We start from the raw sequence: 204,911 nt of genomic DNA, 5'->3' as shown, positions 1-204,911 counted from the left end.
AATTGAATGCAAATTCAAAGGCTAAATTTAGGGAAAATTAGGCTATTTTTCAGAATTGAGAAATTTTGAAAAATTTACCCATCCACACTGGCCTAGAAAAAGGTACAAATTAATATACCAAATAGCCAAAAATAAGACTCATGTTTGCGGCATGTTCCTGTATGGTAATTTATACTGAGTACCCCCTAGGCCTTCTGCATGGTTTGTTATAATCTTATACACCTATTATGTAGCCATTTGCAAAAGTTTGAAAGATTAGTATGTATACATAAAACAAAAGGCAAGATAATATAAAATAATTACAAGTAATTAAAAAATGGTTGTCAATTATACCATTCATTACAATGCAACTGTACATAATAACACTGTGTGAAGGCTGAACAAAGTTAGAAGTCACATATATTTCAAGCCAGTATGACCTATGGTATTAAAATCGAGCAACTCAGTGAGTTGTGACCATCTAACCATGTATGCAGGTATTATATATCATAAATAATAGTAGATGCAATATTTTTTCATAGCTAATTATCATTGTATACAAACAAGAAATGTTTTATTGAATCAATTTTGCCAAAACTGTTTGTATCAAAAATAAAAGCATAGTTTATATGAAAGAGTAAAATTCAGTTTAAAACAATAAAGCTTACAGCACACATGAAGTCCCATTCCAGTTCGGGGCACTGCTAATTCAAAGACGTCTCTGATATCAAAGACGGGTGAGTGATTTCACATACGGGGGTATGTGATATCACATACGTCATGCTTTTTTTACAGTTCGGCACTAGATGCAGCACATCGGAACGAAGGTGACTGTATCGGAATATGCTTTCCTATGTTTAGCAAATATCTGCCTGTGCAAACATCATATCTATCTGTGCAAATTCTGACAAATGGTCCCAGAAAACACTTAGATTGGCAAAATCGAGCCATTTATGGCCCAAATCCAACGTTTTGAAGTAACAAAAAATCCCAGTGTCATGGAGGGAGTGAATATTTTGGCAAGGCAAAAAAAGGAGGGAACAATGAATTTTTGGCCAGTCAACGAGGGGGGAGGGGAGCTATTTTTGGCACGCATTGTGGCGGCACCTGTTCAAAAATATATTCAAAAATGACTTGAAAAATGGTAGGCCCTATACGTAAACGTTCAGGCCTAACCTCGTGGCCTGACTCTTGCACACGTGCATGGGATGAATTCGAGAAATATGGACACTTGTATTTTATTGATAGGGGTAGGGTTATGTTATGATTAGGTGGCTCAAAATAGATCAACAAATTACGGTAAACCAGGCGCGTGCCCACTGCCCAGGGAGTGGGGCTTTGGGGTCTGCAGCCCCGGGTCTTAAAAAAATGAGGGAGACAGAGAGAGAAAGAGAGAAGAGAGGGAGGGAGAGGAAGGGGAGTGACAGAGCAGTGGCATAGCCAGGCCCGTTTTTTTTTGGGGGGTGCTGATTTTGAAAAAGTGGTTCTTTTTTTTAAGAGGGGGTGAGATTTTGTAAAAAGTGGACCTTCTTCACAAACTTTGGACCTTTTTGACTAAAAAGCATAAAAACATATTTTTTTTGCTCGCACGGTCGCAAATTAGGATGTTTTTTGGGACTTTTGCCCCACCGCAAGGCCCCACTCTGCGTACGGGCCTGGGCATAGCCAGTGGGGCAGTATAGTGCCCCCTAAAAATTGAAGGGCGGAAAAGGAGGGAAAAGGAAAAGGTCTACTTTTTTCGGTCTGATTTCCAAAAATTCAAAGAAATATCCCGACAACTGAAAACATATATAAAATAACTGCCAATACCGGACGAAAATGTTACAAAAATCAGGACAAAATATTAGCAAAACTGGTTGAAAATTTTGTTTTGCCACAGCCACCCAGGCTCATTTCAATATCCGGGATTTTAGGCAAACAAAAGGGGAAAAGTGGAAAGAAAACAAGGAAGAAAACAAGAAGAAACAAGGAAGAGTACGTTCTGAGTCATTGCGCATCATAAATATGTTCATGCTAGAAATTTGTGACACGGAAGTCGCATCCACTGGAAATCCGTTCTAAAATACATATTATGCATTATCATGACATGGTTATATGCTATGCTTAATCATGATGGTCGGAAAAATAAGTTAAAAATAGGGACCTAATGCAAAATGATGCACCAATTGGATAATATCCCCCTCACAAGTCGGGTCCGTTGAAATCTGTTATGCCCAAAATAATACACATAATAAGTGTAAGCTGTTACACCAAATGACTTGATTGTGCCTTTCATAACTTTTTAAAATAATTCTCCAACTTCTGAAGGAGCACATCCCCCTCAGGCACCCTTCTCCGTCAAAAAAGAAAAGGCTAACTTGCAAGTATCCATATAGGCCTAATTGAGCAGGTTCATACCCATGCAGAAGTCAGGTCCGCAGGAAATTTGTTAGGAATTATAGGCCTATCTTTCATAGATATAATGACTATTATAGGCCTATTAGGCCTATAGCACATCCCCCTCAAGCACCCCTTGCGTCAAAACAGAAAAGCCTAAACTTAGGCTGAATTGAAAGAATTATTGAGCACGAGTGTTCATATAGGCCTAAAACTAAAATTCAGCGGCTCAGTTGGAAATCTGTAAAAAAAAATATGCTCGAAAATAACCAATAAACATGTTACACCAAATGGCTCCATTGGGGCTTTCACATTGAAAATGACTAATTCGGAGGGCACATCGCCCCTCAGACACCCCTAGCGGGGCTGCCGCGCCGATGTTCATCGTTTTGAAATTTTGTGTAGTTCAGCCCCCCCCCCCACGGGCCCGGATTCTGGAAACGCCTAGTAATTCTAGTAATAATGATGATAATAATTTTAAGAAATAAAAATGTTTTAATGAAACGGTGACAAAAAAATGTTTCTAGTTTCTTCTTGGTATTGGTTGAAATTATTTCCATGAGTCGGGCCTGACCAATTAATTTTCTACTCCCCCTATAATGTTGCAGTTCAAGTATGAGTACTGTATGAAATATTATTGTAAACACGTGTTGAGTTTTGATGTGTCCGGAGAATTGAAAGTCTGCAAAATGTCATCGAGGGAGCAAAGTTATTCTGCAGCATTTAAGCTCAAAGTTATGAAAAAGAGCAACAATTTTTTTTAGCATTCTCCGATTTCTCACGTTCACTAGAAAGAGTGTATCCCGAGCCCGCGATTTAATTCATAAATTGGATAGTAAAATTAGCAGGAGCTAGCAGGCACTTGGGCTTGCTACAACCCTGATCATGCTGATTAGGCCTACTCGCAAAATTATTCCTGTTGCGCCAGTTCATGTTCACAATATCGTTTGCGGCTGGGTTTTGAGACTAGGGAGTATGTGATTTATGAGACGTCTTTGAATTATGATACTGTCAGGTGACTCGGCACTGAAGAGTCTTTGATATCAGAGACGTCTTTGAATTAGCAGTGCCCCCGAACTGATTAAGTGATTCCAGCGCAATTGTTTATAGATTGCTTAAAAGTGAAGAATAAGTCATTCAAATTGTCATTTGGTATTTTTGAAATGAAAAATCTGGCAAAAAACAAAGAAAACAGCAGCATTGATGAAGTTGAAGCCCCATTCAAACATATGTAGCTAATTTAATTATATACTGACAGTATATAAATTACAGAGTTATGTATAATGTCTTATTTTGTCTTAAATACACAGCTTTCAGCTGAACCACTAGCAGGCTATGTTACTAGTCACATCTATGACAATGACAAAGGTACCAAAATCCGAATTTAGATGATTTTAACAATTGTCCTGGATGAGCAAATCACTGAATGACCCTTTAACTTGCAAACAGCATGATATGTTTAAGCTAATTTATATCAAAAGTTGTACTTATAGTCTTCATCAAACATAATAATGATGATGTCATCATAAAATTTGATAAAGTTAATATATAAAACTGTATAAATTCAATGTCAACTTATTATCAGTTGCAAGAATACATGCTATGTAATTTGATATCATATATAAGCCATAAGGAACAGAATAAATAGTTTGATGTTTTGTATGAGTTTACCATTGTAGCAAACATAACAATCATTTTGCAGCAAATATTTGGCAGTCACATAATCTGCAGCAACAGAAGTTGAGGCAATTTTGTAAGATATGCTTTAATGTTTTCTGTGGCATCAAACAATACAGCCAGTTTCCTGCAGTGACAAATGTACAGGCAATTTTGCAGCAAAAATTTGCTGTAACGTTGTCCAAAGCGACAAAATTTGAGGCAATTTTGCACTCCCGCAGCAAACATTTGCAGTAAATATCAGCAGTATCAAACAATTGAGCCCAAAAATCACAGCCAAGATGCGGAGAACCAAAAATAGATGCTGAGACCCAAAAAATGCAAAACACATGGAAAAACATATGTCTATAATTAAGCTATCTTGTAAAAATTTGACCACTTCATCCCAGCAGTACAAAGTCAGCGAACAAACCAAATGATCGGCGAAGCCTATAAAAACAACTTATTTTGGAACAAAGATAACTCTCTGCCCATCTGTAACCATGGTAAAGAAACCAGAAATGGTTAATATATAACATCAATGATTTTAAAGAGTATACAGGAAACATAACCAACAGTTTGAACTCTGTTCCAACCTAACAAAACTAGTTTTGTTCATAGGACTTTAGCGATCGTTTGGTTTGTTCACTTAGGGCTCATATTGAAATTCCCTTACACAGGAAGGTGTGCGCCATCCTGCAGCTTTCCTGTGCTAGCCTTCTTTTGTTAAAATCCTGTGTGATTATAACACTGCAATTAGCCCCTTAAATTAGGAGCGCGCTTTCCTGGGTTGTGCGATGAGCCGATAAGTTTAATTAGTTCAACAATCAATAAAATTGCCAGTCTTTGATAAACTTTTATTATAATCCTTGTCACCAGACCACTTCAAAAGGCAGGGTATATCACTGATGCATATAATCCATCCGTTTTATGACCGAGCTTTCCTGAGGCGCGCGCTTAGCGAGGGGAATCCTGCCTTCTTTCTGTGTGAAAGCGTGGTAGGGTATTTCAATATAAGCCCTTAGATATATCCTGTTAACTTACCTCCAGCACCTTGTGGTCTTCCCCCTCCTCCTCCACCAGCTCCTCTCCTTCCTCCTCCCCCTCCACCACCATGTCTAGGCCTAGCTCTAGCTCTAGGAGACATCAAGTATAGCCCACTGATAATGCGATGGATGTCATGTTGAGAGAAGATGTACTGTGGGTTGATGGGACTGGATGGTAACTGGTTGACTACTGTACCATGAAGGTGAAGGGTAGCCGATAACAAAGCCTGGAAAAAATGAAACATTTAAAGATTCACTGTATGATCCAGAGCATCCTATAATGTATTACTTTCTAAATGTAAAAGAGTGAAATTTCACTATTTTATGAATTGCATACAGTGATAACTCTGATTGGGTGACATTGCACTATGTTGAGAATGAATTACACACTCCCTGTTCACTCTTTCAAGAGTGAATGTCACTCTTTCAATTTTACTCCATTTTGGGCAATCTTCATAGAAAGTGGAAGAAGGGGGACAGGGGGGCCCCCTAATTTTTTCCATGGGGATGTCCTCGTAAATATCCTAATAGGAGTAACATTAAAGCCATAATCGCTCTGTACATCTTCCTTTTTAGCCTGAAAAACACCATGTTTTGGGCCAAAATAGGGTAAAATTGCAATATTTTCCATGCTTTGCACACTCTGCCCACAAGATATAAAAATTCCTTTTCATTTTGGGATAAAACTATTTTCTTTGTGCACTTTGTGACTCCACATGCAAATTTCCCTGTCATAGCAACACCAAATGTGACGTGTCATGTCAAAAGGAGACACTTTTGGGCAGGTTATCAATTTTGAGGTTTTTACTTATCTTAAATATAGAGATATTTTGCTCCACAACGCCATATTCCCCAATGAAATCGGACATTCCTAAGCGAAGATATTGAGTTCGTAAGTTATGGTATTATAAAATTGGAAATTGAGATATCGGCCTTTAAAAATATTATTGACAATGTTGAGAGTAGGAATTACCTTGAAAAATGTCTCAAAAAATACAAGATGCCAGTTATATTCGGTCTGAAACTATCAGACAATATTTTTAACATTAATAACATCACAAATTCGCAAGAACAAACCCAAATTGTGAAAAAATCACCCCCGGGCAGATTTTTTGCTATTTCTCCATTTACGATGCTGCCCAAAAGTGTCTCCTTTTGACATGACACGTCACAAATATGCTCTTCCCCCTTAAATTGCAATGCTTCTGCTGCCAACTGGCAATCCTTGTTTACTTTTTTGGGTGGGTGCGGCGTGCCGCACCCACCCTGTATTCTCTGACTATTGACCTACTTTTTCACATGCCGCAGTGTTGAGAAAATATTTGTGCCGCTTATATCCCAAACACCCACAGAGGTGATAGTTTACGGCGAGTTTTGTAATTATTACTTGATTTTGATATGTAAGTAATACGATAAAGTCGTCATAGGCAGTAATGTGTTTGAATTAAAAGAAATAACAAAAATAATTATTTAAGTAATAGAAATACTATTTGGAAATTGCAGCAAGATTTGCAGATGTTTTTATTGATCTATAATGCAATTTTAGTTTCAAATGGTTTCAAAGAGGTGTTGCAAACAAAACTTGAATTTCTGAAAATAAATGTGATTTATCCACTTCATCAGGAATATTTGGTCCAAAAGACGATGATGCATTGAATATCATTCATTAGCTGGCTAAGGCCAATAATTAATACAATACCTATTTGTTAACTTAATGTACATTGTTTTTAATAGAATTGAAGAGATGCATTTAATTACAGATCACACTTATAATGGTAAATTGTACAAATTGATATAAAAAGAGTATAAAGAGAATTAATATACATTGTATTTGTAAGAAAACAGTGCCATATGATATTATTTTAATTACATGTATCAAAACAAAAAAGGCGTGATTTTTTGTTGTCTGGTTTTGTGATCAGCTGTGTGTACAAATGAATTTCATGTATGCATGGGCAATTTTGTTTAGGTAAAAAATATTATGTCTCAGAGCTTGTAAATATTTCCATTTCCCCCATTTATAAATTAATGCCAACAAAATTATTTTCTTCTCCATGACTGACTGATCCTAATTTTGAAAACCAAGAACTGTACAAAATAATACAGAATTTTCATTTTTGAAATTATTACAAGGGTACTTTCCCTTGGGCCTGAGTTTTTTTAAACAGGTTTTTCTTCACACTCCTGAACCAGTGTTTCCTCTGAGGATTTTGTTGTTGGGCTAATTTGGGCCATTTATTGAGATTTTTGGCTCATGGAAGGCTTTGTACCAATAAGCGACAACGGCATTACAAATGCCTATAGTCTGTACTGTATACCTTTCTCAAGTCAGTAATTTAGATTGTATTTAGATCATGTTTTTATTGTATCTTTAAATGTAATGATGAGAAGTATAAAAGTATACATTTTCAAAAAGGAAATGATGCAAGAAATCCAACTAGCATAACAGATTCCTGCAAAAATGAACACTTTCTAAGAAAATCTCAAAATTTGATTTTACTTAAATACTGACTCGAGGAAGATATATGGACTATAAAGCATTGTGGGATGGTTTGGGCAGTTTTAGGACATGTTGAACTCTGACCTATTGGGAAATTGCTTTAATTATTATTCATTACTATAATTTATTGTAATAATGTTATCATTAAAATATTTTAAATAATTAATTTGTGAGCTCACCATGGTTTTTTTTCATTTTTTAATTCTAGTAAAACATTTAAAACAAAATTTTGTAGGCACAAAAACAATTTTCCCAATAGGTCAGAGTTCAACGTGTTCCAAAACTGCAAAAACTGTCCCACAATACATTGTGTCAATTGCGCACCATACGACCTCAGCGGGAACACTGCTCCTGAACTGGTTTCAAATAAAGTAAAGTGATATATCAGTAAAATAGACCCTATGCAATATTATACATAGAAATAGAAATAAGCATTAAAATGCTATTTATCTAGAAATATATATAATCCAAGGCGCTGTAAAACATGAAAAAATACAACAGGATACAATATGTAAAAAAGAGAACAATATATCAGACAAGATTCAAACAGATGAATCAATTGTTATCCTGAAATGCTTGTAGTATATGTTAATTGTGGCTGTTGGTTTATTGTATACCGTAAAACCTTGTCTATAAGCATAAAGTGTGTTTTTGATGAAAGCTAAATTAAAACGAGACAGCCGTAAGTATGCCAATACAATAGATTGGTCTTACAATAGTACTTGTTTGTATATATGCTTGTATCGGTAATTAATTTGCTCAAACTCCATAATATTATAGTTTTGTCGATGGATGGTATCTAGATTAATTTAGCTTTCATCAAAAGCACTCTATATGCTTGTAGACGAGGTTTTACGGTATGGTTTATATCTCAATTCCCTTAAATTGATAATAAATCTTCTGATTATGAGTTATGAAAAATAAAATAGAAACTAAAAAAACACTTACCGCTAATCAACCCTACCCCAGACGATGTGGTGGAAGACAAGCAAACAATTTTTCTTGGCCTTACAATGTAGTTATTTTGATGTTGGACAAAGAGTGACAATTTATTTCAGTATTGAACCTTTTGTGTAAGATTATATTTTAGTTATTTATATAAAGAGGTGTACATAAAATTCTTTGCTATAGACAAATGTATTAGTGTATCATGAAGTAAAATAAATATTATTTATGAAACAAGTTCTGCTTATGTTGAAATTATTTCCATTTCTATCTTTAAGGAAACAAACCAAAAGTTCAAAACAAAAGTCCCTCCCTCCCTGAAACGTAAGTGTGAAATGTTGAAAATTCAAAACCGAAAGGTCAACTTTGACCAACTTTTTTACCCCCTCCCCCTAACGAAATGACTTCTGTTTAGGGTACATGCCACAAAATAGCTTTCCATAGACTTTACGTGCAAAATAGGGGTCACGTTTTTAGGCTATAAGTCGAAGTTACGCCTTACTTTGAAATATATATTTGATATCATCTTAATCAGAACAAAATTCTGCATAACATATCTGAAAATGACACCATATTTTAGGTCTACTTTTTGAGAAAAATAGCGCTATATAAAAAGGCCCAATTTTCCTGTGTTTACGTCCGACTGCTAACCGCGTTTTGACCTCGTGTGTTCATGCGCTCATCATCGTAAACATCACTCGAATTTTCGCGTTTTCTGTTCAAATTAGTAGAGATCACATTCACAAGCTCTAGCAAAACACGATTTGCAACACTAAAATTGTTAATATTGTACCGATTTTGCACAATTTTTATGCAAAGTTGGGACTATAGTCGTGATAAACTTTTACCGAAACCGCTTCTACATGCGGATTTAGTGGTATGAACCCTTTATCAGACTTTTGGTTTGTTCCCTAACCTACTACCTCAAAAAAAAACCTACCAAAGAACAATTTATGATTAGAATCATCTCACAAACATGTCATGTTCTCATAAAAATTTAGAAATAACTACTGTGTGTTCAATTAAAAATGTCTTTTCACATGACCAATTTCCAAACTAAGCTCCACGATGGCAGGCGCCAGTGGTTGTGGCTTAAATATGTTGCTGATACTGTCATGAAGCTAAAAAATAGGCAGAACTGAATATAAATGACATTAAGAAGTCCAAGGAAGTAAAAACATTTTTCTTTCAAGACAATTTTATAGAACAATGCCGTTTACAATAAAACAGTTTTAATTGTTTTAAAATTACACAATAGTGAGAAAATCACTGTAAAATTAACCCTGGATAAAATATTGATTCAATGCATCTATTTGACTAGAATCAATGATAAACAGGACATTTTTGTTCCGGTAAATATTGATCTTTGATGAATAATAGAAAGAGAAATCATTAGCAGCTGTTGCAATTGGGCTATTCTATTTAAAATCCACACTACCTCTGTGGAAGATTTAGCTGAAGTCTTCCACAGAGGGAGTATGAGTTTTGAAAACAAGAGACGGTAACTTCCATTACTAATATACTCACCCCAGTTGTGGAAGATATAGGTAAAGCCTTAATACAGGGGGAATATGGGTTTCAAAATGATTAACCCTGACCAATTGCATTTGAAAAACATACTCCCTCTGTGGAAGATATTTCCCAAATCTTCCACAGGGGTAGTGTGTATTTCACTGGAATAGCCATAACAAATTATAACAACAAAATCTCTGAATTCACCTCAGAATTTAACTTGTCTATAAGGCGACATAAAAAAACATTCTATGGGCCCTACTGACCCAGATTTTGTGTTTTGAATTTTTTTTAGCTTTATAAAATTAAAAACAGCCATTTTTTGACTGAAGTGAATTAATTTTGACTTAATTTTTTGGTAATTCAAATAATTTTCAAATTATTTGAGGTGATCTAGCTAAATGAGTAGCTGCTGCTAACATTGATCTTTAAATATAACCAATAATAGTATTTAACTACATTTGTATTTTATTGTTCTGAGCAACACTGAAATGACCATATCTCTAGAACCATAATTCCAACTGTCATGGAGTTTTCATCGAAATAAAGCTCTGAAAATGGCACATATAATGAAATCAAAAACTGTTGATTTTGCTAGACATAAGACTCATTTTGCTTAACCCTAACCGCCTAAGGCGACGGGAAGGGACAGAAGGAAAGAATAAAGAGAGAAAAGAAAGAAAGAAGTTGTTTGCTCTGGGTGGGATTCGAACCCGAGACCCCTCACAAACCAAGCACTCGGTCGGCGACACTTTGCCACAGGTCTTGGGCTTCGCTGGCCAGCGAAACCGTGCCTATATATCACTTAGGGCAATTGCGTCATCACACCACGTGGGATGCACACACGAACAGTGCATATATCAAGTAGTATTTTGTAGTATACAGGAGGGTTAGGGTTAAGGAAGCCTATACTGAGTTTCAATAGTGGTAACCTAATAATCACATTACATTTTTTGCAATTTGTTAGGGTCATTTAGCTTCTTCCCAGGAAAAAAAATTCCAACTGACTGACCCCCACTTGCCAAGTCTGTCTGCCCATAGAACGGGGTATTTGTTTCTACATAATGGGATATTCCATTTAAAATCCACTCTACCCCTGCGGAAGATTTTGGAAATATCTTGCCCAGGGGGAGTATGTTTTTTAAATGTAATTGGTCAAGGTTAATCATTTTGAAAGCCATACTCCCTCTGTATTATGGCTTTACTTATATCTTCCACAACTGGAGTGAGTATTTCAAATGGAAGTTACCCAATTATCTATTCTAATCAAAGCTCATACTCCCAGTGTGGAAGACTTGAGCTAAATCTTCCACAGGGGTAGTGTGGATTTTAAATGGAATAGCCTACTGTTGCCTTTAAATCATTAATAATTTATTAGTGGGTGTCCTTTACCCGTCCTTCTGGTTTCAATTCACAAGAGCAATGGACATGCCACATGTTTTAATGCACTTTTTATTTTGCTTCCTTGAATTTGTCATCATTATAAAAACATGTTGGCAGTTTTTTTTCAAATTATCTAATTTATACAACATGTTTTGATGATCAAATACAGCACAAAATTTGAAACAAACTTGTGTTTGCTGATTTATTGCAAATGTTTGACTGGCCAAACCTGACCACCCCTATAAAAATCTGCTGACCCACACCTTTTTATTATTTTTCCAGAAAAAATACTTGTCCTGCCTATTTTTTTTTTTCAAACGTGTGTGTATTTCTTTGCATTTTTATATTGTGTGCACTTTTTTGAGGACATGTTCCAAATTTTGTGTATTTTTTTGGCATATCCTTTATAGAACACACCCGAGACACTGATTCCTTTGGAAACAAGACAGTAAAAAAGAAAAGAAAAAAAAGAAGCTGTCACACTGACCCTAATTCTTTAATAGCCATATTAAGCCAATCAAACAATATTTCTTTAATACCTTGTTCTCATATATTTTCTTGCCGGTTTCAGCTTTTTGGCAATCAAAGTTGACCTACTTCTGTGCCTGTATTTGTTTTTTGACTTGTTTAACTTCCATAACTGATCCTGTCTGTGTTCATGCTAAATGTGTTCATTTCCCCATATCAAGTTGGTATATACATTCCTGATATGCAATGGAAGATGCTCAAAACCAAGAAACACAGAGTGAGCAATCTTTTTTTGTGCCTTACCCAAAAATAACTATTGTTGTACAATATATTTGTATAATACTTGTCATAATTTGTCATAATTTATAAGGACTTCAAAAGGTCAAAGGTCGTGATATTAGGGCCTAGATAACTCTTCCAGCTTCAACCATAAACTTGACCCCATGCTTGACCCAAAAAAAACCCAGAAATGTCAAAGGTCATGATATTGTAGCCAATTCCTTAAATTGATCAATGAGTAAGACGGGAAACTCTTCTGCAAACTTGACCCACACATCAGTTGCATAGTTTCTTCAAACTATTCAAAGTCTTTAGGTCAAAAATAATGGCACTAGACCCTAAGAAATGCATTATGTTGGTCTCGCAAAAAGGCTGGGCCCATGCATTAATTGCCTAACTTCGTCAAAGGTCATGACACTTATCCTAGTCAATTCCAATTCCATCAACCGCATACGTCTCATTTACATCGTACAATAACATAAGAGTCAAATGTCATGAGACTTACCCTAGTCAATTCCTTAAGATGATCCAGTGAATATGCGGGGAACTCTTCCAACCATCCCTGCAAACTTGATCCATGCATCAACTGCATAGCCTCATCAGAATGCACAAAGAATGACACCACCGTGAAGAGTCTGGTTATGCGAGGTGATAAGACGTGACTGGACGTCCCGCTACCGATACCCACGGTGCTGGGAGGTATGCAAGCCGCGACAAAGTTGGGTCTCTCAAGAGATTTGTGGTACAGTTGTTGCCGATCATAAACACCACTGGTTGACATGAGTTGGCGTAGGACTTCTATGCAAGGCTGAACACCTGTATGGGGATATATAATGTGTTAAAGCAAAATTTAAATATGAGCTTAACACTACAGGATGCTGCAATAATTATGCATACCTGGGGGTGAATTAAATGGGGGGAAATCAGTAGTTTATACGCCCAAGATGCTTTAGGGTGAGTTACTTGCCTTGTTGCATTAAAAACCTCTTCTTTTCAATTATTTTTGTTGTTGTCACACATGTGCATGGTAATTTCTTGAGTGCCCATCCCCCATGATATGAAGCAAATATGTGACCGTCCACGTCGAAACGCTCGTAAAGTCGGCCCCTGGTTAATTTTGTTTTCTTCCGTGTTTAGAAAATATATATCATAAGTTTTACAATGATATATCATTTGACTTCAAATAATATCCAGAAGCGGAGTTATGGCTTGTTAAACTTTGCTCCTTCAGTAAAAGCGTACATTATTTTGGTGCTACATTATTTCTCTTTTTCCACATTGCTGGTATTACATATCAAATTGTGATAATTGGCGGTCACTTCACTTGGCCAAAGCAAACAAAGACTAGAGCTATCCTCTTCAACATATAGGATTAAAGATTGCCGTTTGACTGACACTAAAATGAGAAACATGTAGAACAAACATTAGGCAAATATGAACACAACCTTTATGCACATTTTGCACTGTAACCCGAAATACAATTTGCCGACTTTACGAGAGGTTTGAGATGAGACGGTTGGCACATATAAAAAATTACTATAATTAAAGACAGAGATAAATGCAATTTATCGCGTCTGATGTCACTGTCAATTACGATCCTTGATTGGTTTACACAGGTTAATCAGCTGCAGAAAAGGAAGACCGATCTATCTGGTGCTGATCGGAAAAAAGGAATAGCAGCAAATGGCGAAAAATACATACTTTTACAAGGCAAAAAGCAGCTTTTCTAGGCATTGTGGACATGGTGCATTCACCAAAGAAAGTTTCCTACTATAAAGACCTAACTTTTGAGATGGTTTGCATGTCGAAAGGTGCAAAATTAACAATAAGGTGCCCGGTTATAAATCCGCTTTAAGCAAGTCATCATCACGACACTTGTAAACAAACCGTGCTCGAGTTTGATTGACAGGTGACGTCAGACGCGATAAATTGTCTTTATCTTTGTCTTTCATTATATGATTTGCTTATGCTATTATGTTTGTCACAAGTGAGAGCATTTACCAACAAGCTTGTGACAAAAATGACCATTCTGTGTGACACTAATTAATTTGGATCAGTTTTGTTTATTCTTTACCAAAGACAATAAAATAATATAACTAATAATTATTATGATCCATTTTGAGTTGAAATAATTAAGTAAAATTAAAAAAACAACTTCTACCTTGCAGCTTTGGCAATTACGATAATAATACAAAGTTGTACACTCTGAATGTGACTGATTCCAGCAACATGTATAGCCTACACACTACAAATATGCAAAAACAATCAGGTTTGAAAAATATTATCAAAATTTAATTAAAACCCTGTATATGAAAAGTCTGGTTTCAAAACCCCTTACATCCACTCTCAGTCAAAATTAAATACCCAGGCAAACCAAAAACAATTTTGTTTCTTGTGACCTGAAAACCAAAATGCAAAAGTTTGTTGTTTTTTAAAACAATTTTTAGGGTAAAATAAATCAACACTCAGCTCAAGTTCATTGACTTGTTTTATTTCTCAAGCAAAGAAGAATACACAATATTTAACCTAATTAATAACATGAAAAAAAACATCATAATTTTTGATATTACTAAAAATGCAAACAAACTGTGGAAAATGAATCAATCCTATGTGGCATCAACACATTCAAAAACACTGCCAGACCTCACAGAATTGTGCTGAAGTTTCCGCTTTCATTCCGTTATTTTAAATCCAGTTGCCCGCCTGGCATGTCAGTCTGTGTTTTTAGTTGCCTGGTGTCAAAATTTTGGTTGTCCCGGACGGCCGGGCAAGTCATTCTGCAAGCCCTGAACACTGCACATAGTATAAGGCATGCAATACATCCTCTCAGTTAAACTGGAATTTGAGAGGGCACTAGTTCTAACTTACCAATCTTTCATTATTATAGCTCAATTTCCTTTTTCCAAAATCAACACTATTCTACTTGCTAAACTTGTACTGAATATGCTGTATTTTGTGGAATTTACATGATGTTTATATTACTCAAAATACATAAATAGTTTTCATGTGTTGTTATCTTCACATTTCCATTTGAGAAATTTACGAAAATAAAACACAGTAAAAATAACAGGGTATAGAGAATTTATTTTGGTCTTATGCTTTGTGAGCAATTGCACGACTTCACTAACAAAAAAACACAAACAAACAAAACCAGTCAACAATATCCTGGGCTATTCCAGCTGAAATCCATACACCCACTTATGAACGACATGACCTCAATCACCCACACAGGGATGTAGATTTTAAATGGCGCGACCCATTCAGGCTAAACCATTTGAAATTCACACTAACTGTGTGGAAGATTAAGGTCATGTCTTTCATAGCAGGTGTTATGGATTTCAACTGGAATATCTCAACAGCCAAACAGGTTTGCCCAAATTGAAGGTTTAATAAATCACAAAAAGGCACCAAATTTTTTCTTTCAACCCAGTTTCTACAGACAGGCAAATACCATGGGCCAATGTTTGTTTTCTTAACCATTGGTTTCTATGGGAATTGAAATAGTCCAAAGTTGCAGGGAATTTCTTCCAAAGTCCCCAATTTAGGCTACAAATCACGGGTTTGGAAACCTTGTCTCTGAGGACGTGGACAATAGACGACCCTATGAACCAGGAAATATACCAGTACAGCTTTGTCAAGTTGCTACATTACTAAATTACTAGACAAGATTTGAAGCATTTTGTGTTTAGAATCGAGCCTGTCTGATTACACCATCATCACTTCAATCGTTCAGAGCATTAGAAAAAATCATCATGGCATTGTCTGCGATCAAGTTTGTGATCATTGTCTCCATTACCATGGCAACCCTCTATGAAGTCAATTGTCAAATAACAGCTATTGGTCCTGGATTTCAACAAACCATCTCTCTTCTGTCAAACGTCACTAATACATCGGCTGCTATGAACTCTACCCTACGTCACCTGCAGAATTCACTGAATAATCAACAAGACTTACAGATCCTTGCAAACATGTTACTTGAAAATAATACTGCTAGTGCAGATGAGATGGTGTCTATACTACCAGAAATAATTGTGATGTTGCAAGAGCAGTGGAAGAAACAGGGTGAGTACCAAAATGGAACCATTAATGTACTTCAAAGTCAGCTGGATGCCCAACAAGATAACCACCGTGAGATAGAGACCAGTCTGAATGATCAGCAACAGACTCTGACTCAGATGGCTGAGATGCAATGTCAGATGGAAACAACTCAAAGCCAGATGGCTGAGACACAAAACCAAACTTTAAATAAGCTGAGTGAGATAGGTGAAACACAAAGTCACATGGAAAGGAATGATATCCAAACGGCTGAGATGCAAAGTCAGATGGCTGAGACGCAAAGCCAGATGGCTGAGACGCAAAACCAAACTTTAAATAAGCTCAGTCAGATTGGTGAAACTCAAAGTCAAATGGAAACGACTCAAATCCAAATGGCTGAGACGCTAAGTCAGATGGCTGAGACGCAAAGCCAGATGGCTGAGACGCAAAGCCTAACTTTAAATAAGCTCAGTGAGATTGGTGAAACCCAAAGTCAAATGGAAACGGCTCAAATCCAAATGGCTGAGACGCAAAGCCAGATGGCTGAGATGCAAAGCCAGATGGCTGAGATGCAAAACCAAACTTTAACTAAGCTCAGTGAGATTGGTGAAACCCAAAGTCAAATGGAAATGACTCAAATTCAGATGGCTGAGACGCAAAGTCAGATGGCTGAGACGCAAAACCAAACTTTAAATAAGCTCAGTCAGATTGGTGAAACTCAAAGTCAAATGGAAACGACTCAAATCCAAATGGCTGAGACGCAAAGTCAGATGGCTGAGACGCAAAGCCAGATGGCTGAGACGCAAAGCCTAACTTTAAATAAGCTCAGTGAGATTGGTGAAACCCAAAGTCAAATGGAAACGACTCAAATCCAAATGGCTGAGACGCAAAGTCAGATGGCTGAGACGCAAAGCCAGATGGCTGAGACGCAAAGCCTAACTTTAAATAAGCTCAGTGAGATTGGTGAAACCCAAAGTCAAATGGAAATGACTCAAATTCAGATGGCTGAGATGCAAAGCCAGATGGCTGAGATTCAAAACCAAACCTTAAGTAAACTGAGTGAGATAGGTGAAACCCAATCTCTGATGGCTAACACTTTCAACCAAGTAGTAACCCTCTTACAAATGCAAAGTCATCAATTGCATAATATATCAGCTTCTATGAATACCATGGTATCTGTACTAGAGAACATCTCTCACTCGTTAGACAAGCAAACAGATCAAATTGAACTCTTAAATCAACGTCTACCTGTACCTGTCAATGACTCTGACATTGCTGTGCAGAATTCAACAGCTGTAGTGTCGAACACAATGAGAGATATTTTGGGAAGTCAAGCTGTGGAAATCCTGGAGACACAAAGCCAACAACTGGAAAATTTGACCTTGATAATGGCAAGTCAATTAGATGTCCAAACTAAACTTTTGATGCTACAAGATGCTCCTCGTGACTGCTTAGATATTGCTTTAAGTGGAGATTATAATTCCGGTCCTTACAAGATTAAACCATGGGTGCGCGGATCAAAGTTAGTTGATGTATATTGTGATATGGACACAGATGGGGGTGGCTGGACTGTATTTCAGCATCGTTTTAATAGGTCTGTAAACTTTTACAGGGGATGGGATGACTATGAGAATGGATTTGGTAATGTGGATGGAGAGTATTGGGCAGGGTTAAGACTCCTTCATCTCCTGACATCCTCAGGGAGTCCTCCTCGTTTACGCATAGAACTAGAAGCATTTGATGGTGACACAGCTTATGCTGAATATGAATCATTTACTGTTGGTGATTCATCTTCTAATTATGTCCTCACCATTGGGTCATACAGTGGCAATGCTGGTGACTCTTTGGGTTATCATAATAACATGCAATTCTCAACGTATGATAGGGACAATGATAACTCCGTACATGTAAGTAACTGTGCTGAAACCTACCAAGGTGCCTGGTGGTATAAAAGCTGCCATAGGTCAAATCTGAATGGTCAATACCTGGGTTCAACAGGAACCAGTTCATCAGGAATGGTATGGTACTACTGGAAATTTTCGCGTTCCCTCAAAAAATCCAGCATGATGGTGAGACATACTCCATAGATGACGCCAATCCACCCCACTCTCATGCTAAAAATTAAACAAATCATATTTCCCCACCTCCTTCATAGTTTTAAATCCTTTAAGGTGATGCATTAACACCCTTGTTGGCTTGTCAAGTTAATTTTTATAATTCTGAAATTCAAAATAGAGTCATGATAATTCTTTTAGATTTGATAAAAGGAAATAATTCAGTTCAGTTTTATGGTAAAAATACATAGAACTGTGTATTCTCTTTGACACACAATTCATTTTAACTGTTTTTAAAACTTACACAGAACAAAACATGAAAAACATACAAAGAAAATTATCAAATGTATGAAAATGACTGAACATTGTTTTTTTTACAAAGCTTGATGACCTAAAAATGTTTGGATTTATGCATTCTTTGGATATAACATAAAATGAGAGAAATTAATACCTTTTTGACATTCTAAAGCACAACACAAGGCCTACTGAACTGTGAATAGTCATTTATTCTGCTTAATTTTCCAAAAGATTCAAATAATTAATTGCTTTTTTTTTTTAATAAAGTATCAAACATGTTTCAAGGTGTCAGCATCTCCTTCAAAAGTATGCTTCTATTTTCTACACATGCTATAAGATCATTTGAAACCTCACATTTGAATTTTAGAAATATACCAGGCACCAAACTCCAGAAATCATTGTCCCTGTCTCACAACATTGTCCTTGTCAAGTCTTTAAAATGTGTGCATATTTGCACAAAATTCTCTGTTTGCATGCATTTACATTGGTTCTTATCATGTTCTGTTATTCTTGTGTTTTTTTCTTCTGGTATGTAATATTTCTGGTTAGTAATATTACTTGTCAATATTCAAGTAATTTATTCACTGAACATGAGATTCCATTTAATTTCTATCATTTCCATTTGGTAAAAATACCTATCACAAATTGCCAGTAATTGCATGTACATTCTGCAATTAATTAAGGTAACAACCTATTAAAGTTTGTGATTGTGATTTAAAGTATGTAACACTATATATGTGACACGATCTGCTCCATGGGGGGCCAAAGGAGGCATTTTTGAAAATTGAGTTACTGTAATTATTACGTTATGCATACAATAAGCTATCATTTACTGAAAACACCAAAGGTCTAGCATACTTGGTTCTAAAGTTATGAAGATTTTTGATGTCTATTTTCTTATGTATTTTATTGTTTTTTACTCCATATTTATAGATTTCTCTCAGTTTCAAATTTGCCGCCTTTGGTCCCCATGGACCAGATCGTGTCACATATGTGACATGATCAAGGGAATGAGTTGTTTATCACTAATATTGTTTTTGAGATATTGGCAAAAACAGTGTTCAAATTCGTTTGTTTTATATTGCTTTCAGCCATTGATAAATTGCTCATAACTTGGACGGGGTTTGCATCAAAATGTAGCATTTGTAAACTGCCAGAACATGATGTAAAAAACTTCTATTTGAAAATTGCAGACATGTGATTCATTCCTCTTGATCCTGTCACATATATGTGATCATCCACCACAAAAAGTATTTGCTTTTAATAAGACGTTATCTTTAAGGGCAGAGTAATGGGAGAGAACATGGACCTGAAAAAATATGTGAAAAAAAACCCAATTTTGTCATTCTATTCAGCAAACACATTTCACATAATGGTGTATATTTTTGTGTTTAAAAAATACATTTAAAAACATGAGAAAACCTTCCATTGATGTGCTCTTAATGATAGTGCAAAAAGTTACTTGCATATTTTTTAAGTTATCTCGTCTCAAAAATCTTGCAATGTTGCCAAAAGTGAACTGTGAGATATCAACATTTCAGTAAAAAACTTTCAAAATTACGCACAAAATGTCCTTATATTTAAAAACGGTAAGACTTTCACGCTTGCGAAAACTGTATCTGGTGCATGGTCTTAATTTGCATCTTTTTGCACCAATTAATCCAAAATATCTGCTTTTAGTGTGCCAAAAATTCAAAATAATTTTAAAATCCGAGTGGCATTTCGACTGCAAATCCTTGTTTTGTTTACACGTTTGCTGGTGTTAACAACATACCAAATGTGACTTGACTGCAATGCAAACATGCACATAATCACAATATTTTGCAGCCACACATATTTTTCCCGCCAATTTCTGTAGCTGTCCTAGCTGTCCTAAACCATGTGAAATAGTGGGAAGAAAAATTGAAAAGTTGTATTTTATCAGTTTCAAGTGAAAGAATACATCTTACATCTATGCTAGGGTATATTTCAAAGGGAAACTGTAATCTATATCAATTGATAAATAACATGTTCATTGTTCACATAGGAATGATTTACATCAAATAAATTTTCTATGATCACTATGGGGTCTGATTTCTCAACACAAATATTTCACATAATAATCTTATGACTTGTATAGACTTGTTGTCAACAGGTTCATATATAAATAGGCCTATTAAATTTCATAACAATTGAAAATCTGCATGCAATGCATTATCGTGACTATTCTGGCAAAACCTCGTAACTCCAATAGCTGCTATGTGTTAAATATGTACAAATACAACATATTATATTGTACATATTTAACACCTGGCAGCTTTGGAGTTAAAAGGTTTTGCCTAAACAGCGATAATATTAATAATTACTTGTAGTCAGCTTTGGACGAGCCAAGGAATATCACAAGGAAAGCAGCAAATTATACGTTTCCATCATGCTTTGCTTTAAAGCATTATAACCAGTACATAATCTGTCATTCTTGCCCAATTAAAGGTCCGTGACCCGATCGACAGCATCATCCCCCTGATATTTTTCATTGTTGATGAGGTTTTGGTATCACATAAGAGATACTATTTTTCTCATTGCTATCCTGAAATTTGACGCTCCAAGTCGATGTATTTCCGGAGAAATCATGAAGCACAGCGGCCTTTAGAGGCTACCACTTTGTAAATACTAAAAATTACTTTGGATTTCTGGGCAGGGAATTATGAACAAATCATCAGTCTCCTCAACAGCTACTTGCAACATTGGGCCATTGCAACATTGTCGTCAGGTCTTGTTGCTTGCCTGCCCAGAATGCAATTCACGCATACCAAGGTATTGGATTGCAAATTTGGCTATTTATTCACATTTACGCTGAAAATGCTCTCCTTTTTCTCAAAGCAGCATAAAGGGGCGATATTTGATATTATTAACATGTAATTTTAAAGACAATCCATATCCAAGACTAATAGGGTTACCCCTCTTTAATAATACTGACTACTCTATAATGGTTTATTTTCACTGGGTTACTTTTTGTGATTTTAACTCTTAATTCTGATCAGTTTTGTGGTTCTTTTATTCACAGTTTGGAACAGCTACATATTGAAGTCTATGGGTTAAAAATATATTAACAGCTACGGTTTTAAATTTAGCAGTTGTCTGTTTAACCATAAAAATGTGAAAATTAAACCCCGCAAAATTTTCCTGTTATATAATTAAAACTTTATATGTGACACGATCTGCTCCATGGGAGCCAATGGAAGCATTTTTGAAAAATAAGTTACTGTAATTATTACCTTACACAAACTTTAGGCTATCATATACTGAGCACACCAAAGGTCTAACATACTTGAGTCTAAAGTTCTGAGGTGTTTGTGATGTGTATTTTCTTATGTATTTTTTTGTTTTTTTACTCCATATTTTTGCATTTATCAAATTTGCCACATTTGGCACCCATGGACAAGGTCATGTCCTATATACTCAGTATCATGACCTATTTATTCCACACCTCTTGTTATTTTAAACATCTGAAATTGCCAAAACAGTTCATAAAACATGTTAAAACCAACAAGGAATCAGCCAATTTCTAAGTTTACATTACAAACATGTGCACAGAACAGCTGTCATGCAGACTTGCAGTCTTTGCACGATTCATGGTGCATCAACTCTGTGCCTTAAACTTAAACTCATTAATTTCATTAATTTAATTAATTAAATTTATATAATAATGGAAAACAATTATATGGCTTTGTGTTTATAATGTAAAATAATATGTATAAAGATTCATTTGTTGTATTGTAAATTTTATTTCATATATTTTGGCACAGTAATTGTCACACAACTTGTATTTCATCCACTCATCATTTAAGGTATGGTGATGCATTATTATGTGTATATCAGGTACACAGAAAAGTTGTTACACATGGACCAGAATTGTTGTGACTCACTGTGTATCCACTCGCACCATAACTGAAACTCATTATTTAGTCTTATTAAAGAGTTGCGGGTAAATTGATATTTTAATAATGTAAAAGAGTGTGGCATTAATGTGTATTTAACATAATATGTACTAAAGATGGTATTTGGTGTATATTGTAATCTAGTTCATATATTTAATATAGTCACAGAATCGCTTTAATGTGTATTTAACATAATATGTACTAAAGATGGTATTTGGTGTATATTGTAATCTAGTTCATATATTTAATATAGTCACAGAATCGCTTTATAATGTGTATTTAACATAATATGTATTAAAGATGGTATTTGGTGTATTGTAATATTAGTTCATATATTTAATATAGTCACAGTATGACTCCTAACTCATCCACTCAGTTGGATGGTGTGGAGAACTGCACTATGTATATTCTCTCGGTCAGGGCTGTTCCATCTTCTGCACTTACACACTTCTCACATCTGTCAAAGGGGACACCTCACGAAATCCCTATTGGTTTGGGCCTTTCAGTTCAAGACAGTGTTCTTTACACAGAAAATACCAATTTGTCTTGTCTTTGGTAATTATTTAAAGTTGATTTCGTTATAAGAAATCAAACTTTTGGAATTGTTTCATCAAGAGGCATTTATTTTATGGCATGTTTTGTGATTTTCCCTTTTGAGTGCAACAAGTGTCGCCTTCGTGTCCGAGGGGGCAAGATGGAACAGCCAAATATCGGCAAAAGCAATCAATGGGAAGAAGTGATCTATCTCAAGAAACGTCATACGGACCGACAGAAGATCATGTGCAAAAGAACAGTTGTCATGCATGGAGTACCGTCTTTGTGTAACACATATACTGTATATCCCTAAATAGCCACCCGGGGGGCGTTGCTTTTTCCAAAAGGGGGACGTTTCTTAGGTCATTTTTAAAACAATAATTCTCGTTAAAATCATTAGGCAAGTTTAAAACTCATGCTGAAATGACAAAATATGAACTTAGGAATGATTCACTTCTGGGTTTACGATCAGCTTTACGATTACGACATATCTGTAATTTTAAAACATCTTGGTTGAAAAAAAAAATGGGGGGTTTAATTGAAGGGGGCAACTATTTGAGGATATATGGTAGCTCATGCACAATGCATAGGTAATGTGCACAGAAACTGAAATAGTTACTGTTGTCATGCATAGAGCTCAGGCATTTGACTCGTAGTGCATCCACTCTGCACATTAACTGAAACTCATTATTTAGTGTAATGGTTGTTGGTAAACTTATATGGCTGTACTGTTTATGTAAAACAGGGGGTGGCCAACCTGTGGCCTGCAAGCCATATGTGGCCATCAATGATGTCAATGTGGGTCAAAAAGCCTCCTTGTGAACGGCCAGCACAGCCTGTATGTATAAAGATTGCATTTGTTGCATTGTATATTTTAGTTCATATATTTAGCACTGCAGGCATTGTATAAACTTATTTACGATATGGAGTGAATGCACTATGTCATGTGCATAGAATGGTTGTCATGTGTGGACCACAGTTGTATGACTAACATTGTGGGTAAATCATAATACTAATCATAGAGAGTTTGTCCGTACGCACTGCGTACTACGCAGTGAGCGCGTACGCGCGGAGATATCGCGTGCTCGCAGAGATAGGCTTATTATGAGAGCCACATATATAGAGTTGAATATAAAAATGTAAAACAATTGTATGGCTTTAATGTTTATGTACAAAGATGGTATTTGATGTATTGTATACATTAGTTCATGTATCTTTAGCTCAGTTAAGGTGTGGATTATGTATGTGCACTGTGTGTATGTCATGTGCACAGAACAGTTGGTCATGTGTGGACCACAGCTGTATGACTCACATCAGTGTATCAACTTTGCACCTGAAGTGAAACTCATTATTTTATTTATTTTAATATTGTATTCAACCTGATTATACCAATTTTCACCCTGATGTGGCAGTGACGTCAAATGCGGTGTCTTTAAGCGTGTATGTGTGAACCAATAAATTTGCATAAAGTGTCTTAAGCATTCAAGAATATGGTTTCAAATCAAACACAGAGCTGATTGTGAACTCATTTCCCCTCACCTCGCATCCCTCCCTTCAACCCCAATTAAATCTCTGCAGCTAATTGTAATTAATACAACAAATGACAAATAACGGAAGTTACCTGGACAGAGAAAGAAACTTTGGATAGAAAGTGTAATTTGTAATTGCTCTACCAATGCAATGAGAAGTGTAGCGTCATAAGGATTTTAAATCCCATTGAAAATTGCTGAAAAAGTGTCCCCTCAATCAGGTTTGTTGTCCATCAATTAGATAACTTGTGCTATGCTTTGGAATGCACCGTGAAAATGTGTTATACAGAACCAATATTTGTTATATGGTATTATATCCTATAAATGGTTTATAGTGTCATATCATGTAGCTGAGCACAGGAGAAAATTATAGTGGAAATTTCAATTGAATGAACATAGCCCGATTTTTTGCGTACACTGCGTGATGTATGCCAGTGTGTACGGCTGTGCATGCATAGCACGGAAGTGAATCCAACCATGCCAATGCACTTGTGATTGGTTAGTAATTGTATCCAAGGTTGTGTGATCGCGTTGTAGTTTGAAATACGCGATATACGCTCGTGGTTGGATCGCATAAAGCTGGTGGAAGCTGTGTTCATTCAATTGAAATTCCTAGTATAATATAATCCGACCTTTTAATTCCCTCCCTCCCTCTAGGGTTGTTTTTAACTAGAGCGATAACCGCACCATAGCTGAACCATGTGGCTTCGGCAGTATATTGTGGTAGGCCTATACCACTGTCACCCGGACTCTGTAATAATCTCGAAATGCTACGATGGTATGACCGCCCGAATGGTGTTAATGAAAGAGGAAAAGTAAACAATATCAAATGAACTAGAGCAACTGTGCCCTTTGCAAGGGCACGAGGTACCGTAAGTTAGGCGGATGACTGTGACGATCTGATCAAGTAGCAATACTGTGCAGGATGGTATTAATTTTAATAAGACTGTTTCATTAACAGGGTTCGAATTCGTTTAAAAATCTTGCGTAGCAGTTTTTGGCTAATTCATCATAATCAGGATACTTCTATATATAAAGCACTATGAAAAGTGCTATACAAATGCAAAATTGGGTAGCAGTTACTTCAAAATGTGGAGCAAACTGCTATGTGATACAGCTGAATTCGAACCCTGTTCATTAATTGCCGTTTTAATATACCTTGATCGTGAGAAGCTGGCATTTTGAAAACTTGACTTTTGACCTCTGTATGACCCCCTTAATGACCTTAAATGAATTTTAAAATATTTAAAACATGTTAAGAATGTCATAAGGATCATTGCATTTAAATTTCAGCTCAATTGAAGCATTTTGAAAACTTGACATTTGACCCCTTTATTGCCCCTTAATGACCTTAAGTGAATTTTAAAATATTTTCAACATGTTTAGAATGTCATAAGGATCATTGCGTTTAAATTTCAGCTCAATCGGAGCATTTTGGAAAACTTGACCTTTGACCCCTTTACTGCCCCTTAATGACCTTAAATGAATCTTAAAATATTTTTTAAATGTTTAGAATGTCATAAGGATCATTGCATTTAAATTTCAGCTCAATTGGAGCATTTTGAGAACCTTGACCTTTGACCCCTTTATGACCCCTTAATGACCTTATATAAATCTTTAAATGTTTTAAACATGTTTAGAATGTCACAAGGATCATTGCATTTAAATTCAAGCTCAATCGGAGCATTTTCAGTTAAAATGACCTTTTTTGACCCCTGTGACCCCTGGATGACCTAGTAAGCTAGTAAGCTAGTAAGTAAGTAAGTAAGTAAGCTAGTAACATTCACTCTTATAGGCTGATACCATTTCATGGTTCAGCAAAAATCTCATCAATTTTCTGGATTCTTTCTTAAAAATATGGCTACAATTTGCTCAACTTCATTGGAATTTAATTTTTATAAAGGTTAAAACAGTTTTCGATAAATTATTTTTCATGTTGCTGGAAACCAAATTGAAAAAGTTTTGTAGCTTTATTTGAAAAATAAATTTCACAGACATTTGACAGTTTGCTTGATCACATCAAGAGCTTAGTGCAAGAACTCTAATAGCTGCCAGGTGTCATCTTTTTAACTTGTATATAACATGGAATGTAGAAAGTGTCATTTGACTATAAGGCAGCTATGGCAGCTAGCGCCTCCTTGACAGTTTGCTTGATCACATCAAGAGCTTAGTGCAAGAACTCTAATAGCTGCCAGGTGTCATCTTTTTTAACTTGTATATAACATGGAATGTAGAAAGTGTCATTTGACTATAAGGCAGCTATGGCAGCTAGCGCCTCCTTGACAGTTTGCTTGATCACATCAAGAGCTTAGTGCAAGAACTCTAATAGCTGCCCAGTGTCATCTTTTTTAACTTGTATATAACATGGAATGTAGAAAGTGTCATTTGACTATAAGGCAGCTATGGCAGCTAGCGCCTCCTTGACAGTTTGCTTGATCACATCAAGAGCTTAGTGCAAGAACTCTAATAGCTGCCCAGTGTCATCTTTTTTAACTTGTATATAACATGGAATGTAGAAAGTGTCATTTGACTATAAGGCAGCTATGGCAGCTAGCGCCTCCTAGACAGTTTGCTTGATCACATCAAGAGCTTAGTGCAAGAACTCTAATAGCTGCCCAGTGTCATCTTTTTTAACTTGTATATAACATGGAATGCAGAAAGTGTCATTTGACTATAAGGCAGCTATGGCAGCTAGCGCCTCCTAGACAGTTTGCTTGATCACATCAAGAGCTTAGTGCAAGAACGCTAATAGCTGCCAGGTGTCATCTTTTTTAAATTGTATATAACATGGAATGTAGAAAGTGTCATTTGACTATAAGGCAGCTATGGCAGCTAGCGCCTCCTAGACAGTTTGCTTGATCACATCAAGAGCTTAGTGCAAGAACTCTAATAGCTGCCCAGTGTCATCTTTTTTAAATTGTATATAACATGGAATGTAGAAAGTGTCATTTGACTATAAGGCAGCTATGGCAGCTAGCGCCTCCTAGACAGTTTGCTTGATCACATCAAGAGCTTAGTGCAAGAACTCTAATAGCTGCCCAGTGTCATCTTTTTTAACTTGTATATAACATGGAATGTAGAAAGTGTCATTTGACTATAAGGCAGCTATGGCAGCTAGCTCCTCCTAGACAGTTTGCTTGATCACATCAAGAGCTTAGTGCAAGAACTCTAATAGCTGCCCAGTGTCATCTTTTTTAACTTGTATATAACAGAATGTATAATTGAAGACCGAATTAAAAACACCAGTTTGCATAATTATGACGTTCTGTCAACCAGACCAAAAATGCCGTACTGCGCAGGTCAGCGACCAATCACATCGCGCCTTTGCACTGACGTCAGATGCAAACTAGTCTTTTTAATTCGGTCTTCAATAATAGAAAGTGTCATTTGACTATAAGGCAGCTATGGCAGCTAGCGCCTCCTTGACAGCTGCCCAGTGTCATCTTTTTTAACTTGTATATAACATGGAATGCAGAAAGTGTCATTTGACTATAAGGCAGCTATGGCAGGTAGCGCCTCCATGCACTAAACCCTCAACATTTTAAATTTGTACAAACCTGTTTCTATATCCATCCTACTACAATGCAAGTCATCAATGAAGAACAAATGACTGGTGCCACCTTTTGGTTGCTTAGTGCCAGCCGCTGCTGTCATGGCAACACTTCGTGGGCGGAGCTTGCTGACAATGAAATCTTCAAATGATTGGCAGGTGAGTCCAGGTGAAAGACTAGTCTTTACAAAGTAGTTTTTGGGTTGGACAAGATTCTGTGAGACAAACAAATTACAAAATGACTTCACAATTTTGATAGAAAATATCATGGCGATTGCTAGCTCTTGATCAGAGCCCTCGCAGTACCTTAGAAGATCCAGTGATCCCCAAGTAAAATAAACCCAAGCAAGTGACTGGTCTTTTTTAAAGAAAATGTATATAGGCCAATCCCTGCCTGGTTTAGACCATTCTGTAAAAAATTAATACCACTCCCAGCAGTACATGTACATGGTACAGAGCTTGCCAAGGCAAGCTTCACTATTGGCAAGCTACATAAGTCACCAACAAGTAAGTATATGGCCACTATGCAGTAGGACAACTATGCAGTAAAAGATCACTGTCTCCCTAAGATATTGGTCTACAAAACCCACCAACCGCGAAAGCCCACTCACCGAGCCGCCAGTCTGTTGAAACATTACGTTATTACGAGCAGCTGGTCTTTACTATTAGTGTCAGAGGGCATATGGCATGGTTTTTCATTTTTTCTTTCAATTGGATGGAAAATAGGTTGGCTTTGGAGCAATTACTATTAGTGTCAGAGGGCATATGGCATGGTTTTTCATTTTTTCTTTCAATTGGATGGAAAATAGGTTGGCTTTGGAGCAAAGCTAGGCGATTGCATGAGATTTTGACCTGCAATAATGCTCTCGAGTCATAAGAAATCCCGCCTCATACTATAGTCTGTATACCTTTCTCGAGTATATTATATCTCTAAATGTAATGATGAGAAGTATATAAAGTTATACATTTTCATAAAGGAAAATGATGCAAGGAATCCAACTAGCATAACAGATTCATGCAAAAATTAACAGTTTTTGAGAAAATCTCAAAATTTGATTTTACTTTACTGACTCGAGGAAGGTATACAGACTATTGCATCACTACTCATCATCAGATAATCAGGATTTATCCTGTAACTGTATTGATTCAAGTATGAGAACAAGAAACAAGCTTCTATACCAGCTCAGGCAGCATGGTGTAGTGGTAAACGTATTAGCCTCAGCCTCAAAATAATCAGGGGGTATATAACAAGAGTAGTGTACCAGAATAAGTATTTTGATACTTTCTGAAAAATGACCACTGGCTCTTTAAAATGGCTCCTGTTCTCTACACAATCACAGGACCAGGAGCTGTTTTTTCAAAATGTGAGGCTCTTAGTTATTTGTCATGGATTGACAAACACATTTCTCATCATCAGTCATACATGCTTGTTTCATGCCACGGGGCATACAATCATGATCACGGCACGTACCGCAACTCTATACAATTTTGGTTTCAGTTCCTCCTTCCCAGTCCCTCATAAATCAACAAGACAACAGTGACCACAATTTAAACAGACAGGTACAAACACACAATCATGTCTTCTCTACACATGATTATATTTCATATTCACAAAATTACAATAACAATGACAAAACAAACAACTATGAGTATATATTTCCTTATAAAATCATGCATTTATGATGTGTGTCTCATCTCAAGTTGAGAATAACGCCATGTTGGATTTTGCAGTGCCAGATTTGCATCAGTGCTTTTACGCGGTTGTGTCACCAGCGTAAAGACAAATTGCCCTTCTACACGTTTTTATTTGCTTCTCGGATTAGGTTATTGTGCACAATTCAAATCTGCCACTGCGAAATCCAGCATGGCATTACTCTCAACTTAAGACGAGACAAACTATATAGTAATAGTGGCATAGATACTGTAAGCTTATATATACATAAAATATGTGCTAAGTAATAAAGAATATATTAGTGCTTGCATATTCTATGATCTGATCTCTACAGCAGTGCATGCAATATGCACATATTCTACATATTGTTCCGTATAACATGGCAAGCTATTTGTAGATGCAGGAAACAGTGAAACCTGGTGTTTTTTGGCTGGTATTCAATTTGAAAAGCCATGTTTTTGACAAACTTGGTCAAGAAACCAGATTTCTTTAACAACTTGGCTTTTCAAATATGATAAATTTGGCTTCTCATATTGATTAACCTACAATCAAGGAAATTAATGTTGGCACACTCTGGCATACTAAATGTAAATCGCAACCCCTCTCCCCCCAGTTCAATGTTGATGAAAGCACTTTTTCCATTGGGCTCTCCAGTCTCCCCAACACTGATTGAGGGGAATGGGCCCATGGGGGAGCGAAGGGGAAAGGGAAAGGTTTGAACTTCTCATCAAACATTATTATACTAATTTCACTGAACTCTCAGAGCAGCAATGAAGAATTCAAACATATTGTCAAGGTGTGCGAACTATTTATTTCCTTGATTGTAGTTACTTGCTTTGATTTTTTTTTAAATATCATAATAATTTAATAAACTAGGATTTTTTTCAATGTGATAATTAAATTAAGCCTGGTTTGTTTCCCCTTTTGATAAACTTGGTTTCTCCATTCTAAAAGCAACGTTCATATACACTTGTTTTTGTAGAAACATATTTTGGCTTTAAACCATCACAAAATAAACCTGAATATAAATATAAATAAATTGCCTCCTGTGCATGCAATACATAACAGAAGATAAAGTAAAAAGTTCCTATAATCATGCATGATATATTCTAATATCAGCATTGATACCATTATATTTGTTTATTCCTGATTCCAGAGAAGTTTAGGACTATTTTGTGTTTCCAGATATAAAAATTTAGATTCTCATTTAACGGGAGATTCACATATTTTAAGGTGAACTATTTTTGCACAAATATTTGTTTTATAGCGACTGTCATTTTGAGCCTTTCAAGACCACCTGCTGGGCTACCTGTGAGCTCTAGCTTCACATTTGAGGCTAGAGTCCACAGCTTTCAAGTTTGGTAGATATTCTGTTGAAATTCAAATTTGGATGAAATATTTTGATAAATCAATTGTATTTTTAGATTAGAGCAAATTTGCCTATATATTTTGAAAAGTTGAAAAATTGAGTCAAAAAAACCATACCATTTTGTCAAGATAAACATGTCATTACAACTTTCATGTAGTATTGTTGTTGGTGGGGGGGGGGGGGCAAAAAACTACTGGGCTATTCTTCTTGAAATCCATACACCCTCTATAGAAGACATGATCTTATTCTCTCACAAAGGCGGTGCAGGTTTTAAATGGAGTCACCCATTCAAGTAAACCCATTTGAAATTCCCACTCCCTGTATGGAAGATTAAGGTCATGTCTTCCACAGGGGGCATATGGATTTCAACTGGAATAGCCCATTTGGAAAAAAAGTCTCCATTTATCTGGAATCAGGATTGAACACAATAAAACAGGATACAATTAGTATACATAGACTTACTCTTAACATGTCCATTGTTGATGCTAATTGCTTAGCATGTGCCTTTAATGGCCAGTGCTGATATACATCAAAAAACAGTTTATAGAACAATTTTTATTGATGATTTATTTCATAAAATAAATCAATACGAAACATTATGAGCTATTTCATTATTTGAACTTACATGTGTGTTTCATGGGTCTGGAGAATTTGTGTGCATGTATGTTTGTATGTATGTAGGGGTGTATACATACCCCTACACATGTGTGATAGGCAATGAAACATTTAATAAATCTGAAGTATAGAGTTGTGTAAAACGACCTTTGATTGGCTAATCTTTTTTATTTTACTTTCATACCCTGAAATGAAAAGGTACATGTAAGGTATGATATTAAACTTATATTCTTGTGTGGGCACTAAATATGTCAATTTAGCGGGGTGCTAATTCTCTCCTAGGTTCTGGTCACAGACCCATTTGCCAAAATTGGCGGGCCCATAGTTTTCTTAAACCTATTTCTGTTTTAAAAACAACTTAACCCCCCCCCCCCCCTTTTTTTTTATTGCACCGCCCAATTAGCCCTGGATGTCACAGCTCATTGGGAAATTTCCTGATCAGGGAAGAAAACAAATTAAGCACTGACATAATTTCCTGAAACTTCTTTAACATTTCCTGAAAATGTGTATTCCCTTATTCTTTGTACAGGAAAGATCCAAGCAAAATTTCCTGAAATCAGGAAATATCCTGAAGATTTACATCCCTACCTGATGCTTCCATTTTTCTATGCAAGACAATAATAATAAATTTCAGATATAAAAAAATGCAGAAACCTTTTGCACTCATTGGAACAAGATATTTTTATCTACGATTAACTTAAAAATCTTGATCTAATTTTATTTACTAAAACTATTCAGTCATGTTTGGATCTGGCATTATAAAATTTCCTGAAATGAAGGTTTCCTATGGTACAGTTCTTTCAAAGATAAATTCAAACTATCAACAATTAATATGGCATTTACCCACATGGGCAATACTGCCTTTAGTACAGTTCATATGATTTGTTAATCACATGATATAATCACATGAGTAATCAATCAAAATAAAGCTTGTAGATTTCTTAGCAATTTCAAGCTAAATCCTCTTCAGTCCTATACTGGCTATTTTTACCTTATCTCTGATTGGCTCAATACATGATATAACCCTCTTTGAAACCAATCAAAATAATTCTTGGATGCCAATAATATTTACCTGCATGAGGGCAGACTTGCCTACTCCTGGTGGACCTGTCAATAACACAGGATGATTGCTGCCGACTAGGAGGTCTACCAAACCGGAATATCTCTCCACCTAAATACAACAGGCGTGAAAAAAATAACAGATTGAATTTAAATAAAGGTTGAATCTCTCTTTTCACAAATTATTGCGTATCAGAATACTTTAGATGTTGACACCAGACAATGTCATGCCAGGTAGTGGGGTGGGGAAATCACAAGTTCACAGCAAAAATATCCATTGGCGCCAACTAGGTGGTCTATCAAGAGGGAATATCTCTCAACCCATCAAATACAATAGGTGTGAAAGAAGGAACAAAAATACTACTTCACAATTAATGGTTGCTTATCAGAAAGTTTCAGATATTGAAACTACACAGTGACATGCCGGGTAGTGGTGGTGGGGAAGGTCTCAAATCACAGGTTCACAGCTGCGCCAGCATCCGCTACTCAAAATATGGGACCTCCCTATCCTCTATCAAACAATAAGAGGATAGTAAAAACAAAACATTCTTATCATTTATTCTAATTGCTCCATTTACCACCCTTACTCCCTGGACCTGCAGTAAATTTGGAGTGCATAGGGAATTTACAGTTTGTCTTCATCCTTTAAGTTCCAGTTTGACACAACAATTGATACAATGTCAAACTGGACAATATTTTAAAAGTTTACAGGAAAGAAATAGGCTGCTCTTTCAAATTCTGTTAGCTTTCCTATTCCACACAAGAGCAATCTTTCATTCCAGTGTTTAGAGGGAGGTTAACACTCTGGTCGACATTGGGCTATTCCGTTTAAAATCCACACTACCCCTGTGGAAGATTTTGGAAATACATTCCACAGGGTGAGTATGAATTTCAAATGGAATTAGCATATAAAAGCAGCTCCATTTGATTTTCATATACCTTCTGAGATAGATACAACCTGAATCTTCCACTGAGGGAGGGTGTGTTTCAAATGGAGCTGCCTAATACGTTTATTCCATTTAAAATTCATACTCCTCCTGTAGAACATATTTCCAAAATCTTCCACAGGGGTAGTGTGGATTTTAAATGGAATAGCCCATTATTGACAAAACCCCACACTTACCTCAGGTATGATAGTATAGTTAGTTGATAGCGTTTTGACTCTATCCTGGTTCTTATCACCCCACGGTACCAGGATGCCAAGATTAGGATCAATACAGTAATCATAGACAAGGTCATCGCTGGGAAAATGCACATCATTGGTAGCCTTGGCAAGTAACTCTCTTGCAAACTGGTCAAATTTGCTGGCACACCTGAAAATTAAACGAGTCATTAAATATTTCAGTCATTCATTTGTTCATTACATTAATTCTGCTTGTGCTCATTCACTCACTCATTTATTCATTCATTCACATACTCTGTTATCCGGCTAGCTGTGTGATCTTCATAGGGAAACATGTTTTTAATGTTTTTAATGTATGCAACATGAAATTATGGTGTTAAAACACCATAATTTCATGTTGCATACATGCCTATACATGCATATATTGCTGTTTCAGACAACATGTGTTACTGTCTTTCTGTACGGGTGCGAGTCATGGGAAAACAAGATCAATGCATTTGCAACATCTTGTTACAGAGTCATGTTAAACATCAAGCGTGTGGATCGGATTCCAAATGAAACCATCTACAACCTGACCAACACCACTCCACTGGTTGCCAGAGTCAAGATTCATCAACTCAAATTTCTCGGCCATATACTGCGTCTTGAAGATGGCGAGCCTGTGAAAGAATATGCGCTTTATATTCCACCACATGGGAAGATGAAACCGGGATGGCCGCACACACTGTACTTACAGTATGTCCAGCACCTCCTGGGAGATACTGAAGGGATGCTGCAGCCAAACAAAATTGTTTCGCTTGCCCAAGATCGCATTAGTTGGAGAAGGCTTGTAGTCGCCTACTCCGCAGCCGACTGATGATGATGATGATTGCATACAGAACTCAAATACCATCTTTAAGTGTTATTGTCCCATACTGAGTCATCTTTTGTTTTCCAAAATTGAGCACTTTAGACAATTAATGGAGAATGATACACAATTCGCTTGTTTTTGGATTGTTCCCTTATCCGGCCAATCCGGTAATTGTGAAAATTCAGTTATTATCATCATGAAAAAGGAACAGCAAAAAATATCAACTGATTAAGATTTAATTCTGAGCCCTATTACCCTTGACACCCTTTGTAAGAACATTCTCCATGTCTCAAATATATCACTGTGATTTCTGTATACTGATGACATAACAGATTACTAATTAACTGTCCCTATTCCGCAGAATTACATCTACAAGTATATATGCCTCTAAAAGAGTGGGTTTTTTGATGAAGGAGATAAAAGGCAGACACCCTCCACAAAAACATGATTTGGAGTTTAAACAACTATATTACTGATACAGGCAGCTGTACAAACATGTATTATTGTAAGACCAATCATTTGTAACGTTTTTGTGAAGGGTTTCGGCCTTGCGTCTTTTTCCTCAAAAAAACACTCATTAAGAGGCATGCTTGTAAATGGAATTCTAGAGTATAACCTGTAAAGTGCCTTTCACCATTTCACCAGAGTATAATAAGAGATCAAGACAGAAATGATTTTGCACTGCAAAAAATGATGCACTCTATAGTCAGCATAATACAAAAGGGACGGTTTATAGCTAAATGGGGTTTGTCAGTATGAGAAAGCCATAACAATTTTAGCCTTCCAGTGACATACCTATTGTGCAGATGGCCACCAAATGCCCACACATATGCAAATGCAAACATAGATGACATCAGAGTCATAGGCCTGGGTCTCAAACCAAGTAGTGAGTCTCCTACGGAACTGGCACGACGACGTTGTACGTCAGGCACTGATAAACGCTTTGTCAATGAGGCCATGGTTGGATCTGAAATTATGAAAATTAAACAAAACCCTAAGTCAACTGTTTTTCATTTATTAATAAGTTAAATCCACATTATCCTATCTATAACAATTAACAGAATACATGTTTTCCTAAATTGGAAATATATAATAGAAATCTCAATAAATGGGCTTATTAAAATGCTACTTAAGTTTTACAAACAAATCCACCAATATCTTAAGATTTTCAGGAATTTAATTTATGAGTTTTATGTATCAAAGCTCAACATTTATGACAAGAAACAAAAAATAAGCATCTCATTTTATGGGTAGTTAATACCGCCATTTGAAAGTTTTACAGTGCGGTTGCGACCAAAGTTTGGTAAATATTGTCACTTGAACTGTTCATTTGAGGCCTTTTTTCTTTGCAAAATGTTCACCTCAAATGATCTTTGACCTCAGTATGTCACATTGAACAAAACTATTATATCAAAGTTCTCATAGTGCAGGTACGACCTAAGTTTGATTTCAATTGCTTTAGTCATATTGGACCAAATTTAAACCAGAATCCTATCATATAGACATGTATGTTACACAAAATGTTTGACAGATACATACACCCACACACCCCATTCAGATGACCTAAAACTAAAAAGGCACAATAAGTAAGCTACCTTCTTGATCTCCAGGTTCCATCAATTCTTCATTCATAAAATGTTTATCACAGAGGGCTGACATGATCCGTAAGAAAGATGACACTTCTTGAATGCCATCAACAGTATTGAGTCGTATCTGGTTTGTATTCAACAAATCGGCTGTGAGGGCAGTGCTGCACTGATTGGTGATGAAAACCAAAGTTGGTCCAAATGTGTCTGATATAAGAGACTGTAGGAATTCAAGGCTAAAAAACAGAGAAATAGTAAACATGATAGAAATATATAAATTCCAGAAAGTTCATTGGTTGATTGCCATATTACCCTAACAAGGAGGAAGGAAGGAAGGAGGACAGAAAGAAAGAAAGAAAGATAAAAAGAAAGAGAGAGAGAGAGAGGGGGAGGGAGGGAAGGGGGAGGGAGGGAAGGAGGGAGGAGGGAGGGAGGGAGGGAGGAAGGAAGGAAGGAAGGAAGGAAGGACAAGAGGAAGGAAGGAAGGAAGGAAGGAAAGAAAGAAGGAAGGAAAGGAACAAAGGAAGGAAAGAAAAAAAGGAAGGGAGAAGATGAAGAGAATTTTAATTTTCTCAGGTTTTCAACCCGGCCCTTCTGATGCTAGACATAAGGACGGCCATATTTTGCTATACCTTGCTACTGGGGATTACTTTGGCCAGCCAAGCTTTCTGTGCCCATATGTGCTTTCGCATGATGACACAAATATCGCATCATGTGGGATACTTGCGCTTGCAGTGGATTGCTGCTATAGCTGATTGTGGCTTTTGATTAAGTTAGGGTTAATAGGCTTACAAATAGCCATGCTTTTTACAAACTTAACAAACATTTGATAGTTGCCAATCATATAAGAACCAAGGTTAAACATATTCAAAGGTAGGCAGGGCTTCAAAAATAAAGTAAAAGATTATTTTTAAAGAAATATAAAAACGGTTACTTTTTATACAATATCCTAGCAACTATTCCCAATTCCAGTAAAAGACAGCACTAAAATGTTTGGATTAAAAAAAATTATCCTGTTTTGCCAAATGAAACAGCTAAATCCTAATCATTTACAACTAACTGGCAATATAAGTCAAATTTTAATAATTAGCCAATTTCTGAAAATGTGGGCCAAAAACATGCATTTCGGGTTTTTTTTTCGTATGCTGTAAATCAAACCCAAAGACATGTACTAAGACTAACTTTTCAGGTTTTGACGTGTTAATTTTTGGAAAACATATTTTCAAAATTGCATATATTTGGCACACTTTCCCTCAATTACAAAAATTTTAATAATTGGATTTTTTTGCCAGCTAGTACTAACTAAAGGATTAGGATTTAGGTATGTTTCATTTGGCAAAACAGGATAACATTTTTAATTACAAAAAAACCCAAAAAAACCAGTGCTGTATTTTTCTGGAATTAGGAGTAGTGACTGGTTAGTGTGATGTTATAAATACCTGTCACTATTAACTTCCCAGCAAGACTTGGCTGAACCAATCCATGATTCTATCAAGAACTTCCAGTGCACAACATCATTACTTAAATGTACCACAGCACAGCGAGACATGACGGCTGGTGAAGCTTTTGTCAGCTCAAGCGTCTCAAATATCATAGATGTTGACTCTGAAATTGACAACAGGAAAAGTTGATAGATAATGTTATTAGGCTATATATGGTATCTAAAGACTACACAAAAGTAACACATCTGTTATAACTACGCCTATAGAATCTGAACTAATAATTGTGTTCACAATATTTCAACATAGAAAGAAGGATGATTTATTTACGCGCATTTTGATGTCCAATTTTGTTCAATATTAACAATACAGCAGTGTTTTTAAAGAAAAATTCCAGAATTTAAGCAGCCTATTTGTATTGATTTGAAGTCAGCGCGAAGATAATGGAGGGTTTTACATGCCACAATGCTTGCGTAATATCCATTGATCGCTGTAAACAGCAACTTTTAAATTCGGGTATTTTTCTTTAAAAGCAATTAATACTGTGTTGTTAATATTGAACAACATTTGACAAATGAGGTATCAAAATGCGAGTAACTAAATCATCATTCTTTCTATATAGAAATATTGTGGAAACAATTATTACTTCTGAAGCTATAGGCATATTTATAACAGCTGTGTTACTTTTCATGCAGACTTTATAATAATGTTTAAAACCACAAAAAATACTTCATCAGTGATGCTGGGAAGATTCAGCAGCACATTACTTTTTATTTTTCAGTTCACAAGATAAATAAATAAATAAATAAATAAATAAATGTAGATATTTGTAGATCCAGGGTTCTACATCTTCTACCAGCACTTTCTATACCATTTATCATTATCTTAATGAATCAACTCACCTCCTAGCTTAAACTGCTCTTCATGTCCAAGACAAACTCTGTCAGTTCCACAAGATCCAAGCTAAGGTCCTACACTTTGAACCAACCCTTGGCTTACCAATAAACTCACCTCCTAGCTTTAACTGTTCTCCATGTCCCAGACAAACTCCCTGAGTTCCACAAGATCCAAGCCAAGGTCCTACCCCTTCACTCCAACCCACACTCAAATCTCCATCCATCACTATCCACTGATCGATGACGCTGGGAGGATTCAGTAGAATCTTGTTTTTCTTCTCAGTCTGTTCTTCAACAAATTGTTTGGCTGCTTTACTCGAGATGTTAGCATTTCTGATAAGTCTTGTTAAGATTCCATCATGCCAGGTGGCTTGGTCCTCGTTATAACAGCCCATAAGCTGAAACAAAAAATATCGGATGTAAGATTCAAACAACATACAATAAATTGAAAGAGAACTTAAACTAAAAATCTGGGTAAATTGTTTAAATATTGTTAGATTACTATGTTACCTCTTTGATAGATAGTGCTCCAGGGAAGACTACAGACACATCCACTCTGGGATAGACCGTCTCCTCGGCATGTTTACCCACTGTCTCTGTCCAGTGCATGGTGACCTTTGACAACATCTCTGCCGTAGACGTCTGACCTTATTTGCGGCAGATGAATGTGGGCGCGGCTCGGGTGTAGATGGTGCTGACTGCAGGATCAATGACAAGAGAAAAAATGGTAATTTGTTACATTCCTTAAACATTTTGTAGTATACTATTTAATTGGAGTTGGGAAAAAAACGTACTAATATAGTAATCAGATTACCTTGAAACCAAACTGAATATCTTCTTAAAGGAAGTCTCCGGCAATCACAACATTATGCCTTATATGTAAGAAAAATAATTATCAAGCACGAATCACATGGTTTTATTTAAAGCAAACTCATAGTGACCATAAAAATGAATAAAAACATACGTCTCTCAACACGCGAAATTCAAAATTCCTGGGTTGAGCACAAATAGCCATTACGTCGTTGCCCTTAAACAATTTTGGCGCAGGAATTTTGAATATCGCGTGTTGAAAGCTGACTGTTTTTATTCGTTTTTATGGTCAATATGAGTTTTGTTTTATATAAAAACATGTGATTCGTGCTTGATAATTATTTTTCTAACATATAAGGCATAATGTTATGATTACCAAGACTCCCTTTAAGCCCTTTATGACCAGCAGATCACCTGTACTAACATGAGGGTTCACAAGGGGGTCCCAATCTGAAGTTGGTTTGCAGTTTCTTTGCCAATGGGCATCACTAACGGACATTAATCAAAAGTTTTTAAAATGCAATCTTTCTCAGAATCTGAATTTTGTGTGGTCCCTATTTTTAGCAGTTGTGGCACTTGGACTCTTATCAATCTTCATAAGTTCTACTGTATTGGTCATATCAAATCCACTCTTCATATTATTGTAACTGAAAATAGGGTTGACAACAGCTGCAGAGATGCTGACGTATGCCAGAAAAACATTTTACCAAGAGCATGTTTATAGCTCAACATTTTGCATACAGTTTACCCCGACAACAAAATATTGGGAACAAAATAGCTCCAAACAATGCTAATCTTATTGGAGTGTAAAATTAGAACTAGACATCACAGTGGAGAGTAGAAAATGAAGCGTTTGTCGCAAAGAAAACACACACTCATAATTATGGGACTATAATCCGACTACCGTAAAACCCCGTCTACAAGCATATAGTGTGCTTCTGATGAAAGCTACATTAATCCAGTCGCCATTATGGAGTTTGAGCAAATAAATTACGGATCCAAGCATATACAAACAAGTATTATTTTAAGACCGATCTATTGTATTGGTATATTAAGGCCAGAGTAATGGAAGACACATTCGTTCACGCCCGAATTTGAGATTTCTTAATATTTATCAACACTAAGATGTATTCTTTCACTTGAAACTGATAAAATACAACTTGCTAATATTTACTCGTATTTTTGCTTGATTTGTTTCACTCTTTTCAACTCTAAAAAGTCACATGGCTCAAGACAGCTTGGCGGGAAATAATGAGTCAGAAATGCGCGAATGCGAAATATTTTGATTACGCGCGAATTCGCTTAGCGTGACGCTGGCGCAACTCTGCAGCGTATGTCCAACGCAGTCTAGGCGCATTCGGTTTGTTGTTCACGCCAGCAAATGTGGTGTAAACAAAACAAAAATTTGCAGTCAAAATGCCACTTGGATTTTTTAATTCTTTTGAATTTTGGAGCACTGAAAGCAGACATTATAGATTTATTGGTGCAAAAAGATGCATATTTAGACCATGCACCAGATACAGCTTTTACAAGTGTGAAAGTCTTACCGTTTTAAAATATAAGGACGTTTTGTGCATAATTTTGACATTTTTTTACTCAAACGTCGATTTCTCAGAGTTCACTTTTGACAATATTGCACGATTTTTGTGACAAGATAACTTCGAAAAATATGCAAGCAAAAGGTAAACTTTTGCACTATCGTTTAGAGTACATCAAAGTCTAGGGAAGGTTTTCTCATTTTTTTCAAAATATTTGTTTTAAACAAAAATATACACCATTATGTTCAATTTTTGGCTAGAGTGACAAAATTGCTTTTTTTCACATGTTTTTTCAATATTTCAAAAAGAGACCAATTTCAAAAAATAAAAAACCTTCCCTAAGTTCATGTCTCTTCTTCATGAAAAGCTAACTGAATTTTTTTACTCGAACGGATTTTTTTCTAAGTTGTCACAAAAAATTGGGGTAAAAAGTGAATTTTGTGATTTTTTCAGAAACTCAAGATTTTTGAACAAATCTGACGTCACCATGGGATTCCTTGACTCATTTCCTTTCCAAAAATGTATAGTTTTATATACTTTTGACATACAATTCAGAAATAATGATGCTCAAAAAGGTCCATGTTCTCTCCCATTACACTGCCTTAACGCTTGCTTCGAATTAATTAAGGTTTTATAAAAAACACTATATATGCTTGTAGACGGGGTTTTACGGTATTTGAAGCATAAAAAGTTTAACTGCATGGGCTGCATGAAGCACAAAAGGTTAACCTTTGTTTAACCTTAGCAGTTACCCATTTTGTGCACCATGCACTACATGCAGTTGACCTTTATGTGGTCTTAAGCCCAGCTGCTTTACCTCTATCCTTGGTCCTTTCATAGGAGCTGAGATTCTGTCTTCTGTGGGTTGATTGAAGTGTAGATTATTGAGAACCCTTGATAGTGTCTCATAACACACAGTCTTGCCGCTTCCTGACGGGCCTACTAGGACCACTCCAGTGTTATGCTGTAAAGATTCATAGAGCTCCAATACCTGATGGAAAAATTAGTACAAAATGTGTAAAAATCTTACAAACTACACGAAAATGAAACACAAAAGTCAAAATTTAAAATTGGTCAGTTTGCTACAATACAGAAATACATCACATGCCCATATAGCCATATGCATACACACATCAAACTGGTAGATATTATTTGATCTATTGAAACATAGTACATCTAAATCCCCTCACACATACACCCCTAACCATACAAACCCACATTTACCCTCAACCACAGATATCTCAAGTTGGTGATGATTTTACACACCTGTAAAGTGCTGTTCCTCAATTGCATGTGTTATGAGTCATCAGTGACTCAAGGCCAAAAACACCTTTACCCAAATTCACTTCAGAATGCACAACAAAATACACTGTTTGATTAAGTTAACAATATCTGAATATCTTTTCTTACAGTGGTTACATGAAAAAGATGATTCCCAACTTTAAATTGTAAACAAAGATAAATGATCAAATAAAATTACTCTGGGCACATCACACATGTGTGTGCCAAAACATCCTTAGTTGATGGCAAAATTTCACAAAGTTCACACAAATATGAGAGTGTTTACAGGCCAACTGGGGATAGTACCTTTATACCCTTTCTAACTGTTTTAACACACACCCAGACCCAGTTGCAAAGATTGAAACCACTAAATGGAGCCGCAGATAACCCTGTTTAACTGTGTGTCTCCAATTACAGGCAAATAAGTCTCATTCATGTCCCTGGTTGAATAGGGAAATTGAGTGCCTACAGGTATGTGCCGGCTGTGCCGCCAAACAAGGCCATCAAAATAATTGAATCCATAGTGTGGCATTCAATCGTGAATACACATTCCCAAATTCAATTGCCATAACATGGACATGCTTCCCAAATGACATCAGCTCTGACTACACATACACACACAAGCTTTACTAGTAGTGAAACAATAACATACAGAAACCAATGTTTGCTTATAACGTACACCAACATTACACCCACCTTTGCAACATGCCTCGGAGCAGCTTGTAATTTATCGGCCACAAACTGTGTCTGTATGGCATCCATCAATACTGGATCATTCTCATGTGCTGTCCCTGGTCTTGTTCCCCCTCCCCAGGGAAAAACGCTTCTCAATAGATTCCTGATAGCTCTCACTTGGTCTATGCTTCCTGTATGAGGGATGAGTACCGCTTGGATGGCAAACACGAGGGCGCTTTCTTCTTTATGGTCTTCTTCATTACCAAAGCTAAGGTAATCCATAGGATCTGAAATAAAAGGAATGGTAATTGGAGGATAACAACTGCACATCAAGAGAAAGGACCAGTTTTAACAAACCTAGAGTGCTGAAGTTAGATACAAGAAAACAAAATTATCAACTGTCATCACAATCAATTGCGTCCTTGGTATGTCGATTGAGTACGGATTCACACGGCCACGCTTGCATAGTCCTAAATGGCGTCCATGTTTGGAGGCGATTACACATGGGGGTGGACAAAGTACTGACACATATTACATCCTGGCATGTAATCTACATATGTGTGTATGTTGGAAGGGGAAGGTGGGCGTTTGTTTACAGTGCTAAACAAGGACACACACCTGATTCTTAACTATCAAACAACTATGCATCTGCAATGAGGGACTGCCCTTGCTTCTATATAGCTACAATAGATTGTTGATAGTGTAAAAATACATTTATTGCTATGTACCCCATAGACAGCTATATTGCTGCAGTTTGACCAGTCAGATAGTGAAAGTTATGCTCTCAGTTTAAGGGTTTTACCCAACATCCATGTTTGGTAGTACCAACATTGGTGGGGGGGGGGGTGTATTCTTACCGTCTAACCCTGACACATCTGATCCTATAATACTAGACCCTCTACTATCTCGTCCATCCCTTCCTGATAACTGGTACACCTGTCTCCTGGCATACAGCCTATGTGTGGCTATATCAATAGCCGACTTCATTGCACGAAGACCAAATCCATATTTGCCTGAGTACTGCAATAATAGCAACAAGTGAGAAAATGTACAGATCAATGTTTCAATCATTTACACAAAGGCAGCTTTTAGTCACTATCACAATATTCTTTTAATCATGTCAAGCATATCTAGGAAATAACAGCTGATATCGGGGAGATAATGCTGATGAAACTTCAATTAGGCCAAGTGACTCGGTGAAGGGGTCGCTATAGACAGTGGGTCAGAACATTTTTACAGGACAGGCAAATGTAGCCGACAATCGGCCATTACTCTGATCGGATTTGACTGTAACAAGGTCTTGATCATGGGTCATCTACCCAGCCTTTTCCAGAAGAGCAGATTTTTTTTCTTGTCCTGCAGAGATTTTAAACCTGGACCTCTTGCTGCAAAGGCAAAGACCATAATGAGTGTGCCACTCTGCTCCTGAACTTGAACTTGAACTCTCCATATTATGTCAATCCTTTGATAATCTACCTTGGTTTGTAACAGATCAGCAAATGTCAGCATCTTGCCAACAAGAGCCTTGACATCCATAAACCCTTGGCAACGAAGGACTGTCTCTAAGATAATTTGTCTATCAGGTATCACCATAGCAACCGGTCTCATTAGAGTCTGAAATCAAAAACAAATATATTTCATGATTTAACAAAAGAGCACAGGTGAAAAATTAACCAGTCACAAGGAAGTACAAATTAAACTAGTATGTCACGTTTGAGGTTAAATTATACTTATAAAATTGAGACATGCCATAAAAAAAAACAATATTACACCAGTGATTCCTGATTTTGTTGTTGTTGAGAGAGTCAGATCACTTACAACCCTATGTCAAATTTGTGGTGTCACAAATGTCCAACCTTACTCCTGGCTAATCTCACAACCTCATGTATTTATCTCACAACCCTAAATGGGGTCACGACCCCAAATGTGGTCACAGCCCACTGTAATATATTACAGCTTTTCTCCATCTGAATTATTTACTAAGTTAACACAGCTTTATACAATTCACAAAAACACAGGAATCTCATATCTGAGATAGCTACAATTCATGCAGCACTAATGTGTTGTGCACTTGGGCAAGGCACATCACCTTGTTTGCCTCACCCAACCCAGGTGTAATGGGAAGCTGTTGGGGATATAATGTGCTACGAATATGCACTTGTTGAAGTGTGCTCATGTGCTGGTACCATGGCAAAGTACATTCACCAACATTTATTTATAGCTTCAACAAAATCAGATATTTCATAATATACTGCAAAAGAGACAAATAGTACAATACCCGTAAAGTGAGTGGTATCTCATGCTTCACACCCGACCCGGTATTCCTGGTTAAGAAGCATCCAAAGTGGGCATGAGCTTTCATCAGTATTCCATTAAACTTGATGTGGCCAATGTAGTTTGGTTTGTACATGAATGGCATCAGTGGAGTAGGATCACGCTCGGTACGGTCTCCCAGCAATGCATTGTGGAATGTTGAACCTGGAATATTAAATAGAATTGGTGATTGGTTAGTAAAGGATTTCATATTATAGGTATAAAAAAAAGATTAATTTTGCTTGATTATCATGTTGTTTCCAGTTCTGGATCTATGGAAATTCCATACATTAAGGCAAATCACCAAGTTTTTGTGAAGGTGTGCATGTGCAATTGCCTTTAATCGAGGACACACGCCAACCGTAGACCACTCTGCAATGGGGGACCGTCCTTTTTGGAGACCTGCAAACGACCGCAAATGCATGTATAACATATTTGCAAAATATGTCCTCTATCCTTATATTAGATATAACGTCCGCAGTTACTAGGTTAAATTCCATAACCACAAAAATATACACACAAAATGGTGGAAATGTCAATTGAGTACGGATTCGGACATCCATGTTTGCGTAGTCCTAAACAACGTCCATGTTTGGAGGCGATTGCATGTAGGGGTGCATAGGTGTGTGTTTGTAAGGACTAACGAACAAGCACAAACACAAGAAATCTATGTGTAACAGTAAATGCCCAAGAATCAGGAATTTCCACAGTTCCTGAACAGTGATTTTATATTGAAAATAGCATAAAACGCATAATAAGTAACAAATTGCAATTAAAGTTGTAGAATGAGTCCCCACTAGATGGTAAAAACTTAAATAATCTGTGATAAGATGAAAGGTCAATGTGTGTACCCCCAGTTGGATAGTGAAAACTTGTGCATTGTGGTATACTTGTAATATTTTGAAGGACTTGAAAGTCCGCTTGAAAGCATACCAATTTCCATGCAGGGACCTATCCTATACTCTCTCCATCCTAGATTCTTAATTAGGTCCTAGGTTCTAGGTCCCTTACAGCAGTCATTTCATTTCAAATTACTCATATTGAAATGCTAGCAATAATTTGATTAATTTTAATAGACCTTTTCCTCTGCATCCCATTATGCACTATTCCTAGAGGTACTTCTGATAGTGCAGAGAATAGTACATCATGGAATACAGGGAATAGGGTCTTTATGTAACCTCACCTGTATCACTTTGACTTTCAAACAGTGGTATCTGCACCGTGTCAAATATACTTTCTGAGGAGATACCCTGCTCCTTGCTGATAGAATGTCTTCGCCGTGTTATCTGTGGGATGCTACCATCTAATGTGCTAGGATTTGTCTGTAATACAGTAACAATAACAGAGAATAGAGATGATTCAAGATACTTAGGGCTCATATTGAAATACCCTACCACGCTTTCACACAGAAAGAAGGCAGGACTCCCCTCGCTAAGCGGGCACCTCAGGAATGCTTGGTCATAAAACGGATGGATTTATATGCATCAGTCATACACCCTGCCTTTTGAAGTGGTCTGGTGACAAGGATTATAATAAAAGTTTATCAAAGACTGGCAATTTTATTGATTGTTGAACTAATTGAACTAATCGGCTCATCGCACAACCCAGGAAAGCGTGCTCCCTAATTTAAGTGGCTAATTGCAGTGTTATAATCACACAGGATTTTAACAAAAGAAGGCTAGCACAGGAAAGCTGCAGGATGGCGCACACCTTCCTGTGTAAGGGACTTTCAATATGAGCCCTTATTAAACTTCATGCAATTTCATTGGTTCTTGGCCATGGTACAAATTTATATCAGACGCCATGATACAGCCACAATGCACGACAATGTCCATTGGTTGAACCATGCCAGTCACATTCATACTGCAACAACAGCACCGGTTGATTCCAAGTTCAGATAATTCCATGACAAAACGTAGGATTTACTTCTATTTATCTTTTTATTAGTATTACAAACTTGAGAAAAAAAAAGGTATGGTTTTAGCTTCTGCCATCGTTGACCCATACCGTAAAAACTCGATAGTTAGAATATCGTCGGCAGAGTGCTACACTATCGTAAGTGCAGCAGAATGTAATAGCTGCCTTTTGTAAAACACGTATTGTTTGCAGCACAATCCCATCATCATGCTCATTGTAAAGTGTTGATGTTCTGTTTTACTTGCCTGATGGCCACTAAGCTAACCCCAAGATATCACCTTTACATGTAGTTGGGTGTTTTTCTAGTGTTATTGGTTTTACAATACATTTATTGAAATGTTGCAAATGGCAGCTATAACATTCTATTACACTTATGATATGGTGCAGCACTCTGCCGACGATATGTGCTTACTATCAAGCGCTTTTGAAAACATGAAATTGTACCATAGTCCGGCACTTTACCAACTGAGCTAATGGGGTTGAAACACAAATTTGCAGGTTTACTTGTTCCTATATAACTATGTGTATCGATGATTTGCTCAAAACCCTTTACACTTTTGAGGATGGGGCTCTTCTTTTTAAAAACACTCAATAGTAATCACATATGCTAACTATCGAGTTTTAATGGTATAATACAAAAAAACATTAGTTTGAAATAGAACTAGAGAAATGTTACAAAAGACATAGATTAACAGAAACGTAGTTTGGAGCCAGCACATGAAGAATGATACATTATGGTACACATTTTGAGGCTTCAGGCTTCCCCTAAATCGCCAATTGAGTCACATTTGCCCAAAAATTATGGTGAGCAGAGCTGGGCTCTCCCCTTTCAAAAACCTGAATCTGCCACTGATTTAACCAAGAACAAACTTCTGAATGAAGCAATAAGCTTACCTGAATTGCAGCCAGTTTTGTACAGTTGGGTAGTGAGTGTAATGTTGTAACTGAATGTCTACGCACCCTCCTTGTCTTCTTGCACCCCTGTAATGTGAAGAAGATACATAACTGCAGTAGTTAAACTCAAGTTTTTTCAAACATTATAACATTACAACTAGATACTATCATAATTTTTCATATTATTTTGTCAGTGAGTTTCCATATAGGGCTATGATCTTGGTAAGAAATTCCAGGTTTAGAGATTATTAAGTACATTGTGGGTAATTCAAACATTGCATGGTTCCGCCATTGAAAGCCTCAAATTGGCAATACACATGAAAGAAAGAATTACATAACTTTACACACTGGTTCAATTCCCACCGTATGTGCTGCTAGATTGAGGATCTCCTAGCATATGACGGAACCGTGCAATGAGCGCATACCTGGACAAAGGGGGATAAACAGCATGGAATTTGCGTAGTATTTCATTGGGGTGAACTTCACACTTTAAAAACATGCTTTGTACTTGTGTTTTGCACACTGATTAGCAGGGCTCGGGCATTACTTGGTCTTTTACTTCACTGCTGTGAAAATATTAAAATATCTTCACAGCACTTACAAGTAACAAGTGAAGTATTGATTTAGCCTGGTTAGAACTGCTAATGCAATTGGAATGTAATAAAATCATGAAGAGTCGCAGTTCATTCACCCATATTTGCCTGTGAGGAGATAACTGCCATAACTGCAACATGGGATACATGCGCTAATTAGGGAGGTGGGTAGTTTTTCGATTCGTTAAAGGAAGGAGTCTCAATCAAATTGTGGTGTAATGGAAATAGACTGTGAATACAGCAGATGAATAAAACATACCATACTCAACAAATAAATGACTATGAGTTGGTCTAACAAGTTTACCACAGAGTATTGGCAAGTGCCAAGCTGTAATAAGGCCAAGCATTATAGACCACTTGACATCATTGTTTATCAACAAAGGCAAGGGACTGGTCTATCGATATGCTTGAACAAACCGCTAATATGGTGGGTGATTTAAAATGCATGTGCCCTGAGCAAACTACAATGTATAAACACACTGCAGGGCAAAGAACAATGGAAATTGCCATAATTTGCACGCATATTGCTGGGCAATGACGTCACATGTCAAGTGGTCTATACGCAACACATTACTCAATCTTTCATCACAACTTTTTTTTTTCTGAAATTATATCTTCTTTAAAAAAAATGCTCTCTTACGTGATAGATTGTCTGGTTTCTCTTAGTTCCATACTGGTTGCCCATGCATTGCAGTGTACTGTAGGCATGACATAAAACTTGAATTTGTTGACCAAAAACAGACATCAAACCTGGAGATATACAAAAACAAGAATATGCATTAAAACTCACATTGAAGTTCAAATTGATGTACCTCTCTTCCCCAGAGCATCCACTTTAAAAAAAAATTTTGGACACATGCAAAATATGCTTCAAAAGGTCAAAATAATAAAAAACAAATTCCAAGGTTCACTTTTTTCAGTGAAAATGTTCAAAAAAGAGGTGCAACTGTTTAATGCAACATACACTAATGTACTAATCACACAGAGTCATGGTTCAGTTTGTATTGATTGTGCTATTGTATGCTGCATTCAGTAGTTCCTCACCCCCACCCCACCCAAAAAAAGAGATCCATGGATGTCCTGTTTTGAAGGGTTAAGTCTACATTTTTTATGCGCCCTTTTTGTTTTCTAAAAAAAGTGTACATTTCAAGAGTACCAATCCAGTCATATTGCCACCACCTCCACCCCTGAAATCAATCCTGGCTACATGCCTACTCAATCAATCAATCACATCTGGGAACCAAGGGAGAACAGTGCCAGTGCATTGATTGGTCACCCCAGGTTAAATAATCAATCAATCAATCAATCAATCAATCAAGTGATTGATTGATTGATCAATCAATCAATCAATCAATCAATCGATTGATTGATTGATCAATCAATCAATCAATCAATCGTTACCTGGTATCATATGTTGAATGTTAGTAAACATAGCCCAGCATCCAGACTGTACTACACCACATAGCTGCTGCTTTAATATGCTGATATTGCTTGCTTCTGTACAATCAAAACTAAACAGTTGACGACCCATGATCTGAAAACAAAAATGAAAACATAAAAACATCAAGTTACATCTATTTATTTGCTTGCATTTTCCAACACCTAACTTGACCAATATTATATTAATTAATGAATTTGTTAGAACCACCGATGTACTTTCACACCAGTCTTACTGTCAATAGCCTTTGCAGCGCTCCAGTAACTGGGGGAGTAAAAAATTCCTTGGTGAGCCAAGAAAAGATCATGAAATGTGTAATGGCCATGGAGCAGCCATCTCATTGCGCTTGCGCGACACAGGGTGTCTGAGGGGAATATGCCCCCCCCCCCCGAACAGTTAGAAACATTTGTTAATTGAATTGAAACTATTCATGCACTATTTTTCACTAACATTTTTGCTTAAACATAAAGTGCACAGGTGTCCAGAACAAAAGGGAAAAAGGGACTTGTTTATCCAAATGCAGGGGAAGGGTAGATGTTCCCTCTAAGAAGTTGGAAAATGTATGAAAATGAAGATCCAATTGAAGTTATTTGGTAGGCCTTTTCCACTCTTGTAGATATTATTGGGCATAGGTTCAACAATTTTTTTTGGGGGGGGGGGGTACCCTTTTAAAATAAAACTCAAAAACTGAGCACCATATTTGTTATTTCAAAAATATTAGATTAACAAATAAGTTAATTCAAATATTTTCAAGTTCTCTGATGACACATTTTATTTGATTGAGTAGTACATCATAGTATCATTGTTATAATACTTTTCTCACCAGCAGATTGTTAATTTTCAAACTCCACCCACCTTTGCATATTCCTTCACCGTCTCTGTTTTCCCAGTTTGCGATGGACCAATCACAGTGCCACATTGACTAGAATGCATCGCCATAGTGAGAGATAAATGACACCTGTCAGTCAGTGGTGTAGCAGCCAATCGGAGTGCAGGACCAAGATATTCATATTCGTATGCAAATGAGGCATTCATCTGCTGGATTGTGCATGGTCCAAACACATAGCTTGTTGAACTGGATACTGATACAGGTATATTTGGTTCCGAGTCTGTGGGAGATGCTGAAAGAGATGGGAAAAAACAGATAAATTAACAAATTAATAATAGTATTTGTTCTATAAACATGTGCGCCCTTAATTATAGAATATACAGTCATTTTGCATAGATGCATGCATTAAACAGCATCTTGATGCGGTTATGTTAATGACAGCACTAGGAGTCTACTACAATGCTGGCCATAAGTGTTGGGACGGTTTGATAGGGTAATGTAAATAAGCCCCCCACTCCCCCGATCAATGTTGAATCCTAATTTTTGGTCACACGCGCCTAGTGGCACCCAACATTGATTGGTGGGGAAGGGGGAGGGTTGGGGTGTTAGGAAAGGGTTTAAGCTTGACACCAAAGAAACCTCCACTTAATCACGTTAATAATAACGGAAATAAGGCCATAATGTAGTGTATGTTTTCCATAAGTGTCCCGAAACATTTTGGCCATGGTTGTAGGCTATTAATGCTACCTTTTCATTATGATCTAGTTCTGAAATATAAGCTGTTTTCTTTTCAAATGGGGTCCGTTTGGGTGGGATTCAAGTTCAGTAAGGAAAGCATAGATACCTCAGCAGTGCCATAGTGCATTGAAATGAATAATCCCAGTTGCTAGGGTAGGCTCTGAGCTATGCAAGTCGCTTGGCTCAATTTACCCTCGTGGTGATTAATGTGGAACCTACAGTGGTAGATCCAGGAGGGGAGAACAGGGGCGGGCACCACCCCTAAAATCGATCAAAATTGGCTCATTTTAGATAACTAGAATCTTTATTCCCCCCACCCCACCCATTGACCATCCTGGATCTGCCTTGTCCTCTATGGAAATACTGTTCTGTGGGTTCGGATTAGGATTAAAGTTTGGTTTTAGGGTTATGTTTAAGATTAGAGATTGGGAATGTACGTATTAAGATTAGAAAAATTTTATGGTACAATCAATAAAATGGGAGGAGATAAATATTCTGTGAGGATGAAACCATACAAACGAAACTAGTTTTGTTATGAATTAAGGGGTTAAACATTTTTAAAATTTCATAACAGATGGGGAAGGAGGTAACCAACATTTTCAAAGTCTATGAAAAATGGTTAAGCAATATCAAGAGTTGTATGTTTAATGAAGCTCGAAGGTATGGAACCCCACTGAACAGTTCAGCCATGTATTAATTTATGTAAGTGCATACATGTTATTCAATCTGTGCGTTAACAAATTTCGTGACTACCCCGCTTTTACAACAAAGATTTTCTATCCTTTTAAATTGAGAACACAAGTGAAATAGTGAAATAAAATCCATAATATAATGCAGTTGGAGTTTACAAATCTGGATTTTCTTTCCTTGTATTCATAAAAAACATAACTAAGTTCCTACATCAAAAAAGCTCAATTTCGCGAAAGAAACAATGTCTAGAGTACACAGCCGACGTGTTAATATTTGTGATGTGTTTTATCCAATCACATATAATAACTTTTAAATATGAGGACACATATGCAGGTTATTGAAAAATGCCGTATGGCCGCCATATTTGGACATCGCCTGATTGCACACTAGTGTGATTGGTCGCTAGCGGTATTTTCCAAATGGGCTATTCAATTTTTTTAAAGGGAAAATGAAAGATAAGAGTTAAAATTATATTTTTTTGTTTTCAAATTTAAAGAAGAAAATGTGACGTAAATTGAATTGAAAAAGTGAAAAGTGACGATTATGAATGAGGTTAATGACTTTGCATCAGTTATTTTTCACTTTCAGGTATTGCGAAATATCTAAGCATTTTGCTTTGGACCTCGGAATATCCCTCAGAGTTGATATTCCTCAGTTCCAAAGCACAATATTTAGATATTTCACGATACCTTCAAAACAACTGATGCGCAGTCATTAACCTCTAAACATTATGTACATAATTAGATACTGATTTTTGATAATGCCTACCACGAATGCAGGAAATGATTTGTTGAAACTGTGATATATATGTATAATGTAGGTACCAGCTGTTTTTTATATTTATTAAGACTGTACTTTGCACTTGGACTGAAAGCAGCTAGTTTATATACAAAAGACTGGTGATAGCAATGTTTGGATTATGCGAGGAAATGGTATATCCCTCAATGGGAAAATAAATATTTGAAATGATTTATCGATGTACAAATTAACAAGCACAATGACTTACTGTGTGAAGATAGCAAGAGAGATCTGCTAGCATCCTCCCTGTTTTCTTCCTGTGGTAGCTGGTTTGGTACTAGGCATCTGACTTGTGCTGAATCCATGTGATAACGCAGCGTTTTCAACCAATCAAACACTCTGTCATTTGGTTCTTGGAGTGACAACAATCCTGAAAATCATTGAGAGCGAGAAAAGGAGAGTTAAATTTTCAATATAATATATATTGGTTTCAATAGCAAAGGAGTTAAGGTGGCACTGACCTAGGATGAGGATGGTGTCTAAATGGGTTTGGACATGAGCACTGATTGTGAAATTGTGTGAACAAAGGACAAGAGATGCAGGATCAGACTGAAGGAGAAGTTCATCGTGATCGGGTAAGTTCCATAGCTGAAGAGTGACATGGTATGCAAATCTCTGCATGGACTTAAAAAGGTTTTATCGATGGGTTGTTAAGTAGTACAGCTATACTCAAGTATTGGATAAATTAACCAAGGCCAGGTATAACACACAGCTGTGGTTGAGAGATTGAGACAGAAACAATCAAGAATGAAATTGACAGACTGGAGAAGTCTGACAGGTGAGAAGGATATCTGATGGGCTTGAAGATCGAGAGAGTGGTATCATCTGCATAGAGAACTAGAGAGCTGTTCAAAGAAAGGAATCAAGGCAGAGATCATTGATATAAGTACAAAATAAGAGGGGTCCCAGGACAGTGCCCCAGGGAACACCAGATAAGACATGGACAGGGTTTGACATTATATGAAAAAATGATAGGTCTATATGATATGAAAAATACCTCATTTAAAGATCCATCAATCCCAACCCACATTATTCCCCCACACATGTCATTTGTTTGCACTTTTGGCATCTCTATCATATGATAACTAACCCCTACAATGAATAAGCTTAGCACTGCATTTTCTTATGTCAAGAGAGAGAAAGAATTTAAGATTCGTCCTTCTTGACATAAAATTCTCTACACACATCAAGCATAAAGAATTTCATGTAAAGCCAATAGGGGACGAGGTCTTAAAGATGGACGTAGCCTTTCAGTTTTATTCACATTTTGTCGATATTTCTGGGATAAAATGGTTCAAGTGTATACGTATTTTCAGAAATAATTACAATAATATAGTAATTTCAGAAATTGTAGATTTTGAGGTCCTCAACAGATCTCTGAAAGGCCCTTTAACTTGGTTATGTCACTGAAATTATGCTCCTGTTCCAAAATTATCCTTCCGTTTTACAAAAATGAAATTAATAATAATAAATAAATACACACACAAGAAAACACAGTTCAAGGGCACAAAATACCGTAAGAATTGATATTTCAAAGAATTAAAAAAATAACTCCAATAAATCACAGTCAAAAGCCAAATACAGTGTCAAATGCATCCTATTGAAATACTGTTTTTGAAATTCACGGTTGGGGGATTTCCAATTATAGCAGTAATAGAGCATGCTTCGATGGTTTTTTATGTTGAAATGTGCCAACTCTCCAACATGTAATTAAAATATAGCCTACATGTATGTGACACGATCAAGAGAAATGAGTCGGAGGTCGCTAATATTGATTTTGAGATATTGGCAAAGAAGTGTTAAAATTCTTTTGTTTTATATTGTTTTCAGCGATTGATAAGTTGACGTAACTTCTCAAAGAAAAGTTGCATCAACATGGGGTTTTCAGTTTCTGAAAGCTCTACATGTTCTCTTTAGAAGCATGTGTAAAACTCATTTTCGACCAGGGCCGACATGTGACTCATTCCCCTTGATCACATATATATGCTTTCTGATCCAACCAGACCCAGCTGCCACCATAGTAGCAAACAGTTTCATTTTGAACTTAACTTGCACATGTGATAGACACAACTGTTGGATCATGCTCAAACTGTGACAAACTTCAGTTGCATTATAAAATCTTTGATGCAACACAACCTGCAAGATTTGTAGTTTCGATTACAAGTGCTATATTTACTGTGTGGAATGGTGAATAAAATGTAAGTAAATTAACTTTTAAAAACATTCTGAGTAAAGTGCCTCAAATTGCCTTTTAAAATATCTCAATACAGTGAAAAATCATCAGGTTTGTTGTGCGGGAGAAGTGAGCATTATCCATGGAGGAGTCTGGCCCCAAGTCACGTCAAAGAGAGATGGGCACTCCAGCTTGTGACTAGCGGCATGAACCTTAACCCCGGGGGGAGGGGAGGGGTGGCGCATATGTAGGGCTGTTAAGACCCCTTTTTAACACCGCTGTCACCCAAAGACCCTGTATGTTTTCAATGATCACATGCTCTGTCACCCAAAGACCCATATTTTCCTTTTTGATCTGTCACTAAAGACCCTTATATTTCCCTTTGAACAGCAATGGTTGATCACTGATTTTGTTACTTCTTTTGAAATTAAAAAGCCATCTAAAACTAGAAATTCAATTTTTAAGGTTTCTTTTGGCTCTCACCTAATGCCCCTAATTTTAGATCCAAACGGTTCGTCTCTCACTCAATGGCCCCATATTTTGTACATTTTGCTCTCACCGAATGCCAAAAATCATGCTCTCACCCAATGACCCATATTTTTCATATTTTGCTCTCACCTAATGTCCCTTACTGTGGAAGTGCCAGCCTTACACCTATTTCCATTTCATATTGAACTTCCCCCAGGACCTACCCCCACTTTAATTCTTGTTGCATCATACTTTACATCCCCTCTAACTTTAAATCATGTGGTAAATGTGGCCTCCGATTTTGCCTGGCACCATAAAATAATATAGATAATAGATTCATATTTTTATGTTTGAGCTCCATTCAATGGAGAATAAACAGGAAAATCCAATCTGAAAACATACGCTTGAAAAACAATACCCCTGGAAGTTGCAATTGTGTCTCTAATGTCAATGACAAAAAAGGCAGATTTTCTGCAACTGAAAAAGCCTACACAAAACTAATAATGTATAAAGATGAATAGCTGAATAATATTTTTATTATAGGCTAATTGTTGACATGATGGAACTTCTCATTTGTTGATGGCAACGGAAAAAACCCTGTTCTACGGGCGGATGAACCTTTCAAGTAGGTTCCGTCGGTCAGGCTTTTTTTTTCAAATGACCCAAAAATCACAAAAATCTGCAAATATTTTGCAGTTTGGGAAAATGCAAAAAAAAAAAAAATTTGTTCATGAAATTTGTTCTCCCAATTTGTTCAAAAACTGGGTTGGTCAGGCCCGTAGAACAGGGTTTTTTTTTTTGTCGCCTAATGATCAAATTTAAATTCTCATTCTTTTCAGCTCAATATGGCTTCGTGTTCAAATAGGTCAAAGAGTAGCCTCATTACAGACATGCTTCAACAGCTTACCTGCAGCATATGTCGGGATCGCTACAAGATTCCTAAAACCGTCACCCCATGTCTACATACATTTTGCAAAAAATGCCTTCAACAAACTATAGACAGTACTGCAACCACACATGGAGTTACAGGAAGTTTAGATGTCCAAAATGTCATGGGAATGTAAAGTTTCACTCTCCCGATTTAAAAACAAAGAAAACAGCAGCCGGAAAACAATTTAAGACTAATTATGCTATTCAAAGTCAACTTGATACAATCAAGAGCAAGATGGCCAACGGATGCTCAAACCACACCGGTGAAATGCTCATGTTTTATTGTACCAGCTGTAAACAAGCCATCTGTCAAGTTTGTCTTCTGAACGATCACTTGCCATCTAACAGACACAAACTGTCATCAATAGAAGAAGAGGCACAGAGATTAAAGAATATCCATAAACACATTTACAAAAATATTCAAAAAAGATGTGCTGACAACAACATGATCTTCTCACAACAAAATCAGACACAACAGACAAAGCTCAGAGAAATTAAAACAAGTGCAGAAAGATTTATCAAGATATTGGATTCTACTAGACAACAGATGTCACAATTCATGCAGGAGATAGAAGACCGTCAAAAACAGTCAACAGAAATTGCGGTCAACATCGGCAAATACCAAGATGACAGTGACAAGCTGAAAGAATTGATGGAAGGTGATGACTTGCAGCTTGTACTGAGTCAGAAATGTGCATCTGATTTAATTACAAAACTAATTCAAACACCTCCCATTAGAATTCCAACACAATGCCAATCTGCAGAACAAGTAGCGGACATTGTTTTGAGCCATTCTGATCAGTTAAGACAACTGGCAGTGGATCAGCATTGGAAGTATAACAACAGGGAGTCAAAAGAAACACAAACGGTAAGTGCTCAATTAATAGGCTTCAACATAAAAAGTACCAAGTTTTGAGATAATTTCTTTAAAATATCAAGAGCTATCTTAGAACCACCGAACCAATACTAGACTTGTTTGTACTCATTTTAATGTATTTTTCAAGCTGCTTTCAAATATGGTCATGAAAATTTACAAGTCTGAAATATTGAACTAAAAATCTTCCAACTTGCTTTTTTTATCAACTTTTCCCCCAAATTATGGGGCAATTTCCAGTGTAGTGAAATTAGGCTTAATTTTCCACAAAAATTGAGAAAATTTATAAAAAAGGACCCATCCATATACCAAAATTGGCCTAGAAAAAGCGATAATCTGCAGCTGTTTCTATCTTTTGATGCAACTAATCCTGGTGATGCACCCTACACTTTGTACAGGGTTGCACAATGTGTCATGGTGCAGCAAGCGTGATGGATGGTCAGTAATAAGTTGACAATCAACTCAGTGATTCCTCTAACAATACATGAAATACAATACAAAGGTTAAACGTTTTGTGAAATTGACCCAGTTTAGATAAATAGGGTTTTTTTAAAAGTATAGATTTGATGTTTGTCTTGTATACAGGGTGATACTGAAGACAAGATGTGTACCTGTTTATGCCCCGTTTGTAAATTACCAGAAGATGGTCGTGACATGGTGGGTTGTGATGCCTGCGATACTTGGTATCATTGGTAAGTAATTAATATTAATTTTAATTAATATTAGCCTATGTGTACATCCATATCAAAACGATGCACTTGTTGGCTGCTACATGCGTCTCTTTCCACATAATTGCTAAGAATAAATACCAAGCTAATCTCAAGTGGAGGTCACTTCAAATCAAACCTATGTCATATGGTTTAGGAATGTTCTCTGTATTCCTAATCCATATGACTTGGGAATGATTTGAAGCAACCTCCACTTGAGATGAGTTTGGTATTCATTCCCAACTATTATGTAAAAAAGCCCATATGTAGCAGCCGACAAGTGCATCCTTTGGATATGGCTGTACACATAATATCCTTTCAGTGAGCCTACATTAATCCTAAAATAACTTTATAAAGCAAAACCAGGGCGAGAGGTCCTGGGGTCTAAACCCCGGAGGGAAACTCAAACTTCTTTGTTCATCTTCTATCGTTTTTCATTCCTTCTTTCCTTTCCTTTTAGCATTAGGGTTAAAATAATATTGATTATAAAAAAGAACAATGATATTTATGAATGGTGTGTGTATGTATGGTGTATGTGATGGACAACTCTCAAATTATGTAGGGTCAGGCAGGGGCAAGTTGGTAATATTTGGGCACCAAGACAATTTTAAAGGGCACCTAGGCAAGTCTCAGAAATGTAAAACTACAATACATTCATGATATGTATACAAAATATAAATTGAAAGATAGAGTTAAGGGATCTAAAATGAGCGTTAATTGCATTTCGACAGTATTTTTTGTGGGACATCAGAGCACCTCAGACCTATCGAATTGCATTCTGAATACGAAGCATGTCTTTCTGATATGAAATAATTTTCATTTTTTGAAAATCACAATATAATACAAATTTTATGACAAATTATAAAAAATTTATATTTTTCAAATTTTTGATATATAACAGTCCTCAAGTAAATTATATAAATCTAATGATATATTCTTAAAGTGTATGTAGCAGGGAGGAAAAGCCGACGGTCAATTGAAAATTTTGACCTTTCATATTGAAGATATGGATTTTTTCCCAAAAGACCTTATTTTTGTTTGGTGTTTTGGGGAAAAAATCCATATCTTCAATCTGAAAAGGTCAAAATTTTCAATTGATCGTCGGCTTTTATCCCACCTACATACACTTTAAGTATAAATCATCAGAAGTACTGTTAAATATCAAAATATCAATTTTAATGATTTGCCATAAAATGTGTATTAAATTGCTAATTTCAAAAATCAAAATTATTTGATATCAGAATGACATTCTTCGTATTCAGAATGCAATTCGATATGTCTGATGTGCTCTAATGTCCCAAAATAAATACTGTCCAAACGCTCATACCCCAGCCCTTAAGGAATCTAAGACAAAGAAAGTCACACACAAAAAAAATAACAAACTAATTGTTTGCATTATTTTTGGGACATAGTACAAAGAAATACAATTTGGTCTAGAAACTCAATTCTAGAGATTTTTTTTACGATATCATTATCAGACCTTCAATTTATGACTAATTATTACTTTTTAGTAATTAAAAACTTGCCTACATTTCAAAAAGAAGACCCTTTCAAAACTTATCAAATATATTACAATTTGAGTGTTCTTGCCAGTTAGGTATAACTAAAGGATTAGGATTGTGGTATGTTTTATTTGGCAAATTGGGGTATTTTTGGACACTAAAATAATGCTCATTTTCCAAAATTATCCTTCTGTTTTACTTCTGTTTTTTCCTTTTTGTATAATTTGCTTCTCCTATCTGTCATGGACATCTCTGCCTGTACTTACTTTTATCATATATTTGTATTTTCATCAACACAGGTCATGTGTAGGCATAGAGGAGGAACCCATAGAGGACAAGTGGTATTGCATTCAATGTATAAATCGACAACAAGAAACAACCAAAATCAAAGAAGAAATAGAAACAAACTGATGACTTAACACTGCCATCAAATCACAGATGAACAAAGTGTGCCATCAGGAAGCAGGGGGCACCGACCATGATTGGGGGGCACCAGATCTGATTGTGGGGGCACAAGCCGTTTTTCGGCAATTTTCCTATGGGATTTTTTTAAATTTCAGATCGATTGGGGCACGCCCCCCCCACTGTGCGCCTATTACACTCACGCTACTGTCAGGAAGCAGCATCATTGACCTAAATTCTTATTTACAGCATAATTACACCCTATATTGACTGTAGAAACTGTGACATGATATTAATATAAATTTTATATAAATAAATAACCTTTTTATTAATCAAAATGACAGTGGTGGTGCCACGAGGAGCATGCCCTTCCCCATTCCCCCTAAATAAAGTTGGAGAGACTGGATATTATGTCAAAAGTGCTTTCATCATCAACATTGAAATGGGGGAGAGGAGTGATTTACATTTAGTATGCCAACAATAATTTCCATGATTGTAGAAACACTATCCAGGAGACAGGGACATCCTCAGTTCTTGTGCATCCACAATTACACCCAGGTTTCTCATATGTGTCCTCATTTGCTGGTGTTTACCAAACCACCCCCACACATGCGTTTGTAAACACTATCAAACATCACACATGAGAAATCTTCTGTAATTGCGGATTGCCGATACACAGGAATTGTGGACATACACAGTTTCTGGACAGTGTTTCTAGATTTTTTTTTATCAGGGGTGGCCAGTCTGTGGTAAGGGGCAGCCGGTACAGGTCCATTATTCAAAAGTGTGTGATATTGTTTGTTGGAATCTTCATCTGTACTTCAATATATAATTAGCCTTTTCAAGATATGGCGAACAAAATAGGATGGCCCTGCACCAAGTGGGTAAAGGCTTTTGAATTTGCCGGAATTTACCCAGATTAAATACTGTCCTCCTGTTGTGTATGCCATGCTTCGAAAAGGCTAATTCCAATACAGTGCATGAACAAATGTCTGTAGGTAATTCTGTTATAATAGAATTCAGAGTTTGTATGTTCTAAGTAAATTCTTTTATTTAAAATACTCAATTTCTGATATACCGTTTAACTTGTAAAAGGTGACCCGTTCCCCCTGGCCTTGCATAACAAAGTTACTCCATTTTTATGGTATAATAACAAAAGCAGTTAAGATTGAATGAGATTGACTTACATAACATGGTGAAATATAAAACTTGCAGTAAATGCATAACAAAATTGTTAATGTACTTATTTATCTTTCAAAGGAATTTTGCATGCCAGCAACCATTCCCTTTTAAAGGGAATTTTATAATATTTGATTGCCTGTGCTAAGCTGTGCTACATACACTAAAAAAGTTTATATTTTAAGGATTGAACACACACAAAAACAAAAACAAGGGCACAGCATAATTTTAGCACTTTAATTATTAAAATAATTATGACCAAAAAAATAAATACATGCAGTTAATATGGTAATGGTTTTATGTGTATACTTTTGTAAATTATTATAAGTTCATAGTTGGGGGATTTCCACCGCACAGCTCTGCACTCAATTGTACCTATAAATAGCATACTCGCCCTGTTGAAATTGGCAACTCTCCAACTGTACATGCAACTCATGCAATGATCCAAGTATACCCTATGCATGCTGATCGCAATGAGAATTTAACATTTGCTTGATGATAAGCTACGATAGTTATATATGTTTCACAACCGGCAGAATTGGTCAGTTCACCGTCTTAATTGTTATGACTATAGTGGTACACTATAGTGAATTAACTGTAAGTATATATACTAGCATTAACTTTAATAAATAACAATAACAATAATTAAATGTGCATCCATAGCAACAATGTATTATATAGGAAACATTACAACATTGTTACATATCGTATAGCTTTAATGTGCAGTGTAGTTTATATATATACATTGCATGGTTGAAATAATTTATAGGAAGTTGCAGGTGTTTGGATTGTGGTGTGTTTGTAATTAAAGACCAACACAGGAGGACAGGGGCGGATTTAGAGGGGGGCGCACCTGGTGTGCGCACCTGGTGTGCGCCCCCTCTAATTTTTGCAGAGCGGCGCCTGACTCTGTGTATTTTTGTAGAGCGGCGCCTGACTTTGAGTGGGCGCCGAGCCGCCGAGGCAGCGCCCCCCCCCCCACCGTATTGAAAATTCCTGGATCCGCCCCATGGAGGATGCTGACACTTGAAAATATCTGAGTAATTGAGTAACACCCATCAAACTATAGGATGTCCATGCATGGTTCCCTGTACATGCAATCATGCATGCATCTTTAATACCCATCACATCATAAAGACATAGGCCTATATCATAAAGACACCGTCATATCATTAGACACATAGACATCTCAGTACGTATGCATTATTTTGTACAATTTTGCTCCCAACAAGTAATACGCATTTATTAACCTATAAATGGTTGGATATAGTAAAAAGTCAAGCGGTCCACGGTTTGAAGCCTGGCATCGGGTGTGCAAGGTCCATGGTTAGAAAGGAAAAAGTTGACTGGTCCTAATATGCAGCTCTAATACAAGCCGGGGTATGTGGGGGTTGTGTGGGGTGTGTGCGTCAGTCCTCATTTGCATGTACTTACAAATGGGGGGGGGGGGGGTATACGTTTGTTTGGCGACAAACGAAGACACATACCATTTCACATTTAAACTGTGGACCTCTCTGCAATGGGGGGACCATCCTCGGTTTCGGAGATCTGCAAATGACAACAACTGCATGTATAATGCATTTGCGAGATACTCCCTCTATTGTGCATTAGATATAGGTCTACTGTCCGCAGTTACTAGGAAAATTTCATCTTATACACATACACACAAAAAATGGCGGAAAACATCCTCGGTATGTTGAATGTGGATTCATTCGTCAGTGTTTGCATAGTCCTAAACTGTATCCACATTAGGAGGCAACCACAGGTAGGGTGTGCATGTCCCGGGGGATCACTCACATAAATGGTCTGTATGCATGCGTGACCAAAAAAAAACAAGGAAAAGGGGGTGTTTTTAGGCAAGGCAAGTTACGCAAGGCAAGGCAAGGGTCTAAAAAACACTGATTTTCAAGAATAAGGGTAGTTTTCTGAAGCTGAACAACTTGTTTAGGGTATCTTTTCAAACTTTTGGTAAATTACGAGTCCAAAAAGGGTACATTTTTTTTTTTTTTTTTGCCAAAAAACTCATTTGGGGGTAAATTTTATATTAAATTACCTTATTAAGGGCCTAAATTTGCTGGTATGGTAAAACTTGTTTAGGGGGTGTTTAAAGAAAATTTGGTCACACATGCGTACACTATCATACTTGAGTGGCCCCCCGGGGTGCATGTGGGGGTGCGTATGTGTTTGTTGTCAGCATGAAAGTTTTCATGAAACTTGAAATTTCACCCATGGACGTTACTGCAACTGGGAATCATTTCCATTTAGCTAAGATGTGCAATTGACTGCAAAAAGCATAAAAATGCATTTGAGAGTGTGTCCCCTATTGTTGATATAAAAATCAGTCCCCGTTTGATAGGTTAAAACCCAAACAAACAGTGTATAATTTGTGTAAAACAGGGTTAACATCCCTGTTAAGCGCAGAAAATCGGAAAAATATGACCCTGTTTGACAGTCCGGTACATGGTCCCTGTTTGCCAGCAAACATATGTGACATGTCATGTCAAAAGAGACACTTTTGGGCAGGATCGTAGAATCCAAAAATTTGCCCCGGGGCGAGATTTTCACAATTTGGGTTTGTTGCGAATTTGTAATGTTAATAATGTTAAAAAATATTGTCTGATAGTTTCAGACCAGAATATAAATAGACATTTTCAAGTTCATTCCTATTCTCAACATTATCGATAAAATTTTTAAAGGCAGATATCACAAATTCCAATTTTACAATACCATAACTTACAAACGCACTATCTTCCGCTTAGGAATGTCCGACTTCATTGGGGAAAACAGCCTTGTGGAGCAAAATATCTCTATATTTAAGATATGTAAAAACCTTAAAATTGATAACCTGCCCAAAAGTGTCTTCTTTTGAAATGACACGTCACACATGTAGGGGTGTGCGGGCTGTATTTGTATATGGGGGTGTCACAGAGAATATTACTAGGAGGAAAAATGCTACAAGTAATATAATTTAATCTGTTAAGGCGTCTGAGCTCCGTGGAAATGGCAGGGAAGAGCAGAGCTTTCAATCTAATGTAATAAACCCCTGGAAATGTGCACTCTAATTTCAATGATGATACACAAAATTCAATTTCTACAACTGAGAAGCCTTCATAAATCTGATTGTATATAGATTGAAGCTAAAAACAAATAGGTATTTATATCATTGTTAACATGATCAATCTCTTTTTTTTCAGCTAATAAAATGGCTTCAGGTGGAAATATATCAAAGAAGAGTAGTCTTGTGCAAGACATGTCTCAACAGCTTACATGCAGTATATGCCTGGACCACTACACAATTCCTAAAACTGTCACCCCATGTCTACATACATTTTGCCAAGAATGCCTTCAAGAAACCATAGACAGTACTGCTACATCTAATGGGGTTATAGGAAAATTTCCATGCCCAAAATGCCGTGAAAATGTTGAGTTTAACTGTCCAGACTTAGAAACAAAGGAACATGCAGCAGAGAAACAATTTCGAACAAATTTTGACATTCAAAGTCACCTAGAAATTATCAACAATAAGATTGCCAATGGATGCTCCACACACGAAGGTGAAATGCTGATGTTTTTCTGCCAGACTTGTGATCAACTCATCTGCCAGCTGTGCCTTGGGGAGGAGGAACATCTCCAATATTGCCAGTTTTCTACTGTTAAAGAAGAAGCAGAGCGTATTCGTGCTCAATTTGAAAGTGAGCGTGAGGAAATCAATGTAAAACTCATTGTCACATTGTCAGAAGCATTGTCACAACATAAGCGACATTTAGCACAACTTGGGGAAATCAAAAACAATGCCGATGAAATGATTGAATGCCTTGATTCTTGTAAAGCTGAGATAAAAGATTTTATCTATGATGTAGGGCAGAAGGAAGAAACCTCCAAAGAAATTATGAATTACATCCAAGAGTATCAAGAGAAAAATGAGAGACTAACTCAACTCATGAGTGGAACAGACAACTTGCAAATTTTACAAGAAAGAGATACAGTGTCAGCCTTACTTGAAGACCTTCAAGATTCAAACACACCTACCACAGAAACATTACCTTCAGAGGATCACTTAGTTCAAATATTTGAGCGCCTTTCATGCAGTATGAAGGATATAGTACCGGTACACCACGAGCAAGAGAAGGTAAATGAAGGAAGCTGAAGGACCTGATGAAATATTAAAATACTAGTTGCATTAAAAGAATGGGCACCCTCGGAAATTAACTTTTAATTGACGTCTCTAGATCAAAAACAATGGGTAGAAAACGATAAGCTATGTTAAAAAATTCAAAAAATGTCCCATGGGGTCAAGAGGGGTCAAATTTCATACTACAGGGTTCAAATTTCAAAATTGCTCATGATTTTGTCAAAAGCCACACCAAAGTATTCCTCTGGTCATAACGATTAAAAAAATGTATAGTTGGACCTTATCTACCCCACACCGTTCTAGAGTTGTAAGTGAAAAGGTCAAATTTGGGGTGGTAAGTTCTTTTAATTTTTTTTTTTTTACTTTGATCATTTCAATCTTTATTGCAATCATTAAAAATCATACAAACTTTAAGCACAATGATTGAAAAGAAAACACATAAACCAGACTAGAGAATGGAGAAAACAAAATGCCATCCCCATATCTCCGCAGGTGCAAAAATACATACAAAACATTCAACACTGTACAAGAAAATAAACATTTACATAGGAGTCAAAAACTAAAAGTGTTCTGATTTCAATGAAAATGGTTTCAATTTATTTGTCATGTAACATTAAGTCAAATAAGGAGTAGTTTGCACTGTCTAGAATGCTTTGTTATTGCCAAAATCCAACAATAAAGGTCAACTCGCATTACAGCCTATAAGGCCTATTGACCATGACCTATTTTGTGATGTTTCCTAGGTAACGAAATATCCTGGATAGTGAGAAATATTCCTTATTGACTTCATGTTACTTGACAAACAATTTGAGACCATTTTTATTAAAATCGGAGCACTTTTATTTAGTTTATGACCCCTGTGGCCACAAAAAACTGACCACCCTCAATTTTGACTTTTCTTGCTTATAATTCAAAAAACGGTATGTTGCAGATGGGTCAAACTATACTTTTTTGAATTGTTATGACCAGAGCAATACATTGGTGTGGTTTTGACATACATTAACATTAAAATTACAGTACCTGAAATCACAGTCATAATAATCCTAAGCCAGAAGTTTAAGATGGTATTTAGTTGTACATATGCATTGAAAAAGGGGGTGTTTTCCAGTTAATGTTATTTGAAAAATTCTATAGGGGCGCATGTTAGGGAAAGGGCACTACCCAGGTCCAATACGTTAGTTTAATTGGGAGTCTTAAGGCTCCTAATTATTTGGCAAATAACAATTAAAAGCAGAAATATTTAACTTGCCTAAAAATCCCATTGAATTCACAAAATGCAAAAGTTCCAAGTCTGGTAGCACCCTCAAAACTTCATGCAAATGTGAAAACATTTTGCATGGGATATTTCTTTACCAATATGCACAAAATGAGAGGGTGCCCCATTAAAATATCAAAAATAAATTTGTCGCAGAATCGGCCTATAATTGGAAAGACTAGTATGCATCTGATGTCACTGTCAATCAAACTCCCCACAACCTTTAATTGGTTAGTAGTGCATAAAGGGAAGGTTGATCATCTGGTGCCTTCATCTGAGAATTCAGTTTCCTGTTACTAAGACCTAACTTTTGAGATGGTTTGTATATTTGAAGGTGCAAAATTAACCATAAGGCACACTGTTTCAGAAACTCAATCATCACGACACTCATAAGGGACTGTTCACAAACACCTGATGCAAAATGGGGCCCTTAAAATTTTTGACCCTCTTAAGGGGGCCCTGAAAAAATGACCACAATTTTTTCTGGGAAAACTGGGTTTATATGCTTTTCTATGGGGTTGACCCATATTTTCATGTAAAAAAGGGGGCCCTGAAATTTTTTGAAATCTCGAAAGGGGGCCCCGAAAAATTATTGTGATGAAATTTTTTTGTGCATCAGGCCCCCCTAACAAGTGTCTGTGAATGGTCCCTAAACAAACCGTGTCTGAGTTTGATTGACAGATGACATTAAATACAAACTAGTCTTTTAAATTTTGTCTCCTATTCTAATTGTCCGCACTTGCTGGATGGTGTTACTAGATCAAACATACCAGTACCATTAAAAAAAGGACACTGGCCCTATATAGGCCTATATGTTTCAGTGTCAATAGTTGACTTTATCAACCTGATATGCAACATTATACATTGTATTCTTGTTATCCAATTCTTTTTTTAGAGTAGAAGCACTGCTAGCTCTTGCACAAAAACCACCACACTGGCCAAAAAAGGTGATTTAGATGTCATTTCACCATTCCAAATACACTGCAGGCAAGTGATGGGTAAAAGCCTTTATCCAAAAGTAGTCTCAGCTATGGAACAAATTTTTGGTACAGAAGTAAAGAGCATACCTGGAAAAGTTACCGGCATGCTGTTGGAGATGGAGCCAACAGAGATACAGGACTTGATTAACTACTCAGACATGCTAGTTACAAAGGTAACTATTGTGTTTAAAGCGCGGGGGCACTCAACTTTGGAAGTGACGGTATGTGCCTGTCAATAGGCCCCCTCTTTTGAAGTCGACTATACCGGATGACCCCCTTTTATTAGAAGTCATATCCAATAACCCCTCTTTTTTTAGTTGCGGCTACCCAAATGACCCCCTTTTTTTGGTTGCGGCTACCCAATGACCTCCTTTTTTTTCTAGAATAGCATCATCAAAATGCCATAAAATAATGCTGAAACTTTCAAATTCTCTTATTTCAACAAATTTGTATTGGAAATTTGGACAATTTGGAACAAGAAAATAGAATTTTGCTCTGTTTTTTCAAAATTTTCTACCCGATGACCCCTTTTTTGAAATCTTATACCCAATGACCCCCTTTTTTCAAAACGTTATACCCAATGACCCCTTTTTATTTTCTTTGTACCCAATGACCCCCTTTTTTAAAATAACGTTTTGTACCCGATAGGCCCCTACTTCACGACGCCGGTAGGCACATACCTGTCACTTCTAAAGTTGAGTGGCCCCCAGGGTTTAAAGAAGAATGGCCCAATCAATAACCTAATTCTCACCATGCATTTTTTTCTCCATCAAAATAGAAATGATCTGCAGGTCAATTAGCACTCAATAAGAGTACTTTCTAAGATGCTCTACTATACCATGTCTAAAATCAATCACATCACTGCTCAGGGGTGGTGCAATTATTATGTGTACCCCCGGTCTGGTGAATTATAGGGGGGTAAGCATTTTTGGCAGGTCGACAGGGGGGTCAAGCGATTTTTGGCGGGTTGAAAGGGGGAGCAAGCGATTTTTGGCACAGATATTTTGGGCACCATTTCTAAATTATGCCCTAAAATGGTGTAGGAAAACGTTAGGAACACATTCAAATATGCACAATTTCCTGCTCACTGTGCTTGCATCAGGCCTATATGATCAGACAATTTATGGTTTTAAATTAAGGTTCCCCAAAATCTTGCATGTGTAGGGGAGGGGGCAAAGAATTTTGGCACCCCAAAGGGGGGGGGCAAAGGTTTTTGGCACATCAAAAGGGGGGGCAAAGATTTTTGGCATGGCCAGATGGAAGGGGCAAACCATTTTTGGCAGACCATTTTGAAAATTCACCGCCCCAGGGGTACACATAATTATTGCACAGCCCCTCAGTTGTAGATAAGCCTTTATAGTTTATTCTGAAACTTTCTATAATTTGGTTCACCTCATGGTTCAGTAGTGACGTCAATGCTTTATTGCGGTTGGGCTCATGACAAACCACCCCTGTATGCATACATGTACTTAGCACGTTTATCTTTACACGCCCGATTCCATACGTCACTACCAAACTTGAGGTGAGCCAAATTATATTGAACACTATTCTTATGGAATCATAAACACTTCAATCTAAAAAGCCATTCATCACCACCAAATGATTCATCAAGGCATGCACACACATGCACACATAACAATATACAGGTTAGGGGAAAATGGGAAATAGGACAAATACCGTACTGACGCGAGTATAGTCCCACCTTCGAGTAAAGTCCCACCCCAAATTTTCGAAAAATTTCAGAAATGATTTCAAAATGCATTCAAATTCAATGCATTTTGAAATCATTAATAGACTATGACATGAATACAAATTATCAATTTTCATATTTAAAATACAAAATATCTTGAAATTTTTTTTTTTAAATTTTTTTTTTAAGGTCAACCATGAATGATCCTAGATAAATCAATTCTAAAAAATACAGAGATATAATTTTCATCCTATCCCAACAAGTAACACTGATAACATTATGTAAATATTCTTGTCAATTATATGCTCTAAAATAACAAGCAAAATTGTGACCTACAATGTAGTAAGCAATTATTTCTGTTATAAGCCATCATTTGTTATTTATTTTTCTTTTAAATTTTTCCTCAAAGTTATCATCACTGCACCGGCCATAATGTGCACTGCCTACATGAATGGGCAAACCCCAAACACTTTAGTACAGTACACTCAAATGTGGTAATTTAATATTGTGGACGGGTTTCCGATTTTAGTTGACTTTTAACTTAAAAATGTGGTTCATATTTAAGGTGGCCCACAACAAAGGTTGGGTCTATATTATTGTGTTATTACAATTGTTGTGTTGTCCAGCAAGGCACGTATATTGAGCAGCAGAAATTATATGTCATTATGAAATTAGGTATGAAATCCCCATAAACTTTGTTATTATTTCTTTATTTCTGATCTTCTTCTATTTTACAGAGCAATGAATGACTCTTTGTTCAGTTTCTTGCAACGTAGTGCAAACGCACACCCCAAACGGCAAGGTACGCCCACAAAAAGAAGTCACCTGTACAGTGGCCTAGCCCTGAGAATTACTTTGGTGGCTATGGGCAATACATGCGGCCACCCAATAATTAAAATCTTCCGTAGCCTCTGCTTTAGGAACGTTCTGTTGACATCAGGACAGACGACACTGCTGCTTGGTATCATTTAATTTGAAAAGCAACACTATAATTTCATTTTCAACTTTAGTGTGCACATACCAGGAATTGCTGCATTAATATATCATAAAGGAGTATATTAGTCCTGAGGTAAAATGAAAAGTTTTAAACAATTCTCTCAACAAACTCTAGTGTGACGTACTTTTAATATTCCGTCACAATTTCATCCATGGGACTTCATCAGAATAATGTGAGTATTATAGTCCTGCTATCACTGTAGCTGAGTAGAAGCACACAACTTTCGTGCATGTCCCAATTTCATCAAAGTGGAATTCCAGATTACCCACAATTCACAGGGGCCTGTGAAATTTTGCTATTTAAAGTGGTAACCACAAATCAACTGTTTTTACACAATTTCAACGATTTGGAACTTAGTCATTCAGGATGGTAATTTAAAAAAAGGATTGATTATATGATACCAAAATCTAATCAACAATGAGGTAATGGGGGTTGAGGTTGTCGATTGGGTCACAGCCCTTTCATAGAAGAAACAACATGTAAATTAAATTATTCAATACCGACCTCAATATATACAAAGTGGTGTTCCACAAAGATCAATTTTTTGGCCCTTATGTGCAAATACTTCGAACACATGTATTAAAATTCAGTTTATGACCACAATTCTATTTTCACATACAGATATTTAAATCAAATAAATCTGATCAATAAAGAACTCTCAGAATAAGCAACTGGTTCAAATTAAAGCTAATAAATTATCTGTCAGCAAAACTAACTTTATGCTATTGGATGCACTCACCATGGCCTAACAAAAATAATCTCTGGTTTCCGGTTACATTGCTGAAAAAAACTGGGACCGTAGGTAGGAAAATTTTTTTTATTTTGAAAAAAAATCTTGATCCATGATGCATAACCCACCCCAACCTACGACATGTATAACTATACAAACTAAGGCTGGCATTTATGGGCGAGCTTGCGGGTACCGCCGAGATTACATTACCGGGCAGGAAATACCCTGCCGGGTATTCAAATAAAAAAATTAAAATAAATTTTTTTTTTTAAAGTTTTTTATTTTGTTGGTTTTGTAGTGTCCCTGGACCTAGACCTAAATGCTAGGATCATTCATGGTTGACCTAAAAAAATTTTGAATTTTGCACAGTGTTTTGTGTTTTTAATACGAAAATTGATACTTTTTCATGTCATACTCTATTAATGATATCAAAATGCATTCAAACAAGTGCGCATACACGTTATGCGTGAGCGCATAAAATTTGTTGTGAAGTGTGCGTATACACGCTGAAAAGTTCAATTCAGTATTTTGGAGGTAGCAGCTATAATATTGCCATGTAGTTTTATTGCTGATATCAACAAAGAAATCACTGATCTTTTTGTAAGGCTGAGTGGCTGAATGATTTACTAACATTTCATGAAATAATAATGTGAATTTTACGATCTTTAGCTTGTTTTCATTATTGAAAGGCATTCAATCATGTTTCACCGTTGTTCATCACCGTTTAACAACTCACGTCCGGCACGTCTGCAGGGTTTACTTCGCTCGGGTAGCTAAAGATGCCCTCGTGAAGTAAACCATGCAGACGACACGAACGCATTGTTATTAAACAGTGATGTATAACAGTGAAACATGATTGAATCCCTAAATGACAAATGATGACGATAAAGCTTATAAGCATGTAAACAGGTGTAATAATTAATAAGAATTTATCTTGGAAGTTTCATGTTAATGGTATTTCACGAAATATAAGTAAATAAAATATTTCCTAGAAGAGCAGATAGTTTTCTTTATTATTGTTCCCTTTTTTCCCCGGGGGGATCATTCGCAAACCAAAGTGGTATGCATGCTCGTCCCAGCACCTCAAAAATGGACCCTAAATGGCGTAATCAGTGTGGAAAGATTTCACCCCTTATTGGCGTAAGACTCTGTAAATCTTACCCCTAAAATATGGCATAATTTGGTGTAAGAAACTAAAATGGACCCCTAAATGGCGTAAATTCTAAAACAAACCCACTGAAGTTGAAAAAAATATACCCTAAACGTCGAAACTTTACCTGAAAAGCACCCTTTTTTCTAAAAACGTCGCCGCCGCCACAAGGCCAAGCATCAACCCTTTTTCGACGTTTTTGGGGACGAGCATGCGTACCACTTTGGTATGTGAGTGACTCCCCCGGGCTTTTTTCATGCAGGGTGTCTCAATCAAAATACAACCTTGCCTTTTTACGTCAGAATTTTTATATAGATATATTACATTGAAATTCTTGCTGAAAAAAATGGCAACTTGAAACTAGCATAGCATTTTTGAGATATGACACTGATCTTCTCCAAGAAAAAAATTACTTGATTTAAATAAGTTGCAGAATGCAGAGTTTTGGGGGCATAAATTGCTACATGTCTTTCTTCTGACATGCTAGACGACGCATTCTCAACTGGCAGCACACTCACCATTTGTGGCATTTCAAATCATTCCTAGTGGAGGGCACCAACAGATGCAGAATTAAGAACAATATTATGTTGGGATGGAAGTAGGAAAAATATAATCCTGTACTTACTGGGAGACATGTTTATGACATGTTTTTATCAAGATTATACTAGAATATGAGCCCATCAAAACTCAAAACCTGTCCCATCAGGCCATTGCCCCTGGACCCCATCAAAATGAAAAACAATAAAACCCTAAAAAAATCATGGAACTTAATTGAAAGTTTAGTCTTTTGCAAATATTTCCATTTTCAAGCTTAATTTGGATTCATTTTGTCATCCCCTTTCCTATTCCTAAGCTTCCCCATGTTGATATGATAAAAAAAAAAAAGATTACAATACATGATAGTCAACTACAGATATAGTTGTCCTATTTGTAAACAAGTTGTAAACAAGTTATTAAAAACATCGATGGTTGGGGGATTTCCACACTGCATGTACACTCAATTATAGCTATAAATAGCATGCTGCCTTCCACATGATATTGAAATCTGGCAATCTTCCAACTGTACAGGCAATGTAAATCATGCAAGTATATTAATATTATATGTATGCTTTTATGCTTCCTGATCGCAATGGGAATTTAACGTTTGCTGCATATGAGTAATGTTTCACAACGGGCAGAATTTGTCAAATTCACTTGTTTCACTACATTTACTGGGCACCATAGTGAACCAACTGTAAGTACACTTATATTGACTTTAATAAATAATAATAATAATCATAATTAAATGTTAATACATAGCAGATGTATAACATATAATATATGTCTAGGTACTATACATACACATTGTTACACAGTGTATAGTTTTCATGATAGTGCATGGTTGAAACAATTAGAACATTACAGGACCAGTGGTGTAGTGAGAGACATTGGGGGATATCAACCATGATGGGAGGGGCACCAGGCTTGATAGGGAGGGACACAAGCTGTTTTACAGCTATTTTCCTTTCTAAATGTTTCAAAACGTTTGGAAGGGGCACATATATCCCCCCACACCCCTATATGCCACTGTATATGTACTCTACTTTATACCCAGGACTTTATATGTGGTTGAAACAATTACGAAGGTGGTGGTGTATTTGTAAGGGACTATATATGCAATAATTATGCAGAGATGCCAACATTGAGATTTTTGAAAATAGGGAGGACGAGGATTAAAATGAAATTGCAAAGTGTAGCGAGCGGAGCTCTCACCCTTAATGGCCGGGGGTCGAGGGGCAAAGCCCCAGTGGGTGTCAAGGGGGCAAAGCCAGAGGGCTTCTGCACATTTGGCACCACAGGAGAGGCCATTTCATGGGAAATGACAGTAAAATGGAGTACAACTTTTGTAAATGTTTCTTTACTTTTATTAAAGTTGTGTTAAACACAATCTCAAAAATACATTGTGTATGTAAGCATGGTAAGTATCACTGTAGATTTTTTTTTCCCCAATTTTTTTTTTTTTAAGTTTTGGTTTTGGAGTGTCCCTGGACCTAGAGGTAATGCTAGGATCATTCATGGTTGACCTACAAAAAAAATGTTTTATTTATTTTTTTGGTTTTTGAGCATCCCTGGACCTAGAGGTAATGCTAGGATCATTCATGGTGTCGATGGACCTAGAGGTAATGCTTGGATCATTCATGGTTGACCTACAAAACTCTGCATTTATCACTGCTGTTGTGTGTGCCTTGCTGCTTCGATTGATGAAGTACTGTCTAAGGTTCCACGTATAACTCACTGATGCAACGCAGTCTCTATGTATTTTTATGTCGTTTCTCCCACCGAATCATATGCTTACGTCCGTGTTGCATGTAGAACAGTGTGCCATTCAGTAGTGAAACTGTTAAGGAATTTTGACTCTTACTTTGCGGGTTTCTTCTCTTAGGCCCTCCACTCGATGCCATTTTTGTTGTTGAAACACATTTGGGCGTGGCTCTTAACGAAAGAATAATCCCCGGACGTTTCTTTCGCCACGCATCAAAATACCAAGAACGGAAACCAATGAAACATTTGGGCACTCACTGAGCAACATTTACCATCCCAAAAGTAGGATACATACAGTGTACTTCGTACGCTCGATCGACGCTATGATTATTTGTGTGGACTATGATTATTAGTATGAAATGAGCCATACGACAACTAGGATTTTTTATTCTTGATTGAAATCCAGATGGTAACGGACGCGCAAAATAATTATTTATTATTTTAACAAAAATATCGGAAAATCAGGAGATTTGTGAACAAAATCGGGAGGCGGTGAGAAAATCAAGAGACTCCCGCCGAAATCGGGAGAGTTGGCATCTCTGAATTATGAACCCAGGAGGTAAAATTTTCAAACGGCCTGCCAAAAATTGCTTGCCTCCCCTCTCAGCCCACCAAAATTGCTTGCCCTCCCCTTGGCCTGCCAAAAAATCTTTTCCCCCTTAATTGCACATGCCAAATTATTTTGTAAGCAGGAAAATTTGCATATCTAAGCGTTTGCGTACTGTTTTCCTAAGCCTTTCTAGAGCATTTTATGAATGTGTGCCAAAAATTGCCCACCCCCCTCTCTTGGCTTGTCAAAAATTGCTTGCCCCTCCCCTTGGCAGGCCAAATATTTCTTGCCCCTCCTAATTTTACCCTCCTCCAGGGCTCGATCATTATTGCACAGCACCTAAAGACCTGCAAATGAGGATGCACACCTAAAAATAACTGACGACTGGTCCTCATTTGCAGCCAAATATAGTGGTGTGTGGGGATTGGGTGTGTGTGTGCTATGGTAAAGATTGGCAAATGAGGAAAAAACAGACAAACAGAAGGTGTTACATATGTCACCACCTGGGCCGGGGCACTCACATATATTGGAATGCATGCATCATCTGCCTGTCAATACGCTGGCGAAGTTATGTAATAATCGGATTAACTACCAATAGGTACAAACAATTTTTGATTATATCGCGCTGCACTTCTACGTTCATGCGGTACCTCTGCATTGAACATAGATGTCAAAGAAATGCTAATCACTTGTACCTGTAAGATTAGTCTCTTTGAAAAGAGCGGTATTGTGGTATTGTATTCAATCTATTATATGATTGAAGACAGGTGATGAGTGCAACCTGCTTGTAGTGCTGCGCGGTATATTAAAAATTGTTTGTACCTATTGCTATGGTAGTTAATCCGATTAGTTACGTAACTTTGCCAGCGTATAGACCCCAGGGATAATAGACAAAGTTAATTTTGTTTAACTTTGTCTACTATCCATGTGGTTTTGAATTTTTACTAGTGCAGTAACAGCATACGCCATCATGGTTTACATACTACATTAGTTTTTATCTTGTCTTTGTCTTGATCAAACTCTTCTTTCAGCTCATAAAATGGCTTCATGTGGAAATATAATAAAGAAGAGTAGCCTCCTGCAAGATATGTCTCAACAGCTTACCTGCAGTATATGCCTGGACCACTACACAATTCCTAAAACTGTCACCCCTTGTTTGCATACATTTTGCCAAGAATGCCTTCAAGAAACTATAGACAGTACTGCAACCACACATGGAGTTACAGGAAAGTTTCCATGCCCAAAATGTCGTAGCAATGTTGAGTTTGACTGTCCAGACTTAGAAACAAAGAAAAATGCAGCAAAAAAAACAATTTCGAACAAATTTTGATATACAAAGTCAACTAGAAATTATCAAAAACAAGATCACCAGTGGATGTCCTAAACACAAAGGCGAAATGCTGATGTTTTTGTGCCAGACTTGTGATCAGCTCATCTGCCCACTGTGTCTCGGGGAGGAAAAACATCTCCAATACTGCCAGTTTTCTACTGTTAAAGAAGCGGCACAACTTATCCGTGCTGAATTTGAAAGTGAGCGAGAGGACGTCAATAAAAAATTCATAAATGACCAAGCATTGCTGTCACAACATAAGAGACATTTAACACAGCTTGAGAAAATCAAATGCGATGCTGCTGACATGATTAAATGCATTGATTCTTGTAAAACTGAGATCAAAGATTTCATACATGAAGTAGAGCAGAAGGAACAAACCTCCAAAGGAATTATAAATGACATCCAAGAGTATCAAGACAAGAACGAGAGACTAATTCAACTCATGAGCGGAACGGATGATGTGCACATTTTACTAGAAAAGGAGAATGTGTCAGCATTACTTGACGACCTTAACTGGGAGACCGCTTATACAAGTGCTCCTACCACAGAACCTTCAGAGGATCATTTAACTCAAATATTTGAGTGCTTTTCATGCAATGTGCAGGGCATGATCAAGAAAATACAACAAGAGCATGAAGAGGTAAGAGAACTTTCAAAAAGTTGTAGTAAGATGCATCATTATTTTTCAACTTTTTGCAAATCATTTAGATATTTATTTGTAACACAAATGGATATTCTGTACATACAAATTTTTCCTTTGAATATTCTAAGAAATTATCAAAGAACAAAATAGCTAAGTGTGATCATTACAAATCATTGGTCAATCATTACCAATGTCTGCTATCCTAGGTATGTTAAGCATAGGCTACAAAGGTGTGACAATAAACTGAACATAATAAATGTTGTGAGATTTAGTGAATGAAGTGTTAAATTGTTGGTTTTGCAGAATTAAAGCAAAATGTATTGGAATCCAACAAAATGTGTGAAGATTGACCACTCTGAAATATCTAGAGCACAAGGCAACAAATATTTTAGTTACTTTTCACCACACTAAGGAAACTTTTTGTAACTGGCTATTTTTTGTCATGTTTATATGCTCAATTTATAATCCTGTAATGCAGCAAGATTGTTGGATACACATACTTTATACTATGTAAAGAATACATTTCAACATGGATTATGAGAAAATGAACACTGTATTGAAAAAAAATGGCAACCTAATTTTTTGAACACTTGACACCCTAAAGAAACAAATCACTTGGAATTTTGCTTGTAAGAAACATTCTCACAGGCTATATTCTTTTTATATTCAATTCTTTCAGAGTTCCAGCACTGCCAGCTCCTTCACAAGTACAGCCACACCGACCAAACAACATGAACAAAGTGATTTAGATGATGTTTCACCATTTGAAAAGCAGAGCAGACAGAAACTGGGTGAAACCCTTTATCCAAAAGTAGTCTCAGTACTAGAACAAATATTTGGTTCAAAAAACATTCCTGGAAAAGTTACCGGCATGATGCTGGAGTTGGATCCAATACAGATACAGTACATGATTACTTACTCAGACATGCTAGCCTCAAAGGTAATTAGGCCAATAACAGTTGATTCAATGGTTCCTGATTCCCACCTGCTCAGATTTTTCATTTCAGCCAACATTTTTAGTATTTTTCATTATTTCATTATTCCTGAAGGAAATTCATCATACTTCTCCTCCTAATCATTGGGGGCATAACACAGAGTTAATAAAAATTAACTTATAAGCATTCGCTGAACATGCTATAAAGTCCGGTTGTTACTCCACATCGCAGCGCGATGCGATGCTGCGATGCTATAAAAACTGTAATCTGAGCCAGGTTTTTACAAGCACGGCGGTAAAAATTCTCATCGCGCGGTGGAAATTTTGGTCCGTGATGGAGTTGGATTTTGTTCAACTTTATAGCATCGCATTGCGATATCGCAACCGTGCATGCTTGTGATTGGTTGCTGGAAAATCAAGGTCGGCAGAATGACCATAAAAGGAGTTGCAGACGCGATGAAATTAAAATGTACATTTTAATTTCATCGTGCGATGTGGAGTAAGAATCGGACTTTAATCAGCATCAAGTACAGCAACTGTATGTATGCATCCGCATCTGGGAGATGATTATGTAGTGGGTATGTTACTTGTAAGCGTGTTTATATGGTGAGTTGTTGTGCTTTGGCATTGTATGGCGCTCATGTCACGATGTTGTCTGCGCACACAAGGGAAGTTCACATTGATCCATCATATCTCAGAAGTCAGAGTATGTAGTCGCCCAATATGTGATGGTATATTATTTTATATAGCCATTTATCACCTAGTTCAAAATATACCATCATAAAAATTATTATGTTCCCAGAAAACACAATAATATTTGTCAAATATTACAAACATGTTTTGGTTTTGGTCAAAACCGTGGTCAAAACATTTTTGGCAACATTTTTTATGTTGATGTAGTGTTATTCCATATCAAACATTTTAAAAATGTTTTCATGACCTTTATATAACCGGACATTTAAATATTATTAAAACGTTTTGACCAAAACCAAAACAAGTTTGTAACACATTAATGACTTTTTTGTTTGCTGGGTAGTAGTCAAGGTTTAATATCAAATTCTAAATCTTTCTAAACCTAATCCTATTCCTCTGGATTCATTCTGTAAATAACACCTTTTAATCTAAATAATTCATTATCATCACCAAATTCATTTATTAGAAGTACACATGATGATATTCTGACTTATTTGCAGGTTGAAGAAAGCATTGAAGTACTGATTGCAGCACACAACACACACAAACAACCAAAGTCTGGGTAAGTTATGCACATATCAAATGCATTCCCGGCCCCTGGGGACCCGGGGATGGCCGGGTCGTGGGCCGTGGATTTTGGGTTTAAAAGTTCAAGTCCCGGTAAACACCTGGCCAGTCCCGGGCCCACCCCGACACAACTCTCAGCCACTCCCGGGCCCCCCGGGGCGAATATCCGATGCAAACCGATGCAAACCCCGGTATTCTCGGGCCAAGTTCCTGCCCCGCGATCGGATATAGGCCTGGATCTACATATGGTTTTAATATCGCGGGCTCAAAATTCGGTATTCAGGTATGTCTTCACTAAATGGAATGCCGAGCTCTGGACATGCTGGGAGGATTCAAACGCTTCAAATATAGGCCAACATGTGTGTTCCATTACAAATACATCAGTTACTCACCTTGTTGCGGAACATCTAAAAACGATAACGAAATTAGGCTACCTAGATTCTCGTCACTAGTGCAGAGCAGCATAATTCTCAGATATAGTCCTACTGTTTCCACTTCAACGGACTAAAGTCTATTATGTCTAATGACCCTTTTTCGGACGAGCACACCGTCGAAGGAATTTTACGTTACATATATCAATGTCGGACCCCAGTCACCCGACTTTCCCACTTTAGTCATTTCGTGTATTTTTCATGTTTTACAGTGGCAGGGGAACGGGACAAGAGGGGGATCCCTGTGTGCCATCAAGTGCTATATTTAATATGCATGTTTGTTTTAAATATATTACGAGGCATGAATGGCGGGTCGGAAAATGCCGGGAATAAACAAGGAACATCGTATTGATATAGGGCATACATGTAGGTCTATAATGATTAAAACATCAAAGATATGAAAGAAACAGATCACTGCATGTACATCTGTCTACGATTGTCGAATGTTCGATCTTTGCATGAACATTTTAAGCACATAATATTATAGGCCTATAATATGATTGTTTTTATGTCAATCCAAAATGCAACTTCAAAAATTATAATGAGGCTATTCTGTAAAGGCCCATACCCCATCCAAATAGGCCTACCTTGTATCTTGTTTAAAATCAAATGACCATCTATCAAATTTTTGGCGCACTCGTTATTAATATTTTGTTTCACGAGGTTGTCATTTTGTGTAATATTGAAAACATCCTTTCAACGATTTGTGATTAATGATATTGTTAAACGCTCCAACATGAAAATATGATATAGTTTAATTTTTGATATCTGTATATTAACACAAGACATTGAATTCAATTTTTATATCATACACATATAAAATTATTTTGTTAAAGAATAAAAATACAGCTGGTGAGTTTATAAAGAACACGTACACTACCTATAGTATATAGTCTTTTATTAAGTATTATGGCCATGCAGCAGTCGATCGCAGATGTCACAAAAGTATCATGGATTCTTTTATTATCACGGTCAGTTTTGTTTTTCAGTGTAGGCCTAATAATTTAAAAGCTTTATTGGGCGGGTGGTTAAAAAGCATGCTCTCGTTTGCACGTGCATGTCAAGAAGCCAGTGTGGTCCGGTCGAACATGTAATATAGAGCCCCGCTAAATAGCAGATACATGAACTACTATGGCAAAATTTGGAAATAACAGCCAAGATTTTGTTATTGGAATGGATTTATATGAACAGTAACATTAATGTGGCGACTCAGTGGATTAATAATATACATCCACGGTTTAAGTACGACCAAGTGATATGATTCCCTGACCCATAAATGTGGACATCCTTACTAGCAAACCACGGCCCATTTTACTGGTTGGAAAACCCCGGGTAAGTTACGACAAAATCCCGGCCCGTCTCGGGTAAAGTCCCGGCCCACTTTCCCGGGGTTTTGGCCGACATCAAGTCTTATGCCAGTCCCGGCCAACACCCGGCTCCCCCCGGGATACATTTTGAGTCAAATCCCGGGTCACATGATGTCAAGTCCCGGACCATCCCCGGGTCCCCAGGGGCCGGGGATGCATTTGATATGTGCATTAGACCACAGATCTGTGGTTACACCTGCAAAAAGAAAATTTGTAACTGCCCTTAAAGCTCCAAAGTCAGGGTCGGTTGTTGGGTACTTTACAAAAACCTTTACAAAAATATTTTGCCACATGCAATATAATGTAAAAAAATTAAAGTTCACCGTACCATAAAATACGATGATAAACAATGATTTATAAGGTTTGTCACATTTGTTTTTTGAATATATGAGAGTTTTGTGAAGGAATTACAAACAGGTAAAACATTTTGCAAATTTTATACCAAATATATGAAAATTTAAATATGAAAGAAAAACTTGACCCTATTTTATCAGCTTTTTAAGTCCATCTTCTTTTTTCTATTTTTGTAGGGCTTATTTTAGGATAATTAAAATGTGTAGATAAATAAAATGCAGAGATACCATTTTCTTCCAACGTTGTTGAATTAATTAACAACACTGATAACATTATATTCTTATCAGTATTTCCTCTAAAATACCAAGCAAAATTGCAACCTAGTAAATATTTCCGTTATAAGCCATCATTTGTTATTTACTTTTAAATCTTACATATCGTTATGAGTTTGGCAAAATACCGAATAGCGATTTGTCTCTTTGTTAAATTCATGGTACGAATTAATGCTCTTGAATTATAGAACAAGAGATCACATGCATATCAATTATTTATGATTGATTCAGTGTAAGAAGGTAGCATACATGGTAATAGTTAATGATGCCATGCTGCACCGGCTGATTCCTGTTCTATAACTCAAGAGAATGTGTGCATAACATGAATTTATCAAAGACACTAATCGATATTCAGCATTCTGTGATATTTCAGTCTTATCTGACAATATCTTTTATTTTTCATATCATATCTCGTTAGATTTCAAACAGAAAAAATACCCCTTCAAAATGCCACAAAACCAGCCAAACCAAGCACAGATGATGATCCTACACAATACAAGCATAGCAGGCAAGAGTTAGGTGAACAGCTTTATCCAAAAATATTCTCAGTTTTGGCACAACTACTTAACGTTGGTACGACAGACATTCCTGGAAAAGTGACAGGCATGATGCTGGAGTTGGAGGAAGCGGAAATACAAGACGTGCTTAGTAACTCATGCATGCTGACAACAAAGGTATATTCTATATTGTATTCTAGGAATGATATTAATACAACCAGCTACCATAGAAACCATTCTGATTCTAAAATTAGAATTAATTTCCATGACCAAACTCAATATTGAATGACTTTTCTTGACTGGGAACCCTGAGTAAAATGGCATGTCAGTCTCCATACTTCAGGACCAGTAGGAAGAGGTTTACAGTTATAAATGCATTGCTTTTATTATTGTTATTTATGCAGTAACACACAGGTTCTAAGGCCTTTATCGAACACAATTTACAGCTTTAAAAGTAAAGAAGAAAAAAACGATCCTGACCTACCTACCCTAATTTTTTTTATGTTACGCCAATCAAAAAAAAATGTTAAGCCTATTTTTTTAAACTCATCACTGATAGTGTCTTTAACTGTGTCCTGGACTACATTACTAATTTTAAAATGACAGCCTATGTTAAAATTCCAATGAATCATTTTGAAACTCTGATCAAAAATAGCACATATTTTCTTATTATTTTCTTTATATTTGATGAGTAACATTAATTTTGCCTACATTGTACATCTCATGATCTCACATCAAGAAAAACTGATATCGGTTTCTGCATCTGAACTCTTCAACAGTGGCGTAACTAGGGTTGGTAGCGCCCCGTGCAAGAAACAAAATTGGCCCCCACCGAGAATATCTTATATGGCAAATACAGTTTCTCAAACCGGGAAATATCGCTCATCAGCTGTGAGTATAGAAGGAAACTGCGCTCTACTCTTATCATTGCTTATTGATCGATAATCAATATCTTTATGTACTTGTAGCTACTTAAGGCATCATCATTTTGATTGGTAAATAAAGAAATGAAAAAAACAACTTTCTCTTTACAGGTTGAAGATGCCACTGAAATATTAATCAACCATCTCACTGATAAGTTACAGTAAGTTATTTAGAAGAAAACAATTCCAAAATGTTATTCAAACAAGGCTGTTGAACTCAAAATGTTATGTTTTGCTTCAGCAAAGTACTGATTGCCAGTAAATATGTAAAGCTACCTTAGGTAGATAGCAATATGATATCTGCACTTTTTTGTAATGCAAGCTTCAGTAGGTATCAATTGCTTAAGAAAAGCTATCTTCAGTAGATAGCAATATGCTATCCACACTTGTATATAAAGCTAGCTTCAGTAGGTATCGATTGCTTAAGAAAAGCTATCTTCAGTAGATAGCAATACGCTATCCACACTTGTATATAAAGCTAGCTTCAGTAGGTATCGATTGCTTAAGAAAAGCTATCTTCAGTAGATAGCAATATGGTATCCACACTTGTTTATAAAGCAAGCTTCAGTAGATATCAATAAGAAAAGCTATCTACTTTTCGAATATAGATCGGTAGAATAGGACTGCAGCCACTATCTTTTGTTCAAACAGGAGGGTGAGAGTTCATAAGGGCAATGTCGGACCCTGGGTCACGCCACTGTTTGATCTAGGATACACACACCTGCCATTTGGTAATTATTAACGTATGGTCCTTGTTATTTCCACCGGATAGTCTGTCTGTGGCTAGTCTAAGAGCACCTTTGACCATGTACAAAGAATAATTGACATACATCGTTCTAGCTAAATCAGGAAGATGTTTAAATGTGATGCATAGAATATCTCAAAAATCACTATCATATTGGATGGAATTACCAAAGAATAGTTTGTAAAGTACAATATTTATATTTAGCAATTGGGAGTCGGGAGCATTTTAACAAATCAATGTTTTACCTACCAGTATTACAACTTGCAAATTATATTAGTGAGAGTGCCTGGGTGATCTAATCTACTAAACCTCTAACGTCTCCCCTATGAACTCTAACCCTCAGTCCTGCAATATGGCATCTATTCTTATTCAGTGGGAGTGGTCCATTACGTAGACACATAATCTGATTGGACAATCGCATGATTTTGGGTATCGTCTATCAGGCTTTCATACACTCCTAGATAGTGAGAACCAATCAGAGCCTCTGTTAGTAAATTACTAGCCGTGCATAAATGTTGTACAATTGCACAGGGGCGCGCACTCCGCGTAGTACGCACAGTGCTTTTGGACGCGTTCATTTTACTTGCGAGTTGTTGCATTTATATTTGCCTGCATTTTCCAAATTTTTAGTGACAATTTTGTTATAAAAATGCAAAAATCACAGGATTTTTTTTTTCGTGTATGAAATAGGTTAATAAATCGATCACTTGTTGCTCGAGAAATTGTACAAAATAATGCACTTGTACTGAGATGTTGATGCGTCTAATGCACTCCCCCCTTCGGGGCTCGTGCATTAGACGCATCAACATCTCAGTGTGTGCATTATTTTGTACAACTTCACTCCCAACAAGTAATACGCATGTATTAACCTATAAGTAGACGACCCCACGCAGGGCAGGATTTACCATAGGGCCAGATGCCGTGGGCCTGGGCCCAGGGCCCCCAAATTTTGAGGGCCCCCAAAATTGCCCTGTGCAGTGTGCATCTTCCATTTTAGCGAAAAACACCATGTTTTGGGCCAAAATAGCCTACAAAATTGCAAAATTTGGCGGCGCTTATGCTGCGTACTGGTCTGTTTATATAGCAAAATCAGCTTCAATTCGGGCTAAAATAGTCTTTAATTGAATTTTTTTGGGGCCTCAAAATATTGGCCTGGCCCAGGGCCCCCAAAAAGGTAAATGCGGCCCTGACCCCACGTCATCATGAGTGTTGATAACACGTAACATGCTCATAGAGGTGCACGTATGTATCACGTTGTATGCGTAGATGCAGTGCAGAATACTCGCACACACAAGAAGTACGCACAACAAAAGATGTGAACTGGTAAACAAGTTTCATTCATTTTAGAAAAAGGGGAGTTTTTATGACGGTAACTTAATTTTTGCTTTAAAAAATAGTTTACAGTTATTGAAATAATATTTAACTGACTAAGAATGAGAATAAATGAGAATAAACAATTAGAGAATAAACGATAGGAATTTTTATTTTGACTATCCTCTACCGTGTGATAGACGACAGGCAGGTCCAATATTTTTATCGTAGTTGCGCCGGCATCCACTACTCAAAATATTGGACCTGCCTGTCGTCTATCACACGGTAGAGGATAGTCAAAATAAAAATTCCTATCGTTTATTCTCTAATTGTCTAGACCTAGCATACACACACGTAATTCTCTTGGTTACAGGATCACATTATTTTGGTATGCCTTCAAGTGCCATATACTTTGTGTGGTGATTGTTTCGATCGTGGTTCATTACTCAAGCATGTGATTCCGTTGACATAGTAACATTACGTAACTCGACACTGAATACATACCGTATAAACCAACAGGGAAGGTTTTGTTCACCTTTATTTTCACATTGCCATTGTGTTTTTATTTATTTGTCTTATTTGTAAAAGAAAAGTTTTAAAACTCTAATCATTAACAAATACAAACATCAGTTACCTACAGTCAGTCTACTCTAAAGTACAAAGTACGGACGTGGGTGTACACACTGTGCCGACTTTGTAGGCACGCATACCTGCAGCAGAGTCGCAGCAATGCGCACTGTTTACTCTGTTGTCAGTTTGTACTTCAGTCAGAGTGGACAAACTGTAATATTCAATGCTCTGCTCTTTATGTCTATTTCTACATTTTTCTTTTCTTTCCAGAAAACACAGAACAGGTGCAGGAGTGACTTGACCTGAGAGTTCCTAGTACCATTCCACATTTAAGATACATATCAAGATGGCTTACAAGCACCACATGTGAATGCAACATTGGAATAACTTCTACATGAACCATAAACTATCTATGCATGAACATTTGATATCAAATTGTGGGATTTTACGACGGGAGTTCATATCAAGCTTTTGTCAGGAGTAGCTGTGACTTCTTCAGGACAATGTATACCTAAGAATGAGACATGCAGGCCACCCTTGCCTACTGATGGCTCTGAAAAGAGCCATTCACTGAAAACTGCCCCTTATCAATAGAGAAAAGTAAATAAGTAGTGGCTCTGAAAAGAGCCGTTCAGTGAAGACATTTTCAGGGTTTTAGACTTCAGAATGCGGGACTGTCCCACAAAATGCAGTAGTTCAAAATGAAATAAATTGAACTAATAATATTCTTACCATTAATTTGGTCTTTTCAATGAAAAGAAATCTGGTTTGAAATAAGGTCTTTCCTTTTTTCTAGGGCCTAAAATACAACTGGCATAATTATATGTAGGCCTAAATTTGACAAGTTTATACACAGACAATTGAAAGGTCCATAGTTTATATTATTCTCTTTTGTTTTAAAATAATGCTCATGCATTGCTCTCTTTTTGTTTAAAATTATGCTCATGTAGGCAAATAAAGCAGAAATCTATAAGACCGTTTCAAAGGTGATATATTTTCTTCAAGGTTTGTAATGAAATTGGGAGAATGTTTATCCTCATGGGTGGTAAGGTGTATTTCAGTGTAATATCAATGTCATTATTATAACCAGGGATGTTGTGATATTTCATTGCAATGTACCTCAATGTCTTTTTGAAAGACAGTTCTTGTCAGGTGTTCAAAAGATCTACATTTATGTACAGACCAGTTGGAGAGTGGCACAGCATGGGTGAAAACAGATCCAATGTTGAAGGTCTGTGTATAGAATTAAACCCTTCATATGTGACACGATCTGGTCCATGGGGGCCGAAGGCGGCAAATTTGAAACTGAGAAAAAGGTAAAAATATGGAGTAAAAAACAATAAAATACATAAGAAAATAGACATCAAAAAAACTTCATAACTTCAGGACCAAGTATGCTAGACCTTTGGTGTTTTCAGTAAATGATAGCCCATTGGATGTATAATGTCAATTTTTAAAAATGCCTCCTTTGGCCCCTGTGGACCAGATCGTGTCACATTTGAACAATGGGGGAAGTCAAAGATGATATCCGAGCCTGCATTGTTTTCTGGATAACAATTATTGAAAATGTTATTAATGAAATAAAGGATGTATAAAACATACATTTTGTCTTTTCAATGGGAAACATCTGATGACAAATAAAGTTATTAGGGCATAGTATTGAATAATGCATCCTATTTGACCTGGTAAATAAATGATAGATAGGAAAATAAAGAACCAATTTTATTATTTGTTAATTATTCAATTATTGAAAAATTTGTTTATGAAATACAGTGCACAGTTCTGATAACATGTGAAATGTATGCTTGGGAGAGTGTAAAACATACTTCTTGTTTAATATCAGGAACTTCAAGTTAAGAGGGTTCGTGTTAATGAGTTGCCACTGTATTGATATATAAAAACATCAATTTTGTCTTTTCAATATCTGATGACAAATAAAGTTTTAGGGCCTATGATATATGGGCATAATATACATGCACAGTGAACAATGTAAGCTAATGTACCCTATTTGACCTGGTAAATATCCCATTATGAAACATGATCTTCATCAATGTCATTGTCTTTTTTAAAGATAGTTCTTGTTTAAAAGATATCTTAGGTACAAATCATTTTGACTCACCCTGTATTCATGTTTGCCTATTACCTTCTATTCCAACTCCAGTGGCACCCCCGGGTGGCACCTCATTATTTCCCTGGACCTTTGGATGCATTGAAATGGGTATTTAGCAGTTTACTTTTAAAAATCAATATAGCCTGCTGAGTGCTACTTTTCATAGCTTTTCATACCCCTCTGGTCAAAATTTGCTTAATCCACCCAGGAAAATAATTCATGAGGTGTCCCTGGAGTTGGAACATGATCATCAGGGTTGCCAAACCCACGATTTGGTAGCCCAATTAGGCGACTTTTGAAGATTTTCCCCACAACTTTTGACAATTTCCTGTCCCATAGAAACAATGGTTAAGAAAAATTTGGACGACTTTTCAACATTGGCTCCCGCGACTTCCAATAGTTTCATGCCCCATAGAAACCAATGGTAAAGAGAAAAATTGGGCGACTTTTCGATTCTTTGACCCGCGTACCGGGCTGAAATCTTTTGGCAACCCTGATGATCATTAAACTTCAAGGGCATGACCCTTGTGACATGCTACTGAGCCAGGAAGGTCCTCCTCCTCATGCAGTTATAACATAATTTCATCTGATCCATGATACTGAATACTATTCATGTGGCCGATGTACAGATACAGAGTTTGTGGATACTCAATATACTGTAAGTACCCCGGGGTAAGTACATTATCAGCTCATGACTGAGTTTCACTTTTGGTTTATAAATTAGTTTGTATAGTTTGTATACAATTGAAAGGGTGAAACAAGCAGTAGTGAACAACAGAAAAGAACAACATGTGGGCATCAGAAAAGTATTTAGCTGGAGTGACAACTAGCATGTCAAAAGTAAATTGGTACTATGTGTTGTTTAGTACTAGTACTATCTTGACATCTTGTGTGTATGGGTGGGGGACATGTATATAGGGGTACATGGATGCAAATATTTTCATCATATCAATTTGATTTAATTCCTTTGCCTAATTGGGATCTGGGATTGGGACATGGCATTTGATTATATGAAATCCATTTCTGTATCTGTATACATGTTTATTTTCATATTTTGTGTTTAAAGGGGTACGTAGGCCCCAGAGAAGATTTATAGGCGATCCCATACTATATAGTGAAACATCCGGGTACTTGAGAACCAATCTAGTAGAAATTTCAATTGAATAATAATCAAATAGAAAATAACAATGATGTCAAAACACAACAATATGATCACAACAACTAACTGCTGCCACGGTATCTAGATCTTTCTAGGCTGTATATTCAGCCTATTGTCATTTTCTTCTTCTTCTTCCTTATTAGTGCAGACCTCATATGTATGAGTATTTGCACCGTGTTCAGATTCCCTGGACCGATGCCCATGTGCTGATATAATTTATGGTTGATTAAAAAAAAATTGAATATATGCTATAATTAATATCTTGAAATCCTTATTAAGGGTATTTCATGTACACATTTTAAGCTAAAAATACAATTTTACCTAAATCTTTATCAAATTAATAAAATACTTCATTCTAGCACTAATATTTAATGAAATAGCCCCGGGTGGGGGCAGTCACTGAAAATGGGTGACAGGGGATGTTCGGCACCATTGACCCCCATTTTTCAACTCCCTCTCATCCGATGATCTCCTTTTTTGTTTCAGTGAACTCCCTCAAACCCAATGACTCCCTTTCTAATTTCACTGAACTCCATATCAGTATCACCCAATGACCCTCTTTCTTGTTATCCTGTCACCAAAAGATCCCATTTTAAAGAATTTTGGACACATTTCTAATCATCTCTCATCGAATGTTTTTTCTTTAAAAATTCCAAATTTTGATGTCTCACATAAAGACTCCCCTTTTTTGGCCACATTTTCCCAGTCTCACAGAAAGACCCCTTTTAAGAGGGCCTTCTCACTAAATGCCCCCCCCCCCCTTTGGTGTCAAAGCTCTCACCGAAAGACCCCTAGTTTCAAAATGGTGTCCACACATCCCGTCACTTCCAAAGTCAAGTGCCCCCCGGATATAGCATTAAATATAAAGTGTGCATTACATATCTGCAATGTATGTGACAAGTTGCAGCAAGGACTTTGCCATGTTTTTATATAGTGACATATCTGTGAGGTATGTGACAAATTTGTGGTGAAGACCTAAGTTAATAATTGTATGTTTTCACATACATCAGCAAGGTATGCAACAAATTTGCGGGAAAAAAACACATTTATCTGTTTTCACATAGTGATGTATCTGCAAGGTATGTAACACATGTTGCATTATCCATATTTTGAAACTATATAATTTAACTAGATAATATAATGAAGATTAAAACTATTTCTTTATTTTTTTTTCAATCAATCTTTGCTCATAATTTTTGATGTTAACTCATAGGTACAAAATGAAAGCAGTTCTAAATGCCCATGTTTTTGTCTTATTTATGATTGCAGAACATGGCTAAATCAAAATCAGGTTTTGTGCTACAACAGGGTACAGAAAAGTCACTCCTGCAAGACATATCTCAACAGCTTACCTGCAGCATATGCTTGGATCACTACAAGATTCCTAAAACCCTTCCTTGTTTGCATACATTTTGTCAAGAATGCCTTCAAGAAACCATAGACAGCACTGCAACCATATATAGAGGTACAGCAAAGTTTCCATGCCCAAAATGTCGTAGCAATGTTCAGTTTTATTGTCCAAGTTTTGCAGCAAAGAAAACTGCAGCTGAAAATCAATTTATGACTAACTTTGATATTCAAAGCCACCTTGAAGCAATCAAGAGCAAGATGGTCAATGGATGCTCAAAACACACTGGTGAAATGCTCATGTTTTACTGCACAAACTGTAAACAGGCCATCTGCCAAGTTTGTCTTCTGAATGATCACTTGCCATCAAAGAGGCACATACTGTCATCAATTAAAGAAGCAGCACAGAGGTTAAAGAATATGCACAAACCGAGCTATAGTAATATTCAAAAAAGATGTGCTGGCAACAACAAGATCTTGTCACAAAATCCGACACAACTGCTAAAGTTCAATGAAATTAAAACTAGTGCGGGAAAGTTGATCAAAATATTGGATTCTACCAGACAACAGGTGTCACAATTCATGCAGGAGATTGAAGACGACCACAAAAATCAATCAACAGAAATGGCAGCAAACGTTAGTAAATATCAAGATGACAGTGATAAGCTGAAAGGATTACTGGAGGGTGAAGATTTGCAGCTTGTTCTGAATCAGAAATGTGCATCTGATTTAATTACAAAACTAATTCAAACGCCTCCCATTAGAGTTCCAACACAATGCCAATCGGCAGGAGTAGCTGACATTGTTTTAACCCTCTCTGATCAGTTAAGACAACTAGCACTGAATCAAGGTTGGAAGTATAACAACAAGGAGTCAAAAGAAACACTAATGATGGAGCAGCCCCAACTGCATGATGATGTTGATAATAAGGATGATTCTGACGATGATGAGGTGGGTATCATATCAATATCAATATTCTGTTGTAATAATATAATAATAGGATATTAGGATCTTGTTTGTGCAAATGAAGTCAGTCACACACTCAATGCGCAATTAAATGTGTGGTGGTATGTCTTGTATAAGATATTGACTTGTGGAAGAGGTGGTGCATATTTGGTCATTCTGTAAAAAAAAAGTGAACAAATGAAAAATAAGGAATATCTGGTCATTTTTTTCCATTACTATCATATTGTGATAAACCAAGTAGCTGAGGTGTTGGCTCCAATGTGCTACGAAAAATCTGACCTGATGCCCCCATATAAACTGTATTTTTGCCACAAAGGATCCACATTACGCAATTTTAGAACTGAGGAATATGTCCTAAAGGGCGCAGCCCCAAAGAATATAAATTCTAAGCAAAATGTTGACATGTTTCACAATACTCAAGAAATAACTTGCAATTAGTTTTAAAAGCCTCATTCCGCAAAACCATCACTTTTCAATTTGTTTGATTCCATCTGTATAATAATTAGTATCATGTTAAAAAAACAAAATACAATTTTAACTGTTTCTTTCATATACTAACAAGTTAAAGAATCAACCAACTATAAAATGCTTAATTATGCAATGTACAGATACGGTAGTTGCATGCACATAAATTGTTCTTTCGTGTAGGATACACTGAGTCATTATTGTGTGTAGTCCCATGGAGGTCCACTGTTACTTATTAACAGCCAGGGGTAGACTTGCATTTCACCTTGGGATCCGCATTTTACGAGAATCTCCCCCATTTACTTGGTATGTAGGCTCAAAAAATCTGCGATAATCTCTTTAGATTCTATTTTTTCTGGCCTGTTACAGCAAACAAAGATCTTTTTTATTACTGCAAACTTTTATTTTTCAATTTCAGATTGTAGATGCTGTATCATTGCCTGTCCAGTCACAACGGATGCAATCATCAAACTGCCAGGACTCTGACTTGACAGATGACAATATCTATGATGTCTACGACCAAATAAAAAGGAAAGGAAAAGAAAAAAAGGAAAAAAGAAGAGGAAGGGGGAAAGGAGAGAAAAGGGGGAAAAGGGCAAATAAAAGATGAGACTGTGACCTTTTCAAAACAATTTTATACTTAAAAACAAAATCTAAAATAAAGTTGTTAAAAAAATGCATGATTCGCAATATGGGGGCACTGAAGAGTTTTTGTTTCCATTGAAATACATGCGTGGAGGCCTTAAACAAGTTAAATTTGAACTATTTTGGGTTTATTCTTTGTGTAAAACTACAGAATTTGGTGTATGGGTGTTTATATAAATATGGAGGCCAGAGTGTGACATTGGGACCAAATTTTCAAAATGGGTTAATGAGAATTTTGTTTTCATTATTTTACACCCTGAAACCCATATTTCACAAAAACATAATCCGCTTTAATGAAACATAATCCCTATTTGGACGGCAACACAATAAAGTGAGACATAAGACACAAATTAACACCTGTAACAATGACACCAAATTGTTTATTTGTCTTGGAGCTGTAACAAATGTATAGTTGAGGTATGATAATGATTTGCTGGTTTTTAACAAATGTTATCGACATCTTTACTTTGGAAAAAAAAAAAAAAAGATCCTTAATCCTCTGGCAATACTTGTGAAAAATGAGAACTTAATGTCCCAATATTTTGTCAAATTACGACCGATTCGGGCAATTATGTTTCAAAATTACTGTAATGTATACCAAAGTATTATCCTTGCTTTGAAAAGAAGTTTAATAATCAAGGATGCATCCATTAGTGATTGGCAAGATTCAAAAATACTACTACAATGTCATAAATATATCCAATGCTCAATGTTAAAAAACATTAACACCTGTAACGCTGACACTGGTGTCACTGTTACAGAGTGACATCATGAACTACATAAGCTATCTATCTACACTACCTATTATAATAGCAAGTCCAAAACTAAGTAATATTATGTGAGAAATGTGTAACTAAACAATATTATATATTAGTTAACATGCTCAATAATGTAAAATACAAACAAAGTGGCCAGAATTAACTTCTACCTGGGGATGATATAAGTTTCCAAATATTTATTCTAGTTTCCAAATATTTATTCTACAGATCGATGTACGTTGCACTATTTAACTTTGATTAAATTTCAGAATAGTTGAATACTTCAAAGATTTATTTTCCTCATTGATAAATGTAGTTAATTTGCTCAGTTTGACTATGGTTCCTCTCAACAAGCCAAGCTATTACATCTTGTGTTATCTTTAATCACACCTGTAACTCTGACACTAAAGTAGTACCGCTGACATTAAAGTACAATGTAGTACCACAGAATGCAAGGAAATGTGTAACCACATCAGGGCGGAATTATTTTCACAAGACTATTTTCTGACTGAGCAACATTATACATAATTTTAACTATTGTATGGTTACTTATCATTTCGCATGTAACACTGACACCAAGCCTCAAGGGTTGGCTTGATGCGCCAAAGTTGAAAGACATTTAGAGAAGTTAAAATGTTACAGAATCATGTTACTCAAGATATTATTCAAAGTAGAACTGAATCATTCAGGTGGTTAATAAACTTAATTTTGCTGTTTTCTGCAAGTGACATCTTGTTAAACATTGTAATGTTGATGTAGAAACAGTTAAAAAAAAACCAGTTTGCTTTATTATACTAATAAAACACCACATTTGGGTTATCTATAATAACTTGTATGAAATATTTCAACACTTATTTCAAAATAATCATTAACATGGAAAGATAAAATCCACCTAAAACTACTTATAGTTTAAACCTTCTGCAGATATTGTAATTTTGGCTTCCAGGAAAAAAAACCCCAAATTTTGCCCAACCGACCCATAAAAGTAAAACAGGGTGGCAGCGTGTATACTGATATTGGACTCTGTCATGTTTGACATTTGCTTAAAAGTTACCTTTTCAGAGTCTTCATTGAGCAGCGGCGTAGCTTGCGACACCATCACGGCGTCTTCATTCAGCGTAGTGATGTTTTGTTTACAATCCTCCGGTCACATGACCACCCGATGGGTGGTCAAGTGTCAGCAGATCATTGTAGATGGCGGGCAGGTCGTATCCGGTCAATACCATCAGATCTTTCCTAGTACATCCGAAGGACAAAACCCCAAAACCCAACAAATGTGGTGTAATCTACAAAATCAGTTGCCCGACTGTGAGAACACTTATGTTGGTGAGACAAGCAGATCTCTCGGCACCCGCTTCAAAGAACATACTAGAACCACTGCCCCTAACAGCAGTCGGTGATCACAAAGCTGATCATAAACATGATATTAGTATTGAAGATGTGGAAGTCATCGGTAGAGAAGACCATTTTTGGAACAGAAAGATCAGGGAAGCCATAGAGATTAAGACACAAAGACCCACGCTCAACAGGGACGCCGGATACGACCTGCCCGCCATCTACAATGATCTGTTGACACTTGACCACCCATCGGGTGGTCATGTGACCGGAGGATTGTAAACAAAACATCACTACGCTGAATGAAGACGCCGTGATGGTGTCGCAAGCTACGTCGCTGCTCAATGAAGACTCTGAAAAAGGTAACTTTTTAAGCAAATGTAAAACAGGGTGGTTTTTTTCGTCGCATTATATATCATATTTGTCTAATTAATTAAATAGCTATCCATGTAGCACAATATTGTGCAGTTGTTTACTACAAAAAGTGCAACTTCCACCATGGTGAACACTGAACAGGTATGCAAAGAAAACTAATGGATTTGGAAAGTTGAATTGTCATGAAGCTAAAGGGGGGGGGGGGACAAAATGTTAGAAGTTCAAATTGGATTAAAAAAGAAAAGCAAATATTCTTATTTGAACATAAACATGATAAGTAATAAATATAATTAATAAATAATATCAATAATTATCAATGATTTGTAAAAAAAGTGCAGTTTCTATGCACGCAAAACAATTTACCCACCCTATCGCCATGTTTTGACAACAAACACACCCCTCTGCTATCAAATGGTCGAGTCCAAAAACAATATGGGGTCAAGGTTACGGCGTGATAAATAAACTCGGTATTTGTTGAAACTTGGGCATTTGGCTAACAGTAAGACAAAAATACATTACCCATTTCATTCAATATTAATAAAAATAGAACGAGAAAGCACTGATACACAAATACAAATATTTATCTACAAAAACCACTGTAAAATATCTCATATTGAACACGCCGTAACTATGAGATTTGTGTTATGCCAATTTCAGTTACGGATGAAGTTTTCTGTTACCAACTAGTCCGTATTCGGCGATGATCTTTCGTACTAAAATGGTGTTTCACAGAAATATTCTGCGAGTCGAATCTCATGAGTTATTCGATCATTATAAAAACAATTATGGAGGGAAATTTCCAAGATTTTTGTCAAGGGATAGCCTGAGAAAAATTCAGAATGGCCACACCGTAACACTGACACCAAGTCCGTGTGTTGGAATGTGACGTCTTTCTGCGATTTTTCTCGAGTAATTCTTACTTCCAATGCACTGCAACGTTTTGTTTAAAGTCTTGGAACTAATTAAATTCAAATTTATCACTAGAAACGTCACAAAACAATAAACACACGTTAAATGTTGTACACCCCCGTAACACAAACACACCCGTAACACTTTCGACACGAAGGCAATAAGCGCGGTGAAAAAAAATGGTGTCTCCACGTGGGTATTTTTGCACACGGTCGTAAGAGGTCATCATCCGGGCCTGTGTATCATGTGACTTTCATTCATAAAGAAACAATGTTTACGTTTCTACATCGCAATAAAATCTCACTCCGAACGAAAGTGAGTGACACCAAAGTTATTAAAATCTCAATTTATCATTGAATATTTATTTGATTTGGATTACAGGCACATTCCATATGTTTTTTAAGTTAAGGTACTGTCATATTTGTTTCAAAACTCAACTTTCACAATACAGAAAGCTTACGTTTTAAACTGGTGACCGATTGAAAAACTCATTACACACCCGTAACATTGCTGACACGAAATGTTACGGAGTGGTGTGAAAATCGGCAAAAACAAAAACACAAACTTCGCAACATTTGATAAAATCTTGTTGACAATCATAAAAAATGGACCTCTGTTCATGTTTTCATAGCAAACAAGGTAAGGTTTTAATTATTATATGGGGGAAATGTGGAATTTAAAAATGTCTCTTTTCATGTCACACTGTTTTCACAAAAACATGATGACTCCATTACTTTTCGCCCAGTAAAATTCTACTATGTCAACAGAAGTATAAAAAAAAAAAGTCTTGATTTATTGTATAAATACATATTAGTTAAATGCAATGAAAAAAAATTAGCAGGCTTTTACATTTTTTCTACAATCTTGAGAAATGCAAAACAAGGCCCATGTTTTACTACTGGCCTCCATATTTATATAAACACCCGTATACATTATCAAGATTAAGAGGATACACCCTATTTTGACTTCCAGAAGTCTACAAATTTTTATAGGTCAATAAGGTTGTGATCTATGCAGACTCCTCGCAGGGATAGCGCAAACTCAAAAATTAAAAGGGTCCAATTGATTTTTTCCAGACCCTTTAAGCCCTGCAAAACCCAAATTTTAGGAGTCCAATGAGAATTTTAAGGGGTCCTAAGTTCTGAATTTTGAAACTGGTAAAATACTGATTTAGATTTAAGCTTCCCAGTCTCATGTGGTTACTTGTTATGCCTCTTCATGTTGTTGTAAGGACAATATACTGAAGTTGGTACAACCACAAACTTTGGTGAAATCATTTTTGGCATGTGCTTGAAATCCTCTTATGTGCACTGTAAAATTTAAGGGGTCCATGCAGTTTTTGATCAGACTCATTGGTCGGTCCAAACCATCCAAAAAACCAAAAAAGCAAGGAGTCAACCCAGAATGTTGATGTCTTGCCTCATGATTAAAGCAGTCAACAGGAATTCCATATTTTCCTTTCATTTGAAAAAAAATTCATTTTATAGTAAAAAGAAAAACATTAGTTTTAGATAAATTAAGAATTTGTAAGTGTTTTTTGAATTGTGACATGATCTCAATTGATCTGATGCAATCACACCAAAGTTGGCAATAATGAAATTGAGATATATCTAGTCCATCTACTCAGAAGTACAAAGTAAATAGACCTCGGAAACTAGAGGTATGAGAATAATTATTTCAGTGCAATGTTTGTGTAAATGCTTCTTTGGTGCGCCAACTGCTGCACGATTTGTACTTGCCGAGTGCATCACGCTCTTTATGTGTCGCATTTTTTAACACGCAGTGCGTGTGACTCAAAGCATCGGCCACCGATGCCACCGATTTACTTTGTACTTCTGAGTTGACAGACTAAAGGCAAACATAAGGAGCAAGAATACAACAAACACATAAGAAAATGACCATATAAAAAGTTCTAAACTTTGCAACTAGGTATGCCAGGGATGGGTATTTCAACATTGGTAAGAAAGTGTAGATCTTGAGCTAGTAAGAAATGTTAATAACTCAATTCTCAACAATTTCCAACTTTGATCTGAGTGGATCAGATCAATGGTAAAAACAAGCAGTGCTTGCATACAGTAGAATGTGTTCAGTTATAATGTATAAAATGTTTCGTGCTGAGAATTTTGTGAAAGCATAACACAAATCTGTTAAAATAAAAACCAAGTTATACACAATGGTGATTGGAAATTCTTAAACAATAGTTGAGCCATTCCATTTTTTTTGTGTAACTTTCATGGTGCTGCTATCACTGTTGTACATTTCTATTGGTTCCAAGGTTCCTGCGTGTCCCAATTATATAAAAAAGATAAGGAATATTCAGCGATCCCAGCGAAAGTGTAAAAAATTTAATTGTTTTCTTTTTATAACTCATTCAAAGATTTGATTAGCCAATTTCTTATGATTATTTTTGCTATTTTTAGCATTAGCTGCAAAAAGACTATTGCAGTTTGGGGGTGAGTCACATGCAGCTACCATAGCAAACAAGAGTGTATAGCGTCCACTAAACTCACCAATTAGTTGCTTCAAATTAAGTAGAAAAAAAGGAATTGATATATGACAATTGATTACTTTTACTTGTTCAATGTTAAGAATATTATTCAGTAAAATATGGACTGTTCCATTTAACTTGCCAAAGCCTAATTGAATGGAACAGTCCATATTTCAGCTCATTAAAATATTCTTACCATTGTAATCATATTCAATATTTGTATATTGATTAGTACCACCATATTGTGATACCTCTTGCAAATACAGAGCGAGTAAAAATTCATGATCTGCACACAATTTTAGTTTTTTGTGACATCTTGGAACAGCCTGAAGAAAACAGTATAATTTGGTTCACTTCAAGTTCGGTAGTGACGTCAATGCTTTTTCGCGATTGCGCCGCAAGCGTGCCGACAAATCGCTCTTGTGCGCGTGAGTGTACACTTTGCGTGATTACTTGATGCGCGCGATTCATTGCTTAGGCCAACGAAATACGCACATACGTCACTACCAAACTTGAGGTGAACCAAATTATAGTATGCTATTATAAAGGTGCTGTATTGAACTTCACATAAGTTTTGAATTTAATCAGGAGATCCTGGCAGGAGATATGGCAAGTTTAAGATAGTACCCATTTTCATGTCAACACACAGTAATTGTTGCACAATATTTGGTGCATCTTATGACACTTTTGATTGAATTACAAAATAGGTACAAGAATAAGTAAATACACAAATATAATCCTTTAATTACTTGTAATGTTTTTTAAGCTATTCTTATTCAAATGAAAACTGAAATTGCTGCATGATCAATGATTTTTGTACTTGGATTTACAGGCATCACATGAAAAGACAGTTTTCTACAAAGGCCGCACATTCATAAAACTATCACACAATATAGAAAACAAGCTAGTCTATATATCTATCCTGCAAATTTTAATGATTTGAATATATTACTCAGTATATTTTTGTAGAGTTGGGTACAGATCATTTTGACTCACCCTGTATGCATGTTTACCTTCAAAGTGACATGACCCTGTGACATGCAACAGAACCATATGTAAATTCTCATTCAGTTATTGCATGATTTGACTAGGTATCAGCTAATGCTGCACACAGCCAACTGTTGCTGTTCATTGCTGCTCACGCCAGAAAGAGATATTGTAATGTAGTTTCGGAAGTGGAAATAGTGCCAAATAAGCTTGGTAGTTCCAGACCAAACACAAGCAGAAAGTATGTACACATACATATATATATGCTTCTTTATTATAATTATTAGCCTATGATTATATTATATATGACTGTTTAAATAGTTTATACTTTTAATAATAGTTAAATTGTTAAAATTTGCTGTATTTGGCAGAGATACAGCCCTGATTATTATAGGCTATGGATGCATTTCAACAGTGCTCACGCATATTTTGGTGGGACAAGGTCATTGAACTTTTACACAGATGTCAAAAAGCAATGCATCACAACTTCTAGTCATAAGGATATGACGTATAAAGTTATTCTCTAAAACCAAGTTTTCTCATCAATTAAAAATCGCAGTGTATATCCTTTTTACACACCATGTGAACAAGACCAAAAACGTATTCATGGTGGTTTTTTTCAAATGTGTGCCCTGTATAAAACTTTCTCCTTGTTTGTATTGTGCTACAAACTGATCAAAGAAATAATGTAACCATTTATCAGAACCAAATATAGTACTGATTAGATTTTAGAAGCTTTTTTGGGGGGAACATTTTGGAGAATCTTGCATGAGAAAAAACTGTTCTGTTAAATTATTGATATCTTAATGACGGCACGTTAATTTAGACATCTAAGTACCTACATTATTTTAACTTTCTGCCACTCACAATCCCATTTTATTTTCACTCGAAATTGAAGCTAGTATTACAAAAAACAAGTTTTTTGTCATCAGTGTGTCAAAATTTCAGATCCGACATGCGTGTTTATTCTAAGAGCCATTATGCGGACGTGATCGTAATCACCTTATTGCATCAAATTATAATTATATAGCCGCTTTGAAAACTCACGAGCTAAGCCAATTCTAGTTTCATGTCTTGTGCATGGATTGACATTCTATTATACACCCGATACACTTGTTCATTCTCTGCATGGCTGTTTCTGTTATTAACTTACACCCTCTGAAATCAAGCGCATGAAAAACCCTTGCGGTATCCGTAATGAATTGTGATTTGATTCTTATTTATGATTTCAGAAACATGGCTAAACCAAAAACAGGGTTTGTGCTACAACAGGCTACAGAAAAGTCACTCCTGCAAGACATTTCTCAACAGCTTACCTGCAGCATATGCCTGGATCACTACAAGATTCCTAAAACCATTCCTTGTTTGCATACATTTTGCCAAGAATGCCTTCAAGAAACCATAGACAGTACTGCAACCATACATAGAGGTACAGCAAAGTTTCCATGCCCAAAATGCCGTTGCAATGTTGAGTTTCATTGCCCAGACTTGACAACAAAAAAGAATGCAGCTGAAAATCAATTTAAGACTAACTTTGATATTCGAAGTCACCTTGAAGCAATCAAAAACAAGATGGCCAATGGATGCTCAAAACACACCGGTGAAATGCTGATGTTTTACTGCACAAACTGTAAACAAGCCATCTGCCAAGTTTGTCTTCTGAATGATCACTTGCCATCAAACAGGCACATACTGTCATCAATTAAAGAAGAAGCGCTGAAGTTCAAGAACTTGCATAAACAGAACTATTGTAACATTCAAAAAAGATGTGCTGACAACATCAAGATCTTGTCACAACATCCGACACAACAGACAAAGTTCAATGAAATTAAAACTAGTACAGGAAAGTTGATCAAGATATTAGATTCTACCAGACAACAGGTGTCACAATTCATGCAGGAGATAGAAGACCAGCACCAAAAACAGACATTAGAAATTTCAGCAAACATCAACCAATATCAAGGCGATAGCAACAAGCTGAAAGGATTGTTCGAAGGTGATGATTTGCAGCTTGTACTGAATCAGAAATGCGCATCTGATTTAATTACAAAACTAATTCAAACGCCTCACATTAGAATTCCAACACAATGCCAATCGGAAGGAGTAGCTGATATTGTCTTTACCCTTTCTGATCAGTTAAGACAACTGGCAGTGGATCAAGGTTGGAAGTATAACAGGGAGTCAGAAAAACATGAAAAGGCTTTGGAGCAGCCCCCCAAGCAGTCTGATGATGTTGATAATGATGATAATTCTGACGATGTTGAGGTGGGTATCATATTGCTTTATGGGTAATCCTAACTTCTCATTGCGGTATTCTGATGACTTCCCCGCATGCGCATAATTGCATTGATTTTCAATGTGAGCTGTGGACACACCTCAGTAACACTTTTTAGTGTTATATAAATATGCATATAAAATAACTAATATAATGGATATTAACTTCAGCATCGTAAAAAACACCAGGAATTACAAACTATTTATCATATAATCCGTATATTGTAGAAAAATTTATTGTAACACATCTTTCATAGCAAGGAGTAAAAATAATTTCACCACTTTACATGTGACCCATTCCATGTCAACTCCAGGGATGCGAAATACATGTATAATGACCAGGGACAGGCGATTTGCGCGAAAAAAAATAGCAAATTGCGCGGAATTGCGCGGAACTTTTTTTTTCAGTGCAAATCATGTATCCCTAAATTGCGCAGAATTGCGCGGAAAGAAAGTTCCGCGCAATTCGCCTGTCCCTGATAATGACTTATGTACAACTCTATGGAGAATGCAAACCTTACTGATGTGTTGAAGCCATCGAGTCCCAAAACCAATATCTCTCAGAAATGTTGTCTTTTCGGCGTTGCGACACATTTTTACGCTGACCCCCTAAATTTCAAATTGATGCCACGGGAAAGCGAAATGGAGTATGAAGCTCAAATTTTGAATTTTACTTTCTCATCAATATCTACCACCTTTTTTCAAAATTACAACAGTTGTAAGTTTATTTCTATTCATCTCCTTTATTGACCATGTGTATGTTATAGGGTCGTAAGTTTGTTCATTTCGTAATATACCATCATGTCATATCCGTCACAATTTTGTGACGGATATGTTCGGAGATGATTTTACTATGAGAGAATCATTTCCGTCACATGATGGAGATGATACAGCAGCATTTCCATTCATTGACATCATCTCCGTCACTCTACAGAAAATGCCCTGCTTTGACCTTAAAAACTGGTCAAATGGAAATGTAATGAGTCAGGTAAAAAACAAATGTTCAATGTGCGACACATTTTTGGTATCAGTTGAACTTTGGTACAATTGTGACGGAGATGACGACAGTGTTGGTGACGGAGATGACATTAGCTGCAGAAAAAGCCACAAAAAAAAAAAAGTTGCTAATAAAGATTGAGCCAAACTACACTGGAGACATATCTCTTTCTTAATCTGTAAAAAAATTAATAGAAAAATCATTTTGAAATGTCTATTTTCAAAATCTTCAAATAGGCACATTACCGAATAATGACACACATGCATTTGAAGTTATTGTGAAAAATCTAAACATTTTGCTTTTTTTTGGCCCTCTGTTGCTCTCTTACAACCATGGACATCCACGGTTGCTGTGGGTCTGCATTTTATGAGCGAAATGTCATAGATGGGTCCATGTTTGTCTGGACCCCCACCCACACACCCCCACACATTTTGAACTTCTTTCTAAAGGCAATATTTTCAATTGAGGCTCATTATACCTACACTATGCTATATATGTCCCTAGACAGAAATTACATGGCTGCACTTTAAATGAAATGGACCATCCAAACATTATGCAAACTTCTTACATCGTTGGTGGCAACACATAGTGGTGTACGTGAAGGAAAAACAAAGATCCTGAGAAAAACGTGTTTGAAGGATATGTTACTAATAACTGAGTTGATGTTCTTCCACGGTTATCTCTCAGTGACCCAATTCCATTTGAAATTGAAGTTTCAGGTTCAAACTATATTATTAACGCGGCTGTGTACTCTAGACATTGTTTCTTTCGCAAAATTGAGTTTTTTTGATATGTTTGTACTTTGTTATGTTTTTTATAAATACAAGGAATGAAAATCCAGATTTGTAAACTCCAACTGCAATATTTTAAGGATTTTATTTCACACTTCCACTCGTTTTGAAATTGAAAAGGAAAGAAAATCTTTGTTGTACCAGCAGGGTACCTTGCGCGCAACAACGCATCGCGTTGTGTATCGCGCAATTTGTTAACGCACGAATACGCTACGCATACGCGACGCTTATCTGCATGCGCGGCGCATCTTATGGAAACACCACGGAAGCACTGATTTCACAAAAACCTAATTATATCCGGAGCTTACAACTCTTTACTGCGTCAGAGCATATCACGTGACTCACGTCACGCTTCGACGGACTCTGACCTCTAACAAGCATCATTCACCAGTCCATCTATACCGAGTGAACAAGAAACAGTGTTACGTTTGAAAGCTCTCAGGTGAGCTCATTTTCCGCTTTGAGTAATAGTTTAATTTCACTTCATCTAGTTATATCAAGTTATGAATGGATTTTGCTCAAACTTCTCAAGGGGCCGTGGATTTACCCGATGATTATGTAATGTAAGGTAAAAAAATAAAAACTGCCGCATTCTCCTGCGAGATTCGATGAAAGTGCAAAATGTGACCACTTTAAACTTCAACGGCCATTATTTCAATGTTCATTTTCTCGATAAAATGACGATTTAGGTACACGATAACTCAATAAATACAGCATCTACAGGTAAGCAAATATGATCATCGTAAAAAGCATGATCGACTCAAGAAACGGTTTTCTCATTTTTTTATATTTTGGCCTATTTCCGATTTTAGGCATCATTTTGTGCAAATAGGCGTTTGTGAATTTTAAAAAGTTCAATTTGATGCCTTATATGGTCAATATCTCAAAATATAAGGCCAATATCAAAAAAATTAAAAAAACGTTTTTGGAATGGAGCCTCAAGATTGAGCTAAAAACCAAATAAAATATTTTGGAAAGAGTGTTTTTTTGTTATGATGTACCTAACAAATATTGCCAAAAACTCACTTTTTTGTAATTTTCTTCATAACTGTTATTTTTACACCAAATCTGTATTCATATTAAGATTCATTGATGTCTTGCCTTTATAAAATGTATACTTTTATATGTCTTCTTGTGAATAATTACAAAGTTATTGCACTTTTACTACATGCATGTCTGAGAGTACACAGCTGCCTTAAACTGCATCTTTAATAATAATATATAGCTAGCTCTAAACTTATATGTCACTAATTAAGTGAAACACAAAAAATTGTAAAATCACGCAACCAAGTAAATCAAATTTAACACTATGAACAAAAATGTTTTTTTTTTGGACAATTGGGCCCATGCTATATGGAACTCTCTTTCTAGTGAAATTCAGAACTCTGTGAAAATTGATGTATTTAAACCTAATCTTGAAACTCATCTTTTCAACATCTTATTTTTTGCTCAATTTTCTCCTTTCTCTTTGAAAGAATGAAAGTGCTTTGAAACTTTGGTGAAAATCACTGGAAAATCACTATATAAATTGTAGCTGCTGTTCAGCACAAACTCTGTCACTAAAAAACTATTATACTAGAAATTTTGGAAACAAAATCATTGTAAAGAAAGGAATAAAGCCAACGGCTGGACTAACCCAATTTTTTTCAAGCTGTTACAAGAATTTTTTATAGTTTACTGCAAGCTTTTATTTTTCAATTTCAGATTGTAGGTGCTGCATCATCACCTGTCCAGTCACAACGGATACCATTAAAGACCAAGTGGGACTCTGAGTCAACTGATGATGACAATACCTATGATTTCTTTGATGACTACTGGTGGAGACACACCAAAAAAAAAGAGAAACGAAGGGAAAAGAAATGGGGGAAATGAGACAAAAGAGAAGAGGAAAAGAGAAGAGATAAGGAAGAAAAGAGAAAAGAAAAAGCTAAATATCACATACCATATTGTTTGTAATAAACGCCGGGGGCATTGCATTTTCCAAAAGGGGCGTTTATTAGAAGTGAATTGTCAGTGAGAAAAACTTCAAAATTGGGTTTAAATTCCCGATGGTGCTTCTGTAGAAAGGAGGAATTTATGCCTATACTAAAACTCCAAGATGGCGCCTCGTAAATTACATCTGTAAGTGCATATTAAGCAAGAATATGATTTACTCGGTGAAATTCTACCATAATTAGGCAATGAACTGGATGGTTTGAGTTTGAGTCATAATAGGTTTGTCCATGCAATTTAGCGATCGTCACTGACATGACTGATCATGCTGATGCATCATCTCGCACAATATTGCATGGAATTTTTTGCATTTTTGTCCATTTTTCATTGAAAAAAGGGCGTGGGAGCGTTTATTAGAGAGGGGGCGTTTAATACAAACAATACGGTATTTGAGTACGCCAATGCCTATTAAAGCCGCAAAGCCAGGTCAATTAGTAAGTATAGGGTCCAAAACTTATAAGTTCCCGCTAATGCTTTTGAAAGAAATCTAAAATTGTTTAACGAAATGTAAAATTCAGCCATTTATCATTAAAAAGAAAAGAATTAAACACCTGCTGTGCTTTTGAAAAAGCAAAATACCAAAGATTAAGTTTTCTTTAACAAACACATGAATATTCCTGGCCTACTGTATTGTTTGAGAGTTGACTCCTATGGACTCAGATGCAACTTTTAACACCATTTAAAACGGTCTTTTTTTTACATACTGAACCATTGTGACTGAACGCAATGACATGACGCTATAATTTGGTCCATATGTGTAAAATAAATACGGCTACCCATACCTTTTTACATGTTTGCATTTCGTCACATATTTTTCGATTTATTTAAAAAAGTATTTAGGGGGAAACTTATAAGTTGTGGACCCTATACATGTAGGCCTCTGTGAACCCACCAAAGTCAATAAGACAGACTCAATGTTGACCATTCAACATCAAAGGCATTACCTATTGTTCATTTGCGAGTCTGAACTTTGAAGTCTTATCAAGTGTCAGAATGTTGAATTTTTAAAATTGTATGTTAAAAATCATGAAAAAGGGGTCTTTGGTGTGAAAAAAAAGTGTGTTCCCCCCTTCAGTTAATAATAAAAATTCTTGTTTTCCCCGTCTTTACAGATTTTTTTCGTGTTCCCCCTCACCTCCTCCATTCCACACCCCCCACATAAATAATGACCCCTCCATAATATTTATGCACTTTGATGCCTAGAAGTAAATATGCTAGTGTGCGATGCGTAATTCTTCTTTCCCCTGTATATTGATATATTAAGAATAACAATTAAGCATCATTAATTTGATCTTGTTTATCACAGTCTGTGTAGCTCAGTGGTTAGAGCGCCGCCCACAAGCGAGAGGTCTGGGGTTCAAGTCACGCACAGGCAGGTATGTCCGGAGTTTTTACTCTGGTATATCTGCCTATGCATGTCATGTTTCCATTTGTAAGTTCATGTTTAAATGTGCTAGTGTGCGATGCGTAATTCTTAGTTAATAGTTAATCATAATAAACTAGTAATTAAGGATTTAACGAGCTTTTAAATATAAATGCAGCAATATGTGTGTCATGCAATCCAAAGGGCTTTAAATTGTGTGTGCATGAAAAAAAAAAATCTTAAGCCTGTAATACTAGTGTCTGACCGATCAGGTCCCTATCAATTCCCTCTTTGATCGGCTGATCTCATCACCGTTCACCAATTACCAATTCCCCAATTGTAAACAACAGCTGAATGGACTGTGAGTAAATTTCACCCATATGTATAAGTATACCATGATTATGTATGCACTGAGCATAAAAAACACACTCCTGTATTCATTTAAAATACTTAATTTGACCATGATTATTTTAAGTTCAATTTACCTTTCCCCCCTGATGTACTAGGCTGTCGAATTATTTGATCACCCCCATTTAATATTGTGTTTACGTTCATGCAAAATCATCATGTCAGTATGAATTTTGCACACGACATGTAGCTCTCTCCAATCTGACACACATGCGTTAACTACAATTGTACATATGTTCATCTCTTGGTCGTACGTAGTATTATACACATGATACATGCGGGAAATCACGGTATGATTATAGGTCTATAGCCTACAAAGCTTGTTCTTTTGCTAAATTTTGCTTGATTTAACTAGTCTAATTTTCACAATTCGAAGAAATTTACCAATAAATGAATGCTTCAACAATTACTTTCATGATACTGGGTGATCGGTGCATTACATCAGCGGATGAAGGAAACATCGGCCGATGCTGAACAACACTGATAAGCTAATAATCAATAAAATGCATGTGATTTAATGTAAAATTGTTTTGTTTTATGTTCGAAGTTCATTATTATAAAATCAATTATTCACTATTTTAATTATTTAATTTTTAAATTAACATGGGATTGAATTCTTCCAAAAGTTGTTTTGGGATTTAGGAAGTAGCAATATACCTCTAATGTCGCACCGGGGCTCCTCTGCCTTGGGGTAAATTTCACGTACAAATAGAGAGCTCCCTCCTCTAAAAATCATAACAAGAATTAAGGGTATGTGCACTTATTTGGTGGTGGGATTTTTTGGGAGGGCACTTTTAGTTTGTGTCTAAAATTCCAGTTAAGTCAAGGGAACCAATAGCATCATTAGGCGAACGTTTATGGTAGGTTTTTATAGATCTTTGAAAAATTGTTTTCTTTGAAATATCTTTTAGGCCTATAAAATTTAAAAGGCCTGATTTGTTTTATTTTGCAAATATTGGCACCGTATGTTCGTAATTATTTTATGTTACACCCTGTATATTTACATTGTTGTTGTTGACTTTAAAGGAGTATTTCGTGATCCTAGCATCCTCTTTTTATGACATTTTTCAGTACATATCCACGAAAAAAGCATATTCCCAAAATTTCAGTTGATTCCAATTTTGCGTTTGTGAGTTATGCATGATTATGTGTATTACACTGCTCCATAGACAATACGTTGTAATTTCGTTCTGGTGCACCAGAACGAAATTCAAATTTCATGATATCTTTGCTAAACGAATTAATCTGCAAGAAATATTTTGTACATAAACATTATGTAGCCAGAGTATTCCAGTGATATAAAAATCTCAACTTTTTTTGAGAAAAGTGGGGATGAGGCTGTGGATCACGAAGTGCCCCTTTAAAATGGTTAACTTTGATATATTCTTCTTGATAATTGTAATGAATTCACTTCTGTATATATGTATAACTGTAATCACTATGTATGTACATTACATTGTGTCAGAAATCCAGGTTGTTACAATTATTCACTGTGTACATTGATTTTTGGAACACCCTATATGGGAATTAGAAATTTAATTGTGATACTATAGCGATTCTTTAAACTAATTTGAATACATTTTCCAAATTTAAAGCCTTAATGTACGATCTTTTTTCAGAATATACCTTTATTTTTTCAAAACCGATTTTTTTTTTTGGGCATATTTGTAATACTTACACATGTTCCAATTTAAATCTAAGAGCAAACTGTCAAATTCGCCCTATTTGTAGTAAAACGGGATGATTTTCTGTTGGTCCGACATATTATCATAATTTTCAGATTATGATAATGTGTCGGAACGATCGCCGGATCGCGAATCGTAGTCTTCTACGAAGCCAGTTTGGTTACGCTCCCTCCACACGTGGAAGGAGCGTAACTAAACTGGCTGTGAGAAGACTAACTCTGAGGCCGCACTTTTCGCCGTCCTAATCCAAAAAGTCACGAGTAGATATTGTGAGGTTTATGATGTTGTTTCTTTGCAAATTCCCAATGTTTTTAGCGTCCAAATGTATTGGGAACTTTCATAATGATTGCATATTATCATTTTGGAAGAAAAAAAGAAAAATCTAAAAATTCAAAAAAGATCGTACATTAAGGCTTTAAAGTGTGTTTGTTTAAAAATGCCACAATTAATGCCAGTTTTAGCCAAGGAAAATTTTACATTAAATTTTAACAATTTAAAATATAACTTTTTTCACATCCTGTATAACACAATGGGCAACAAATATAATGCAAACTATATATTTTATGAAAGGACTAATTCATTGTCCAATTTAATAGAAATAATGGAGCGGTAAAGAAATAGGTATTTTTCATTGGAATCACCCTGTATATTTTTTGGCATACCCTGGATACTCATTCAAACTTTACAGATTCGCAATCCTGACAATACATGCATTTTAAAAATGTATAATTTTGTATAATTTTGGTGAAAATTTTCAGAAATATAATTAGAAATACAAAAAAGGAGTTGATTTTTGACAAATTGCAAGATGTGACACAATTGGGTCCCACCTCAAAAAACATGATCTTTTGTAAAACTTACGTAACTAACAATAAATCAAGCAAGTTTTCAAAATATATGATTGGTAGAATGAACATTTGCAAAACATCAAAGTGTTATTTTTCAATAATATGTTGATTTAGATAATGAAAATCAATTTTTTTTTGCTGCTTCAACCAACAATACCTAGTCTACCCCTTAATACCCCATTTTTTGAAAATTTGTCAACCATTCTTCCCTCAAAGACCCAGTGTTCCCGATTTGAGAAAAGATGCTTATTTTACCTGTATGAACCCATGTGCCATATTTAGGTATCTAGTTTGTTTGTTTCTAAGGGCCACATGATTGAGTCTGTGGAAAAAATGCATTGTCCTGTCAGTAAGGACGGGCAGACAGACTCAAAGTTGAGTCAAGTAACAGGCATAGTGTATAAATGCTAGCCCTTCATAGCTAAAAATGACTCCCAACAATTAAATAACAATGTTGCTCATACCGAGAGATAAACTGGGGATTCAACTTTTGTCTGCAACACTCAATTCCGATGGTAGGTGATCAGAGCTAAGTGACAGCTACTAACCATGCTAATATGTGACCATCCAGCACAACTGAGCCCTGAAGTCGCCAATCATCATTTTTGAGATATTCAACCAAAATATTCTGCTTGAAATTAGCTTTAAAATGATGTATATCATGTCTATAGTACTTGACATTTAAGTAGTGAAAAATCAATAAAACAGTCAATAAATCCTTTGTTTCCTATTGTTTATTGTTAAGTTCAATGGAGCATATCTGATCAATAGTGGCACTGGAGACATCCGGGCTCAGTTGTGGTGGATGGTCACATATAGTCTCCCACAGTGAAAACATTTAATACCATCATAAAACTGTACATACGAGAATTGTACATATGACAACCAAAAGTCTTAAATAATGGTATTTTCCAAATTGACCTCAAATGACCTTTGACCTCAGGATATGACCTTGAACACCACCAAAAGATTATGTTTCCCATAGTGCAGCTATGACCCAAGTATGATATAAAATTGGATCGATTGAGCACATATTTATTGGTCGAGCTATGAGTTTTAAAAATATTGGACTCGACGCATTTTAAAACTCATAGCGAGACCAATAAATATTGGGCGTAAAGCATCCAATTTGATCAATATTATGTGTTGGATCCAATATTTTCACACACTTGTGGATTCATCAAAACATAATATTGGTTGCAATAGGATTTAAACTGTTCATATGACTCCAAATTTTAATTTACAAACTTGTTGACCTCAAATGACCTTTGACTGCAGTATATGACCTTTAACATCACCCAAAAATGTAGCCAGAGTTTCTGACCATGACTCACCTATCCTGAAAATCTGAAGTCAATTTGCCCATCCATTCACGAAATACAGCCATTCACGTAAATTACACTGTGCCTGGTTGAATAACAATAACTTCTAAATGATGTCTGTGATAATGATGACTAACAATAAGTTTGATGACTATGACTATAATGCATAATGATGATCAACTAACAATGACTATGATAGCAATGATTTTGATGATAATGACTATGACTTTTAATGTCTACTAGTAGGCATGTCCACTAAAAATTGAAGTACTTTTAAATTGATTCAGACCTAACTTATTGGCTGGGAATTGATGAAAGAAACATTTTGGCGTTTAAATAATCTTAATCGGACGTTTCATTCCAGAGATATGGCCTTTTGAGTGTTACGGTTTTATATAGGGCTGCTAGAACATGTTAAAAAGTTAAAGTCCAAAAAGGATTACTAACAGAAAGTGTAATTTTAAGGTACTTTTTCTTAATGTATTTATTAACTAGCGTTATCTGGAACATTATATTTGCTTATAACAACATGAAAATAAGATCATCCTGAAAATTTAATCGATTTTGTTGACATACAACAAAAAATATAAGACCTCAAAACCCATGGTTTGTTTGGTGAAACGCAAGCATGATCATAGATGGCCGCCATGGAAAATATCTCCATAGAGGAGATGAACAATAAGTGCATTATTTCAAATGAATGGCGGTAGTCTTAAACATTGTTCAATCTTTTACGGTCAGCACATTTTATCTTCAAAAATTATTATATTTCATCATGGCATAAGTTTGGTAACATTAATCACTACCAATTTTGAGAAATTTGCTCCAACTCAAAGGTTATCTTTACTACATTGAACAATACACTGTGTGCATGGAAGCCATGATGGTCCCCGGTTTTATACTCCCTATGAAATGACATGGTAGTGAGAAGTGCACGGGAAGTGCATGATTTGAGATGGGCAGCGGTAGGCTTAAACATTCTTAAATTTCTTAACATCCTACACATTTTGTCTTCATAAATAGTTAAATTTTATGAGTATGTAAGTTTGCTTGTCTGATTCACTCCAAATTCGGAGATAATTGCGTTTGAACACCTGATGCACGGAGTGGTGTCACTTCAACCTGTTGTAGTTCTCATCTCATTAAATTGTTCATTAAAAAAAGTTGATCTCTTCATGCAGGAAGGTCCTCTCTATTTACTGACCAAACAGGAAAAAGTTTGGTGAATGTTTTCTGGTGGAATCAGGAATTTCTTGAAACACCCTGATATAGGCCTACATTTGGATCAAAACAAGTATGTACGCCATTTAACATGCCTGGGATTTCTTGTATCGATCAGTTTCTCCATAGACAATACGTGTGTGAGTGCACGCACACAGTAAATGAAAAATCGTTCTAGTGGAAACTGTATTGAGAGTGGGCATCCCTACTACTAGCGGGACACCCACGCTTCGTGCAGGTCCCTGCTAGATGGGAGCGTTCACTAAAACAGGATGAATTTCTGAACAGGTAGATTCATTGAAAAGGTTTTATTTATCTAAATATGTCATGTCCCTTCATAAATTTTTTTAAAGCTTCTTTCTTTACACAGTCTGTGTCTTTTTTCTTACAGGTTCTTTCTTTCTTTCTTCTTTCTTCTTCTTTCTTCTGTCAACCATTACATTTGCTCTAGCACTCACATGCTTACATCGATTTTGACCTAACTTGGTCACAATGATCATTGACCGTGCCCCTACATGTCACATGAAACTTGTGGGGTCAAAGGTCACGCAGGGGTCACAGGGGTCAAAAACGTGATTTCAACTCAAAATGCATCTTCTCCTACAAATTACGTAGGACAGTGACGCCACTTGCACACATGCATTGTAATTATCCAGTGTCTATGTTGTGTACACAGATTTGGGGTCAAAGGTCATTAAGGGTCACTTCGTATAAAACGAAAAACCTTCAAAAATTTTTATTAGCTAAGTAAAACATAGCACAGTAACGGTATGTTCACATATGATCTGCAGTCACCCAATGTATATGTGGTATTTTTTTATTTGGGGTCAAAGCTCATTAAGGGGTCACTTCGGTATAAAACAAAATACCTTTAAAATGCATCTTCTTCCACAGATTCTGTAGGACAGTGGCGCCACTTGCACACATGCATTGTCATTACCCAGTGTCTATGGGGTGTACACAGATTTGGGGTCAAAGGTCATTAAGGGGTCACTTCCGGTATAAAATGTAAAACCTTCAAAAAATTTTATTTGCTAAGAAAAACATAGGACAGTAACCGTATGTTCACACATGAATTGTGGTTACCCAGTTTATATGTAGTATTATTTTATTTGGGGTCAAAGCTCATTAAGGGGTCACTTCCGGTATAAAACGAAATACCTTTAAAATGCTTCTTCTTCCACAAATTACGTGAGGACAGTGACGCCACTTGCACACATGCATTGTTATAACACAGTGTCTATATGGTGTACACACATTTGGGGTCAAAGGTCAGTAAGGGGTCACTTCCGTATAAAACGATATACCTTCAAAATGCCCTTCTGCCACAAAAAGCATAGCAAAGTGATGCCACATGGACACGTGCATTGACATTAGCCAATGTCTATGGGGTTTTCATATATTTTGGGGTCAAAGGTGATTAAAGGGTCATAACACGGCTGTGTTCGTGGTCTTAGACCACAGCTAAGTCTAGTTCTTTTTTCTTCTGCATAATTTGTTCCCAATTTTTGTATTTCCTGTTTCCATGTTATTTATTTATTTATTTATTTATTTATTTATTGTACCCCATTCCCATTATTTCTTACATTTCCCTTTTTGCTTCTTTTTTTCTTTTATTTTGTTCCCATTTTTTTAATATTTTCTGCTTAGCTTGTGATTTCCTGTTTCCATGTTATTTATTTGATCATTCTGTTCTCGTAGTCGTTGTAATGCCTTAATCCCATCCCGTACCCTAAACCATAACCCGGCCCAGTACCCGTATTACCTCATCCATAACTTTTTTTTTGTTCTCCTTTTCTTTTCTTTTTCATTTTTTCCCCGTACATGTATATTGCGTCCACTGGTATCTGCACACAACTTAGTGATGATGGCTAACAATGACTTTGATACTATGGCTATTATGTCTATGATGATAAATAATGATTAACATGACTATGATGGCTATGTTTGCAATTGTGATAATGATGACTAACAATAACTTTGATGATGATGACTATCATCTATGATGATGACTTTTAATGTCTATGGTGATGATGGCTAATAATTATGACTTTGATACTATGGCTATTATGTCTATGATGATAATGATTAATATGACTATGATGGCTATGTTTGCAATTTCCCTCATCATTTGATACAGATGGGAAAAGCCGAAGGTGCAGTGCTAGCATTCTTAAATAATGCACAGAGTAGAGAATTTTTGAGTTTGATATCAAAGAATTCATTCAAAACTTAACACTAATCTATTATGTTAAATACAAAACGACTGTTGGAAATGCTGAATCAATAGTTGAAATATTAATTTTATGTGTTGCTTTTTAATGTAGTCAATGGGATACGCCAGTTTAAATCCATACACCCGTATGGAAGACATGGGGGTTACCTGAATGGGAGACTCAATATGAAATCTACACCCCTGTGCAGGATATTTAAGGTCATGTCTTCTATAGGTGTTTGGAGTTCAACTGGAATAGCCCAATGAAGATTGCCCCTGATCTGACCAGGCCCTATTGTCTCATCTTCATCTGCATCACATACTGTTGTATCTCAAAATGCTGCCTTGTGTGATTTTTTTTTTTTTTATTGTCATCTATTTGTTGAGATACAATGTAAAATTAACTTTATTAATTTAATATCACAATATTATTAAAATATCACGTCCATTAAGTAAAAGAAGCATGCTGAGATATGAAATAACAATATGAAATACAAAAATGACAATAAAAATCACACAAGGCAGCCTTTTGAGATACAGTATGCGATGCAGATGACGACATGTACTATCGGTTCCACAGTTCTCATTTGTGTGTCCCCAACTGACAGTGTTTCCAAAAGGACACCCCCCACACACACACAAAATCACCCAACAAACAAGGATGGGATACACACAATAAGAGGTTTTGCTATCCAACCATGGACACACAGTTTTGGATGTGGTTATGTTTCTATTATGCAAGTGTGAACTCACCCTACATTATGGTGTTTTACATCTAAAAACATCATCTAGGAACCATGGACGTCCACAGTTCCTGTGCATCCACTGTTGTACTCTTGTGTGTTTACTTGTTTACCACTTGTCACAAACACACCCCACTGTTTGTAAATACTTGCAAACGAGGACCTCATTCTGCATATAATTTAATCCTCTCTAACCAAGGACACACATACCTGATTTCAATCGATGCATCGTGGACATACCCCATACACACCCGAAATCTTCCTATCCAACCGCGACCCGTCCTGAACCCCCAAAAGGTAGACCATTTTAAGTGCATAATTACATTACTTGTGTTGTCCTGGTTGTAGCCAGCAACCGTGAATGTCCACAGTTACAGGTGTCCACAGTCTCACTGTGTAGGTCCACGTAATATAGGTCCACGTTTGCAGGTTATTACATACCCCCCCCCCCCCACACACACACACACACATGGACATTACTTACCATCAGTGATATCTCTTTGGTGTAGATACTGAGCCAGTAATCCAGACAGTAAGATTTGAAGTCGTCCACGACTCTCCGACTCCAAATAACTCCCACAATTGTCTCTCAAAATGGTTGTGTATTGGTCCAGTCTGACTTGATGCTGATCTCTGTAAACAATTCAGATGAAAACTGCACTATTCATTTATGAAATGATTTTCTAAAATAATATGTTGGGATGATTTTATTCCAGGCATTACAGTGAGAACTTCAAATGAATTAACAGAGTGTGCTTTTTTGTGGGTGCGGTGTCATGGTTGAGTAATGCAGGCATTCATCATGCTGTATGCATCCATTTGAAATTGTCAAAGTAAATGTTGTCATCTTTTTGCAGTAATCATTTACACAATTAAGCAATCAATACAGAGTCTTGCAAAATGTATGCATAGTTTTGAAATACTCAGAATAATTGCATAAAATCTATTTTACAAGATTGACACAAAGTTCATCATTGATTTATCTTGATTCTGTGTTTTCTGTTGACCCCCCTCGGAACTCGGAACACAATCTAATTGTGCTTCATAAACCACATCCACTGGAGCGTGTCTACGTAAATCTTGTAATTCTTTAATACATAAGCTTGTGATTGAAAACTGCATTTAATTCCTCATTTTGTCTGATAATAAACTTTGGAAAATAATAAATAATGAAAAGGTTACCATAATTATTTTCTGAAAGTACCGTAAAGATACGCCTAATGGCGCACACAGGCGCTCCTTTGCCTTAGGCAAATTTCACAAACAACTAGAAGGTCCCTTCCTTTGAAAATCCCAACAAGGGTCTGTGCCAGTATTTGCTGGTGGGATTTTTACGGGAGGACACATTTAGTTTGTGCCTAAAATTTCAGATATAACTTATATCAAGGAGCCCATATGCGCCATTAGGTGAATCAAGTTGGGGATGAAAGTTCCAATAATACAACATTTCATTTCTATAACAAGATGTAAGTGAAATCACTCAACGCTATTGTTTTACACTATACAAAGAATGATTAAAATTATCAGTAAGGATAATCACACAAATCTACCTGAGGGTTCTTAATGCTTCTTTGTCTCCATGTCTCAACACAGCTAGTATCTCTCTCTCCCATAACACAGCCTCTACTGCAATAACGCACTGAACAGGGAACCGAAGCAGCCAATGACGGAAGCTTCTCTTCACAGCTGACTTCAGTTTCTTTTGTTCTTTGCTGTTTGCTATTGGTTCTGGGGTGTTACGATCCAATACAGTCAATTCTTCTAGGATTTTCTCTGGTGCCTTGAGCCCTATAAAAGCAAATATGACAAATATAGAGAAGTGTCAGTTAAGGGAAGATGAGGTATTGTTTGTCAAAAAAAAAAAAAATTGATTTTCATTATATAATTTTGAATCCGTAGCCTCTCGCACCATAGTCGAACGCGATATGACATGTAGACTATTACAAACATGCTAAAGGTGTCCATCTGTTGGTTACAATGTTTAGGTGACATTTCAACAACTTTTGTCAGTTGGGGACCGAGGTCTCAACTCTCTTACTGATGCCAAATTGTATGCCATAAAAGCCCAAATTTTCTCCCTCCACACTTGATGTGATTCCGCTAATAGACAGACAATGAATATGGGCTGTGACTCCCTTTGCACATGCCACTGTTTAATTATGATGGCCCTATCCTCCTCACAGAGCTTTTACCTACCTTCTCTTAACCTTGTTTCCAGACAAGCTTGCAGCAGCGACCCTACAGCAGTCTTCACATTCCTCTCTAACCCACTGAACCAGTTTATGGGGCTGAAGTTTGGGGTCAAAGGTGACATGAGAGTCACCTGTTCACCAAGTATGCCTTCAACTGCTACAACTTGAAGCTTAACAGCTAAAAAAAAGAAAGAAGGAAAAGTACAATTTTTAATGTCACTCCAATCTTAAATATATTATCAAATTCAATGCAATCCAGCACAAAATATTCTAATTTAGATGTCATCATGTCAGTATGTAATGTCATCATCTTTCTTCATTAATTCTTATTTATTTATTAAATCTGGGGTCCGTTTTATTAAATTTTTAACCCTCCGTAACTCAAGTAACCATTTGCAAAGTTTTGAATTACCCAATACTAGACAAAGGGTCCCTGTAGTAAATTCCTATTACTTACGAAGGGTACCATTCGTAAGTATGGTTAGTGAAATGGAACTCACAACTCGTCGTAAACTACAAATGATTTTGAGACTTACTAAGCTTCGTAAAGTTTAGTGAAATGGACCCCTGACAACCTATCAGCAACAATAGTCCTATCTTTTGAGTAATTTGTGTTGTTTTCCTTCAAAACAGGAGCAAAACTTTCAAATAACTGCTGTAGCCAAATCAGATCAGAATTAGGATAACATTTTAGGATTAGGGTTAGGCTATAGTTTAGAATAACAATCAGTGTTTTTTCCTCCACATCGATATTGTTGCGATTTTATAAGCTGTCCCTTTACTATCAGTAAAGCGCCTAGAAAGAAATGTGGTGTTACCTCTCTACAGTCAGTATATTACAAAGGAACTGTACTGGGCTATTCTAGTTGAAATCCATACACCCCTATGGTAGACGACCTTAAGCTGCAACACAAGGGGTGTAGATTCCAAATAGAATCACTCATTCAGGTAACCCCGTTTGAAATTCACATTCCCTGTGTGGAAGATTAAGGTCATGTCTTCCATAGGGTGTATGGATTTCAAATGTGGAACAGCCCATTCTAGTCATCTGTGGTTAATCTGGGAATCTCACCATTCAGATTAATATCAAATGACGTCTTGATGTCGTCCTTGTTTGGTGGCAGGTCAAATATCAAATCCTCAATCCCAGAGAAGACTTTCCTAACAGCAGGCAGCCATCTTCTCTTATCCCGTGTCATACACAGTATGTCTATCACTTCATCATTGCTTAGGAAGAAGAACCGAGGGAAGGCGGTACGAGTCTGGTTGAGAACAGATTCCAGGGTTTGAAGAATCTCCTCCTGTAATGAGAAAAACATGCATCATTGTCACTCAATATTTTAATTTTATTAGGCAAAAAAAAAGGTTTGTCTCATGTCCCCCACTTGCATTAGATTTCTGATGGCGAAAAGAATTTTTATTTTATTTTCAAAAAATTGACATTGGCAAAACATAATGGGCCAAAACCGGTGAGTTTTCCTCTGGGTAACACCCTGAACACCAGATTTATTGATAAAATATAAAATTTAAAAACGCATACCGCATTAGATTTCAAACTCTCATGGGACATGAGACAAATCTCTTTTTGGCCTTATTAACATAAATTTGATTGCAAAATCATAATCAATATACTTCATCAAAATCATTCTGAAAAATGGTTATAACATAGCTGGATATAATGCTCACGCGTACAAATGAACATGTACACACACATGTAACGGTTTCCAAGGACAGACTATGTAAAGTGGAATTATAGAACATTCTTGTAAAAATTTAAAATAAAAATGAAACCAATGTTAATAATTTTATAATGTGCAATTATAAATAATACTGATCTCAGTTTGTTCTATTTTATGATTTTATTTCATGTGAGTCTTATATACCCTGTCTAAGGCTGAACATGTATTTTAAATGCAATTTTGTCCAATTTGCTACACATTGTTACAGTTATTCTGAAGACATAAACCATCCACACTTCCTGGCGCATCTGCAGTTGGATGGTTTCATCGTGCATCCTTATTTGGGGGTAGAGAGTTACCCACTCACCCCTACACTACAAACACACCCCTACACACCCCACACCCACCTGCTGCTTAATAAGTTGCACAATATTATCTCTGAGTATATCTCCCTGTAGTTCTCTCCATCCCTTCTGTCCTTTACGTTTGCTGAGTATGGACAACACCTTGGGGTCAGTGGCAACAGCTTTCATGATATCCTGTATAGCAGTATATACAACAAAATAAATGCATCAGATTCATGACACACAAGAATGAAAAACATGTCTGGATACCAATAACAACAACAATAACAAGCATAGCATGAGTCATCAGATTGGGGGCACAAAAGCCTTATTGCCAGAGCACCAAAACTTTTTTCGGCAATTCAAGAATGAAAAACTGAATAGCAATAATAATAATAAAAACAACAAGCATAGCGTGAGTCGTCAGATTGGGGACACAGAGTGCATTGCCAGGGCACCAAAACTTTTTTCGGCAATTTTCCATGGAATTTTCACTACGATGTGGGGGTGGATGTGCCTCTGTGCTCCTTTAATGCTATGTCATGTGCACCGATAACAACAATAATAATAACTGCAACAACAATGACAAAGCTAGATAATGCATACATGGAACTATTCCAGTTGAAATCTATACATCCCCTATGGAAGACATGACCTTATCTCCCACATATGGATTGTAGAGATTTCACATGGAGTCAATCATTCAGGTAACCCCATTTGAAATTTACACTCCCTGTGTAGAAGATTAAGGGGAGGCGATCTTTTGTGCGTAATTATAGAGGGCCAGGGGATTCACTCTATCATTATAAAAAAATATCTGAAGAAATCAAAGAGCCCTAGGAATAAAAATTGTAGTGTAATTCACGCCAGACACAATTTCTTTTGACAAAAATGAATCTTTGTAAACGATCAAAAACCAAACATTTTATTCCAATTTTGAATTTAGCCTGAATCCGTAAATATGGCACCTCTCGCCCTTTTTCAGGTCAAAGCTGTTTTTACCATTATGCAGCGAACCATTGTTGAAGCTATTTCATATACATATTCAAAACACTCTAGAGAAAGAATGTGGTCATATACTGCTGAAATATTTTTTGTTGATTTCGAATGATAATATCTTAACGTCGTAAATTTTAAGGTCAAATTCCTAAAATCAAAACAAAACATTGCGACGCAGATATTCCCCGACTTATGCAATTTCATCATCACATCAGTGTCTTTATCATTTGTTTGAAGCCTTTTCCAAACGTTCGTGCTATTTATGCATAAAACGGCCAATCTATCTTTACGAAATGCGTAATTTTTATGTAAACAAAAGGCTAAAGATAGCATTATGAGATTTATCTTTTATTATTACACTCCTCTGATGATCTGCCTCCGTGGCCAAGCGGTAAAGACCGAGACTGATAATCAATGATACTTAGAATCGTTGGTTCGAGTCCCATCGAAGCCTGTGGAAACTTTTTTTCTTCAAAATTCATGATCGCATTCCAAAATGAGTAACTTGTCGGTAAATCGTTTACCGTATCCTTAAGGTCATGTATTCCATAAAAGGCATTTGGATTTCAGCTGGAATAACCCACTGTCATAGATTTGTAACAATGAAAAGTGAAATGGAGATGTTTACTGGTACTAGTACAGTTTGGTAACTTTCTTAAATGCATCAACCATTTGTTTCTGTAGAATTAAGTTTCACCTACACATACCTGATATTGAAGGTCCACAGTAGCATATCTGGCTGCAAGATTGGGAAATTTTCCTCTCACCTCAGCATCCCTAAACACATCACCCAAGTACTGCCACTGTATTCATCAAATACACACAAAGGAAAAAAAAGTTATGTAACACGTACTGCTATGTTGCAAGCATATTTGTATTGTTACTACAATTGCCCAAAGCCAAGGTGATGTCTCATTGATGAATGATGCAAAGTTTGATTGACAATAATATGAGTGTAGCAGCTTAGATGTAATAAAGTTTGCACTTTATGGGAGCAGTTGTTACTTATATGTGTTTAGATGGCTGTCCCTGGTGCCACGACCAAACATTTAGGGATGTTTCTGGTGTACTATGGTGTACGTTACGCATGCAGCGTTAGCTACGGCCGATTTGTAGGCAACCATAGCTCTTAAAAACCGCCAAAACAGGTTTTTTTTTCACATTTTTTTGCAGTTAATTCTTGATCGATTTCAACCAAATATAATTTTTGTTTCTCTGAGTAATCCAATATTTCTTCTTGTGTATATTTCCCGCATCAACAACATTTTGCTAATTATATTAAGATGAACATATATTTTGTTATGCTACCCACAAGAACTTCAGGTTAAAACATCATAATACTAATCATGGCGTGTCCGTCCGTCCGTCCCACTGTCCGCGCCCTATCGGCGTGCTTGGCGTGGTTTTCGCTAACAGCGTGCTTGGCGCGCTATCGCGTAGTCGCGTGGAGTATACCGGCAGGCGCGAGTCGTAGCATCGGAAAGCATTACAGTGTGGTTAATCGTGCAGGTGCATCTCATCGGATTCCAAAACGGCACACGTGCAGAGGCCTATTATAGCGTGTTTCTATTGGGGCCATTATCCGGAAAAAAACCAGATATGAGATTTACTGTGCCCAATAGAAACTGACCTTCTCCGCTATTCTCCGGATAATAGCGGCGAGAGTTTTCCGGGGAATTTAGGATAATGCCAATGTAAACTGACATCGTTCCGACAGACTGCGCTTACAGGAGAGAAACTGGAAATTGACACGGTCACGTGATCGCAACGTGTGTTCTGTTTTGTTTACCATTTCAAGTGTGTTTGGAGCTGAGCAGACGAATACGACGTACAGCTTTCGTTTAGAGTAAAAAATATTTTAAACATTGTTTAGAGGCATAAATTAAGGTATAGATTATTAATAAATCAGAAATCAGAAATCAGAAAAGGGCCAGAGAAGGTTTCAGCATGTTCAGTGATTGCAGCGCGGTGTAGAGTATGTGTTTAGGCCGATAGTAAAGCCCGGCATACAACTTCAATAGTCTTTCAATACAACATGTTTTGTAATTTGTAGGCTAAGCTAATCTTTTCTGTGTAGCATGGACGGATTTATCTTCCAAGATTCATTTGAAGGTAGAATTAACATGTTAAAATTCCCAATAAAAGTGAACAAGTTACGATCGCCATCATCAACCATACAAGACTTGCAATGACCTGAGATATGACCTTTCTCCGGCAAAGTCACGAAGTGTGACGATCGGGCCACGGCTGCTTGCATTTTCCGGATAACAGTCCCTAATAGAAATTGCCCATTAGCCATCATTAGCCTATCATTCTCCACTATTACCCGGTTAACAATTTCACTGGAAAAATTCAGGATGCTCAATAGAAACACGCTATTAGTAGTTTAAAAGGTCAGGGCAAGTAGGCCTATATGGGTAACAGGTGTTCACGGTGTTGGGTAATTAGAGATAGTCACAAGAACCACCCAACCCGAGAACCGCGAAATCTAGTAATTATATATTTTTGTAATTTTCTCAAATTCTGAATATTCTTTTCACTTTGGAACAACAACTTATGAAGCAATGAAATTAGAAAAGATCCCCAGTTCTCTTCCTTATTATAACAAATAACACTTAAGGTTATATTAAACAGGCATGCCCAGAAACAAATCCCTGGGATAAATCCCATACATGGGGATGACTGGTTGAAATGTGTCCAAAATTGGCTGATTGTGCATGATTTTATCGAGACCACAGGCCATCAAAGACACCCCAGTGAACACCACTATCATTTCTTTTTCCAAAATTGACATATCTTATTTGTCTCTATACAAAAGACATGACAACTTAATAGCCTACTGGGCATGCTTGATACACCACTTCCTTTTTCTCCGACAATATGCTAAACCAGTTCAAATACATATACCCCCTATGGAAGGCATGTCTTTATCTTCCAAACAAGGAATGTGGGGTTACCTAAATGGGTGACTGTTTGAAATCTACACCCCCTGTGTGGGCAACTATGGTCATTTGTTCCATATGGGGTGTAAGGATTTCAACTAGAATAGCCCATATATTACCTTGGTTTGACAGTGCATCCATACATCTATCATGTCTTCAATTTGTCTCAATGTTGCACACCATACTTCAGCTTCAGTTCTCAGATCAGCCAGATGTGGGGATACCAACATACTTTGTAATGCCACTAGGTTATCCTGAAAGTCATAAACATAAAATAGTGTGATTAACAGAGAGTTAACATTTGTGAGATAGTAGAAAAGGAGTGGGGAAATCATTAATTAGTTTCAATTTGCACACCATATTTCAGCTTCAGTTCTGCCCAATTTGGAGATACCAACATACTTTGTAGCATCACTAGGTTATCCTAATAAAAGGGAAGGGAAAAATACACTTGTGATTAAGAGAGAATCACCACTGATAAAATAAAATAATAAGATTGGTAAAGTCATCAATTTATATGATTCTTCTTCAGCTTCAGGTTTCAAATCAGCCAGATGTGGATATACTAACATACTTTATCCTAAGAGTAAAAAATACTGCAGTGTGATTCAGAGAGAGTCACTATTGGTGAGATATTAAAATAAGTCATCAATAAGTCTTTATGTTGCAGCTACATCGGCCCCTATCAGTATAAACATATCTGGTATATCTGTTGTATGAGTCTGTTCTACTATTATGTCTTGGCTTGGTTTCTTATCAATCTACACCTATGACACACAACACAAGAAACCCAGATCTTACCTCTAATATATACTGCAATTCATCGGCCCCTATCAGTATAAACATATCTGGTATATCTGTTGTATGAGTCTGTTCTACTATTATGTCACGGCTTGGCTTCTTATCAATCTACACCTATGACACACAACACAAGAAACCCTAGACCCTCCCTCGGGTCCATGGAGAACGACTGGTAATGTAGATTACATAGCATTAAAAATCAACCCAATACATGGACCCTCCCAGTCTGTAAGCAATTTCACTTCCAGTTCCCACAAAATGCTGGGAGTTCACTTTTACGGATTTGGAGTCACGCAATCTTTCTATATACCCGCGTCCATGTTTTCACCACATTAACGTTTGTGTGGCGACTAAAACAACAATATTGTATCCGACCAATCAACGCAGCTTGGCAGCGGGGATATTTGAAAAGGCTTCCTAGCTAAATAATGTGCAAACATTTGCAAACCGCACGCGATAATATACGCAATATGGACAGAGTGGTTGCCTTTTGTTATTGCGCGTACCATGGGGCTATCAGGCGAGTGCCACTTGAGCTCAATACCTCTCAGTTGTTGACAAGTGTCCCATCCGATCTTAAGGCGTCACATCCCGGCATAGCTTTGTGCTACCATATTTGAATTGAAACTGGGGCGGGCTTTCGTAATTGACATCAGAATCACCGGGCTTTGTTGAACGAATATTTGGAAGTGAGATCTGAAACAGATTGGACCAGTCGAGGATTCAGCGCTCAATGTACTTTCGCGTTCACTAACATGACTAATAATACGAGTATGTTTCTATATTGCTGCACTGACTGTGTGTGTAATCAGTGGCGTCGATTTGTGGATGAAGAGGAATGGGTTTTTGGCATTGAGAAAACTAAGGGGGGGGGGGTTACAGGAATAGGGTATTATGTAAATATTTATTGTTACATTATCCAGAGATGGAACTGAACCGAGACTGGGGCCAGTCTAAAGAAACCCAGACCTTACCTCTAATATATACTGCAATTCATCAGTCCCTATCAGTATGAACATATCTGGTATATCTGTTGTATGAGTCTGCTCTACTATTATGTCCCTGCTTGGTTTCTTATCAATCTACTCCTATGACACACAACACAAGAAACCCAGACCTTACCTCCAATATATACTGCAATTCATCGGCCCCTATCAGTATGAACATATCTGGTATATCTGTTGTATGAGTCTGCTCTACTATTATGTCTCGGCTTGGCTTCTTATCAATCTACTCCTATGACACACAACACAAGAAACCCAGACCTTACCTCTAATATATACTGTAATTCATCGGCCCCTATCAGTATGAACATATCTGGTATATCTGTTGTATGAGTCTGTTCTACTATTATGTCATGGCTTGGTTTCTTATCAATCTACTCCTATGACACACAACACAAGAAACCCAGACCTTACCTCTAATATATACTGTAATTCATCGGCCCCTATCAGTATGAACATATCTGATATATCTGTTGTATGAGTCTGTTCTACTATTATGTCACGGCTTGGTTTCTTATCAATCTACTCCTATGACACACAACACAAGAAACCCAGACCTTACCTCTAATATATACTGTAATTCATCAGCCCCTATCAGTATGAACATATCTGGTATATCTGTTGTATGAGTCTGCTCTACTATTATGTCACAGCTTGGTTTCTTATCAATCTACTCCTATGACACACAACACAAGAAACCCAGACCTTACCTCCAATATATACTGCAATTCATCGGCCCCTATCAGTATGAACATATCTGATATATCTGTTGTATGAGTCTGCTCTACTATTATGTCACGGCTTGGTTTCTTATCAATCTACTCCTATGACACACAACACAAGAAACCCAGACCTTACCTCTAATATATACTGCAATTCATCGGCCCCTATCAGTATGAACATATCTGGTATATCTGTTGTATGAGTCTGCTCTACTATTATGTCATGGCTTGGTTTCTTATCAATCTACTCCTATGACACACAACACAAGAAACCCAGACCTTACCTCTAATATATACTGCAATTCATCGGCCCCTATCAGTATGAACATATCTGATATATCTGTTGTATGAGTCTGTTCTACTATTATGTCATGGCTTGGTTTCTTATCAATCTACTCCTATGACACACAACACAAGAAACCCAGACCTTACCTCTAATATATACTGCAATTCATCGGCCCCTATCAGTATGAACATATCTGATATATCTGTTGTATGAGTCTGCTCTACTATTATGTCACGGCTTGGTTTCTTATCAATCTACTCCTATGACACACAACACAAGAAACCCAGACCTTACCTCTAATATATACTGTAATTCATCGGCCCCTATCAGTATAAACATATCTGGTATATCTGTTGTATGAGTCTGCTCTACTATTATGTCACGGCTTGGTTTCTTATCAATCTACTCCTATGACACACAACACAAGAAACCCAGACCTTACCTCTAATATATACTGCAATTCATCAGCCCCTATCAGTATGAACATATCTGATATATCTGTTGTATTAGTCTGCTCTACTATTATGTCACAGCTTGGTTTCTTATCAATCTACTCCTATGACACACAACACAAGAAACCCAGACCTTACCTCCAATATATACTGCAATTCATCAGCCCCTATCAGTATGAACATATCTGGTATATCTGTTGTATGAGTCTGCTCTACTATTATGTCACGGCTTGGCTTCTTATCAATCTACTCCTATGACACACAACACAAGAAACCCAGATCTTACCTCCAATATATACTGCAATTCATCGGCCCCTATCAGTATGAACATATCTGGTATATCTGTTGTATGAGTCTGTTCTACTATTATGTCCCTGCTTGGTTTCTTATCAATCTACTCCTATGACACACAACACAAGAAACCCAGACCTTACCTCTAATATATACTGTAATTCATCAGCCCCTATCAGTATGAACATATCTGGTATATCTGTTGTATGAGTCTGCTCTACTATTATGTCACAGCTTGGTTTCTTATCAATCTACTCCTATGACACACAACACAAGAAACCCAGACCTTACCTCTAATATATACTGCAATTCATCAGCCCCTATCAGTATAAACATATCTGGTATATCTGTTGTATGAGTCTGCTCTACTATTATGTCACGGCTTGGTTTCTTATCAATCTACTCCTATGACACACAACACAAGAAACCCAGACCTTACCTCTAATATATACTGTAATTCATCGGCCCCTATCAGTATAAACATATCTGGTATATCTGTTGTATGAGTCTGCTCTACTATTATGTCTCGGCTTGGTTTCTTATCAATCTACTCCTATGACACACAACACAAGAAACCCAGACCTTACCTCTAATATATACTGCAATTCATCAGCCCCTATCAGTATGAACATATCTGGTATATCTGTTGTATGAGTCTGCTCTACTATTATGTCTCGGCTTGGTTTCTTATCAATCTACTCCTATGACACACAACACAAGAAACCCAGATCTTACCTCCAATATATACTGTAATTCATCAGCCCCTATCAGTATGAACATATCTGATATATCTGTTGTATGAGTCTGCTCTACTATTATGTCTCGGCTTGGTTTCTTATCAATCTACTCCTATGACACACAACACAAGAAACCCAGATCTTACCTCCAATATATACTGTAATTCATCAGCCCCTATCAGTATGAACATATCTGGTATATCTGTTGTATGAGTCTGTTCTACTATTATGTCCCTGCTTGGTTTCTTATCAATCTACTCCTATGACACACAACACAAGAAACCCAGACCTTACCTCCAATATATACTGCAATTCATCGGCCCCTATCAGTATGAACATATCTGGTATATCTGTTGTATGAGTCTGCTCTACTATTATGTCACAGCTTGGTTTCTTATCAATCTACTCCTATGACACACAACACAAGAAACCCAGATCTTACCTCCAATATATACTGCAATTCATCGGCCCCTATCAGTATGAACATATCTGGTATATCTGTTGTATGAGTCTGCTCTACTATTATGTCTCGGCTTGGTTTCTTATCAATCTACTCCTATGACACACAACACAAGAAACCCAGACCTTACCTCCAATATATACTGCAATTCATCAGCCCCTATCAGTATGAACATATCTGGTATATCTGTTGTATGAGTCTGCTCTACTATTATGTCACAGCTTGGTTTCTTATCAATCTACTCCTATGACACACAACACAAGAAACCCAGATCTTACCTCCAATATATACTGCAATTCATCGGCCCCTATCAGTATGAACATATCTGATATATCTGTTGTATGAGTCTGCTCTACTATTATGTCTCGGCTTGGTTTCTTATCAATCTACTCCTATGACACACAACACAAGAAACCCAGACCTTACCTCCAATATATACTGCAATTCATCAGCCCCTATCAGTATGAACATATCTGGTATATCTGTTGTATGAGTCTGCTCTACTATTATGTCACAGCTTGGTTTCTTATCAATCTACTCCTATGACACACAACACAAGAAACCCAGATCTTACCTCCAATATATACTGCAATTCATCGGCCCCTATCAGTATGAACATATCTGGTATATCTGTTGTATGAGTCTGTTCTACTATTATGTCCCTGCTTGGTTTCTTATCAATCTACTCCTATGACACACAACACAAGAAACCCAGACCTTACCTCTAATATATACTGTAATTCATCGGCCCCTATCAGTATGAACATATCTGGTATATCTGTTGTATGAGTCTGCTCTACTATTATGTCCCTGCTTGGTTTCTTATCAATCTACTCCTATGACACACAACACAAGAAACCCAGACCTTACCTCTAATATATACTGCAATTCATCAGCCCCTATCAGTATGAACATATCTGGTATATCTGTTGTATGAGTCTGCTCTACTATTATGTCACAGCTTGGTTTCTTATCAATCTACTCCTATGACACACAACACAAGAAACCCAGACCTTACCTCTAATATATAATGCAATTCATCAGCCCCTATCAGTATGAACATATCTGGTATATCTGTTGTATGAGTCTGCTCTACTATTATGTCATGGCTTGGTTTCTTATCAATCTACTCCTATGACACACAACACAAGAAACCCAGACCTTACCTCCAATATATACTGCAATTCATCGACCCCTATCAGTATGAACATATCTGGTATATCTGTTGTATGAGTCTGCTCTACTATTATGTCTCGGCTTGGTTTCTTATCAATCTACTCCTATGACACACAACACAAGAAACCCAGATCTTACCTCCAATATATACTGCAATTCATCGGCCCCTATCAGTATGAACATATCTGGTATATCTGTTGTATGAGTCTGCTCTACTATTATGTCACGGCTTGGCTTCTTATCAATCTACTCCTATGACACACAACACAAGAAACCCAGATCTTACCTCCAATATATACTGCAATTCATCGGCCCCTATCAGTATGAACATATCTGGTATATCTGTTGTATGAGTCTGTTCTACTATTATGTCCCTGCTTGGTTTCTTATCAATCTACTCCTATGACACACAACACAAGAAACCCAGACCTTACCTCTAATATATACTGCAATTCATCAGCCCCTATCAGTATGAACATATCTGGTATATCTGTTGTATGAGTCTGCTCTACTATTATGTCACGGCTTGGCTTCTTATCAATCTACTCCTATGACACACAACACAAGAAACCCAGACCTTACCTCCAATATATACTGCAATTCATCGGCCCCTATCAGTATGAACATATCTGGTATATCTGTTGTATGAGTCTGTTCTACTATTATGTCCCTGCTTGGTTTCTTATCAATCTACTCCTATGACACACAACACAAGAAACCCAGACCTTACCTCTAATATATACTGTAATTCATCAGCCCCTATCAGTATGAACATATCTGGTATATCTGTTGTATGAGTCTGTTCTACTATTATGTCCCTGCTTGGTTTCTTATCAATCTACTCCTATGACACACAACACAAGAAACCCAGACCTTACCTCTAATATATACTGCAATTCATCAGCCCCTATCAGTATGAACATATCTGGTATATCTGTTGTATGAGTCTGCTCTACTATTATGTCATGGCTTGGTTTCTTATCAATCTACTCCTATGACACACAACACAAGAAACCCAGACCTTACCTCCAATATATACTGCAATTCATCGGCCCCTATCAGTATGAACATATCTGGTATATCTGTTGTATGAGTCTGTTCTACTATTATGTCCCTGCTTGGTTTCTTATCAATCTACTCCTATGACACACAACACAAGAAACCCAGACCTTACCTCCAATATATACTGCAATTCATCGGCCCCTATCAGTATGAACATATCTGGTATATCTGTTGTATGAGTCTGTTCTACTATTATGTCCCTGCTTGGTTTCTTATCAATCTACTCCTATGACACACAACACAAGAAACCCAGACCTTACCTCTAATATATACTGCAATTCATCAGCCCCTATCAGTATGAACATATCTGGTATATCTGTTGTATGAGTCTGCTCTACTATTATGTCATGGCTTGGTTTCTTATCAATCTACTCCTATGACACACAACACAAGAAACCCAGACCTTACCTCCAATATATACTGCAATTCATCGGCCCCTATCAGTATGAACATATCTGGTATATCTGTTGTATGAGTCTGCTCTACTATTATGTCATGGCTTGGTTTCTTATCAATCTACTCCTATGACACACAACACAAGAAACCCAGACCTTACCTCTAATATATACTGCAATTCATCAGCCCCTATCAGTATGAACATATCTGGTATATCTGTTGTATGAGTCTGCTCTACTATTATGTCATGGCTTGGTTTCTTATCAATCTACTCCTATGACACACAACACAAGAAACCCAGACCTTACCTCCAATATATACTGACTCATCAGCCCCTATCAGTATGAACATATCTGGTATATCTGTTGTATGAGTCTGTTCTACTATTATGTCCCTGCTTGGTTTCTTATCAATCTACTCCTATGACACACAACACAAGAAACCCAGACCTTACCTCTAATATATACTGTAATTCATCAGCCCCTATCAGTATGAACATATCTGGTATATCTGTTGTATGAGTCTGCTCTACTATTATGTCACAGCTTGGTTTCTTATCAATCTACTCCTATGACACACAACACAAGAAACCCAGACCTTACCTCTAATATATACTGCAATTCATCAGCCCCTATCAGTATGAACATATCTGGTATATCTGTTGTATGAGTCTGCTCTACTATTATGTCATGGCTTGGTTTCTTATCAATCTACTCCTATGACACACAACACAAGAAACCCAGACCTTACCTCCAATATATACTGCAATTCATCGGCCCCTATCAGTATGAACATATCTGGTATATCTGTTGTATGAGTCTGTTCTACTATTATGTCCCTGCTTGGTTTCTTATCAATCTACTCCTATGACACACAACACAAGAAACCCAGACCTTACCTCTAATATATACTGTAATTCATCAGCCCCTATCAGTATGAACATATCTGGTATATCTGTTGTATGAGTCTGCTCTACTATTATGTCACAGCTTGGTTTCTTATCAATCTACTCCTATGACACACAACACAAGAAACCCAGACCTTACCTCTAATATATACTGCAATTCATCAGCCCCTATCAGTATGAACATATCTGGTATATCTGTTGTATGAGTCTGCTCTACTATTATGTCATGGCTTGGTTTCTTATCAATCTACTCCTATGACACACAACACAAGAAACCCAGACCTTACCTCCAATATATACTGCAATTCATCGGCCCCTATCAGTATGAACATATCTGGTATATCTGTTGTATGAGTCTGCTCTACTATTATGTCTCGGCTTGGTTTCTTATCAATCTACTCCTATGACACACAACACAAGAAACCCAGATCTTACCTCCAATATATACTGCAATTCATCGGCCCCTATCAGTATGAACATATCTGATATATCTGTTGTATGAGTCTGTTCTACTATTATGTCTCGGCTTGGTTTCTTATCAATCTACTCTTATGACACACAACACAAGAAACCCAGACCTTACCTCCAATATATACTGCAATTCATCGGCCCCTATCAGTATAAACATATCTGATATATCTGTTGTATGAGTCTGTTCTACTATTATGTCTCGGCTTGGTTTCTTATCAATCTACTCCTATGACACACAACACAAGAAACCCAGACCTTACCTCTAATATATACTGCAATTCATCAGCCCCTATCAGTATAAACATATCTGGTATATCTGTTGTATGAGTCTGCTCTACTATTATGTCTCGGCTTGGTTTCTTATCAATCTACTCCTATGACACACAACACAAGAAACCCAGACCTTACCTCTAATATATACTGCAATTCATCGGCCCCTATCAGTATAAACATATCTGATATATCTGTTGTATGAGTCTGCTCTACTATTATGTCTCGGCTTGGTTTCTTATCAATCTACTCCTATGACACACAACACAAGAAACCCAGACCTTACCTCTAATATATACTGTAATTCATCAGCCCCTATCAGTATGAACATATCTGGTATATCTGTTGTATGAGTCTGCTCTACTATTATGTCACAGCTTGGTTTCTTATCAATCTACTCCTATGACACACAACACAAGAAACCCAGATCTTACCTCCAATATATACTGTAATTCATCGGCCCCTATCAGTATGAACATATCTGGTATATCTGTTGTATGAGTCTGTTCTACTATTATGTCCCTGCTTGGTTTCTTATCAATCTACTCCTATGACACACAACACAAGAAACCCAGACCTTACCTCCAATATATACTGTAATTCATCGGCCCCTATCAGTATGAACATATCTGGTATATCTGTTGTATGAGTCTGCTCTACTATTATGTCATGGCTTGGTTTCTTATCAATCTACTCCTATGACACACAACACAAGAAACCCAGACCTTACCTCTAATATATACTGTAATTCATCGGCCCCTATCAGTATGAACATATCTGGTATATCTGTTGTATGAGTCTGCTCTACTATTATGTCCCTGCTTGGTTTCTTATCAATCTACTCCTATGACACACAACACAAGAAACCCAGACCTTACCTCTAATATATACTGCAATTCATCGGCCCCTATCAGTATGAACATATCTGATATATCTGTTGTATGAGTCTGCTCTACTATTATGTCTCGGCTTGGTTTCTTATCAATCTACTCCTATGACACACAACACAAGAAACCCAGACCTTACCTCTAATATATACTGTAATTCATCAGCCCCTATCAGTATGAACATATCTGGTATATCTGTTGTATGAGTCTGCTCTACTATTATGTCACAGCTTGGTTTCTTATCAATCTACTCCTATGACACACAACACAAGAAACCCAGATCTTACCTCCAATATATACTGTAATTCATCGGCCCCTATCAGTATGAACATATCTGGTATATCTGTTGTATGAGTCTGTTCTACTATTATGTCCCTGCTTGGTTTCTTATCAATCTACTCCTATGACACACAACACAAGAAACCCAGACCTTACCTCCAATATATACTGTAATTCATCGGCCCCTATCAGTATGAACATATCTGGTATATCTGTTGTATGAGTCTGCTCTACTATTATGTCATGGCTTGGTTTCTTATCAATCTACTCCTATGACACACAACACAAGAAACCCAGACCTTACCTCTAATATATACTGTAATTCATCGGCCCCTATCAGTATGAACATATCTGGTATATCTGTTGTATGAGTCTGCTCTACTATTATGTCCCTGCTTGGTTTCTTATCAATCTACTCCTATGACACACAACACAAGAAACCCAGATCTTACCTCCAATATATACTGCAATTCATCGGCCCCTATCAGTATGAACATATCTGGTATATCTGTTGTATGAGTCTGCTCTACTATTATGTCTCGGCTTGGTTTCTTATCAATCTACTCCTATGACACACAACACAAGAAACCCAGATCTTACCTCTAATATATACTGTAATTCATCGGCCCCTATCAGTATGAACATATCTGATATATCTGTTGTATGAGTCTGCTCTACTATTATGTCTCGGCTTGGTTTCTTATCAATCTACTCCTATGACACACAACACAAGAAACCCAGATCTTACCTCCAATATATACTGCAATTCATCAGCCCCTATCAGTATGAACATATCTGGTATATCTGTTGTATGAGTCTGCTCTACTATTATGTCCCTGCTTGGTTTCTTATCAATCTACTCCTATGACACACAACACAAGAAACCCAGACCTTACCTCTAATATATACTGCAATTCATCGGCCCCTATCAGTATGAACATATCTGATATATCTGTTGTATTAGTCTGCTCTACTATTATGTCTCGGCTTGGTTTCTTATCAATCTACTCCTATGACACACAACACAAGAAACCCAGACCTTACCTCTAATATATACTGCAATTCATCAGCCCCTATCAGTATGAACATATCTGGTATATCTGTTGTATTAGTCTGCTCTACTATTATGTCTCGGCTTGGTTTCTTATCAATCTACTCCTATGACACACAACACAAGAAACCCAGACCTTACCTCTAATATATACTGTAATTCATCGGCCCCTATCAGTATGAACATATCTGGTATATCTGTTGTATGAGTCTGCTCTACTATTATGTCTCGGCTTGGTTTCTTATCAATCTACTCCTATGACACACAACACAAGAAACCCAGATCTTACCTCTAATATATACTGTAATTCATCGGCCCCTATCAGTATGAACATATCTGGTATATCTGTTGTATGAGTCTGCTCTACTATTATGTCTCGGCTTGGTTTCTTATCAATCTACTCCTATGACACACAACACAAGAAACCCAGACCTTACCTCTAATATATACTGTAATTCATCGGCCCCTATCAGTATGAACATATCTGGTATATCTGTTGTATGAGTCTGCTCTACTATTATGTCTCGGCTTGGTTTCTTATCAATCTACTCCTATGACACACAACACAAGAAACCCAGACCTTACCTCTAATATATACTGCAATTCATCGGCCCCTATCAGTATGAACATATCTGGTATATCTGTTGTATGAGTCTGCTCTACTATTATGTCTCGGCTTGGTTTCTTATCAATCTACTCCTATGACACACAACACAAGAAACCCAGACCTTACCTCTAATATATACTGCAATTCATCAGCCCCTATCAGTATGAACATATCTGGTATATCTGTTGTATGAGTCTGCTCTACTATTATGTCATGGCTTGGTTTCTTATCAATCTACTCCTATGACACACAACACAAGAAACCCAGACCTTACCTCTAATATATACTGTAATTCATCAGCCCCTATCAGTATGAACATATCTGGTATATCTGTTGTATGAGTCTGCTCTACTATTATGTCTCGGCTTGGCTTCTTATCAATCTACTCCTATGACACACAACACAAGAAACCCAGACCTTACCTCTAATATATACTGTAATTCATCAGCCCCTATCAGTATGAACATATCTGGTATATCTGTTGTATGAGTCTGCTCTACTATTATGTCATGGCTTGGTTTCTTATCAATCTACTCCTATGACACACAACACAAGAAACCCAGACCTTACCTCTAATATATACTGTAATTCATCGGCCCCTATCAGTATAAACATATCTGGTATATCTGTTGTATGAGTCTGCTCTACTATTATGTCTCGGCTTGGTTTCTTATCAATCTACTCCTATGACACACAACACAAGAAACCCAGACCTTACCTCCAATATATACTGCAATTCATCAGCCCCTATCAGTATGAACATATCTGGTATATCTGTTGTATGAGTCTGCTCTACTATTATGTCATGGCTTGGTTTCTTATCAATCTACTCCTATGACACACAACACAAGAAACCCAGATCTTACCTCCAATATATACTGTAATTCATCAGCCCCTATCAGTATGAACATATCTGGTATATCTGTTGTATGAGTCTGCTCTACTATTATGTCTCGGCTTGGCTTCTTGCCACCCTTCTTTAGCTTCTCGGGAGGCAGCAGTACTGTGACATGAAAGACAAAATGAAATTTGAATTTTGCTGCACAATAGAAAGTAAAGTGTAATTTGAACAATAGTAAATCTAATATTTGAAAGAATTGATGTGTTTATATATCATTATAATATTTACTATTCTCAATATGTAACATAAAAAAAATAACAACAATGATCATAAATTGAGCTGGACCAGTCCTAAACTTTTATTCCAAAAGTATCTCTAAATCATCTTCTTCCATGATCCTTTACCAAACAGGCATATTAGGAAACTTTGATACTTGCTGACACAACCTGTTTCCCAGGTTTTTGATCAACAGGAGAGGGTCACATGACGCTACACAGCTTGGTTAGCAAATGGTGTACTACACTCGGTTTCAGAGAAGACTGGCAGTCCCTTGCTCAGATTGACGTGAGCGCTGTGCTAATGAGCAACATACACATAGCTTTGTGTGCGCCGGCCAACGTTTTGACGCGTATTCGGCCAAATAGATTATCGGTCTGTTGCTATGATTGTCAGACGATTGAATCAGCCAATCAGAACCCTACTACCGCGTTTACGCTGTGGACGCTCTTAAAATTTAAACAACTGCCATTTTTCTCAGTCAGAAACTGTAATGTATCATGATAAAATTCAATCAGCAAATCAAAACCCTACTTGTGTTTTTTACGCAGTACATGCGCTATAGCGGCAATAAGTACCCAAGGTTTTCTGATAACTAGTGTATAGGTGTGTAGTACACAGTTGTTAGAGCTGTCACCAGTATGCACAATGTTCACAGTACATCAACATTAGTAAATCCAGGAAAACTGGATATATGACAGAAATGTCAGAATAAAAAGAATTGGCAGGAATAAGTAATATAAGGATTTGAGTTATCAACTCACTGCCACAGGTGCGAGTCAACAAAATTAGGCTAGGCTACACTCATGTGTATATTATTGTGATATGACTTGATAAATAAATTGACTTGGATGCTGATCAGCATTGTCTGGAAAAATGCTAATGCAATGTAACTCCCAGAATTTGAAATAATTCAACCTGGACATCAAAATAAGAATGAAAAATTAGTTGTATATTAAGAAATTGAATAGCTGCCCAATGAGGTCAGTGAAGTAGTTCGACTGCTCAGTGCCAGAAGTGGCTAAGTGCAATAGCTGCCATGTGTAGTTGTCATGTGTAGATGAGTACAATATACTGTGTGTAAATTGACAAATGTTCACAGGGCAACTATTGCACTTACCCACTTCTGGCACGGAGCGTTCGAGTTGTGCTCCAGTGACACACGTTGTTGATGGAATCTCAAATATACAATTGTCTCACCTTTCTTCCGCTTGATATTAGGTATATGCTTAGCCAGTTTGAACTCCTTCTCTTCCCACAGTTTACGCAGTCTGATTAACGATTGCTCCAAGGCAAACTCTGCAGCAGCACCGGCACATATGCTGTTAATCTGTAGACTGTGTTCACGTAGGTTGAAGGATATCAGTTCAGAGACTGTGTGCATCTTGGCTGGTTGGTAGACTTGGCCAAGACTTACGAATAGCGCTTTCCAGTGACGAGGCTGAGAGGATAATAAAATGTATGGAGTAATTTTCATATGATGTTTAAAATATAAGGTAGAGGTGTACTGGCAGAATTGCAAGATCATTATGCCAAACTGGCTGATAGCAAGATAGCTTGCTCGCTAAGATTATATTGTGTCAGGCAGGTAAAAATCCTTGTTCTGCAAGTAACTTTTCTTAGTAACAAGCCCAATTATCCATACCTGGTGCAAAAAAAGTGAAAATACTTTTATCAGTTAAAAGTAGAAGGTTGAATCCCCATGACCCTATTCGTAACATATGATGATGACCCAAGTTATCATTTTAAAGCACCAAGCATGAAGACCCCAAATTACAGTCCACCCTTAATTATTTGTACCTCAATAAGAGTTACACATAGAAAATCAATGTTAACTGGATGAATTTTGATTTTGATTTTCATCAAAACTGTAAAATAATGATAGAAAACATTTCATTTCAGCATGTCATTCTGAAAGTTGCACAAATATATATTTGCTATTTTGCTTGATATTTTTCAGTGGTTTTAAAGCACCTTTTTAGAAGGCCTAAAAGAAAACAGTCCCTCGTCTGATTTCATGCACCACCCAGCTCTATCATTCTTTGCTTCACCTCAATTAGCTAGCGATGTCAATACGTTTTTGCAGTTGTTAGGCTGCGATCACATAGAAGTATACTATTCGGGTATACGGTGCACGTTTTGCACATAAGAGGGTACTATTCGAAAAGGCCGTATACCTGTGTATAGTATAGTATAGTGGGAATCGTGCATGTTCGATCATTCGATCAGGCTGAGTTCACATAGTATACTCCTATATGAACTCAGCCTGATTGAATGAGCGTATTTCGTATAGCGAATACCGTATACTTCTATGTGATCGCAGCCTAATGCAAACGTGTCAACAAACCACCCTTTTACAAGTGGGTGTACACTGTGCAAGATTAACATTATGTGTGCAATTCAATACTGTGACCAGCAAAATATGCACCTATATGTTACTACCAAACTTGATCCGAACCAATGTATAGTGGTTTTTAACCTTTAACCTCTTTAGCAATTCAGCCATATTGACTGCCCACCCATCAATGTTTTTACCTTGAGTGCATCACTGGATAGTTTGAGCAGTAGTGGCAAGTCTTGTTTGAAGTCAGACAGTAGTCTATACCAGTATGTGAGTACTTGATCTCCCTGAGGTATAAGCTGCTTGAGTTGACCTGCTGCATGCTGCCATTCCGTCACTTTGTCTAAAGCTTTGTCAACATTCATCTGAAAATGAACACCATAAACAGTTGTTAGGTGTTTGTATAATTAAGATGGAATTTGTGGCACCATACCCAGATTTATGTTACAACACAGGAAACGACAGTAGAAGGGACCTGGGAAGATACAGATATAACTAGAAATTTTGTGGTTCTCAACCCCAACATCTGCCACCCCTCCACCATGTCACATCACTATTATAATACGCCTTGGTGTCAAAAAACCGCTCACAAGGTTGGACAGATGGACTGACGGACAGACAACCACGACACATAATGCCTCTGGTTAATGCATAGTAAAAATAAATAACATTCAATGAACCATCCATCACATGAATCTCAAGGTGCTTTTATGAAGTGCAATTTCATGTAGCTATAGCACATCAAGGAAAACTGGATAAGAGGGGACAGGATTAATTAAGGCCTACGGAAAGAGGTCAGTTCATAGAAAGCTGGAGGGAAAACTCAAGAACCCATAGAAAACCTGCAAAGGCAAATAAGCATGGAATCAGATGCAGATCATCAACAGATCATCTGCAGTTATGGAAGTCTGATCAGCTATTCGTCCTTTGCGCTGATCCGCCATCTTGCTACTAAAACAAGGTTCTCCCTGCAAATGCATGCGCAAAATGTGTATTTTTGTTTCTTGCACTTTTCTAGTAATGCGTCAGGAGGCTTTGCAACATGTACGCGATAATTAAAGAATGCGTTTGACAGGTATACGCGCACACAGCACGCACTTTGGGAGTATAACCTCGTTTAGAGATGACCGTGTGATCGGCAAATACCAATTCAGTTTTTCTACACAATAAAGCAATTTATTAAATTTCTCCTGTGTACCTTTTTAAACAGTCTATTTTTCCAGTCTTTGATGGCATGTGATGACACTTCCACATATTTCCATAGCTCTGCTCTGACTTTCATCTTCTGCAGCATCTCTGCCAGTCTAGAGGTATCATAAGGCTGCCCTGTGATCTTTTCTTTGTATTTACTACATTCCATCATTTGAGACTGCACTGTGTAGAACTGGTCAAAATACTGTAGGGAACAAATAAGTATTGTATGTTAATTCCAACTGCCGACCAAATTATTGGCCTCTAAGAACTGCTTTGATTGGTTACAAAGGGGGCTGTATCATGTATTGAGCCAATCAGAGATATGGTAAGAATGGTCAGTAGTACTGAAGGGGATAAAGCTTAAAATTGCTGAAAGATCTAAGGCTGTATTTTGATTGGTTACTCAGACGTTTCAGACTGAATATTTTCACAAGTAAATACTATATATTACTTTCATCTCATCCCCCCAATAATCCCATGATTCATTCGCATAATAAGAAGGGTATATTTTTGACATCTCGCACTACCAGATGAAAATAGCGGGGTTTTCTATGTCAACTCATTGAATATCTGAATGAGTAGGTTTACAAGATTTTGTACACGATGGGATTTTCACTTTGCATTTGAAGGGTTACGGAAAGTGTGTGAATGTGCAAATATGTGTGATTTGTGCATTAAAGTTAACCCTGAACACTGTATATTACTTGTTAATGGAAAACTTAGACAAATTGATGCATGCATACTGAGATGCTGACATTTATCATTTTCATACACCACACTATTTCAAAGTAAAAATATTTTATGTGAAAAAATATTGGCAAAAAGATTTTCTAATTAATTAAAGAACAATATTTTTGTGTACTTTGTGTCCATTATTTGTACATTTTTCCAATCATACAAATGAGAGAAACCAAGTAAAAGCCCACACAACATATTAAATTTTACTTTTTTTCTCTCTCATTAAGGTAGCAGAGGAATCACTGGCAGGTCATCATAGCTCGACAACCCCAAATATATAATTGTGTACATCCATATCAAAACGATGCACTTGTTGGCTGCTACATGTGTCTCATTTCACAAAATAGCTAGAAATAAATACCAGACTCATATCAAGTGTAAGTCACTTCAAATCATCCCCAAGTCAAATTGTATAAGAAATATTTTCTGTATTCCTAAACCATTTGAAGTAACCTCCACTTCGGAGATGAGTCTGGTATTTATTCTTAGCTATTATGTGAAATGAGACACATGTAGCAGCCGACAAGTGCATCGTTTTGATATGGATGTACACAATTATTATCTAGTTGACCATACCTGTTTGATGGTTGTAAGTAGCATAGTAGGGTTCTCACTTGGATCCAAAAATGACCCACTAGTAGCAGCAGTGGATATTCTCTCAGCATCTTTCTTCAATTTCTATTATCACAAAAACATTAAATATTTGTCATTAGTCATACACTAGCGGGTACCCGCGCTTCGCGCGGGCCCCCGCTAGATGAGTAAATGGGAGCGGTTAGTAAACGGATCGGTTAGTATAAGCGATGGAAATGGTAATCATGTCAATTGGTATCGCTTTTAACAGCTCAATTATTACGCGGTTAGTGATGTGGTAGGCCTACCATTTGTTGCCTCTACTTTGCAAACGACGTTCTTTCTTTCTTACTTTCCTGTTCTTTCTTTCTTGCTTTCCCGTTCTTTCTTTCTTGCTTTCCCGTTCTTTCTTTCTTGCTTTCCCGTTCTTTCTCTCTTGCATTCCCGTTCTTTCTTGCTTCCCTCCCTTTCTCTCTTGCTTTCCCTCCCTTTCTTTCTTGCTTTCCCTCCCTTTCTTTCTTGCTTTCCCTCCCTTTCTTTCTTGCTTTCCCTCCCTTTCTTTCTTGCTTTCCCTCCCTTTCTTTATTGCTTTCCCTCACTTTCTTTCTTGCTTTCCTTTCTTTCTTTCTTTCTTTCTTTCTTTCTTTCTTTCTTTCTTTTTTTTTTTTCTCTTTCTTTTTCTCTTTCTTTCTTTCTTTCTTTCTTTCTTTCTTTCTTTCTTTCTTTCTTTCTTTCTTTCTTTCTTTCTTTCTTTCTTTCTTTCTTTCTTTCTTTCTTTCTTTCTTTCTTTCTTTCTTTCCCTTTCTTTCTTTCTTTCTTTCCCTTTCTTTCTTTCTTTCTTTCCCTCTTTCCTTCCCCTTTTTACTTATTTTTTTCTTTGTCTTTCCCTTTTTTCTTTCAGTTTTTCTCTCTTTCCTGCGTTCCATTTCTCTTTCTGTTTCTTGCTTGTTCACTTTCTTTCTCTCTCCCCAACAAACACAAAACGTTTTCGATATCATTCGCAAAATGTTATAAAAGGTTGTCAGAAAACGTTTAAATGTCGGGTTATATAAAGGGTACATTAATGGTATAAAGCGTTTTCATAACATTAAATAACATTTGTTGGTAATTTACTGCACAGCAAACACAAATGAATACCTGAGTGGAAGAAGGGCCCAACTCCAATTTTTTACGAAAATGAGTTAGACCCAGCATTTTATTGCCAGCAGATTGTGCTTCCTTGTGTGTGAAAGATGAGCCAAAATCCACCCTCCAAATAGTCTTCCAAGTACGCTTAACCATGGTTTTCATGGAAGAAAGGCCCAACTCCATGGAGTTGGGCCCTTCTTCCACAAATATTTGGTTAAAGAGGAATTTTGTTCATCCATGATACCTGCTTTTCACTACAATGCTAACATATTACATGCTTCTACTTGTGCTATTAATGGATAATTATCGAATTTATGTACTATTTATAACACATCTGCTTAGGGAACTGGCACTTGCAGTATATTAGTGGAAGAAGGGCCCAACTCCAGCTCATATTAAGACCTGTACCGTTGCCATGGAAACATTATATATAATGTTGAATGTGTGTAATATTGTATGTTCATGTATTAAAGGTCCTCTGAAGATGAAAACATTCTGCCTATAAAACTTTTCCAAATATTAAGTTTTTTCTTAATATCTCAAAAACAGTTTTGATGGAGTTGGGCCCTTCTTCCACTCAGGTATTCAAATGTTTTACAGAAAACATTTAAATGTCGGGTTATATAAAGGCTATAAAACGTTTTAATAACATTCCAAAAACATTTTTGAAAACTTGGTACAAATCATTCTAAACAGAATTTTATTTTGGGGTTGAAAAAATATTTTGCAAAAAATGTTTGCCCAAAATATTTACAATAACGTTTTTAAAATGTTTTCACGACCTTTATAAACCCGACATTTAAATGTTATTAAAACGTTTTGTAAAAAACATTTTAAGAACATTTCTATGTTTGCTGGGTGCAAATATTTTAACATAATGTTATTTAAGTGTTGACAAAATATTTGGCAAAAATGTTTGCAAAAATAGTTTACAATGACATTTTGAAAACATTTAAAAAATATTGTTGTAGTGTGTTTTTCATTCAAAAGCGTTTTAAAACGATTTCATGACCTTTATATAACCCGACATTTTAATGTTATTAAAAGCGTTTTTACCTAAACCAAAACCCAAAATATAACTTATTTAAAAGCGTTTTAAAAACATTTTTGTGTTTGCTGGGTCTCTCTCTCTTCTTTCTTTCTTTCTGTCTGTCTATTTCTTCTTTGTTTTCGTTTCTCTCTCCCTTTCTCTTTCTTGCTTTCCCGTTGTTTCTTTTTCTTTCTTTCTTTCTTTCTTTCTTTCTTTCTTTCTTTCTTTCTTTCTTTCTTTCTTTCTTTCTTTCTTTCTTTCTTTCTTTCTTTCTTTCTTTCTTTCTTTCTTTCTTTCTTTCTTTCTTTCTTTCTTTCTTTCTTTCTTTCTTTCTTTCTTTCTTTCTTTCTTTCTTTCTTTCTTTCTTTCTTTCTTTCTTTCTTTCTTTCTTTCTTTCTTTCTTTCTTTCTTTCTTTCTTTCTTTCCCTCTTTCTTTCCCTCTTTCTTTCCCTCTTTCCTTCCCTCTTTCCTTCCTTTTTTCCTTCCTTCCTTCTTCTTTCTTTACATAGGCATAAATCCCGGGATGAGTAATAAATTCCTCAATATTTCGATAAGGGGCATGATCTACTGAATCACCTCCATGTTCACGCATGTATGTGGGTTCCTTTATTTCTTTCGTTCGTTCTTTTTTTATATGTGTTTCTGTTTCATCAAGTAGGCTACGGTTGAGTAACATAGCGTAAATTCCGGTGTTGGGGTGGGTACCCCCAATGTTTTGATAAGGTCAATGGTCCGTACAATCACCCCAAGTTCACACATGTATAATAGATGTGGGTTTCTGACAAAATTAACCTCATTTTTGGCCAAACTAAAAAGTGCCAATTTTTGCGGCCTTCGTGCGAATTTGTTCCACTTTTGCACAATATAATTCACCAGTAGGCCTAATTAGCTTGCCATAAATTAACCCTATTCTGTCGCCAAGATGCTGGCTTCACTGTAGGCCTATTGCAAGAAATTGATTTAAACGGACCCATCCCCCATGATATGTCAAGAGAAATCTACGCCATTGTTAATGTTGCCAAAAGATGCCGGATTCACTATTAATATGCCTACTTCAAGAAATGTTTTCATCCCTCCCCTAATGTCAAAAAGAAATCTACGCCACGGATATTTAGCGGTTGCGGTTTATACCATGCTATAATCTGCTAATAATGTCCCACACTCCCCATCGAAATTCATCACAACATGACAAACGAATAAACTCAAATTACTTTCCAATACCGTATATATGCCTAGGCCTACCTTGAATTTAAAATCTTGGAAAGTCATCACAAAAGAAGTTTCCGAAAGTCATAATTTGCATAAAGCGAATGCAGTTGATTTATTATTATAGCCGTTGCGGTTACCATGCCGCATAATGCCCACTCTCCGTCGAAAGTCACCACGAGCGGATAAACTAATATCACTTTCAAAATTATTAGATCACTTGGACCATTTATTTTCAAAATACGTAACTTAAAACCACCTTTGTCTCAGCCATTAATTTGTTAGTTCCGTCTAAGAGATGTGATATTTTCCGTCTTAGATGAAACTGGAAGTTTTGTTACCATTAGCTGGCGTCGGGAAGTTGCCACGACCTGTGCGTAATCCGCGTATAGCAACACAGCAACGGACCGTAAATAAGCGGGCCACCATTGGTTGATCTACCGAATTATTTGTACTAGCGGGATACCGCGCTTCGCGCGGGTCCCCGCTAGATGAGTAAATGGGAGCGTTCACTATAACAGGAAGAATTACTGGACAGGTAGAATCATCGAAAAGATACATTTTGATTTTTCGTTTCCATGTTATTTATTTATTTAAACCCGTTCCCATTTATTTCTAAATCTGTTATTTGTTACATTTCCTTTTAGCTTCATTTTTATTTGCTGCTTGTGTTTTCCCGTTTCCATGTTTTTTATTTAATTCTGTTATCATTATTATAGCTTCTTTTTTTTCTTACATTTCCTGATTAGTTTCTTTCCTTCTTTGTTTCGTTCCCATTTCATTTAGTTAATTTAACCCGTTGGCCTAATTACTCGTACCTCTTTTGTCATTTTAATTTCATTTTTCTTTATAGTATAGGTCTACCGCTTCATTTTGTTTATACAACACACATATTTTTCCCGTTTTCTTCCTCTCAGAGCGTGTATGCGGACGTGTTCATCTTTATCATAATCCCGTGACCCGTCCATGTACCTTTTTGTCCTTTAATTTTTATTTATTTTTCCTTTCTGTATTATCATGTCCACTGGTCTCTGGCTCACAAGTCGCGTGGTTTCGCCCGTTCTGCAGCGCATTGGCGATTATGCGCATCAGCTCGTAGCGCCCTTGACGCGCTGCCTGCCAGCTGCAGTGACGCAGCAGGTTGGTAACTGATTTTCATAACAAAAACCCCGTTTTACCCATATTTTCACCGTTTTTGCAGCCAATTCTTAACCGATTTCAACCAAATAAAGTCGAGGCAATCTCCCGTATATTCCTCGATCTCCCGTATGAATTTGGCGACATGTGGATCGAAACTGACGGAGCCTTTTACAGAAACCACATACATACACACACACACACAACATTAGCCTATTTATAGTAAGATTACTAAAAACATTACTTATTAGTCAATAGTCATGCATTACAAACTAACAAGCTACTGATGACAGAGAAAGAAATATGTAACAAAAGAGAGAATTAAATAAACATTGTGGATGTCTTGCATCACTGTTCTCATAAACATAACAAAATACTAATTTTCTGCAGAATGTTCTTCTGTCCCCAAGTAATTTGACAAATTTTTTCATTTTCCAACACAAAACTTTTTTTCCCATACACTTATACTCTGATCAGCTCATAATCGGCGGGACTCATAACATCGTGCATTGATATAATATAGCCTACAAACAGCTTAGCGCACCACCTACGCAAACCGTGCTTTATGTATAGCTTGACTGACACGCTTTGGTGAAATTTACGCAACCTCGCCTATTAAGAGCGGATCATAGTATAGCCATTTTTTCCATGCAAATTTTTGGTCCTTGTATATCACCACAGCTTATTTACCTGGAATGTATCCTGCAAGTTTCCCAGCTGTATTGGTGTCTGTGTGTTCACAAACTCTGCCGCATCCTGGAGCTGTAATAAGAAAGCTTCCCAACTCTGCCACACCTTCTCTTCACACTTCTCTTCTTCAACATTTAGGGAGCGGTAACTGAGACGGATAACCTGTGTATGTGACAGAGATCAATCAGTACATGTATGAGACAGAGATCAATCAATTCATGTCATAACTTAAGTTTGTAATGTGGCTACCAATTAGACTTTTCATGTCTGTATGGTAAAATTCGCAAGGAAATTGCAAACTATTGGGAAATTACTTGCAACTTACAATAGGACCCTTGTGAAGTAAAAAGGTCTAAAACAAGGGTTATTGTGGTACATTAACAAATTTATGTATAACAGTCTTATTTCATCATATTTCTCTAGCAGTGGTTTTTTTAGCATTGTACCGTCATTTCAAAAACCTGGAATTTCTATCAGCCAATTATTACTTACGCTTTCCTTGACAATAATCAAGAAATCTCTGTCAATTAATCATTTAGGTAAATTACCTACTCAATCAATAATCATTTAATTAAATCATTTAATCAAACAAATGAATCAATGAATAAATGAAACAATCAATCAATCATCAATCAATCAATCAATCAATCACTTTATACAACATACTTAGATAAGCATACCTCAAATAGAGATTTAATGTATTCCACTTCTTTCTGTAAGTCCGGCATCTTATTCTTGTATGTGCTATACTGCTGTGCATAGTCTGCAAAGGCTCGCATGTTGGTATCCTTCTCCTTCATGCCCTAAATACGTACAGAAAAAATACTAATTTAAAAGCTTAAAAGCATTTATATACAAAATATCAATAAGGTAACAACAAGTCCTAGCAACTTTCACCCCCAAAACAATAGGCACAATACTACTTCATGTTGGTAGTATTATTAGCAGTGCTTTCACGCCACAAGCATGTGTTGTATAATTCTCTGTGGGCTGAAGTTAGCGTGTGCGACTTGATACTGCAACCAGCAAAATACGCAACAATTATATCACTATCAAATAAGCGCTCAAGTATGAGGTGAAACAAAGTATACATTTTATTTCCTCCTGTATCGCAAAAAATCGGTGATTAGTTGTTTGGTTATCAAAACTTCCTTCACCCAATGGAATTTGGGAGCTGCACAGATAATTGGTGGATGTTACAATCTAAATGCGGATAGGTGTGCGCCGTTCGGCAGCAACCTAGTTGATGCGATCCGATTGTGATGATTCACCATTGCAACGAAATTACAGCGCTTTGAGTCCTCTAAGATCTGGAGAAAGGCGCTTTATAAATCCAAAATTTATTAAATCCAAAATTTATGTTTAAATTTATTATTGATATTGTTGTTTAATTGTAAAAGGTTATGCAGGTTTTCTCTTTTTAATGTATTGTTAAATGATCCTTCACTTTTGTTTGTCTTCTTTTTTGCCAAAATGCCCCAAATCCTACAAATTGCACTAAATTGTACATCTTCAAAACCTTTTACTTTTCTGGTCCTGATAAGGTTAATTTCATTATTTCACTGTCATCATCATTGTTGTTGTTGTCCCCATCACAACCACCACTATCATCAATCATTATCATATTGATTAATCACAGGCTATTAATTATTGATGACACAACACTTACATCTACAACAGCTTTGACCTCATTGATGAATGCCATAGAAAACTTCCTAGCTTCTCCAGCGGTGAAGTTGAGCAGATCTTTGAAGGCTGACATCAGAGCTGGGACAACATTTTCTTGTATGGCTCCGCAATCCACATAAAACAATCCGTTCTTCGTGGCGAAACCTCTGTCGACGTTACGCACACGCTCCATCCAGCTACGGATCTCACCAAGTTTGGTCTGTAATAGATTGGTATAACAAAATTGGTTTCAGACAATCAATTAGTGTTATAATTATCATCATGCAATGGGCTATTCCATTAATTTGAAATCCAGACTTCCACAGAGGGAGTATGGGTTTCAAAAAGAACAGACAATTGGGTAACTTTCATTTGAAATACTCACTCCAGTTGTGGCAGATATGTGTACATCCATATCAAAACGATGCACTTGTCGGTTGCTACATGTGTCTCATTTCACATAACAGCTACAAATAAATACCAGACTCATCTCCGAAGTGGAGGTCACTTCAAATCATCCCAAGTCACATGGTTCAGGAATACAGAGAACATTCCTTAACCATGTGACTTGGGGATGATTTAAAGTGACATCCACTTGGGAGATGAGTCTGGTATTTAATCCTAGCTATTTTGTGAAATCAGACACATGTAGCAGCCGACAAGCGCATCGTTTTGATATGGACGCACACATATAGGTTACAGCCATTCACAGATGAAGCAAGGGTTTCAAATTACTTCTAGCTAATTTCATTTGAAAATTGCACTCCCTCTGTGGAAGACTTTTCTTAAATGTTCCACAGCGGTCTGGCAGATAGCCCAATACATACCGTTGTTGGGCAGGAAAAACCTAGATGTGTTTGTGGCCCTGAACTTGTTTAAAACAAAACTACCAACCGGTTACATAAGAGGTTTTGTTTTAAACATGTTCAGGGCCAATGGCACATGGGAGTTTTTCCTGCCCAACAACGATATTCATTCTGAAACTTGAGTAAACTCATACTTATTCTTCAAACCTTGTTAGGCTAATTAGGATGCAAATATGCAAATTAGGTCTGCTACGACCGGCTTAAAATCAGTTGAGTTAGAATACTGCATGATCTGGAAGTATCACAAGACAAGCCTGTAAACAGAAAGGTTAACTGGAAACATTGTTAATACCCATCTTAAAGGGCAGGTCTATAGCAAAAATAAGTTTATCTCTATTCGAAGAGAATAATTATTACATTACAAGTTGACACTTGTTGCTATTTTTTTGTGTGCGTATTTCTCCTGAAAAAGGAGAAATGTTGTGGGTAAAGTTCAGCCTCGTATGTGTTCTTCCCCCGTTTGAAGCGTACATGTTCTCCCCCCGTTTGACTGATGACGTAGGTAAATGAAGCGGACACTTTATCGTGCTCTCATCATACAATCACAACCACTTTGACAAGTTTGACATTAGCAACAATGAGTTGTACTATCACTTACCATAACAATGCTGCATAATAATATGCACGCTATTGTTCTCTTTCGGGAACAAAGCTCACACAGTAATTGTTACTATTCGTTTGCTTTGTAATATTTCATCCAACTGAAACTATAGCATTGCAATATACAGGGAAATCAGATGCATGAGTTTGTGGACTAACACGGTTTATATGCTAGTCTCAGATGAAATTCTAAGCTCAAATTATGTATTCATTTTTAGGCCTAATATTTCTCATGATATTGATATACATATGAATTGTAATATCACAATTGTCTAATATATAAAAAAGAAGCGGCTGATTTTATCCATATGTTTAAAAACCATGAAATTTGTAATACTTAATTTGGAATTTTTTGCTATGAACAGCAACAGTATAGGTTCTGTCCATTCTGTAGCGTTTATAGTCCCTTTTTCTCACAGCGGGCACATCTCATTTCATGACGTCACCGGTTTTCTAGGCCAAATCTGTCTCGTTCGAAGGAACTCACCGCTTAAGTTGGTTTTTGCGGAATATTAATTTTAAACGTCTTATTTTCTCAAAAAAGGAGTCATTTTCATTGTCCTCATAATATTAGCTTGCCAATGATATGATGTTGTTTTTGCTATAGACCTGCCCTTTAAAGGTAGGTGGTCAGATTTATTTGTATTGTGTTTGGTAACTCACATTGAGGCCTAGTGTACCAAAATAATCCAATTCCCAAGTTCTGAGGTAAATTGCACTCGCCGTTTGGATATTAGAAGTAAAAACGTGTTTCACAATGGCCCATAGAATGGTATGTGTGGTATACTACAATTGGGGATGAGGCTATCACTTTTTCATTCATAGCATCTAAACGGAATATATTTTAAGCCTAAAATTTCACAGGGGCTACCAAAAAAATATGAGCTTTCTTCTTATGCCAAAATCTCCATTTTGATAGGGAAAAGTGAGGAAGAGGCTGTCGATCAGGTCAGCCATCTTTAAATTAAATCCTACCAAGCAACTTAAGACTGTAAGCTTGTGTTCTCTTCCATGTCTTTGCGGATCTATGTCATGTCTACTCCTCTCAGAACTTCATCAACTTACCTCTATGGTATAAGCTTGTGCTCTCTTCCAGTCACTAACAGCTCTTGGATCCCATGTCCTTGTGAATCTATGTATTTCAGTAAGCCATGCTTGCTCCTCACAGAACTTATCTATATCCTTCATTGCACTTTCCATCAGATGTTGGTATTGTGTCAAGGCTTCAGTTACTACCTCACTGTAGATGAAATAAAGAAATACATGGATATTATAACAGTAACACTGATTATAATAGAAACTTATTTAGTATTAATCAGTATAGCCCATCAACAGGCCTCTCCAGCCAGCAATAGACCACAACAGTACTGAATATGTTACATATGATTTGATGGGTCAAAATTCTGCCCAAATCTAGTAAAAAAAAAATAGTTATACTCTTAAAACCCAGGGATAAAAGTCCACTTTTGACAAAAAGCCTTTATAAGCCTGAAAAACAATGTGAACATGACCAGAATGGCCCTAAAATGGGCTGAATCCATGACTCATAACAAACACTCATGTACTTACTCTGCAGAAAGTCTTTCCAATAGATTAGCACTCTCCAATGGATTGACTTGTCCCATTAATCCTCTACCTCTGACGGTCAAGTCGGAATTGAAATCACTCTTAACACACAGATCAGGGGTAGCTACTCCTAGATTATCTGCTGTTTTACTTCGTTTAGCTACAAAAAGAAAAAAGACAAGAAAGGACTTTGAATTATTATTACACACAAAATTGCAAAGGAAGCCAAAGGAAGCCAATGCAAAATTGAGATATTGGCAAAAATGGGGGTTTATCATTCATGTAAAACTGCGCAGAATTAACCTATTTAAGGATTATACAGCTTTATTCCATAAGCTGCTTATTTATTCGCTGTCGTAGTACATGTTAGTAACCATTGGTTACTGCAACAAGCCTGGGGTCATACACCTGTTCCAAATTTTGATATGCCATAGGCTTTGTGTTGTAATCATTTCGATCAGTGGTTCGTAACAAAGAAAGTGTGATCTAGTTGACCTAGCAACGGTCATAATTATTCTAACGTGCACTACGACAGCAAATTACTCAATGGAGTCTTTACACTAGTCTAGCTCATGAATAGCTTACAACAAGGATACATCAAAATAGGGAGCATCAAAACAATAAAAAAAACATAAGAAAATTGGCATTGTGGAAGCTTATTACTTCTATGTAATCATGAATGCTAAGTATAAGGATTTCTGCACTTGGTCACTGGACAATGATGATAGTTGTTATAGAGGTTGTGCATATGACGTATCATACCGTAAATATGGCGGACTACTCAAATGCATACAACAAAGGTATGATTGCAATCAGATTGCAATCTACCGCAACAGTTCGTCTCACACACATAACAAATGCAATACGATCAAATAGGTTGATGACAACATTTGATTGAATGGACTGCACTGCGCCATGATTTATGGTGAAGGACACCGGTTCAAATCCTTTGTTTGGAGCCAATCAATAATTTCACGCTTAACCTCTATATAGGGTGAAAATAAGCTACAGGCATTATTTCAAGCCCATGAGTTGAATACTGTAGCCCATTGAGATAAAACACACCAGGCTACACATTGAAAGACAGAAATAAAGTGAATTGTTACCTTTTTCTGGAAGCATTGGTTCTGAGAGATCCTCTAATTCTTGCACATTGGCACCCTCTTCTGCTTCAGTGTCTTCTTTCCCCGCATCCTCCACAATCACTTCATTTTCTCGACTCAATCCCGCTCCTAAACTTGTCCACCCAGCTATAGACCTAGTTGCCATAGTAACACGAGATTCAGGAGGCATAGACCTGGTCGCCATGGTGAAACGTGATTCAGGAGGCATGGTGCTTGTTGCGTCGTCTGCTGCGTGTGCTTTGGACAATGACGATAAAGCTGTACGGTCTGATAGCGATGACTGTGTTCTGGAATAATCGGCTTGTGATAACCTTGTTGGGAAAAAACAGACATAAAAGTTAGCTTGAGTGGCTTGACGACCTCTTGGGAATGGATCTTAACCAACGAGCAACAACTCTTTCATTATTTTATCTACCACTACATAAGAGTATCCACCCGTATAATTTTGAAATTGTCTGAAATGAATGCACATTGTACATGATCCATGAACAGCTTGAATATTGAATTACTTTTTAGGCACAAGTGCTACTAAAAACATCTCTCTTTGGCAACTCGGGGAGCTGATCCTGGCTGTGAAGGTTATTTGTGGAATGTCTAGGGTGTGCGCTCTTGAAGCTGCAAAGTCCCTGAGTTGTTGTTAAATGGTTTATGGAGTGGTCAGCAATAACCTGTAAAGTGTGCTGAGGTTTGTGGATCAACGTCTAGGCGTTGTGCCTGTGCGTAGCGCACTATAAATCATTGCGGTTTTTTTCATCAGCAACCAAAATTAAGGCTAATTTCAAAATTCTAATTTTCCACTTGCCCCCCAAAAAATAGTACTTTCTTAAATGTGATGCGATCAAACAAAATCAGTCGGAACTCGGAAATATTGATTTTGAGATACAGCCAAACAAAGGAAATATTTCCTTTTGTTTCCTGTTGTTTTGGAAACTCTATATAATTCTTCATATCTTTGGAACTGGTTGTTTAATTTCAATGGGATTTTCTGCAAAATGCAGCTTTGTAAATTCTTTTTACTATTCTATAAGAAACTGAAAATTTAATATTTCCGAATTCCGACTGATTTTGCTTGATCGCATCACAAATATTTAAATTTGAAAAAAAATATAGCTGTAATTTTCTGGAATCATGACTTGAGTGTACTCACCTGCCGTTGTCTTGTTTCTGTTCTTCTTCTTCTTGTCCCAACCATCCCTTAGCAATGTGCTCCATAGGTTGCGCCATTTCACTGATCAATGTAGGAATATCTCTCAGTATACTTAACAAGGTGCCGCTGAACTGGTCTTTGGATGGAAATAGTGTCAATGTGCCTGAAAAGGAAAACAGTATCCAAATTTGTATGAAAAACAGACTCTACAAAGGTATGAATGATAGCACAGAACTGCTATGCTAACATGTTTCCGCATAATATGAGGATAGCAAATATGTTTGATCCTCACTAACATCAAGGATTCCTGTACTTTCAGACAAATACAATTCTAAGCTTTTTACTTATGTTTTCAGAGTTCCATAGAAACTGAATATCTATGATTTAAAAAAAAAACTTATTTTGTGTGTTTTGCAAATCATGTTTTTTATCTGAAAACATTGCCCTAATTTGTCAAATTTAGGACAAGCAAGGGTATCGGAAAGTACATAGAGTGCAGGGAATCAGGGTTACAAACTTTTTAAAATAGAAACAGATTAAATGATTGGTTAGTAGCGCATAAGAGGAAGGTTGATTCATATGGTGCCTTCACAGGAGAAATGGTGAAACATAACAGTACATTTGCAAGGAAAAAAGCAATATTTTTAGATATTGTTGACATGGTGCCTTCAGGAAAGAAAGTTTCCTATTACTAAGACCTAACTATTGAGATGGTTTGTATGCTTGAATGTGCAAAACTAACCATAGGGTACTCTGTTTTACTGCTACATTCAAAAATTTCAATCATCATAACAAATTGTTAACAAATTGTTCCCGAGTTTGATTCACAAATGACGTTAGGCGCAAACTTGCATTTTTATCTCTGGCTCCGATTGTAGCAATCCCCAAACACATTTACCACTATCAACTTTGCTAACTCACTTTTTGGGCTAAAGATAAGCTTAACAACGAATAATGCATCCCTCTGAGGTGTTATTCCCTCTGACATGGTGTCCTTGACAAAGCTAGTGATGTTAGTCCGAGTGACCTTCAGGAGATGACACTGTAGCATCTTGTCAACCAACTGCACCAAGTTTCCAAGACGTCTGTAAGTAGAACACAATTCAGATTGTTGGATTGGCTTTCACCACAGCACAAGTTGCGTATACATAATATAATTTCAACAGCTATACTGCAGTTTGATTATGTATACTATATAATTCGACATTTATAACAGGCTTTTTCCAATTAAGTTATATAGCATAATTCATAAAAGGAGCAAATCAAAAACAAAGAAATATAATGCAAAAACATACCATGTGAGGTTACTGAGGATAATGTAAGTTAAGTAGACTATGGGTGAACTTTTAAATAGGCCTATGATTGGCAGTGTTGATAATTTGTGGGAGCATGTGTGGCTTAGTGGATAACACGCCCGACTCATAATCCATAGGTTGCGAGTTCGAGCCCCGCTCGTGCCAAAGTGTTGTGTCCTTGGGCAAGGCACTTTATCCTCATTGCCTACTGGGGGATGGGGTTGGGTTGGATTGGATGTTTGTATAGTTGTTTGTTTCAACGTTGCAATATTGGTACTGATTAAGCTGCTGCCTGCAAATTGCATTGTGTCTGTTTAGTTGTGTTTAATGTACAATTCTAGCAATTTGACCTGCGGGTCACCATTAGAGTTTGAAATAAAACCTTCCTTAAACCTTCCTTAATTACAGGTAGGTTTTTTTTAGTTCATTGTATTACTTTAAACATGCACTCTCATTTGGTAAAGTAAAGTCTGCTCCCTGGATATTAAATTGTTGTAGCAGTTTACCACTCCTCCCACACAACAAGTTTTGTTTACCTTTCCAGTGCTACATATGCATCATATTTATACAGCTAGGTGGATGGAGACAATAGAGGTTAAAGGCCTTGTCTAAGTATACAACATAATAGCTTCCCTGGCGGTTTGAGCATGCAACCCTCTGTATCGCAAGTGCCATCAACTTACTTTAAACTTACAAACGTGTCTCCTGGCTCAGTAACAAATCAAAGGACTATACATTGATCAGCTTGTAATCGGCAGGCCTTTGTAACATCACATATTAATTGATATCAATACATTTTATTTCAAGAATTGTCTGGTGACATCTTGCAAGAAGCATCACAAATTATTAACTGAAGTCCTATACTTTTGTCTATTTTCTTTAACACAAAAATTGCAGACCAGACATGTCAACTATATCACTCTTATTGTGGGTCTACTTTTCGGCGTAGTTGTAAAAGCCTAACAATGGTCCCGCCGATTACAAGCTGATCAAACTATAGGAGACACTTTCTTTGGGTGTGTCTGCTGGTCTAGATGCTTGCTTCATGCTTACCTGGTTTCTTCTTGTGCTTTCTTCAAGTTCTGTTCCCTCTGCTCTTTCTTCTGTCTCTGGACATACAATGATTCCTTGGAACTGATATGAAAATAAGAAAATGTACTATGTCAATAAAATTTAGCATTATCAATATTTTCCCATCACTGGCCCCGGCAACATTATGTGTCCCAACAGACAAATTTGGATAAAACGTTACAAACCTCTTGTTTGAAATGCACTGCAGTCACACTCTGTGATAAATTGTTAGCTTTTGGGGCATTTGTGCAATAATTTGTGTCAAAATTGCAGACAAAAAAAGAATACTATAACATAATAACAGAAATCTTACAAATTAAATAAAACAAATATTGACTTACAAGAGAGCTTTGTCTTTCTTGGCTTGTGCTTCACAGAATTTCAATGTCTCAAAAGAATCCTCACAGGTTTTCTCCACAATGAGTTTGCAGTAGCTGTGAATATAGATCGAGACCAATTAATGTCACATATGGACAGGTAGCATACAGATTTCAATGCAAAAACAATTCAAGCATTGTACATATTTTACAAAGTCTATAGTTACTTGTTATAATAATTTAAAAAAAATTGAAAAATAGTTACCTGAAGAATTTTCCCAGGATATTTTCTCCATATTTTCTTTTATTTTGTGCAGCATGCTCAAACTCTGCTAATGTGTAGCAATGGCTGTAAAGGTAAAAGAAGGAAAGTAACAACAGTGCAATATTTTTCATAGCATAACTGTTGGGGCTGTAGACACACATGAATGGTACTTACTTGCACTGCATGTAATATTTATTCACAATACTTAAAGGTTTGCTTCTGAAGATCATATACACTTACTCTAGCTCTAATGGCAGCATGCGTACTGTGATGAGTTCTTGGAGTAGCTTAGATATCTGTAGCATGGCAGCTCCAAAGCTTGGTACAGCTAGCAGTAGGCTCACACTGACTTTCTCACGTATCATTGCGTATTCATTGAATTTGTGATTAGCTCTCCACCTACAAAAGAGAAGGCAGTGTGATAGATTAATACTTGATATAAGTATAAGTATATCTTTATTTCTGCAGTGGGGTAGCGGAGTGGGGCGGTGATGACCGAGAGGCCAGAAAATGGTCATTCCTTAATCAACTTTCCACAAAAAGATAAAAGTAAGACAGACAATTCAGTTTTGAATGAGCTTTTGTCAATACATCATATGGTTGCAATTCCCGCATAATAACAAATTCCAGATTACTATAAAGCTATCTCCTGCTACAAGATTATGCTAGATATTAAATGGACATGTCATGTTTACAAACACAATGATCATACATGGCATGACCAACACCAAGCCTCTTAATATCAACTGTGTAAGGAATCAATCAGATCTGTGTAAGGAATCACTCAGGCAAATTTTTTATCTGCCTGAGGAATAGCCTCCTAGAAGTTAGCTCTCTAAACACACCACCTCATGGCAAAAGGACACCTGGAAGCCCATGAAACTTTTAGTGTGAAAAGCCCCCAGGTCTGGTTTTCATTCGATACTCTGCATGCTGGCCATACGCTTCAACATAAAAGTCTACGTTTTGAGATATTTTTTCAAAATATCAAGAACTACCATAAGAACCTCCGAACCAATACTGGACTTGTTTGTACTCATTATAATGCATTTTTCATGCTGATTCCAAATATGGTCATGAAAATTAACAATTCCAAAATTTTTCAATTTAAAAAAAATTGAACCTTGTCAACACCCACATGTACAGAGTTAAGAATGTCAAAATAAGTCTTATTTTGCTGCAAAATGTCTGTGTATCAAATATTATAGGCCACAAACCTGATGAATGCTTTCTTCACTAGATAATACTTGTAGAAGGGTATCTTTGTTATAGCAGCCCATAAGACTGCCTCTCTGTGCCAATCATATAATGCCTTGCTTTGTGTTGGTTTACCGGCAATTTTGTGCATGATGCCGAAGCATGACACAATCCAGTGTTCATTAGGGTTTGCCTGCAATAGAAAAAATATCACAGGAAAGTATTTCAGAGGGGAAAAGAAAACATACAATTTATTTTTATATGTTTTATAATAGTTTATGATGAAAAAGTGTTACATATCAAAAAGTGATGATTATGAATGATGTTAATGACATGTAAAACATCTTATCATTTTGCTCTTACCATGGATGAGCGTCGTCACTGTCTTTAGATGTATTGAAATAGGTATTAGCATTTTACTCTTGAAAATAAATATAACAGGGTTGTATTACTAGTGTTCATGCCCTCCAGTGAACACTAGTCCTGCAAAGGAAAATATGCATGAGGTGGCACTGGAGTAGGAACAGATTAAAATTTATTTCAAATCTATCCTATCCTTACCTTATGCTTAGGTACCACAGTCAGATCATATGGCCTGTAATGCCTGTTTGGAGTCCTGTTGAGATATACAAATGTAGCTTTGCCTAAATGACGCCCCTGACCAAATAGTTCAACTGCTTGCTTGCCTGTCATTGGAGCTAGTGGTTTGTACTCCTACAAGAAGAAGAACCAAGAAAAGATGCTTATAGAGGGAATTCTTCCTTATGTACAGTGTGTGTGGGGCAGGGTGTGGGTATGCGTTACCAGTGTCACACATGAACACACATGCAATCGGGGATATCATTGCTCTCTTTGTATCTGCAATGAATTGCCAGTAGTGTAAAATGCATTGGGGAATTGGTGGTACTATAAAATGTCCAAAGTTTGCAGCAGTTAAATCAGGCGTGTCTGCACACAGATCTAGTAAAAGTTAAGTCCTCTGTTGGGGGATGTATACATACCAAATTATTATCCAAGGTCATGAGCTGGCATGTGTATAGGTACGTTTGTGTCCCCAAAGACCCCCTTCCCCCAAAGTGCCCATATTTTTTCTTGTCCCTCCCCCCTGCCAATTTTAGCTCCCAAGACCCTTTTTGTGGAAAAAAGTTCCACTGTCAAACATCTTCCCCCAAAGAACCACTTTTAGGATCTTCCCTCAAAAGATCCCAATTTTTTATCATATTCCCCCAAAAGACCCCATTTTTCGGATCTTACATCCAAGGACCTAATTTGTTAGCATCTGCCTGCAAAAAAGACACAAAATTTTTACCGTTTTCCACTGAAAGCCCATATATTTTTCACACAACTTTGCCCCCAAATGACTCCCATATTAAAAGTTGTGAACACACACATGCATGTCGTGTTACTATTTGAGTGACAATACCCTGACTCCCTAGATGTATGTGTAGCAATATTATTATAACAGGAATGAATTGGGGCAACTTGTTTTTCTTATTAAATGTGACTAGTTACTACTTTTTTTAATGAGGTACTTTTTTTAATGAGGCCACATTTCAAATTCAAACATATCATACAAATAATTCAGATTACTTACATCCGCATCATTTTCACTGATGGTATACTGATCCTCATTCATGAACACAGCTTCTTTTGTCCATGATGGTGCCACTATTGAGGGCGCTCTGCTGCGACTGGAGACATCATCATCTTCAACAGCTGGCTTAGGCTGTAAAAAAACAGGTATACAGGGTTAAGAACTTAGACTATACATTTGATTAACTTAGACTATACATTTGATTAAGTCAGACTATACATTTGATTAACTTAGACTATACATTTGATTAAGTCAGACTATACATTTGATTAACTTAGACTATACATTTGATTAACTTAGACTATACATTTGATTAACTTAGACTATACATTTGATTAAGTCAGACTATACATTTGATTAACTTACGACTATACATTTGATTAACTTAGACTATACATTTGATTAACTTAGACTATACATTTGATTAACTTAGACTATACATTTGATTAACTTAGACTATACATTTGATTAACTTAGACTATACATTTGATTAACTTAGACTATACATTTGATTAAGTCAGACTATACATTTGATTAACTTACGACTATACATTTGATTAACTTAGACTATACATTTGATTAACTTAGACTATACATTTGATTAACTTAGACTATACATTTGATTAACTTAGACTATACATTTGATTAACTTAGACTATACATTTGATTAACTTAGACTATACATTTGATTAAGTCAGACTATACATTTGATTAACTTACGACTATACATTTGATTAACTTAGACTATACATTTGATTAACTTAGACTATACATTTGATTAACTTAGACTATACATTTGATTAACTTAGACTATACATTTGATTAACTTAGACTATACATTTGATTAACTTAGACTATACATTTGATTAACTTAGACTATACATTTGATTAACTTAGACTATACATTTGATTAAGTCAGACTATACATTTGATTAACTTAGACTATACATTTGATTAAGTCAGACTATACATTTGATTAACTTAGACTATACATTTGATTAACTTAGACTATACATTTGATTAAGTCAGACTATACATTTGATTAACTTAGACTATACATTTGATTAACTTAGACTATACATTTGATTAACTTAGACTATACATTTGATTAACTTAGACTATACATTTGATTAACTTAGACTATACATTTGATTAACTTAGACTATACATTTGATTAACTTAGACTATACATTTGATTAACTTAGACTATACATTTGATTAACTTAGACTATACATTACATTAAAGGTCTCCTCTTCTTCTTCACAGCTTTAGTTATATATTTCCCTGTCTCTAAAATTCAATTGACCAGTTGATCATTACAGCAAAGTATATGACCCAGATGGGGACTCAATTGCTGCTTCAAATACCACTTTACACCACATTTCCTTTGCTTTCCTTCTTCAGATGTTAGTTTCATTATGCACCTATATCTCACCTTTGAAGGTAGGTCCATGGAAAGTGCAGCAGCAGTGAGACCAAGCCCTTCACTCCACACAGCCTCTCTCTTTGTTGTTTCCAAGACTACAGTTGGTAATGCTTGTTTCAAGTCTCCCATACACAACCCTTTGGGTTTCAACCTGGCATCTTCTCCCTTTATACAAGAAATAAATCAAACCTTATCAAACAAAATCACAACTATTGACTGTCCAAGAAGTGAATGGTCAAAACTGTTGCTCCGAGTGATCTCAAAACTGTACTATTTTAAGTTCCCAAAGCAAGGCCAAGGGAAAATAGTAAGGTTTTGAGATCACAAGGAGTAATAGTTTTGATCATTCACCGACTAAAGGCAGTCAGTATTTGTTTTATACCACAAACATAGATTTTTAAAATAAAATATTTACAAAAGCGGACCACTATTTTTGGAAATATCACACACAAGCCACAATTGAGTCGGTGTGTATATGCCCAGCGTTATAGGTTTGTTGCCATGACAGCGGGAAATATTACTACTTGCCTGTGGAAAAGTACTACTATTTCCCGCTACCATGGGAACAACCTTTCAACTCAAGAATAGTTTAAATATTTCATTCCATGTGATGCAGTTTTAACCAATCAAACAACAAGAATTTATGTATGTGGTATATAAAAGAATCTGTCAACAAATTATTATTATTATTATTCGCTTTGTTATTAAAATATTATTTGAACTTTCAAAATACTGATCAATCCACATCTTTTTTTGTTTTTAAAAATTGTTTCATCAATATCGTCTCCTTATACATAATAAATAAAGTCCAACAAAAACAATTCCTTAACAGGTTAAATAACTAACTATAGTTTATTTGGTTATAATTGGCAAAAATTATTCTGCTTTTGTTATTGGAATGGACTTTTTTTCCTACTGTTTTTTTTTAATACTTATTCTTGCAAAAACTGCTTTCTCATTTTTTCTCTTTGAAAAGACTTTTGATCTTTATCTGGAAACCCCAAAAGCAATATTTCAACAACTTATTCCAATATTTAAAATACCATAATCTTTCCAGACTCCACAGGGAACATGCATTTGCAAACTTAGTATAAAAAAAACAAAAGCATAATAAATTACACATTAATTATAGACATTTGTACAGTCACTTACAGGTTGTTCTAGCTTGTAGGGATCTTTGCCATCAGGTAGCAGCATAGGGTTTTGTCTGAAGGGTAGGCTTTGGGTGGGTTCCAAAGGAGGGGTAGGGGTACGGAAATTACGACCATCACCCCCAGAGGGGTGCAGACGCATGGCATCCTGGTTGATGAGGAAAAAAAGAAATGCATAGCTACAAAATTATTTGAACAATACAAAACACAAAAATAAGCAGCAGCAGACTACATATGTACAGTATCCGACCCAATAAGCACGCCCACACTAACAATCACCCATAGTTGACTTTTGTAATTGTTACATCTATTTAAACATCCCCATTTTGGTGCACTTATAAGCATACAAAATTGGCCATTAAACTTGTTAATTAAATCATAGGAAAACATGATCTGAGCACTGAGTTTCAATAGATTCGAAAATATATCAGGTTCCTTTTACTATAATTATATTCTTTTACATGGAAAATTTGGACTTTCATAACATAGTATTATAATGGCCCTGCTACAAATGACATTGTTAAGCTCAAGGTCGAATACAGTAGCATTTCATAAAAGAAATTCAGAGGATAGCATTTAAACATGCGTACAACAATAACAAGCATCTATACATTTCACATAATAACGCTTAAACATTTTTGAAACAAGTGCTATATACCAGTATATGTAATACAGGTGGCAATCAAATTCAACATGCTTCTTCTTGACGGCTTTGCTTCAACCAAAATCCAATTTTATTTTGTGTGATCAAGAGGACAGAATTCACCTCTTGACGATATATATACAATATTACCTCTGGGAAGACTTGTATGATGGCATCCATAACATTAAGTGATTCTAACTTGTCACTGTGCTGCTGAAGATGGTAGTAGATCCTGTCAACATAGTGGGTTATCTGAGGAGATAGAGAGCCAATTCATTTTAAAAAACAAGTTTTGAGTAAGTTGCTTTGTTATGTTTTTCTATTGTCGTACTTGTCACCTTTTTCTGGTATTTTTTATTAACTTAACGTTTCCAACTTGTCAATGTTCGCAAGATGTCAATCATGTGATAAGAACTAGGTCACACAATGCAACACAGATTATTTAGCGAATGAGGTACCCCGAATGAGGTTTCATGCTATGATTCAATTGGCCAATAAGGACCCCACTTCCATATTTAAAGGCAGTTACCCAATACTACCTTAGAAAGTGTGATAGAACTATACTGATACTGAGTGTATAGTATTTAAAAAAAATCTTTTGCTTGACGCGGGATTCTGATTGGCTAATTGAATTACGTCATCATCACATCGAACCTCATTTGCCGAACAAGCTGCATAGACCTACTTCTTTTTATGCATTGATCAGAAGAGGCGGTTGGCCGATGCAAAAGGTCTTTGCAAAATACATGTACTGTTATTGTAATCCATCTCTCATGACACATTACACACATGATTTGGGCTATTCCAGAAATTTAAGGTACCCATAAGACAAGTCATTTTGAACGAAGACAACTTGGGGACTTGCAGGCTAGAATTTGATTGAAAAACAAATTTGGTTAATTTCTGGTTTCATTAAAAAAATTGGGAATTGCCAGTGCCTCTAATTATCTAAAGAAAACAGGTAAAATGCCGCCTAAAATGTTGGAAATTATTTCCCATGTCTTCTTTATTTAGAAATTTGAAAGAAGCTGACTTTTTTTGGAATTCTTATTACTAAATGTTGTTTGATTATTCTTGGGTTTGGTTATTCTTGGGAAAGTTCCCACTGGTGAAAACGCAATTGTTTTTGCTGTTTTTGTTTTGATTTGTTTTGCTTTTGTAACTCACACGTTTTCTTTATTTTCTTTAGGGGGAGTACCCATTATTTATAGAATAGCCCAATTATTACCTGTTGGTTATTCTTGAGATATTTGGCATAGGGACGAAGTAAAGTCAAGACATCCTTAACATAACACCAGTCTGATACTCTGTAAGAAAATGAAAAAATAAGAGAGACAAAGTGATTTCAGTGTTTTGTCATAAGATAGAAAAAATGCAATGAATTTGGTCTGGTTTCATGGTGCCACACCAATTACAATTCCCTGCCATCAACTGCATGACATTTAATTGTTTAGATGCTTAATTTTAAACACGACTCCAATGCCATATTATCCATAGTATCAAAATGTTTCCACAATTAAAATATTTTTTGAAACTGTTTTCATTTAAAATAATACAATTACTTTTTCATTAATCATCAACAAATTAGTGGTCATGCAAAACACTTTTAGTTAAAATGGAATTGATATTGGTATGCTTATCAAAATCCATTTCAAACATCAAAAGTGGAATCAAGTTGCCCAAACCTTAACACTTTAACATAACAATAAGAGAGAGCTCTCCATTTGAAGTCAGGGCCTACATTTTGACGAGAATCAGAGAATCGATTCTCGAAATGATTCTTGTAAGATTCGGTTGCGAGAATCAATTATTCTCTCATTGTATCATACAGTAAGTGCAGTGATGATGGCATTTGATTCTCGCAAACCAAGTTGAAATCTAGGCCCTGGAAGTAATTATTATCTGTTCCAGCTTTGATCAGTGGCGTAGCCAGGATTTTGGAACCGAGGGGGCACAACTTGTAAATGTACCGACGGAAATATTTTTTACCGACAGAAGTTTTGATTTGTTGACCCAACATTTTTTGCATGGTTTGAAAAAGTGAAAAGCAAAAAAAAAAAAAAAAAGAAGGATAATAGGCAGTACTAACATGTGTAATTCACAATTTTTCATCATTTTCTTTACAATTCTCCCCTTTTTTCTATCACCCTGGGTAAAAAATAGTCTATTGTTATAACCGCATTTTTTTTTTCAACAATGCCTTCCGTCTACCGACAGCCTTACATTAACCGACGGCCATAACTAGCAGGGGGGGCACCAGCCCCCTGGCCCCCCAATGGCTTTGATGACACCTCAGTCACTTTCGAAGCAGTGCTATTATCTGTTCCAATTCCAGTAACACTATAATTCATGCATATTGACATTGTTCACTGGAGGCCGGGCAAGACAACTAGCACAGTAACAGCCCTGTTATCAATTGATTTGAGTAAAATGATAATACATTTTTCAATGCATCCAAAGGTCCAGAGAAATAAATGAGGTGTCACTGGAGCTGGAATGGATAATAGATTGATTTGATGAGACAGGTGCCCTGTTCAATTCAAAGCTGTATTGATTGGAGATTTATTTGCTCCATTCCAATGACAGTGAATGGATATGTCCAGCGTGACCTCCCGAACTGTCACCATAGCTGGAACATGTTTTAACACCAAATACTGGTAGGGTAATTAGCAAAAGGAGGCATCATGCAACAATTCAGACACACCTATAATTTGGTTCACCTCAAGTTTGGTAGTGACGTAGGTGCGTATTTTGCTCACCGCAGAATGAAATCCCGCACGTAAAGTTAAACGCACCATGAGTCTCCACACGCACACGTACAGGGGCGGCTTGTCGGCACGCTTGCAGCGCAAGCACGAAAAGGCATTGACGTCACTACCGAACTTGAGGTGAACCAAATTATATACTTGAGTGTCTTCCTTTCAATCTTCATTGAACAACTCACCTGTTTTTCTGTAAAGCTGTTATAAACACTCCACACAACTCTTCAACTAAGTCTGTTATATCCTCTGTGGAAGCACGCAATCCTTCGGCCACATCTCGATCAACCCTACCTCTAACTCCCAGGGCCCACTCATGAGCAGGTGGCCTGGGTTGCGTTGACACACTCCTTAATTCCGATGCTGGTGTGAGAAGCGGGTTGATATTCTTGTATGGGATAGGATATGGTGCCCGGTTACGTGGACTGTGTTGGGTTAGTAATGAGTCTGATGTAGCCATTTTGGAGAACCAAAAAGTTTACTCTGTTAGTTTCAGCTTGCTTGTTTCTGTAAAAACAAGAGGAAAATAAAAAGTGTGTTTCTAATTCAATTTTGCATAAAAATAGGTGTATTTTCTTTATAGATCGAGGCCATACCAGGTATCAGGGTTCTAATTTTGCTGTATCGCATAGCAGTTTGCTCCACATTTTGAAGTAACTGCTACCCAATTTTGCATTTGTATAGCACTTTTTATAGTGCTTTAGTATATGGAAGTATCCTGATTTAATGATGAATTAGCCAAAAACTGCTACACAAAATGTTTAAACAAATTCGAACCCTGCCAGGTATTCATAATTAATATTTCTTCAAACAAGAAATGACTTTAGTTTGATCAGCTCGTAATCAGCAGGAATTGTTAGTAGACTGACATTAATAGTTATATGGTTGACCGGTCAGGTCTGTATTTTGCTTGTAAAAAGTAGACAAAGTTTAGGACTTCAATTAGTAATTTGTGATGCTCTGATTAATCTGCAATGTTATAAGGCCTGCAGATTACGAGCTGATCAAACTAGGAATATTCCCGGATCACCAAAACAAATTACCTGATCCAAAATGATTACTGAATTGAGACTTGAGTTGAGAATAAGAAGCATACTACAGTAGATCATAGGACTTAAAAAGAGTGTTCTAAAATCATGGAATGGAAAATTATTCATCTTTCACCATGTGAGTATATGCCTGCCCGCCCCACTTTCTGCATGCCACAACCAACGGACCGATTGCACATATTGTCAATGACACTTTTATACTATGAGATACCGGGATCATTATCAATCGAGACGAAATGCTTGATGCAGCATCTGACCCGGTCTATAATTGATCTAGCGGTAGTGTGCACGCTGGATTAAGTGTGATGTCAGCATACATTTTCCGTTTTCTTTAAATTACCGTAACCACCCGGGTATAAGCCCACCTTCAGGTATAAGCCCACCCCCTATTTTTCAAGACATTCTGGGAACATGGGTGCACTCGGCTATAAGCCTAGTACTAAATTTTGGCCAAGTTCTTAAATCAAATCAATGCTTTTCTCTCACATTTAAAGACAAATATAAAAAAAATCAGTTGATACTCAACATTCCACACTTAGAATTTAAACAAATTGACATAGATGATAGAAATTACTGGTACATTGGGCATATATATACAAATGGGGATGATTTTTCTTATTTCTAAATTCAAGTACTAGCCCCTCCCCTGTTATACATTGTAAGCCCACCCCCATTTTTGAAGTGAAATCTGCCATCTAGGGGGTGGGCTTATACCCAAGTGGTTACGGTATTAGAATATGGGTTCGCAATCACCACATTAATTTTCAAACTTGAACATAAATTATTGACTATCAAAGTCATGGCATTATTTTCTGCTAAAATTTTTGTGTGAAGCGCCATATACAACGTCACTCACCCAGGGACACGGTAACATCATGTTGCGCAGACTGACTAGCACTGCCCAGTGACATTGCACATACCAGGTACCGGTAATGCAAATGTGCAATGCATCTGTGCATATTTCTATGGTGAAGGAATACTTCCTTCCCAACATTAGTGTTTCATCAAAAAATTTCTGACATGAGCATTAGTAGTTGACGAACTGGTGGATTCAGCCTCTACACATGGTTTTTAATAAATAAACAACTCCTGACCAGTTTTAGCCCCAAAAATGCAGAGACTTGGTCAACACAAAAGAAATGGAACAGAAATTGGTAACAGCAGAGAGCTATGTCCTGGCTATGGAAAGGAAAATGCTCCACCTCTCATTGCGTGATAGAGTCAGACATACAGAAATCAGAAAAGTAACCCAAGTCAAAGACATCTTGCAAAAGATTAAAGAAACAAAATGGAGATGGGCATGTCATTTATCAAGAACTGACGATAACAGGTGGACGAAGAGACTTACAGAATGGCAGCCAAGGACTGGAAAGAGGAGAAGAAGAAGACAAAAAAGACGCTGGAGAGATGACATCACCACCTTTATGAGTACAGCAGCTTGGGCATCAGCGGCTAGGAACAGAAGAAGATGGAAAATGCTGGAGGAGGGCTTAACACAGCAGTGGGTGAAACAGCCTGATGAGTGAATGAGTGAGACCAGTTTTCGAACCACTTACTGACAAACAGCAGTTGTGGAATGGACTTTTTACTGCTCTTAAAAATCACTCAAAAATAATCTTTTTAAAGTACCGTACAGTATTTTCTTTGGTCAAAAGGTGATGCAGTTAAGCAATTCCAGATAAAGTTATAAGTAGCGACCACAGTAATAAAAACTAATGGCTTCAAAAGTTAACTGTGGGAAATCTAGGGAAATACAAATATGTGAAATTTGGACATCAGAAACTTACAGATGAAGGCAAAAAATCTGGTACTTTATCCTTGATACAGAAGATCATGCAGTGATAGTTGGATTGCATCAAATAGTAGGGTTACTGGTTATTTTGGCCATTGAACTAAATCCTGACCCTATACCACAGCCAATCAATTTTATATAATGTCACACACTGTCATGATACTGATAGTGCATTAAGTGGCATAAGTGCATGAGTGACAGCAGTGCAGTGTGACCACTGACCAGTAGTGCTGTACTATTACGCTGACTTTCGCATTCGCAGAGGAGGACAATTTCTACCTCCTCGTTTGTTTACAAACAGAGAGGTAGACAAAAGGCCTGTCAAAAGCTGTTCCGCTTGTCCAAATACTCAAGTATCAAAAGGATGGTCCACAATAGAGGGATAGTACAGGGATCTATACGGTGATTTTTTTTAATTTTGGGTGGATCACCGTATAGGCATTTTACATTGAAAATACACGTAACCCATTATCCATGCACCACGCAATTGAATAGCAGCCCGATACTGCACAGGTTCGCTAGATCGCTGGTTACCAGTTGCTCTTGTCTATATGTAATCGGCAATCGTGGAACCTAAAAAACATGGCGCACATATCATGCAAATTTTATGGTAAAAGCAGTCATACCTAGAAAGGATAAAATTCAAATTGAGAAAATATTCTAGGTATGACTTGTTGTACTAGAGTGATTCACACAACATCATGAGGGGATTAAAAAACTGTGAAGTAGGACCATGTGCTTCTTTTGTCCAATTTGCCATCAAGATTTCGAATGGAAACAGTTCAGACCCAGAACTAGTTCGCAAGGCAAACTTTAAAAAAACGGGCAAAACAGACGTGTCATTTATCGGTATGACATTTTCGTTATTGATGCTGCCCTATTTTAAGTTTGCACAGAAGAGGCATCTCAGTTATAGTGCATCGATTGTCAGTAAATTGCACATATATACTCACTCTAAATTGTTCATCAAACTAATCCTGCGTTCCTTATGAAAAGAACCATATGCTGCATTGTATGTACAATCACCAAAAAAGATGAAAAACGCATCTAAAAAATTCGGTACATGGAACTGTACGGCACTAAAATTGAAGTCATAAAACAGCCTAAACAGAGTGACATCATCGCTTTGCCACAGAGCTGACATGTACCATGTGACACCTGATCATGTGATATTTCATATTTAAGGCACTAAAAGTTGAAGTTGCATTGGAATTGTGTGCTCTGGAAAACTTTTTTTTTTCTGGATTCATAATGGAGTATCAATTACAATTTCAAACATGAACGTTTCTATTAAAGGTAAGAAGTACAACAACCCGTGTAATTAATATTATGACAAACATGCAGATATTTAAGTTTCTGGAGCCTTGTATGTTTTTGTAATTGCTCTAATTGAAATTACGTTGCGTTACTAGCTTTCTACATACAGATCCTCCCATACCGTACTAGCAGAGCTAAGTATGGTATGGGTTCCTCGTACTAACCCAGAACATGATCATGTCAGAAATTAATAATTTGTTCTGGGTCTGATTATTCGGACTACACTGACCAGTAGATAGGTATGCCAGGTGAATTCAAATTTGCCATCAAGCTGCATCATTTTACAAATTAAAGCCCTTGGAGTAAAGAAAGACAAAACTGAAAACCTTTTTGTCATAGCACTTTCCATAGAAAAGTTACATCTTGTCAAAGATTGAATTTCATCAAAAAGATTCTGCTGGCAAAATTCCCCAAAACGGCATTTCGGGGGTGTTTCTAGATCTTAGTCTCATTATGATAGCAGCTTTTTTAATGGAACTGCTATCAAATCTCTCTAAAATTCCATGTGCGATTGTCTCGTCACCATAAAAAATCATATATTTGGGCTAAGTGAAGTATAGAAAACATATTTATGTAGGTCGAGATGGCCGAGTGGTTAAGGCGTTGCGCTGCCTGCCGGGAGATACGATCGACGAGGGTTCGAGCCTTGGGCTTGCCTTAGGTGAAAATTCTCTTCCCTCCCAAAAAGTTCCTATACATGTATGGTCAGAAATCCTTCAATTCAGTTCAGTTATTAATTTCAGAATTTAATTGAAGAATTTCTTCTCGCCCCCATACACTGCTTATCACGTGCAGATATAGGTAGTGTATGTGCTTCATCCGTGATTCGGAAGTCACGTAAAGCCGTTGGTTCCGTGTACAGGAAGAGTCAAACCCTGTGCACGTTAAGTGTCAGAGCTATTCGAAAAGAGAAGGGGACCATCCCGGTTCTGATATCTGCAATCAATCCTAGGTTCCAGGATCGTGCATAGGTAAAAAAACTGTGCACGTTAAGCCAGTGCGACAATACTCAATTTGAGGTGTTTTCTCTTGCACCCACTTGGGTGTAATAATTGATAGTAATTTAAATTGGCATGATCATATTGATTATTTGTTGAAGAAGTCTGCCAGGAGTATTTCTATGATTAGGAGGGCTAAGTCATTAGTTCCCATGAGTGCTCTCAAGCTTATATACAACTCTATATATTGTTGCACCACATTTCAATTATTGTGATATAATTTGGGGTAAAATTGCACCAAAACAGATTCAATTAAGTTGCAACGAATGCAAGCAAGAGCTGCTAGATATATTTGCAATGTTCCTTGGGACACATCAGGGTCTGAAGTTCTTAATCAACTCAGCTGGTTGACACTTGCTGAAATAAGAAACATCCATTTGGCAGAGTTCATGTTCAGGATTACAAACAACATACTTCCTGATAATATTTGCATGTTATTTGAGAAAAAGGAATATAATTATAATCTCCGGCGTAATCCAAATAATGTTGATGTTCCTTTTCCTTCAAATAACTTTAAGAAACGCAGTCTTTCGTACAGGGGTGCTCATCTATGGAACGATCTCTCAGCTGAAGCACAGTTGTGCGATAGATCTGCTGCGTTCAGGAGATTGCTTTACTGTAATTATGAATTGAACTTTGCCTAAATGTTTGCTTTTGGTTACCGTACCGTATTATTTTGTCAATTGTACTTGCTTTGTATGTTTAATTTATATTTTATCACTTTGTCATATATAGTTTTTATACTTGTTTTGTACTTTTAATATCCTTGATTAATGATGTAATGAAACATGTATATTTATGTAGCAACACGGCCCCAGGGAAGACCAGCTCAAGGGCTGATCTGGGCTTTTCCGTGTATAAATAAAATTGAAATGAAATGAAATGAAAGGTATGCACGTATAAGGAAGAAGAAGAAGAAGGTCTCCTTGACCTACCTGTTCTTTTAAATTTCTATGTAAAATATGTAAATTGTGTTCTAGGCGAATTTGGTTGACTAACAATATTATAATATGAATTTGGTTAATTTTTTTCAAACCTGATTTTTTGGCATATTTGTAATGTTTACACATGTCACAACTTGCACCTAAATGGAATCAGCCAAATTTGTTGTGTTTGTAGGTAAACAGAGCAAAGTTCGACATAAAGTCATAATTCAAGAAATTATGACTTTATGTCCGCCCAAAGAACTGCGTGTTAAACGGCCAAAATAACAAGCAGTGTTTCTTTCACGTTATACGCCGAACAACGTATGGACCAATATATTTTTGTAAACATTTTAGGCCTATAACAAAATGTATATTTCGTTATTCGTACAAATTGTACAACTATAGTTTCTACCCTATGACCTATAAAAGTTACCTGTTATCAAAGTGTCCACAAAAAACTGGTAATCGCAAGTATCTTTGATGCTGAAAACTAAGGATATTCACGCAGGGACAGGCCAAAAACCTTACCTCGATCGTAACTTCCAGCCAATGCATGTCATAAATAATTCATTATTCCATTGTGTAAATGACAGTGATTGTGTCCATGTATTGTTATTGCACCTGCGATCTCGCGCGAGAGCAGTTGTCAAGCTAAATTTATACTCGATCGCTGGATCACTACGTGAATTCGCCTCTCGAAAACCTCTACGAGGTTGTTGCATCGAGCATGCTGACTGGCTTAGCAAGTATCAAAGTAGTTTTGTAAACCAATCAGGTTAGATGTACTTTACTGGCGAGTCACATTAATTAATACCGTAAAAGGCCGTCGCGTTCATTGATTGGCTTACGATTTCAAAGAATGGCTTTTGCAACCAATCACAACACGGGTTATATGGCGCCTGTCGGAAATTTTGCATCGTCCACGATGACGTCATGCCCCAGCGCCACGAGGCTTGCTTTTCTGCTAAAGCGAGCGAGTGGTATAAAGTCAGTTTCACACCTGTGATTTAATGGAGCACATCCACAGCGCATTTGACAGATAAAAATGAAATGGGCAATTCTGAGCAACGGGATTCCATGAAATGGACGATTATGTAAGTTATTCTACAGGATCGGTAATAATTAACAGCTGCTCTGCTGTATTTGAAGTGCATATTGAAGTTTGTAAGTTTGTGACTTCGTATGTTATGTGTAATTGATATTATAGGAAGCTTAAATTGGCAGGCTCTCATGCAATGTATCCGTCTCTTCCGATCATATACATGTATGGACGTTCAGGGCAAGTCATACTGAAGTATGACTTGCCCACACAGGGTATACTTTCTAGGTATGCCAGGCAAACCTTACAATGTAGTTAACACATTTGCTAGTCAACCAAATTCGCGGACAATGTCAATGCATATTTACATAGAAATTTAAAACAACTGGCGAAGAAGGAAACCTACATAAATATGTTTTCTATACTTCACTTGACCCAAATATATGATTTTTTATGGTGATAAGACAATCGCACATGGAATGTTAGAGGGATTTTGATAGCAGTTCCATTAAAAAAAGCAGCTATCATAATGAGACTAAGATCTAGAAACACCCCCGAAATGCAGTTTTGGGGAATTTTGCTAGCTGAATCTTTTTGATGAAAGTCAATCTTTACTTTAGACTTTGACAAGATGTAACTTTGCTACGGAAAGTGCTATGAAAAAAAATTGTTCAGTGTTGGCTTTGTTTACTCAAGGGCTTTAATTTGATATATAAAATGATGCAGTTTGATGGCAAATTTGAATTCACCTAGGCTAGCTACATCTGAGCGAGGGCGCTATTTATTTTACTTGATAATAAAGCCCTATGTAAATCTGTGCCATTTTGTGCCACTGAAAACACCATTTTGGAGAAAATGATGAATAAAACCAAAATTAATCTGTTTCAGATGCTCTAGTTTGCATTAACAAAAAATTCAATGCTTTAGTAAGCGGAATGCAACATTGACTTCACTTTTGAATATTTTTTCTGTGAGATATGCCTTGGTGAAAATCACCGTTTTGGTCAAAAAAGGGGTCAGAAAGGGGCATTTTTGGGAAAAAATTCTATTTTGACCCAAAATTCATCTTCTGACAAAAGGGAAACATGGTTTGACAAAAACTTTCATCCTTTTCACATAACAATTCCAGTTTACTTATTTGCTGGGAGAAAGCACTTTTTTGTTATCGCTTGGGAAAAATCATTGTTTTTGCCTAAAATGGGCCCAAAATGGCCGAAAAATGGCCAAATTTGACCAAAATTAGCACAAAAATCACTTTTTTACCACCTTAAAATTTGAATTTTCATACAAAATTTCACAGATGTGTTGAAAATGATAACATACATAATTAATATTCAACAAAATTAGATTAAATTACAGTGAAAACAAAAAAAATTGACAGGGGGCACAAAATTCCCCCATGCACTCCTATGGTAAGTCTTATCATAGAAAATGGACCAATGTTCCGACAGTAATTTAGTCATAACTTCACTTAGCAATACAGTAGAAGATTGGTTTTGGTGTCAAATTGTTTCTGAGAAGTTCTCTCTTCCAATAAACAACAATTCATGTTAATAGAATTAATTTGAAATTTTTATGCCTGTCCCTACCTAGGCTCCTAGCATACCTACATGACCTATACTTTCAGCTCAAAATGGACAGAAACCATCCCCGATCATTATTACTAGTAAACATGTAAATTTCAGCATTTTGAGTATATAATAGGTATGCTAGGTGAATTTAAATTTGCCATCAAACTGCATCATTTTATATATCAAATTAAAGCCCTTGAGTAAACAAAGCCAAAACTGAAAACCATTTTTTCATAGCACTTTCCGTAGCAAAGTTACATCTTGTCAAAGTTGACTTTCATCAAAAAGTTTCAGCTAGCAAAATTCCCAAAACGGCATTTCGGGGTGTTTCTAGATCTTAGTCTCATTATGATAGCAGCTTTTTTTTAATGGAAATGCTATCCAAATCCCTCTAAAATTCCATGTGCGGGTGACTTATCACCATAAAAAATCATATATTTGGGTCAAGTGAAGTATAGAAAACATATTTATGTAGGTTTCTTTCTTCGGGCACTTGTTTTAAATTTCTATGTAAAAATGCATTGACATTGTCGGCGAATTTGACTGACTAGCAAATGTGTTAACTAAGGTTTGCCTGGGTTACCTATATATAATGACAAATTTAAAATTTGAAGGAAATCGTACATTAAGCCTTTAATTAAGGTTTGCCTGGCAATGGCATACCTACAGTAGACTGTCATGATGACATTCTGTAGTCAGTGTAGAGTCATGAGACTGAGAGTGTATTCTAATTCTTAAATTAAAATTTAAGCTTAAGCCTTACTCAACCACTGCAACGAACATCAATTTATGTAACTTTTTGGTAACAGAGACACTCTAAACACAAAAGGACTTTCAAAAATCATTGAATTTACCTTAAGCATCGTGCTAATCATGTCTTTTAGGCCATACACTGGCGTTCCTGCAAAGAATTTGTCTCGTTATTTGTCCGTAACTTCGTGTTGCCAGGTCGCCATTTTAACTTGTTTACTGCAGGGATGAGCGGTATGTGATAGTCATTTCCCATAATTTATGAAGAAGCGCCCATGACTAACTTATTTATTATGCATCGTTATTATGCCAAATAAAGTTTTCACTGATCATTATCTGAGTATGAGAAATCCAGAAATCATATTAAATGGTGATCTACCCCCGGGGTGTAGTAGTGTTACTAGTCAGGACGGGGAGCCTGGGGAAGAAAATTTTCAGGATTAAAAAAAAATGGGGACGGCAAAGAGTGGGACAAAAAATTGACAAAACTCACACTAAAATCTGGTTATACGCTTTATCATGTTTTAATATAGGGGCCATAATGGTACTAGTAGGCCTATTGACCATTGACTTATAACAGGTTTTTGATTTTTGCTGAATTAAGATAATCATTTGAAAGTTTCCACGTTATTTAGTGGCATTTTGATGATACAATAAAGAAAAAGAGAGTCTTTGGGTAGCCGCACCTAAAAAAAAAGGTGGGCGCTTCATCGGTACTAGGCCTAATGACTTCAAAAAAGGGAGTTATCGGGTAGCCTATAATTATTCGACATCAAAAAAGGGGCTATTGATAGTCACCTATACCGTCACTTCTAAAAGTTCTGAAGTTGAGACGGTGCAATAGTTCTAGTTGAGTGTAAATGTTCTAATAGTTGAGTGCAAAAGTTCTAAAGTTGAGTGGGGGGATACATGCCCCCCACCCCACCCTCCCTCTAAAGAAACCTGAGACAGAAAAGTAGAAAAGTAAAAAAAGCTTTTCTGAGACTTCATTCCTTAATCGGCCTTATTGGACCAAAGCTATAAGGCAAGCCGGGTCTGTAGTGAGATGAGACTTTCAGTAGGCAAAAATGTGCAGGTTGCAATAGAAGAAAAGCACAGTCCTGAGCCCCTCAGATTCATTCCTCAGATATCTGGGGGAGTTGAGAAAATAATTTATACAGGAATGAATTTAATTAGGCCCTAACATTGTTTGCATATCGAAACCCGGTATTTGGGAGCTGTTGGGATTAAAGGGACTATTCTGATCTTGGGAAGGTTTAAAAATGTTACCGGTATTTTGCACACACACCCCCACACACAGTGGCGGCGCCAGGAATTTTTTTCCGGGGGGCGTTGAGGGGGCAAAGTGAATTTCAGGGGGGGGCAAAATCAACCAATTTTGCGCAAAATTACCGCAAAAAGGTGAAATTTTCGTAATTTTGGGTTTTTACTGGGGGTAACAGGGGTGCAAGAGTTCTGACTGGGGGTCATTTCCCCCTCATGCCCCCCGTGGCGCCGCCACTGCACTCACACGCAGCCAAAACAAATTATTCAAAAAGGCATTGGGGAAGAATTGAAAGAATGCGCGTGTAGCGTGCGGATAAATTATGTTATATTAATACCATTAAGGTGGTACTACACCCCTGATAAATTTTGTGACTAATTTTGCATTTTTCAAAACCCCAAAGTTATGTATATTATAGGGGCAAGGAATCCAATTACTTCACTGAAATTTCAGTGATTCAAGGCAAGTGGTTCATTATATATGTTAAGAAATGAGGTAGGCCTGCATTCTAGCGGTACCTCTTTTCTTATCATAAATAACGTACCACTTGTCTTGAGTCACTGAAATTCCAGTGTTGTAACTGGATTCCTTGTCTCTATAGGCTAATATACATAACTTTTGTTATATAGACCTTTGGTAATCAGAATCTGGTAATTAATTAGGCAACTTGTGATAACTTTTGTTACGGTGTGTTTTAAGTTTTTGAGAAAATGCAAAAATAGTCACAAATGTTTCAAGGGGTGTAGTACTCCCTTAAGCTTTTAATAATTTTGTGACCCCCACCCTCATTTTTGTGGAAAAAATTATAATAATTTGGGACTCCCCTCCAAAGAAAATATAATAATTTTGACATTTGACCTCCCCCCCTAGCCTAACTCAAGAAATGTAGGCCTACATCAGAGATAGGTCAAAATACCAGCCATGTTTTGCATTTTTGTTTCTTTTTTGTTTCCTTCATGTTCCTGATAATCTCATAAGTGTCGTTTTAAACTTTGGTCAGCTTCGTCATTTTAACATTTTTTTATAGCTTTGCATTCGGACTATTGGCTATTTTTCTAAGCGCGCGGTCAATTATAGCCGCTTTGACGGGATTTTGCGTACTGAACACAGAATTAGTTGGTTTTAATTCTGTGGTACTGAATCATCATATCTAGAACGCATGTTAGGCAATTAATTGTTTTTGCAACATTATTATCTTGCATGTTTTTTGCTTTGCTTGCTATCTTCTGAAGATAGCATTTAGGACCTTCAAAGGAAATTATTAATATCTCTATCTTTTTGTATTATGTTAAATGATTTTTTTATGATTATTATTTTGACTATCTACTGAAGATAGCAATTACCATGCTTAAGATTCAATTTGTCCAATGCAATCTAAATAACCAAATATAAGTCTGTCAACGCTACTAGTACTATTTCACATGGTCTTCATTATACCAAATTCTTAATTTTTAATGAGAAAAGTTGAGATTTATTGGATACGCTTGTTTGTCGGATCATCCCCATTTAATCACATTGACTATCAAGCAAAACGTCAAAATGCTTTGGATTTACAAGAAGTGGGAAAACTACACTGTGTATCCGTGTGATGACTGCGCATGCGTAGTCCATTGTATTTATCTCCTCACTAAATATTATGAACAAAACGTTTCACTCAACAAAAAAATGACGACAAAATTGTAATAATAATTCACAAATATTGCACTATTTTATTTCATTATTTCATTATTCTTGCCTTTGGCGATATATTGAAATTGATATATACAAACGTGCCAAGAACATGATTTAATATTGATTGAGTAAATATCTAGAACTGTTTTTGATGTAATTCTATTTGAACTTAGAAAAATAACATTTACACATTGTCAAAATCATGTAAATGTGCAACAATGAATAATTTGTGTATGTTGATTTCAGTAATTAGTTTGTTTAGTCCAAAATCGGTAGGTAGACAAAAAGCATTTCTTATGAATTTGGCAAGCAAATAAAGGAAGGTTATCAAAGAGATTATCCTGAACAAAACGAATTAAAGATGTCGATCCATTTTAAAATGACTATACTATTCATTTCAATTAAATATTCATTAAAAAATATTGCATCCATTCCATGATATATTAATAACATTAGAGAATGAATTTGGAGAAAACCTTCTGATAATTACAAACACTCGCTGAGCAGCAAGACCTTCCCTCTAGCTTTTAATCCGATAAGCTGATTATCTATTTGTTTTCATGAATTGGAAGGCATTTTTGATGTATTACTGAGCTCAATCATCTGAAATTACTGGAGCGTGAGCCACCCAGGCTGATGGCTCAGCATAGTATTTTATTGTCAGAAGGTTTTCTCCAAATTCATTTCCTAATGAGCATTTGAAGTATTGTGGTCTGCTTGAACAACTTATATCCCCGTGTACCCTTCCCAAGGAAAAGAAACCAAATAAAATACCCTCCCGATTAATGCCTGCTGCGCGCGCGTCGCTTCTTTATATTATTTTTGTTTCACTTTCATTGTTCCAAGTTGTTAATTTGTCCATGGAAGATCACAATACTTTGCTGTCCATAATAGTATCTAACATTAAATCAAACATTCATGATCTGAATTATTATCTTCGTTGATTGAAGGAAGTAATAATATCCTTCTCTTGGAGAATGAGTGCTGCCTTCAGGAGTTGTTAAACTTTAGGCGGTGCCCAGAATGGCAGAGGCGAGCCAGCATAGTCCCATGGGTTCTGTCCGCGGAAGTATCTTTCAAACACTTCATCCGGTATCTCCATGGGCGAATACTGCAAATATTCGAAGAAAATAAACATAATTTATTTACTTATTTATTTATTTCTCGCATAGGATACAATATACTGTTAACGTTACGTTGTTTATTAAAAGTTTTGTGCAACTTATTTATGGAAAAAAAAACACAATTTTGTTTGATTTGTTTAGCATCCAATAAACCAACAAATTGTTCAATAATTTTACATTTCGACAGTTTTGTGTCTACGTGTTTGGTTTTCATTTCTTTGTTGATCAAGATGTTCATTTGTGACTATGAGGAAGCCAAAATGCTGTTTTATCATAACTGATTATTACAGAAAGATTTCCAGCTCACCTTGTTCTCTGGCTCTGTTTTAGGTCGGAATGCCTTGAGGAAAGGTACCCTGTACGTGAGGACCGTCGGGAATGACTTCCTTCGCTTTAGTTCTATCAAGAATTTCTGGAAATTTTAAACAATACATTACATAATCGTCATGAATGTAGCACTAATGTGGATAGTTTTGTGTGACACGAGTAGTGGAAAAAGAGTTAACAAAAATGGCATACAATAAATTGGAATTTAGATAACGGAAAATAATAATAAGTGTACTCGTACCTCTTTCAAGGCCTCCTCGTCTAGATCACACACTGCCAGATCTTTGTGAATTACTGGTACTGGTTTGGGGTTCTTCTTGAAACGGCGTTTCAGTCTCTTCCACCAGGAAGTTGACGATGTTGCACCACATGATAATGCACTTTGTTGTATACCAGATGGAGAGGATATTTCTGGTGCAGGTTTTGTTGGCATCAAGCCAAGCCTCATTGCTTCCGTGCTATTGAAGAAGATAGGACACGAATAATCTTTATATTAGGACTATAATAAAAGGGCTATACAGATTCTGACGTAGTTTGCTGAACAAGCATGGTAAAATTGAATTGTCTGGTCTTCCAGTATAATTGTGATGGGTTCCTCTGCGAAAAAGTTTTGATGCAAAAATCCCCAAATGCTCAATGATGTTCGAGTCCTCTAATATAAAAAAAGTATTACATTGATAAGTGCACGCTTCATAATTATATGGTGCGATTTTCAAAAGGATAAAGTTTAAAAGACGGACTTCACCAAGTACTTACTTTGTACAAAAACAATTGTGAGATATAAGGTGTATTGAGATGGATGACCAAACTTACCCTTGGAGATCATCTTGTATCATCCAGGGGGATTCAGGGTACACATATGAAGCCCGGACAACTTCATGCTCTCGCTTGCTGATACGCACGGAATTGCATCTTACATGCTCAATGATATCCCACTTGTCAAAAACAGGACCACGTTGTTTATGTCCTGTCTTGCGTCTAAAATCGGCTAGCTTATCAGCGTAGTACTTGCACTGAGTTTCCACAGGAACTTCTGACCAGTGTTTCTCCGCATAGAGCTCGCGGTAGACTGGATCCTGATCATCTCCAATAACCAATTCAGTTGAGGTGGAATACACCGGGAATGTCGGAAAGAGCGCTATTGATTTTGGCTCTTCATCTTTTAAGAGCGCAATAGATGTTGGCTCTTTGTCTTCTGTGAGCCCTATAGATGTTGGCTCTTCATCGTCATATTTCTGAAAAGAATTTTGCAATGCAACAGGTCAAAGTTAGAATTTCAATTGTATGCAATGTAAACACTAACAACACTAACAACCCTAACCCCCACACCAAACATGGGTACGGGTGACCAACACCCCTCCGGCACACCCCCATCATCACCATCCACACCCCCCCCCACACACACACACCCACAACCCACACCAATATGCCAAGCATATATTTGTTGTCCATTCGTTTTGGTGATCACATTTCTAAGGTGTCCACAATCAAAATGTAACTTACCTCACATTCCCAATGAATTGTACCTGCTTTGACACACTGGTCTTTACAGAACCCGCATGCCGCAGACAAGTTCCTCACAGGAATATGTAATCTTCTACATACACGACAATTTGAAGTTGGAGCTGTAATCCTTTTATCCATCTTCTATAGACTAATTAATCTTAAAATATCTCGGAGAATAATACTTAGTATTGATACCATAAGGTAAGCAAACGCAAAGTGATGGCTTTTGTTTGGGGAAACTCGCGTAGTCATCATGGGGGTTGCTGCGCAATGCGCGCGAGTGTTTACGCGCGTTGGCCTTTGTCGTGTGCGTCTATTTACGCGTGGTGAATGGGTAATTACCAGTCGTTACATATTGACCATTACAATATTGGACTACATACATTAAACAAAATAGACTTAGCCTAAATGGATGGGTCATCTGCAAAGACAGTCTAGTCAGTCCTTTGCTGTTCAGAAATCTCCTCTTTTTTCTGTGTTCTCAATTATATATGGCATGTATTTTCAATACGTTATTGTTACAGAGAGGTACAGAGCTTGGAAACTTTGAATTATATGTCATGTTGCAGGTGATTTATTCTTTTCCTCGAGTAGGCCAAGGAAGAAAAAACCATCCCTGACCTGTATTAAGGACCCCTGGTGTCTAGAAAATCCGTGTCTAGTGTCCAGTGCTTGGAAAGAAGACTGATGGATAAGTAATATCATCTCAAAACACCCAGATGGCTGCCAAATATATATCCATCAGTCATCTTCTTGTTGCTGACCACAAAATCCTGTTGCGCTCAATATTCGGGATGACTGATGTATATCCTGATTCAAACTTGTCCAGCGAAGACCAGTTTTCAGCGAAGTCTACTATTAAATTGAATTTATATCCTTTGCGTGCAAATCTTTGCACAGAAGACAGATTCCGAAATGGTGCTGCTTTCACCAATAACTCACTTTCTTCATTCAGGTTACAGTTTGATCCACCTGTTCTGCTTTCATTGACATGTGTGTTTCATATAGCCAGACTTTAGCAAGCTGACAGAAGAATACATTCCCTTTGTGGAAAGGAATGAGCACCTTGTGTACTTGAAATCTTCTTCGTTTTTGTTGGATTATAATAAGCATATTTGATTGGCTTACAGGTACCTTACTTTGAAGGCACAAACACATTAGAAAGCCTACTACAACTTTCTTGATCAAATCTGCAACGAATATCTCTTCCTGCTCTCTATTACACCAAAATAGTAAAACTGGATAGCCCCGTTCCAAGAAAAGCCTATTCTGTCACACCCACCTTATTATAGCTATTCTGTCGGTCGGACATCCGGGCTATCTCTAGTCTCGGGCCAAACTGCATGTGGCATGTTAGGCAATAGTTTTGGGAACATTATTATTTTGCATGTTTTTTGCTTTGCTTGCTATCTTCTGAAGATAGAATTTGGGGCATACAAAGAAAATAATTAATACCTTTTTTGTTTATTTAATGATTTTTTTATGATTATTATTTTGACTATCTACTGCAGATAGCAAGTACGGCGGGTTTATTTAAGAAAAAAGGTAATATCTTGCGTTTGTTTGTTTTAAATACCAGTTATGTTTTGCATTTTTGTTTCTTTTTTTCCCTTCATGTTCCTGATAATCTCTGCTATATAAGCTTTATATATTGCTTTGCTTGCCGTCTTCTGAAGATAGCATTTAAGGCAGACGGTATAATGAAAATAATTAATACCTCTATTTCTTTCTTTATGTTTAATGATTTTTTTATGATTAATATTTTGACTGAGGATAGCAATTACGGCGGGTTTATATAAGACAAAAGGTAATTTCTTGCGTACTGTTTTTTTTATTACCAGTACTGTTGTTTTAATACCAGCCATGTTTTACATTTTTGTTTCTTTTTTTCCCTTCATGTTGCTGATAATCTCTGCTATATAACTGCCGTTTTAAATTTTGGTCAGCTTCGTCATTTTAATATTTCTTTATAGCTTTGAATTCGGCTATGTTTTTTCTAAGCTCGCGGCCAATTATACTAATAGCCTTTTTGGGCCGGGATTTTGCTTACTGAATCATCATCTAGAACGCGTGTTATGCAATGTTTTTTGAAAAATTATTATTAAGACATTGAATTTTTTTTTATGTTTTTTTATTTTTACAAGATATCACACAAAAAAGAATAGGTCTTACATTATAAAGTAATTAAAGATTCACAATCATAAAGCAAATAGGTATAAGGTGTCCCTGAAAGAACTGTTTCGTTGAGAACTGAATTTTTGGGTATTTTAACGCATAAACCAATCACAACTAAATAACCGATGTAGTTGAGGAATATATCAGTTATCACATATTTTTTGAATTTTGAAAATTGAAATAGCAGAATTTTACGAAACTACCTCATTTTCAGTCTGTTCGACAGAGTCAACTATATACCAATGACAACAGACACCTCATGCGCTGACCATGCGCAGTGATTAGCGCTCCGAATACAGATCATCGATTGATATTTCTAATCCGTGGAAAAGTTTGAAAATGAGGGAGTTTCGTCAATTTTTACATTTCAAGAACGGGGTGGTCAATTTTCAAAATTCAAAAAGTATGTGATAGCTGATTTATTGCTCAATCACACCAGTTATTTAATTATATTTAGTTGTGGCGTTAACATACCCAAACAATTATGTTTCCGACGATAAAATTCTTTCATAGACACACCCTGTGTATTACAATTTACTTTAAAACCGATTATTATATATTTTTCTACAAGAATACACAAACAATAACGCTGCTTTCTGCATAATGGTACTTGAAGCCCCGGCTTGAAGCCCTGTAAAATTATTGTAACATTACATATGACAGAGTAATAATAGTGTACCTATACATTGAACATTTTGCGTTATGATATCAAAGCAACAGCCTAAATTAAGGGGGTACTACACCCCTGTGGTAAATTTGTGATTATTTTTGCATTTTTCTCAAAAATAATAACACACTGGTAACAAAAGTTATGTATATTATTGGGGCAAGGAATCCAATTACTACACTGAAATGTCAGTGACTCAAGACAAGCGGTTCAGTATATATGACCGGAAATGAGGTACATCCTAGCGGTACCTTATTTCTTATCATAAATAACAAACCGCTTGTCTTGGGTCACTGAAATTCCAGTGTAGTGATTGGATTCCTTGCCCCTATAAAATACATAACTTTTGTTCCCACTGTGTAATTAGTTTTTTTTTTTTTTTTTAAAATAGACACAAATTTATCGAGGGGTACCTCCTTAATAGGCAACCTATTTTACCTAACTAGACTGATGACAATTGAACCAACGTGGGACAAAGCTAATTTGCTACGTAAGGTACTGTTTGGCTTTTAGTAAAGCGTCTTAGAAAGACAATGATTAAGTAAGACCATAACGTTATACCGCAAAAACCCGTCTACAAGCATATAGAAGCGACTGTGATGATAGCGAAATTCATGCTGACGCCCTCCACAATATCATACCATTATGGAATTTGAGCAAATCATTTACCGACACAAGCAGGTATACAATGTATTATTTTATCTTCATTTCGCATCTCACGAGCATAGGTCACTTGGTAAGGCATAAGACTTTGGTACACGAGCGCTTTAGACTATAGATCGAAAGATGGTGAGTTCGAGCCTCATCACGGTCACATGAATTTTATAAACCAAATATTTTTCGAACTTTTCATTTATATTATGGTGTTGTATTTATATTTTCTTACATTCTTCTATTGAGACTCTTTTCGCGTTCTCTCTTTTCATATTTAATTTTTTTGTTTTTCTTTTATTGTTTCTTTTCTTTGTGTTTTCTTTGTCTTTTTTTTCCTGTTTAGTATTTTTTCTTTATTTTTCTTTATTACAGCAAATCCTTAGAAATAGGTCCGTGTTTTATCATGTCGTCCAAAACTACAAAATGCAGTGCAGTGTCAGTATATAGGCCTAGTTGCTCAAACTCCAAATGCAAAAGCAACTAATTTTATTGAGGGCGTTTCTTAAGTATATGCTTGTAGACGGGTTTTTACGGTATGTCTTTTATACATCTAAGATTATTATTATATGAGAACTTAATCAGCAAATGTTTACAAGTTTCCAAAGAATAAAGCCTACAACCATAAATTTCAGTACCCCGTAAGCCTACCTCTGGGCGGTAGGTTTGAACTAAACATCTCAAATAAAGTAACTAACCCCCCTTAAATAATGGCCATTATTCAAAAACGGGCAATTGTATTAGAAATCTGTAAAATGCGCTGGAAGCAGAATTTATTTCTGCGCATTTTGACACCTCATTTGTAGCAATTGTCTCAATATTATCAATGTAACCCAAGATTTGAAAGTTGCAGTAAAATCTATTGATTTATAATGGAAGGAAATTTTGTGTAATGGCATCTGAGTATTTTTGTATTGTTTTGTAAGTGCAACTTTCAAATAAATTGACCGGTGTTTTTGTTTTCTGAGCTATCGTATCAAATGAGGTGTCAAAATGCGCAGAAATAAATTCTGATTCCAACGCATTTTACAGATTTGTAATACAACATTCCGTTTTTCAATAATGGCCATTATATAAGGGGGGGGGGGGTAGTTACTTTTTTTGAGATGTTTATTTCCGTTTGTGTGTGGCCGGGTCTTTCTGTCGGTATATGTAGCAATCATATAAACAAGCGCATGGTTTCATGTATTCAAAATAAAATTATTTATTTATTTATTTATTTTAATCATATTTATCCAGGGTAGCCCAATTCAGCCAATAGCTGGTCTTACATGGGGCCCTGCAATACATTTACATAACATTAAAATGCAACAATTTTCAACATGCAATTTATATAAAATATACAACTATTAGATACAAAATTAAAATACAGAAATATAAACAATTTTCAAAGTAAAATAGAAATACATCATTAACAAGTACATGCTCAAGTTTTTAAGACTTGAATCTTTGCTTGAAAATCTGCACATTTATTGAACTTCTTACATCATTACTCAGTTTATTCCAAACCTTAACCCCACTGTATGAAAAAGATGATTTAAAGTACCCAGTGTCATAACCATTTGTGCAAGGCGGTAGAGCCAATAAATTGGACGCAGCTTGTCTGGTGTTCACATTATGCTTTTCATGCACATAAGAAAACCTGTTGATAAGGTACTGTGGTGATATCCCGGGTGATATATCGTTAAGACATTTAAACATTAACAGTGATTTGAAATACATTGCCCGATTTGGAAGTGATTCCCATCCTAATATAGGAAACATTATATCACAAGACGTAAGGTAGTTGGCACGCAATATTATTCTAGCACATCGCTTTTGTAAAACACATATTTTACGTACATCTTCATTGAAGCGACCAAACCAAACTATATAAAACATTAAGAGTGCGAACGTCAAGAAATGTTTTTAGACGTCTCAAGAGTCCTATTTTACTAATGTGGCTCTTTAGATTAGTAGACTGACTTCATAACCACCAACTATTACTCAATATTTAATCAATTTAAGCAAGATCTTTTTACAAGCAGTTTTACAATCATGTAGATAAATGGACATAACAGAGCAGGAGCAGCAAATAAGCAATAATTGAACTTATTTCCTCCATTATTAACTATTACAAACTATTATTTGAAGTTTCTTCCATCTGGTATAGATGAACATGTCCATGTTTCCCCAAGTACTTTATACAAAACATTTGGTATTTAAATACGGAATGTCACTCCAATCCCATTGTCAGCTAACCTAAAATAATATTATTACAAAAAATGTTTACTATTGTTTTTACTATATTTGCTATAAAATCATTAGTAATTCTGATTCCTTTTTATTTGGTTACATTTTAAAATTGAGTAAGATAAGGATTAATTTTTTTCAAATTTATATTTCATTTTCTTCTTCAGTTAAACATTTTGTTTGTTCCCGTCGTGTAGTCTGTGTTGTCCTTGTTATCTATTTAACACTTTGTTTAAGACAATTACAGTAATTAGATATGATCTAAGAATCATCTCATTCCAAATATGACGTAATTGTTTAAGATTTAAAATTTAATTCAAAGAACAGACGATATCGTCCTGATTCCTGCATATTGACGTATCCCAAATTACTATAAACCGCCCCTTTGTATTATTATGACTATAGAGGGCGACGTTATGGGTTTTTTTGTTCAGTGAAAAGTAGTCTCCTCCGCAGCCAGTTTGGTTACGTTTCCTCCACATAGCGCCAATGACGACGTATAACGCCGTTTCTGATTGGCTCAGAGGGCTACTATGTAAAGAACCAGGGAGATGCGTCCGAGAATTGAGTCTTGGTTGACCTCCCGGCTGAATAATCAGCTGTGCGAGCAGCATCGAGAGCGGTATTGTTGTGCCGCACGACAATATCATTATCACAATGTGAATAATTTTACCATGCACAAGCGGTATTTTATTTGAGAAACTGTTTGTTTGCAAATTTGGATGAAACACGTAGCCATAAGTTATAAAGCTTACGTCCGTTCAATTGTTCAAGCAGCCGATTTAATTACAAATTGAAAGCCTTCTTTGAGGTCGTGCTGGATGACGTCATGAGAAAAGAAAGAACTCAGTCTCATTCGTTATCATTGGCAGACTGCTTGTGTGCAGGGAGCGGAACCAAACTGGCTGCTGTGGAGACTAAGTGAAAAGAAAAGGCAGGCTCTGCACGGGTTATATCTTTTAGCGACGGTTTTTGAAGTAAACTGGTAATCGTCAATGCGCGGAAATTACAACCGTATGGAAGAATTATTTTCCACGGTATGGCATCGAATTCGATAAGGTGGTCACGATATCACAGCCTTCTGTGGAAATAGACATCGTCAATCGGACTATTCGCCATATTCTGTCAATCATAGAAAACATGAAAAAAATAATGTGCAATTATATAATAACGTCGTATATTATATACAGGGTGTTATGGTTACATGTAAAGTTTTGAAAATAATCTAATAGTACAGGGCGCTGTTCTTCATTGGTCACCGCGATTCAAGAGAATGTACTGGTACACTGACTTGGGTATCCTTTTGATTATGCATCTTTTTTCATTTAAGGCATCCCCCAAATTATGAGCTATCCAGAAAAATGAGGTATCCAAATTTGCAACTACTACTTCTTTTTGCTATTTCAGTTTTAAAATTGGATGCATAGATTTTGAGTTACTGGGTCATTCTTCGGCAAGGTGCACGTTTGAAGGTTTGGAAAATAGACATTTCAAAATGATTTTTATGTTAATTTTTTTTTGTTTTTTGGGTTAAGAAAGAGACATGTCTCCAGTGTAGTAAAAAAGTGTTTGGCTCAATCTTTATTAGCAGCTTGATGTAATTTTTTGGCTTTTTCTGCAGCTAATGTCATCTCCATCACCGTCGTCATCTCCGTCACAATTGCAACGAAGTTCAACTGATACCAGAAATGTGTCGCACATTGAACATTTGTTTTTTACCTACAGAGGAAGGGAGTATAACCAAGATTATGCAACATATCATTACATTTCCATTTGACCAGTTTAAAGGTCAAAGCAGGGCATTATTTGTAGAGTGACGGAGATGATGTCAAGGAATGGAAAGTCTGCTGTATCATCTCCGTCACGTGACGGAAATGATTCTCTCATAGTGAAAATCACCTCCAAACGTCATATCCGTCACAAAATTGTGACGGATATGACGTGATGGTATATTACGAAATTATCAAACTTACGACCTAGTGGTACAACTATAACATACACATGGTCAATAAAGGAGGTGAATAGAAATAAACGTACAACTGTTGTAATTTTGAAAAAAGTAAAATAAATAATGCGAACATTTTAGGTATCAGAAGCGTTCGGAGATGATGATTAATAAAGGTACCCACCCGTATGAGTGAAGAAATGGTTAAAGTTTTGATGAATTTATTGCGCCAACATGAGGAAAAAATGTCTAAATGAATTTACTGCATATTGACTTGTGCTCTCTAGGTCAAATAAATGACCTTACAAAATTAGTATTTTACTCCAGGCGCTTCTAAATTTTCGTGACGGTAGATGACACAGACATAGGGACAGGAAATTTTAGACATATAGGGTGAAATTATTTTTACTCCTGGCTATGAAAGATTTGTTACAATAACTTTTTCTACAATATACAATAAATAACTTGTAATTCCCGGTGTTTTTTACGATGCTGAAGTTATCCACTAAAAGATATCAGCATCAAAATTTTGATGACCCCAATCGGGACATGGGGTTTTGGGGAATGTGACACCCTGTATAAGCAATTTTCTCGAGAATAAGAACTTCTTTTAATATTTTGATGTTTTGAGATATAAAAGGAACGTCAATACTTAACAACTGCAAAAAATAAAATTCGAAATCATGTTTCGTATTTTAGTTATGAATCCTCAAAGTGGCGGGACTGCAAACGTGCACCTTACCGAAGAATGGCCCTACGTACTGCCCCGTAGTACATGAGGTATAATACACAACGTTTCGGGCCTCGCCCTTCATCAGGTGACATGATGGTGTTGTCCGGGAGTGTTGTGAGGCGATGGACACATTTAAACATGATTAAAACGCGAGCATGCATGCAAGCATGTAAGCGTGTACGTCATGTATGTCTACGTAAGTATAATAACAAAGCGTCGCGCAAGCGTGTGCCGAAAAGCGCAAAAGACGAAACGAGGAAAACAATGCAATTGTGGCGGGCAAATAAAATAACGTGAAAACCGCGCGAAATAGTAAAGGGTGTGCTAAAGAAAATTATATCTGTTAAAGTTCATAATAAGTCCATTAGGTTGAAGGGTGCCAAATTTGAAGATGAGTCTCGGCTCCATGTCTCTTTTAGACCGGTTGTCTCCGTTGCAGTGGTAGACTCCTGAGATCTTGTTGTTTATATTAATCTTATTATACAAATATTGAATGTATAGGCCTATGACTTATGAGTACATTGGTAAGAATATTTTCATGAGGTGAAATATGAACTGTTCCGTTCAACGAGGCTTTGTTGTTCGAGGCTTTGCTGTTCCATTCAACAGCTGTTTTTAAAAGATTGAACATTGGTTAAACTTACCAATAATGATGGGAAAGCTGGGGTAAGCTGCCCTGTTGGCTGGGCGAAATTGTCCAGTGGCGGAAGAAGATTAAGTTGAATGGGATCAGCGTCCACTGCTACGTAAGACGGTATGGTAGGTTCCCCTATTACGTAAGGTATGCTACTTTTTATTCTGACTCTTGACAAACGGAAATGCATACAGCAGAGAGCACATAAAATAGTAGATAAAGCAAGCAAACCAATCCCAAATCCGATTCCAATCCAACCTTTTGTTGTTATACCTACGTCATAGAAAGAAATATAATATGGTTTAATATACAGGGCACAGCGTCATCTTCCTGTCAAAAATTGCCGTGATAGTACGGCGAATCCTCTCGTTTTTCCAAAGCTACGCATGGCGATTTTGTTCGAGATAGGCCGAGCGACTCAGGCTAAGCATACTATTTACACGATATGAGATACCACAGAGTTTCTATATTACATGTTTTTACGATTTGCGCATGCTCAGTACCCCATATGATGTTGCCATTACAAGAAAATTCGATTTGTCAGGTAAAACCCAGGTTTTGTTTTCAATACACTAACTGGAAATTCAATACACTAAGCGGCGATTGCTGTTGTCGTTATACGCATATAGTTTACTGAGTGCATTTTATACATTACGATTTTTAAATCGTACATTAAAATTGTGATATATTCAACTGTTTGAGAATTAAAATTATATAAAGCTCAGATCCACGCGCTCTATAGAATATTAAATCACAAGTCTATAATACAATGCACTATATCGAGAGCTATCGAGTTCGAGACACTATGTAACTTTCTTTATCTGCGTCAATAATACAATATTGAATTGAATACATCTCTATACATTTTGAGTTTGTACTTCAACACTGAGCGATCTAGCGATCGATTCCTAGCCAATCAGATAGGAGTTATTAAGTTGCAGGGAATAAGTGCAGGGTATATTTATTTCAAACTTGATATTTATTTCATACTTAGGGCCTATAAATTAAAATACCGCTTCGAATGCCCCATTCTTTAACATTATCTTCGACCAGATGGTTCATGATTCAACTCAATTCAGTCACTTTTGCTACACAAAGACGCGAAAGTGACCCAAGCTGTTTTAGGAATATTTTAAACAATTGGCCATTATCGTCGTTTGTAGAACACCGATTGAGCCCTTCACATTAAATTCTTATTACTGTTTAATAATTTTCGAGGTAACCTTTAATTATTAATTATTAATTACTTATTATGTTCTTTATTTTGAAACGAGTGGTCACAGCCCAATATCAGCAGTACATTTTGGCACTGCGGATTTAATTATATTGCAATTATGGTTGATTTTATACATTGATAATAATGCAGGGGTGTTCTTTATTCAGCTTCTCTTCATCTTCTTCCTTTCTTCCTTCCTTCCTTCCTTCCTTTTTGTCCGCCAAAAAGTAGAAAAAGTATGAGGATTAGGCTACATATATACCGTTTTCAGTGTTGATAGTAGCGTTGATTAGTTGACATTGGCTTCCAATTACACCATCATCACATCTGCAAACAGTAAATGTATAACGTTATGATTATAGCTATGAAAATAGATAAGAATACATTTTTCACCGCATAAGATCTTATTGTACGGGGGAGAACACTAAACAAAAGTGTTCCAAGACTGCTTTCCAATATTGTACTAATATACAGGTTCTCTTATAGCCAAAGGTGCGTCAATTAAAGTATGATCTTGGCAGTTATACATTTGCTATGAAGTGAGCGGCCCAGCATCGATTTTTAAATCGCACGTCTTGTTCCAAAATTATGACAGGGTATATCTTATTGAGAATTTTCCATAGAGGTTAAAAATCCATTTCTTACTCACCAAAGCGCTGGCAAAAACCTCCATTTTAAGAGACAATTCGTCAAAATTAGCTATTGATTTCTTTTTGGTATCAAATTAAAGGCATGTAACTGTTCATTAATTATTTATCACCCTCTTGCATCTACTTTCATGAAAAAAGACATGCTTATAATCAAAAGAACATTGTCTCGGAGATTAACCATAATAGAAGTATGTTTTCAGTCACATTAAAGATTTCAAAGCATTTGAAAAAACAAAAATGAATACAAATGGTGAAAAACACAATTGTTGCCCTTTTTCAACAGTAGAAGTACTTCATATGACAAATATTACAAATTGACTGTCATAACAAGTTACATGACTTTAAAGAGACACCAACAAGACATCAGTAACTTACCAAATACTGATAAATTGGTAAAATTTAAAACAATGTATTTTTCAATTAAAATGTTTTGTTTTGTTGTTGTTGGTTTTTTTGTAAAAATTCCATTTCATCACCTATACAATCACTATTTCAATGAAAAGAAGACATTTGAATATTGTCTCTTAGCCCAACCATGCAGATTTATGTTTGAGGCCACATTAAAGAATTCAAAATATTATATTGGAAAACCAAAAATTAACAAAAAAAGGTTAAAAACACGTGATTTTTACCCACATTCATATGAAAATGATTACAAATTGATTGTCATGTACAGTTACATGGCTTTAATTTGATACCAAAAAGATACCAATAGCCTACCAAATGTGCCCGTCCATCACAAACCAAACGTTAAGTCGGCAAATTGTATTCTGAGTTACAGTGTAAAATGTGCATGAAGGTCGTATTCATAGGTGCCTCATTTTGCTAGTGCCATTCAAACACCTTTTAAACCAATCAATAATCCTTTTGTTGAAGAGGATAATGAGCTTCTACCTATGTCTAAAAATAGCTCTAATCTTCGTTTGCTTTGGCTAAATCCTATTCAAGTGGTGGGTTACAAAGCATTGTATTTTGTCTCGGTATGTATAACCAACAATAACAATGAGAGGACATTCCTGTACCTCGTTGACTTCGGGATGATTTGAAATGACCGCCAACTATTACTGTTTGATATTTATTACCAGCAATGTGGAAAAAGAGATACATGTAGAACCGAAATAAGGTACTATTTTATTGAAGAAGCAAAGTTCAACAAACCATAACCCCGCTTCTGGGTATCGTTTGAAGTCAAATGATATACCATTTTAAAGCTTATGGTATATATTTTCTAAACACAAAATAATACAAAATTGACCGGGCCGACTTTACGGCTGATTTGTGGTGGACGGTCACAAATACTGATGAAATGGTCAAAATACTAATATTAGGGATTTTCCTCTGAAAATGGAGGTTTTTGGGTTTAAAAAAGTTTCTTTTCACCCATGCTCAGCGCTTTGGTAAGTGAGAAACAGATTTTTGAATTCCACGGAAAACACATCACCGTGCATTCTTTGCAAACTTACATGCAGCTAAATGTGTAATCGGCTTGCACAGTACAGACGCCTCCATTAGTGCACAAGTTACTTGGGCAAGAATCTAAGGAGAGAAACACATCAATTAAGTTAATGATAAATACACGTAACATTCATACTTTTGAAACTTAACTCATTTTTCTATTTCTATATTTCCTTTATTCCTATTACACTCTTAAAATAATTTCTCACACGATGTCAAATTTAACCATGAAACGTAATGCCTCAATTCGTGTCACATTTTGAGTAAAATCTTATTTTACAAGGAACCTAGTCAAATTGAAATATGACTTGTGAAAAAATATGAAAAATATTCTCTGCGCATGGCATACACATAATTACATCCACCATCTCCTCTAGACTACGTGTACAATACATGTTACAAAAACAATGGAAACATCTGATTAGGATGATGTTCAAATGGCTTCATGCCCTTAATGTTCACCTTCTTATTTGTGCCAAATTCTACACTTTCAGCAGGATGTTCACGATTCTTAAGGGAATCTTATTGCTATTATAACTTTTCTGTAGCCAGATACGTCTTAGTTCTTACCACCAATCGACAAAGGCATCAGACCTGTGTTTCCTAAAAATCCAGCCAAACGCGCGAAAACCTCATTGACGTCGTTAACTGTGGCTGGTGATGTACTTGCTACCGTGACTTCGTATTCTACGCCGATCAGGTCTCCGATCTGAGAAACTCCAGTTACTCGAACGCTTTGGAATCCTTCGAGAGTATCCAATATTGCCGTCAACTGTAACGAAATAAGAGCGGACAAGAACATAATGACATTCATACTTTTGAAACTTAATTCATTCTTCTATTACAATCAAAATTATGATTACAATTCGATGTCCTTTATTCCTATTACACTCTTAAAATAAACGATATCAAATTTACCATAATCATGATAATTATATAACCGTAATACACTTCTCAATTCGTATCACATTTATACCTTTCGAGTAAGTGTGAAATCTTATTTTACAAGTAACCTAGTCAAATTGAAATATGAAACTTATGAAAAAATATGAAAATGTTCTCTGTGTACGACATAAACATAATAGCAGGAACTTCTGCCTTTTAAACTACAACATTATTTTATGACTTCTTGTTTTGCCAGAGGCCTACCGTAAAAACTCGATAGTTAGCATATGTGCTTACGATCGAGCGTTTTTGAAAATGAAATTGTACCATAGTCCGGTGCTTTAACAACTGACTAATGGGGTTGAGACACAAATTTGCAGATTTACTTGTTCGTATATAACCATGTGTATCGATGATTTGCCCCAAACCCTTCACACTCTTCTGGACACGGGCTCTTCATGTTTGCATGTTTTAAAAGCGCTCGATAGTAAGCACATATGCTAACTATCGAATTTTACGGTATCTCCGTTAGTAGAAATACTCCCGCTAAAACTAGGCGCCATGGGCTATATTGTTTTTGTAAGACGCTCTTCAAAATGACCACAAACATCCTCAACCATCCTTAAGTGGATTGATCAAACGTTGTTTCAAATTGTGTGCGTTTATCATAGTGGTTTTCTAAAATCACACCCTTTAATGAACTGTCAAGGTTAGAAAACCTAATGAGAAAATCAAAACCACATCGATGTTTTGGGCCAAACTGTTGCTGACTTTTCTGAAATTTTGCCGGTTTTGAATGATACAAATGATTTTCACACGTACTGGTGGTTCAACTTCACTGGCAAATTGAAGAAACTCGGGACTATTTGTGTCCAGCAAACTCGGGTCGAACTCCTCTCCGTTGCTCGCGTAAAATATGCCATCGATAGTTCGTGCGTATTGTCCTTGTGATAAAGCAAAAATATATGACGTAATGATGATGGTGGTGGTGGTGGTGGAAGTGGTTATTGGTGGTGGTGGTGGAGGTTGTGGTGGTGGTGGTGGTGGTGGTGGTAGTAGTAGTGGTGGTAGTAGTGGTGGTGGTGAATGATGGTGGAGGTGGTGGTGGTGGTAGCGGGGATGATGACGATGGTGAATGATGACGATATGATGATGATGATGATGATGATGATGATGATGATGATGATGATGATGATGATGATGATGATGATGATTGATTATGTCAACACAAAAATCATCGACGATTTGGTGTACCAGGGCCACCAGTTCTCAGTTGCTTGCGTTTATTACCTAAGGATCTGGTAACTGACAAACCACTGGTTCCCAAATACCCATCTGGAGTTATACTTGCTGCGATGAGGGTGTCAACATCCGACCGGTCTGCGTTTGAAGCGGCAGCTACACTCGTTTCAAACACTACCCCGACGCCTCCGTCTTCCGTGGGAAATAATCTTGATACGGATACCTTAACCTCATCGTCGATGCTTGCCAATGTATTACCAATCTACACAAATTTAAATGCGGGAAATTGACCATGATATCAGATATAGAAAATAAATAAATATAAAATACAATAAAGTAGGCTCAAAAAGAAACTTTTTTCACAAGGTCATACCTCAAAACCTTTCCATCAAAATGAACCAAAATTACACACAGGATTACTTCAATACTCTACTCTAAACACATGTCAGTAACCAAGCAGTTGCCCAAGCAGACACAACAGCAAAATGCACTGACATTGAACAGCTTCCAGCGCAGTAATAGGCACCCAGCACAAGAAATCTAGAAATCTGTGAGATTGCGTACAAAATCCTTGCACAGATTATAATTCTCAAAATGTAAGTGGAATAGTGTGGAACAAGACCTGTTTCCTAATGAAAGTGCATGTGAATGGTGAAAGCAGCACCATTTTGGAAGTTATCATATGTACAAGGATTTTCATTTGTACGCAATCTCACAGATCTCTTTTGCTGGGTGCCAATTACTGTGCAGTGACATGTGGTCTACATGTAGGAAGCTGTTTCATGTCAGTGCATTTTCCTGTGTGTCAGTTGGGCAACTGCTTGTTACTGATATGTGTTTAGCGTAGAGTATTGAAGTAATCCTGTGTGTAGTTTTGGTTGTCAAAGTAATTGTGATTGTATCACACAAGTAAATGAGAAACATGTGGTTTCAATAATCACCCACTTGAAATCCCCTGGCTCTCTCCACTGACCAATGTTATGGACAGATTTTGGAGTTGTTTTTGCTGTTATCTGTCATTTACATATCAGGGAGATACGACCATTTGCAGATGCCCCACCTACTCAGTTTTTAGCCTACATGTAATGTATACATTATTCTTGGTTGACGTTAAGTACAAAAAATAAGTACGTCAAGTGGTTTAGTTTTAATGCCTTTCGGAAGAGAGCGGTCCACAAAAAGTGATAGTCACTAAAGTTGCATTCGATTTACACTTTACACAGGGAATTTTGCAGGCCATGCCCTTCCTTACTAAAACACAAAAGTACAAATATTTCCAAGCATCTAAATTAGCTAAAAATTTAGGAGATGTTATAAAACTATATTTTCTAGAATTTCAGAGAGTACAAAAAATATTGACCGGTTAGTTTTTACACAGTGAAGTTAACTAGGCAATGCCCTATACCTCTAACATACACTGTTCGTAGAGGTCACACGTCAATGGTGAGAGCACTGTGTATTGTGTATAGGAAAATGGACAGTAACTGCAGTGTGAATAAAACCGATCTTATTTAGGCCCCCTATTTGTAAACCAAAACTTGGCTGTTTGAGTGCACATGCCTTCCTCACGGTGAGTTTGGGGGCCTCCAAATTTTGGCCTGCCTGGAGGGGCGAACAAAAAGGAGACATGGGCAAATCAAGACCCTCCCCGCCCTTACTATCAGATACCATCGCAATGTGTAATATACGTGATATATGGGTCTCTTCTATGCAGTGATACCAAAATAAGTACAAAATTTCCAACGTGATGTCAATATGACATTCTTGCTATTTATACAAAAGTATAGACACAATTGACTGCTAAATATGAAACAAACTCACTACCAAGTTTGCAGTCCACACTCCTTAACAATGTCACCAGGTAGGTAATCATGCATTTTAGTAAGAAACCATGGTGGGCTTTACCCCACCCCAATCCTTATGGGCGACTTTGAGTTTGACAGTCGCCCTTAAGGGATCGGATAGCAATGATAGGTGCTTGAATTGTATACGTATAGCTGGAAGGAAAAGCCATCCATCATGTGCAAATTTTGACCTTTCGCATTGAAGATATACATTTTGCCCCCCCCCCCTGAGGGTGGATTAACATTTTTATTAATAAAATGAGCGCAAAGGATAGATCTACGATACAAAATCGTTTTAGTAATTGCCACCCCGCCTTGTAGGACGAGGGTAAAACGTAATAGTATTTTATTTTAGTTGCAACTATATTATAAATATAACTTCTTACTAACCTGAGTCTCAATAATATCCGCCAGGCGTTGAAATTCTTCACTGTCACAGTTATACATGTCTTGGACGAATTGTAACGGTTCACCATTTAATTCATATGCATAGATTCGTCCAATAATGGTTTTCGTTTCACCTATCATGAAGCAAAAATTATTAGTAGGGCTACATACACATTGCATAACGTTTTCTTCATTAACCATTAAACTTTGAATGAATCAAAACCCCGGGCAGATTGTGCGAGTAGTTTAGGCGTTACCATAACCATGATCTTAACTATCAATTTTATCCACTGCATTTGATCCATAATTAACTTAGTAGCGGAGACAGGGTGTTTTTTTTCTTCAAATCCGCTATGAGCATAAAGAGCTATAATTATATTATTACAACTATAATTGTTGACGGTTATCTTCAACCGGGAATCTTTTGTACCAGAATGAAAGCTCTTTATAAACACGATTATGACGATATGTTGCTCTTTCCTATAATGGAAATTAGAGAATCATTCCATTCAGGAAACCTCATTCAGGTGTAACCTTTTTATACTCACATAGGAACACAAAATGAAGAAATCACTGCACCTACAACATGCCACGAACTTCAATTTGTTTTTCTCAAGGCATTTATTTTAATTATGATGTTGCATCTTGTGGAGCAGGTTAATGTTAACTTACGAATACACCGGTTGCCTTCAAGGATGTATTCTGGATCCGTACAAGCACATTTGTAGGTCCCAACGCTATTGAAACATATGATATTGTTACCAATGCAGACTGGTGGATGTAACTCGCACTCATTAATATCTATTAAGTAATTAAAGTATATATGTATATGAATAAACACTTGCATTTTATTGCACTCTCAACAAACTGCTTATTTGTTTTGCAGTAAAACATGCAATGTCAAATTTGATATGGATAGGCCCTACAATAATAGATCAATTATGGTTTTTAAATTGAAAACTATTTTCCCATTTCCAGATTTGCCTTTGCTCTTTATATTAATTTAGGATAAGCGTTATGGAAATAAACACAGACAAAAATATTACCAAAATAACATAGGCCCCCTAGTTATTAACCTTAGCATTTTCGCAAAATATCGAATCTCAATAGTATCATCATATACCGTCCCTTTGTATTACAATAGAGAGTTTTCGATTTCCACGACGGATTGACTCGGTCGGACATTCGGGAACATTGTCCCCTTCGTCCCCTTTGAACAAGCTCGCGCATAGCAACCAGCTCAAGAAATGGGAACTGCACATGCGCACACTGGTTTTACAATGCCATTTCCCCTTTGTGACGTCAGCACGACCAAGAGAGTGGTTCTGCGACGGTAAACACCAAAAGTTGTCGTCGTCGACTTTGTATTACGTTGTCGTCCCAGTTCTACGCGAAGAGTCTAACAACCGACGCGCCGTGGCGACGACGACAACGTTTGGTGCTTTACCGTCGCAGAACCATCCGTTGAATCGAAAACTCCCGAATAACCGTAGAGCGCGACGTTATCTACTTTTTGCATTGCAAAGTCGTTTTGTCATGTTCTTAATTTACTCGCTCTTCACTGGATTTATATGGTATTTATATTTCCCGTTGATTTCTATGGTTATGTTTAATAAGTAAGTTTATACCAGAATGTGTACCTTCTTCACAATATGTGCCTGTATATCCATCTGTACATGTGACTGAAATATTGAAAACGAAAATGGCATGAATTAAATATTTCAAATGTTAAATCATCTTCGGGTATTAAATGGTAAGAGTACGATGATAATATGAACCTTACTACTACTTAGTATATTTAATGGGCAATACGTTAATTACACCCAACATGCGTTACATGCATTTTTTTAGACACAATAAAAAGCAAGCCTTTTTTATAGTGTCTTATTTTTCATTTTTTAAAGGCACATATAAAATTAACAGATGTGGAAATAGGAGTATAAACTGACCAGTAGGTACCAGTTGTAGTCCTACTAATTCATGGCATATTGGATGGCCTAGGGGAAAGTTAGCCCATATTAGCAAGACTACCCTTGCCTTCAAGGTGAAGCAAACCTACTCATTTTACCCTCTGGCCATGGGCTGGCCTGGTGTCAGATCTTACCCAGGGAAAGATGACATTCCAATATATGCCTTTAACCATATATGATCTCGGCATTTTTAACAATAACTGAGAACATTGGCTAATATTTTTAAGAGATTAAAGTATTTAATAAATATGCTATTTCAATAATATTAATTATTATTGTGAATTCTTCAATCTAATTGGCATGCGAAGTCAAATGTAAGATACTGGACGCAAAGTTCCCGGAACCACCGCTAGGTGGCAGCACATGACGAAAGCTTTGATGGAACACCTATGCGTAGACCAGGTAATGCTCTGAGATGCCCCAGATATCTATGATGTAGCCATAATTTTGACATTGTAGCGCATGGAATGCCTCAGGATGGTTTCAAAAGGGTTGGAAACGCTGATAAATATACGAAACAGCATAGATCTAGCCCGGAGATCTAGGCAAAAAAGTGCATTTCATCCCCGGGATTTCATCGACAGATCTAATAGACCCGTGACGTCTGCGTGACGCCACGGGTCTAGCCGGGTATATCTATCTCTAGTTCCGAAAAACTCTGGATGGGAAGTCACTCACCGTCATCACTATTGATAGTCACCACGGCACTACTTGGTGCACTGAGTTGAGCGGCTATGTCACTCGTCAGTATCACAGCAAACTTCTCAGGTAATTCATAGAAGGCATCATCCACAATATCGATGGTCACTGTCCCAGAGGTTTCACCCGGAGCAAAAATAACATTGTGTGAAAGTTCTTCTAGAAGTGGCACGTAGTCAGATGAAGATGTTGATATATCTCTAGTGAAAATACCTGTCAACAAAAACAATATGTTTCTTTGTCGTTAACCATTTATTTTACTTATTACTTTGTATCTTTGAATTGAAGACTATTTAACCTGTCTAGATAAATACCATACTGCAGTTACTGTCCGTTTTCCTATACACAATACACAGTGCTCTCACCATTGACGCGTGACCCCTACAAATGATCTACGTTGGAAGAATGGGCACCTGCCTAGTTAACATCACTGTGTGAAAAATAACCAGCCAATATGTTAGCTATTCTCCAAACTTCTAGCAAATATATTTCTCTAACATGACCTAAAATTACAGCTAGGTTAGATGTTCAGAAATAGTCGCACTTTTGTAAAATATGAGTGAGGGCAAGGCATAGCTAGCCAACTCCCCGTGTTAATTGAATGGAGATTTGACCGAAAATATTGGTATCGGACCGCTCACTTCTGAAGGATGCCACAAAAAACGGTACAAGCTACATTTTAACTATTCTCTGGCAATCATCATGATGAGTTTCTTATATAGTATGCCGAAATTGGGTACTGTAGGTGATTGACAAATGGTCGCACTTTTCTGATAAATAAGTGACAGTGAACATGAAATATCAGCGCCCATAAACCCAAGTTAGTAGCTAGTTAGTGGAGGCCGTCACGGGACTGATTATTGATTATTGAAGTGCCTTATTAATAGATACGCACGATTTAGGGCAAGAAAAACAAACCGGGACACTTTTGGAGACATCATCATCATCATCATCATCATCATCATCATCATCATCATCATCATCGACATCATCACCATCATCACTTTCTACATTTTTTCTAAACAACATAGGGCCTACCGTTTTAATAAGATTGTTTTCTTGAAATGCATGTAACTATAATTATTGTTTAGAGCGTGATGAAATAAAACATCACGATTTTCATCACAAAACAAATATAATGCATAAGAAATCGTTTGTTTTAGAGCGTGATGATGAAATAAAACATCACGATTTTCATCCCGAAACAAAGTAATACATGAGAAATCGTTTGTTTTAAAGCGTGATGAAATAAAACATCACGATTTTCATCACAAAACAAAGTAATAGGCCTACAAAAGAAATACATTTTTCAAGAGTGATTGAATAAAACATCACGATTTTCATCACGGAACAAAGTAATACAAAAGACATCGTTTGTTTGATTGCAATCAACCGCGACAGTTCGTCTCACACACATAACAATGCACTGCGATCAAATAGGTTGATGACAACATTTGATTGAATGGACTGCACTGCGCCATGATTAAGTGCACCGGTTCAAATCCTTTGTTTGGAGCCAATCAATAATTTCACGTACAGCCTCTATGCAAATTAGAGTTTACACACGCTGCAGCTGGGGTAATCGACCGAAGCTTGTTGCCGTTAAGCGCGCTTCAGACTCCATATTGTACGTACAATATTGTATGTACAATACTTTTCGTGACGTCAAAAAGTATTGCACGTGCAATAAATAGTATGTACCGGGAAAATATATATTGTGCTACAATCGTTGGTTGCTTAATTGATACGTAGTTGCCAAATTTCTAAGAGTGGTAAATTTAGTGAGTGTTCGTGCACGGAATGATGAACATCTTTTTATGTCTTTTTGTATTCAACTGTACTTATATTAAAAGGCCTATTAATACTAACGATATCAATAATATTAAAATTGTAATAATAATATAAATGGCGCATTCAGTTCTTATTCATTTATTTATAGATTTATTTATTTAGGCCTATTTGTTTATTTATTTATTTGTTTATTTATTGATTGATTGATTGGTTGATTGATTGATATTAATATTAAAATGCCTATTAATACTAACGATATTAATAATATTAAAATTGTAATAATAATATAAATGGCGCATTCAGTTCTTATTTATTTATTTATAGATTTATTTATTTAGGCCTATTTGTTTTATTTATTTATTTGTTTATTTATTTATTGATTGATTGGTTGATTGATTGATATTAATATTAAAAGGCCTATTAATACTAACGATATTAATAATACTAAAATTGTAATAATAATATAAATGGCACATTCATTTCTTATTTATTTATTTATAGATTTATTTATTTAGGCCTATTTGTTTATTTATTTATTTGTTTATTTATTTATGTATTTATTTATTGATTGATTACTGATTGATTAATTGATTTAGCGATTCATTTATACTGACATTTAGTCATATATTGATTTATTATATTATTAAGTATTAAGTATTATTTGTAGGCCTATGTATTTATTCTGGTTTTGATTTGACTGATACTGATATTTTTATTGTTTTTTAAAGTTTTGGCATATAACATTATACATTATAACACGTTGTGTTATGAATTTGCAACAGCTTTTTACATGTTGATATCGTTGAGGCATGTTATGATGGTGTATGTTATAGACCTACTTATGATCATCCCAATACATCCATAAACGTGTTAATGTGAAACGAGATTACTTGAAATATATATTTCAGAGTTGAAAGAGTTTCAACTACGAACATAATTCTAAAATATGTCTCTCTGATTGGTTGATTGTCAAGAGGATTACGGCATCCTCAAAGCCTCTTGCTGTAATTCTCTAATCGATATCTATTATAGGACCGATCTTTTGAAATCCATACAACCGTGTCAAATGAAATAGTCTCGGATCATAGTTTGTGGACGATACAACATTGATACGTCAGATTTCGGAATTGTATTAAAAATAGGCACAAATCACATTGAAAACAGGTTGAATGCTGGCAAAAGTAGATAAAATAACTATGGGTCGAAGCTTGTTGCCGTTAGTGATCGAATGCATGAGCTTATTTGCTTTACTGAATCGATTTATTGGATTAATTTCCTGTTAACTGGGTTTAATGCCACAAATGTCGAATCGCCTTTGCCATGGACCATGACTGCATCATGCACTCATCAGACTCTTGATTTAATAGATATCCACGATTTTGAAGGTATTTGGGGTAGGCCTAACTGGTTCGATATTCCATCAATTGGCCTCAATCACTCACATATAGTAAAGGCATACGGGGTACTCATATAGTAAGGGATATGCCTACGGGGACGTGCCGCTCCAATGGGTAGGCTTTCCACAAAATAGATTTGAAGAAATATCCTTAGACCTTAGATTTTCCGTGCTATGTGTGCAAAACATGCGGGAAAAATGTTGCTTTTACTATTTTCAAGCTTAAATCCTTAGATATGGGTTCTTATTTCCTGAAAATCCTTAGATATGGGTCCCTATTTCCGGTAAAATTACCCTTAGAAATGGGTATGGGTTCGGAAGCTCGAGCGGTATATCCCCGTCGAAAAATAATCCAAGTACCCCCCCCCCCCCCGGCCTGTAAACTCATCTCCTTGACCGTACGCCCCAGAGCTGAGGGGAATCAATAACGTGGAACAACAACCCTCGTCGTTGATATCAAGTTCTTGTCCTTTCATTTAAAAGTTCCGAAAAACCGGCTACCCCTGCCACTGCGATACTACATAGACTGCAGAGGTACCGTTATGTTTTGCAGTCGCCAGTAGATGGTTACCACAATTTCCCGATTATATACCTACCAATTGAAGTTTCTTGGTCCAGATTACCAGCCTTGGTTACCGTTAATATAACTTTGCCATCGGGTTCGGATACATGGTACTCAGTAGCGTCCAAGTTGTAGCTTACTAAAATAAACAAACAATAAGAGTTTGTTCAAAGTGTCAGTTTCATATTATGTTTTTTCATCATTCTTCTTTTCAAATAAATAAATAAATAAATTTCGGATTTATATAGCGCCTTTTTCCAGCTAGATCTTGAAGGATTCAAAGCGCTGTAATTTCGGTGCCATGGTGAATCATCACAATCAGATTGCATTATCTAGGCCAGTTGCAGCCGAACCTGGCGCAGACCTATCCGCACTTATAGATTGTAACATCCACCAATTATCTGTGCAGCTCCCCAAATTCCATTGGGTGAAGAAAGTTTTTGATAACCAAACAACTAATCACCGATTTTTTGAAAGCAGCAGGAAACCGGAGATCCCGGGGAAAACCTGCGAGAGCGAGCATGGAATCGGGAATTCGGTAACTTATTAATAACAACATGCAGGATACAAGCGAATAAATAGCTAGTACCTGATGTGCCGGTCGGGATTCGTGTTTATTTGTTGTCATGTTTAATTGTAACACTTTGGGTTGGTTAAACTGTTCATTCTTTCTTATTAAATATATTCAGTTTCCTCTTGTAGCGAGCAATCGTTCCCCCATTGTGTTTATTTGTTCTTGTGCAGGATGCGTATCCCCATTACCTACTTTACTTATAATTATACTAGGGAAACGATTAAGCATCAATAATGATCTCCTGCACATGCGTACTTGCGTATTACTTGTGTGTGTGTATTGTATACCATGACTGCTATAACATTAGACCCAGCTTTAACCACCGTTTAGTGGGAGCTGGTAGCCTAATGGATAAGGCGTCCGTCTAGAGATCGGAAGGTCGTGGGTTCGATTCCCATGCCGGCACATTCCCTTGCTTTTTTTTCAAGTTGGGTTGTGTGCCGGTCGGGATTCTTCTTCTTCTTCTTCTTGGATACTATGCAACATCCCTCGTAGGAACAAGACGCAATAGGAATAGTGGTGTGCGCTGTTTGGACTTTTTAGTCCCTAATGTCATGAATGGTTCGATCCTGTACTCGGACGAAGTCCCCCAATGTGATCTTAAAGTGATCAGGATCTGGGATGTTGGTTATGTTGGATGGAATGCTATTCCAGTCCCTTACAGTTTTGGGGACAAAAGAGTACTTATAACTGTCAATTCTGGTGTGGTGTTCGATATATGCTCCTTGTGCTGATCTGCGAGTGAGCCTCTGGGTCGGCCGTAA

General features: G+C 36.6%; 9 protein-coding genes across 10 annotated transcripts; 6 read left to right on the top strand and 3 right to left on the bottom strand.

Annotated features, from left to right (window-relative positions):
- Positions 1 to 4,474: 4,474 nt before the first annotated feature.
- On the bottom strand, positions 4,475 to 41,963 carry LOC140150132 (dynein heavy chain domain-containing protein 1-like). Its single transcript, XM_072172136.1, has 12 exons — positions 41,835 to 41,963; positions 39,180 to 39,367; positions 38,785 to 39,067; positions 37,774 to 37,939; positions 36,344 to 36,570; positions 35,544 to 35,715; positions 33,899 to 34,088; positions 32,789 to 32,887; positions 28,068 to 28,275; positions 12,650 to 12,960; positions 5,056 to 5,284; positions 4,475 to 4,506 (listed from the first exon to the last, which is right to left on the bottom strand). Exons 2-12 carry the CDS (start codon positions 39,294 to 39,296, stop codon positions 4,475 to 4,477), a joined length of 2,034 nt encoding a protein of 677 aa, XP_072028237.1. The 5' UTR covers positions 39,297 to 39,367; positions 41,835 to 41,963.
- LOC140149778 (fibrinogen C domain-containing protein 1-B-like) lies at positions 16,778 to 18,394 on the top strand. Its single transcript, XM_072171825.1, has one exon. The coding sequence runs from the start codon at positions 16,803 to 16,805 to the stop codon at positions 18,264 to 18,266; it is 1,464 nt and encodes a 487-aa protein (XP_072027926.1). The 5' UTR covers positions 16,778 to 16,802; the 3' UTR covers positions 18,267 to 18,394.
- Positions 41,766 to 165,608, bottom strand: LOC140150130 (uncharacterized). The gene is made up of 63 exons (XM_072172135.1): positions 165,291 to 165,608; positions 163,575 to 163,653; positions 162,497 to 162,598; positions 161,705 to 161,851; positions 160,562 to 160,717; positions 159,126 to 159,257; positions 158,093 to 158,245; positions 157,552 to 157,724; positions 156,575 to 156,733; positions 156,335 to 156,418; positions 156,094 to 156,186; positions 155,735 to 155,815; positions 154,308 to 154,471; positions 153,387 to 153,549; positions 152,222 to 152,550; positions 151,119 to 151,275; positions 150,615 to 150,789; positions 148,085 to 148,303; positions 147,096 to 147,218; positions 146,416 to 146,577; positions 141,228 to 141,329; positions 139,918 to 140,115; positions 138,914 to 139,084; positions 137,579 to 137,819; positions 136,128 to 136,264; positions 135,536 to 135,643; positions 134,944 to 135,051; positions 134,352 to 134,459; positions 134,056 to 134,163; positions 133,464 to 133,571; positions 132,872 to 132,979; positions 132,280 to 132,387; positions 131,688 to 131,795; positions 131,244 to 131,351; positions 130,506 to 130,613; positions 130,062 to 130,169; positions 129,470 to 129,577; positions 128,878 to 128,985; positions 128,286 to 128,393; positions 127,694 to 127,801; positions 127,102 to 127,209; positions 126,806 to 126,913; positions 125,770 to 125,877; positions 125,178 to 125,285; positions 124,204 to 124,311; positions 123,522 to 123,656; positions 121,168 to 121,263; positions 119,525 to 119,656; positions 118,511 to 118,739; positions 117,443 to 117,616; positions 116,797 to 117,034; positions 115,731 to 115,879; positions 53,392 to 53,553; positions 50,984 to 51,249; positions 50,092 to 50,224; positions 49,331 to 49,440; positions 48,098 to 48,184; positions 46,470 to 46,608; positions 45,252 to 45,451; positions 44,450 to 44,587; positions 43,831 to 43,993; positions 42,995 to 43,260; positions 41,766 to 42,008 (listed from the first exon to the last, which is right to left on the bottom strand). Exons 1-63 carry the CDS (start codon positions 165,563 to 165,565, stop codon positions 41,766 to 41,768), a joined length of 9,195 nt encoding a protein of 3,064 aa, XP_072028236.1. The 5' UTR covers positions 165,566 to 165,608.
- LOC140149777 (uncharacterized) lies at positions 56,974 to 60,401 on the top strand. The gene is made up of 3 exons (XM_072171824.1): positions 56,974 to 57,622; positions 58,214 to 58,320; positions 60,137 to 60,401. Exons 1-3 carry the CDS (start codon positions 56,990 to 56,992, stop codon positions 60,246 to 60,248), a joined length of 852 nt encoding a protein of 283 aa, XP_072027925.1. The 5' UTR covers positions 56,974 to 56,989; the 3' UTR covers positions 60,249 to 60,401.
- LOC140149548 (tripartite motif-containing protein 5-like) lies at positions 61,816 to 70,224 on the top strand. Its single transcript, XM_072171626.1, has 4 exons — positions 61,816 to 62,015; positions 64,613 to 65,547; positions 67,701 to 68,006; positions 70,213 to 70,224. Exons 2-4 carry the CDS (start codon positions 64,621 to 64,623, stop codon positions 70,222 to 70,224), a joined length of 1,245 nt encoding a protein of 414 aa, XP_072027727.1. The 5' UTR covers positions 61,816 to 62,015; positions 64,613 to 64,620.
- On the top strand, positions 73,459 to 87,444 carry LOC140150816 (uncharacterized). The gene is made up of 7 exons (XM_072172954.1): positions 73,459 to 73,586; positions 76,235 to 77,176; positions 77,859 to 78,119; positions 79,307 to 79,368; positions 82,216 to 82,471; positions 83,329 to 83,378; positions 86,114 to 87,444. The coding sequence occupies exons 2-7, from the start codon at positions 76,499 to 76,501 to the stop codon at positions 86,142 to 86,144; spliced, it is 1,338 nt and encodes a 445-aa protein (XP_072029055.1). The 5' UTR covers positions 73,459 to 73,586; positions 76,235 to 76,498; the 3' UTR covers positions 86,145 to 87,444.
- LOC140150817 (tripartite motif-containing protein 75-like) lies at positions 88,396 to 105,383 on the top strand. 2 transcript variants are annotated; one of them, XM_072172955.1, is made up of 3 exons: positions 88,396 to 88,611; positions 100,620 to 101,652; positions 105,154 to 105,373. In XM_072172955.1, exons 1-3 carry the CDS (start codon positions 88,547 to 88,549, stop codon positions 105,319 to 105,321), a joined length of 1,266 nt encoding a protein of 421 aa, XP_072029056.1. In that variant the 5' UTR covers positions 88,396 to 88,546; the 3' UTR covers positions 105,322 to 105,373. The 2 variants fall into 2 exon arrangements, with proteins under 2 accessions (XP_072029056.1, XP_072029057.1); XM_072172956.1 differs by lacking the exon at positions 88,396 to 88,611 and adding an exon at positions 99,185 to 99,628 and having other exon boundaries at positions 105,154 to 105,383.
- On the top strand, positions 90,353 to 92,720 carry LOC140149776 (E3 ubiquitin-protein ligase TRIM13-like). The gene is made up of 2 exons (XM_072171823.1): positions 90,353 to 91,410; positions 92,309 to 92,720. Exons 1-2 carry the CDS (start codon positions 90,385 to 90,387, stop codon positions 92,498 to 92,500), a joined length of 1,218 nt encoding a protein of 405 aa, XP_072027924.1. The 5' UTR covers positions 90,353 to 90,384; the 3' UTR covers positions 92,501 to 92,720.
- Positions 165,609 to 178,465: 12,857 nt separating the features above from the next.
- On the bottom strand, positions 178,466 to 179,380 carry LOC140149775 (uncharacterized). The gene is made up of 3 exons (XM_072171822.1): positions 179,175 to 179,380; positions 178,914 to 179,018; positions 178,466 to 178,593 (listed from the first exon to the last, which is right to left on the bottom strand). Exons 1-3 carry the CDS (start codon positions 179,364 to 179,366, stop codon positions 178,483 to 178,485), a joined length of 408 nt encoding a protein of 135 aa, XP_072027923.1. The 5' UTR covers positions 179,367 to 179,380; the 3' UTR covers positions 178,466 to 178,482.
- Between the last annotated feature and the right edge of the window lie 25,531 nt (positions 179,381 to 204,911).

This window comes from Amphiura filiformis, chromosome 4 (assembly GCF_039555335.1).
Source record: "Amphiura filiformis chromosome 4, Afil_fr2py, whole genome shotgun sequence".
In the NCBI taxonomy this organism is placed as follows: domain Eukaryota; kingdom Metazoa; phylum Echinodermata; class Ophiuroidea; order Amphilepidida; family Amphiuridae; genus Amphiura; species Amphiura filiformis.
The sequence above is the reverse complement of the archived record's forward strand: the minus strand, read 5'-3'. Positions and strand labels throughout refer to the sequence as shown.

Bases quoted from the DNA above. Each gene is read 5' to 3' on its own strand.
- LOC140149778 (XM_072171825.1), top strand. From the start codon at position 16,803: ATGGAAATGACTCAAATTCAGATGGCTGAGACGCAAAGTCAGATGGCT.
- LOC140150132 (XM_072172136.1), bottom strand. From the start codon at position 39,296: ATGTTGTCAAAGGTCACCATGCACTGGACAGAGACAGTGGGTAAACAT. The intron at 39,068-39,179 runs GTAACATAGTAA...TTTTTGTTTCAG, and splicing joins GAGCACTATCTATCAAAGAG to CTTATGGGCTGTTATAACGA. The intron at 32,888-33,898 runs GTAAGTGTGGGG...TGTTGTATTTAG, and splicing joins ACTATACTATCATACCTGAG to GTGGAGAGATATTCCGGTTT.
- LOC140149777 (XM_072171824.1), top strand. From the start codon at position 56,990: ATGGCCAACGGATGCTCAAACCACACCGGTGAAATGCTCATGTTTTAT. The intron at 57,623-58,213 runs GTAAGTGCTCAA...TCTTGTATACAG, and splicing joins AGTCAAAAGAAACACAAACG to GGTGATACTGAAGACAAGAT. The intron at 58,321-60,136 runs GTAAGTAATTAA...TCATCAACACAG, and splicing joins TGCGATACTTGGTATCATTG to GTCATGTGTAGGCATAGAGG.
- LOC140149548 (XM_072171626.1), top strand. From the start codon at position 64,621: ATGGCTTCAGGTGGAAATATATCAAAGAAGAGTAGTCTTGTGCAAGAC. The intron at 65,548-67,700 runs GTAAATGAAGGA...TTCTTTTTTTAG, and splicing joins TACACCACGAGCAAGAGAAG to AGTAGAAGCACTGCTAGCTC.
- LOC140150816 (XM_072172954.1), top strand. From the start codon at position 76,499: ATGCAGCAAAAAAAACAATTTCGAACAAATTTTGATATACAAAGTCAA. The intron at 78,120-79,306 runs GTAATTAGGCCA...ACTTATTTGCAG, and splicing joins CAGACATGCTAGCCTCAAAG to GTTGAAGAAAGCATTGAAGT. The intron at 82,472-83,328 runs GTATATTCTATA...TTCTCTTTACAG, and splicing joins CATGCATGCTGACAACAAAG to GTTGAAGATGCCACTGAAAT.
- LOC140150817 (XM_072172955.1), top strand. From the start codon at position 88,547: ATGATACTGAATACTATTCATGTGGCCGATGTACAGATACAGAGTTTG. The intron at 88,612-100,619 runs GTAAGTACCCCG...TTATGATTTCAG, and splicing joins TTGTGGATACTCAATATACT to AAACATGGCTAAACCAAAAA. The intron at 101,653-105,153 runs GTGGGTATCATA...TTTCAATTTCAG, and splicing joins ATAATTCTGACGATGTTGAG to ATTGTAGGTGCTGCATCATC.
- LOC140149776 (XM_072171823.1), top strand. From the start codon at position 90,385: ATGGCTAAATCAAAATCAGGTTTTGTGCTACAACAGGGTACAGAAAAG. The intron at 91,411-92,308 runs GTGGGTATCATA...TTTCAATTTCAG, and splicing joins ATGATTCTGACGATGATGAG to ATTGTAGATGCTGTATCATT.
- LOC140150130 (XM_072172135.1), bottom strand. From the start codon at position 165,565: ATGGCTACATCAGACTCATTACTAACCCAACACAGTCCACGTAACCGG. The intron at 125,878-126,805 runs GTAAGGTCTGGG...TCATAGGAGTAG, and splicing joins AATTGCAGTATATATTGGAG to ATTGATAAGAAACCAAGCTG. The intron at 117,617-118,510 runs GTGAGATTCCCA...TCTTTTTTTTAG, and splicing joins ATTTGATATTAATCTGAATG to CTGTTAAGCTTCAAGTTGTA.
- LOC140149775 (XM_072171822.1), bottom strand. From the start codon at position 179,366: ATGCCAACAAAACCTGCACCAGAAATATCCTCTCCATCTGGTATACAA. The intron at 179,019-179,174 runs GTACGAGTACAC...TAAAATTTCCAG, and splicing joins ACGAGGAGGCCTTGAAAGAG to AAATTCTTGATAGAACTAAA. The intron at 178,594-178,913 runs GTGAGCTGGAAA...GAATATTTGCAG, and splicing joins AAACAGAGCCAGAGAACAAG to TATTCGCCCATGGAGATACC.